The following is a 288,358-nucleotide window of genomic DNA, read 5'->3' as shown; positions in this document are numbered from 1 at the left end:
TGAGTTACACATTTGCCAAGCCCAACAGAAACGACAGGAACAGAAATTTCTATGGTCAATATTTTCTCTGGCACATTCCATTCATGATAACGGCCTTGTTTTGTGCCTTCCTACAAAGTGTCGGAATGGCACGGATTCATTAGTCATTACATTAATATATTTTGAAGGTATTTGTTTTCCAAAGCTTCATATTAGCCAAGAAGGTGGAAGCGGGATAGTTGGATAAAGCAAGATAATACGCATAGGGCGGTTTTTCTGCCTTTACTTAAATATTTCCCGTGGAACTCCTGCTTGTGCCAGAGAAAAAATTGACGATAGAAATTTCTGTTCCTGTCATAAAGGTTGAACTTCAGAGGCTGTAGGCAATAAAATTTAATTGTAAGTTGACTCATTTTAGAAATATATGACACACACACACACACACACACACACACACACTATGTATAATGTTATAAATCAGCTTTGTCATGACCCTGACTAAATGTGTCTCCTCATCACCAAACGAAGACATTTAAATCGCATTTTTATCCACACCAGTGGATTGCTCCACCCGGCCATGTTCGTTCTATGTCACCATGCTGCATTCTTCGTTCTTGTATTCAATAAATATTGAATTTGCATTGCACCTCGTTTTTTTTTTTTGTTTTCGGTTTTTCCTGAAATTTTGCAAGCAAATGCGTAACTTAGTAGTCATTGAAACTTTTGTGTTTATGTATACAATGTCATAAATCAGTAGGGTTGAAGATTGGGCGAGTTGGTATTAAATTATAAAACTGGTAAAGCGCAACATAAAAAGGAAGAAACAAGCTAGCCCAGCCAAATCGTGCTCTTTCATCTGGCCGGCTCGGCCTGTTTCTTCCTTTCTACCTAGCGCTGTGCTAGTTTTAGAAATTCATGATTCAGCATATTTTTTATGCCATAAGTTGGAGGAACAGATCTCATGCAATGGTTTTCATTGCAATGGTTCCCATCTTTGAAATGTTCAGCTTGCTACTCTCTCTTCCAAACACCACAACGAGTCATCGAAGTTTTCCCATACTGTGATTACCTCTGTACAATTTCCTTTACCTAGCAGCTTCATCCCAACTGGTGGACTTATATCCTCTTTACACTACCCTGACTAAATGTGTCTCCTCATCACCAAACGAAGACATTTAAATCGCATTTTTATCCACACATGTGGATTGCTTTACCCGGTCATGTTCGTTCTATGTCACCATGCTGCATTCTTCGTTCTTGTATTCAATAAATATTGAATTTGCATTGCACCTCGTTTTCTTTTTGGTTTCGCTTTTTTATTATTTCATAAATTTGTAATCTTTACTCCCCATTCCTGCAATGGCCGTTCGGAGCTACAGTATGTTGCAATAAATAAAGGAATTAAATTTCAATTTTATGGCTGTACTACCTTGACGCAGCCAATTTAACATTTAGACAACCTTAATCGTACACAAACCAGAAAAAACTATAAACCGAGGCACGTGTGCAAAAGCTAAGTTTACATCACAGCATATTGGCATGTGCGTCAGGCAGCACGAACCTACAGTGATATGCACACCTGTTAACACTAGACCATACAGTGGTGTGCATACCAGACCACTCTAATGTGCATACCAGAACACACCAAGCCAATCTGGTGTGCACAGCAGAACACGCCAAGCCACTTTGGTGTGCACACTAGTATATGCCAAGCCGCTCTGGTGTGCGCACCAGAACACACCAGGCCACTCTGGTATGCATAGCAGGTACCACCAGGCTGGGCTGTAGTTTGGGAAACACCAAAACACACCAAACCGGTGTGGTGTATTTTTGAACTCGGATACTAGCGCTCGAAAAGGCCTTCGACACTGGGCACTTTCCTATGTTTATTCGCGCGAAGTGTGTTTCCATCGCTGTGGTTACCAAATACCAAATACGAAAGGTTCAGTGGCATGCTACCACTGAACCTTTCTTGCGACCTTAGCAAGTGAAGTCGCAGGCTTTCTTAAACATGGCGTTGACGTTCAATATGGCTATCCTCAAGTACTCATTGTGGACTTCGCTCTTCGCTTACACTACTCGCTCGTGCTAGACGCAACAGAAACACGCAACGCACTTAATGAAATATAATTTAGACGCTAGTTGACATGCTGTCGATGTTCATTTCCCCTGCTCACCGGGATAGGAGCTTGGCGCTGTCTTTGCTGACAATATCCGTCTACAGCCTCGCTCAACAACACCGCATAATAAGTCATCACTTTTTTGTCGAATGAAGGATACTGTATTTCCTCTTATATATATGTCCAATTTTAGGTGTGACCTTGCACGCCCGCCTATTCTGTTACCCTGACGGCAACCGTTGTCTTCAGGGAGCCGGCGAATTTTAAGCTTCGCCGTCACCAAGAGCACAGGAAGCTGTCTTTAAAAAGAAGCCACCGGGATTCGAGCCCATGTATTAGCAGCATTCTAAACCTGAGAGCTGGGCATGGTAGCCATTACGGCGCCACCTGCCTCCACCACTTTCGGTATATCTGCCTTACCACTTCTCGTTTTTGTTGCAGACGCAGACAGAACGAACACAGAAATGAAAAAAAGTACAGCTTGCTCGAGCCGATAATTGACACGCGTCCAACTTTGGCCGCCTACTCCCATTGGAACGCATGAGGACCTGCGGCTGCGTGCAGTTCGTCGCCTTCTGTTCATTGTAAATTTTCTTTGAATATTCTCGGTTAAAACTGAAACGCTGGACAAAAGAGAGACCTACCGTTGTATTTTTTTTTATTTCTAGGTTTAAACCAAAAACGCTCATTCCTAACTTGAAAGCAGCAACATCTCCACATCAGCGACTTGAATGCTTATTTACACAAATGGTGATTTTTGTTTTAGAAATGACATAACGATGCAATATTTTGAGGTTATGTCGCTGCCAATAGAGGCCTGCATCGTGTATTGAGGAAAGGGCATCGCACTGCCGATGCGCGCGACTGGTTACTTAATGATGAAAACAGAAAATAAGACTGCGTTTCACTTCTCGCTACTTTTTTTACACAGAACACAAGGCACCCGCCAATATGACACATTTTTTTGGACAACAGTGGCACACAAGAGTGGACTTATGTACTGTTTAAAGGCATATAATCTTATGTTTCCTCGCGAAACCGCAAGCGCAGCGTGCGCAGCGCGTGTACCGCGGCCAAGTACTGCAGGGGCGCTCTTTTTCCTCTAGCAATATGGCCGCCGGCGGCTTCACGGGCTCCCTTAGGCGGCGGCGGCTGGCATAGAGTTTCATACAACAATTACTGTAGGAAACAATGGCGGCTGGGACTGGCACTCCTGAAGGTGACGTGTATAACCTCCTCGCAACGGCAGCATGGTTGCTAATAGATTGTTACCCTGAATATACTTGGCACGAGGCCGAAAACGGCACCCTGTCTTGTAACGCGTTCTTGCGTACGCGTCTGTCTTGAAGCAACGCGCACCGTAACATGCTGCAAAGGTGCTTGCGTTGAGCGTATGTAAGGCGAGAAACGCTGTTATAAACTGTCTGTTCTCTAACTTTTGCAGTATACCCATGTTTATAGCATTGCCGCATGCGCAAGTGACGAGCATGGCAACCATAACAGTAACATAACCATAACCATAACATCACGGTATAGCCGTCATTTGTCGCGACAGCGCATTTGCAACCCACATAGCCTGCTGTTACGAAGGGCCTGCAAAGGTACTGACCTACAAAATTTTCCCAGCCAGCCGCAGTTGCAAGGGTAGCGAGCTTTCCAGAAGCGACCATGGAAGCCTTCCCCACCTGCCGTGGCGACTCATTTTGAGGGGACGACGGTGTGTCGCATCAACACCCCCTCGGCGCCACTATAACTAAACGCGGTCGGCAGACAAAGCACTGTTTGCGGATTCGCCGGGGTCGCCACGGGTTGTTTGAAGCGGTGGCGATCCGGGGAGCTCCTGGTAGATACCTTGCGGTGCCGTCTCACGCACCTTGGAAGTCATGGACAGACGCGGCGGCCATTCTTTACGGAGTCAACACTGGGATGAAGAGTCGCCTGCTCGTATCAAGCACCGGGTCTGCGAGAACCTACTCACCCCGGCGTGGTCAGTGAAACTTGTGTGAAAGTGTGTGGGTAACCCCCCCCCAACACATGCGGGTCGGCTACGATGGCTTTGAACGCTCCGAATTGGTAGCAGGTTGAACGGCCGTTTTTCCCTCACCTAGGGATCTAGGGAGGACAGAGTGTTTATAAGCAGCTTTTGTGCTGCTGCTGAGAGTGCATTCCTCTTTCAGTCATGTGAGACTGATGAACTGTAACGTTCTCATGTAGATACTGTAAATAAACCCATATTCCTCCTTCACGATGAGAAACGGTCCTTCCCTTCAACAACGTCTTCAGTGTGGAAAAGTTGGACGATGGCATGGGCCAGCTACCATCTATTTCATTCCCGTTTCCAACCATTACAACTGGCTGACAGCGGGAGACGGACTTGCGACGTGGTTTTGTGTCTGCGGTGAGTGCTTGGTTCTTGTTTTGACTCTCTAGGCTTCATTTTGTGGTTATTCTGTTTAGAACAGTAGGGAAGCTGGATTGTTGATTGATAGCTAGGTTGTGTTTACCTAGGTAGGTTTAGCGAGCAGGATCAAGGCAGTAAAGCAGCAATCATAAAGTTAAGGACACTGCTGAGAGACGAATTGCTGATTGTTGGTGAGGAACTCGGCCTTGAGGTACGCAAGGAAATGCTAAAATGGGAATTATTGAAGCTGATTTCCGAAAAGGCCAGTAAGGAGGACATAGAAATTGGGCTATAACTTTTACGAAAGGAGAGAAACAGGACAGAGAAGGAGAGAGAAGAACGGGACAGAGAGGAACGCGAGTTGAGAAAAATGCAACTTGAGCTTGAAAGAAAACGTTGGGAGTTGTCTCATTCAAGTGAAGGGGCTCCGGGACGATCAAGTGCGGCAGAATCATGCCGCATGGACAGGCTGTTAAAGCCACATGAGGTCGGGTACGACATAGGCTTGTTCCTCGGAAATATTGAAAAGGCTTCCGAGAAGATGAACTTCGGTCCGAGTTCATGGCTACATCGTTTGCTGTCTAAATTGCCGTGTGAGGCTGCGGAAGTAATCGTCAGACTCAGTGCGCAGGATGCAAATGATTATGCAAATGTTAAGGCTAGTCTTAACGTAGTACCTCTTAACCTTCGGATTAAAGGCTAGTACCGCTTTTCATCCGAAGCTTTTCGGCAGAGGTTTAGAAGCACAGGCAAGAAGGATAGCGAGGGATGTCTGGAGTTTGATACAGCTTAAATGCCAACCTAGTCGAGTGGATGAAAAGCGTGAAGCGTACAAGAGCAGAGGCATGATTATTGACTGCATGTGTCTAGAGCAGTTTTACAGAAGCATCCCACAATCTGTGAAGCTGTGGGTGCAAGACAGAGGAAATGTAACCACTGTGGAAAGGGCAGGCTGAATTAGCCGAAGAGTGTGGTACGCGTAGACAGCTGAGCGCCAAGGACGGATACTTGGGCGGTCGAAATCGACCACGGAAACCATATCCGTTAAAGAAGGGTTTGCAGACTAAACGACCGGAACCTGTCGACGAGGAAGAAAAGCGCTCAGAGAAAGGCGAGGAGAAATCTAAAGGGGAAACCGTACAAAAAGAACAGAAAAGAAAATTCGGATCTTTTAGACCGATCCGCTGCTATAAGTGCCACAAACTGTGACATATCGCTGTAAACTACGGGAAGCCTAGCGTAGTTCTCTCCTACGTGGATGAAAAAGACGAGAATATGGAACTTTTAAGCCCATATCTTCACGACCTACAAGTTAATGGCAAACCATGCCGGGTGCTGCGAGACAGTGCCGCCACGATGGACATTGTCCATCCGTCTTATGTGACGGTAGATGACTTCACTGGAGAAGTAGCGTGGATTAAACAGGTTGTAGAAGAACACAGCGTGTGTCTGCCCGCGGCCACAACCAAAATCAGCGGACCGTTCGGGGAGGCAGTGAGCGAGGTTGCAGTGTCCAAATTTTGTCGCTGCAGCACCGTTACGTTTTCTCAAATCGGTCGGATAAGTTACTGCGTGACAAAGGGCTTAAACTGGGAGAGGACATAGTACAGGCATTGACCGGAGGCCAAGCTCGTAAAATTGCTTCGCTTTTGGCTGAAAATGCACAAGCTGCTCCAGCGGAAGCAGGAAAAAAGACAACTTCAATACCCGAATCCGAGCTAGGTCCGAGGGACAAAAACACAGTTGAGGAAAGACTGCCAGCGGACCAGCTCAACGAGAGCGTATCACTAGGGTGTCAAAGTTCACCCCTGCAGGAAGAGCCCACTGATGCACTCGCAAGCGAGACAGGGTCGTTACCATCACCGACCTCAAAGAACTTTGATCAGCTCTTACGTGTGGACAGAGAGTCACTGGCAGCCGAGCAAAAGAATGATGACAGCTTAGCGAAATTACATAACACAGCTAAAAAAGGCATTGTTAGGCGCAGCGTGACGATACAAGAGAGAGGAGGATTGTTGTATAGGCACTACAGAGACCGAAAGGGTAGGATTCTAGATCAGTTAGTCGTACGTACTATGTACAGGGAGGGCGTTTTGGGTCTCTGTCATGGAAATGTGTAGTCTGGCCACCTAGGAGTAAAATAAATCGAAGGAATCTTTGTTTATGTAATACTATTGGCCTGGCTGTTTCAAAGACGTAAAAACTTTGTAAGATCATGCGACGCCTGCCAAAGCTCGGCTAAACCAGGGGAAACATGGAAAGCTCCACTAAAGGTAGTACCCTTAATAACAGAACCTTACAAACGACTTGTGACAGACATGCTAGGACCTTTACCAAAGACAAAGTCGCGTTACCGGTACTTGTTTACCATGCTGTGTCCGGCTACAAAGTTTCCAGATGCAGTCCCTCTGAAAGAGCGCAGTTCCACCGAAGTAGTAGACGTGCTTTTGGCAGTACTCCCATGAGTTGGGTTTCCAGCCGCAATTTACGCAGATCAAGGGTCAGTATTCACCAGCCCACTGACTTCCACATTCTTACAAAAGTGCCGGGTAATGTTGATACACAGTTCCGTCTGTCACCCTCAGTCGAATAGCGTAGAGTTGATGTGCTTAAGCGAGTTTTGCGGGCGCTCTGTTTTGAGCACAAGGAGGACAGGGAGATATGTCTTCCGGCCATTTTGTTTGTTTTGCGAACGGTTCCTCATGAGGCTGCAGAGTTCTCGCCAGCAGAACTAGTGCATAGGAGGACACTCCGTTCTCCACTGAGAATGTTAAGAGAGATGAGGGAGGAAAAAGGAGAGTCCAACAGTGGCACAACACGGCTAAGTGCAACCCAAGAACTGGTCGAAAACAACACAGGAGTAGCTCTAAAGAAGGCGAAGTTCTATTACGACAAGAATGTGAGGCTTTGTACGGTTAATGCCGGAGAGCAGGTAACGATCCTCAAACTTTTACGGAAGAACAAGCTTTAAGTTAATTGGGATGGGCCCGTTAAAGTGTTGCACAAACTTTTATATACTAACTGTGCTCTGAAAATGCCCGGTCGCAGGAAGGAGGTGAGGATATACCACTGCAATTTCATGAAGCCCTACGTAGAGCGGAGCGGAGTCGTTAAGGTACAGTCAAGGAGCAGTATGACACTAGTACCGGGTTTAATGAGTATAAGGCAACCTCCAACTCTGAAATCAGCCTGGAAGAAGTGGTAAAACATTCAGTAATCTCGCACGCTCTTAGATCCGAGCAGCTAAATGAGCTAAAACGGATGTTAGGAGAATATCTCGACAGATTCAGCAATCAGCCAGGGAGAACCGAACTAATAACGCATGAAATAGAGCTGATATCGACCGAACCCATAAGATCAAAGCCTTACAGCGTGTCTCTACGACAGAGAGGAATTCTGGAGGCAGAGATACAGCGCATGCTAGAGTTGGGAGTTATTGAGCCCGTGGAGAGTGACTACACGTCACCACTAATACTGGTAGAAACCCCTAACAATGATCCTCGTCCGTGTGTTGGCTACAGGAAATTAAATGCTATCACTAGGGAACAGCTGTACCCGATACCCAACATTGAGGAACTAATTGAAAGTGTTCGCGCTGCTCAATACATTTCAGCTATAGATCTCGTGCAGGGATACCGGCAAGTTCCCCTTTCAGAAAGGGCCAGCCGCTACGACGCCTTTATCTCACCTGTAGGCCCTTTTCGCCCTCTCACCCTCAGCTTCGGGCTGAATAATGTGCCGTTTAGCTGCTCTAAGTCAATGCATATTGTCCTAAAAGACTTGCAGGAGTTCGCCTTGCCATATCTTGATGATGTAGCAATTTTTCGGAAAGCTGGGAACTGCACGTATCGCATCTCAAACAGGTGTTCTCACGGTTGAGGGAAGCCGGCTTAACGATGAAAGAGGAAAAGTGTAGATTTGGCTGTTCGCAGGCTACTTATCTGGGCCAAGTTTTCGGCCAGGGCAAGAGACGGCTGGCCGAGCTGAAAATAGCTACGATTGAAGAATTTGCACAGCAGCGAACGAAAAGAGACATTCTTTCATTTTTCGGACTTTAAGGGTACTATCAACGCTACATCCCGAATTACTCGCAAATAGCAAGTCCTTTAACGGACGCCCTCCGAAAGGGAGCACCGAAGAGCGTCCACTGGGATAAGGACAAAGAGAACGCTTTCCAAAATTTGAAAAAGCTATTGGTTTCTCGTCCTGTGCTTCGCGTGTCATACTACGCAAAGGAATGAATAGATCAGTGCGACGCAAGCGATAGAGGTATTTGCGTGGTACTTAGGTCGGCGACGATAATGAAGAACATTCTATCCACCATGCCAGCCGTAAACTAACTGTAAGAGAGGAAGCCTACAGCGCTTAATAGAAGGAATGTGCTTGTTTAGTTTGGGCAGGCCAGAAGTTGTCGTGTCACTTGTACGGAGTGAGGTTCATCTTCGAGACCGCTCACTGTCCTCTGGCGTGGCTCAATCAAATGTCACACAAAAATGGCGTTTCCTTCCATGCAGCCTCACTTTCCAAGAGTGCAACTTCTCCGTTAAATACAACAAGGGAAAGCTGCATAGCAATGCGGATGGTTTGAGCAGGCTAATTTGAATTCTGTGTTTAGGTATCCCGCCTAAATTTTGGTGTTGTTATTGTTGATTTTGTTAAGCCAAGAAGATTCCTTCTCATTTAGTAGGACACCCTCCACTATTGTCCAATTTGTCAGCATGAAATTCCTTCGAAATTGTCGTAGCGAAATGCAGCATTTTTTGTTTCTGCACTTCTGTTCTTTTTTTTAAGCCTAGCGAGTCTCAAGTGTGATCCACGGTACGTCATCTCGGTGGAGAGCATTGTTGTGGGGTCCGTATTGCAGTTGCCTGTCCTTGTTGGATGTTTTGGGGCGGTGTCATCATTTAACAGCTGGTCGCTGCAAGCCAAGGCATCGCCCCTTGCCACCAGCCATTCTCTTCGAGCCCAGCGGTTAGCAGCACTGGCCAGTCGAGATTTTCCGGGCCAAGGAGGATCTGTTACGAACTGCCTGCAAGGCGGCCGACCTACATAATGCTCCCTGCCAGCCGCAGCTGCAAAGGTGGCGAGCTCCCAGAAGCAACCATGGCAGCCTTCCCACCTGCCGCGGCGACTCGTTTTGTAGGGACGACGGAACACTCCCTCTGCGCCGCTATTAGTAAACGCGGTCGGCGGACCAAGTATTGTTCGTGGATTCGCCGTGGCCGCCACGGGTTATTTGAAGCGGTTGAAATCCGGCGAGCTCCTGGAAGATATCTTGCGGTGCCGTCTCACGCAGCTTAGAAGTCATGGACAGACGCGGCGGCCATTGGCAACACTGGGATGAAGAGGCGCCTGCTCGGATCAGGCACCGTGTCTGCGAGAACCCACTCACCTGATGATGGCAATGTGTGGTGTTTTATGGCGCAAGGGCCAGGTTTGACCAAAGAGCGCCATGAAAGGTGGTAATGTTGACGATGCATTGTGGATGACGTGCACAATGAACTCATCATGGTAGATATGATATGGCTGTAAAAGGGCCTAAAAACTTACGCTGTAAGTGGTGTGGAAAATATAGGTGCTAAAATAATGACGGTGACTAGGATGTGATGTGGGCTATGGCAATGGGCTTTCGTTAAAAGATGATCCAATAAAAACATAACACTAACACCAGAGTTTCAAGAGAGCCCTTGAATGCAGGGCTGTTAGTCGTGTGCTTAAAAGTTGCCTGGCCAGATGATTTTCAGGGTGTCCGTTTCGGCTAAAACTCTAAGACTGTTTGCAGATTAAAAAGCGGTTCATCGCTAAGAAAAAATGCAGGGTGAAGGGGTAAATTCTCGCGATATGCAGCAGGGAAATACTTTTTCCTCTCTGTTTCTATTGCAGGGCACTGAATAAGAACATGGGGGACAGTGAGATTATTGCCGCACTTAACACAAGTTGGAGGATCACCCCCAGTCAAGAGATAAGAGTGGGTGCTGTATATGTGGCCTATCCTTAATCGGCAAAGAAGTACTTCCTGGTACCTTGCTATTTTCCCATTTATCCAGTTCCCCAATTTTGGTTTTATTATGTTGAGCTTATTCATTGCTTGTTTATCCCATTCGCCTTGCCAATGATTCCTCAATTTACTGCGTAGAAAAGACTTTAGGTCTGTGGCAGGGATGGGGATATCTGAATCTGCATCGCTAAAAGTTACTGACCCAGCGCTTTTGTCAGCAGCTTCGTTGCCTTTTATACCTTTGTGACCAGGTACCCGGCATATGACAATCACTTGATTGCACATATATAGGGAGCACAACAGCCTGTACAGCTCACTAAAAACTGAGTTTTTATATTTTCTTGTTCTAAGTAGGGCTCTGAATACACTTAATGAATCTGTAAATACAATAGCCCTAGCAAGTATTGTGAGCCTTATGTTTTGAACAGCCGATAGTATAGCATAGACTTCAGCTGTAAATATACTTATGTGTAGATTTAGTGCTCCGGATATTGAACATGAAGGTCCCAGAGCTGCGTAGGAAACTCCTTTATAGCACTTGGAAGCGTCTCTATAATATTCTGTAGAGGAGTATTTCTCCTGAAGTTCACGAAAATGGAATTGTATATGCGCTTCTGGTGCCATCTTACTTATTTCTACGAAAGAGACGTCGCATTCAATGGTCTGCCATTCCCAAGATGGGAGCAGGCGAGTGCGTGCCATTAGGACATTCTCTGCGACTAAGACACCTGTTTCTTCTGCCAGTGTTGTCAAACGAAGGCTCAACGGAGGTCTAATAGTTGGGCGGTTACGAAATAATCTGGCTGTAGAGACTTCATGAATAGATGAGTGACATGGATGCTGCACGTCTGATTTAACCTTGAGAGCATAGGAAAAGGTTAAATATGCCCTTTGGAGATGTAATGACCATTCATTACACTCCACATACCGGCTTTCTACAGGACTTGTCCTAAAAGCGAATGTAGCCAGGCGTATACCCAAGTGGTGAATGGGATCTAGCATCTTTAAAGCACTAGGTGCAGCAGAGCTATATACTATGGCTCCATAGTCGAGGCGGGACCGTATAAGGCTTTTGTAGAGTGTTACGTTTCGCCTACGACGCGCGGTATAGCCGGCGCCGATGCAACGGACGCCGGGGCTGCGTTCAAAGCGGCGGACATTTCGGCCCTTTCAGCGCTGCCGCAACGCCTCATGCCAAGCGCGTCCAGGCATGTTTCAATACCACGTGTCTTCGTGTGTCTGTGTGAGTGTGTGCGCATGTTGGTGCCCACGCTTGTCAAAGCGCGGCAGCCGGGGAGAGGAGCTCCCCAACTGTGAAGCGAGGCGGTCTGACCGGCGCCGGCCCAGCGGATGCGTCACTTCTAGTCTCAGCGTGTCCGTGCACCGCCGTCACGTGCGCCTCATCTCGAGCCGTTCCTTCTTGCCCTCAACTCCGAGAGTATAAAAGCCCCCGGACGCCAAAAGAGAGGCTTCGAATTCTTCCGTCGAGTAACGTGCTCTCCCGTCTCTCCACTTCGGTCGACCTGACCGGCCGCTCTTTTGCGATGCTAGAATAAACAAGTTGTTCTGTTAGCAGTCGACTCATGCTTTGCCAGGACCTTCGGATACTTCCAGCTGTGCCCCAGGCCGCCAGGCCAACGCTACCCTTGGGGCTTGCCACCCATTTGCAACAACTGTTTGCCAGCGGTGAGATCGCGACAACGGAGGCCAGTAGAGAAGATATGCGGTCGACTGTATGCTGAGCAGCACAGCGACCATCCGGGAGCAGTGCAACGAGCCCTGTGTGATGACTGGTTGCCTGCAGCGGAACGACTGCGCTGAATTCTTGGCTGCGAGGTTTGGTGAGTGCGGGACTTTCTTCTTGTGAGTTTTCCCAGGCTTTTGTTAGTGTCAGAAACAGAGCTGGTAATTGTGGTTGTCGCTGCTGCCGGGTTAGTTTGCGGCAAAAGAATAGTAGGCAGTAGAGAAAGCAGCATTCAGAGCAGCCATGGATTGGAAGTCGTTGCGGAAACCGAAATTGCTGGAGCTTGCAAGAGAGTTGGGTCTGGATGTCTCAGACAAACTCAGAAAGCCAGAACTGCTAAGGGCTATTCTTGAGTTAGAAGCTGAGGATGACGAGATGTCGGAATGCCCTGAGACCATTGAGGAGAGGGAGACGGCAAAAAGACAGGAGCGCGAACGTAAAGAGCAAAAAGAGAAAGAAAAATAGGAGCGCGACCGTCAACGCGCTTTGGAAATGAAGCGTCTCGAGGTAGAGATGGAACGCGCTCGTAATGGAAGTCAGGCACACGGTGCAGGAGAACGAGTATCGTTCAAAATGAGTGACCTGATGCGGCCTGGTTAACTTTGAGCTAACGTGCGAGAAGCAGGGGTTCTCTCGGGAACCGTGGCCACAGCGCTTGCTCACTTTGTTACCCGGCGAGAGAGAGAGAGAGAGAAGGAGATTCTTGAGTATGGGAAGGAAAGGTTGGGGTAAAGTGCAGCGCAGTAACTGTCTCTCAGCAGAGGACACCTCAACCGCGCTGCACAGGGGGTAGGGAATGAAAGTAGGGGGAGAGAAGGAGCACCAGAAACAGCAGCACGCCGCGGAAATGTGATGGAGCTAAAGGCGGTCGGCGAGGCCGACAGCCTCGGCGAATGTCAGGAGCGCACGTAGAAGTGTCCTGTGGCGTGAAGGGCAGCCCGAGGGGTGCAGGAGTTCAGTCACGGTGTCGCACGGCAGGCCGTGCCCACGGTAAACACGGGCAAGGGACGCGCGCGCGAGCGAAAAGTTGGGGCACTCACATACCAGGTGCTCGAGTGTCTCGCTCGCGCCGCAGTCGCGGCAAAGGGGAGAGGGGGCTCCACGCAGTCGATGCCGCCGCTCGGCGGGCCACACAGAACCGGTGCGAAGGGCGAGGAGGAAGGCGCGCTCGCGCCTAGTGAATCCGGTCTGCGGGAGACGACGCGGTGGGCGCCCCTGCGCAACTCGGTCGTCGGGATGGCGGAGCGCGAGCTCCCGTCTGAAGTGGAGTCGCGCTGTATCCAGCGAGCTCACCCGGTCTGTCAGCGCGGTCGACGGGTCGTGTGCGCGCCTGGCCAGCTGGTCCGCCGTCTCGTTGCCCGCGACTCCGACGTGCGAGGGGATCCATTGCAGGCGTAGGTTGCATCGCCCCTTCAGTGCGTGCAGACGGACGGCAAGGCGCTGTGCAAGGGGCGGCGCGCGCTCGTCGAGTAGCAGCTGCTGCAGCGCGGACCTCGAGTCGCAGAGAATCGCCGCGCTGGTGATGTGCGGCTACTCCTCGAGGCGGACGACGTAGTCGCTGGCCTGAAGAGAGAGGATGCAGAGGATTTTGACAAAGTGAAATCGAGTCTGCTAAAAAAGTACAGGCTGTCAGCGGAGGCGTTCCGTCGGAAATTCTGGAAAATCAGAAAGGCAGAAGTGAGTCATACACAGAGTTTGCCTACAGGTTTATGCCAAACATGTAGGAGTGGCTCAAAGAAGAGAAAGCGTTTGGTGACCACGATAAAGTTCTGCAGTGTTTCGAGCTGGAAGAGTTACAGTTATAGTCGGTTACCTGAGAACGTGCGGTACTGGGTCTTGGATAGGCCAGACGTTAGTACGGTGGCTAAAGCCGCCGAGCTAGCCGAGGAGTTTGCGACGCGTCGGGCTCGCGTAGCTAAGGACGGTCAAAAGGTTGAATTTGTCTCCAAGTTTGAGAGGCCCATGAGAGGAAGGGGGCACACACGTAGTGCGGATGTGAGTGAAAGCAGTCCGACCGAACGTAAGGAGACGGCGGCAGCCGAAGCCGAACGCAAAAAGCGGTTCGAGACGAGGAAAGCGCGCGTGTGTTATACGTGCCAGAAGCCGGGTCACTTTTCGGCGCAGTGTCCAGAAACAAAAGCAAAAGTCGTGTTTTTGTCATTATGCAGCACTGACGGGAACATGAAGCTTCTTGAGCTTTACATGCGAGACCTCCTCGTGAACGGGAAGGAGTGCCGAGTGCTTCGTGATTCCGCAGCTACAATGGATGTAGTTCACCCCTCTTACGTAGAACCCGATATGTTCACGGGCGAGTGCGCATGGATCAAGCAAGCCGTGGAAGCTCATAGCGTGTGTCTGCCCGTAGCAAAAGTGCTTATTGAAGGACCTTTCGGAGCACTTGAGACGGAGGCCGCCGTGCCATCTATGCTGCCCCCCGCCCCAGTACCCGCACCTATTTTCGAACAGGTCCGATCACCTCCTGCGCGAGAAGGGGCTTTTGTTTGGTGAAGCTAGCGTTCAGGCCTTAACCATATCGAGAGTTCGGGGGCTCGCTGCAAAGGCGGTATTGCGGGGCCGACGTTGTCGAACAATGAGAAAGGATCGGAGGCGCAACAAGCTGATATTCAGAGCACGTGCGAACTGAATATAATTGAGCCTGTAGCGTTGAAGGCACCAGATACTGGAGAGGAAATGCCCGACACGGGAAAGTTAGAAGAGCTATCTGCAGATTTGCTCATCGCGCCTACGTCAGATGGACTTAATAGGTTGCCAAAAGTCAGCCGATCGGCTTTGATAGCCGAGCAAAAAAAGGATGGCAGCCTAGAAAACATGCGCTGCAATGTCAAGGAAGGTATCGCCAAGAAAAATGCTCGTTTTGTGGAAAGGAGTGGGGTCCTGTACCGGAAGTATCTAGACCGCAAAGGAGTGGAGTTCGATCAGCTGATCGTACCTCAGTGCTACCGTCAGGATCTGTTGCGCTTGTCGCCTGGAGGTTCGCGGTCCGGACACCTAGGAGTTAAGAAGACTAAGGACCGTCTCTTGCAAGAGTACTATTGGCCAGGGTGGTTTCGTGACGCAGAACACTTTGTGAGGACATGTGACACCTGTCAGCGGGTGGGCAAACCAGGGTACAAATCGAGGGCGCCGTTGAAATTGGTACCTATCATTAAGGAGCCTTTTAACGGCTCGTTATTGACACAGTGGGACCTCTGCCGGTAACAACCACGGGGTACAGACACATTTTGACTGTGATCTGCCCAGCGACAAAGTTCCCTGAAGCAGTGCCGCTTAAAGAACTGAGCTCAGTTGAGATAGTCAATGCACTACTGTCCATATTTGCGCGAGCTGGTTTTCCTGCGGAAATCCCGTCAGATCAAGGCACAGTGTTTACTAGCGCTTTGACGACAGCCTTTCTCGAAAGGAGCGGAGTAAAGCAGTTACACAGCTCAGTGTACCACCCACAGTCGAATTCCGTTGGGAAGCTCCACTCCGTCATGAAGCGCGTGTTGAGAGCACTGTGGTTTGAACAACAAACTGACTGGGAGCTGTGTCTGCCTGGGGCGATGTTTGCATTAAGAACCGCGCCGCATGCGGCTACGGGGTTTTCGCCAGCTGAGCTGGTGTACGGTCGCTCGCAGCGGTCTCCGCTTCGCATGCTTCGAGACGGATCACTGCCCTCTCCAATGCCTGCAGACCATCTCTTCCACAAATGGCCGCCTCCTGCGCTGGAGCCTCGCTTTGCAACAATATTCCTTTGAGGTGCATTACAAAAAGGGGAGTCTCAACGGTAACGCCGATGGCTTAAGTCGAGGCTAAGCTGAGGCTCAGTTGAGGAATGAGCCTCAAAGTTGTTTGTTACTGATGTTTTCTTCCTGAGGCAGGACTTTTAACATGTTGCTTTTGTTTAGTATTTCAAAGCGATGACGTGCTTTCTAGTACAATTTTCCAATTGGTGGACGCGTTCTGAGTGCTGCTGACTACTGTAAGGAACTAGGCAGTAGTATAAAAGGGGAAAGAGCCTGGCATGGCTTAGTGAGGGTTGTGTCGTGCTTGCTGACTGAGCGGTTGAGTTTCGGCGTACTTCTAACGCTTGCTGGGAACGAGAACAAAAATGGCAACTCTCCCGAAGTCACGTTGCAGTGTCCTGTGTGAACCTGAACGTGAGAATGAGGCGTTCTCTGTGCACTGCGCTCAAGAAACGCCGAGGGACGACCGACTTCGGTTATGAGCATCATCGAGCGACATCGCTCCGGACAGCGGATGCAGTCCCCTGACCATTGCGATCTCCTTCTCCCGGCGGGGCGGTCGGTTACGTTTCGCCTACGACGCTCGGTATAGCCGGCGCGGATGCAACGGACGCCGGGGCTTCATTCAAAGCGGCGGACATTTTGGCCCTTTCAGCGCTGCCGCAACGCCTCCCGCCAAGCGTGTCCAGGCGTGTTTCAAGGCCACGTGTCTTCGTGTGTGTGTGTGAGTGTGTGTGCATGTTGGTGCCCACGCTTGTCAAAGCGCGGCAGCCGGGGAGAGGAGCTCCCCAACTGTGAAGCGAGGAGGTCTGATCGGCGCCGGCCCGGCGGATGCGTCACTTCTAGTCTCAACGTGTCCGTGCACCACCGTCACGTGCGCCTCATCCCGAGCCATTCCTTCTTGCCCTCAACTCCGAGAGTATAAAAGCAGCTGCCCCCGGACGCCAAAAGAGAGGCTTCGAATTCTTCCGTCGAGTAACGTGCTCTCCCGTCTCTCCACTTCGGTCGACCTGACCGGCCGCTCTTTTGCGATGCTAGAATAAACAAGTTGTTCTGTTAGCAGTCGACTCATGCTTTGCCAGGACCTTCGGATGCTTCCAAGTGTGCCCCAGGCCGCGAGGCCAACGCTACCCTTGGGGCTTGCCACCCATTTGCAACAAGAGGCTCAAAAGGCATCTCCTGTCACTTCCCCAAGATGTGCGGGACTAGAGCTTTAGTGAATTCATTGTCTTCAGACATCTCGCTCTCAGATACCTAAGTTGAGAGGCAAATGTTAGTTTCGAGTCTAAAATTGTTTCTAAATATTTATGTTCGTTTCTAACAGATAGCGGCTGTCCATTAGGATGGACAACTGGGTCAGGTAATGTGCCTCTCTTTTTTAGAGAATAGAACGCATGTGCTTTTCTGGGGGTTCAACCCTGAATCCATTCTCGTCAGCCCACTTAGATATTGTGTTTAGGCCAAGCTGTACATGTCGCTCACATATAGAAATATTGCATGGTTGAAATACTATCTGTATGTCATCACATAAAGTGAATAAAACATTGTTCGTGGTATGACGCTATAGAGGGAATTCATTTTTACGATGAATAGCGTGCAGCTCAGCACGCTACCTTTTGGCACGCCTGTTTCCTGCGTAAATTGACGAGACAGCACATGACCAACCCTCACACGGAACGTACGATTAGAGAGGTAGCTTTGGATCAGGTTCAACAGATTGCCTCTGACACCCATACCAGCCAAATCACGAAGAATTCCAAAACGCCAGGCTGTGTCGTATGCCTTTTCCATGTCTAAAAATACCTCTAATAAAAACTGCTTGTGCACGAAGGCATCTCGGATATTCGCCTCCATGCGGATAAGGTGATCTGTCGTACATCTACCCTCCCTAAAACCACACTGCAAGGGGTCTAGTATTGTGTTGCTTTCAAGATAATGAATTGAGCGTCTGTTTACCATTTTCCCAAAGAGTGTGCATAGGCAGCTTGTCAGGGCTATAGGCCTGTAGCTGCTGACCGAAGTTGGATCCTTGCCCTCTTTGAGAATAGGAATTACGACTGCTTGCTTCCAGGCAGATGGAATATAACTGGCGGCTAATATGTAATTAAAAATGATAGTAGGGTTTTGTGCGTTTCGGCGTGTAGGTATTCGATCATATCATAAACTATGTGATCGCCCCCAGGAGCTGATTTATTGCAACAGTTCAGTGCACCCTGAAATTCCAGCATGTTAAATGGCCGGTTGTAAGGTTTATTTTTATTTCCTTTCTGATTCAGAGGCTGCCCTTCCGCTTGTCGCTGATGTCTTAGAAATTTATCTAAGTAATGAGATGAACTCGAGATGCACTGAAAATGTGCTCCGAGCGAATCAGCCTGGTCCTGAATAGTGCCTCCTTGAGTGTTTACCAAAGGTACAGGATGAGTTTCGCGGCCTGTTAGTCTGTTGACCCTATTCCAGGCTTTCCGCTAGTCTGTATATGAATTGATGCTACTAATGCATTTTTGCCAACTTTCCCGTTTGGCCCGGCGGCGTGTTCTTCTACCTAGTGACTTTATTTTCTTGAAATTGATCAGATTCTCGGCAGTTGGAGATTCGTGAAGGTGACTCCACGCCTTATTTTAATTCTTACGAGCTTTTTTGCACTCCGCATTCCACCAGGGAACACGTCGTTTGAAGGGCGATCTATTTGATTGAGGAGACATCAACAATAAATGCTGTCAGATATGCCACGGCGTCATCAATAGAAAGTGCAGAGATGTCTTCCCAAGTCATCCGGGTGAGTTCTTTATAATGCTTCCAGTCGGCTGACTCGGTTTTCCAGTGAGGGACGCATGGAGAGCATTCATCACGTTTTGTTGATTTTATTACAATTGGAAAATGGTCACTGCCATATGGATTTTTAAGCACGTTCCACTCTAGATATGGTACGAGTGTACCAGATGCAATACTTAAATCGATCGATTAAAATGCTTTGTTTGCCACGCTATAGAATGTAGACTCTTTATTATTTAGTAAGCATGCACCTGTAGTTAAGAGGAAGCTTTCTACTAAGCGTCCCCTGGCATCACAACGACAACCTCCCCAAAGAGTATTGTGTGCATTAAAATCTCCGACGACAATATAAGGTTCGGGTAGTTCATTCATAAGGCTTTGGAATTCTGTTTTCAAAAGATGGTAGTTCGGGGCGATGTATAGTGAGGAAATTGTTACAATTTTATCAAACAGTATCGCACGGACTGCAACTGCCTCTAGGTGTGTTTTAAGCGGTAATCGCCGGCAAGCAACACCCTTATCTACAATTCTTGCCACACCGCCAGACGCGGTCTTTTCGGTAAATGGCATACTGTTGGAGAAAGTTCGTGTGTGAAGGATTAAGATTCGTTTCTTGGACACACAGCACCCTTGGATTGTACTTATTTAAGAGTTCCTTGATGTCGTCTAGGTTGTGGAGTAAACCCCTGATGTTCCATTGTATTATCTGCGTATCCATAATGTATGTGTTTTGTGCTGTGTGTCTAAGAAATATAGATTACATAAGCTCACGAGACCTTTTCAGGCCCCTTGATACGAACTCTCTCTTTCTTCCCGGCGCGCTCGAGGGAGCTGCGCCGTTCCTTGGGCGTCTGAGACGCCAGATTTGTGCTTGCATCCATCACCTCGTCTGAGGCGGCGGATACTGCCCGCGGAGCAGGCACTTTCGCGGAAATGGTGGGCCGATCTGCACGAGCAGTGGCCCTGGGTACAACAGGCCCGGAGGTCTGCTGGCCCTCATTTGCGGGCGACGGAACAGCGCTGGTGGCTGTCCCAGTCAGGGGGGCGGATGGCGTGACCGCCGTCACTCTCCGAGTGACTTGGGCGGGCGCCGAGTGATGTGGCGTTGCCCCGCGGTGCGCCACATCGGTGTAAGAAGGACTCTTCTGATTGTTGGAAAAGAAACGCTTGCGTGCCTCTGGGAAAGTCAGATTTAGTTTCACCTTGAGTTCTATTATTTGCTTTTCCTTTTTCCACGAAGGGCAGGATCTCGAGTAAGCAGCGTGCTCTCCTTCACAGTTGGCACAGTGGGCTGATGAACTGCAAACGTCAGAAGAGTGTTCGATGGAGCTACACTTGGCACAAGTCGCACGCCCTCTGCAGGTTTGTGACCCGTGCCCAAAACGCTGACACTTAAAACATCGACGCAGGTTTGGAATGCATGGTCTGACACGTAGCTTGCAGTAACCGGTCTCGATTGATTCAGGAAGAATGCTGGTTCCAAAAGTTATGATAATGTGCCTAGTTGGTATTTCTTTGTCATCTAGTCTTATTTTAATCCTTTGCACCTTGACAACGTTCTGTTCCTGCCATCCTTCTAGTAATTCACTTTCACTAAGTTCGAGAAGGTCATCTTCCGAGATGACTCGGCGCACTGTATTCATCGTCCTGTATGGGCCTACTGAGACGGGAATGTCCCCGAACGCTACAAGTTTCGAGAGTCTGTCGTACTGTGGCTTGTCGCGAACTTCGAGAAGAAGATCACCGCTTCCCATCTTTGTTACTTTATAACCTGGGCCTATTGCTTCTGTCTGGGATTTGGCTACAAGAAAAGGTGATATCATTCGGACTGTCTTAGTTTCGTGTTGGCTGTGAACAACGTGGTATTTCGGGAATGACTGTTTTGGTTGCATAAAAAAGCTGAAAGGTTCATCGGTGCGCCATCTCTTCAGGGAGCGATCAGGCAGTGGGCGAAAAGCGTTTGCCATACAAAGTTTGGAAATTCGGCGGCGATGGTGGCCACCCACCACCGAGCCCAACAAGGGGACGCTACAAGGTCGGGAAAGTACCTGCAGACGCCAGCCATGCATCGCTGCTATAACCTAATATAAAATACCCAAGTTTGGATAATTACACCAGGTTAACCCTTGCCGCCCAGAATACGGAAGGGAGAAGAAGTGATAAGGAGACAGGAAAGAAGAAACAGCGAGAGAGAAAAAAAGATTAAAGAGGGGGACAGGAAAAGGCGACTGCCGATTTCCTGCAGGTGGGTCAGTCTGGAGGTGCCGTCTATGCGAAGCAGAGGCCGAAGAGGTGTATTGCCTCCGCCGGGGGGCCTTAAAGGTCCAAACACCCAGCATCGGCTCAATCCCCAAGATCACCCTTTCCCCAGACACTGCTAAGCCGCGCACGGCTATACGCGGGAGGGGCCAACCCTCGTGTGCTCGGGTACGTGGTGTCGCAACACAGCAAGCGCCTGCTTGCGCAGACGCCCCTGCGGGATGAACCCACTCACCCCGGCGTGGTCAGTGAAACCTGTGCGGAAATGTGTGTACCCCCACAACCGCCCACCCCCCACCTCAAAAGCTACGATGACTTCGAACGCTCCGAATGGGTAGCAGGTTGAACGGCCGTTTTTCCCTCACCTAGCGATCTAGGGAGGACAGAGTGTTTATAAGCAGCTGTTGTGCCGCTGATGAGAGTGCATTCCTCTTTCAGTGATGCTAGACTGATGAACTGTAACGTTCTCATGTAGATACTGTAAATAAACACATATTCTTCGTTCTCGACGAGAAACGGCCCTTCCCTTCAACGACGTCCTCAGCGTGGATAAGCGGGACGACGGCATGGGCCAGCTACCATCTGTTTCATGCCCGACCTCAACCATTACACTGCCACTAAGGAATAAGCTGCGAGGTATGGCCTACGAATAATTGCCAAGCCGTAAGCGTTTTACTAACCGTTTATTACCAAGAACGGCGGGCGCCTATTCAACTGTGAAGGACGCATGCTGGACTGTGACTCCATATAGTCACCAGATCGCAAATCCACACTGGAAATCATTCGGTTTCACCAGCTCTCGCTTATGTTCTCTCGACCCTAAATTGCGGCTTTGCTTGCCACCGGGACTCCAAGGTTTCCTCTTTCTGTCCACCACTGCTTTCTCAATTTGCTGAGATGTGCTTCCACCAATATTTGCCCCTGCTTTTTCTCTATAAATGAAGGAATTCATTCATTCATTCAATCCTGAATTGCTGCAGAAAAAAGCGAGTCTTCATATCCATAACCACCCTGTCTCTCAGCTGGGCCTCCCATTGCAAAACAATCTTGCTGTGTTGCAAATGGCTGGGCGCCGCATACACAATATTTAGGGATGGTCAACAGCGCTGCCTACAATTTTCGCCGAGTGGCGCGACACTATAGAGCAGCTTCTCTGCCACTTCCACACTTGGTACTCGGCTCCGTGAGCTACTATTAGCCGCTGTGACGAAGTATGAAATGAAAGAAACCTAGCTGCGCTGGTCGCGGGCAGCTCTTTTCCGATTCGTGATGCATCAATTTAAAATATACATTTCTTATCTAACCCCAAGTTACAGCGATGTAGGCGAGGTGAGTTACGGTAGCTCGTTGGTATGTTCTAACGACGATCTTGAGGCAGCACTTTCGTCTTATGCCTGTTTGCGAACCGGAATAAAGGGCAGGAGGGTAACATCACTTCCTGAAATTAAACATTCGAAATATTCCTTTTTTCGACGGATGGAGATATGTCAAGGGCCCACGATAGGAACCACCTTCAGGTCGGTATCAGCTTGCAAAAGGGAACTCACATGAAACGTTTTCAAGCGGATAGGCTTTTAATTCTCGAAAGGACAATTTTTATTTATATCTTCTTGAGGTGGGGGGGGGCGAAAGCTGACAAAGAGGCACTTAAATTTCCCTTGTTATTAAGACCTTTAGTAATATATAATTTCTGTCTTTTACAACCTCTTAAATTAAAAACTAAGTTACGAATAAGAAATTGTGTTCAATGTGTCACACCCTAACGAAATTCCGAGTTCATTTCTCAGTATTCGCACAAGGGTTGAAACCTGGGCCAGTTGGTACATACTTGAACGAAAAAACCAGTCAAAAACACAAAGGACAAGAGGAGAGGTTCAGACCACAACGACTGGACTGTCAACTGAGGTTTATTAGAATCGGTGTAGTCCCAGCAAGGCCAGCTGAACGAAAAAACCAGTCAAAAACACAAAGGACAAGAGGAGAGGTTCCCACCACAACGACTGGACTATCAACTGTGGTTGATTAGAATCGGTGTAGTCCCAGCAAGGCCAGCTGGCCTTGCTGGGACTACACCAATTCTAATAAACCTCATTTGATAGTCCAGTCGTTGTGGTGTGAATTTCTCCTTTTGTCCTTTGTGTTTTTGACTGGTTTTTTCGTTCAAAACCTGGCCTTGCTGGGACTACACCGATTCTAATAAACCTCAGTTGATAGTCCAGTCGTTGTGGTGTCAACCTCTCCTCTTGTCCTTTGTGTTTTTGACTGGTTTTTTCGTTCAAAACCTGGCCTTGCTGGGACTACACCGATTCTAATAAACCTCAGTTGATAGTCCAGTCGTTGTGGTGTGAAGCTCCCCTCTTGTCCTTTGTGTTTTTGACTGGTTTTTCGTTCTCAGTATTCACTCAGTAAAAATGGAGCCCGTCTATACTGTCACGTTGTAGTGACGTGAAGAAGGCAGAATCATGAAACTAACTTATAGGTGAGCTTGCATTGGAAAAAATAATACTCAAATCAGAAGGGCTGCCCGCGAACTAGTGCTTCCTCTGAATCTCATCTACGGATCAAGGCATCGGTTCATCAGATAGGAATGCTCGTACATTGCAGCGCAAACTCAGGCGCTCAAATATGATCGAAAATGTACGCCACCATTCGCTTCACGCACGCAATCTGATTAGATAACGCTCCTTCGCTGTTAAATTCGTGACAAAATTATAGATAGTCGAAGTACATGAAGGCGCGTCTTCAGCCAAGCGATAACCTTGGAACAGTGGTTAGACGCTAAAGAAGGCTCAGCCAAAACAGAAAAAAAAGTTATGTGCAGTTGTTTCAAATATTAGCTCAAACTTAGTGCTCGTGGTAAAAGGGCCCCCAGACTGCAAAGCGGCGCCGACACACCAAAAATTCAAGAGCAAAACACTTCCCGATTACTGATATTTATTACACTAGCATTTGGTAGTTCTATGTAGCCCTGTAGACCAGGGGCCACTTCCACCACGGGTACTGTGTCGGAGCTCATATTTCACGGTAATCAAGTAATTAACAGCATTAGTTGTCACAAAACCAGAGTATTTTCTTCTTTAGATCCTAAAATGAGACACTAAATGTCAGCTGAAGTTCGGCGTCTGTCCTGTGTGCATTCTTTACGTGTCCTGTTCTGGAAACGCACATTTAAAAGCAAGTTCCATCTAGACAGTCAAGAGATATGTAGCAATAGCCTCATCTCAGTATTTCAGTACTTCTCGTTCTAACTTACGTATTCATGCTGATTCATAAGTTACAAAGTACTGAAAGCCTATCCAATGCCTTACACCAGGCAGCTTCTTTTGTTCTTGATAATGCCAGGAAACCGAGCCTGATGCCACTAACGCTCAGAAATCTAATCGGGAGCACGCAAATTTTCTGGAACACCTTGTGTGATGTATCGTAGCGCTGACATCCTTCTCGTATATCTAGTGGAATCGGTAGTAAAGGCAGAAGTACACGGGTGGACAGGTGCGTTTAAGCTCACGAACTTGATTTGCGCCAAGATAACATGTCCAGTTCCATACTTGCGTTATAAGAAAACCACTGCTCCATCAATATGCTGACGGTTCTTAACTGCACCAAACAAAGCTATTCAACCAATAGAAATACTGGTGACATCATTGTTTGTACATCAAACTTGTATGCGCCGAACACGATCCGCAACAGATATGTTTGCTGGACGACAATCATGTTGTACTTTCAGACAGTCTTTGCACTTCGGCATTTAACACATTCTTTTCACCTGTTTTCACCCGGGAAGACCATTTTGACGTTCCATACGTACCCGATTTTGACTTCCCATATATGGAACCGATCGAAATAACTGCCGAGGGCATAATACTTCTAATTAAGAACCTAAAATTATCCGCTTCAGCCGGCATTGACAAAATTAACTCTAAAATTCTTAAGAACACTGTTTCCGTTTCTACTAACTTTTCATACTACCTTTTTCAGGAAATATTTAGCGACAGGTCGACTGCCCTCCAATTGGAAAATTGGTAATATAGTGCCTGTGTTGAAAGACGGTGATAAACATATTCCCTAAAGCTATCCTCCAATTTCGTTACCTTGCATCTACTGCATACTTCTTGAACACATAGTCGCTTCTCATGTTTACCGACACTTACAATCTAACAATTTCTTTTTTAACAACAAACACGGATTCAGGAAATGTTTTTTTTTTTGCGAAACCCAGCTACTAGAATTAAGTACAGAACTACATTGCAGCATGAACAGTAACCTACAGACCGAATTTCCCAAAATCCTTTATTCGCGTCGCCCCCCCCCCCCCCATTGCCCTCTGATTTCTAAATTATCCGCCCTTCGATTAGACTCGCTTGCCTTATCTTGGCTCCGTAACTTCCTTTTACTCCACCAGCAGTTTACGGTTATTAACAATTTCCAATCCTCCCTTTCTCATGTAACTTCGGGCGTACCACAGGGGCGCGTCGTCAGCGCCCTATTGTTTTAATCTACATAAACAACTTGCCAGAAAACATTTCTTCCTGCATGCGAATCTTCCCTGACGATTGCGTCATATATCGTCCAATAACCTGTGCCGACGACCACTTAACGCTGCAAAGCTACTTTTAGGCATCAACAACTGGTGTAAAAAATGGCTTATGTCGCTGAATACAGAAAAATGCAAAATAATCTCCTTCACACGCAAGCAAAACATTTGCAACTACTGCTACACCATTAACAATTACCAATTGTCGCAGGCATCATCTTATAAGTACTTGGTATTCATTTCACACCCAACCTCTCCTGGTCTCACCATATTACCACCATATGCGCAAAAGCTTCAAAATCTTTAGGATATTTACGTCAAAATTTTAAATAACTGTCCCACTCACGTTCGTCAACTAGCTTATCAGACCTTCGTTCGCCCACAGCTTGAATTCGCCGCATCTATCTAGTCCCCCTACCCCAATTATTTAATTAACATGCTTGAAGCGGTTCAGAATAGGGCCGCCCGTTTCATTTCACGCAATTATGACAACCATAACGGCATAACGCAAATAAAGCTCAATCTTTCACTTGAACCCCTTAGTGTTCCTCGCGACATTGCCCTTTTATGCCGTTTTCGCAAATACGCATACAGCGATCGACCATTCCCACTTCACCTTGATGCTCCTTCCATTATATCACGTCGGTTGCATAATCACTTAAGTTTCATGTGATTATATTGGTCAACTCACGCCTTCAACTCTTTTGCTCTTCCTCGCGCCATACGTTTGTGGAATTGTCTTGACAACATCGCATCCGAACCAGATCACGATAGTTTCCGTCTACTTCTGCACTCTTCCTTTCGCAATAAAAACTTGCCACTAGTTTTTCCAATTTTGTTTTACTTCCGGTGCCATGTATACCACCCATGTATTTATTTATTTGTTATTGTGACAGCTTTAAGACCAAGGACATCGGTCATTTTTTGTACCACTGCGCCCGTTTTTCTGTTTTTTTTTCAGTATCCTACTTTGTGCCCGACAGCATTTTTATATTGATAACTTTTTTCACTGCGCACGGAATTAGTCCCTCCTTTTTTATCATGCCCTACCATTGTGCGTCGTTGAAACCCTGCCAACTGTTCTTGCTCCTAGAATCCGCATATGTGGCTGTCTATCTTTGGTTGTAGTTTTTCTTTTTTACTGTTGTCATTGTGAGTGGTATATTTTATAGTTCTTGTGTTCAGTTTTTCATATGTACAATGCCAGCCAATACTGTTTTTTCGTGTTATCCTTTTTCCCGCCCAACCTTATATTTGCCGTCATACCACATTATCATCGATTCCTCTCGTTTTCTTTGTGTTAAATTTGCAATGAAGAAAGGAAGAAATGACATCCCTATCATCATCAAGAGCGGAGGGCACGAGATAGGCGCTCGAGCACCACCATCTTGTTCTCGCGACCTGCTGTTCTGAGCTACCGCCTGTTTGTTGGACTTGTCCAATAAACCTCCTTACATTTGGTGGATTGTGCTGGGTACGCACATCGCCGATACCCTGGAACTCCGATACCGTACTTTGCACCTGACCATGCAAGCTGACGCTGCCCAACCGCCGCCATCTCTCCTGGCCGCCGTTTGCCCCGGCCCGGTTCGCCAGCGAGACCCCCCGGTATTTTTGCGTACTGAAGACCAGGACGTCGAGGACTGGCTGTCGGCCTACGAAAAAGTTAGTGGACCCAACAAGTGGGATGACGCTCCTAAACTGAGTACCGCGAACATTTATCTGGCTGGCGTGGCGAAGCTTTGGTATACGAACCACGAATCGGAATTTGAGAACTGGTCCGCTTTCAAAGAGGCAATATCTGCCGTTTTCGGCCACCCTGCCGTGCGGAAGTTACGCGCCGAGCAACGGCTGCGCACACGGGCACAGGAACCAAATGAAACTTTTTACCGCCTATATTGAGGACATAATCGATCTCTGCAGGCGCGCCGATGCTTCCATGAGCGAAAGTGCCAAGATACAGCATATTATGAAGGGTGTCGACGACGATATCTTTCAAATTCTTTTTGCGAAGTCTCCTGGCACAGTGTCTGAAGTGGTAACTCTGTGCCACAGCTATGACGAATTGAGAAGGCAGCGGGCTCTCACCCGACGTTCATCTCACACGTACAGTCAACCACTCGCTGCACTGGACATCGTGCCTGACCAGTCATACCTTCTCGCACAAATGAAAGAACTTGTGCGTGAGGAGGTGGCCCGCCAGTTGTCTCTCCTGCCGTTTGCTCAGCGTCAGAAGCTCCCACAGCAGCAGCAACTGCAGCGACCAATCCCGTTGGCTCCCGTGCTTCGACACGTCATCCAAGAACAGATTTCCGAGGCCATGCCGGTGCCTATTAAGCAGCAACCTGTCGCCGCGCCTCTTAGTTACGCTGACGAAGTAAAACGGCCGCAGCTTCAACAGCCCTCACCGTCCCATGGTGTGTCGTATGCTGCAGCCCCGATTCAGCTGTCCGTGACATGGGCTGCTCCCATCATTGCGAATCCCTGGCGAACGCGCGACAACCAGCTGATCTGTTTTGCATGCGGTGTCCCTGGTCATATCGCCCGATTCTGCCGCCGTCGCGCGCCTGGATACTCAGACGCCCGTTCGCAGAACTTCATGGACCGTCCCCGCTCTCGTTATGAGAGTCCGGGTCCGCAAACAAGCACGTCTTCCCGTGGCTACCCGCAACCCACGTCTCGTCGCTCACCTTCACCCCGTCGCCGATCCTTGTCGCCCATGCGTCGTCGACCAGCCCCTGAAAATGAGGGAAACTAGCCCCCGCAGTTCGTGAGGCAAGAACTGCGCTGTCGAAATGCTCACGTCCTCGAAATTTGCCGTCGAATATTGTCGAAGTTTTTGTAGAAGGCACCCGTGCATATGCTCTTGTCGATACCGGTGCTGCCGTTTCTCTTATAGACGCCACATTTTGCCGCAAGCTTCGGAAGGTGGCCACGCCTCTTGAGATGATGCCATTACGCACAGCGAATGGAGACCCTGTTCGGCCTATAGCTGCCTGCACTGCTCGACTTATTATCTCTAAAGAGCACTACACTGTTGAGTTTATCGTCCTTTTATCCTGCTCGCACGACATCATACTTGGCTGGGACTTTCTATCGCATAATCACGCCGTTATTGATTGTCCCAGATCTGAACTTGAGTTCTTCCCTTTGTGTGACCAGTCCTACAACCCCGTTCACCAAGCCGCACACAAACTATTCGTAACAGAAGACACAGAAATTCCGCCGACAACAGCTGTTTTGCTCCCCGTGTTCTGCAACAGCATATGTGATGAAGCTGCATTCTTTGAACCATCACGCCTCCTTCTAAGTCGGAAGCCACTTCTGCCTTATTCGACCCTCTCTATTTCGAATGGAACAAGCGCTATCTGCCTCATAAATCCTCTTCCGTATCCCATCAAACTGCTTAAAGGTGAATCCCTTGGATGCGTGCAAACCATTGATATCGGCCAAATTTTTTCCGTGCAGCAAGATTCAGCTCGACGCGACCTCGATGTCGTCAGTGCTCTTAATTCTTCTGATGTACCAGCTGCCGACCTATTCGATTCGTCGATCGCAGACGGACTGTCACTATTTGAACGCTCTGATATTCTCCAGCTGCTCTACCAGTTCCGCGACTCTTTCGATGTTGCCCAACGTGCCCTTGGCCGAACTTCTACCATTGTTCACTACATCCACATCGGCTCCAACTCGCCAGTGCGACAACGCCCTTACCGTGTCTCCACCGCGGAACATCAAGTTATTACCGACCAGGTTGAATACATGCTTAAACGCGACGTTATTCGCCCTTCAAAAAGTCCATGGGCATCACCTGCAGTTCTCATTAAAAAAAAGGATGGATCAATTCGCTTCTGCGTGGATTACCGGCGCCTAAACAAGGTCATTCGAAAAGACGTGTACCCGTTACCCAGAATTGACGATGCCCTTGATTGCCTACAAGGTGCCGAGTTTTTTCATCGTTAGATTTGCGTTCCGTGTATTGGCAGGTGCCTTTAGCAGAGGCCGACCGTTCAAAGACAGCCTTCGTCACGCCTGACGGTCTATATGAATTCAATGTCATGCCCTTCGGCCTCTGCAATGCGCCTGCCACCTTCGAGCGCATAATGGACTCGGTTGTGCGGGGTTTGAAGTGGCACATATGTCTCTGCTACCTCGACGACATTGTTGTCGTTGCGCCAGATTTCGCAACCCATCTGGAACGCCTCAACCATGTCCTGACGTGTCTGAAGACCGCTCAGCTGCAACTAAATCTCAAGAAGTGCCGCTTTGCTGCGCGAAAACTTACAATTCTCGGTCACGTCGTGTCAAAGGACGGCGTGCTTCCGGACCCGGCTAAACTACATGCCGTGACCGGCTTCCCCAAACCGACGACTCTAAAGCAGTTACGAAGCTTCATAGGGTTATGCTCCCACTTTCGTCGGTTTGTGCGCAAGTTCGCCTCTATAATTGCGCCTTTGACCCAACTTTTAAGCAGCGCCTCCAATCTTTCGTCATGGTCTTCAGAGTGTGACCAAACCTTCTCCACCCTTCGCCGTCTCCTGACGTCACCCCCTATACTGCACCACTACGATCCTACGGCAGCAACTGAGGTGCACACTGACGCCAGTGGTGTCGACCTCGGTGCTGTTCTCGCACAACGAAAGCCTGGGTTCGCAGAGTATGTCGTCGCATACGCCAGCAGAATGCTCACCAAGGCTGAGTCAAACTATAGCGTCACCGAGAAAGAATGCTTGGCAATAGTCTGGGCGCTTGCCAAGTTCCGCCCTTACTTATATGGCCGGACGTTTGATGTAGTGACGGACCATCATGCATTATGTCGGTTGTCTTCCTTGAAGGATCCGTCAGGTCGCCTTGCCCGCTGGGCTCTTCGACTTCAAGAGTTTGACATCTGCATTATATATCGTTCCGGAAGCAAGCATGCCGATGCTGATGCAATGTCGCGGTCACCACTATCCACCGAAACTGCTTCCATATCCACTATAGACCACCCATTGTCAGCTCTTGACGTCGCCACCGTCTCCTCTGCACAGCGCCACGCTTCGCTTCTTGGCGTTTTATCCGAGGCACCCACCCTTTCGACCACTCGAACACTGCGACGCCAAGCTTCGCACTTCAGCATCCGTGATGGCCTCTTGTACCGGCGCAACTACTCGCCAGATGGTAGGAAGTGGCTCCTAGTTATCCACAGAACGCTGCGCTCTACAATCTGCGCGTCCTTTCACTCCGACCCGCATTGTGCTCACGGCAGTGTCTTCAAGACCTAAGAACGCTTACGCAAAAGGTACGCTTACGACTGCTGGCGCGGAATGTTTCGCTTTGTCCGCAAGTTCATTCGCGGCTGCCACGAGTTTCAGCGACGAAAAAACCACCGCATCCTGCCGTAGCTTCATTACAGCCCCTTCCATGCCCAGACCGCCCATTCGACCGCATTGGAATCGACCTTTATGGACCTTTACCTTTGACCACGGCCATGGTCCATGGACCATGGTCTATCATTGCTGTCGACCACCTTACACCATACGCCGAAACCGCTGCTCTACCCACCGCGACAGCACAGGACGTCGCCTCTTTCCTTCTCAAGCGTTTTGTGCTTCGACACAGTCCTCCTCGCGAACTCCTCAGTGACCGTGGCCGCGTATTTCTCTCTGATGTAATCCACGAACTTCTCCACCAGTGCAACATTGTACATCGGACGTGTAATGCCTACCACCCTCAGACGAACGGTCTCACTGAGCGGTTTAATCGGACACTGGGCGACATGCTTGCTACACATGTTGCATCTGATCAGTCAAACTGAGACCTGGTTGTTCCATTTGCGACATACGCGTACAACACTGCTACGCAATCACAACCGGGTATTTCCCCTTCTTCCTTCTGTACTGTCGCCAGCCGACGCACACTATCGACACGTTGCTGCCATACGCACCAGATGCCTCAGAGTGCACGCCCGTGTCGGAAGCCGCCCGTTACGCTGAAGATTGCCGACAACTAGCCAAGCGCTTTACTACAGCCCACCAACAACGCCAGAAAAACGCCCGCGATGATGACCACTCTCCTGCCGCAACATTCGCTTTTGGAGCACTTGTGTGGCTGCTTGTACCACCCTGAGCCCCTGGCTTGTCGTCCAAACTTCTCCCAAATTATCATGGTCCCTACCGCGTCGTCGAGCGTACTTCGCCCGTAAACTACGTCATTGAACCTCCTACGCTGCAAGGCGACCCTCGTCGACGTGGACGTCATGTTGTTCACGTAGACCGCCTCAAGCCATACTTCGACCCTCTTGTCCCCACCTGTTAGATCGCCAGGATGGCTCCACCTTTATCGACGGGGACAGTTGTAGTGAAGAAAGGAAGAATTGACAACCCGATAATCATCAAGAGTGGAGGGCACGAGATCGGCGCTCGAACACCACCATCTTGTTCTCCCGACCTACTTTTCTGAGCTACCGCCTGTTTGTTGGACTCGTCTAATAAACCTCCTTACAAATTGCAAGTTCGAGCCATATGTTTGTACACTGACAAGTTACTTCGCACTTTTTATTACCCCCTTACTCAATGCCCTATCAAGGGGCCTTTAAGGTATGATCAATAAATAAAAATACTGGTATGGTATGGTAAAACTTTAATGAAGTCCTGCATATCGTGAGTCTTCACGAAGCGGGCCGCCCCCGCGTGGGAACCAGAAGGCCGAGCCTCTCGGCTGCATCGTGGGCCTGCTGGACAGCCCAGAGCTGGTCAGCTAGAAGAGGGTTCTAGAGAAACGCCTCCCATCTGGTCGAGCTGATATCGATGATAGAGCGTGACCGGACACACAGCCAGAGCATGTGGTCTAACGTGGCTATTTCTCCACAATCGTTGCAGGTAGCATTGGTGTAAATATCCGGATAGATTTTATGTAAGAGCGACGGATTGTGATAGGTATTCGTTTGTAGTAGACGGAGCGTTAATGCTTGAGCTCTAGTGAGCCGCGGATGAGGAACAAAGTAGGTTCTGTGGCTGAGATAGTAGTGTTTAGTAATCTCGTTGTAGGTGAAGGGCGTGTCCCTGTTCTCTGGGGAGTCGGCTTCCGATTGGTCGAGGGCAGCCCGGTGGGCAAGTTCACGCGCAGCCCCGTGAGCCGACGCGTTGAGGCTGGGAGGAGCACCCTTTATCTGACCCTGATGTGCGGGAAACCAATAAATGAAGTGGTGCGTGATTGCCTTCCCCCAAGAAGTCTGAGGGCCCGTTTGGAAACGGTGCCTTTTTGAAATGCACAGACTGCAGATCTTGAATCACTATAGATGACATCCCTTCAGCTATCCAGCAGGGCTATTGCAATAGCCGTTCGTTCACCTATTTCAGAGTCCCTCGTCCGAACCGAAGCAGCATTGTTGATTCCTTGCCGACCATCGACAGAGACGATGGTGAACGCCCGAAGTCCCTTACTAGAAGCGGCATCCACAAAGCTGACCTGTCGCTGATCACTGTGTATTTGCCTAAGGAGGTTGGCCGCCCTTGCCCTCCTTCTACCGCGATTATGAACGGGGTGCATGTTCCTGAGTATTGGCGAGACTGTAATGTTCTCAGGAATCGACGGAGGAACGTCAGAAAACTCCTCCGCTACTCTATCGGTGTGATATCCGGGTTACTGCAAGATGGATCTCCCTGCCTTCGTTGTAGGTAGGCGAGTTAGCTGTACGCGCTCCTGGGCATCTGCAATCTCTTCAAGAGTGTTATGAATGCCAAGCTGCATTAAGCGCTCTGTACAAGTGTATACGGGTAACACGAGAACCCGCTCAGTAATCTTCCGAAGCTGTGCATTCAATTTATCCCGCTCTGCCGCTTTCCATCGAAGCACGGCTGCCACGTATGTAAAGTGGCACAGAACGAAGGCATGCATTAGTCGAATGAGGTTATCCTCCTTGAGTTCATGATGCCGATTTGATACGCTCCGAACAAAACAAATAGAACTTTCAGTTTTAGCAATTAGCTTGCGTATAGTCTTGCCATTCGTACCCCCTGACTCAACGATCATGCCCAAGACCTTGATTGAATCGACTCTGGGTATACGGAAACCGTTTCTTGTATATGGGTTAATGTCTCTGTCTTCTAACGATGTCCAGCCCTTGTGCCTTGGACCGCGTTTCTTAGGACTCTACAGCAAGAGTTCCGTCTTCAAGGGGGAGCATCTGAGACCGGTGGGTTTGAGATAGGTTTCGATAGTGTCTATGGCCTCCTGTAAGGCTCATTCAACCTGACCGTCATTGCCTCTTGTGCACCATATAGTTATATCGTCACCATACATAGTGTGTTTGATGCCTTCAATCTCGATAAGCTTTCTGCTTAGGTCGACCATGGATATATTGAATAAACAGGGGCAAATGACTGACCCCTGTGGGGTGACCCTCTCGCCAAGTTCCAGCAGTTGTGATTCGAGATCAGCCACCCCGTGGGTAGCGCTCCTCCGCGAGAGGAACAGATTAACATAGTTGGAAAATCTCTCACCCAAACTGAGCCGAGATATCGAGGCTAGGATATGCGAATGTAGAACGCTGTCGAAGGCCTTCTCAAGATAAAGTCCCAAAATGGCCTGATTGTCGCTAGAGTCGTTGACTATGATTTGATGCATATTCAGTTTCATAGTATCCTGTGTAGATAGGCCTGGTCAGAACCCTATCAGACTATGTGGGTAAGTGTCTTTATTCTTCCGGGACCGGGAGAGTCGATTCAGAACCGCGTGCTCAGCTACCTTACCCACACAGGATGTAAGCGAGATGGGCCTGAAGTTCTCAACGCTAGGTGTTTTGCCAGGTCTAGGGATGAGTAGTGCGACAGCAGTCTTAAGGTAATGGGACGGTTCCATTCCTCCAAATTTCATTAATGTCCTCTGGGAGGTATGCGATTGACTTGTCATCCAGATTTTGCAACGCCTTCTTGGAGATGCCATCCGGCCCTGGTGCGGATCTACCCTTGAGTCCATGTAGAACCCCATACATCTCCTCAAGGTCAAACTCTGCGTCCAGGTAGGAATTGGCCTGGCACTGGTAATCGAGATCTGCAGGATACCGCCCTGAGCCGACTGGGAGATATTTATTAGCAACCGTGCGGATTAATTCGTCCTCAGAGGTCATTCGTGCGGTCTCATATATGGTACTACCAAAGTCATGCCTCTGATTAGACTTAGTATTTGTATCGTTAAGCAGATGCTTAAGGAAGCTACAAGTTTCACCATTGCGCATTTGGCCGTCTATCAAATTGCAAACTTCGTCCCACTGCTGTTTAGAGAGGGTTACACAATGCTCCTCGATGTGTTTGTTAATCTCAGACATCTTTTTGCGTAGCCTACGATTAAGTCGTTGACACTTCCATCTGTTGCAAATGGACTGCTTGGGCTCTAACAGATGCGCTAACCTGCTATCCATTTTCTCAACAGGAAGGTCGATGCAGATGTTAGAGGAAGCTGGGCCTCACAAATATAGTGGTCACTACCAAGGTTCTCATCCGAGTTATTCCATTTGGCCTCAGTCACGTTCTTGACGAAGATGAGATCAGGGGTAGAGTCTCTAAACGTGGATGTCCCGATTCGGGTTGGAAAGTTAGGGTCAGTGATCAGCGTCAGGACCGAATCCATGGCATTCTGCCAGAGATGCTTACCCTTATTGGTGTCATATTTATAACCCCAGACATGAAGCGGGGCATTAGATTCCCCTGCGACAATAAGAAGGCTTGAACCTGCCATGTCTACGGCCTTGCGGAGCAGAGTCTTAAATCTTTCCCTTTTTTCATTGGGACTACTATATATGCGAAGAACATATATGCTGCCTCGGTTGACCCGACCAGGTATGATCTCTACCATAACATACTCAACAATACTACCAGCCAATTTGAGATCAAGTGTCACATGAGTGAATTTCTTACTCACGAGAGTACATACTGGTGACATCATTTTATCCCTTGGAGAGTGGAGATCGGTACCCTCTAGAGGCTGAGTAAGTTGAGAAGTTGCGTCTGTAGTTAACGAAGCTACGTTTCCTAAATTTTCATATATGTTATTAGGTGACTAAAGAAAATGAGTAGTTTGAAACTCGTACTCGAGAATATCATGCCGAGCGAAGAAACTTTGTTCAAACATGCTTCTGTAAGAGCCATGTAAAAGGAAATTTTCTAATAAAACGCTCTTGGAAAGCGTAACTGACACAGAGAAAGAACATCGAAAAGAACAATGCACCAACTGGCCCAACAGCCTACGCTTCTGAACATCTCGAATGCCACAAGAAATGACAGCAATTCCAGATGGGGCATAAAAAAAGGAACGACACAAATACTGCGCTGCCTAACAACTTGAAGCGCATTTCTTTCAGTAATATTGAACCAACTAAGCCATCAGTCAATCCTTGCAAACCTGTAAAGTCAGCCTGACCGCACCTAGCCTTTTATGATGTCTTCCATAGTATGGCCCCGTGAGCATGTTCCTTGTGGCCAGTCCGGTTTCAATTTTTATTCACGCTGTTTTTTCGATGACAAGCAGTTTAAAGTTATAGTGTCAATATAGCCGCGAAGGTGTGCCACCGAAAGCTTGCTTGGTCGCAGAAGCGATGCATGACGATGATGGTGCATATTAGCGCGCCGCCGGAACCAAGACGATGCGCCGCTGATGAAGGAAGGAAGATAACGAAAGTTAAAAGCTTGGTAGCTGCTCACGAAGCTATGCCGATGGTGACGGTGCCATCGTGACGACATCTCTGGCGGTGTTGTTGACGGGTGAGGCGTTTCTGCAGCGAAGCTGCATATCTCTACCGTCCAAGAAAATTTTCGTGTTGATATGGTAAGCAAAAAAACTCACCATATGTGCGCCGATCAAGGACATGGTGCAATGCCGGGTCGAACCGCAGTGGAGGTGAAGTAGGCATAAGCACTCCGCCTGCGTGGGTGGATACCGAAGATAGTGAAATACTGGCCCGACACGCGGCGGAGGTGAAGCAGGCGTTAAGAACTCCCCATACGTGGGTCGATGCCGGTGATATTTCAATGCTAGGCCGACCCGCGGCGGAGGCCAAGCAGGCGTTATCCAATGCCCATACATGGGCTTTTCTTGAAGACTGTGTCATTCCGGGCCGGCCCGCGGTAGAGCTGAAGCAGGCGGTAAGCACTCCAAATACGTGGGCCGATCTCGAAGATAGTGCAATACCAGCCAGACCCGCGGCGGAGGTGAAGCAGACGTTAAGCACTCCCTATACGTGGGCCGATCATGAAGGTTGTGCAATGCCGGGCCGACACGAGGCGGAGGTGTAGCAGGCGTTAAGCACTCCCCATACGTGGGTCGATGACGCTGATAGTGCAATGCGGGGCCGACCGGCGGCGGAGGTGAAGCAGGCGTTAAGCAATGCCCATACGTGGGCTGTTCTTGAAGACTCTGCCATTGCGGGCCGACCCGCGGCGGAGCTGAAGCGGGCGATAAGCACTACCCATATGTGGGCCGATCCCGAAGATAGCGCAATACCGGCCAGACGCGCGGTGCAGGTGAAACAGACGTTAAGCACTCCCTATACGTGGGCCGATCCTGAAGGTTGTGCAATGCCGGGCCACCCCAAGGCGGAGGTGAAGAAGGCGTCAAGCACTCCACATACATGGGCCGATCCTGAAGGTTGTGCAATGGTGGGCCGGACTGCAGCGGAGGTGAAGCAGGCGTTGAGCACTCCCAATCCGTGGGCCAATAGCGTAGATAGTGCAATACCGGCCAGACCCGCGGCGGAGGTGAAGCGTGTGTAAGCACTCCCCATACGTGGGCCGATCCCCAAGATAGAGCAATGCCGGTCCGACCTGCGGTGGAGCGGAAGGAGGCGTTCTGCCCTTCCCATTCGTAGGCCGATCCCTAAGTTAGCACAATACCAGCCCCATCCGCGGCGGAGGTGAAGCAGGCGTCAAGCACTCCCCATACATAGGCTGATCCCGAAGATAGTGCAATGCCGGCCAAACCCGCGGCGGAGGTGCAACAGACGTTAAGCACTCCTTATACGTGGGCCGATCCTGCCGGTTGTACAATGCCAAGCCGACGCGAGGCGGAGGTGAAGCAGGCGTCAAGCACTGCCCATACATGGGCCTATCCTGAAGGTTGTGCAATACCGGGCCGACCCGCGGCGGAGGTGAGGGCGGCGCTAAGTGGTTCCCATACGTGGGCCGACGCTGAAGACAGTGCAATACCAGCCCTACCAGCGGCGGATGTGAAGCAGGCGTTAAGCCTTCCCCATTTGGCGATCCCGAAGATAGTTCCATATGGCCAGACCCGCGGGGGAGGTGAAACCTGCGTAAGCACTTTCCATACGTGGGCCGGTCCCGAAAATAGTCCAATGCCGGTCCAACCTGCGGCGGAGGGAAAGCAGGTGTTCGGCACTTCCCACACGTAGGCCGATCCAGAAGTTAGTACCATACCAGCCCCACCTGTAGGGGAGGTGAAGCAGGCGTTAAGCACTGCCCATACGTGGGCCGTTCTTGAAGGTTGTACAAGGCCGGGCCGACCCGCGGCGGAGCTGAAGCAGGCGTTAAGAACTCCCTATACGTGGACCGATCCTGAAGGTTGTACAAGGCCGGGCCGACTTGCGGCGGAGGTGAGACAGGCGTTAAGCACTTCCCATACGTGAGCCAATACCGAAGATAGTGCAATACCGGCACAACCCGCGGCAAAGATGAAGCAGGCGTTAAGCACTGCCCATACGTGGGGCCATACCGAAAATAGTGCAATAGCCGCTTGACCCGAAGGCACAGGTGAGACAGACGTTAATCACTCCCTATGCGTGCACCGATCCTGAAGGCTGTGCAGTACCGGGCCGACCCGCGGTGGAGGTAAGGCAGGCATGAAGGACTTCCCATGCGTGGGCCAATACCGAAGACAGTGCAATACCGGCACAACCCGCGCCAAATATGAAGCAGGCGGTAAACACTGTCCATACGTGGGCCCATACCCATGACAGCGCATTGTCGGGCCAACCGGCGGCGGTGGTGCAGTTCGGCATCATGGGACTCACATATATAGCTTCGCTGGTCATCCTTCACAGTGTGGAACGGCACTGAGATTTTTTTATGTTCCTTCTATTCGCACTGAGTTCGCGAAAAAGAAGCTCGACCATGGTGTTCAATTTTCCGGGGAGCCGTACACGTCTTACATTGAAGATGTCTCGCTCTGTGCCGGCGTGTAAACTCTGCTATGCCCGAAAGCGACTGCAGCGGAAACATAATCAAGGGAATCAACGCTATTGGTTTCAACGTCCTGACTGCACAGAACCCTACCACCGTGACAGACGTCGTCATCATGTGCTAATGCCTTGAGGAACTATATTCTCTTCGCTTTCACACCGATACATATGGCGGTCGCATTCCTGAGGCTATGGACTTGAGCACTTTGATCCATGCTATCATATGTGAGGAACTCCACGCGCAGTGCTCTTACTGTGTTTCTGGCACCATCACTTCCCCTTCTGTACATTGTGACGCGTTCATTCCCCCTTATCGCCGCATTTCATCTACATGAATTGTGCTCACTACCAGCCTTCTTCATTTCACTGACGGGTGTATTAGGGTTACTGCATCGAACACTACCCCCGATACGCAATTGTTGCCCTGTGGATTTCCAATCACATATGCTGCTGATACTCAACCCATTGTCCTCGATTCTTTCCCTGTGGCCCCTACGGAATCAACTTTGACTCCTCTCAACTCTTCTTGCTTTCTTCTGACAAGTTCCTTCAGACCATACTTTTCACTTGCTCAGACTCGAGATGTACTCAATTTGTATTAAAAACATGGTGACTTGTTCGACGTCCATTCGCCCGTCCTCGGCAGAGCACCTGTCGCCACTCATTACATTCAGAGCTATCACTCACGCATCGTCCACGGACGTCCATGAGAGTGTGTGTTACCGAGCGCAAGATTGTCGAAAACAATCTGTGCGATATGCTTGACCGGAATATAATCCGCCCTTCCTCGAGTCCCTGGTGCTCTCCTCTGGTTCTTCTACAGAAAAATCACGGCTCAGTTCACTTTTGTATCGACTACCATGCGCTCCACAAAAACACACGCAAGACGAAATTGATGACGTGTTGGACTCATTGCAGGGCGCTGCGAACTTTTCGAATCTTGATCTTCAATCTGGCGACTGCCAAATACCAATGCACGAGCCTGACTAGGAGAAAACATCATTTGATACCCTAGACGAGTTCTACGAAATCGACGTGATGCCATTCCGACTCTGCAACGCGCCTGCCACATTCGAGCGCACGATAGACAATCTCTTACGTAGTCTCAAATAGAAGACCTGCCTGTGCTATCTTGACAATATAGTTGTCTATTCTTTAACATTCTCAAAACATCTCGAGAGCCTTGATTAAGTTTTAGCCTGTCATGCCAAAGCTCGACTGCAGGTGACAACAAAAAAATGACACTTCGCGAGGAAGACCATCAAGGCTCTGAGACACTTAGTGAGCAAAGAATTGATTCGACCGGAACCGGAGAAGATTGTCGCAGTCCTCAACTTTTCGAGGCCAAAAGGTCAGAAAGACATGGGCAGTTTTCTCAGCTTCCCCTCCTACTTCCGCCGTTTTATACCCAACTTCGCAACGCTTGCAGCTCCGCTCCGCCAACTTCTTGGAGCTGCCGTACCCTTCGATTGGACAGGGACCTTCGAAGCAGCGTGTCAGGCTCTGAAGCGAGCGCTGACGTCCGCGCCGGTATTGTGCCGACTTGACACGGCTGCACCCACTCTCGTCTACACCGACGCTAGCGGTCAAGGCACAGGCGCTGTTGTATTACAACGTGACCACACCTCTCTCGAGCAAGTCATTGTCTATTCCATTCGTTGCCTGTCCACCAGCAGAGAAAAAATATACTATTGCTGAAAAGGAATGCCTCGCTTTTGTTTGGGCTGTGCAAACATTCCGCCCGTATTTACATGGCCGCCATTTGACGGTCGTTACAGACCACCACGCATTGTGCTGGTTCTCCTCGTTGAAGAACTTATCGGTTCATCTTGGGTGATGGGTGACTAGCTTACAGGAGTACGACTTCGACATTATGTACAGGTCCGCAAAGAAGAACCAAGACGCCGACCCTGTCTCGCGTTGCCCGCTTCTATTCTCGCACCACTCACCCACGCTTCCACAATATAGCCCGTCTCACGAGCCATTTCCATCCCCTTTGCATATAGCAACATTGGACTGGCAAGGCGCTCACTGTCATCACGTCCTTATTGCGCACCAACACGCGGACCCTTACTGTCGGACTATTCTTGACCGCCTCAGCGGTTCCTTTTCGACCCAAAACTCCCGTTTGCGTCGACAACTTGGCCAATTCGAGTTGCACAAGGGTGCCTGATACCGCTACATTTATAACCAAGGTGGTGACAAATGGGTCCCCGCCATTCCCCGTTCTCTGCAAAGCGACGTTCTACAAGTTTTTACGACGATCCAACGGCAGGGTAGCTTGGATATCACAAGACGTACGACCAGATCCGAGGCTCGTTGTCTTCGCCTGGCCTCTCCTCCGCCGTGGCCAAGTATATCGCCTCTTGGGTCAGAATAGACTTGTGCGGGCCTCTTCCCCTGACTGCGAGCGGTAATCGCTGGATCGTGACAGCTGTTGATCATAGCACTCGTTATGCTGAGACAGCTTCTCTACATTCTCGTACAGCTGCTGAAATTGCGGACTTTTTCATGCGAAGCATATTGACACGTGTACTTGTTTGTCTTTATCGGGCGACACGTTTCCCCGCCTAACAAATTTTATCACACAGCGCAGGACGCGCCTGCATGTATCGGAAGTTTCTGGCATGTTATTGATGCCTCCATCCGCTAAGGAAGGTGCCTTCCTTAACCTCGTACAGCGCTGAATTTGGTTTTTTGGATTCTGTCGCATGAGTGCGGTCTTGGGATCGCATGTCAGTGGCTCCACCGCATGGTGCTCACAGCGCACGTTCCTCTAGTTTCAGCTGTCTATAAAGGAGTGAGAGTAGCGCCTTGTCCTGGTCATTTTTCTTGTGTCTGTTGTTTTGCGCTAAACAAAGTATTCATGGATTCGCACCAACTAGCCTGCCAACGTATTGTGCTGAACTATCCCAGCGATTACTCTGGAACATACGACGACTGATGTATAAAAGCCGACGCGCTTGATCCCCTGATCAGATTTTGACGATCGCCGACTGTGTTCGCCGTTGTCGCCGTTCTTTAAGTGTAGCCTGTTTTTGTGGGCGCAGGTTCGCTCAATAAAGTTAGTTTCGTCTTTCACAGTATTGCTACTGTGTTCTTCATACGTCACTTCACGTGACATCTGGTGGAGGTGCTTTTCGTTCATGTAGCGCACGCCCCCGACAAGCCGTTATACAAGCCCGCACCGCAAAGAGAATACCAGCGTAGTCCGGACGATCGAGCAAGCCGCCGTCTACAACAGCTGCCCCCGGAGCACGGACTTTCGCATGAGAAGACCAAGAAGATTGTGGCCAAAGCAACCACAATGGCAGCCCCAGCGTCACCCACCGTATTTCAACAGCCCAGAAAGCCCCCTACCTTCCGTGGAGCTACGTAGGAGGATCCGGAAACCTGGCTCGAATCCTTCGAAAGGATCTCGACCTTCAACAACTGGACCTGTGAGAATAAGCTACGACATGTGTACTTTTTCTTGGAAGATGCCGCGAGGACTTCGTTCGAGAACCGGCAGTCTTCCCTTGCAACATGTGAACTATTCCGCAGTAAATTCCTGAGGACGTTCACGAGCGTCTTTCGTAAAGAAAGAGGCAAAGTTCTGCTGGAAACCCGAGGCCAGGTACCCAATGAGGCCATCACTGCTTCACGGAAGAGATTACCCGTCTTTTCCGGCACGCTAACCCGGAAATGTCCGAAGAGAAAAACGTGCGTTCCTTGATGCAATGCGTAAAGCAAGAACTTTTCGCCCGACTGATCCGAAACCCACCGAAGACCGTAGCCGAATTCTTGTCAGAGGCAACGACGATTGAGAAAAATTTAGAAATGCGCACAAGGCAATATAACCGCCAAGTGCTCACGCCTCACTGCGCCTTCCAAGCACTGGGTTCCGGTGATCTCCAAGAGACCATCAGGGCCATTGTGCGCGAAGAACTTCGCAAGGTCTTGCCTTCGTTGCAGCCTCAAGTGGCCTCCATCACTGACATCGTGAATGATGAGGTTCAGCAATTGCTTGGAGTTCCTGAGGTGCAGCGCTAATTGCCGCAGCCCCAGCCAGAAGCGATGACCTACGCCGCCGTTGCACGCTGTCAAGATCCCCCTCCGCGTCAGGACCCTGTAACGCCGCAGTTCCGTCATCCGCCGCAGCCGCCGCCAGCAAGCCCACCCGTCGCCCAGCGCACCTACGCGAAGAAGATGGATATTTGGCGCGCCCCCGACCACCGCCCGCTTTGCTACACTGCGGCGAAGCCGGCCATGTGTTCCGCCGATGTCCATACCACGACCTGGGATTGCGAGGCTTCGCCGTCAACGCAGCGCGCCCGAGGGAATGTGAACGCCTTCGTGACGTCGCCGACGACCTCGCCGCTACTAAGTGGAGCCCTCGACGACCGTCCCGTTCGCCGTCACCAGGCCACTACCTGTCGCAGCAGCGCCGTCCATCAGCTGGCCCAGGCCGGGCCCGGTCTGTGAGCCTATACCCGGAAAACTAAAAGCAGCAACCGATGGAGCTGCTGTTGCTGTTGCTCGAACTGACGAAGATCATCCGCCACCTACGAAAACTACGAAGAGACTACCTTGATGACATAAGGACACGCAGCCATCCCGACGAAGTCTGTGAGCAAAGAATACGCAGACGATAGACCACCTGATGACGCCACGTACCAGCCACAGGTCAACGCAACGCAACCGTGATCCGACGCCAAAGCCTAACTGTAACGCAAGACAAAGAACCACCGACCTCGACCTGCTTCTCGATGGCCACGCTGCCAAAGCCTTAGTAGACACAGGAGCCGATTACTCCGTCATGAGTGGACCCATGGCCGCCCAGTTGAAGAATGTTAAGACTGCATGGGAAGGCCCTTAGAACGACAGAAAGCTGAGCTAGTTGGTAAGGATTTATTACGCAAAAAAGAGGTGAGGCGTGCCGACAGGACACAAGAATAAAGAAGTGGCCAACACAAACGACGCGGCGTTCTTGTCCACTACTCTACTCTTGTGTCCTGTCTGCACGCCTCACCTGTTTTTTTTTTGCATAATGGGAAGACCTGTCAATTCCGATCGCTGGAGGACACCTCATCACGCCGACTGGAATCTGTACGGCAAGAATTACCATTCACGACCGGACTTACCCTGCCACCTTCGTTATCCTGCAACAGTGTTCACGGGACGTCATTGTCGGCAAGGACTTCCTGAACCAACAGGGCGCAATCATCGACCTGAAGTCGAAGTCAATAACGCTGTCGGAAGATCAAGCGATGCCGCCGGACAGTCCTCGTAGTCACCACGCCTTGAGTCTGCTCGAAGATCAAGTGAGCATCCCGCCTCGCTCGAGCATTGTTATTTCGGTCGGCACCGAAACACACACTGACATAGAAGGCGTCATCGAAGGCGACCAACGTCTACTGCTCGACCGTGAAATTTGCGTCGCAAGAGGGATCGCTCGACTGAGCGGAGGAAACACGAAAGTGTTGCTGACAAACTTAAGCCAGGAGTTCAAGCACATCAACAAGGGCACGACGATCGTATACATCGAAGAAATTCTGGAGACCAGCAAAGTGTCTGTCCTCTCGGATTCTGCCGCACCTACCCGACGACCGTAGTTCCCGAGCCAGATTTCGACATAAATCCAAATGTCCTTGTGATTAAGCTGCAACAGCTCAGAAGTCTGCTTCGACGATACAAAGACTACTTTTCGACGTCATCGAGGATTCGACAAACACCAGTCGCCAAGCATCGCATAATAACCGAGGAGAGTGCTCGACCACTCCGCCAGAGCCCTTACCGAGTTTCGCCGCGAGAACGTGAAGCTATAAGACAACAAGTCGACGAAATGCTGCGCGACGACATCATCCAGCCGTCGAAAAGCCCGTGGGCATCCCCTGTTGCCTTGGTGAAGAAAAAGGACGGAAACTTGCGTTTCTGCGTTGATTATCGTCGACTGAACAAAATCACAAAGAAGGATGTATACCCCCTACCACGGATAGACGACGCATTGTATCGTCTCTGCAACGCTAAATACTTCTCGTCGATGGACCTCAAGTCTGGCTATTGGCAAATAGAAGTCGGTGAAAGAGATCGCGAAAAGACCACCTCCATAACGCCAGACGGCCTCTCTGAGTTCAAGGTTATGCCGTTTTGACTTTGTTCAGCGCCTGCAACGTTCCCACGCGTCATGGACATGGTTTTAGCGGGATTCAAGTGGCAGACCTGTCTTGTTTACTTGGATGACGTCGTTGTCTTCGCCGGAAATTTCGACGATCACCTTAAGCCTGTTTCGCATGATGCGATTTTCATCGCACCGGAAGTGCGATTTCCGTCGTTTGCGATGAAAATCACAGTCGCAGTGCCGACCCGCCAATTTTCGGCTGCGACCAACCGGTTGGTCGCACAGTCGCACCGTCACAACGATAGCTGTGGTTTTCCGTCGAAATTGCGCGGAGAGCTATCGCGGAGCTATATCGCAGGTTTTCTTTTTTTAAATGGCGTTACGCGCAAGAAGTGCAATGCCGGAGGCGTGGATTCCAGAATTCGGTACGTACGGGAAGGGAGAATAAAAAACTCGTCCTGCAGATTCCATTCTCCCGTTTCTATGCTTTTGTTGACACGCTACGCAGCAAATGAAGTGCATTTTCACGTTTGCTTCGTACGTCTTTGCGAGTTGTCAGTACTAGGTGTTCGATCCCCACCAGACGACGAGGTCGTCACAATTTTCTTTCGTTCAGTAGCATGCAAAAATCGTGCTTACGGAGCAGCTTGAATTATTTCAACCTCGGTAAAGGCAAATGACAAGACAGCAAAGTACCCGAAGTTTCAACGTTGTGCTGCACGCGGTACCGTTCAGTTGGATTTTCTTGTCGCTTTTCAAGCGTGAATTTCCCGATGCATCTTGAAAGCTTATTTATTATTAAATTTGTCAGAACAAAAGTGTAGGCTATCGTAATGAATTTGCTACAATAGCATTAAATCCGTGGCTTGAATAAACATTACATGCACGTTAAGTTGCACCTCTTCTCTGGAGAATTTTCTTTTCTTCCACAGCAACCAATAAACATTAGCTATGGTTCACTTTGTATCCTTACTGCATCTGTAATAACACTTGCTTTGAAACGTAATTAACTGTACAGCTAGTGGATTAACTAAAATACTTGCTTGCTTTAGTGGCACCGTGACAACGTACCCTCCTGCACCGTCATGTAAAACTTGTGCGACAATGCGAAAAGCAGGCAAACGGCCTGTCCTCGTGGAGATATAACAGTATAAAACGACACCCTCAAGGAAAGTAAATCAAAACTGTGCAGTGAAGTTAGCCAGTACAAGCAGTTCTTGCTCGTTCACCGCTGATCAAGTGTGCAGAAGCATTTATGTCTCACATGTTTCTAATAAGTTCGTGATCACATATATTAGTACGTAAACCCATGTAACGCTATCTGCTGTGATTACGCTTTATAAGTAATGAAATACCACGCTACTTGCATGAACTTATCACCCGAGGATTTTAGAACAAATTTCTGCATTTCAACTATACACAATATGTGGTTTATTCAATAAAGGACCACAAACTGGGCTTTTTTGCAATGACAAACTTATTCCAAATTTTACTTACATGCAGGCAAGAAAAAAATCTATAGACAAAAATATTGTTCCTCACTTTATTCACCTGCCACTGTGGCTATAGCATTCTCCTGCTAGCACGAGGCGAGAGGTTGGTTTGCCAGCCATGGAAGTCACATTTCGATGGGAGTCCTAGGTAAAAAAAAAGCTCTTACACTTAGATTGAGTTCATCACCTTTTACTGAACACTCAAGCTTCAACATACTATTGCATAGGGGGGCATGCTTATGCAAAATCTAACACCAATAAAAAGCAAAGGGCAGAATTGTAAAACAACCATCTTTCGTGATAATTCGAGTGAGTAAACATTCATTGCATCAATATGTATTGTTCAACAGCACTGCACAAATAAGCATAATCAGGTATAGCAACTACTCTGTCAGGAAGCTGGTTCTAGATATGTATAAATGTCAAGGCATGAATGCTCATACTACGTCACACACATATCACAAAGAAAACCTTTTTCAAGTGTTGTCCCTTCTGGCAGATATGAGTGGGCCATAAGCAGCAGAAACATTATTGGAGGACATTGTGTAATACCGCTCATGAAAGAATGTAGAGAGTGAAGAGGCTTTTAACAGCAGTACTTCATGCTACTCTAATGAGAGGTACGATGAGCAAAAACATTTCTGGTAGAGCACTTAAATAGTAACTTTCTGAAAAACAGAAAACTCCACGTGAGAGTTGGAGGTACATTTGGCCCACCCACACCAACAACACAGGCACACTACAAGAAACACTACAGCCTATGGTCTATTACAGTCTATGGGAAAGATATCTTATACAGAAATCAAGAATGATGCAACAAGCCCTCGGCCAACAGACTTTCTTGGCCAGTCTGGCCTCTCGCTTTCTGATAAGTCGGCTTACATCGACGTCGGAAAGAAGACTAGAATCAAGAACTACTCCATATTGCATATTGTGCTCCCAATAGCTGGAGAAACACACCTGCAAGTCAACATCCCTAAATCGTCAGCTAGTGTAAGACCATGACAGCAGAGCCAGCATGCGGGTGAAAGAATTATGCCGTGCCTGGATGCAAATTCTACACCTGGTGAAAAGAATAATCTAGAAATCATGGGGGCTGGACGAGTGGATACTATGGAAAATCGCAGATGCTGAGCTTGTGTCCAAGGTATGGTACGGTATGAATTACCAACAGCACACAAAAGAGACAACTCATTGAATACTGGCATCAGGTAACAGGTATTTCAAGCTTTACCATGCTTGAAGACCTCTATGAGAAAGAGAAAACGAACAAGCACCTAGACAGAGTAGAGTTGCAGCCTGCAACACAAATTCTTTGCCTCAAGAGCTCAGAACCTGGTCCCAAGATACTGTGCCAGCTAGCATATGAGATACAAGGACGACTACCCCTCCCTTTAGAAACAACGTCGGGACCACCTGAACTTGAAACACAACAGGCCCATAACGTGAAATATGGGGGCAAGCAGTTAGGCCAGGAGACTATATGCAACTGCCAGACAAAGAAAGGAGGTTGCTAATCATGAATATGCAAGCAAACATTAGGCACACATAGTACACTGATGTGGCAATAGCAGTCTAACAGTAGTATGACACTACATAAAACTAAACCCAATATAAGTGAGTACCATTCCAGGTCATCCAACACCTAGAAAAGCTGAACTGAAAGCGATCAAAGCAGCACCCTGCACAACACCCTGCATGGATTCACCAGAAACTGTCTGGGCTTGCACATCACACAATATTGTCAGGAAAACCAGGAGATTGACACGCGACTTGTAAGCACATGGCCAGAAATTAAATTACAGGCTACATAGCCATGCAGATATTCCACGACACAAGCGGGCTTATAAGCCCGACATAATAACTGAAAACTGGATGAGTTTGTGTGTATCCATTATTAACTAAAGTGCAGCAGATAGACAACACACAATAACGAAGCGCTCTGTGTGTTCACTTTGTTCTTTTCCATCGTATTTCTGTTGCCCTATAGGTAATGAATTCATAAGGCTGCACAGGAGAAGAATGATACGTCTGCCCAAGGGCCCGATTTCACAACCAAATCCACGCGTGCACACACACACACACACACACACACACACACACACACACACACACACAAACAAATGTTGCAAGAGCGCATACCATGAACCAGTATCAACAGCATGAGGACTAACTTTCAACTGAGGTTCATTTGTAAAAATGTGGCGAGTTATACAAATTAACAGAAAAAAAGACGATGAGCAAAACGAGAACAAGGTGAAAGCATGAGCCAACGTTTCGACAAGTGGACTTGTCTTCTTCAAGGTCCACTTGTGGAAACGTTGGCTCCTACTTTCACCTTGTTCTCGTGTTGCTCATCGTCTTCAATTTCCATCTTCCGCCTTCCCCCTGCTTTCCCCGCAAAAAGAAAGACATCTTTGAAGAATTGATAAAAATTGGTACTTGATGATGCCAAACATAAATAAAAATGCTACAGGAACAAAATACAGAAAAATTCCAAGTGCGGGAAAAGAATCATTACAATTGCCAATCCTGCATGCCAGCACCTTTCAAGAAACACTGTTACTCCAGTAGACAGACTGACAGCTTGCTTATGCAAGCACATTCTTCCAGTTCCATGCCATTGGAAAAAAATGAGCTTCCTGGAATGTAGCCACATGCACACTTCATGATCACAAAGTTTTTTTTTCCCTGGACTTGTATATCTATATGCATTTTCACCCTTTCCCGCTTTTATGTTTGGTTTCATCAGGCACTAGTCTTTATCAGGTTTTATTGCTGTACTACTTTCTGGTAACCTTTGTAGATCACTGCATTTTCCCAATAAACCTTTTATTTGGAAGTTAGTGTAACCTGTTCTTACTGCTTCCCACTATACATTCTTGCTACATTGGCCAAATAAAAGGTTTCATAAGGCAAATAGAAGCATCACAAGTGCCATTAAAGTGACTTGTTGCAGTAAAAAAAAATAATGAATAGCCTGGCTGCAAATGGTACCAGAGAACACATAGGACAAACAAGAAAACCTAGATGATCTAACAACCAAAAGTTTAATGTACACACCGAGTAAATGCTTGCTGTCAAGCAATAGGCCGAACATACACAAAAAGGAGAAGCGAAAATTCATGTGCGTTTCCTGACAGGAAATGCATCCATTTCTAACGGAGGCCGTGCTGACAAGATTCTCCCAGCATTTTTAGATCTACAGCTTCCAGAATTTCTCTAGGCGGTCGATCTGCACAGAATGCTAGCTTCCTCTACAATGCACGCTCAGATGTGGAGAGCGCATTGTAGAGGAAGAAGCTGGCATTCTGTGGAGATCGGCTGCCAAGAGAAATTATGGAAGCTGTAGATGCAAATACACTGGGACAATCTTGTCAGCACGGCCTCTGTTACACTTTCAGAGATGGACGCGTTTTCTGTTGAGATCTGTATGAACACACATCAGTTTTTACTTCTGCTTTTTGTGTAACTTCCATTTGTTATTTGTCGACCAGCATTTACTCAGCATGTTCAATAAACTTTCACTTGTTGGTACGCCTTGGTCTCTAGCAGAAAGGTGTTCATTCTTTTTACATTGAAGCTGTATATGCCTAGGCAAAACACTCATGGTCCGATCCCAAAACCCTAGTGCAGGGGTATGAGCCATTGTTTAAGGGGGTGTGAGTCATTTCATTCGTCTTGCATGACGGACAGAGAAATTTCTTGTTGGGTAGACATAGAAATGATTATGCATTTCAAGCATACATTTATTTACGTATTATTGCAGGCGAGGGACACAGAGGGGGACGGGGTTAAGACAAGATCATGATGGCAATATTATCTCGCAGCAAAGGTGTGGTTGGCCATTGGCTAGACTGATAGTGACATTGTTTCTCTCTAGCAGCAGAGCACACGTGCAGCAGTCTCTCTCCGACTTCCTGATAGGTTCAAAAATGTGTCCCTGTATTTAATTAAAAGGAATGTGCAGCCCCGATGTGTCACTCGGTAACTACAGTGCAAAACTGAGCCATAACCATTATAATTAACGCATTACAAAACACAAATGCGTAACATAATTCAGAAAGACTTTGATGGACCCGCTGGATTAACACAATGAACCACTCATTGCACTTTCCATGATGGTGATCTTGCAAAGTCCGATGTGTGGCATTCCAAATAAACAATGTGATAAACCCAAACCAAACATGTGCATAACCTCACTAGGAAACACAGACATAACCAATAATATAGACAGACTTGAATAAGTGATTGGAATTAAACACCGGGGCCGCACATTTCAGCTTCGCTGGTTTACCGTCTGTACCAGGTGCATGGGCAGTAATTTTTTGTGTTATTGTTTCTCAAGTATTGCGTAATGTTGTGCCAGTAAAACACGTTGGACTAGTTGGTACAAGTATTGGTACTGCTTTTCTTGCTCGTTTCTTTCTTCATGTTGTGCCCTTCTTCCTTTTGTAACAACTTTTTTATTCCCCCTTGCATAATACTTCAACCTTGCAGCCTGCGAGGTAAATAAATAAGTACATAAGCATGTCATTCATTCATCTGCATACACCTCACACCATTCCTTGCTCAACATACGTCACTGTGTTGATGTCTGGCAGCGTGCATCTACATTAACTGCCGTTTGCGTTTCGGTATGGTTCGTGAACAGTGTAATGCATAAAGATTACATGACATTTTGGTTGTAACCTATGCGGTGCATAAGCAAACCTTGGAAAAGATGACATGTTGGATTGTTGAAAATAAGACAAATTGTATATATCGCAGTTACTTTAACAGCATTTAATTGACCACTTGACAAGAACTTCACATAGATTCCAACACGTACACTGAATCAGCAGTTTTTTTTTTTGCTTATTAATGTAGTCGTGACTGCATGGTCACATTGTAGATTTGAAAACAGAGTTAAATAAATTTGTTTGTGGCAATATAACAATATGTGTAGAGCACTGCGATTGTACACCAGAGCTTGATACAAACATGCACAATATAGGATGCAGACAAATGCTCAGGACAAACTCCAGAATGTTTGCATCCTGATACTTATGAAAGTGAACGGTTTCATTCTATGGCTGTCAATGACAGGGAGAGAAAAACTTGACTGTGTTCGTGGAACAAAAACGCATTGATAAGCTTAGACTTATAGTGATTGCTTAACACTTTCGAAATGAATAATTATAGCTTGCTATCGACATTGAAGCAGCCTTTCCACAGCAAGAAAAGGAATCAGTTTTTCCACCTCTGAACATTGAATTGCAGAAAATGCAAGTGGCATAAAATTCTGCCAATATAATCTGTTTAGGAATACCAAATTGGAATAAAATTTGAGACTTTCATTTGTACTTTGTTTCGCTGTGCAATCTAGTTTGAAATGACTCCCATAAGCACGTCGTAACAATGTTGATCTAATACAGGTTAAATACATGACTAGTTTAAGAAATCTGGATGATTGCTATAAATTACAGTGAAGAAACTATAATATCCAGTAACATTATTATTATAGTAATAATATTTATTCCACAAAACAGGTTGACCGTGAGAGGCGTGCGAGGCTGAGCAGAAAGCTGAAAAATTCTACGGCAAGTGCGCCTGCCGTGGGCCTACGATCCTGCATTATGGATAGCGCGTATTGATATGGTATTCTTGCTAGAAGTTCCGAGTATACTACCCGCGCGAGACACAGGACCACAAAATGGAAGACAAGGGTGTCTTTTAGAATGCTATCTTACAACGTACAGGTTTCTACAAAAGTGACGGTAACTGCTCGAAACATTTGATGCGTCGGCTTTTGCGCCTTTAGAAATATTTAGAGAGGGCTCCCATATATATATATATATATATATATATATTCGCAGCGCAAGCACGGCGATGGACGAAACAGGCTAGCGCTAAGGTTGAATTTCACAAGAGAATTTTCATTCCACGTCGTAATCACACAGATTGTTTGAGGCTTCGTTCAGGGGCAACACGCGGGCGTACGGGTTGGTGCTTCTCGGTGCGTTTAGCGTAAGAATATGGCTAGGAGCAGGCACCACATATGCGCAATCATGGGCAATATACACGCATCATTTCTCCAGAAGCTGATGCCGAGCACGGGTAGCGCGAGGATTTTGTTGGGCTGACATGACTTCGTGGCAGCCGAATTCCGAATGCTGCATATGCGGTGAGGGTAGCTATATGAACTTGTCGATACGTCGTCTTGTAGATTGTTGTAGCGCAGGCAGAACGAAACGTCCATAGAAGGTAGATAAGACAACACACTGCGCTGAACCGTAGAATAAAGAACCGCTGAACCACCTTTGAACAGCTGTTTACGTGCGCGATGTCACCCTGAACTACAGAAACCGCCGTCGCGCACTCCAAGACAGATCTTAACTAACGTTTTTAAATTAGCAAACGTACATATTATTTGCTTCTAAGCAAGAGAAGTCAATAATATTATAGTATAAACGTTTTATTCATTACGATAAAAGAATTCTGCAGCGTGTGCCACGAAACATGGCAGTAAGCAAACCTGGGCGTTGCACCAGTCGCATTGTTGAAATCGCAATCATGTGAAATAAGCCCACTAAAAATCGCATTGCGACGCGTGCGACAGCACCGATTTTCGTCGTTGCAGTCGCACCATGTGCAGCAGCCTTTAGGCGGCTTGCGACAGTACTAGAGGTTTATCAAGTCATCAGGGCTTACTCTGAAGCCAGAAAAGTTCCGCTTTGCTTAAGATGAGATTCTCTTTCTAGGCCTCGTCATCAGCAAATCAGGTGTCCGTCCTGACCCGCAGAAGACAGCTGCCATCGCAAAGTTCCCGCAGCCCATTGACAAGAAGGAAGTGCGTACATTCCTTGGCATGTGTGCCTACTATTGGCGCTTTGTCCAAGACTTTTCACCCATCGCGGAACCGCTAATCCATCTAATCGAATGTGATGTCGAGTTCAAGTGGGAAACGCCGCAGGCCGACGCATTTCAAGAACTCAAACGACGCATGCAGTCGCCGCCGGTACTTGCACACTTCGACGAGGACACTGATACCGAAATCCACACTGACGCCAGTAAATTAGGCCTCGGTGCCGACCTAGTCCACAGGAAAGACGGACTTGAACGGGTGATATCTTATACTAGCCGGTCGCTGTCAAAAGCGGAAGGCAATTACTTTACGACTGAAAAGAATTGAATCGCCATCAGTTAGGCTACAACAAAATTCCGCCCTTACCTATATGGCAGGCCATTCGAAGTGGTCAGCGACCATCACGCGTTGTGTTGGCTAGCTAACTTAAAGGAACCTTCAGGAAGGCTGGCGCGGTGTAGCCTCCGACTGCAAGAATATGACGTCACGGTAATCTACAAGTCCGGACGTTAACACTCTGATGCCGACTGCCTATCACGCGCCCCCATCGATCCCCCGCCGCAAGACGACGTGGACTACGACGCCTTCCTTGGAATAATAAGCGCCGGAAGATTTCACTAAGCAGCAACGAACAGACCCGCAGCTAAAAGGCCTCGTCGAGGATTGGAAGGGAACACCGACGTTGTTTCTAGGGCATTTAAGCGCAGATTGTATTTGTTCACGCTACAAAACCACCTGCTCGGGAAGAAGAACTTCTCACCAGTCCGCGCCAACTACTTTCTTGTTCCGTTATCGCTGCGTCCAGAAGTACTGCACGCCCTACATGACTGTCCAACCGCTGGGCACCTCGGATTCTCCCGAACGCTGTCGAGGATACAGGAAAGGTATTACTGGCCGCATCTGACCGCCGACGTCGCCCGTTACGTCAAACATGCCAAGGCTGTCGGCGACGCAAGGCACCACCGATAAGGCCAGCAGGATTACTACAGCCCTTCGAACCTACTTGCCGACCATTTCAGCAGATCGGGATGGATTTGTGGGGACCGTTTCTGACGTCAACATCCTGAAATAAGTGGATCATCGTGGCGACGAACTCTCTCACCCGCTTCGCTGAAACTAAAGCTCGACCGAAAGGAAGTGCAGCCGAAGTGGCGAAATATTTCGCCGAGAACATCCTGCTGCGACATGGTGCCCCAGAAGTCCTCATCACCGACAGAGGAACAGCCTTTACAGCAGAGCTCACCCCAGCCATTCTGCAATACAGCGAGACAAGCAACAGCAGGACAACTGTATACCACCCGCACACGAATGGTCTCACGGAGCTCCTGAATAAAACCCTCGCCGACATGCGAGCAATGTACGTCGACGTCGAGCACAAGACGTGGGACGTGGTCCTGCCGTACGTTACCTTTGCTTACTACACAACCCAGTTGACACCGTTCAAGCTGGTTTACGGCCGGAACCTGACGACGACGCTCGATGCCATGCTGCCGCACGTCACTAACGAAGATAATCTTGACGTCGCTACCTATCTCCTGCGCGCAGAAGAAGCCCGACAGCTCGCCCGCCTACGGATCAAGAACCAGCAGTGTACCAACAGCCGACACTACAACCTCCGACGATGCTTCGTCGAGTACAAGCCCGCCGACCGAGTTTGGGTTTGGACCCCGATATGCCGACGAAGACTGAAAGGAAACTATGGCGACACTATTTCGGACCCTACAAGGTCATTCGACGCATTGGCGCACTGGACTATGAGGTCGTGCCACACGGCATTTGGCATTCACCGCGGCGCCGCGCACGAACTGAAGTGGTCCACATGGTGCGTCTTCAACCATTTTACGGGTGCTGACGAACTTCCTTACTTTGTTGTTCTCTTTGCTACAGGTGTTTTTCTTTATTACTTTCGTTTGCAGCATCCGGTGGATGCTTTTTAAGAAGGGGGTATTGACACGTGTAGTTTGTCTTTATCGGGCGTCACGTTTCACCGCCTAATAAATGTCATCGCATGGCGCAGGACGCGCCTGCATGTATCGGAAGTTTCTGGAATGTTATCGATGCTTCCATCCGCTGTCTGACCGAACCTTGTGTAATCTGATTGCATGAGAGCGCGACGCGAATAATGTACAACTTTGTGGAAGGCACGCGGGTTGCCGCGATTACTTCGGAACATTCGACGAGTGATGTATAAAAAGCCGACGCGCTTGACCTGCTGATCAGATTTTGATGATCGCCGACTGTGTTCGCCGTTGTCGCCGTTCGTCAAGTGCAGCCTGTTTTTGTGGGCACAGGTTCGCCCAATAAAGTTAGTTTTGTCTTTCACAGTATTGCTACTGCGTTCCATACGTCACTCCACGTGACAATTTTTTTACGCCATGGACCACCACGCATTCTTCTCAGCGACCGCGGCAAGGTGTTCCTCTCTTCCATTCTTGTTGAAGTTCTACGAGCTACCGGCACTGTACATAAAGCAATTTTCAGCTACCATCCACAAAGCAATGGCTTGACCGAGCGTTTCCATCGTACACTCTCCGACATGATCTCAATGTAAACCAGCCTGAACCACACAAACTCGGATGCAATCCTACCATTTTTGACTTCTACCTATAACACTGCCCCTCTACGTTCCACAAGCTTTTCCCCATTCCTTCCTGTCTACGGCCGCTCACAAACTTTCGCCCTTGACGAATCTTTCATTTCGGCTGCTATCTCATCGGCATTGCCTTTTTCAAGCAATTTGTTTCCCGCCTCACCCACTGCCACTACATCGCCCACATTAACACCGACATCTCCCAAGATGCTCGCAAGCAGCGCTACGACTCCACCCGCCACAGTGTGATATTCTACCCTGGCGACGAAGTACTACTTTGGACAGCTGTACGTGTCCCCAGTTTATGTGACAAATTTTAGTAATTTTATTGGACGAACATCGCCTGTTAATACGCACTTACATACAACATACATGAGATATCAGAACGAGCACGTAACCGAAAACAATGGAACTTATATATTTTCAGGAAAATTATTTCAATTCAATCTATTTCAACACCAAAATTTTCATGAAAAAAAGAGCCTTTCTATGGCTTGACAGAGTCTGCTGCCCTTTTTAACAGGGTTAAGTGCTAGATTTTCTGTTCTACTCAACTGAGTTCTATTAAGGTGAGCGACAAACATAATCCACATATATAGAATGAACACAAGTGAAAAATAATGGACATATAGAACATATCAAATGAACGTATGTAATGAAACAATTGAAACAGAAAGAAAAAAAAGAAGGAAGCGAAGGCTAATTACGCATGCACGTTGTACATACATGAAATCAACAAATGTGCAACGCGAGACACGCTGCAATATTTTTTTTCCATTTTCTTCTGCTTGCTGCGGAAAAAAAGGAAATAAAAAAGCACTATAGCGAATGTTTAGACAACGCATATTTTGCTTAGACGAGACGGTAAGCTAAACTGCAGCATTTGGTAGGTGTGATTAGTCCTTGCCCGTGGCATCCCCCAGAGTTTGCAAGTGCGGGTATTAAGCATCATATCTCTACATTTGAATTTCGATATAGTATTTAGCACTTTTTTTACTTTTGTTAATACTTTCCTATACTGGTTAATTAGTGCTTCCTCGTAAATATCAGGCATAGGAAGTATATTCATTCAGTTTTTTTTAAAAAGTGAGTGCGTATGGGTGCCGTGGGAAACATCCAGAATACTACGGACGGGCTTTTGTTGTATCCCATGTAGTGTGGTAATATCATTAAAAGCCGTAGTACCCCAAACAAGATGGGAATAGGTAACTTCACTTAGAAGTAACCACTTGTATAGAAGAAGCTTGATGTTTCCACGGAGATCAGATCTTATATAACCGGCACAATATTCCACTCACACGGGATATTTTAGCAGAGACTAAATTCGCTGGGTATTCCGCGCCAAATGTTGCACAATGCAACCCCAAGAACAACTTGAATAATCGATGTATTGAGTTATGATGTTAAATCTATAGTGACTTTACAATTTTTCGGTCCGAACAGAACAGCTGTCGTTTTTTTTGGCCAGCGAATTTGTTGTTGACCAAGAGGGCAGTTTTATTAGTGCTTGATTTGCAATACCGATTGCCCCAGTGGAACTCGGTGCAGTAACCATAACCCAGTGTACAATCGAGTTCCAAAGTTAAGCAATTGAACGATAGGGATGACTTTTGGTTCTCCAACCACGCCCTGTTGGCGTGTTCCAAGAAAGAAATGGGAACTGAGGTGCAACAGCCCAAAAAAGACGAGGACACAAGGAAACAAATACCACAGACAAGCGCTGTTACTGCCAACTGGAAGTTTATTTGAAATTCACTGCACATTTATACTTTTTTCAGCATAGGCATGCGCACAACAGTCGCAAAACATCTGCAAATCAACAACATTTTAATCTTTCTTCCAAAAATGTGATTTCTTTTCCCGACAAGGCAAGAGAGGGAGTGCTTACACATTAATCTCCTTCCTTTATTATATGAAAGGCCTCTACCATTTCTCTTTCCTTTTTACCCTTTCCTTTCCCTATGAATTTTGTCTTTTCAAATGTGGGGGTGCATTGACACTTATTAGTGTCCAGCTAAATGACTCCCATAGCCATTCTTTAGGTTAGGGCTGTGCTGACGAGCTCTTTCATTGAAGCACTGTCCTATTTGACCTATATAAGATTTTCCACAGCTGAGCGGTATTTGATAGTTGGCGTTGCGCCTGCACTCAGTGAAACAAGTTTTATGATTTGTGGTGCACAGGTGCCTTTCGCGCTTGTTAATGCGATTACATATCGAGGACAACTTACACGGGGCACTGAAAACCAAATTAATATTATATCTATTGGAAACTTTCTTCAGATTGTGTGACAACTTGTGTAGGTATGGCACCTAGTGTGCTTGTCTTTTGTCTTTGTTTTCTTTTTGGGAAGCATCGGAACTTCTTTTGTCTTTCTGCAAAATGGCTTCGCATACAGAAGTGATCACAGAACTGGGAAAGCCTGCGTTCTGTAGTCGCGTTATCTGATTCAAAAAACTTTTGTCGCACTCATGCTCACATGACTTACTAAGTGTTGCCTTAATGCACGTTGTTGCTATGCCTCTCCTAATCAATTTAGAGTGTGCGCTGTCGTAACGCAAGAAGGTTTTCTTAGATCTGGGATGATATCCCCAGCATACGTGCTCGTTTAAAGAAACACAGAGGTTAATATCTAGAAACTGAATACGGTTGTTAATTGGTAATTCATACGTGAACTTAAATCCTCCCGATGAGTTGATAAACAAGTTTAAAATTTCGTCGACCGCGTCATGGAAATGGATACAATTATCTTTCTTCATAACAATTAAGTAGTCGTCAACATATCTAAACACTCGTGTTACAGGCATGTCCACCAACTTAGCAGAAATTACATTGTCAACCGAGGATAAAAATAGATGTCACATAAAATAGGGGCGATAGCTGATCCTATACAGATGCCAGTGCGTTGGATGTAGAATTGGCCATCATAATTAACAGCAGTTGAATGAAGATAAAAGTCTAAAAGCGATAAAAATTTGTCGCTGTTGACACATACAGAATTCTGAAAATTAACTTCTCCGAAATCTTCTATCCTAACGCGCACAGCGCACATCAGACCATCTCGCGGCACAGAATAATATAAGTCCTCTACATCTACTGAAAATGCGGTTAGTGCAGTTCCCTGGTCTCCATTTATGGCCAAGATAACTTCTTCCGAGCTTCTTAAAAGGAAAGGGTCATTTATCTGCAACATCTTGAGATGGCCTTGCAGAGCTTTTCCTACATGACATTGCCATGACGTCTTCTCGGACACAATAACCCTGAAAGGGTATTCAGGCGTGTGTGTCTTGCAAGTGAAGAAATCAAGGAACTCCGTCTCCGCTTTGTTAACAAGCTGACGTAACGAGTCTAGGTGCAAGTCTTTGAGTAGCTTCAGGGCGGCCTTCTTTTGCTTTTTCGGGTCGAAGGGAACAGCTTTGAAATTCTTAATATTAGCTTGCTTGGATTTCTGGTTCATAAGGATTTTTGGCCGAACAGCAAAACCGCCTTCTTTATCTGCCTGTAGTACTTCGAGCTCATCATTCTTTAGCCTCTTTACAATTTTCTCTATGGGAAGCGTACCTGATTTTCCACTCGGTGTTTGTTTTCGGACGCAGTCCACGGCTTCACCGACAACTCGTTCAGGGTCTTGATCCTTAGCCCTGTCACCTATGCTTCTACCCATGGCTAGGAGCTGTGGAGCAGTAAGCTTTGGCTCAAAATTGTATTTCGGGCCTTTTTCCAGGGTCCTCCTAATTAGTCAGGAATTGTAGCCTCCCCAAGCGTGGTGACTACGTTGGCACTGGTGATCCTGGTTCACGGCTTCGGTAAGAAGATCCGGTAAGAAGAGAGCGCTTGTGTGTGGTATTTGTTTCCTTGTGTCCTCGTCTTTTTCGCGATGTTTCACCTCAATTCTAAGTATGAACCAACTAGCCCTCATCAAGATCTTACTAAAGAAATAGGACGTCGCTGCTTGTCTTTGTACATTTAGTTCGTGAAGGAACACGATCTTGAAATGGTTCCCAAGGAGCTCTCTGGGTTTCCTGACGACGTCTTACAGAATCTGGGTGGCTACCTGAGTTGCAGCAGAACTATTGTCTCAGTCGACACCGGAGATATCGTCATCATAGCTGCTGATTTTCTCAAGTTCTTCCTCGTATGCGAGAGGTAGGAGTGCACTTCGGCCGCACTTCTTGTAGCCGGCTAGTAGCTGACTATTCTTCGACGACCTTGGCACTGTCTTCATAGCTTGGGCTTTGTTCACGACATGCGTGAATGTCTAGTACACGTTGTATGTGCACCTCCACGAAATGTCATATTCAACTAACAGGGAAAAACAAAGCTTTTTGCACAGAATTCCGATTGCGAATCTTATGTCTTCCTGAGCTACTGCCTTGTCAATTATGAGGGAACTGCGGAAGCTTTCGACATTGTGTGACCTCTAGTACTATCTTTTTCTTCTTCACAAAATGTTTACAAAGTGACAAGTGTGTGCCAAGCTGCCACAAATCCCAGTTTGGAAAAGAATGTAAGACATATTCAGGGGCCCCATGAAACAGCTACTAAACAATGGTCTCTGCAAAATACAGGTTTCATCGCATAGTTCTGAATGTCAGATTAGACATTTGCAGGAACATACACATGATCACATCGATAATGGCAGGCACCTTCAATGTGTGCAAACTATAACCAAGAAGGTGCGTACGCTCCCAGTCTACTGGATAGCGGCCATCAAATAAGTGCTGAAGCAAAGCAGCAGTTGCATGATGACCATTCGATAGCTATGAGTGATCTCTGGAGTCTCAGAAACGATTAAATTTGCACACACTAGCGATTCCTCGTCCATGTGGAACAAAAGTGCGGAGCGAAGAAAAAAAAAGGAAGGAATTCTTCCTCTCACTCGCTTTTAAGGGATCACAGAAGCAACTAAACCATCAGTCGCACGAATGATAAGAGGTCGTAACTTATAAAGCGGCAGTCCACATCAAGACGTATACATATAGCTGATGAAGGGCGATTTAACTGCTTCATAACTGACAAAAAACATACGGCAAAGCCCATCTCACGGTGACTGTATACGTTAATGGGAGTAGCATTGAAGAATTGTAGCAGCACACTGTCTTGCTGAATTGAGAATATAGTAAAACCGGTAGCGATCTTTCTGATACTTCCGTTGCTTCGGATATATCCGGCACACACTGTCTCCGGTATCGCCCTGATTGGCTATGGCGCTCGCTTTCCAAGGTCATCCATAACCATAACGGCATGACGTCGACTGTACGACGATGCAATCACGGCGATGTGATCAATCCACTCATTCGGTATGACCACAATGGTATGCGATAAAGAGAAAATTCTCAAATTATGTTATGAAGACGAAAGCGTGTTGGCGACAGCATGAGGAATATAGGATCACGACTAGCCTGTGAATACCATGGGGGGACAATGGCGTTATGATGACAACCGAACGATGAAGGCGCACTGACGTCGTAAGCATGACCCAGTTAGCAAGAAGAGGGCAGTATGAATAAGTATGCATGAAGGCAACTACTTGCGGACGACTTGATGACAATGTTATAATCATGTTGCATTAGCGCAAAATAATGACGGCATCAGAGAATGTACTAAGAAAATAAAGTATTCCCATATGGGAGCCCTAGTCGAGGGCCCCACTGGCCTTAGCCGGCCTTCCAACCTGGTAACCAGGAGATTGCAATAAAAACAGATTGAAATAGTTTTACGTTATAGAGCCCCAAGTTGTCTGATTGCTTGGTTTACTAGGTATGTATTCGTGGTTCTGATAGGGTAGTCTTCATTGAATCGCCATCATCCAGTATTTGTCGTCCTACTCTCATCATTTCTTCATTATCGCGGCTTCGTCGTAACATAGTTACCATGCCTTAGTCGTCATAGAGTCGCCAAGAGGCCTTCATGGTCTTTTCATCACCACCATTCCTGCTTCGTCATTTCGCTCTTTCGATGCTATCGTCGCCACGCGATCGTCGTCACGCAGTCATCCTCAAGTTATTGTGGTCATGCCATCGCCAAGGTATCCTTTTACAATCGTCATATTTTCAGAATTGTCATACCGTGCCGGCACTGTCACACAGTCTTCGTCCTTGCATCGACGTCATTGCTTCTTTATCATCCTATCGTAAATATACTGCTAGGGGTTGGCCCTTAGCTGGAGCTTAGGGCCAACCTCAGTTTTTCTATTCACACGCACCTTAAACGCTCAAACACTGATGAAACAACCGACTGACCTATTTGAATGACGCTTGTTGCATTTTAAACAAAAAGTTAAGATCTGTAGAGATTTCATAGGGTATATTTATTTGAGGTCTGCAATATATACCGAAGGTTGCCGAAAATTAGTAAGTGAAAAAAGCATCACATTCACAAAATTCAACTCTTAACAAAATGCATACACCGGAGTTCTATACACGGCATCTGTTAGAGCATCTTAAGCAGACCAATTCTGCGCGTAAATGTTTTCACAAGTTGTGGATGTTTTTTCAGAGTAGTACTTAGGACATAATTTTTTTAGCTGTATTATTAGGTGTGGTTTACAAAATTGGGAGCACTTCTCATTGCTGAGTTACCGAGTATTTACCTTCGTAGTACTGTTCTCATAAAATTTGCAAATAACAATTTTTATACAAATTGACATATAAGCGAAAAGCGGCGGTACCCATCCGACTATGATTGCCGGAGGTAAGGCGTTAGCATTCAATCAATACGGCGACAAAAGGTATTACTGCCGTCATAACGAATTATTTGTTAGGCGTGTACAGCAGCGGGACTTCTCACTCGCGCTTCCCTAAGAACACTCAGCACCATCAGGCGCCGCTGTCGCGATGCCTGCACGTGGCCTCCTAAATCCATGGCGCTCCGGTGTCTGTGACCACAGATAGAAGCGTCATGCGACAGCGGGGCTATAGTGTACAAGACAATTGGCTAGTGAGCTCACTCTCTTAGCGAGGCCGTGCGTTGCTGTGTCGCCGAAAATGGCGACAAATTTTTATTTCCCAGAGGGCCCACCCAGTGGCGCTGCCGTCGTGTTCAATATAGACGAATACCTGACAGTTCGCGGCAAAGTAGAATGAATTTATTTATAAAGGTAAGGGGCAGAAAGATTCACATGTATTGACCGTTGCCCATTACATCGGTAATATAGAGGCTAGCAATGCAGGCAATCAAATTAAAGCTGCAAGCATGGCAGAGAATAACGGCATTTTGGGAGAACTTAAGCAGGGCTTCAGAATAAGTACACGTTCGGATTATAACTTATTTTTTCTTACTCAGTGAATTGAACTATCAAAAGTAGAAAGCAGACCGTTATATGTGGCCTTTTTAGACATTGCAGGAGTCTACGACAACGTACACCGCAACATTTCGTGGGATATTCTGGAAGGGAAAGGTTTAGGTGACGATTGTCTACAGCTTTCGAGAGATATTTACTTAGAAAATTGCGTTTGCGTCGAATCGGAAGGGATGAGGAGCGAGGAGAACGTTCATATCAACAAGAGACTGAGGCAGGGGTGCCCTTTATCCCAACTGCTGTTTATGATGTACATGGTGAGGATGGAGAGGGCGCTAGAAAAAGTAATATCGGCTTTACTCTATCATACAAACAGACGGGTACAGTAGTGGAACAGCAGCTTCCAGGTTTATCTTATGCGGACGAGATTGTGTTGCTAACAAACAAGCAAAGTGATTTGCACTATCTGGCTAATTTATCTATATATCTGGCACTATCTGGCTAATATAATAATATAATAATATCTGTGCACATGAAGGCAACAATTTGGGTTTGAAATTTAGTGTTAGAAAATCAGGTGTTGTGGTATTCAATGAAAACAGTGAACAGACAGTGTCAATACAGAGCCAGGAAATACCTGGGGTAAGAGAATATGAATGCCTTGCTATATGGATAAACGAAGGCAATAGATATATGGAAAGAAAGAAAAAACAATAACAGTGAAGGTGAAGAGAAATGCAGCCATAATGAAGGACAGAGCGCTATGCGGATACAACAGGTACGAGGTGCTCCGGGGCATGTAGAAAGGTGTAATGGTTCTAGGATTTACTTTTGGAAATTCGGCTGGGTTGCTTTAAATCGGGTGTAGAATAACGACTCGATGGGAACCAAACGTCAGTGGGACGCCTCGCATTGGGCGCTCACGGAAAGACTACAAATGAAGCTGTGCAGGATGATATGAGCTGGACTAGCTTTGAAGTGAGGGAAGCTCGAAGTAAAATTGATTATAAGGAATGACTGAGGTATATGAAAAAACATAAATGGGCAGGGAGAGTGTTGATGTATCTGTACAGGAAAAACATTGATTAACACTGGAGGAAAAGAACTAGGTAGCTTACCAACCAGTATGGAGCCTGTAAAGTGGGAAACACAGCAACAAAGAACGTTAAGCGGAAAGTCAGAGAGGCTGAAGTAATCTCATGGGTGGCGGCAGTAGAAGGGAAACCTGCCATGAGTAACTACTTAGGAAGAAAAAACGAAATAAAGAAAAAAACAATTTATGATAACTCAAAGGGAAGCTCATTACTTTACGCAACCAGATCGGGATGCCTTGGAACACGCACCTATAAAGAGAGATATAAGAAAGAAGAAGAAGCATGTGCTTGCTGCAGTAAAGCTAGGGAAACGATGGAGCATGCTTTATTAGAACATGAAGACGTCTGCCCAGCGGTCGATTTAGGCACCACTGGCCTCCTTGAAGCTCTTGTGTTCAGCGAGAGCACTGGAAAAGTAAACATGTCCGCAATATAGATTACTAAGAGGCGAATGGAAGATTGGTGGAAGAAAAGTAGGCAAAGGACAAAAAAAAACGGAGACGTACAAAAGCAAAGTTCGCGATAGGGGATCAGAAAATTTGGTTGTAGGAGTTCATAGGTTTTCTTTTTCTTTTTTTTCGTTTTTACCTAGGAAGGACATTAGGCAGTATAATATCAAGAGCTTGGTGACGCAACCCACCACCCCGTTCCAAAGGGGACGCTCATAACATCTATCCATGTAAGCCCTCCGCTGGCTTTCAAAGCCTTCACGTTTCAGTGTGCAGGCGTTGCCCTCGGTTGTGCGTTGTTTCGGCAGTTCTGAAGTTTTGGTCTCTCCAAATGATGTAGCTTCGTCGCGAGTACTATATCGTGCTCCTTGCAGTTGTATGAAATATCACCAACTTAGTTGAACGACTGCTTTGCGCCCGGATGTCAAACGGGCAACGTATATGTCAAAGGTCCTCCAAAGCCGTCATTGGTGCACTTCGCAGAAAGTGGGAAAGAACCTACACCAAGCGTACAAGCCCCTTAAAAACACAAGCTGCGTTTGTGAGCTGCATTTTGAGCGGCACTACATAATTCGTGACTATGTGCACATCATTGGCGGTGAGAAAGTGCGAATCCCGCGTGGGAAGCCTATGCTAATCAATGACGTGGTTCCAAATATTCTTCTGAATTTGCCAGCGTATCTAAAAGAAAACTGATAAAAGTGAGGCCTCATCCGAAAAGGAAGTCTGAGAGTGGCGCGCCGCCAATGCAGCGCAGAGCGTGCTCCAGTGACAACTCGGCGACGCCCCCGCAGGGGCGTCTGCGTCAGCAGGCGTTTGGTGTGTTGCGACACCACGTACCCGAGCACATGGGGGTTGGACCCTCCCGCGTGTAGCCGTGCGTGGCTTAGCCGTGTCCGGGGAAAAGGGGATCCTGGGGGTTGAGCCAATGCCGGGTGTTTGGACCTTTACGGCCCCTCGGCGGCGGCAACACACCTCTTTGGCCTCTGCTTCACGTAGACGGCACCCCCGGACTGACCCACCCGGGGGAAACCGGTAGTCGCCTTTTCCTGTCTCTCTCTTCTCAAACCTTCGTCTTTATCTCTCACTTTACATCTTTCCTGTCTTCTTCTCTCTTCTATTTACTTCCTTTCTCCTTGGCGGCAAGGGTTAACCCTGTGTGGCTATCCAACCTTGGGTAAACCATATTCGGTTATAGTGACGGCGTACGACTGGCGTCGTGCAGACTTGTATGCAAGCTCTGCCGCGTCCCCTCGTTGGGCTCCATGGTGGGCGGTCGGCGCTGTTGCCCAATGTACACATATTTTCATGGAAACTTCTTTCCCCTCCCTTGTTGATCGCCCTCAGAAACGAGGGCGCACCGAAGATGTCTTCAAGTTTTTTGGACACCAAATCCAGAATTTCCCGCGCTTCCACGTTATCCACTCTGAAAAGCCAAACAAAGCAGTTCGAAAGATTTCCCCATTCCTTGTCTCAAAGTCCTTGACTGATGTTTTTGGTCCAGGTTACAAGGTGTCGAGAATGGGAAGCGGTGACCTCCTCTTGGAGCTCCGCGATCTGAAACAATATGAGAATATACAGAAACTAGTGTCATTTGGGGAGACCCCCATAACAGTAACCTCACACCGTACAATGAACACCACCCGTGGTGTTGTGTCAGGTGATGATTTGATTGACCTGACTGAGGCGGAGCTCCTGGAGGGCTTCAGCGAACAAAATGTGATCAACGTCAGAAGAATTAAGATGAGGCGGGATGGTAAAGAGATCCAGACGAAGCACCTAATAATTACTTTTGGATCAAGTATCTTGCCCGAGTCAATCGAGGCCGGGTACATCAAGCTCCGTGTTAGGCCGTACGTGCCAAACCCACTCCGTTATTTCAAATGCCAGCGCTTCGGTCACAGCTCGCAGAGCTGCCGAGGCCGCCAGACTTGTGCTAAATGTAGTGCCCAAGAACACACCTCTGAAGCTTGTGAGAACGCGTTCCACTGTGTAAACTGTGACAGGGATCACGCCGCGTACTCGCGGTCGTGCCCCTCATGGAAGAAGGAAAAAGAAATAGTAACGATCAAAGTAAAAGAGAATATATCCTTCAAAGAGGCACGCAGGCGGGTAGTGTACCTGCCAAAGAAAAGCTTTGCCGAAGTGGCGCGTCAGGGGGCAGCGTCACAGCGGCCTCCGGTGGCTGTCCGACCCACAGGCAGCGAGTCGGCAGTTACGCCATCTGCCCCCGCGGCGGTTGCAGCTAGCGCTGCTCCGCCTACTCAGCAAACGGGGCCATCGACCCCGAAGGTGGGCGCAGCCGAGGCTGCCCCAACCTCCCCGGCCCTTTCCAGCGCTGGCAACAGCCGGCGCAGCCAAATCCCTCAGGGAGCCCCATCGACCTCCGGGCTGGTGGGCACAGGGGTCTTGCCCTCCAAGGCGGGATCTTCCCTGGTAACTTCTCGCTCGCAAGAGCACGTGTCCGGCGCCTCACTAGAGGCAATGGACACAACACCTATCCTCAAGGCGCACCTAGCGCCGAAGGAGCGTCGACACTCGCTCGAACGCTTCAGAAAGAGCAAAACCCCTGTTACAGGGCCTCGAAAGGGCTCTGTAATCTAAGGCATCTCTTCCGTTTCCGTAAACACAGCCCCTATTGACCTCCAATATGGATACACAGATAATTCAGTGGAACGTCAGAGGTCTCCTTAGAAACCTTGATGATGTTCAAGAATTAATCCACAAACACAATCCCAAAGTGCTGTGTTTACAAGAAACAAACTTAAAACCCAAACACACAAACTTTCTCCGACAGTATATAACATTTCGCAAAGATCGCGATGGTGCTGTCGCATCATCGGGCGGTGTTGCCATTGCTATCCATAAGAGCATTGCATGTCAACTTTTAGAGCTACAAACGCCTCTCGAAGCAGTGGCGGTTCGAGCTGTACTCCTAAACAAACTCATCACCATTAGCTCTCTTTACATACCCCCACATTACAAATTAACGAAGCACGAATTCCAATCCTTTATTGATCAATTGCCAGAACCTTACGTTGTTCTTGGCGATTTCAATGCGCACAGCTCTCTGTGGGGCGACTCTCGTATAGATTCGCGAGGTCGTCTTATTGAACAGTTCCTTTTCTCTTCTGGTGCGTGCCTTCTCAATAAGAAGAAACCCACATATTACTGTCTTGCAAACAATACTTTTTCTTCAATTGATCTGAGCATAGTTTCTCCGTCCATACTGCCTGAACTAGAATGGGAAGTTACCAGCGATCCCTACGGAAGCGACCACTTCCCCGTACTATTAAGAACACTTAAAGAAGACGAATATCCACCACAGGCTCCTAGGTGGAAGACTGAGACAGCAGACTGGGAGAAATTCCAAAACTTAACTAATATATCATGGGATGACATGTCCTCGTTAGGAATTGATGCTGCCGTGGAATATTTTACAGCCTTCATAATAGATGCCGCAACTAAATGTATATCACAAGTAAATGGATTGGCATGCAAACGGCGTGTCCCGTGGTGGAACGACGATTGTAGGATTGCTCGTAGGAAACAGAACAAAGCGTGGGGGATGCTACGCGCCTCCCCCACTGCGGAGAATCTTATCAATTTTAATAAAGTAAAATCCCAAGGCAGGCGAACCCGCCGACAAGCCAGAAGAGAGTGTTGGCAGAAGTTTTTATCTGGTATCAACTCCTATACAGATGAGACCAAAGTCTGGAACAGGGTCAATAGGATAAAAGGGCGACAAACATATTCACTTCCTTTGGTGAACACACAAGGTGAAACACTGAAAGATCAGGCGGACACACTTGGAGAACACTTTGAGAGCGTGTCGAGTTCAAACCACTATTCGCAATCATTTTTCAAATACAAACAAATAGAAGAATGTAAGCCAATAATACAAAAATCCAGACAAAATGAACCCTATAACCGGCCGTTCAGTACTGCAGAGTTGAGAGCTGCTTTGACCACATGCAAAAGCTCTGCACCGGGACCTGATAGAGTCATGTACGAAATGATCAGAAACTTACACACTGACACCAAACTTACACTACTCACGCTCTTCAACGTTATTTGGGCTACGGGATACCTCCCATCCACATGGAAAGAAGCGATTGTGGTCCCTGTTCTTAATCACGGTAAAGACCCTTCCTTGGCGGCAAGCTACCGTCCGATAGCTCTTACAAATTGTCTTTGTAAGCTTTTTGAAAAAATGGTTAACCGCAGACTAGTACATTTCCTTGAACTCAACAATATCCTCGATCCCTTTCAGTGTGGCTTCAGAGAAGGGCGGTCCACAACCGATCACCTTGTGCGCATGAGGGAAACATTCGCGACGCCTTTCTACATAAACAATATTTCCTATCCGTATTCCTCGATATGGAGAAGGCGTACGACACTACGTGGCGCTATGGAATCTTGAGAGACTTGTCGGGAATTGGCATCCGTGGCAATATGCTCGTGCTAATAGAAAGCTATTTGTCCGACCGTACATTCCGCGTGAAAGTCGGCAATGTATTGTCGCGACCTTTTATACAGGAAACTGGTGTACCTCAAGGAGGTGTACTCAGCTGCACTCTCTTCATCGTGAAAATGAACACCCTTCGTGCTTCATTACCGCCAGTCATTTTTTATTCTGTTTACGTAGACGACATACAGATAGGTTTCAAATCCTGCAACCTTACTGTATGTGAGAGGCAAGTTCAACAGGGCTTGAACAAAGTGTCCAAATGGGCAGAAGAAAACGGATTTAAAGTTAACCCCAACAAAAGTTCTTGTGTGCTTTTCACAAGAAAGAGAGGGCTTACTGCAGAACCCAGTATCGTAATGTATGGCCAGCAAATTCCTGTGAACAAAGAACACAAGTTCTTAGGCATCATACTTGATTCGAAATTAACCTTTATTCCATACATAAAGTACCTCAAGGTCAAATGCTTAAAAACAATGAACTTACTTAAAGTGCTATCCCACACAACATGGGGCAGCGACAGGAAATGTTTAATGAACCTTTACAAGAGCCTCATTCGATCACGGTTGGACTATGGTGCCGTGATCTATCATTCTGCAGCCCCGAGCGCGCTAAAGATGCTAGATGCGGTCCACCATCTAGGAATCCGACTGGCCACTGGAGCTTTCAGAACAAGTCCCATCGAAAGTTTATATGCAGAATCAAATGAGTGGTCACTACATCTGCAGAGAACATACATCAGCCAAACATATTTCCTGAAAGTCCACTCTAACCCTCAACATCCATGTTTCAATACCGTTAACGATATGACATATGCTACACTCTTTCATAATCGTCCCTCCTTAAGACAGCCTTTCTCGCTGCGTGTGAGGGAGCTTAGTGATCAAATGCATGTCCCACTCCTCGAGCTCCGCCTAATGCATCCAGCGAAGCTGCTACCTCCTTGGGAGTGGCAGCTCATACAATGCGATATATCTTTTGTGCAAGTGACAAAGCATGCTCCTGAGATAGAAATCCAAATGCATTTCCGGGAACTCCAGGACAAATATTCCTGCACGGAGTTCTACACAGATGCATCGAAGTCACGCGACGGGGTGTCCTATGCAGCCGTCGGTCCATCCTTCTCGGAATCCGACGTACTACATCCGGAAACCAGTATCTTTACGGCTGAGGCCTACGCACTCTTGTCAGTTGTAAAGCATATAAAGAAATCAAACCTCCAGAAATCAATTATATATACGGACTCCCTTAGTGTTGTGAAGGCCTTGATGTCATTCTGTAACCACAAAAATCCGGTAATTAACGAACTCTACTCCGTACTGTGTAAAGCATATATATCCAACCAACATGTGATTGTATGCTGGGTGCCTGGGCATAGGGGCATTGAGGGAAACGTACTAGCGGACCAGATGGCCACATCCATTTCATTGCATGCAGTTAGTCCTACTGCTTCGGTCCCTGTCACAGACCTGGAGCCTTTCTTAAGAAGAAAACTGCGAAACCACTGGCAACGTATGTGGGACGCAGAAGTAAATAATAAACTGCACGTAATAAAGCCACAGTTAGTTTCTTGGCCCTCCGTAACAAAATCACGGCGAACAGATGTCCTATTCTGTCGCCTCAGAATAGGACACACGTTTGGCACGCATAACTTTCTGCTCACTGGAAATGATCCTCCAACCTGTGGTACATGCGGGGAGAGGCTGACCGTCCTCCACGTCCTCCTGGAGTGTCGGGCAGCCGAATCTGAAAGAAGGAAACATTTTTCCCTAGCATACCGGCAGCACATCCCCCTACATCCCGTAATGCTACTCGGCCCAGAACCTTTATTTGACACCAACGCAGTCCTAAGTTTTCTGAAAGATGTTGTCTTGCATGTTTTTAGCCCCACATGTTCGTAGCGGGTCCTCTCTTCAGAGGATGCCGCTGCGATAGCTGTTTAGTATAGCACATGCCTCTAGGCCCTTGTGTTTCAAGGGCTCTGGCGAGGCAGCAGTGCTCCATGTAATTTTACGATCTTATATATTTTATATTTTGCATCATTCTTCTACTATGGATTTTAATCTTCATAGTATCCGTCACAAGTCATCGCCATAATTTTATACCACGTATACTTTACGCACTTTACAGCGACTATTTTAGGCCACTTTACAGCCAAGTCACATCTTCGTCACAGAACTCATCATTCCACCGCGAAGTCACTAACACTGTCTTGGCGCTCTTTGGCCATATCTGGCCCTTGCGCCACTAAACCACACACATTCAACTCGGCGACGCCGTGCACAAGCGCCAAGACTAAGGCGCAGCAAGGCGCTGCAGCCGCAAAGGAAGCAGGCACAGAACCGGCCGCTAATGAAGTTTCGCAGAATGCCCATCGCACAACCAGGAGCCCATGACATATGTTACCTTTTTTGAGGTAACATCGCTGCAATGGACCAGACACAGGTTTCCAGGTCACGACGGCGTTGTGTATATACTGCACGTCCGTGTTGACACAAAGAAACGGAGTGCGCTCAGACATAGTGGTAATGTTCTTTCAGTCACATACTCAGGGCTGCTGCAAAGTGTTTATGAGAGCCATTCTGCTGAAAGAAAGTGTCGTGAAAACAGGTGGAAGCCGGACAAGTATTGGAAACAGTTGATTCTATATGCGTTTGCACAGGAGCAATGCTACGTTAACACTATGAAGAACGTTTTCTTTACGAAGACACTTAAAGCCCACGCCGTGTCTTTTGAGCAAGTGTACTTCAGCGGAAATTGCCGGGGTCAGTCACCGAAGAGGTATTTATAATGTGCGTTTCGACTACTCTGACAGTTTATTTGATTTTGCCAAAATCTATTTCACAACTATGGGTATCTAATTCACTGCACCTTTTTTTTGGCAGATACAGACTGTGTGTCTTGCCGCTATTTGAAACGTGCACTGCCGACCAGACAATACCAAGTAAAGAGAACATACAGAAAGAGCTGCCACTCTCTTGTGCTCAAGCTGGTAGCTCCAACCAAGACGACTTAGAGGCTGTTTGTTCGCCTAGGAGATGCAAAAAAGGAGCTGTCGAAAATGCGAGAAAGTAATGCTGCCACACAACAACAAGCTTTGTAAGCACAGATCATAAAACTCCCACCCAAACAGCAGGAAGCTCTTCGACAGTGTTTTTCGGCTTCACAAATGAAATCCAATGTATTACGGTGCGCTAACATCTGGGTCTTAGACTGCCTAATAATGAAAATGGAAAGGCCTCATCTATATGAGCATCTTCACCGCAATAACGTCCTTTCCCTGCCGTGCAAATGCACCCTGAAGCATTAAGTATCAGCATACCCCACCGTGTTTGGATTCGGCGCAAGAGTGCTAAGGCAACTGAAGGCTGAATCAGTTCAGCTGGATGCTTGGAAGAGACACGGTGGGTTGGTAATTTAGGAGCTTAAGCTGTCGGAGCATGTTTCAGTAAAAAACTCTAGGGTTATTGAGGGCTTTTTGAAGTTAGGTCCATTCACAGAAGCCAAAGACAAAAGTGTACCCTGTCACCATGGAATGGTTATCCTGGTTGTTCTATTTTAAGGAGCCAGGTTATTCGCTATTTCGCCACACATGGAAGCATGAATGGGGACACGCTTGCCGAAGTGGCTATTGAGGCTACCATATTAGCGGAAAAGAGTTCACTCTTCGTGGATTTTATTAGCTGCGACGGCGCGAGCTGGAATGGCCGCATGTGAAAGACTTTCGGAATCCAAGCAACAGCTCACTCTTCATCGGGCAAAATTCAACACCCCAGCGATGCATCACGAAACCTTTTCTTTATACCAGATTTCCCACATCTGACCAAGTGCCAGCGCTACATACTGCTGAAGCTCGGGTTTAATACCCGGGCTGACCATGTAAGTTTGCTGTTCACTGCTATATGAGATATGGTATTCAGGACTTTTTCATGCTTTTACTATGCCTTGACCCGTAACAGCGCACATGATATATGATCTCCTCAAACTTGTATTTATGAGGATATGCAACATGTAAAGAAAGCCAACAAGATTAATGCACTGTGCCCCTTAAAATAAGGCCAGGCCGTTGACACATTGAGCCCAAAGGGTTTGAAAAGATTAGGGTCAGTTATGCCTTCCAACTGCTTGGAACGCGATTTCGAAAGCTTTTTTCCGGGGGAGGGGGGGGGGTAGAAAATGTAGAAAATGTAGAAATGTAGAAAACACGGTAGAAAATGGCATAGTTTCGGTACCTGCACACGTGACTGCGCGACCGTGGGAACAAGCAGACGAAGCGGAAGTGCATCGCTCTTGCTTCGGCGTGAATAAAACAAAAAAAAAACAAGCAGGCGTTTCGTTTGTGTGTTTAATTATTTCTCTAAACTTCAATTCGTCAAAACAAGCAACAGATCGCACAGATAACACATGTTGTCTTGAATAATTATCGAAGGCATGTGTCACCACGAACGACGTCACACTGCGGCCACGGCTACGCAAGCGCAGTGACACGACTACGTCACCGTCCGGCTTGGAGCGCGGCGGCCGCGAACAGAAGGAAAAACGGCGTTCAGTTTCAAATTTCAGATCTTTCCGCGGCGCGTAGGGATGTAATACTTTGCAGACACGGTCGTTATTGCGCAATGTATGCTCTGCGCTTGTCAGCTCCAAATCGCCAGACCTCGTGAGGGGCCCTTTAACAAACGGCTGCACAGACATCTGCGGAAATGCAGATATTGAAAATAACATTGAAAGTATGTTATAATGTCAACAGAATCAGCCTAATTTTACCTTAAAGTATTGTCACAGCGAGCAGTGATGTATATGCGCATGGTCTCTCGCACAGGTGTGACAAGTTATAGCAGGTAATGGGACCTTAGGGTTGCTGCGGGAAAACCAGATAGGTTACGAACTGGGTAGCCTGCTTACTTTACTCCAATTTTGAAGTTACATTACGCCCTGTGAAAACACCGTATTAGTGCGACATAGCCTTTGCTTTGCATCCGCTTTCTTTCTTTTATAAGGTGAGTAGCCAGAGTATGTAATTCGCAACTTTAAGAGAAATGCGACAGTCAAAGATGCATAGGTCGCCATAACATACTGTAATGAGGGTAGGACCAGGCACCAGATCCTATCCAATACAATACACAGAGTGCGCTATTATGATACCCGATTAGCTAATATTGAATTACGCGCTTGTAAATACGCGAACTTGCTGGCAATGCAGAAAACCGCGAGGGCTTTAGTTAAATTCTAATGAGGGCTTTTGCTGCAATGCAAATATTACGAATTTCCACCGATAGTGGGCCCAAGCTGAGCGAAACTGACGGTGCCATGAAGCTGCTACAGAACAATCTGCCGACCACTTTGTTCAGACCACAAGGAGGAGAATGCTTCATATAATAGTGACACGTGGACTTGTTTATCTTTTTCAGGTGAGTGTTTTTCATCGTCTAACAAATGTTATCGCTCAGCGCGGGACGTGCCTGCAGTATCAGAAGTTTCTTGAATGTTATCGATGGTTACATCCGCTGTCTGTTGTCCCTGAAACTTGTGTAATCTTATGGCACGTATGTGCGACACGAATGATGTAGAACTTTTTGGACGAAACGCAGACACCAACGATTTCTCTGGAACGTTCGATGGGTTGTTTATAAAAGCCGACCCGCTTGACCACCTGGTCAAATTTTGGATGATCGCCGATTGTGATCACAGCGTTCGTTGTTCTTTGAGTGCAGCCTGCTTTTGAGGGCACAAGTTCGCCCAATAAAACGCCAGTTTCGTCAACCACACTTTTGCTGCCTTCTTCACTGTCACTACTACGTGACAAATAGTGCTGTCCGCATTCGCCCTATTCACCACTGCATTTTGTTTGAATAGCTTTATTAAAACCAATGTGACAATGGCATCACGCCTGCCTAACATTCTCCCGTTTCACCGCATCACACCAACATACACGTTCAGGTGCCATCCCTGGAGCGAAACCTGCTGCCCCGGAATGACAGGCGAGGAAAAATCCTCCGATATAAGAAGAAGTTGATCATAAACTCGCATTTCACAATATGAGCTTGTTTCTGAAACAGCTACTACCCAGCTTCCGCGCTGCCGAAAGCAACAAACTGCGAGTGCCGTAAGCCAGCGTTTACACTGAAGACGGCGGTGGCGCCACCTGCTTGGTGACACATAAACTGCGACAGCGGATGCAACTCAGTCAGCTCACTTACTCTAGTTCACGTTAAGCGGGCTCCTCTCTGGCACTTATAAATGGATAGATGAATGGATGGCTGGCAGGATGAATATATGCTATGAGCGTCCCCCTTGAAACAGAGTCGTGGCTTGCGCCGCTAAGGTCTTGTTCTAATTTCGTCTAGTGTCTAAGCAATCTTTCTTAAGAAAAAAAAGCACACACACGGACAAATGATTCCCAGCATCCAACTTTTCTAACCACCACGGGGTTAGAAAATCTGAACCTGGCAACGTTTAACGCTAGAACGTTATCTAGTGAGGCGAGTCTAGCAGTGCCATTGGAGGAATTAGAGGGCAGTAAATGGGATATAATAGGGCTCAGTAAAGTTAGGAGGACAAATGAAGCATATACAGTGCTACAAAACGGGTGCGTCCTGTGCTACCGGGGCTTGGCGGAGAGACGAGAACTAGGAGTCGGATTCCTAATTAATAAGGATATTGCTGGTAACATACAGGAATTCAAAAGCATTACCTAGAGGGTGGCAGGTCTTCTTGTGAAACTTAATAACAGGTACAAATTGAAAGTCGTGCAGGTCTACATCTCTACATCCAGTCATGAAGACCAGGATCTTGAAACCTTCTGTGAAGACGTGGAATCGGCGATGGGTAAAGTCAAAACAAAATAACTATACTGATGGGCTATTTCAATGCCAAGGTAGGCAAGAAGCAGACTGGAGACAAGCCAGTGGAGGAATATGGCTTAGGCTCTATAAATAGCAGGGGGGGAGTTTGCAGAACAGAATAACATGCGGATAGTGAATACCTTCTTCCGCAAGCGGGATAGCAGGAAGTGGATGTGGAGGAGCCCGAATGCCGAGACTAGAAATGAAATAGACTTTATACTGACCCTAACCCTGGCATCATACAAGATGTGGACGTGCTCGGCAAGGTGCGCTGCAGTGACCATATTATGGTAAGAACTCGAATTAGCCTTTACCTGAGGAGGGAACTGAAGAAACTGGTACACAATACGCCGAACAATGAGTTAGCGGTAAGAGGGAAAGTAGAGCGATTCCAGATCAACCTACGGAACAGGTATTCGGCTTTAACTCAGGAGGAGGACCGTAGTGTTGAAGCAATGAAGGACAATCTTGTGGGCATCATAAAGGAGTGCGCAGTAGAACTCGGCGGTAACTCCGTTAGACAGGATGCCAGTAAGCTATCGCAGGAGGCGAAAGATCTCATCAAGAAACGCTGATGTATGAAAGCCTCTAACCCTACAGCTAGAATAGAACTGGCCGAAATTTCTAAGTTAATCAACAAGCGCAAGACAGCTCAAATAAGGAAGTATAATATGGATAGAATTGAATATGCTCTCAGCAACGCAGGAAGCCTAAAAGCAGTGAAAAAGAAACTAGAAATTGGCAAGAATCAGACGTATGCGTTAAGAAACAAAAGCCGGCAATATCATTACTAATATAGATGAGATAGTTCAAGTGGCTGAGGAGTTCTATAAAGATTTATACAGTACCAGTGGCACCCACGACGATAATGGAAGAGAGAATAGTCTAGAGGTATTCGAAATCCCACAGGTAACGCCAGAAGTAAAGAAAGCCTTGGGAGCTATGCAAAGGGGGAAGGCAGCTGGAGTAACAGCAGAAGGTAACAGCAGATTTGCTGAAGGATGGAAGGCAGATTGTTCTAGACAAAGTGGCCACGCTGTATACGCAATGCCTCATGACGTCGAGCGTACCGGAATCTTGGAAGAACGCTAACATAATCCTAATCCATAAGAAAGGGGACGCCAAAGACTTGAAAAGTTATAGACCGATCAGCTTACTGTCAGTTGCCTACAAACTATTTACTAAGGTAATCGCAAATAGAATCAGGAACACCTTAGGCTTCTGTCAAGCAAAGGATCAGGCAGGATTCCGTAAGGTCTACTCAACAATAGACCATATTCACACTATCAATCAGGTGATAGAGAAATGTGCGGAATATAACCAACCTTTATATATAGCCTTCATTGATAACGAGAAAGTGTTTGATTCTGTCGAAACCTCAGCAGTCATGGAGGCATTACGGAATCAGGGTGTAGATGAGTCGTATGTAAAAATACTGAAAGATATCTATAGAAGATCCACAGCCACCGTAGGCCTCCATAAAGAAAGCAACAAAATCCCAATAAAGAAAGGCGTCAGGCAGGGAGATACGATATCTCATATGCTAGTCATAGCGTGTTTACAGGAGGTATTCATAGACTTGGATAGGGAAGCATTGGCTATAAGAGTAAATGGAGAATACCTTAGTAAGTTGCGATTCGCTGATGATATTGCCTTGCTTAGTAACTCAGGGGACCAACAGCAATGCATGCTCACTGACCTGGAGAGGAAAAGCAGAAGTGTGGGTCTAAACATTAATCTGCAGAAAAGTAAAGTAATGTTTAACAGTCTCGGAAGAGAACAGCAGCTTAAGATAGGTAGCAAGGAACTGGAAGTGGTAAGGGCCTACATCTACTTAGGACAGGTAGTGACAGCGGATCCGGATCATGAGATGGAAATAATCAGAATAAGAATGGGCTGGGGTGCGTTTGGCAGGCATTCTCAGATCATGAACAGCAGGTTGCCATTTCAAGAGAAAAGTCTATAATAGCTGTGCCTTACCAGTACTCGCGTACGGTGCAGAAACCTGGAGGCTTACGAAAAGGGTTCTACTTAAGTTGAGGAAGGCGCAACGTGGTATACAACGAAGAATGGTGGTTGTAACGTTAAGGTATAAGAAAATGGCAGATTGGGTGAGGGAACAAACGCGAGTTAAAAGACATCTTAGTTGAAATTAAGAAAAAGAAATGAGCATGGGCAGGACATGTAATGAGGGGGGAAGATAACTGATGGTCATTAAGGCTTACGGACTCGATTACAAGGGAAGGGAAGCGTAGCAGGGGGCGGCAGAAAGTTAGGTGGGCGGATGGGATTAAGAAGTTTGCTGCGACGACATGCCCACAATTAGTACATCACCGGGGTTGTTGAAGAAGTATGGGAGAGGCCTTTGCCCTGCAGTTGGCGTAACTAGGCTGATGATGATGATGACGGCGATGATGATGATGATATAGTACTGAAGTCTATCTTTTTGGCCCTACTTTTATAAATAAATTTCCTCTACTTGTTGCCAACTGTCTGGCATTCGCCTATCTTGTAAGCTTTTTTTGAACTGCTTTCAGCAAAATTTTCTTTTCCAGTTTAACGTCGCGACGGACCCTGCCCTTAAATTGGAAATCAGACTTGGCAATGATGCAATACCTGAGAAGACCACAATCCGGGTACTAGGCATGTGGCTACAATCAAATCAACACTGCCAACACGTGCTTAACCTCATCAAGACGGCAACACAACAAGTCTCAAGAATGATAAAGAGGGTAACCACTAAAAGGACGGGGATGAAGGAATCAGACACCTTTCACCTAATCAGAAGTCTGGTGGTTAGCCGCTTTATTTACAGCTTGCCGTATTACGAGCTAACGAAAACAGAGAAGGATGCGATCAATTCGTGCTTACGGAAAGCATACAAGATCGCCCATAAAATTCCGCAATGCGCCTCAACCGAAAAACTCATGTCTCTCGGAATTCATAATACATTCGAAGAACTAGCAGAGGCTCAACTGATAACTCAAAGAAACAGACTTGCACAAACGACCACGGGTAGGAAACTCCTTGGCAGACTCGGGTATCACGAGTTCCTAGAAAAACACAACCAAGCTAAACCCATCCCCACAATAATCAGAAACAGCATCAAAGTGGCGCCAATGCCCAGAAATATGGACCCAACTCTACATGCAGGCAGAAGAGAAGCCAGAGCTGCATACATTGAGAAAACGCACGGCGACAAACCAAACTCCCGCTTCGTGGACGCGGCAAGATACCCAGGCAGGTAGAAAAGAACGAGAGCTGCTGTCACTGCCTATTTGGGCAGAGAAATCATTAGCGCCTCCACTCGCAACACCACTATCGTGGAAGCAGAAGAAATCGCAATAGCCCTTGCTATCAAAGCGATGGAACCAAACCAACAACAAATAACCATCCTATCAGACTCTCGAGCGGCATGCAGAAGCTACCTCAGGGGACGAGTATGCACCGCAGCCTATAGGATTCTACCAGATATAAAACACCGAGCCAGATTTCACCTTATATGTGTACCCAGTCATGAGGGAATCAAGGGAAACGAAGAGGCTGGCAGAGTAGCTCGTGCGCATGCTACACACCCCGGGTGCTCACAGGACGCCTCTGAAGACCTGATCCCGATTGACCAGAACTACTCAGCAATTTTAAACTACAACCGAGGAAATAGAATGAAACTACCACCCCCAGATAAGAAGCTCAGTAAGGAAGAACAAGTTATATGGAGAAAGCTGCAAACGTATTCATATAACAACCTGCACATTCTCCATAAAATTCACCCTGAAAGATATGCGGACACATGCCCATGGTGCGGAGCCACGCCAACGTTAGACCACATCTCATGTGCATGCACGGCATATACACAAAAGAGAAACACGGAAATTACGGATCATACACAATGGGAGGCGGCGCTGTCCAGCTCACAGGAAGAGGTCCAAAGGGCCATCATCCAACAAGCAAGACGGCGTGCGGAAGCTAGTGGGGCCCTTGTCCAGGGGCTCCAACCATTGAGCGTTTTATTCTTCAATAAAGTTGTTCTATCTATCTACTTTTTGGAACAAGTTCATTATTACGCCTAATGGGAACCAAGTATAACCCGTTGCCTGCGCGCATAAGAAATTTTTCCTCACCTTTCTTCCCGGTAAAATTTCTCAGCATCAACTTCTTTTCCATCTCGTTCTCGTTCATTCTCCTTATTTTTTCTCGTTAAGGACCACGCCATTGCGAGGAAACAATTCGGCTGTTATCTTTCAGATGTAATTTAATGCCGCGTCGCCTTCCAGTTGATATCGACCTTCGTATAACATATGTCGTTGTATTGTTAAATACTTCCTGCCTAATAAGTTGATATGGTTCCGAAATATTCTATATGTGACCTTCTTTTTTCACGTGTTTCCAACCAACGTTCATTTTTACTTTTGGTCGAACCAATGTTTGAAGCAGTTTTTTTATCTAGGTAAGTATTTCCAGTTTTCTGTCTACTTCATTCCGGGGCAACTATGTTTTTCTTGCCTGCCTCTGCTCTCATGATGCGCTTTGTCATTCATCGATTGCTTCCCGTATTTCCCCGTTTCACCAGTTTCTCGGTTTCTTTTTTCTTTCCGACAAACGTGGTGCTTCTCTTTCCTCGTTTATCTCGTCATTACACTTAGAAGTTCAGAATATTCTCACTCTTTGCTTAGCCATCTGGCGAGTTCTCTCTCGACTTTTCTGACTATACTTGTCATTTGTTCAGCATCCCAACTTCGGCTGGCCATTCTTCGCTCCTTACTCTCTTTCTGAACTACTTATCCCATTTTCAAAGTGATGCGTTTATGGTCTCTTCATATCCTGCTATAATCTTCCTCATCAATGACCGTTTTTATCAACTTATCTCGAATTCCTTAGGTCATCAAACATTAATCAGTGGTTTATAGGTCCGAGTTCCCGTGTGATCTGTCCATCACAATTAGGCCCTACATTCACAATAACGAGGCTAGGTTACTCACAAAGATCTAGCGTAAACTTCCCATTGTTGTCCGTATAAGCCTATGGATTCTATATGTGAGCATTCATTTCACCTAACCGGATGATTTTGGCAGCGTTCCCGAAACCCTCAATGATCGCACTCAGGCATTCTACTACCTCTTGCTTTTTTTCCTTGCAACTTTTATCCCACCATCAATAGGTTACGCCCTGCCAAGTTGTCTTTTCACTCATTGTGCCCGATAACCAAATATGCTCTTGAAACTTTCATTTTACTCTTTGCCATTTCGCTCGCTGATATAAGAGCCTTCGGACTCCCCCTAGTTTGCCTAACGGCATACGCACCTAATTGCTTTCTGTTTACCTACTCTTCAATCTCTAACTACTTTTCCCGCATTTGTCACAAAACGTGCACTGCTAATTAAGCAATATAGACTAATTGGACTCATATGTACGAATCTTGACGGTTGCCTGTTTCCGAGAGCTAGTGCTGCTCAACGCGACCGGGCCCACAGAGCTTTGCTATCTATCATGCAGAAAACTGATTTGTCCTCCCGTTTATATTAATTTATTTCCGTGTTCCCACTTTCTTTTGTCTGTGTGTTTGTCATTTGTTTATTTCCTATTTTCTTTCATATATCTTTGTTTCCTATCTTCTACTTCTTGCCTCTTTCCCTCTTCGCGAAAAAGTAGGAAGACGTTGTGGCCACATCGTTGCAGTTGTCAGCTTGCTCCCTGCCTGTTTCCTTTGTGTCCTTGTTTGTTTTGATATCTAATAATAATAATAATAATAATAATAATAATGATAATAATAATAATAATAATAATAATAATAATAATAATAATAATAATAATAATAATAATAATAATAATAATAATAATAATAATAATAATAAACAGCCTATTTATGTCCACTGCAGGACGAAGGCCTCTCCCTGCAATCTCCAATTACCCCTGTCCTGCGCCAACCGATTTCAACTAGCACCCGCAAATTTACTAACTTCGTCGCACCACCTCGTTTTCTGCTGTCCTCTACTGCGCTTCCCTTCTCTTGGTACCCATTCTGTCACCCTAATGGTCCAACGGCTAAGTTTGCGCATTGCATGACTGGCCCAGTGCCATTTGATGTCTATAAGAATATCGGCTATACCCGTTTGTCTCTCATATACCGTCATACCGTCACACCGTCATACCGTTTGTCTCTCATATATATATATATATATATATATATATATATATATATATATATATATATATATATATATATATATATATATATGTCTCTATACCTGTTTCTGTCTCTTAAAGTTACGCCTAGCATTCTTCGTTCAATCGCTCTTTGTGCGGCCCCTGTTCTCAAGCACACTTGTCAGTCTCCAAGTCTCTGCCCCATATGTCAGCACCGGTAAAATGCACTGATAATATATTTTCCGTATCTATGATAACGGTAACCTCCCAGCCAGGAGCTCACGATGTCTGCCGTATGCGATCGAACCCATTTTTATTCTGTGAGTTTCATTTTCATGGTTCCCTGTGATTAGTTTACCTAGATAAGCTTACTCCTTCACAGACCCTCGAGGCTGACTTTCGAACTTGAACTCATGTTCTCTTCCCCGGTTATTTATCATTATCTTTGTCTTTTGCATATTAATATTCAGCCCCACTCTTTCAGTCTTCCTGTTAAGGTCCTCAACATTTGTTGTAGCTCGTCCGTAGTGTTGCTGAATAGAACAACGTCATCGGCAAATCGAAGGTTGCGCAGGTATTCGCCATCGATCATTACTCCTAAACCTTCCCAGTTTAATAGCTTGAATACTTCTTCCACGCACACAGTAAATAGCATTGGAGAGATTGTGTCTTCTTGTCTGAACCCTTTCATTATAGTATCTTCCTACTTTTTTTGTGTAGAATTAAGGTGGCTGTACAACCTCTGTAGATATTTCCAATTTATTTACGTAAGCGTTCGGTGCTCCTTGATTACGTAATGCCGCTATGACGGTTGGTTTCTCTACTGAATCAAATGCCTTTTCGTAATCTATGAAAGCTATATAACGAGGCTTATTGCACTCAGCGGATTTCTTTATGAGCTGAATAATGACATGGATGCGATCCATTGTAGAGAATCCTTTCCTGAAGCCCCCCTTGGTTGATTAAAGTTCAGTGTTCCCCTTATCCTAATAGAGAATATTTCGGTAAATGTTTTCTGTTACACTGTGACTAAGCTAACAGTCCTATAATTTTTTAGTTCTTTAACATCTCCCTATTTGTGGATTAGTATAATGTTTGCATTCTTGCAGTTTTCTGGGAACCTTGCAGATGATAGACAAGCATTATGTCTTCACCATTTTGATTAAATTGGCTGTTATTCCATCTTCTCCTGCCAGTCTTCCCGGCTTCATGTCATGCAAGCCTGTCTGTTTACTGTTACTGTTTAATGTTTAATTACTGTTTAATTACTGTTTCCAATGGAGGTACCCTGACTCCTCTGGGTATTGTACAGGTCAGTACAGATTCCGCTGCTTTTATTATACCTTCGAGATTGCTGAAGATATTACCCTGCTTATCTTTCAGTGCATACTTCTTCGTTTGTCCTATGCCAAGTTTCCTTCTGACTGATTTCAGGCTGCGTCCATTTTTGCGGCTTCTTCAGTCTTTTTCACGTTATAATTTCTAATATCATTTATCTTTGCTTGGTTGATCAGTTTTGACAGTTCCGCGAATTCTATCTTATCTCTTGAGTTGGACGCTTTCGTTCTTTGTGATTTCTTTATTAGGTCCTTTGTTACTTGGAAGAGCTTGCCTAATGGTTGCCTTGGTGCCTTGCCTCCCATGTCAATTGCTGCCTGTGAAGCCAGCTTCGTCACAGTTTCATTATTTACCTCTATATCATCATCATCATCTCTCTGTTCTAAGGCTCAATATTTGTTTGCACGTAGCAGCCTAAATTTGTCGGCTTTTACCCTTAGTGCCTCTAAGTTGACCTGTTTTTTCTTGACTAATTTTACTCTTTCTCTGTTCAAATTGAGGTGAATCCTAGGCCTCACTAACCTATGATCACTGCACTTTACCCTACCTATCACTTCTATATTCTGCACTATGCTTGGATCGGCAGAAAGTATGACATCAATTTCATTTCTTGATTCACCATTAGGGCTTTTTCCAGGTCCACTTTCTGTTGCTACATTTCCTGAAAAAGGTGTTCATTATTCTCAGCTTTCTGCGAATTCTACCAGCATCTCTCCTCTAGCAATTCTAGAATCGACGCCATAGTTGCCAATTGCCTGTTCACCCACCTTCTTTTTCCCCACTTTTGCATTATATTCACTCAGTATTACTGTATACCGAGTTTGTACTTTTTATAGCTAATTGAACATCTTCACGAAACTGATCTACTTCCTCATAGTCGTGAATGGATGTTGGAGCGTAGGCTTGTACGACCTTTAAATTATACTTCTTACTGAGTTTGATTACCCCTACTACTACCTTCTCATTAGTGCTGGAGAATTCGTCGACGTTGCCCGCTATGCCTTTATGGATTAGGAATCCTGCCCCGTATTGCTTCTTATCAGGGAGACATCTATGGCAGAAGACAGGGCTGTTATTTAGCAATGCGTAAGCCTCACCAGTTCTTCTAATCTCACTAAGGCTGATAATATCCTAAACAATATCTGATATTTCATCAACGAGTCCTGCTAAGCTAGCCTCGCTGGACAGGGTTCGGTTGTTAAAGGTTGGAAAGGTCAGTTTCCGTTGGCGGCTTGCCCGGACCCTAGTAACTCAAAAGGAAGCTTCTTATTTTTCAAAGCAAAATGAGGATCCCTTACAAGACGCACCTATAAAGCGAGATATAAGAAGGAAGAAGCATATGCTTGCTGCGGTAAAGCTAGGGAAACGATGTAGAATGTTTTATTATAATGTGAGGACATCTTCCCAGCGGTTGATTTAGGTACCATTGACCTTTTTGAAGCCTTTGGGTTGCGCGAGAGCGCGGGAAAAGTAATTATGTCCACAATAGAGATGAGTAAGGGGTGATTGGTGGAAGAAAAAGTAGGGAAACGACAAAAAAAAACAGGAACGGAGGCGGCGAAGCTTTAGCGTACTGCAATTTTTTCGTTCCATTGCTTCTTGCAGGGTCGCTAATTTTTGCTTCAGCTTCTTTGTTAACTTCCAAGTTTCTGACTCATATGTTAGCACCTGTAGAATGCAATGATTTCACACTTTTCAACGAGAGTAATAAGCTCTAATGTCCTAATTGTTTGAAGAGACGTTTGGAAGTAACTTGCGACCATGATATTGTAGTCATCACGCGACGCATGTTGTTATTTGACCCCACACCGGAACTGATGAGGCACAGCCCCAAACAGGGCTGCTTCCTGTCTAGCAGCCTTTGTGAACATTACGACATCCGTTGTCCGCAATAAAATAAGGTACAGTAGCTTCGAAAGATTTGAAATTAAACGCGGCGTCTCCTGGGACCCACCTATTCTGAAAATTGCCGGGACGTTTAGTTAGGATCATGAACGGTCGGGAGGCAGGGAACAAAGTGTGTTTATTATCCGACAAGGGGCTGCATATATAGGGACAGATACAAATATGAGCATGCGCACTTCGTACCGTAAGGGCATGTATTAACAATTACAGTGCGCATACTTACATCTTCCTTCTTTTCGAAGAGAAAACAAAAATGAGAACAAAGAATTTACAAATTCGCATGTCAGGGACCTAATGCTGCGGTCTCTCTGGCAGGGGGTAACGTTGTGGCGGTCTACGCAGACGGTTACTTCTACGAAGGGTGGGTGTCTTCAGGTTGTAGCTCCGCCACCTGGTCAGGCTGGGATACTGACTCTGCAGAAACTGTAGCTTCAGGGTCCGACGTAGGTTGCATTTCATTGGAAGTGAGATGCTCCCTGGTGCGCCGCATCTCTTGTCCGCTGTCTGTAAGTAGGTTGTACGACCGAGGTGTGCCTGCAGGGCCTACAACCACAGCTGGCGACCAGGTTCTGCGTATGGTGTCGTACACTGATACCGGAGACCCACTGCGAAGATGGGGTAGACGCTTGGCCGTCCAGTTGTAGAAGATCCGCTGCTTTTCCCTTATTTCCTGGAGGCGATTGCGAACGGCTTGTGGTGGCACAGTCTGCGGTTCGAGGTGCTGGGGAAGAACCGGCAACTGCGTCCTTGTTTGGCGACCCATCAACCTTTGAACGGGCGACTTCAGTTGCTCCTCCCTTGGCATGTTTCGCCACTCCAGCAAGGCGCTGTAAAATTCCATAGTTGCGAAAGGACACTTCGTTAGCAGTTTTTTCGCCTCCTGCACTGCACGCTCCGCCATGCAATTACCACGAGGGTAGTACGGGCTTGAAGTTACGTGGGAAATTCCGAGCTGCGCAGCAAAAGAACGGAAGCACGCGCTGTTGAAAGGTGGGCCGTTATCACTGCACAGCTTTGCCGGGATTCCACGAGTCGCGAAGACGAGCATGCACGCATTGTTTACCGCTGTCGGTGTTGTATAACGTAGCTTTTGAATCTCGAAAAAGAACGAGTAGAAATCCACGAGGATTAAGTAGGACTGGTCATCGTGGTGGAAAATATCAAGCCCTACTACTTGCCATGGCAGGCCTGGTATCTCGTGGCTCAGCATAGGCAGTCTAGTGTTCCTGCGCTTGCACTTTTCGCACGCTGCGCATGACTTAGCTAGAGCCGAGATGTCCGCGTTCATGCCGGGCCAGAACATTACTTCTCTGGCTCTCATCTTCATTTTATCTTCGCCTCCATGTGCGGTATGTAGCAAACGCAGAATTTCCGGTCACTTCACCGGAGGAATGACTATTTTGTTGCTTCTGAGGAGCAGGCCTTCCTCAACATGCACTTCGTTGCGGTAACACCAGTATGGATGCAGGGCATGCGGCACATGATTCTTCGTTTCCGGCCATTCTGTGCTCGAGTAACGGCGCAGTTAAGCCATACTGGCGTCTTTGTTAGTTCCATGCCGAATGCTCTTGAGCTGCTGGTCTGACACAGGAAGAGAAGAAATAACGCTGACTTGAAATTGTTCTGTCTCGGCGGTTAGTTCCATAGCACTCGGGAAGCGAGAAAGCGCATCAGCTAGAAATATCTCTTTGCCTGGTTTGAACGTGACCTTGATTGGGAATCTTTGCAAAACAAGCCTCGTGCGCTGCAATCGTAGCGGGCATTCACAAAGTGGCTTTTTGAATATAGATTCCAGCGGTCTGATCCGACTCGACGGTAACCTCCGACTGCCCGAAGATATAATCTTGAAATTCTGTGCAACCATGAACAATTGCTAGTGTTTCCTTCTCGATCTGCGCATAGCGCTGCTGTGCTTTCGTTAGCGAACGGGATGAGTAGGCAACTGGCTGCCCATTCTGTAGAAGAACGGCTCCTACGCCATGCTGACTGGCGTCTACTGACAAGGTCAATGGTTTTTCTTGGTTAAAATAGGCAAGGACTGGCGCCTTTGTGAGGGTCGCTCGAAGTTGACGAAAGATGTTTTCTTGCTGGTCTATCCAGACCCACGCGACGTCTTTTTTTAACAACTGGCGAAGCGGCGCTGACAACGTGGATATGTTAGGGACAAACCGAGCCACGTAGTTGATCATGCCGAGGAAAACTGGCAGTTGCTTACGGTTTTGTGGTGGCGGGACTTGCACGATGTCGTCCACTCTGCTCGGGTCCAGGCACAGCCCCTCTGGAGTCAGAATATGGCGCATGTAGCGGACTCTGGGCTGGAGGAAATTGCACTTGTTCTTATTGAGCTTCAGGTTGTGTTGTCTACAGCGGGACAGCAAAGCTACTAAATTTCTGTCGTGTTGCTCTGGTGACTGTCCCCAAACCTATATGTCGTCCATAACGATGTCAACGCCCCTCAAGCCCTCTATTACCTGGTGCATCACCCGCTGAAAAATTTCCGGCGCGGAAGCGATGCCGAACGGCATGCGCAGGAATCTGTATCGCCCGTAGGGAGTGCTCATAGTGCATAAGCGGGAGCTCGGCTCGTCCAACTTGATCTGCCAGAATCCTGACGTTGCATCCAGAGTTGAAAAGAATTTCGCTCCATGCAGCCGCGGTAGGATATCTTCCAACGTCGGCATGTGGTAGTGCTCTCTTAGAAGTGCCTTATTCAAGTCGGATGGGTCCAAGCATACGCGTACTTTTTCTTTCTTTACTACCACGACCATGTGACTAGACCAGGAAGTCGGTTCTGTTACCTTAGCAACGACGCCGTCGCGCTCCATCCGGTCCAGCTCAGCTCGGACGCGCTCCTGAAGGGCGATGGCGATTCGTCGCGCTGGCTTGATGACGCCTCGTGCTTCAGGTTTCAGCTCCATGTGGTAGGCTACGTCTTTGATTTCTCCCAGCCCCTGGAAAACATCTCGAAATCTTTCCACTATTTCGTTAGTTTCCAAGGCATCTATGGTGTTTATGCGGCCAATGAGCCCTAAGCCAGGGGGGGGGACACTCCCCGGTTCCGGTGGCACAGGAAATTGGCGCCATCTCTGTAATGGGCGACGCAAAAATCCGTTTCCCTTGCACGGCCTCGTAGATCGTCGCGCTCACGCGCGGCGATCCAGGTGGCCAAGCCCTTCCCCCCGCTCAACTCCTCTCTCTGCGCCCTCTCTCGTAATACCCTCTCAACTCCCTCTCCTTCGACTGTCTACGCGTCCGCGCCGCCGTGCCATCCCCGCCGGCCCGGCTGCTGCTTAGTCCGCTACGTAACGCTTTATTTTTGTTATCTACTGTCATCGAGATGCGTGCGCTGCTGTGCGTTGACCGACGTGGCTAGTTTCGTCAGTTCTGTCGTGCTCGGTAGCTGTGTGCTTGTGCTCCGCGATGTTTCACCCGTTTCACGACTCGTACCGCTCGTGCATCGTACAGTGGTGCACAAATACCTCAAAAACAAGTCCTGCAAGGTTGTTCCGGGTGCCTAAAGACAACAGGTGAGCGCTCAGACCCAAGGACATCAGAAGGCGCATGTACACGAATACAGCCCTGTCCATTTGTGTACTCCATGAGGCTCCGGACGTCGTTGCGCCTTGATTGTGCTACACTTGCCTCTTCTCAGTAGAGAAAGCTGACAAATAGATGTTCCTCCTCATTGTCACCTGGTCTGTGACTTGTGTTTTTCTGTGCCAAGTCTCATTCTGCAACTTCAGTAACTTGCCCAGCTTTCCATACTGCCCTCAGTGCTTTTTCTGTGTATCACGTTCTACAAACCGGCTAACAGCTGAAAAATTACTGTTAGTGTTTGTGTACTATCTCAGTAACCCCCTATAGGTAAAACCGCGCGAACAACCTTCATGTGTAGGCATGATACGCTTTTTTTCCTCTGGAAAGCATGAGCATTGCAAGTGTCCTACATGCAGATTTTTGCAGTGCGTGTTTATTATACAAGGGAGAGCCCAGTAGGTACGACTTAGTGCCTTAAGTGACGTAATTTTATTGCTAAGCATTGCATTCGGGTAGAAAGAAAAGTCGTGTTGGCCTGTTTTACCTGGTCTTTGATTGAGGAATAAGCCTTTCTGCGAATGTTTTCTATGTGCTGCTGCAAAAGCCGACTATCTTCTGTTCCCTTGCCACCGTTACTCAAGTTGTGGCCAAGTGCAAAATAATGTGATAATGTGTGTTTCAGTTTTTAGTACAATATTATTTTTTTCTGCCATGTTTTTTTCAATTTGTTCAGCAGTAATGAACATCTCAAGCATTTCATATACTTTCGTGCGGATTTATAAGTAAGCGTTCTTTTGGTATGGCTCTCAATCAAACAATGTTAGCATTTTATTCTATCTTTCAGGTATTTTGCGTGTCATTGTTTTTGCCATTACTAGTGAGTTTTCCCTTTTTATAGTTGTCATGACTATGTCATACACGTCGTCCAATTTTGTGCAATATCTTAGTGCACATCAGGAGCTCGTCTACATTTAGGTCTTGAGGACGTTATATAAAAATCTTGTTTTATGTGTGTGTACATGAAATGGCCTTCGCGTTTTCTAGCACTTTCTTTTGTTATTTCACCATCTGTGAACTCTTGTCTTTAGTACTCTTGTATATGTCATGCACCTCTCGCTTTTGCTCATTTTTTGAGCGTGTATCACACCACGTTGTAAGAAAAATCTCTTTTCAGAAACGAAGTCAATAAAGCGAGACTAAACATCTGTTGTGTTGAAAGTGGAATTTTTTTTATGTCCCGGCACATGCTGGTATAATATAAGTATGGGCAAGACTGCGTGCGTGCCAACGCATAGCCCACGGCGCACCACGCGCCAGCTCGCAAGTAATGCCAATGCGCGGCGTAGCGGACGCATTGCTTGCGAGCTGGCGCGTGGCGCGCGGTAACAAGCGCGCTATAAAAAAGAAAAAACGCGCCGCTTACGGGTAAAAACAAAAAAAAAGTGAGCGGCGCGCGCGGCATGGGGGAAAGGGGGAAAGGGAGTGGAGCGGGTCGGCATAATAAAAACAAAAAGGAAAGAAAAACGTTTGGGAGAGGAGGTGCCGCGCGGCTGCTGTTGCTGTTGCCATGACAACGTAAACAATCATGTGCGCCGCCATTTTGCTTAATGCGTCGCCCATTGGTTAGGGCCGTAACTGAAGGGGACCTTGGCGCTAGCGTCGAAAGAGCGTCTGCTCGAAAACGGCCAATGGGATGTATACGGAGTGTCCCCCCCCCTGCCTAAGCGTTCAGCCACCTTGCCACTCAATGTAACAGGAACCGCTTGTTTCACGATGAAGAATAGCGCCGTGGTAGACTGCGTTGTACTGGCGACCTGAAGCTCGATCTTCTTCGTCGCCTTTTCTATGTGCCCGAAAAACGACCGCAGCGTAGAGCAGCAGTCTTGTGCTGGCTTCGTAGTTAAGTTTCCGAGTGTCACTTCGGGCATGACGCAACAGTTGGCTCCGGTATCAATTTTGCAGCGTATGGCGGAACCTGCGATGTCGACAGTCGCTGACCAGCGGTCGTGGCCATCAATTGCATTGACTTCGAGGGTTCGAAGAAAATAGCCCTCGTCCTCTGCCATTTGGACCTGTTTTATTTTACATGCTTGGCCCCTCGGTCTCGCTTCTGGTTGGCGACACGCCCGCGCGAAGTGGTTTCGGCCGCCACACTTGTTACAGCGCTTGCCTTGCGCAGGGCACTTTGCTTTTCCGTGTGTGTAAGAGCAGTTTGAGCAAATTCCGAGGCTTGCTTTTGATTTCACAGCATGTACGGCGGCCTCATCAGTTGCGCTTACTTCTGCCTCCCTGATCTCGTTAAAGTGCTCCTTCGCTTGTTCCCTTGCTCGGCATATTTCCACTGTTTTGGCATACGACGGATTTTCAGACAGAAGTTTCTGCTGCAGGTCCTTGTCTCTAACTCCTAGAATTATTCAACTGCGCAGTAATCTCTCCTCCAGTTCTCCGAATTCACACAAGCGAGCAAGAGTTCGGATCTCGATCAGCCACTCGTTAAAAGATTCGCCCTCACCTTGATCTCGGGAGCCAAAACGAAACTCGTTGAACGTTAAATTCTTCGCTGGTTTGTAGTGGGTTTCGAATTTTTCAGTGAGCTTATCGAGGTCTTGCTTTTCGTCCTCATTTGCGAATTTGAAGGTATAGAACACCCGCCTTGCTTCTTCACCAACTGTCACAAGAAATGTTGCTGCCTGAACTTCTTTAGGCTGCTTCCTTAGTCCGGTCGCCGTAGAAAATAGAGTAAACTTACTTTTCCAGATGATCCAGTTCTGGTCAGCGTCACCCGTACTTTCCAATGGCTTTGGCGGTGGTAGAACCGTCGACGCCATACTTCTTTCTCTGGAGTGTACTAGGGGTGCAGCTGGACGAGGGGGCGGGGAAGAACAGCGGTGAACGCGGCTTGCGAAACGCGTCGCCGCCCCACTTCTGACACCATGTGAACGGTCGGGAGACAGGGAACAAAGTGTGTTTATTATCAGACAAGGGGCTGCATATATAGGGACAGATACAAATATGAGCATTGCGCACTTCGTACCGTAAGGGCATGTGTTAACATGACAGTGCGCATACTTACAAGGATGGGCTCTCCGCAGCAAGCAGCACGTGTTACGACGGGGTAGGTGAGCCTCAGCTAGGTGACTGGCCACTGCCGTCCCATCGTGTTGAGCGATCGGGCAGTGACGAGACGCTCTCCCTATGTGTATAGTTATCCTCCAGCTTCGTTCTTGACGCCTTTTATGCATTCCCCCCCCCCTCCTCCTTGTATCCGTCAACTCCTTCCTAATATTGTTTTTTCGTTAGTCACTACTACACTCTTCAAAATTCACCGGTTTGTTGAACGGCGCTACGGCCGCTAACATTCCCACATTTCTGTTTCTGCATGAACTTCGAGGCCATGCATCTACCCGCCCTCCCACTTGTTGCGGTGGTTTCTTCGCTTCCCTGGCCCAGCACCTCCGTCCTTGACATATTTTTCTGTGCGCAAATCAGCGTTGTGTAGGTCTTTCTTTCTTGTCTTGTCTTAAAGCAATGCCTTCTTTGCTTTTTCCATTGACTTCCCCACTACTGCTGCTGCTGCTGTCTTGCACGCTGCGTCGGAGGTTGTTCAGAGCGTGTATATACATATGTGGCGTCGATCGCCACAATAGGTTCTTGACAGCTGTAATTATCGGTGACCCTCCACAAAAGCACTGCAGAAATTGCAGCGCTTACCTTTCTACTATACCCAAGTCCAGAGGAAAGCTAGATAAAATTGTAGAGAGGAGGCAGATAATGCGTACAACCAACACAGTCGCTAAACAATTGAATAACAGCCTTGCTACTCTTCGCTTGCAGTTCCCTTAAAAGGGGGTGGATAAGGGAAAAGGCGACTTGAGAAGGCAAGGAAACGCTACTACTACAAACACGACAGCAGTTGCGGGGAAACTGGATGAAATTAAGTTCAAGGTGTCGTGACATTGCGCTAGTCGGAAGTTCGCTTCTGTTGCGGTAGTCGGAAGTCCAAATCCCCCGCCCTCTTTTTTCTTTCTTTTTTTTTTGACATTCTCTAGTGCACTATATTTGGAGGCTTGGAGTGACGCCCGACACCAGCTAAAGATGCCGAGAGCGAGTGGGGCTATGCTAATCCAGGTACACCCAAATTAGGAAGGCCCACTAACCTTGAAGAAACACTCCCTCACCGGAACAGGAATTGCCCTCCCTGGTGCAGTATTCGTCCACAACCTCGCTGATGATGTCTACAATTACCCAATTAACCTATGGCCCTGAGTCCACAGCAGCTGCGGAGCACCTAACCAAGACGTTGGTCAGACCTCTAACGCAGCAGAAGGTGCTAATAATAATAATAATAATAATAATAATAATAATAATAATAATAATAATAATAATAATAATAATAATAATAATAATAATGCTCAGTGATCTTTCTTCTTTCTTTTCCTGCTCTTTCTGGTATTGATGGTGATTCTAGTCTGATGTTTCACTAGGGGACGTTCTTCATTAGCACCTACTCTGGCCTTCTAATCGCCCATGCCCCCGCCCTTCCCCCCCCCCAAAAAAAAGAAAGAAGAGAACTGCACGACCTGCAAGTCGCGAGCCCACTTTTCGTTCTTGCTTATTATTTAAGTGCATTCCGTCTCGTTGAAAACGACAACACCTTGTCACTGCACCGTTCACTTCCACAACCTCGAAGCCTTTTTCTCGGCTGACTCTCCATATACCCTCATCAGCGGCCGCAACCGCTCCTTTGTAGGTTAGTGTGACGTTAAAACTCCTCCGGCAGCGTGCACACCAAAATCTGCAGACGCGGGGAGATCTCGCGCAAGTCTACACTCTCCGTCAAATGCTGGGCTACTCCTGCCTTTTTGATGCTTTAGCACGCCATTCAGGCCGCCAGCATTCAGGTTGCGTACCTATGCATTCTCCGCGAACTTTTCCCTAGCTCGCTGCATGACATAGCACAATGTCTACCCTAAAAACGTCCCTACTGCCGCTCCTTTCTTGCATTTCACCCTCTATAGAATCGCCTCTGAGAACCTAGTCGGCTTTGACTAGGTGCTCATCGTAGGTGAACCTCCTTACAGCAGTCGAAAGCGCACGTTTCACGCCTTTTACGCGTAATAAGCATTCCATGTGATTTGTCGGCACTTCTGGTCCTTTGACACCGGGAGACGCCATTATATCGTCATTACCATTTTTATTCAGGATGGCGAACCTGTTAAGCATTCCTTCTGCTGCTGGCAGTCTCTCTTCTACCACTTTCCGCGTATCACGTTCCATATTTAACTCATTTTTGAGCTATAAGACATGTTTCGCAATCTCACATTGAATAGTGAATATTCTCAATTTTCCTTAGTCTAGCATCGACATCACACTGTCTGCCGATCGACTCGATTTCTTTCCATTCAGATCCTTCCCCTCGTCTACCTTAGCGAACTCCGCATACAGCGCATACTTAACCGTTTCTGTTCTTAAAGCGTAAGCGTTTCTATGGTTACCTAACGAGAAAACTACTTCCGTTCCTCATTCGCGTAAGATGATCGATTTAGATAGGGCCCGCAAGCTGCAGAAGACGACAACGATGGCGCAAGCTGAGGCACGTGACCACGTGACGTGTACAATCAGGCACGCACCAGAACTATGGCGCCGCCACGGCTTCGGCTCGGAACCTCATCAGCGCACCTTGCGCCGCCTTCCACAGCAGTTCGTGTCGCCGCAGCGCTGTCGCGTTTGCCGTAATGGCGCCCAGATTCAGTGAATAACGGTAACGCAAAAATGCAGATTATGAGCGTGAATGCAGATTACGTGACAAACAAATGAACGACGCTGCGCAGAGCGGGGAACTACAGCAACGCGCTGCCGAACACAGCGAACAAGAGGAACGACGGCCCGCCGACGCCGCCCGATACCGACGTTCCAGAGAAAACTGCACACGTTTCCTGCGTTTCATGCATCTCCCCTCGCCATTCCACCCCCCGTCCACATCCTCTGCTGGTTCTCTATAACACGAGTGAACATTGCTTTCACTCGCCCCTTTTACGTCGTCTTGTGAAGGTCCCACTTAACACTTCGGTGTTGAAACCGCGCTTCTCCGTTTCATGATTCTTATTATTATTTCGCGGTCGTGCTCGTAATTACATCAAACACGCCAGCGCACGACCACTCAACACCACGTCGTTACTAGGAAATTCGTACGCATCATTCAGGTTAACTGCCTGAAGATATTCTAAGTACAAACCTGTTTGTTTTGGCCACGTGCTGCACTTGGCAATGTTAAAATTGCAGAGGAAGTCCTGATAACACTTTCTGTTGTTCAATGCATGCTACATAATTTTTTTTTCTAGCGTCAAAGAAGCCCGCGAATAAATGCAAAATGTCTCGAGTCACGCGGCAATTTTGCGTGTATTCGCGAGCTGCTTTCGCGCTCGGAAAAACACGTTTATGTAGCACGTATTGAGCAACAGACAGCGGTATCGGGAGTTTTTCATGTTTCTCTACAATTTGCTCATTGATACTTTTCATCTAATTGCAATATCTGAGAATCTGACTACTTAATTAGGACTGAATATCTGATTAAGCAGAATAAAAAAATAATCTTAGTATATCCAAGCGACGGCAAACAACATTATCTTTGTTCTGTCCAGCTACGAGGCATTCGCACATTTTTAATATTTGACTCAAGTTACGTGGGACAACCGATATACAGAGTTTTGAAGACCACCATTTGCAAAATCGGAAAGGTATAGAGGAGCCACGAAAGGTGGTAAAGACGACTGACAGCAAATTTAGGGCGTCCAGTAGAACCATATGTAACGATTGCACCAAACAAGGATAGATAACGAGGGCCGCCGTAGCAGCTTAGTAGCTATGGCGTTGCAGAGCTACGCTCGAGAACGCGGCATGGAATGCTGGGCGCGTTGCCTGCATTTCGATTGGCTCGAAATGCAAGAACCCCCGTGTGCCGCGCATTTCGGGCACGCTGAAGATCCCCGGGTTATTAAACTTGTCCCCCACTAGGGCGTGCGTCATAATAGAGTCGTGGATTTGGCAAGTAATGCCCTGCCATATATATTTGAGTAATTACAAGTTCATATTACAATATATTACAATAAATACCACATAGTAATACAAAGTGGAATGAATGCGCTAACAAAGCTGTCGATAAGGATGTGGCCTGAAGACACAAAAACGACAGTCACCCGATAGTGCTTTTGTACGCGTTGGTCTAATAAGAATGACAGACAAACATAGCCAACTAATTTCCGTCCATTCGGTTGGACAATGTCGCCCTAATATTTGCGGTGGCGCTCACCACGGAAGAGTGAAAAAAGGACAATAGGCCAACAATGTCCTTCTTCCTGCGCTTTCCCCCAACTCGTTTTCTCTTCCGATGTGGGTTGCTTCCGATAACGGTACGACCCGGTTTCGCACTGAGAGAATGAAGTCATGGGTGTCTCTTCGCTTCCCTCTCGCTTTCTTGCTTCCCGCAGGAGATGCTGGACAAGCGCCAACAACAGGAAGAGATAACTAAAAATAAAATCTAGCCGTACAGTGGTGGGATCTTGTCTGCACCGACCCTCGTTTCGAAGCGATCACGACAAACAAACTAAAAGTGCCTCATTGTTTCGAGGCGCCTTAATCGCTCTCTTCAGTCGGCCGGTTCGCGAGGGGAAGGAAGAGACGGGGAGCGATTTTCTTTTGCGTAACGTCAGGATGGCCAGCGGAACAAAGAAGCATAAATGCTGAGGCGTGTAGGGCTCTGCGGGCAGTCGAAGTCAATTAAAGGGAGGGGGTAAGGGTTAGAGGGCACTTCGTGGGCGAGAAGGTGCTCGTCACCCCGCCTGCTTCGCCAATTGTATGCAGCGCTCACCTTGCGTCTGTGTCGACTCTAGAAAAAGGTGACGCTGGATATTTTTATTATATTTATATTTAAAACAATGGTGCTGCAAACCAAACCGCAGTTTTCAGCTTGAATAGAACATAACGAAACACATTTTATTGAAATGGAAAAAGCCATCGGAGATACCAATTGCCCGAATTTTAACTCCGTGCGGCTCCCTTTAGACAGCAGAATGTCGGCTTCCTTTTCTTTTTTTCGCCTGCTCTCGCAGAAGGGGCGCTCAAAATCAGTAGTTGTAGCGCAAGAATTATACGGCACGGTAATGCTGGTACTATATAGCTAACGTTCGATACATTCCATCATTGTCCACCTCTGATGCCTGTAATGTTGAGATACGGGCTCTTAAATGGTTCGAGGTTTCAATTTATTGGTAAAATACTAACTATCCTCCAATACGACGTCAGTCACGTCATGCCGAAAAAAAAAATAATTTGGTTATTATGCAGCCTAACACTGCTTCTGGTTTTTGTTTTTCGCTTGTGTTGGTAGCTGTGTGTATGAAGCAACAAGCAAGAAGCTCCATATTAGTGCGCAATTAACTGGCTCCGTGCACAACAGGGGTCACTACAGATTGCAGGGAGAAGCCTTCGCCCTGCAGTGGACAAAAAAAAAAAGAAATAGGCTGCTGCTGCTGATGATGATGATGATGAACCGACTGCTGCTGAGCAATGGCGTGGCTCAAACTCGAAATGCTGCGGAAGAAAAAGGATGCACGCATAGGCGAAATGGTTCGCCGGTCGGTTGGTTTTGTTTTTCTGATCAGCTGTAGAATTTCCTGTATTTCCTGTATTCATACGTTTTGTTCTTTTGTCTTTCCTGTGGCCATTCGTTGTGCATCCCATTGCTGCAGCCTCTGTGTTGCTATCAGGTGCTAACCAGTGCTGTATAAATAGTGGGGTTGGCTATGATTGTAACGTATGCGTTCATCCGAACGTAGCGATAATCAAATCGTGTAATACACCAGGCCTAATACGCGAGATGTTCCACGTTCTCGGTAGGTATCCATATACATATAAAGCACATGTTGTCCCATCAATGGTACTGATAGCGAGGGCCTCTAAGAAACACTTCCGCGGGAGCGAGACCATTAACACAAACAGAGAAACAAATTTCGTGTAAAGTAGGGTCACCGTGTGTATACCCGTTCCAGTTCATTGCTTCCGGACTGTACTGCACCGAACATTGTGCACGTGCTCTGCCCCCTCCTCTCGTCTTCGACGCGGACGAGATGGGCGAGCAGCAAAGGAGCCGCCGCTCTCCTTGAGGCCGCCCAGTCGGTCTGCGAGAGACAGCGTATCACGACTCCGTTCCGCCCCCGCTAGCCTTCCGCCAGTTGAGGGCTCCCGGCAGCGATAAGATTGCAGACTCGCAAGGCCGGCTCTACGGTTTAGCACATTTCTCTTTTTGCTTCCCACTTGGCAGTGGCCTCACCTGCGGACAGCGACACTCATCCAAACCAAGCACGTGAGTACATTGATTGACAACGCTTTCTTCTTTTATTTCTGAAAAATGGCGCCTAAAGTATGACAGTTTTATGAAGTCTGTTGTGCATTATGCACATTAAGGCACTGCCGCATTTTCGTATGCGTCGTGAAAGTTTGTGTTTCAATATTTCAGCGCGTTCTTTTGTCATTAAGAGCAGGAAAAGATTAAAACTATCCCACGGCTGGATAATAAATATTCCACGCATCACGCAAATATTTTCGTTACAATTCTGTTCCTGATTCTTGTGTTTAATCTCCCCTGTTCTTGAGATTATGTCATAAGAAAAAAGTGTTCATCCCTAGTTTATTTCCTTCCTTAGTATTAGATGATGTTCAGGTTTCAGCCTCATTGTTGGTCCTGCCGAAAACTATAACAATGAAGGGATTATACTTCACTATGAAACAATGACTACCACTTGCGCATCACAGGTGCATAAACGTGTTCATTTTTCGTCTTCGTAAGTAGCGTAGATGCTTCTGCAGGTCTATGATTCCGTCTAAAGTAACTTTTAGCAATGCTTTTTATGGATTCTAAAGTGACTGAATTTGCCACAAGCTTTTGGTAATTCTTTCCTGCTCCTGCTCACCCAAACCGTCTATTTTATTTGTGCACAGAGATGTAATGAAGTTTTTGCACTATACGATTATGACTGTAGCACGAGCGTTATCGAGTTCTCTAAGACAATGAAAGGGGCGGAACGCATGACAACAACCCCCCCCCCCCCATTTCAAGGTACCGAGTAGCAACGAACAATAATTTCAGCCCTCATCTCGCCATTACACACACCTTCGACAGTACAAACTCTGGCACCACACATGTCCTTGTTGTCCAGGCACAGTTTTATCTTAACGACGTATCGACATATGCACAGCGTGATCGTGCCAGAAGACATGTGTTCCTCATTGAACGCACTCAGACTGCCCAGTGAGAAGAAAATGAAGAACTGTGCATCAGCTCAACAGCTTCGGAAGACAACAGGATACATACATGGCTTTGGGAAGCAAGAGTTTTGATGACAAAGAGGTTTCTGGTTGTTTAGTATATTTTCGTTGCAATAACAATTATGTGGAAACTTCGGGAGCATTTTTACCGTCGTCCTCACCGTCGATGTCCAAGTGCGACACATAGCCGCCGGGCGCCATATGGTGTATTCGCAAGCGAAAGCCTGCGAGTGTAAGGCGACGATGGCTGCTCGCTTAAGAGGAAGCTTTAGGTCGGGCCCAGCTCCGACGTGGCCAATTCAAATACATGCAAAACGCAAAAACATTTTTCTGAGATAGACCCTGGACCGATTTCAATGAAATTTGGTGCATTTGTGAGAGAAAGTTAAATTCTAGTGACTGTTGGAAGAGTAATGACAATTTAGGGCTTGAATGTGGTTAAAAAGATTTTCAAATATTCGACGGTTTTAAAAAATATAGAACCACGAAGTTCACAAATTCACAGCTCTGCATGAAAAACATATATCGCGGTTCCGTAAAAGGCATCCATTAGATCGTTCAAAGCGTACAAATTCGATGTGTAATTTTACATCCCACGTGAATTGGTTACGTAGGTTAGAAGAGTTTTCCAAAAGCTGTACTTTCTATTGCTAATATTTTTATATTCATGTGTAACACGTCAATTTTGTGCGCTTTAGATGTACAACTAGATGCAATTCACAGAATTGTGTTATCATTTTTCATTGTTAAGTTATAGAGTTTGAACTTGATACTTTCATTTTTGCTAATCTTTTATAAAAAATTGACAACCTAAATCAAAAATCCAAAGCAAACAGTCACTATACTGTAAGTTTTTCTTTTATATGCAGCAAACCTCGTCAAATTTGGTGCAGTGGTTGCCGAGAAATACGAATTCTCCTCTTACATGTATTTAGTATAGGAGCACCTGAGCTAAAGCTTCCTCTTTAGCGCGCGCAAGGGTGGAAAACGCAGAACGTGCGTGCCGCCTTCCATCGTAAGCGAGGAACCGTGGCTCAGGGAAGGGGCGGGGGGGGGGGCGGAGGGGTAGGTAGGGCGGCGCTCTTCGCGTGACCGCCAGGGTCCTACCTCCAAGGCGATCTACAATAGGGACTGAGTGCGCCGAGAGCTCACAGCTTGGTGTAGCTGAGCAGGGGCGTAGCTGGGAGTCGGGGGGGGGGGCTTATGCGGCATCAGCCCCCCCCCCCCTCCCAAAAAACTTTTTGTGCTGTCATGCACCGCCGACCATAACTACCCCCGGCGCCGGAAATCATTCTGGTTTTTGTCTAGAATGTCTTCTTCACACTCGAAAAGAGATTTTGGCGCGAACATTGCGAACTCCGGCTGGATTTTGTGGCTACGCCCATGAACATGGAGTCATACGATTCAAGGAGCCAACACGAGCACTAAGCTTTAAGGGCGTTTTCATGGTGAGCGGGCTCGTCGCGGCAGCTCGTGGGGGCCGTGGTATCTATGGAGCGCCTGGATTTCTATTCCGAAACTTTATGGGTGTAAAGTTCTTTTCAACATTTGATGCGAATGGTGCATTGACATTTAGAAAGTCGTGCTTTGTAAGTTTGTGGATTTGATGTTGTTATAAAGAATTGACACCAAAGGTGCATTGACTTTTCTAAAGTCGTACAATGGACCAGACAACGAGACAAGCCAAATCAACACAATATTACATAAGCTGACAAATCACGCAGCGAGGTCCGATGTGACTAAGCGTTGTGGTGGTTCATTTGTGGCGTCATGTCATAGAAAACAATATAAACATTTTCTTTCACCTGCGCCAAAGCAGCGATGTCATGACACTAAAGCCAGCAAAGGTAACTACGTTCTTATTTATTTATACTTTGACTTTCATTCTCGAGGACCCATTGAGCTTCTTAAATTTTCTTGTTCTCGATACGCGTGGGCTGCCAGAGGCAGCCAGAGCGCATGCGTCAAGGATTCCGTGTCGCTGAAAATCCGGTGTCAGCATGGGACGTTGTTTCGGCAAAGAGATCTTCGAACGACGCATACCCAGGCCCTCCATGTGGCGCAAGGAATTTACTGAGCTAATTGAATTCCTCAACAATGTGGAAAGTTGGGCGAGTGGGTGAATAAATTGTAGCATTGCCATTTGTTTGGCGTGTTGTTAAATTGAAAGCATATTTAGCGCCGGCAAACAAGGACGGAAGGGAGACGACAACACAATGCGCTAACTTCAACAGCGTGATTTTCAGGAAATACACCTATATAACACATGCACAGTGGCGCCACCTTATCCAAATCTTACCCATCCAAAAAAGTCGTTTCCTTATCTAACAGGTCGATTGAAGGGGCACTAACACACGTGTCTCTATTCCGCCAGATAGCCTGAGCTTCAATGATCTTGCGCACGTCTTTATCTTTGTGCTTCGAAAGAACCCGGCAGGATTCATACACCGGCGCACAGCCGCATTCTTGACAGTGGGTTGACAGATGACCGTATTGCTTATTTTTCACAGTTTGGCAATGTTCCCGTAATCGGTCATTAAGATATCTCCCTGTCTGTCCGATGTATTTTTTCTCACAGGACAGCGGAAGCTCATATACAACAGTCTACGCATCCCACAGGCGCTTTTCGATGATTCGTAGAGCATCCGGCAGCTGGCTTACGGTACGGGTCCGTCAATCGACATATTTTTGCCAGCTTTTCTGGTGCGGAAAAGACCACTTTTGTGTCCACCCAGCTTGCCATTTTCTTAAGTTTATGTGCCGTTCTATGCAGGTAGGGCACTACCGCTACCTTCCTTCTACGTTCCGTCCCTTGATTTCCCGTGTCCTGAATTGTGCTATCTGACCTGCACCTCTTTAGCAGCCCCTCGACGACCGAAACTTGCACTGATTCCGGAAACCCTGCTGCTGATAACCTTCCCGATTGATCCATAAGGCTCGTATAGATCTTCTGGTGGCAAGACTTCTTTAGAGCATTTCCAAAGCATAAGTTGGCAATGCTCCTCTTGACAATCTTCGAGTGGGCTGACCTATACGATAACAGGGGCTTATTAGCTCTAGGTTTATACTCCCAACACGTGTGCCGTTCCATGAACTCGAGCTGAATATCTAGGAAGCGCAGCACGTTATTGGAGGGCTCTTCAACCGTGAGAGTAAGTGGGCTAAGGCCCGCAGAAAATACTTCGTAAAGCTTGCCTACTGTAAAACGTGCGTCTGGTTCAAAAAGAACGAGATAGTCGTCAACGTATCTGACAACTTTAACCACCCTGTGCTCCGACAAGGTACGGGACAGGTTTCTGTTATGGTGAGCTAGAAAAATACCACTTAGTATGGGCGCCAAACATGAACCGATGCAAACGCCTTGCTTTTGAATGAATATGTCGTCATTCCATGCTGAATATGTAGAGTGAAAGTAGCAACTAAGCATATCTAAAAAGCCCTGAACGGACAAACCGGCTGAATTTTGGAACAAAACCACGCCATACTCGTCTATGCACTCTTCCACGCAAGGTATTAGTTTCTTTTGAGGCAAGGAGTAGTACAAGTCCTTTATGTCAAAGGAGCAAACTGATAAGCTTTTGTCAGAATATTCTTTCAGGAAATCTACGATTTCTGCAGAGCTCCTAACTGAAAATGGGTCGTCAATATTAAGAATTCGCAGCTTATCTTGCAAGAAAAGAGCGAACTTTTTCTGCCGTGACCCTGTTTCTGAATCTATTACCCTAAATGGGCAATCGGGTTTGTGCGTCTTCGCACTAAACATAATTTGAAGGCAACCAGATTTGGCGTTGTCAATTTCACGAACCAACTGACTAAGGTCTGCCTTCTTACAAAGACGCTTTGCTTCTAGCTTGATTTTTCTGAGAGATACATTACTACACTGGTCGAACACAGAGGCAATCGCAGAGCAGGCTTTCGTATTAAAAACACACCTCCCTTGAGGACAACAAAGCCACCTTTCTTGTCCACTGGCAAAACACACAGACCGTTCTTCCTCAAAAACGAAGTTGCGCGCTTCACCGGTACGCGTGAGACCATTGGTTTATTGCGCGAAACCACATCGACCCCTTCGGAGATACATCGATTCACTTCACCTTGTGGGGCGCACTTTGAAATCCTTCGCCCAATGCTTAGAAGTTCCGGCGCGCTCAACCTTGGATCTACGGCGAACTTGGGGCCAAGTTCAAGAACACCTTCAACGTAGTCTGGAAGACTAACCTCGCCGAAGGTCCTGACGCCACAAGGCCCGGTAGGTTTCTTCTTAGGGATGCTGTCACGCAGGCCGGGTAAGGTCCTCTGCCACAGGAATTCCGTGCCGCTACTGATGATCTCCAGGAACTCGGTCCACTTCCTGCAGGCACCATGTTGTCTCCCTGGAGCGTCCAGCGTCGCTCTCAGCAAACCTTTCACCACCCTCGCTTGCCTTTACCACTCACTTCTCATTATCTTTAGCACTCTGATGCCATGGCCAACGGAAGGAGCATCATACATTGCTTCACCATCATACATTGATGGTGAAGCAGCGCACTCACAAGGACACGGCGAAGACACACGAGTGTCGTGCAGCGAGTGTCGTGTATTTCCGCGTGCCTTTGCCTTGTCCATATCAGTGCGCTGCTTCACAAACGAGGTATGATTAATTTCCCAAGCTAAAATGTATGTAAAAATCGTAAACTATGACTTACACACAATCTACAGACATGTTAGCTCTCGGATTGTAATTTGACTGTACGAGCAAACGTAATGCCGTTGCACGAAAACTCAAAGAAACCCCTTTTTCAGCATTTCTACAATTCACAGACCAGCCGCAGCATCCGCCATTCTCGCACGCCGGCGCGCGGGTGTCTTGGGGGCCACGGAGTGGCCCGCCCGGTTCCTTGCAATAGCTCCAGCTGGCGCTCGCTTCCGCCGCATCGCGGCCCGCGCAAGAGGCCACGGTTCAAACACAAAGCCTGCCTTCGTTCACAGCAGTCGCGACCAGCGGTTCCCGACAAACATTACGGTTACATGCGCTCCAGTTGCCAGGAAGTGTGAGAAGCTGCCAGGGATCTCTGAATGCTGTCAGGCTCCACTCTTAAAGTCGAAGTCAACCACCGTCGAAATTTTTTCTTGTGTTGCCCAGACCACTGCGCGGTGCACTTCAGTGCGCGTTCGTTTTTCTCTGACCGAGTGGATTTTCGCTTTACATAGTTTTGGACGCTCTCTGGCTAGCAGACAAGAAAAACAAAAAATAATGGCTTGCCGCCATCACTGTGGGGCCTCGATGGATTTCAACCTGTTCGCCTGAGCGCAACCTCTCCGGAAAATCTTGTCTTGCGGGTGTACGATACCGAGCAGTATGCGTATGACTCTCCGTAGACCAAGCGTCTCACTATTTCTTCGATAATCCTTCAGTAGCCACGTTAGGTGCCCAAAGTAGGTATTCGATTGGGGCCACCATGCTTTCCTTTGCGTTTTATTTATTTCAGGGCCCCCGCCCGACACATAAAAGAAGACGTTCTAGCGCAGCAAATTGTCGCATGGTGAAAGTTAGATTTTGTTACTTGTTTTGCTTAAGGTAACGAGCTATGGGACGCTTCAGTTGCCGGATAGTCTAATTATATTATTACGATAGCAATTATATGTACACTCCAGGCGCATTCCTGCCATCGCCATCGCCCTCATGTACCTTATAAAGTCCACGGGCGATAACATCGTGACCGCGAGCTGCATGCTTTATGTGCGAGTGAAAGCGAGAGCAGGGGGGGTGGCCCGGGTGAGCCGACGGTGGTGCTTCAGTCTTGTGTGCGCAAAGGGTATATTCGGGGAGGAAGCGCGCCGCTTTCCGTCGCGCGCAACACATCAGGGGGAGTGGAGAGAGGAGGGCGGGCCTCAAGATTCTGTGGTCTGTGAATCTGTAATTGCGCAACTTGTTTATTTGCCTTGTTTTCCGCGTTACATACTATGACTTTTTCTTAAATACGTCGATTTATTAGAGACTCATGCGTATACTGAAATATATTGTTGCGAGGTTTTGTGTATGCATGCACTGAACTTTGTTTCCAGTGACACTTTTTGCCTTCTATCAAGCTGTATCTCCGCATTTTTATATTCCGTTGTTTCTTAGCATTCCTAATGCACGAGGGCGAGTCAAATTAAAGCAAGCCAACCTACCCCATGCCATAATGGTTCGCTTCGTTATCTGCGAGGCATGTGCGTAGCACACAGGCATCTCTCATTTACATAAGTAACACGCAGGTGTGAGCATAAAGGCTCTTTATAGAATGCTCTAATACAGTGAATTGAACATGGTTGCGTGACATAAATGACACTCCAAAAGTGGAACAGCATGATGCCGTGAAGTTTTTGACAGCTAAAGGTATTTCCTAGAAAAGAAATTAGTCGCCTTATGACTGCCGTCACGTTGAACATTGCATTCCATTGGCCAGTGCGAAGCGTTGGAGCAAACGTTTCAAAGGATGTGAAATTTGCAAAGGCGAGACAAGAGAGGGCCAAAGCCCATCGTGCAATCACCCCTAACAAAATAGCAAAGGTTGGTTAGCTGATGAGACAAGAACGGAGGATAAGCATCGATGAACTTGCAGACCGTGTAAACATCAGTCATGGTTCGGTTCACGCCACAATTCACGAACATCTCGGTCATCGGCTCTTGTGTGAGCAATGAATGCCCAAGATTTTAAACCACCGCCAGAAGACGGAGACGTTCGGCGCTGCCTTGGCTCATCTGATTCGGTATCACTCTGAGGGTGACGACTTCTTGTCTGCAATTCTGATCCGGGTGGAACCATGGCGAAAATACGAGCCTGAAACAGGACGGCAAAGCTTTCCGTGGAAACACTCGAATTCACCACGCCCAAAGTAAGAAAAGGCCGTCATTTCCGCCGGAAAGGTGTTGTTGACTTTCTTTTTCGATCGTCAGGGGCCATTACTGAGAGAATTTGCTAAATCTTGAGAGACTCAATTGTTTTGGATATGATAAAATGCCGGAACGGCTGCCTGTCGCAATAAAGAACAAACGACGTAGAAATTTGACGAATGGGGTCGTCTTGCTCCACGACATTCCCGCCCCCACATAACTGATGTGGCTAACACAAAACTGGCAAAGTTTAAGTGGGATATACTGCAACATCAGCCATACGGCCCAGACCTGTTGCCATGCGACTTCCCCATTTTGGGGCAATTCAAAAAACAGCTCAATGGAACCAGATTCGTGTCGGACGATGACCTGAACAAGTCAGTTATGGACTTTTTGGAGCAGGAACCCAAGAAGTTTTATAAGACGAGACTCACAAGACTCGTTAGTCCGTGCGACAAATGTCTAAATGCTCATGGATAATACCTTTACGTAAAGTGCGCCGTTTGTAATATATGCCAACTTTCTCACTTTCATTTGACTCACCGTCGTTTATATTGCAGAACTCCTGCTCTTTATATGTGCTCTCTGCTGAGACTATTATTTCAGTGCAATTACTCGCAATACACGACTTCAAACAGCTGCTCCTGCGCAATATATGGGAACAAAGGACAGTGTCATTGAGATTTTTCCCTGGAGGTTGCATATCTACAAAAGATGTTAACAAGATTCTTGAATGACAAAGTGTCATTAAAATATTTGTCTTCATTTTGTTCATATTAGGGTCTTTAATTCTTCATATCAGCGGCATGCACTGCTTTGCTGGTTTTGAACTTGTATAGTTCTAAAGTTCCTGTGATATTTTCTTTACTTAATAAACAGACAAAAAACATGGAAGCATTGATATCAAGTATTTTGGGCACAATATTTAGGGCATAAGGGTATATTATTTTTCGAAAACATACATATTTTACTTGTCTTCTCGCAATGCACATGTGAGAGGTTGAAAAACCTATGTATCTGAAGGATGAACTTTATGCAAGGATTACGCAGCGTCACCGCGAAATCGTTCACAAAGTGGTGAATATGATCAAAGGAGAAATTTATATTCTAAACGACCGCGTGTAACTAACTGCTTTACCACGCTCAATCTCCCAACATGCAACTAGAAATCCTCGCAATGTTCTGTAAGTATGACACCCTGCTGCGGTGGCTTACTGACTATGGTATGCGTTCTAGTGCTGAGCCCGAGGTCGCAGGTTAGATTCCCAGCCATGGCGCCCGCTTTTTCCACGCTGCGGATTCGAAGAACGCTACCGTGCCGTTCTTTGGGTGTAACTCCAAGAAGGGGTTTGCTTTAGTGCCTGGGAATTCCTTTGGAAAGCTATTTCTTGTCAACGAATAAACCACTCAGTCTACATTGCATATTTATAACAAACAGTTCATCCCAGCCGTCGGCCGCCCGAATCATAGACGGTAGCCAGCTGGGCGTGTGGTTACATATGTGTTGTTATTACTTAAAGTGCGCACTGAAAGGATCCAAACACAGCGCTCCTGTTTCATCTCTTCTTATTCTGTATTTTGAGTGCGTGCTTTAAAAAAAAGCGAACAGTAGACGGCACAGTTATATCTGACGCAGACGTGAAATATCCCAAACACCTTGAAGTCCATCAGTAGGAGTGCATTTAGGCACAAGAATGAAAAGCTTTATCTCGATCATCGGCCTGCGATAATTTGACATCAAATGTTAGCATCCAGTTTGCACAAGATAAACACTTCTCACAGGTGAGGTTCTAAGATAGAGACCATACGCGTTCCTTCGTGTTCTATCACAGGTACAAGGAATGTGCGCATTCTGCCTCGGTTCTAGCTTCAATGCGTCAAAGGCCGTTGTCGTATGACAAGTGTTTTGGATTCATCTTTTTAGTTCAACTTCATGTGCCTTTCACGACCAAGCCAAACCTACGAATAATGGATTCGGAGCTACGCTCGTACAGTGGCAGTAGCGCGCAAAATAATTCACTTGGAATATGGCTGCTACCTTATATCAGCTCAGGGTTCGTTTGTCTAAGAATGTGATCGTTAAGGATGGGATGGTAATTTATCGGGCCTTCCTTTTAGAAAGACATCGTTTATTTCAGCTATTTTCTCTCACGGCCGAGGTAATACAGAGACGAGTGGATGGTAGCAGTGCATTTTACCATTGTGGTGAGTGAGTGAGTGAGTGAGTGAAACAGCTTTAGTTGGTCCACTATAGACGTAAGGGAACTCCACGTCACCTGGCTAGGCCCACTCGGGGACCATCAAGTGAAACCTGACGGCCCTCTCGCGAGCCCTCTGGACTGCCAGGATTTGAGAGGTCTGATCCTGGGCCCTAATTAGCTTCATCATTTCCTCTTGAGTGAAAGGGGGACCGGCAGAGGCGCAGCCCCACAGGACATGTTCGAAGTCCGCATAATCACCCCACAGAGGGCAGTCCGGGCTTGGGAACCGTTCGGGATACATTGTGTGCAGCGCCGCGGGGCTCGGTTAAGTGCTTGTTTGCAGAAGTCTGAGAGTGACTGCCTGGGCCCTGCACAGCGAGGAGTGCGGCGAAGGTAGGAGTCTTCTTGACAGATAATTATATTTGCAGATTTCGTTGTACGAGCAGAGAGGCTCGAGTCGCCCAGGAGAGGACGCGTTGCCCAGAGCACGGTCTGTCAAACCTCGTGCAGCTGAGTGCGCCTCCTCGTTGGGGTTGATCGAGGCACCCTCAATGGTTCCAAGGTGCGCAGGCAACCACGCCAAAGAGTGATGTTTCATGTCTTTGGCACTTTGGATGATACGTAGGGCCTGGGGAGCCACCATTCCCATCTGAAAGGCCCTGACAGCGGCCTTGAAATCCGAATAAGTCGTGTCATGTACACTGTCCGTCAATGCAAGAGCAATAGCAACCTGCTCTGCAACGCTCGAATTAGAAGTGCGCACGGTAGCGCAGCTAAGGATTTTAGAATCACAGTCGATGACCACTGAGGAGAAGGCCTCTTCTTGAACGTACGAAGCAACGTCTACGAAGCATGTTCGCTCCTTGTTCAAGCGGGCACTGGCGAGCAGAGCTTTACCCCTGGCTCGTCTTCGTCCTTCGTTGTAGGTGGAATGCATATTTCGTGGCATCCGGTGCATGTAAGTCTTGGACCTTACGTCGCTGGGCAGCTTCACAGCGTCGAGGCTGACGACCGTGGGGAGGAGGAGGAGGAGAAACATTTATTAAAAAGAAAGGACAAGCAGGTGTCTTTCTGCTTGTGCGGGAGGCGCCCTTAGTCCAGGGCTCCTGCGGCTCTTGCTGTCTCCCGGGCCCGCCACACCAGTTGCTGCTGGTTAAGAGGGTCCGAACTAGTCAGCACGGCCTCCCACTGCTCGGGTGTGGGGTTGGGTATTTGCGGGGCCGCCTTCACGTTGGGGCACGCCCATGTGGTGTGATATAGGGAGTCGTAATCATTACAAAGGGGACATTTGTATGAATATAGTGTAGGGTGTATTGCGTGTAGTCTGCTTAGATGGGGGTATGTGTTGGTTTGTAGTTGTCGCCATGTTACGGCGTCTTCACGTGAGAGGGTCTTGTGTGGAGGCGGGTATTGCCGTCTGTTCAATCTGTGGTGTTGTAGTATGGCGTTGTATTGTAAAGGTACGGGCTCCATGGAGGCGGCCGTATCCCTCTCTTGTGGCGCCCGGGAGGCATGAGCTCGGGCTACAGCGTGCGCACGCTGATTTCCACGGAGGGACTCGTGTCCTGGAGTCCACACTATTTCAACGTCCGGCAATTGGGAGGCTTGTTTGAGGAGTCGGTGGCGATTGAAGATATTCTGCCTCTCCCGTAGCTACGGCAAGCTGCCAGGGAGTCAGTAATGATTGTGACGTACTGGTTGGTCGGACTAGAGGTGATGGCCAAGGCGATGGCTGTCTCCTCCGCTACGATGGCGCTGGCAGTGCGGACCGTCATCGAGACCACCTCTTGTAGGTTACAGTCGACAACGCTGGCCGTCATGGCTGTCTTTTGGGGGTACTGCGCGGCATCTGTGTATAGTGTGGTGGGGAGACTGCCATATTTTGTCTGTAGAGTTTTTGCGCGAGCTTGGCGACGATCGGCATGAAGTTCCGGGTGCATGCTTCTGGGGATAGGGGCTACCTTGATGTGTTCCCGGAAGTTGGGGGCCAGACGAATTGCTTGTTCGTGGCCTTTGCCGTGTGTGGGGTAGCCTAGGCGCGCTAGGACTGTCCTTCCTGTTGGTGTGAGGGCTAGTCGTTCTCGTTGGCTTGTGAGGTGGGTGACGACCGTGGGGTTACGTCCCAGCTTGCCAAGTATGGCTCGGCCCGCTGGGGTACCGGAGAGTCTGAGAAACTGGGAAAATTCTTGGGCTTCAACGATTTCTTCGAACGTGTTGTGAATTCCCAAATTGAGGAGGTCTTTTGTGTGCGTTCGGATGGGAAGGCCGAGGGAAATCTTTAAGACTCTTCTGATTAGGGCATTGATCTTGTTGCGCTCCGATACGAGCCAGTTGTGCATAGCCCCTGAATAAGCGAGGTGGCATAGCACGAAGGCGTGGATAATCCGGATAAATATTTCACGAAGGCATTTTTGAATTCACTGGAACAGACGACGCAAACGATGCAAGTGGGAAGGTGGATCCAGTAGCCCCCCGCCCCCCTTGGTTGTTGGAACTAAAAAATTCAAGTACAGGCTAGGGCGACGTCAATCTTGAACTGCTGATCGGTTCCGAAAGAAATGTACAGTGAGGGTAACAGAAGAGCGTCACTTAAATTAAGGTTTTGACGATAGATTTTACAAAAAAAGAGAGATGCACGACGTCTTACGACGGGTTGACAGGTTAAGCAAATCAAGATTGTACTTCGTTAAAGTGAGCCATGCTGTGTGGGAGTAGTTGGATAAAATAAAACGTACTGGGCGCTTTCGAATCACTTTTATGGTGAGAATGAAGGCACTGACACGAAGATCCCAGATTAAAGATGCATGTTCAACTTTGGAGCAAACTAATATTTCATCAAGCTAAATATTTAAGTTGGAGGGCGGTACACTAAAATTAAGGGTAATTGGAGATCGCAGGGAAAGGCCTTCGCCCTGCAGAGGACATTTAATAGGATGATGATGATGACACTAAAATTACGCATATATAGCGCCATTCATCTCTGAATGGCGAGCATGTTTTTGAACTTAAACTATTAGTGCAAGAAATATATGGACCTAAATGCGAATGCAATCTTAGCAAGTCACAGGTCGATGCAGAAAAGCGCACCTGTCTGTGAGCCACGTTACACACGCATCTTAATACACAGATGATGCTGCAATCTTGGTCTGCGGGACTCTTCCAAACTAAACATTTCGCAGCGGTCGATCCACGCAGCGGTAGTGAAATGGTAGAGCCTGTATGTCGGTCGAACTGCCCAACTCCCGACACTGAGCATGGTGTCCTGCCCACGACTGCGGTGACCTTTCGCAGCGCTTTTAGCTGCTCACGAGTCGTGTCTCCAGGCAGCAACAGCGCAATGCACCGGCTAAATCGCTAAATCCTTTCTTTGGCCGCGAGTATGCAGCTGTTGGCGTTTCCCACGGCGATACTTGAAGAAAACCTTGTTAACGCGTGCATTTGTAATGAGTTATTAGTACTATGGCGTTGCGCTGGTTTGATCCAGAGTTCATAGTACAGTGTGTCCCAACTAAATTTAGCGAAAGTTTAAAAATATGCCGATGCACTTCTAAGACCACCCGACCTGACTTTTGTATGCAGTAAGTGCCATTGGTTTTTGTATTCTGATTATTTCAACAATTAGTCAAGAATAATTAGCCAACTTCTGAAGCGACGAAGCTAGGAAAGATTTCCAATTAGAAAGTTGTAGAGCGGTTTGCAAAACTTCTGAATAAACCGTTTCTAAATTTCTATCTTTTGAGTGTTAGTTGTTTTTCACTTACTGCAGACGCCCGTGGAATACAAAAAAACAGAAGAACGTGACGTGGCCGCTAGCGCGCCTTGATTGCATTGGTCGCAAACGTTCCGCGTACAAATGAACATAAACATCCAGTAGGGTGTGCTGCCGTTTAAGAGGCGACAGGGCAGCGATGCGGGCATTGGTTGTGCCATTTACGCCAGCAATCGTTATCGCTTGCGCTGCGACAACGGTTGCCCTGTCGCCTTTTAAGCGGCTGCACACCGTTCTGAATTCTATGTTCGTTTGTATGCGGAACGTTCGGGAGCATTGCAATCAGGGCCCAGGTAGCACAAAACAGATATGTAACGTTTTCGTAGCGCTTATCCAAGACGATAAAAACGGGTTAAAGAAGACACGAATGAGAGAACTTCGTTGGGGAAACGTCGTATATGCCTGCTATTTTCCGGCTTAATTACTCTCTTGAGACGATCTAGAACAGGTCTGTAAGATGTATTCGAAAAGCTGGTCTAGAAATAGGATTGTGAAAGACACAAATAATTCCTCTGCAAACACTATGGGTAACCAATTTCTAAACGTTTTCGGGACTTTATCAAAAAACTGGTCTGGAAGTGGTCTTGAAAGCTTTAGGATAATCTGACGCGAATTTTCACTGGTGCCAGGGGCGCGATCGGACATCGTTGTTCAAAACGCGCGTTCAGTTTCGCCTCACGCGACTGGCCTATGTCGCGCCGACGTCGTCAGCGGCACACGTCGGCACTAAAATTCCTGAATAATTCCAAAGTACAGACAGGCTTTGATCCAGCCGACGACACCAGCGATAGGCTGATCGATGACATGTGACCTGGCTCCGCCCCTTTGCCGCCATGAAAGTTCCTGCGTGCCGGGTGAAGTGCGCGCGTTTTGCCTGTTGTGCTATGCACATTGCTGCGATAATTGCGTTCCGGGAGGGCCGAATGGCCTTGCTACTTTGCGGTTGGGTGCCGAAACTGGACGAACGATGGCAAGAAGTTATTTTGCATCCCACGCGGCAACCAGAACCTAACCAGAAGAAAAGTATGCTTGCACAGAATTGGACGGAACGACTTTGAACTGCCGGTAACTGCACGGTTATGCGACGCAAGAAACACAGAACGATATAAATGTGTGATAGGAAGTATACACGTGCATGCGTCGAGCTGTGATAGTATTCAATTCACGCGCATGAATGTTGAGGGCGGAAGTTTGTGAATGTTATTTATTTTAGTTCGTTATGAGCCCGCTGAATAGCTCAGTATGACCTCGGATGCAAAGGACGGAAATGCCTTGTTGCTGTGCGGGTGAGTGCCGAGATCAGACGGAGGACGGCAAGAAGTTATTTTGCATTCCGCGCGGCAAACAAAACCTAACCAGAAGATAAATGTGGTCGCATAGAATCGGACGGAAAGACAGAACCGTCGGTAACTGCACGACTATGCGAGGAAAGTAACGTAGATCGATACGAAGGTGCGAGAGAAAGTGTACACGTGTGCGTGCAGAGCTGCGATAGTATTTCATTCACGCGCATGAATGTTGACGGCCGAAGTTTGTGGAGATTATTGATTTTAGTGCATTGTGAGCCCATTGGCCTAGCAAGTGCAGTATGACCTAGCATTCAAGTAAGTAGTGGGGCAGAAACGCATTAACTCGCTGACAAAGATCCGCATTGCGTTACGTGGGATAAAAAATAAATTTCAGCAGCGAATTCCACTTTCACACTTTCCTGTGTTTGCGCGCGTTGTTAACTGCGCTTTACAATATGTCCAAAAAGTCATTTCCAACTGTGCATATCCTAATTGTTTTTTGTGCATTGCATATGCGAATAAATATATTCCTAAGTGCCTGCATTACTCTGCTTTTAAAAACAAATACTGTATAGTCACTGCTACTGGCCATCAAATAATAAAGTGTAATAGTATATTACAATTTGTCAAAGTACATTACATACAGCTGCGAGCTCGTTCCTTCCAAGTTTCCCTTGCACTCGAAGAAGTTTCAGTAATCGGCGATGACATTTTACTGATGAAAAACACACAACTGCAAATTAGCATAAGAAAAACGCCAGAAGCGATACACGGATCGCCAGCAAAACACAGTGCAGTAATAGCTAGGCCAATCCGCGTGCGTTTCGTATAAGGGCGCCCTAATTCTTACGGGGCTTTAGCGGTGCACGGAGGCGAAAGGCATAAACACAACAATGCGTCTCATGATTCAAGTTTACGTGGCGACGTCGCACGGTTCACGAGAACAGTCAACCGCATTCACACACGCGCACACACTACGCTCGATGTTGGTGTGCCGCGACATTAGATCGCGCTGGCAGCCCGAACACGATCGAGGAGACTCGCTGACATGATCCATACCGCCGCTTTAGAATGTCACGACAGTTGCACTGGCTCGTAGCACTGAACCACAAAACAAAACAGTCGTCGTGTGATCGCTACACGACAAACACACTCAGCGGCAAGAAGACTGTTGGCGCACTCGTTTCCACACACATACAGGATGTTGTTTACTTGCCGTGACGGTCGCACGTTTCAGCGACGTTATGTCGAAGCTTGTCGGTCTAAGCTACTGTCAGCCTCCTTTTTTTACCCGAATTCTTCGTTCAAAGCAACCGCTCTGTGTACGCAGCACACTTACGAGCAAAAGAATTCACAGAGCAAACAGGATTAAGTGCAAGCAATCACCAAGGCTCGCGCGGTGATTGAGCGCAAACTAACGAAAGGTAAATATGCGGCCTCGCGAGGCGATCAAGCACTCATTCCGCTCTCTTGAGCGTTTTTCTTTCAGCGCCCATTTGAAATTAAAGGACTAGATTTAGCAGTTCGGGCCCTTCTTTCGTTTTTCACCACAGACAGGCACCAGTAGCGTTTTATTTCCGCGCGTGTGCAGATATTTTTTCACCTCACGAATGCCGCGGCGCCGCGGTTTAGCTTGGGCGCCGTCTGCTACAGGAACTTCCTAGGTGGCGCGCGCGGCAGCTGTCGCTACCTTGTTATAGAGGGACTTTAGTCGGCACGGCCTAGGCCAATCGCGTGAGGTGAAACTGAACGGGCGTTTCTATCAACGATCTCCAATCGCGCCCCAGATGAGCAGAAGTGTCGGTGTTGACTGTAAGAGCCATGGCGCAGTGCCAAGCATTGTTGCCCACATGGACGGCCTCTACCAAGTCGCATGAAAATGAGCCTGTTTGGAATAATGAATCCTTAATACCGCCTTTAGTAAGCTACGATGCTTACAACCAAGATGGGAAGGATATCCTGCAACGAACAAATGGTCACGTGTTGGCAGGCGGCCAGACCAAGGCCTTCATGTCAAGAGTGCATGAAATGAGAACATTGTGACCAAGCAAAAACACTTTATCAAAATATAACGCTTATGCAAGGTTCGAGCAAAATGTGTGATGAATGCAAATAGAAGTAAAAGTACATCAACAATGACAAAAGTCCAGAAAGGATTCGTAATGAACTCGAAAGTGAACATTCACTAGCACATAAACAAAATTCCTAGTACACATACAAAAATGAACAGAAAAACATGGAGTGTACTAAAGCTAGACATTCTTACACCCTTATGGGTGTTATGAGGGGTGCTTTCTGCATCTACACTCACGTCCACACCCTTTTAGCACCCTTTTCGGTTAAAACACCCTATAACAAGGGTGTATACCTCACATAAGGTGCGACTTTTCTAGAAGAAGGGTGTTAAAACGACGGCTGAATGGTGTTGAACGCATTGATGCATAAATCTAAGTAACGTGTACACGTCCTCGCATTGAGCAATGTGTGTATATATTGCATTTTTAATGCAAAAGCATTTTATGGCCTTTCAGGAAGGAAAGATGGCGTTTTCCGCAACAACAATCCATACGGGACCCTGCTTATGCCAATCTTGTCATTTCCCTTGAAAGCATTCAGAAAGCGTTCAGAACCGAACCGCCCTTTTATTCTCTCAAATTATTCACGTCATTCTAGCGTCACGTCCCTGAAAAGAACGCTAGGTCAACCTGACCATTGGTTACGTCGTAGGTACCTTCGTCTCTGTATTTGTCATAGAATATGGTACTTTAACCCTTCTCTTAAAGAAAATATCTTCACCACACCAAGTTATATCTCGTCTCGCATCGACTATCAACACAAAATAGATGTGCCATTCTTCCTTTTTGCCAAGAACAGCCACTGAATGGAACCGCCCTCCCGCCTCCACAATCTCAATTTGTGACACCACTAATTCAACATCGCTGTTCAAAGTGTCTTACAGTTTGATTTTATATGCTTGCCCTGCACTGGAAATATTGTATACTTTCACCCCTTCTTTCTGTTGTGTCTACTAGGCCTTGAAAGTATGTATAATAAAGCAATAAAATGTGACGTCATCAGCGTCTTGTATGACGTCAGTAGTGATATAGAAGGTAGTAAATAGAACGACGTTAATTATGAGCAATTATGAGTAAATAATGTAAATTAGGGTGGAATAAATTCGGTTAAGGTTCGTACAAACTGTAGCAAGGTGGATTACAGCAGATGAAGGTAGAATTGTGAAGGACACGTGACAGTGTACACGTATCACGGTCACGTTATAATTGCAAGTGTTTATCCATGAAGTCATTAAGTTTTCGCATTCCTAAGTGACTGTCGATGTTTTTCTAGGATTCTGATGTTACTGGCATGACGGCCACTCCAAAATGTATCATCGAGAAAATGTACGCACTTTCACTTATAATTTAATTATCACTATATTTTGTGCTGACAATTATATTATCATGCAATTAAACACTTCTAAGACAAACTGCAGTAGCAGAATGAAAACGCGCGAGCAACTTGCACAATTCTGCATGAATATTTCGGTGCCCTTGAAAGCCCAACAAAAAGTGGCGAAATTAAAGAAGCTGTCTGGATACATTGCTGAACAAACAGGGACGACCACGGCGGCCGCATTTCGATGGGGGCGAAATGCGAAAACACCCGTGTGCTTAGATTTAGGTGCACGGTAAAGAACCCCAGGTGGTCAAAATTTCCGGAGTCCTCCACTACGGCGTGCCTCATAATCAGAAAGTGGTTATGGCACGTAAAACCCCAAATATTACTATTATTATTAAACAGGGACGTGCTGTTAGACGAGCCTCTGCTGTAAAATGGCATCAACGTACATTTTGCTTGGTGAAGCCATAACGAAGACATGTATAGCGGCGAGATCACGCTGGAAGTTCTCAAATCCGAATCTCCACGTACCTTGCCTAAGTTATTCAGAGTTTTACTAAGCTACTTGTCTGCTTTCTAAGGGCATTCTCGGACACAGTTTGTAAGGCTCAGCCTATATATTAGGGGCTGGTGTCGTCAAAGCTCTAATTGCTTATCCGCAGCGTACGCTCTTAGAAACGCATTCTTCAGTCGCCTCATGAATGCTTACGCGTCGCTGTCGCAAGACCAGGATGTGAGGGTCTTTATCGAGCCAGGATATCGCTGTAACTACGCTGTGACCTCGCAAGGTTGCTTCGTTCGGATGCAGTGAATAATCTAATCGCACCAGCAGAAGCGCGCCAATCGTCTCGCTCACGGTCCCGATTTGTGTACTGTACCCTCAGGCATGCAGCACAGACTGCGCCCCCCCCCCCAAAAAAAAAGAAATGCTCGGCACGAAACGTAGTAGCAACTACCCGCCTCACCGCTCTAGTTGGAGACCACAAGGAAGCAGCAGCAAACAGGCGGCCATGCGAGTAAGCAAACCTGTCAGAATAAACGTTCAATTTTCGCGGCAGCTCCCTGCCCAATCAAAAGCGACCGGAAGTGATGGGACGACGCGGTTCCGTCACTTCGGCGCGCGGCAGGACGGGAAGGCGAAAGCTACGCCATTATTGCATTCTCCGGCTACATGAAATGCGTTCGCGTCTCGCGCTGTGCGAAATAATTTTAAACGTGGGATTAGTTTTGTGCGCGCGTAGAAAACCCTTGCTTTGTGAGAGCAGCATTCCGGGCAAGTTGGTAATCCATTGCTTAAATGATATTGCGCGACATAAAAACGACACGGACGTGAAAGAAGAACCATGTTACATGACTTCGCACTTCATTTCCTTGTAAGCGCATGCGCGATCTACGTTGCCTGACGCAGTGGCACAATAAACTTAGTTGAAAGTTTGCTCTTGGTGTGTCGTCTTCTTTCACGTCCGTGTCGTTTTTATGTCGCGCAATATCATTTAAACCGTGCTTTGTGTATTACTCGTGCTCCACTTCAAAGCAAAGCGTTCGTACGCACTGGAAGATGGATCCACGCACGCTGAGATGAGCAGTCGCAACGTGCCCTGTGCCGGCGGTCGGTAGTACTGCCATAATGGAAATTTTCAGGTAAGTGCCCATTTATTTGATATTTCATTGCTGGGTTACGTGTTTTTGTTTGCTCTAGAAGTATCTTACTGTGATCTCGTAGCATAATTTACTAATGTAAGAGCAAGAGCAGCTGCACTCCTAGTAAGGCAAGTTAACTACCTCGATCGCGCCCCGTCTTACATCGGGCGTGGTGTGCCTGCATAGTTACGCTTTGTTTCTCAGCGCTTGAACGTTCATAGATGTTATTCTTTTGTGCGTTCAGCGCGGCTTCTTGTAATGCATGCGGTCGCTCGCACTTAAGTTAAATGTGGTCGACCACTTTTGCGTCGTGTAGAAAAAAGACGACTGACTTTGAAACCTTTCGAAAGAACTGGCGCGGTATTGGTTCTCCCTGATGCGCTCGCGTGCTGCTGTTGCTGCTTGCCGTGTGTGTGTGTGTGTGTGTGTGTGTGGTGCGTACGTGTTTTGTGAGCGCGTTTCTCTGTGTGTGTGTGTGTGTGTGTGGTGCGTACGTGTGTGTGTGTGTGTGTGTGTGTGTGGTGCGTATGTGTGTGTGTGTGTGTGTGTGGTGCGTACGTGTGTGTGTGTGTGTGTGTGTGTGGTGCGTACGTGTGTGTGTGTGTGTGTGTGTGTGTGGTGCGTACGTGTGTGTGTGTGTGTGTGTGTGTGTGTGTGTGTGGTGCGTACGTGTGTGTGTGTGTGTGTGTGTGGTGCGTACGTGTTTTGTGAGCGCGTTTCTCTCTCTCTCTGTGTGTGTGTGTGTGTGTGTGTGTGTGTGTGTGTGTGTGTGGTGCGTACGTGTTTTGTGAGCGCGTTTCTCTGTGTGTGTGTGTGTGTGTGTGGTGCGTACGTGTTTTGTGAGCGCGTTTCTCTGTGTGTGTGTGTGTGTGTGGTGCGTACGTGTTTTGTGAGCGCGTTTCTCTCTGTGTGTGTGTGTGTGTGTGTGTGTGTGTGGTGCGTACATGTTTTGTGAGCGCGTTTCTCTCTCTCTCTGTGTGTGTGTGTGTGTGTGTGTGTGTGTGTGTGTGTGTGTGTGTGTGTGTGTGTGTGTGTGTGTGGTGCGTACGTGTTTTGTGAGCGCGTTTCTCTCTCTGTGTGTGTGTGTGTGTGTATGTGTGTGTATGTGTGTGTGTGGTGCGTACGTGTTTTGTGAGCGCGTTTCTCTCTGTGTGTGTGTGTGTGTGTGTGTGTGGTGCGTACGTGTTTTGTGAGCGCGTTTCTCTGTGTGTGTGTGTGTGTGTGTGTGTGTGTGTGTGTGTGTGGTGCGTACGTGTTTTGTGAGCGCGTTTCTCTCTGTGTGTGTGTGTGTGTGTGGTGCGTACGTGTTTTGTGAGCGCGTTTCTCTCTGTGTGTGTGTGTGTGTGTGTGGTGCGTACGTGTTTTGTGAGCGCGTTTCTCTGTGTGTGTGTGTGTGTGTGTGGTGCGTACGTGTTTTGTGAGCGCGTTTCTCTCTGTGTGAGTGTGTGTGTGTGTGGTGCGTACGTGTTTTGTGAGCGCGTTTCTATGTGTGTGTGTGTGTGTGTGGTGCGTACGTGTTTTGTGAGCGCGTTTCTCTCTGTGTGTGTGTGTGTGTGTGTGGTGCGTACGTGTTTTGTGAGCGCGTTTCTCTCTCTGTGTGTGTGTGTGTGTGTGTGTGTGGTGCGTACGTGTTTTGTGAGCGCGTTTCTCTCTGTGTGTGTGTGTGTGTGTGTGGTGCGTACGTGTTTTGTGAGCGCGTTTCTCTCTCTCTGTGTGTGTGTGTGTGTGTGGTGCGTACGTGTTTTGTGAGCGCGTTTCTCTGTGTGTGTGTGTGTGTGTGTGTGTGTGTGTGTGTGGTGCGTACGTGTTTTGTGAGCGCGTTTCTCTGTGTGTGTGTGTGTGGTGCGTACGTGTTTTGTGAGCGCGTTTCTGTGTGTGTGTGTGTTTGTGTGTGTGTGTGTGTGTGTGTGTGTGTGTGTGTGTGTGTGTGGTGCGTACGTGTTTTGTGAGCGCGTTTCTCTGTGCGTGTGTGTGTGTGTGTGTGTGTGTGTGTGTGTGTGTGTGTGTGTGGTGCGTACGTGTTTTGTGAGCGCGTTTCTCTCTCTCTGTGTGTGTGTGTGTGTGTGTGTGTGTGTGTGTGTGTGTGTGTGTGTGTGTGTGTGTGTGTGTGTGTGTGTGTGTGTGTGTGTGGTGCGTACGTGTTTTGTGAGCGCGTTTCTCTCTCTGTGTGTGTGTGTGTGTGTGTGTGTGGTGCGTACGTGTTTTGTGAGCGCGTTTCTCTCTGTGTGTGTGTGTGTGTGTGTGTGTGTGTGTGTGTGGTGCGTACGTGTTTTGTGAGCGCGTTTCTCTGTGGGTCGCTGTGTGTGCGTGCACGTGTTAGCTTGTCTGCCTGCATCCAGAGCATAAATAAATGATTAAGAAATCTGGTAGTGTGTTTCGCCATTACACTAATTCTGATCTTGAAGACGTGAATTTCCCATTAGCCCACATTTCCGTTGATGCAGACAACCGCTGAAATTGTGAACAGCAGGTTATTCGAGACTTCCTACGTATATAGCAATTGTCTGCAGGAGCTTTAATGAATTTTGATAATTTGAAATGTTGTTGTGCTTTAGAGGCATCATATGCAAGCTTTAGGTCTCTCCGGGTAGTTTGCATGCCCTTCGAGAGCTGTCGCCTATAGCCCTATTGAAATTCGTAACTAGAGTTGGGAGCACTGGGGAAGCTAGAAGGCTTGTCCTGGCTCTCGAGAAAGTGTTTAAGCTGGAAGTGTAGGTTGAGGGGTTTGGGGGTTGGTCACACGAAGGCTTTTTATTCCTTAGCAGTAGGAGTGTCAAAGGATAAAAAATGCAGTGTGTCAAGCGTGGGAAGCTGCTTATGTGGTAGAGGCTTGTGGGTGTGTGTGCGTTGTGTGTGCGTGTGTGTGTGTGCGCGCGCGTGCATGCATGCATGCATGCGTGCGAATTCGCTCCTCACAAGGAAGTGTGTGTGTAAGTGAGCTACTTCTTTGCTGGTGCTATTTGCCAAAAATTCGGAAGAAAACACAATTATCAATATAACTTGAAATAATAAGCTATGCAAAGCATGCTGGCACAGTAGCGACAGCAGCATGCGAGCATACAAACATGCAGCTGTGTGACAATCTTAATGCATTCCTGCAACATCTGGAAGGAAGCTTGCTTTTTTTTTCATTAAGCAGCACAAAGTCCATATTTTTTGCTTTTCTCGTGCAAACCAAAACGAGGCTCATTGCCAGTGATCTTGTCTTTCATTCTAATAGCATTTGTTTATCTTGAACTTAGAGCTTTGTTTCGCGCAGGTCATGCAGATGATAGCAGCAATTTCACAATACCCAGCCTTGGTGCCCTCCATCAAGAGCAAGCCACTTGCGTTCGCCGTCAGGCAGATCGATGGTTGATATCTTCTAGGAAGCAGTTGGGAAGACAACATTGTAAGTAGATATAGGTGTGTAGTTTAATATAGTAAGCCAAGTTATAATTTAAATCTCTGAGGCTCCTTGGCGGCCTAAGCTTGATATCATGTGCAGTTGTGTGTTTTTAGATATTGCCGATTGTAGTGCATACTGCAGGTATGACTGCTGATCCAAAGCATACACTTGCATTTTGTTGATGCCCTTTCATAATGAGGATTTTTTTGTGCAAGAATATTCCCAGACTGGGGGGCATTCCAGCATGATATTCTTTATTGTGCATTCAGTGCTAATTTCGTATGACCTTCCTCCTACCCATGTTTTTGCAGGAAAGGAATATTTCTTTACTCTATGCAATGAGCTTGTTATTTGCTCGTTGCATTACTCTTCTACCTTTAATTTAATCGCGTATAATTATCAAAATCTTAAAATTTGAGCGGTTTTTATTTCAAATACAATATCAAAATGCGTCGGATTGCAATCTAGACCAAGGGATTTGAAGAAATTACAAGAAACTAGCACCTCTCGTGGGTGCTAAAAAACATTTCCGCAGGCATTGCGCCTATTTCTTGTACTGAGCTAGCTGCTCATGAACATTGCATGCATATGTCATTTCACGCAGTTTTGCAGGATATAGCAGGCCTATCAGTCACTAAGCACAACCTTTCCTCATTTGCATCATGAAAATCTGCCTCATGCTTAATTTGGGACAAGTCTTGAAAAATGAATGTTTCATAATTTTGAAACTACACGAAGTATTGGTTGGGGCTTTGCAGTTTTCAGACAACTTGACCATGTTGAACCTAGCCATTACAAGACAAGAAAAAAACATGCACAGGAGGACTCATTAAATCAAATGCAATGCTGTGGTGATTTTCCATGTGGCAAAATTTACATTTAGGTGGGAGAGGGCGGGTAGCCAATTTACAACCATTGCGACTCATGCGGATAGTGGCAACACAGGATGAGAAATGGTTGTGGCTCTGAGGTTCGTTGAATATGTGAACACTTATATACAATCCCTGCCCCCCCCCCAAGTGAGGGGTAACCGTGCAATATATTTTGGGTGGTAAAGATGATTTTTTTAGGAGACAAGAAATTTGAGGCTCTAGTTGAGAGGCTACACAAAGGACCATGTATGTATTTGCAGAATAACATAAACTGCCTAGGAGAGGTATCACAGTTTAGAGCATGAAGTCGAAAGTGGGTGCATGACGAAGGATCATAAGTTTAAATAAACTTACGATCTTTGGGAATACTACTTGTCACCGTATTGCTAAGTTAACTCATTGAAAGAAAGGGGCCTGCTCTAAGGAAAATAGTTAACACATGCTAAATTTTCAAGGAAAGTATGCCGAAATGTCAATTACTAAGTTAGTAAATAAGAAATACACAATAAATTTTAGGATACAGAAAGGGTCTAATAAACTGCATTGGAGAGTTGAAGATTGTTGGGCTGGATGCATGTATTGCAGGGCAAATGAGAATGCCAGTGCGGGTTCCCACATTTTCATTTTGTGTGCACTCTGTAAAACTACTCTTTGTCTCCTAGTGTAATAATGTTGTGTAAAAAGAGCCATTTTTTTGTATTGTGCATGTCAGTCTTAGTGTGCCATATCCCATAAGGTTCTCAGTTGCAGTACTTATAACGTGTAATGCAGAGATGTATTGCAGATTTCATGTCAGTTTTATATTAAGGTCACATATACACTCTTTGACAAATGTCTGTTGTTGAGAGATGTCATCGGTAATCTTTAAATTTCATTCACTCGTACTTTCTATGGTGAAAAGGCTACTGTAAATTTATTTGCTTTTGCTGCTGTATGTGCCTTGTTGTATTCACAGTGACATAGTGGTTTAGTGTTCGCAGTAAATGCAATTCCTAAATTTGGAAAATAGACATTTCTCCTACCTTTCACCTGTCTTGCCCAGTTGCCTGAGCTGTGCATTGTTCCCAGTAATATTAATTAAGTTTGTTACTTTCAGGAGCTTGTTGCCTTATCAAATTTTCCACTGTGTACATGTGTAATTGCACAGACTGAACTCTCATGATTCTCTTATTTTGCTAATGCAGGATGCAAGATTCCAGCAATGCCATGCGCTGCATTTATTGGGCAAGATGCTCCGAGAATGGACTCCCTGCACCTCGTGGTTAACCGTGAACATTTTTTTTCTTTTGGAAAGCTAAACGTCATTTGCTGCATCAATTGCATTCTTGCAGCTCAGATGTGTACTATATTTTTTCTAATTTTGAATCAATTAATATTCACTGTTCAGTATGAAAAATGACGTACAGTCAAGGACAAGGACTGCGAGAGATGGCATACACTGCGCTGACTTCCAACAATATTTTATTGCGTTGCCACATCGTGTGTTTTTACACAAGAGGGGTCATGTACAGAAAATGAAAGGCAGTCACAAGGGGTGTTCTAACAGCAAGTCGTTGTACTAAGGACATGGTCGCTTGAAAAAAAATCACAATTTCTATCTGTGGAGATACAAGACTTCACTAGGGGTCAGCGTGATAGAGGGGGCACTAACGCACACACTACCCAGTTTTCTGGTAAAATCAGCTCCAATAATGTACCAGATGAGCGGTGTCTCGCTAGAACTTGCGTATCTTCAAAGAGGGGCATGCAGCGGCAGTCCCGGCAATGAATGCCCAAGTGACCTTGAACAGTGTTATGGACGTTATAGTGCACTCTTAAACGATCTATAGGCACCTGCCTGTCCGTCCAACGTATTTACTGCCTCAGAACAAGGGAATATGGTAAACCACATTCGTTGCACATATCGCAAAACGTTTTCTGTGCCCGACAGAGCAAGAACTCTGACGCCATTTAGGCGCGTTTACACGCTTACAGAGCTTTGCCAGCTTTTCCGGGGCTGAGAAAAGGACTGGGATTCCTGGAGGTTGCCGAATCTTTTTTAGCCTATCGGAGACATCACGCACATACGGTAGCACTGTGAATATGTGTCTATCAACTGGCTGGTTCCTTGACTGAGTGCGCTCATCACGTTTTGTGCCCTTCAGAAGCTGTTCTGCTGTGGCTGAAAGTAAGGCCAAAGGGTCTTCAACCCTAGAAAGGCAATTTTTCAAAGTATTGTTTCAGTCTGAAAAATGTTGGCCAGTTATGCTTACATTAGCATACAAAATAACAGGTGTCTTGTGCGTTTTCTCTGCATTTTAATTACTTCCCTAATTCACCTTTGCAATATCCTTTTTTTTTCAAGGCATCAAAACTTGAATTTTCGTTCATTGAGCCTTATACTGAAAATGTATTCCTTTATGTGGCCAAAAACACTGCGAGGTCAACTCAGGCTCTTTCAGTGCCGCTATACATAGTTTCTTCTCTAATAACAGATTTGATCAGTAGATATATTTTAGATACATTTGTGAGAAATGTACATGTTCTTGTACTTACCTATGTTTTTGGTGATTGTGCATGTTTATATTTCATGTGATTTATGTATATCTTGTACTCTGTATTGCAGCATGCAATAAATATATTTACATTTTTCTTGAAAATGCAGCATACTCGTACCAGTCTGTGTCATGTTATGTGGATCTGGAAATCGTGATAACCGTTGGTGTTGATATACATGCTCAAAAGTGACATTTGCTAGGTTGTATTTGTGCAGCGAAGACAGGTTTTGCAATATACACCGTGAATTACTAATATGTAATGTGATCCACACATACAGGTGTGTGTGTGTGCCCATCGAAGCTTTAAGGCCAGCTGTTCGACGGTGCGTTTGGTAGCCGAACTTGAACCTTCTGGCACACGCGAGAGTTACGCGTGGATAGCTGTACATAGTAGTAATGGAAGGCGTGTACTGCCGAACCTGCCTTTCATACACACTAGAAATAAAAGGATGTACACTCTTCCTACACCCACATAGATGGGTGTTAATATGGACTTGCACCCCTACACCCTAAATTTATTTTGCTGGACACCCTTCCTCTAGGGTACTATAATTGCACCCCAACTGTAGGGTGTAGACAACAGCACCCTTAGGGTGTTCGTCTGGCGACAAACTGATTTACACCCTTAAGGGTGTTAAAATGTTTAGTGTGTAGTAAAGAGCACTTGCTATTAGATGGACTAGAGTTATCCAGAAGTGCCATCGGAGCGAATGGAAGAAGTAGACTGAAAAATGCAGGAGTTTGAATCGGATGGTAACTGCCTCCAAGCAATGTTACCAATCAGTTAGAAGCTTGAAAGGAGCCCAAAAAGAAATACCACCCCATACCATCATAAAACGATCCTGTGACAGAAATCAAACAATGGGAACAATGCAAAATTGGAAATATTGCATTTAGGATATATCAAAGGTAATGGCGAGAAAAATAACCATACAACAAAAAAGCAATAAAGTGAAATTAGTACAGAATACTTAAACGGAGGATTCAGTGTAACAAGTGAGCCCTACTGTAGTACAGTGAACGATGAGACTTAGTAATGCTGCATCTTGCCACTCCAGAACGTGAGAAATGAATATGCAAGCCTCATATTAGAAACTTACATAAACATGGAAATAAACTGGAATACACTGGAAGCTGCATTTGTGTAACAAAGGAAGCAATGGTCATAATAAATAGTAATTGGTTTATCTAAATAGCCCTGCACGAGAGGCAAATTTGTACCACTTTGGCAAAAACAAAGTTGCAACGAATAATTTGCGAACAAGCAAATACAATAATTAGCACACTGACATGTCGCACTTTGCGCACATCTCCGGTCTCCTAAAGTAAAGAAAAGCACTCTCAATGAGAAAAAGGTTCAACATATGTAGCCCAGAGCGAATTCTTTGCCAGTTCGCCCACACTTTCACATCCAAAAATATTTGCCACAGAATCCAGGCACAGTTCCACTGATGTTTACCCGTTCACGCCCACTTTCACGTCCAAAAATATCTGGCACACAGTCCAGGCAGAGCTTCATCGATGAGCACCTTTAGAGCACACTGCTCAATATTCCGCAGTCCCGCTGGAAATAGAACAGCCGCACATGCTGGTAGTGGTTTCAATGTAGACACACTTGCTGCCTTGGACATGTACGCCCAGATATCTGCACTGGTTCTCCATTTTGTCGAAGTAGACACACTGATGCACTACGATGGTAGTTGAACTTTTTTGAATGCATAAGCATTGGATTCGCCAGAAAGACTTGCCCACATAGCACCGCTGGCACATATATACACTTGCTCTTCACTCAGTAGCATTGAACTGAAAGTGTTCCCTATGTGGGAGCCATGTGTAATACCGGTGCCACACGACCACTCTTCATCGCGATCAAGCCCGATCCGGATCTAAATTATCGATGCAATTGGCTCGCTCGCGCAGCTTGCGAAAGGAGCCAATCACGACCGAGAAATTCGATTTGTAACGGACTGGATTGCGGTCAAAAGGGCTCCGTGTGAAACCGTTATCAAATAATGCACAGTGGTACGCTAGGAAAATGTGCTGCACAAGGACAAAGAACTGTGGCATGCCCTGTTGTGCGAAGCACGCATCATCATCATCAGCCTGGTTACGCCCACTGCAGGGCAAAGGCCTCTCCCATACTTCAACTACCCCGCTCATGTACTAATTGTGACCATGGTGTCCCTGCACACTTCTTAATCTCATCCGCCCACCTAACTTTCTGCTGCCCTCTGCTCTGCCTCATTTGGGAGCTTCCTGCACTGCTACTTCTTGTGGGGCCCAGTGTAACAGCGAAACAGATGACCGAGCCGCATGTGTGTAGCCATCTACGGAGATGTGCATATCTCGCTTAAGCTTACTGAAGACAGACAAAAAGATTTTGCGCCTATCGCTGTACGGTTCTTGTTCAATATTTTGCCAAAAGACGCAATTTTGGAGCATACATTGTTCAATTTAAAACTTGGCGCAGCTTCATATCTGGTAAACAAAGAATAATAAAATGAGACATGAATAGTTGCCTCCGTTATCGTAACGCCAGCTGCCGCCGAGACAGCGCTAGCACAAACTTCTGTCGCCGAGCCGCTGCAGGAAGCAGTCGTTCACGGAGGGTTGCCGCGTGCGCGGAATGAACCAAGATCCGCGACACACGAACGAGCGCTGCGCGAGTAGTCGCGCGCCCCCCTTTTCGAAGGCTTTCGTGGGCTTCTGTCAGGCTGGCAGAAAGCTTTTATGTAGCACGTATTGATCAATAGAAAGCTAGACAGAGTACGTGTCAGCATGATGTGCAATTTATTCATTGACACTTTTGCTTACAATATAATACTTATCGAGTTCGTTACCTAATAAGAACAAATTACGTAATTAGCCAACTACAAAAAACTAAGTGCCGTTCCACTCTGCGAAGAAGGCTAACCAGCGAAGGTCTATGGCGATGGCTATTGTGATAAGTAAATTGACTTATATAATTATTGCTATATTGAGTGAATAAAATCACATACACGCAACTTGGCGGATGTTAGAATATTTTATTTCATCTCATTCATCGCCACAGTCACCACAGCTTTGTGGTCGCTGTGGTACACCGACCACAAGTCTGGAGCGTCGGCAGCAGCGACCATATGTGTGGCGACGGCTGTCGAACACGACTGACGAGGAATCGGGCCGCCAAGCGTTGTGCCCGTCAGTAGCCCGAGTGCACACACTGCCGCCGATGCGCCGCCGCACATTCACGCTGATGTTGATCACTCACGCCGCCGATGGTGGTCAACTGCACGTCGAACTGCACTTGATCACACACGTTGCCGACACACTCCTGCTCGAACCTCACGGTCACGCCGGGAAACGTTCCGATGGATTGTACCCATGTCGACGCCTTGCATTTTCCAACTCACATTCATCGGGGTATGATTACAAGATAATAAACTTATTTTTGAATGTTGCCAGAGCGCTTAAAGCCTGCTTCGTCTCCGCCGGAGGTCGGCCCGATGGTGCACTGTCTTCTATATCGGCCCATGACGATCTGCACGGCTCGATAGACGCACGCAATTTTTTCCACAGCCCAACCATATACAGCTTTGCTGTAAAAGTAGTCTGCGGGGTTCACAGCGACGGCGCATAGGTTTACATTTCTTTCTAGTATGCATGGCACTTGCGTATTTATAAATTCTGGCTCACGTTACATGGGACACATTGTATATACAGTGCTGTTTCTGTTGAGCATGGTTTTAGAGCGCACCTTCTAGGCGCCAGTTCCTGCGTCGAGCGTCGGCGTCCTTCAGTGTAACCGAGCGAACGACCACAACGAAGGATGAAAGAGCGAATGCGGAGTGCAGCGAGAGATGAAAGATGGCGAGAGGGAAGAGAACGCGAGGGGGAAAACAGAGGAGGAAGGTGCAGCGGAAGCATCAGGAGGCTAGGCGAGAGGGTGAGGAGGAACGCGGAGTTCCGCACGAGATGTGGTTCCAGTAGGCCACCAAGCATGCGGCGGGCGCGTTCACCAATACCGCGTATGGAAACAAAGCTCTGGCGTGAGCTTCGGACCCACTGAGCGTGCGCTAGTTTACCTGTGCCGCTGCCGCTAGAAAATGCGCTCCGGGCAAGCCACGCGTTCTCGTATTCATGTTTTCTTTGTGAACAATGAGCGAAGCAATCCTTAGAAATGCTTAAGTCTGCCGCTGCTGCTAAACGAGCTGCCCAAGTTGAGGCTCAGCACCGCCGCCGAGAGCACCTTGCTGTTCGGCATCAAATTATTTGCCACGATATATCGCGAATTCACCACACATAAACAGCTGCGCTCGAAATTCGCATTATGGATTATTGTAATTGTCGGTGAATTTTCAGTAATTCATGCTGAAAATTATGCAGTATATTATGCCGGTTGAAGTATCACGACGGCTAATGGGGAAGAAATGTTATGCCTTTTGAATAAATTAGCAATATTCAAAAGGACGGCAGCTCTTTTAACGCGTTATTTTCACAATGCTTAACTAAAGGAATAACTAGGGCAACTTGCATTTGTTCGGAAAAAACCGCATACAGTCTGCGTCCCTACGTTTGCTGTTCTTAATATTATCACGCAAAAAAGCTTCAGCGCTGCCAGTAGGCGCAGGAAAGAGACACTCCTAGCTAGCATTTCCCTGTATGTTAGGATCATACCCGGAATTACTGGAAAAGCAGGGTGGTCGGATACGTAACTTAATAAAAGAGATGATTAAGGGCGACGGCTGTAGCACCCGAACACCAATGCACTCTTTAAAAGTCGTCGGCTATTTAGCCACAGTATTTGGGGCAGTGGGATGCAGTAGAAAAGTAACAATTTTTTTGTTTAAACCACGTGCGAGTACTGTACACTTTCCTCCGAGAATGGATTCTAGGTAGGATAAGTATGGCTGATATTCATCATCATCATCAACAGCCTGGTTACGTCCACTGCTGGCCAAAGGCCTTTCCCATACTTCTCCAACTACCCCGGTCATGTATTAATTGTGGCCATGTTGTCCCTGCAAACTTCTTAATCTCATCCGCCCAACTAACTTAGCGCCGCCCCCTGCTACGCTTCCCTTCCCTTGGAATCCAGTCCGTAACACTTATTGACCATCGGTTATCTTCCCTTCTCATTACATGCCCTGCCTATGCCAAGTTCTTTTTCTTGATTTCCACTAAGGTGACATTAACACGCGTTTGTTCCCTCACCCAATCTGCTCTTTTCTTATCCCTTAACGTTACACCTATCATTCTTCTTTCCCCAGCTCGTTGCGTCATCCTCAATTTAAATAGATCGCTTTTCGTAAGCCTCCAGGTTTCTGCCCAGTACATGAGTACTTGTAAGACACAGCTGTTATACACTTTTCCCTTGAGGGATAATGGCAAATTTCTGTTAATGATCTGAGAATGCCTGCCAAACCGACCCCAGCCCATTCTTATTCTTCTGATTATTTCAGTCTCATGATCCGGATCCGCGGTAACTACCTGTCCTAAGTAGATGTATTCCCTTACCACTTCCAGTTCCTTGCTACCTATCTTAAGCTGCTGTTCTCTTCCGAGACTGTTAAACATTACTTTACTTTTCTGCAGATTAATGTTTAGACCCACACTTCTGCTTTTCCTCTCCAGGTCAGTGAGCATGCATTGCTGTTGGTCCCCTGAGTTACTAAGCAAGGCAATATCATCAGCGAATCGCAAATTACTAAGGTACTCTCCATTAACTCTTATCCCCAATTCTTTCTAATCCAGGTATCTGAATACCTCCTGTAAACACGCTGTGAATAGCACTGGAGAAATCGTATCTCCCTGCCTGACGCCTGTCTTTTGGGGGATTTTGTTTCTTTCTTCATTGAGGACTACGGTGGCTGTGGAGCCGCTATAGATATCTCTCAGTATATTTACATACGGCTCGTCTACACCCTGATTCCGTAATGTCTCCATGATTGCTGAGGTTTCGACGGAATCAAACGCTTTCTCGTAATCAATGAAAGCTATATATAAGTATTGGTTATATTACGAACATTTCTCTATAACCTGATTGATAGTGTGAATATGGTCTATTGTTGTGTAGCCTTTACGGAATCCAGTCTGGCGCTTTGGTTGGCGGACGTCTAAGGTGTTCCTGATTCTATTTGCAATTACCTTAGTAAATACTTTTTAGGCAACGGACATTAAGCTAATCGGTCTATCATTCTTCAAGTCCTTGGCGTCCCCTTTTTTATGGATTAGGATTATGTTAGCGTTCTTCCAAGATTTCGGTACGCTCAAAGTCATGAGGTATTGCGCATACATGGGTGGCCAGTTTTTCTAACACAATCTGCCCGCCATCCTTCAACAAATCTGCTGTTACCTGTTCCTTCCCAGCTGCCTTCCTCCTTTGCATGGCTGCCTAGGCTTTCTTTACTTCTTCCGGCGTTACTTGTGGGATTTCAAATTCTTCTAGACTTTTCTCTCTTCCATCATCGTCATGGGTGCCACTGGTACTGTACAAATCTCTATAGTACTGCTCAGCCACTTGAACGATCTCATCCATATTAGTAATGGTATTGCCGGCTTTGCCTCCTTACGTATACATCTGATTTTTGCTTATTCCTAGTTCCTTTTTCACTGCTTTTAGGCTTACTGCGTTGCTGAGAGCATATTCAATTCTATCCATATTATACTTCCTTATTTGAGCTGTCTTACGCTTGTTGATTAACTTGGAAAGTTCTGCCAGTTCTATTCTAGCTGTAGGGTTAGAGGCTTTCAAATACTGGCGTTTCTTGATGAGATCTTGCGTCTCCTGTGATAGCTTACTGGTATCCTGTCTAACGGAGTTACCGACTTCTATTGCACGTTCCTTAATGATGCCCATAAGATTGTCGTTGATACCTTCAACACTAAGGTAATCTTCTTGAGTTAAGGCCGAATACCTGTTCTGTAGCTTGATCCGGAGTTGCTCTGTTTTCTCTCTTACCGCTAACTCATTAATCGGCTTCTTATGTGCCAGTTTCTTCCGTTCCCTCCTCAGGTGTAGGCTAATTCGAGTTCTTACCATCCTGTGGTCACTGCAGCGCATCTTGCTGAACACGTCCACATCTTGTATGATGCCAGGGTTAGCGCAGAGTATGAAGTCTATTTCATTGCTAGTCTCGCCGTTCGGGCTACTCCACGCCCACTTCCGGCTATCCCGCTTGCGGAAGAAGGTATTCATTATCCGCATATTATTCTTTCTGCAAACTCTACTAATAACTCTCCCCTGCTATTCCTAGAGCCTCTGCCATATTCTCCCACGGACTTGTCTCCAGCCTGCTTCTTGCCTACCCTGTCATTGAAGTCGCCCATCAGTAAAGTCAATTTGGTTTTGACTTTACCCACCGCCAATTCTACGTCTTCATAGAAGCTTTCGACTTCCTGGTCATCATGACTAGATGTAGGGGCGTAGACCTGTACGACCTTCAATTTGTACATCTTATTAAGTTCCACAAGACCTGCCACCCTCTAGTGAATGCTATAGAATTCCTGTATGTTACCAGCTATATCCTTATTAATCTGGAATCCGACTCCTAGTTCTCGTCTTTCAGCTAAGCCCCGGTAGCACAGGACGTGTCCGTTTTTCATCACTTTATATGCTTCTGTCGTCCTCCTAGCTTCAGTGAGCCCTATTACATCCTATTTACTGCCCTCTAATTCCTCCAATAGCACTGCTAGACTCGCCCCACTAGATAACGTCCTAGCGTTAAACGTTTCCAGGTTCCGATTCCAATGGCGGCCTGTATGGATATGGTAAATATTAACTTTGCATTAAGTTTGGTCCTTTACGACTCAAGTTCTTTAGGAAGTGCCAGAACTATCGTCAAGATATGCGCGTACTCGACGGGCGCTTCCAAGTATTCCTTTCTGTTTTCATAAAGAATGATAAACCTGTTTACATACCCTACTGTGCAGATAGGGTAAAAATAGTCACCCAAGAGCTAACCCAGATCAGACACAATGGGCTGGTAATATCAGCGAATTCCAAACATCGCAACATTAAAATTTCTCTGGTTTTGTTGTTGTCAAAGCACGGCGTTTTGCAGTATGAGTAGCCCTCATCACCTAAACTATGCGCTTTCCCGCCGCAAGTTTGCAACCCTCCCCGCAGGGGCGTCTGCGTCAGCAGGCGTTTGGTGTGTTGCGACACCACGTACCCGAGCACACGAGGGTTGGACCCTCCCGCGTGTAGCCGTGCGTGGCTTAGCCGTGTCTGGGGAAAAGGGGATCCTGGGGGTTGAGCCGAAGGTGGGTGTTTGGACCGTTACGGCCCCCCGGCGGAGGCAACACACCTCTTCGGCCTCGGCTTCACATAGACGGCACCCTCGGACTGACCCACCCGGGGGAAATCGGCAGTCGCCTTTTCCTGTCCTCCTCTCCAATCTTCGTCTTTCTCTCTCGCCTTTTTCATCTTTCCTGTCTTCTCATCACTTCTCCTCACTTCCTAGTTTCCCGGCGGCAAGGGTTAACCTTGTGTAGCTGGCCAGCCTTGGTTATGCTGTATTTGGTTATAGCAGCGATGTACGGCTGGCGTTGGCAGGGTTTCTATAGCAGGAGCTCCTGTGACGTCCCCCTGTTGGGCTCCATGGTGGGTGGTCGGCATCGCGGCCGAAAACCCAACTGTACTTATGGAAAACGCTTTTCCTAAAATGCCTGATCGCCCTCAGAAACGAGGGCGCACCGAAGAGGTCTTTCAATTTTTCGGACGCCAAGTCCACAATTTCCCGCGTTTTCATGTCATCCACGCAGAAAAACCAGCTAAACAAGTTCGAACAATCTCCCCGTTCCTTGTGTCTAAGTCTCTTACCGAAGTTTTTGGCCCAGGATATAAGGTGTCGAGGATGGCTAGCGGTGACCTCCTCTTGGAGCTCCGCGACCTGAAACAATTTGAGAAACTGCCTAAACTAGTATGTTTTGGTGAGACCCAAGTAGTAGTAACCCCGCACCGCACGATGAATACCTCCCGCGGCGTTGTCTCCGACGATGATTTGCTGGAGCTCACTGAGGCTGAACTGTTGGAGGGCTTCAGTGAACACAATGTCATAAATGTCAAAAGAATCAACATGAGGCGAGACGGTAAAGAAATTGCGACCAAACACATAATACTCACCTTCAATTCAAGTGTCCTGCCCGAGTCAATCGAGGCCGGGTACATCAAGCTTCGTGTAAGACCGTACGTGCCAAATCCCTTGAGATGTTTCAAATGCCAGCGTTTCGGCCACAGCTCGCAGAGCTGCCGAGGCCGCCAAACATGTGCGAAATGTAGTGCCCTTGAACACGCCACTGAAGCATGTAATAACTCTCTCCACTGTGTAAACTGTGACGGGGATCACGCCGCGTACTCGCGGTCGTGCCCCTCCTGGAAGAAGGAAAAAGAAATTGTAACTATAAAAGTAAAAGAGAATATGTCGTTCAAAGAGGCACGAAGGCGGGTATCATACCTGCCCAAGAAAACCTTTGCCGATGTGGCGCGTCAGGGGGCAGCGTCACAACGGCCTCCGGCGGCTGTCCGACCCACAAGCAGTGAGTCGGCAGTTACGCCATCTGCCCCCGCGGCGGTTGCAGCTAGCGCTGCTCCGTCAACCGAGGAGAAGGGATCGTCGACCCCGAAGGTGGGCGCAGCCGAGGCTGCCTCAACCTCCCAGGTCCCTTCCAGCGCTGGCAACGGCCGGCGCATCCAAATCCCCCAGGGAGCCCCATCGACCTCCGGGCTGGTGGGCGCAGGGGTCTTGCCCTCCAAGTCGGCACCCTCTCGGGAAACTTCTCGCTCGCAAGAGCACGTGTCCGGCGCCTCACAAGAGGCAATGGACACTACACCTATCCTCAAGGCGCACCAGGCGCCTAAGGAGCGGCGAGGTTCCCTCGAACGCTTCAAAAAGAGCAAAACCCCGGTTACAGGGCCTCGAAAGGGCTCTGTAATCTGAGACATCCCTTCCGTTTCCGTAAACACAGCACCAACTTATTTTAAAATATGGATACACAAATCATTCAATGGAATGTCAGAGGTCTACTTAGGAATCTTGATGATGTTCAAGAACTCATCCGTAAACACAATCCAAAAGTGCTGTGTTTACAGGAAACACACTTGAAATCAAAATACACAAACTTTCTTCGACAGTATGTTACTTTTCGCAAAGATCGCGATGATGCTGTCGCATCGGGCGGTGTTGCAATTATAATTCAAAAAAGCATAGCCTGTCAACGTGTACAGCTACGAACGGCCCTTGAGGCAGTGGCGGTTCGAGTTATTCTGCTAAACAAACTTATCACTATTTGCTCGCTTTATATTCCTCCACATTATAAACTAAGCAAACATGAATTTCAGACCTTTATAGATGAATTGCCAGAACCCTATGTTGTTCTTAGCGACTTCAATGCACATAACTCCCTGTGGGGCGACCCTCGTATAGATTCGCGAGGACGTCTTCTCGAACAGTTCCTTTTTTCTTCGGGTGCGTGTCTGTTGAATAAGAAGCAACACACATATTACTCTCTTGCAAACAGAACCTATTCTTCCATAGATCTTACCGTAGTCTCCCCGTCTGTACTGCCTGAACTTGAATGGGAAGTTACTGACAACCCTTACGGCAGCGACCACTTTCCTATACTGCTAAGATCACCTAAAGACAACGAATATCCACCACACGCTCCTAGGTGGAAGATTGAGACAGCTGATTGGGATAAATTTCGATCTCTTACAAGTATCTCATGGGCTGACCTGTCTTCGTTAGGAATTGATGCTGCAGTCGAGTTCTTTACAGCATTAATAATAGATGTCGCATATAAATGCATATCAGAAGTAAAAGGCTTGGCCTGCAAACGGCGTGTCCCGTGGTGGAACGACGATTGTAGGATCGCTCGTAAAAAACAGAACAGGGCGTGGGGGTTGCTACGCGCTTCTCCCACTGCGGAGAATCTTAGCAACTTTAAAAAAGCAAAATCCGAAGGCAGGCGAACCCGCCGGCAGGCCAGACGAGAAAGTTGGCAGAAGTTTCTATCGAGTATTAACTCGTTCAGAGATGAGGCCAAAGCCTGGAACAGGGTGAATAGGATAAGAGGGCGACAGGCATATGCACTCCCTTTGGTAAACACAGAAGACGATACCCTACAAGCTCAGGCGGACTCACTTGGGGAGCACTTTGAGAACGTGTCAAGTGCCAACCATTACTAGCAATCCTTTATGAAATATAAACAAATAGAAGAATGTAAGCCACTTATGAGAAAATGTCAACAGAATGAACCATACAACTGTCCTTTTAGCATTGCCGAGTTGAGAGCTGCCTTGAGCGCATGCAAGAGCTCTGCTCCGGGATCTGACAGAATCATGTATGAAATGATCAAAAACTTACATAAAGACACCCAAGTTACACTAGTCACAATTTTCAACACCATTTGGGCTGCGGGATACCTCCCGACTGCATGGAAAGAAGCCATTGTGATCCCGGTTTTGAAACAAGGCAAAGATCCTTCCTCAGTGGCTAGTTACCGCCCGATAGCCCTGACAAGTTGCCTTTGTAAGGTATTTGAAAAAATGATCAATCGCCGTCTCGTGCATCTCCTAGAGTCAAGTAAAATGCTTGACCCATTTCAATGTGGTTTTCGGGAAGGGCGATCTACAACTGACCATCTTGTGCGCATCGAAGCGAGCATTCGCGATGCCTTCGTGCACAAGCAATCTTTCTTATCTGTATTTCTGGATATGGAAAAAGCGTACGACACAGCCTGGCGGTACGGAATCCTGCGCGATCTTTCCGCGCTAGGTATCCGCGGCAACATGTTAAATACTATAGAGAGCTACCTAGAGAACCGTACATTTCGAGTGAAAATAGGTCCTGCACTGTCGCGTACATTTATACAGGAAACTGGGGTACCCCAGGGTGGCGTACTCAGCTGCATGCTTTTTGTCGTAAAGATGAACATGCTTCGTGCATCTTTACCACCAGCTATTTTCTATTCCGTCTACGTAGACGATATGCAAATAGGTTTTAAATCCTGCAACCTCACAGTCTGTGAGAGACAGGTACAGCATGGTTTGAACAAGGTGTCACAGTGGGCAGAGAAAAATGGCTTTAAAATCAATCCACACAAGAGTTCTTGTGTTCTGTTTACAAGAAAGAGAGGCCTGGTTCCGGATCCTTGCCTAGAACTGTGTGGACAACAGATACCTGTAAACAAAGAACACAAATTTCTAGGTGTTATACTTGACAATAGACTCACTTTCATCCCACACATTAAACATCTTAAAGAAAAATGTCTGAAAACAATGAACCTAATTAAACTTCTATCGCAGACTACGTGGGGTAGCGACAGGACGTGCTTAATGAATCTCTATAAGAGCCTGATTCGGTCACGACTAGATTATGGTGCCGTGATCTATCATTCTGCCACCCCGAGTGCGCTAAAGATGCTAGATCCGGTCCACCATCTAGGAATCCGCTTAGCCACGGGCGCTTTCAGAACAAGTCCCATTGAAAGTTTATACGTAGAATCAAATGAGTGGTCACTTCATCTGCAGAGAACATACATCAGCCAAACATATTTTCTGAAAGTGCACTCTAATCCCCAACATCCGTGTTTTAATACCGCTAATGATATGACAAATTTTACACTCTTCCGGAATCGTCCCACCGTAAGACAACCTTTCTCGATGCGTGTGAGGGAGCTTAGTGTTGAAATGGATGTCCCAATCCTCAAACATCGCCTAATGCCTCCAGCTAAGCTGCTACCTCCTTGGGAGTGGCAGATGATAGAATGCGATACATCCTTCATGCAAGTTACAAAACACGCTCCAGAGATTGAAATACAAATGCATTTCCGGGAACTCCAATACAAACACTCCTGCACGGAGTTCTACACCGACGCATCAAAGTCACGCGTGGGGGTGTCCTATGCAGCCGTCGGCCCATCCTTCTCGGAATCCGACGCACTGCATCCGGAAACAAGCATCTTTACGGCTGAGGCCTACGCACTGTTGTCGGCTGTAAAGTATATAAAGAAATCAAAACTCGAGAAATCAATTATATATACGGACTCCCTAAGTGTTGTGAAGGCCTTGCTGTCATTCTGTAACCACAAAAATCCGGTAATTAATAAACTTTATTCCGTCCTATGTAAAACGTATATATGTAACCAGCATGTCATCATATGCTGGGTGCCGGGTCATAGGGGCATCGAAGGCAATGTTCTGGCGGACCAGATGGCCGCATCAATTGCATCGTATTCTGTAAATCCTACCGCAGCAGTCGCTGTCACAGATATGAGGCCCTACTTGCGCAGAAAACTGCGAAACTACTGGCAACGCTCGTGGGACATGGAAACAAATAATAAATTGCACATAATAAAGCCACAATTAGGGTTCTGGCCTTCTGCAACAAAATCACGCCGAACAGATGTCCTATTGTGCCGTCTAAGAATAGGACACACATTTGGCACCCACAATTTTTTACTCACTGGAAATGAGCCCCCAACCTGTGGGAGATGCGGGGAGAGGCTGACCGTCCTCCATGTCCTCCTGGAGTGTCGGAAAGCCGAATCTGACAGAAAGAAACATTTTCCGTTAGCATACCGGCAGCACATTCCCCTTCATCCTGTAATGTTACTCGGCCCAGAACCGCTCTTTGACACTAACTCAGTTCTAGACTTCCTGAAAGATGTTGTGTTACATGTAATTAGCCCTATACGTTCATAGCGTCCCCTCTCTCTAGAGGATGCCGCTGTGAAAGCTATTTCGCATAGCACATGCCTCTCGGCCCTTGCGTTTCAAGGGCTCTGGCGAGGCTGTAGTGCTCTTAGACAAATTTTAGCATCTCGCATATTTTATATAATGCAGCATTCTTTTTAATGCATTTCAGTGATCATAGTACATGTCATTAATCATTGCCATAATTTTATTACCTGTAATTTTTATGCAATTTACACTCTTTTAGGCCCCTTTACAGCCAGGTCACATTAAATTCACAGAGCCCATCACACCACGACATATTCATTACCACTAGCATGGCGCTCTTTGGCTATAACTGGCCCTTGCGCCATTAAACCTCAAACATCATCATCATCAAGTTTGCAACCCTGTCTTGTGTAGCCAAGACTCGTCTGCATCATAAATCAGTCGATGTAATATCGTGCTGTCGTACAGCTTTGCTGTGGCCAGAAAAATCTCGTATTTATCGTTCGCAATTGAAATATCAACATTTTCTCTTCCGGAGAGCCAACGAGCAGCAAGGGTGATGCCCCTTTAGTCATTACACACAGACATTAGGCCCGTTAGAAATCACGTGTTCGTCTGCGAACTAAAATACAATGTCATTGCGAGAGTATATTTTGGGGGCTTGGAACCAGGTAAATATACGCGTCTGCTAAACTATTGGAATGCAGAGTAATTGGCGTTTGTATGCGACGAATACCGGTGATCGATTTCAATAGACCTAGTAAAGATAAAGCTAGAAATATCCTATTTAACGGAAAAAGCATGGCGCGTTCATAATTGCGCCCATTAGCGGCTGCTGGTGCGCCCATGAGATGCTTGGTGTCGAAGCGCTACAGAAATTTCGGAGCAGCTTTAAATTCATTTAGAAAACCTACAAGCTATACAGAACAAATACGATCGCATGTATGGTTAAGCTATAAAACTGAGCCTTATGGGTGAGACATTCAAAAGCCCACGAAATTAATAATCCCCAAGGACCTTTTGTACAATATGTTGGGCATTGCATCCAATATTGTTTAAAATCAACTCCTAAGCGATTGCTGAAAATATTCATCATGGATATAAAGTTCAATGCATGTAGAACAATACAGAATTAGTTTACTCATATTCTTGTCATCCGCTTTCGAGAAATTTCAAACCAATCTGATCTAAACTTCTCTATTTTCACAAAAGGCGGAAAGCAACGTTAAAACTGTCATCCTCGAGTTTGCGTGGAACGTATCCAGCTTTTCTGGACACGTACCGGACACGTAGTCGGCTATGGCACGAACGTAGCGCGTTTTCAATGGAATGAGGGTGGTTTTCGCGAATAACAATATCTGCAGGTCGATTATTGAAAAAAGCAGGTGACAAACATTTTCAGGAAGACAATCCACACGAGCCAAATGCAGTGATCAGTATCCGGCAAGCAAGAATTCTGTTTCCGGAGTGGTCAATGATTCAGCAATAGATGCCTATGGAAACGACGAAAATTTGTACTCGATTTTCGAGACGAAAATGTACCTGTGATAAAGCTACGGCGTCTATAGTAAAAGTCGCTGCAGAGTACGCAATCCGAAGACTCAGCTTTTGATTGATACCTATCTCAGCTCTCTACACATGGCGTAACACTGTTCCCAAATGCAATTTTTGACACACAGTGTCACAGTGTGTGTGTGTGTGTCTAACATTGTGTGTTTGTGTGCGAACATGGGTGTATGAGTGCGCGGGTGCATTTTTGGGCGTGTGTGCATGCTGTGGGCCAGTGTAAATGTGAAAGCGGGCGAGGATGTGTCGTATCTCTGTGTGTGTGCGATTGTGTAAGTGTATGCGAACGTGCGTGCGTGCGTGTGTGCGTGCGCACATTTTTGTGCGTGTGTGCATGCGTGGGCGCGTGTAAATGTGAAAGCGGGCGAGCATGTGTCGTACCTCCGTGTGTGTGAGTGTGTGTGTGCGTTTGTGAGAGTGTGCGCGAACGTGCGTGCGTGCGTACATTTTTGTGCGTGTGTGCATGCGTGGGTGCGGGTGAATGTGAATGCGGGCGAGCATGTGTCGTATCTGTGAGTGTCTGCGTTTGCGTGAGTGCGTGCGTGCGTGCGTGCATACATTTTTGTGCGTTTGTGTATGCGTGGGCGCCTGTGCATGTGAATGCGGGGGAGCATGTGTCGTATCTCTCTCTCTCTCTCTCTCTCTCTCTCTGTGTGTGTGTTGGTACGTGTGCGTTTGTGTGTGCGCGTGCGTGCATTTTTGGACGTGTGTGCTTACGTGGGCGCGTGTAACTGTGAATGCGGGCGAGCATGTGTCTTATCTCAGTGTGTGTGCGTTTCTGTGCGTGTGCGTGAACTTGCGTTCGAGCGCGCGTGTGTGAGCGAGCAGGCTAGCGAGCAATTTCCCGCTTACACCTACTCTTACGGATGAATGGGATATAGGGTGTATATAAACTCATATTTAAATCTACGGGAGAAGAACGAATGACATTGCATTTACAGTATTATCTCTTGCTCAAAACCAAATCAATGCAAAAAAAAGGAAACGCAGTTCTCTTGCACTCTGTGAAGAAGTATGACCGGTGAAGGTGTGTATGTGGGACCCTTAATGGCGACCTGCACCTCCACCGTGGGTCGGCTCGGCATTACACTATGTTCGAGATCGGCCCACGTATAGGGAGTGCTTATTATACAAAGAAGGGGTAAAGCGTGCAAACACGGACACAAACTAGGTAGGACACGCACCAATAAGCTATATGTAAAATATGCGCAGCCCCGCAGAGAAAGTTGGAGCAGGTGAAAGGCAAAAATACAACAGATGAAGTTCATCAAGATCCAGTGAAGCATATCAGAAACAACAATTTTAACAACTGTCGTATGGGTGTGATGTATAAACTCAGCTTTAGCTGTGACAATTTCTACGTAGGGCAAACGGGGCAGTTTATCCATCAGAGGCTAATGGAGCATAAAAGTATGTTAACCATTGGATCGCCTTCTAATCTTTCCTTACATTACCACAATTGCCAAGATTGTAGCTGCACGCCTAAGTTAGATGAATGTTCAATAGTGTACAGGCACAGGAATGAAGATACGCGTCTTACAGTAGAGACATGGCATATCAATAACGGTGGAAGTTCGTGCGTGAGTGAGCCTTCGATTACCTTATATATGGAAGAAGTCAAATGCACTCTCACGCAGAACGGCACGTGTACCAGATTGATACGTGGTGCTACCATTACAGAGCATGCGCAGATGAGTTTTGTGTCTTCTTGTTTTCACCTCAGTGCTTCCTCCAGTCGATAGTGGGCTTCGTGTTGTCGACTTCTCTTGCGTCTGTGTCAGCACGCCTTACCCTTTATTTGCATTATGAAAACTTACCAACTAGCTCAGCTTTCTGTAGAGGAGTGCTTAACGCCTGCTTCACCTCCGCCGAGGGTCCGCCCGGTATTGCACTATCTTTGGTATCGCCCCACGTATGGGTAGTTCTTGACGAATCTGTCACCTCCGTCGCTGCTCGGTTTGGGGATAAAAGTGGGGATAAAAGTTCAAACAAACGAGCTACTGTAACTCACTTCGCCTATATCGCTGTCATTTAGGCTTAGATAAAAAATGTATACTTTCAATCGATGCATCACGAATCCAAAAAGAGCTGCCCGCGACCAGCCCAGTTAGGTTCCTTTCACTTGGTACTTCGTCCTAGCGGCTAATAGTAGCTCACGGAGCAGAGTGCCAAGTAAGCAAGTGGCTGAGAAGGCACTTTATATACTGTCTCGACACCCACCGAAACTTGCACGCCACGCTGCTGGCCATTCCTAGAAAATTGTATATGTGACGCCCAGCCATTTAAAACACAGCAACATTGTTTTGCGATTGGAGAGTCCAGGTGAGAGACAGGGTATAGTTATGGAGATGAAGACACGCTATTTTCTGCAGCAACTTCAGAATGAATGAATGAATGCCTTCATTTATTGAGAAAAAGGAGCAGCAAGCATCGCGGGAAGCACGTCTCAGCACGTTGGGAAAGGAGCGGGGGACGAAAAGAGGGAAAGCTGGAGTCCGGGTGGCAGGTGAAGTCGCAGTTTAGGGTTGAGAGAATATATGCGAGAGTTGGTAAAACCGGTTGAATTCCAGTGTAGCGTGATGTGGCGAGTAAATGATTAGGAGTCACCGCTCAGAATCCGTCCTCCACGCTAGTATAAGCACCCGCCATTCTAGGTAATAAGCGTTTAGTGAAAACCAATCTTCGCAATTACTTATTCATCAGCCACATCCCACCACGTATTCCTTAGTGGCAGGGTCTGTGGATATCATGGTCGCGTAATGGTTAGCGTGCCCCGCTCCCAAATGCAGAATGCTGCGAATACATGGGCTCGAATCCCAGTGGTTTGTTTGGGAAGCCAGCTTTCTGGGCTCTCTGAGGAAGATGAAGCTGAGAATGAGGCGGCAACCTGACGACAATGGTCGCCGTCAGCATAAAAGTATAAGTGGCCATGCAAAGTCCCACCTAAAGCCGAAAGTATATTCAGACGAAATACAGTATCCTCCTGTCAAAATAATAAAAGAAAAGCGATGAATAACGAGCGATCTTGCTGAGCGAGGCTGTGAACCGATAACATCCCCAAAAACAGGACCACTTTCCTATTGTGGTGATCAGCGGAAATATACATCGACAGCATGCTAACTAGCGCGTAATTGATACTTCATTAAGGTTGTTGCTTGTTTGTGTTATGTCTACCACGAGCAAGTAGTGTAAGAGATGACAGTGGAGAGAAAGCGATGAGCGAAGTCCGCGATAAGTACTTGGGAATAGCCATGTTGAACGTCCACGCCGTGTTGAAGAAAGCCTGCAACTTCAGTTGCTCAGGTCACCCACAGCGTTGGGCATATTTGGTACCCACGGCGATAGACACAAACTTTGCGGGAAATAACAGAGGAACGCGGCCCAGTGAGTTGGACGGTCTTTTCAAGCTCTGTCATAGTTTAAAAATGAATGTGGCGAACTTTGACGCAAAAATAGTATATGCCAACCTAAATGAATCAGGGTGGTCATACTTGCGCGACACGCCATGGTGGCCTGCCAACGGGACATCATGGAGATCCGGTGATGACAGGTTCCATTGGGTGCTTCAGAATAAAAACGAGCACATCAGAAGCGCCCGAGGGCCATTTCTATGGTACAAGAGCACATCCACCCGCCAAAAAAGTATGTAAACACGAAAATAAGCTTGTCAATCATCATCATCAGCCTGGCTACGCCCACTGCAGGGGAAAGGCCTCTCCCATATCTCTCCAACTACCCGCTCATTTGCTAATTGTCGCCATGTTGTCTATGCAAACTTGTTAATCTCTTCCGCCCACCTAACGTTCTGCCGCCTCCTGCTACGCTTCCCTTCTCTTGGAATCCTGACCGTAACCCTTACTGACCATCGGTTATCTTTCCTCCTCATTACATGACCTGCCCATGCCCAGTTCTTTTTCTTGATTTCTACTAAGATGCAATTACCTCTCCTTTGTTCCCTCACCCAATATGATCTTTTCTTATCCCTTATCATTACACCCATCATTCTTCTTTGAATAGTTGGTTGCGTCGTCCTCACTTTAAGTGGAACCATTTTCGTAAGCCTCCAGGTTTCTGCCCCGTAGGTGAGTACTGGTACGACACAGCTGTTATACACTTTACTTTTGAGGGATAATGGCAACCTACTGTTCATGATCTGAAAATGTTTGCCAAACGCACCCCACCCCATTTTTATTCTTCTGATTATTTCAGTCTCATGATCTGGATCCGCGGTCACTAACTGCCCTAAGTAGATGTATTCCCTTACCACTGCCAGTGCCTCGCTGCCTATTGTAAATTGCTGTTCTCTTCCGAGACTGTTAAGCATTACTTTAGTTTTCTGCAGATAAATTTTTATACCCACCCTTATGATTTGCCTATCTATGTCAGCGAGCGTGCATTGCAATTTTTCCCCTGAGTTACTAAGCAAGGCAATATCATCAGCGAATCGCAAGTTACTAAGGTATTCTCTATTAACGTTTATCGCCAATTCTTCCCAATACAGCTCCCTGAACACCTCCTGTAAACACGCTGTGAATAGCATTGGAGATATCGTTTCTCCCTGGAGATTGCGGTGACGTCATATTCTTCCAGTCTGAGGTTCCACCGCGCCAGGCGTCCTGAAGGGTCCTTTAAGTTAGCTAGCCAACACAACGCGTGATGGTCGCTGACGACTTTGAATGGCCTGCCATATAGATAAGGGCGGAATTTTGCTGTAGCCCAAATGATGGCGAGGCATTCCTTTTCAGCCGTAGAATAATTGCCTTCGGCTTTTGACAGCGACCGGCTAGCATAAGATATCACCCGTTCAAGTCCTTCTTTCCTCTGGACTAGGACGGCACCGAGGCCTAGACTACTGGCGTCAGTGTGGATTTTGGTATCGGCGTCTTCGTCGAAGTGTGCAAGTACCGGCGGTGACTGCATGCGTCGTTTGAGGTCTTGAAATGCATCGGCCTGCGGCGTTTCCCACTTGAACTCGACATCACATTTGCCTAGATGGGTTAGCGGCTCTGCGATGGGTGAGAAGTCTTGGAAAAAGCGCCTATAGTAGGCACACATGCCAAGGAATCTACGCCCTTCCTTCTTGTCGATGAGCTGCAGGAACTTTGCGATGGCAGCTGTCTTCTGCGGGTCAGGGCGGACTCCTTTTTTCCTGATGACGAGGCCTAGAAACAGAATCTCATCTTAAGCAAAGCGGCACTTTTGCGGCTTCAGGGTGAGCCCTGATGACTTGATGCCCTCTAATACAGTCGTAAGCCGCCTAAGGTGATCGTAGAAGTTTCCGACGCAGACAACACCGTCATCCAAGTAAACAAGACGCGTCTGCTTCTTCAATCCTGCTAACACCACGTCCATGACGCGCTGAAACGTTGCAGGCGTCGAGCATAGTCCGAATGACATGACCTTGAACTCGTAGAGGCTGTCTGGCGTGATGAAGGTGGTCTTTTCGCGATCTCTCTCGTCGACTTCTATTTGCCAGTAGCCAGACTTGAGGTCCATCGACGAGAAGTATTTAGCGTTGCAGAGCCGATCCAATGTGTCGTTTATCCGTGGAAGGGGGTATACGTCCTTCTTCGTGATCTTGTTCAGTCGACGATAATCGACGCAGAAACGCAAGTTTATTTATTTATTTATTTATTTATTCGGTATACCTACATCGCCTGTACGGCATTATCGTAGGGGGGTTAAAATACAGGTGGTCACAATGGAAACATATTCAGCAACATCAAAAGAATACATCAGTAAATAGAACATAGTTTAAGCACTGAAATTCGCAAAAGCGGAATAGAAACTAACAAAGTACAAAACAAAGTGAGTGACAAAATAACTAACTAACAAAACAGAAAAAAAAAGTAGCGTATGTGCAGAGATGAATAACAGAACAATCAAAGAATATGACTCTCAATAGCATTTTCAAAACTAGAAGCTGCCATCACTTCATTAGGGAGCTCATTCCAATCGCTAATCGTGTTAGGAAAAAATGAATACTTAAACACATTGGTACGGCACTGATAAGCTCTAATTTTGTTAGCGTGGTCTCTCCTAGATGAAACGTAATGCGGCTCCTTGATGAACAGTGTTTTGTCGATACCAGTTTTACTTTTATATATATTGTAAAGGAATTTCAATCTTAGGATTTTCCTGCGTGAAGAAAGAGTTTTCCAACCCAACCCTTCCCTTATTCTGGATCCTCTGGTAGTAAAATTATAATTTCCTGTTACGAAGCGTGCTGCTTGCTTTTGGACGCGTTCTATTTTTTCTGTGAGGTTTATAGTGTATGGATCCCAGATAACGCATGCATATTCTAGAATAGGCCTGATGTTTGTTAAATACAAGGTTGCCTTCAGTGATGAAGGAGAATGCTTAAAATTTCGTCGGAAAAAGTGAAGAAGACGGTAAGCTTTCGCGCTAATTGAGTTAACATGATTAGTCCAGTCAAGCTTTTCAGAAAACGTAACTCCGAGGTACTGAACATCCTTAGCGGTACTGAGTGCAATATTATTTAGGCAATAGGTCCGTCCTTTTTCTTCGCTAAAAGAACAGGAGACACCCACGGACGTTTTGACGGCTGGATGATATCGTCGCGCAGCATTTCGTCGACTTGTTGTCTTATAGCTTCGCGTTCTCGCGTCGAAACTCGGTAGGGGCTCTGGCGGGGTGGTCGAGCGCACTATTCGGTTATTATGTGATGCTTTGCGACTGGTGTTTGTCGAATCCTCGATGACGTCGAAAAGTAGTCTTTGTATCGTCGAAGCAGACTTCTGAGCTGTTGCAGCTTAATCACAAGTAGATTTCGATTTATGTCGAAATCTGGCTCGGGAACTACGGTTGTCGGGGTAGATGTGGCAGAATCCAAGAGGACAGACACTTTGCTGGTCTCCAGAATTTCCTCGATGTATACGATCGTCGTGCCCTTGTTGATGTGCTTGAACTCCTGGCTTAAGTTTGTCAGCAACACTTTCGTGTTTCCTCCGCGCAGTCGAGCGATCCCTCTTGCGACGCAAATTTCACGGTCGAGCAGTAGACGTTGGTCGCCTTCGATGACGCCTTCTACGTCAGTGGGTGTTTCGGTGCCGACCGAAATAACAATGCTCGAGCGAGGCGGGATGCTCACTTGATCTTCGAGCAGACTCAAGGCGTGGTGACTACGAGGACTGTCCGGCGGCATCGCTTGATCTTCCGACAGCGTCATTGACTTCGACTTCAGGTCGATGATTGCGCCGTGTTGGTTCAGGAAGTCCTTGCCGACAATGACGTCCCGTGAACACTGTTGCAGGATAACGAAGGTGGCAGGGTAAGTCCGGTCGTGAATGGTAATTCTTGCCGTACAGATTCCAGTCGGCGTGATGAGGTGTCCTCCAGCGGTCCAAATTTGAGAGCCTTCCCATGCAGTTTTAACTTTCTTCAACTGAGCGGCGATGTGTCCACTCATGACAGAGTAATCGGCCCCTGTGTCCACTAAGGCGATTACCTCGCGACCGTCGAGAAGCACGTCGACGTCGGTGGTTCTTTGTCTGGCGTTGCAGTTAGGTCTTGGCGTCGGATCACGGCTTCGTCATGTTGAACTGAAGCTGGAACGTCGCGTCGTCAAGTCGTCTTTCGTCGGTTTAGTCTTGGCTTCCTGACTTCGTAGGGGTGGCGGCGTGTCGTTATTATGTCGTCGAGATGGTCTCTTCGGCTTCATCGTCGGCGGCGGAGAATCTTCGTCTGTTCGACCAACAGCAACCGCACCTCCATGGGTTGCTGCTTTTAGTTTTCCGGATAAGGGCTTGGTGACCGGCCCCGGGCTGGGCCAGTTTATGGTCGGCGCGGCGGCGACAGGTAGCGGCCTGGTGATGGTGAACGGGAATGTTGTCGACGGCTCCACTAAGTGGCGGCGAGGTAGTCGGCGATATCGCGAGGTCGTTCGCCAAGCTGTGGTCTCGGCGCGTTAACGGCGAACGCTTGGAGTTCCATCTCCCGCTATGGGCATCGACGGTAGATGTGCCTGGCTTCTCCGCAGTGATAGCAAAGCGGACGGTGGTCGGGGGCGCGCCGAACGTCAGTCTTCCTTGGAATGCTGCGTGGGGTTTCGGGTTGGCTTGCTGGCCGAGGGGGTGGTGGCGGACGACGGAACTGTGTCGTCACTGGGCCCTGCCGTGGGCGCGGAGGGGGGAAATAACGGTGGGCTACAGCAGCGTATGTCATCGCTTGCGGCTGAGGCTGCGGCGATTCAGGGGCTACTCCGAGTTGTTGTTCGAGCTCCTCATGGACGACGTCGGCACTTGAAGCCGCTTGAGGCTGTGAAGTAGGCAAGATATTGCGTAGTTCTTCGCGCACAATGGCCCTGATGGTCTCTTGGAGATCACTGGAGCCCAGTGTTTGGATGGCGCAGTGAGGCGGTTATATTGCCTAGTGCGCATTTCTGAAGATTTCTCATTCGTCGTAGCCTCTGTCAGGAACTCAGCTACGGTCTTCGGTGGATTTCGGATTAGTCCGGCGAAAAGTTCTTGCTTTACGCCTGGCATCAAGAAACGCACTTTTTTCTGTTGGGACATTTCCGGGTCGGCGTGCTGGAAAAGACGGGTCATCTCTTCTGTGAAGGTGGCGATGGTCTCATTGGGTAGTTGGCCTCGGGTTTCCAGCAGAACTTCGGCCCTTTCCTTTCGGACAACGCTCGTGAACGTCCTCAGGAAGTCCTCGCGGCATCTTCCAAGGAGAAGTACACATGTCCTAGCTTATCCTCAGAGGTCCACTTGTTTAAAGTCGAAATCCTTTCGAAGGTTTCGAGCCAGGTTTCTGGATCCTCCGACGTAGCTCCTCGGAAGGTAGGGGACTCTCTGAATTGTTGAAGTACGATGGGTGACACTGGGGCTGCCATTGTGGTTGTCTTGGCCACAAACTTCTTGGTCTTCTCAGATAGAAGTCCGTGCTACGGGGACAGCTGTTGTAGAAGGCGCCTTGCTCGATGATCCGGGACTACGTTGGTGCACTGTTTTGCGGTCGGGGCTTGGATCACGGCTTGTCGTGGGCGTCCGGTACATGGACGAAAAGCACCTCCACCAGATGTCACGTGGTAGTGACGTTAAAGAACACAGCAGCAATACTGTGAAAGACAAAACTAGCATTTATTGGGCGAACCTGTACCCACAAAAACAGGCTACACTTAAAGCACAACGATAGCGGCGGACATAGTCGGCGATCGTCGAAAATCTTATCAGCGGGTCAAGCGCGTCGGCTTTTATACATCGGTCGTCGAATGTTCCAGAGGAATCGCTGGGATTCGCGTGCCTTCCACAAAGTTCTGCATTATTCGTGTCGCGCACACATGCAATCAGATGACACAAGGCTCGGTCAAAGACAGAGGATGGAAGCATCGATAACATTCCACAAACTTCCGATACATGCCGGCGCGTCCTGCGATTTGCAATATCATTTGTTAGGCGGTGAAACGTGTCGCCCGATAATGACAAACAAGTACACGTGTCAATATGAAGCAATGACAATGCTCAACCCTCTCGTTGGTTACAATGGCGTGCAACAACGGCTCAAGGAAACACTACTCGCTGTGTGTTGTGTACAACGCAGACAAAGAGCAGTAGTGCACGCAAGGTAACAATTGCCATCAACTCAATGCTCTCGTATTGCACTATGCGTTGAAGAAATCACACATGCGCAGTAAGCATTACGGCTAATTAACGTCAATCAAAACAAACAAGACAGAAAGCTTCAGTTAGATCGACTCGCAGTCCGTGGGATCCGCATAATTTTTTAGACAATGAATTTATATGCTTATGAATGGTGCTCAATAGTGCAATATTTGCATTCGCAGTGAGAAAATGCGGCTGTCGCACGCACGACAGAATTTATTTAGACGGCTTCCATTCCATAGCCATTATATCATTGCCACTTCCGTGGGATTGTAGTCGTCAAAATGGGATACAAGGGACAGGGAAATCCGGAGGTTGACGAACGGCAAGAAGGCAGAAGCTTGCACAATACCTCAGGCAAATAAAATGACTTTTTGAGCAGCGTGGTCAGGGGGGCATGCTATGGCTTCAGCATTTATTAAACATCCTCCAAGGTATGAACAGAGGCCGACAAAAAGGCAGGCATTTTGGGAAAGGTGAAACCGCTGGAAGTTTATAAATTTGACCTAAAAATAAGAAAGTTTAACGTTGGGAGGGTTGCCAAATTTTGGCACAAATAAAGGGGGTGTTCAAGCACTTCAGCTGAAACGCGATGGTGCGAAATAAGGCGACAATGTCAGCAAAGTGTTGAAGAGATGTCAAGTGCGTAGGTCCTGTGGTTGACGCCAGCGCCCGGCAGCTGTCAGGCGACTGCAAGTATAAGCGAGGTGCCTGGTTGCCATTCGTTACATGCTGATTCGGGTCTGAAATACTGGACGCGGGCTCCATCACATTAAATACACTGCACTCTAGGGTGTCATTCTTCGACGAACGGTACAGATTCTCGCGCAATGAGGATGGGCAATTCGTTTCATGTGCCGACTGTCACCCTGCTTGAACTGCCAACATTCCTTGCCCTCCGTAGTTGCTTAGATATTATTGGGTTCCGCTGCTAATCGCGAGGTCGCGGCATCGAATCTCAGCCACGGCAGCCGTATTTCAATGGATGTGTGAATACGAAAACACCCGTGTACTAAGGTTTAGGCGCACGTTAAAGAACTCCAAGTGGTCCAAATTATTCCCGAATCCCCCACTACAGCGTGCCTCATAATGAGATCGTCGTTTTGGCACCTAAACCCCCTAATTTATTATGTAACACTCTTTAAGAATGCCCTTGCCAGTTGCAACACCCATGAACAGAAGTAAGTGTCAGGAGTTGGGCGCGAGGTGTTTGAGTATGTCAGTAGCCTTTATGGCACTCGACAAATGCTAGTCTACATTGCGGCTATATTATATAGGCGGAACGGCAACATGGTACACAATATGAAAAACAGACCAATCCCACTTATACTACTGCACAATAATTTTAAACTGTGGTCTTCCTTCACACACGTTAATAAATGTGACAGGAAACTACTTTGGGAACTAACTGCAAGTACTGTATATGTCATACCCTAGGGTGTACTTGACCTGCTGGCCACTAAATGTGACGGAATATTGCAAGCAGCTTTTGCCATAGCATGCTAACAGACGACGACACAGAGACAGTTTCCTCAATCCTTGTGTCGTGGCTTTTACGTCTAGGTGCAAAACCAACTTATCCGTGTATATATCTTATTACTTAACCACATTTCGATTTTCAGCTGCTGTGGTAGCCCATGAGTCCGAGTAGCAAAGTCGCTGGGAAAATAATTAGGGGCACCTTAACAAAATTGATAGGTAGACATCAAAAGCCGCCCATGGCGGCGTCTCTCGTAGACACTGTGCGATGTTGGCACGTTAAGAATGTGGGCTGACTGAAGAAAGGCTGCCATGGAGGCTTCTGATGGTTACCCGAGTTTGTTTACCCCGTACCATGAAAAAAAGAAAGGAACTGTATCAAAAGCCCACAATCAATCATCGCTCATCACGACTACATGCTCTTAGGATGATATTGGATTGGATTGGAGCGAACTTGATTTATTCCTGCAGTTGGGCGCTCGCGCTCCCCGACGAGGGCCTACATCATCTACGAAGTCACCATTACTCGGCGCGGATCTCCGCTCGCCGTTGCCGGCTCACTGGGTCCGTGCCTTTCGAGCGACTCGAGGACCTGCTGGACGGGCCAGAGCTGATCGTATCGGTCGTAGCTCTTCGCGGCTGCCTCGAGCCGCGCTGTGAGCGTTCTTGATTTTGCTTCTTCTGAATATTTAACGCAGTCCCACAAAATGATGATAAGGCTCCTGCTTTCACCTTGTTCTCGTTTTGCTCATCGACCTGAATTTATATCTCAAGTCTTCCACCTCGCTTTCTAAGGACGATAAGTCATTTCCAGGTGGCAAGCGGTTACGCTTTATGAAGAAGACTGATAACGCCGGTGGGACAAGGATTGTGGCGAAGTTGAATGCGCAGAGATAGCTCCTAACTATTTTATTTTTGTTTTGTTGACGTGTCACGCGTCACTGCGGGAAGTTTGAAAAGTTCAAGGTCAGTACGCCACGTGGTGGCACTCACGCGAACTAAACCCTTGTGTCCAGAAAAGCTGGATACGATCGAGTATGAAGCAGCTACATGGCAATGTACTTACTTTACTCAGTTTCGTCTTAAAATTTGTGCATAGGCAATGAAACACAGTTTAGCTTATTTATATTATTTATTTTATATTATTTATTTATCTTATTTACTTCTATTTAGACGGAGATCCAGCTTTTCACATCTATTCGTGGTATATAAATTTAAAAAAAATATTTTCACGTTCGTAACATACCAGCGTACAATAAAAACCAGTTTGAAAAGCAAATATGTCCCATAGCTTTATTCGTATCTCAGAAGGATAAGTCCTGGCGGAATGGCATGGTAGTGTAGTCGAAATAAAAATGCCTATATGGGTGCATTTGTTGGGTTTTCCGATTCGATGTTATTTTAAGAAAGTTAGGCGCGGGCAGCAGAATAGACACACATAGCGGCGATACTGTGGTACGTATCTTGTGCACTTGGAAGGTATTTCGGAAGTTAATAATGGATGCTTTATTAAGGGAAATTTGCTTTGCCGCTTCACCCTCCACTTGGTGGGTGCTGGATGCTCTTTTGCCGGTTATATCCGACGTTTTATGTGCAGACGTGATTCCAAAGAGAAAAAGATGACAATCAAGTGCTAGTGCTTGTGCGCAATATTGCCATCCACCCTCCTTCCTCAGATATACATCAACCTGGACAACTTTGTTGTGTGGTGCTGCTGGATATACACCCAAACAGACAATTTTATCACTGCGTATAGTGCCCGAACAGACAACTTCGTCAACGGAGTATTTGCTACTGGGCATGTGCCAGTGTCTATGACAACAATGTGGGCGAATCCTTCAGGTCACTCAGTAAATGCCCAAATGCACAAGCAGAATAAGAGGGTAGAACCGAAATCGGCATTTCAAAACTGAAAAAAAATAATCCCGCAGAACCTCTATAACGATGAATGTCGACAATAGTGTGAATAGCACTGATGCAATTCAGCAGCGCACCATATTGCCAACGCCTAAACGTGAATGCGCCCGTGCTCCTTTCTCGCGCACCTCCTTTCTCCTTCCTATGCATACGCTGCGCCATCTGGACGAGCTACCATAAAACACGCTCGTAGCATGGGTTCAATTCCCTCAAGCATGAGATAATTTTAGCGGACCAGTGTGCTCATTATAAAGTGGTGCGTGGAGACGTTATCCAAGGTAACGTCAAAGAGGTTCGTTGTAAAGCGCTGCACAACTACTTGCACATATCCAGTGATCTAATTAAATATCAAAGGGGTTCATTGAAGAGCAGCACAGATGGAGTGGTACATACACAGTGCTCTAAGTCGGCGTCGAAGAGGTACATTTAAGAGCTCTACGTCGCCACTGCCATATGTGCCGCATCACCAGTGGCCATGTCGGCGTCAACGAGGTCGTCCGTTGAAGAGTGGCACATAGGTACACAGTACACAGGGACACAAGTTGGCCTGGTGGTTGGTTTCGAATTCTGTTTACTCAGCAGTATGATGTTTAGCATTACAAGATGGATTACTCAGTGATCTATGAGGGTGGGAAAAAGGTCAGAGGCTTACATAGATAGGCAGTAAGCACGCGGAAGGTATGTGAAGTAGAATGCGAATCGCATTCAAAGTCGATGACAGAGAAGTCTCCTCGTTCTCCTCCCCTAGTGATATAGCGCAACCCACTCTGGGGGATCATGAATATGGCGGTATGGTATGGTATGAATAACTTCAGTGGGTCCTGAAGGTCAACCCTAGGTTGACGCGGGCCGCTCGCAGGCTGGGACTGTCAGGCCGAGCCCTTCAGCCACATCGCGGGTCTTCTGTACTGCCCGTAATTGGTCAGAGAGTGATTCACTGTCTAGCATTTGCCGCCACCATTCTTGTTCCTTGTTACAGTCTGTGAAGACTGTGAAGGCAGTCGGTAAATTTGGCGGTGAAAAAACTGTTATCAATTTTATTAACTTAAACTGTCTTCTGTTACACATAGGGATGATCAATTATCTAAGTATTCGATAAAGAGAAGTTGGCAACAGAAGGAGCCGAGTATGCAGAAAGAGAAAAAAAAAACGCCAACGCGGGCACTTGAGTGCTGAGCTTCATAAAACTCTAGATGTGAGGATGCTATCGTAAACATCAGCGAAGCTTCGCGTATCAACGATTTAACACAGATGCGTGGGATTCGTCGATTTTTTACATAAGCTTCAACTGTCCATCAGTTGCAAGAGGAAGTACTAGTCTTCTTGCAGCTTAAGAAATAAGATCCCGTCAACTGTATCTACAGCTCTGAGAAATCATCCTAGGACTGAAGCGTCTACTGAACGTGTATGTTCCGGCATCTAGTAATGTAGCAGGCATCTAAAGATGTTGACAGTTCGAAACAGCTAACAAATGTATCTCGTTGATGATGATTATGATGATGATAATGAAGCATCAATGAAGCACAAAACCGCTATGGAGGATAGGCCACAAATGGCGTGGTAATAAGATTGACAAATAAATAGCCAATAAATAAATAATACAACAAAAAGGAAAATAAATGAATAGTCCAAGATGAAAAATAAACTGCTAATAATTGAGATAAAGTAGGATAGTATGATAGCCAGGCTTGCCTAAATAGGAGTAGTAACAAGAACTTATTATTGAAATAAATGAAGTGGAGATATACTTGAACATGATTAAGTTAAATGTTCAACAATAGTATTAGTAATATCTTAACGGAGAATTCGTGTTCTTGCTTTTCGAATTTTCTTAATTGAACGAGAAGTAGATCAATCATGGAAGCTACGAAATATGAATAAGGCAGTCTTTTTGTGCCCATAGCCAATTATAAATGGCTAGGCCAACGTTTGTGTGGGCGTAACCTAATACAGCTGCGCCAAGGGAGAGTATCCCAGTACTTCTTAAAGACAGTGCTAGATTTCGAAGCGAAATTTCTACACATCGATTTAGATGAGTAGAAAACCGCCGACATGATAAGAAGAAAAATCCTCGATGGATTCATGCTCATTGCAAAGGTGGCATAAAGGGGCCACCACAAGACCACATCTGTGCACGTAAAAATTAAGTAGAGCGACAAGTTGGGCTAGTTGGTGGAAGTTCATCTTGTAATGCGATAATGGTTATTGCGCTATAAACACGCGGACAACACAAGTAGAAATGAACAGGACGAACGCAGTGACAACTTAATTTTATTGCGTGAAATACGACACAAACACACAAACACACACACACACACACACACACACACACACATATATATATATATATATATATATATATATATATATATATATATATATATAAACTTGCTTGTGGATTCGCCAGTACGATTCCGGTGCACTGGTGCGCCTGCGCAGCAATTTCCTACTGAAGGAAAATCTGAATAAAAAAGCGCTCCGCATGTCAAACAATTCTCTACGGTGACGCTTCTAAAACACTTGTGATACATCACAAGAGCTGTCTACTCGCGTGATGTTCTGAACAAGAAGATACATTCGTTTACTTACGTGCGAAGGTATATGCGAGAGTACTTCGGGGAGTTGGTGGCACAAACGGCACGAATGTGCCATAGCGTCCGATGTTGACGTGCGATCGCATGTGAAACCTCAACTGTACGAAACTACCACGAATCCAAAAAAACAAAGATTCGAAACCGAAATTTGTGTCATTCTTTATTGCATGAATGAGTACATCGTGGTTTACATAACTCATGCACTTAGCAAGCGATTTCTATAACTTAATAATAACTCATCACATTCATAAAGCCATAAGGTATGCGATTTTAAAAGACAAAGCTTAAGGTGACCTGTACTTGCTTTCAGCTCTTTCAATAGTAACTGCGCTGGCGACATTGACCAGTAGCAACATGGCGGCGCCCTAGAGGTTCCCACTTTTTCGGTCCAGCTTTTCCTCTAGAGTTGGTATACTAACTCTGTGGGCTCCAACACAACTCCGCAGACGGCTTTTGCGGATGGCGCGCGACTTGGCGAACGTTCTGCGCATGCTCCGAAGATAGCAGCCGACGGCGCGCGCGTTGAAGTATAGAGGGGAGGGCATCTCGGCTGGCGCAGCAGAACCGACGTAGCGTGACTGACCGCGAACGACGCTCGCCCGCGCGCCGATAACGTCGGACTATGAACGTGCCTTCAGTAAATACTTTGTTGGCAACGGACATTAAGCTGATCGGTCTATAATTTTTCAAGTCCTTGGCGTCCCCTTTCTTATGGATTAGGATTATGTTAGCGTTCTTCCAAGATTCCGGTACGCAAGAGGTAATGAGGCATTGCGTATACAGGGTGGCCAGTTTTCTAAAACAATCTGCCCACCATCGTTTAACAAATCTGCTGTTACCTGATCCTCCACAGCTGCCTTGCCCATTTGCATAGAACAGAATTAGTGGTATTGAAATGTAAAAGTGGACCCCCGAGATGGCGAAATGGCTTTGGCGTTGCATTGTTAAGCCCGATGGCTCTGGATCGAATCCCGGCCATGGCTGCTACACTTCGATGGGGGCTAAATGAAAAGACCTGCTGTTTCGCGTACATTGTGTGAAGATATTACAGAGCCTTAGATCTTCAAAATATTCCGTAGTCCCCCAGTACGGCATGCCTCATAATCATATTGTGATTTTCGCACGTAATAGCGCAGATTTTAATTTAAAATTAAAGGTAAGGCAAATGAAAGGTTCAGTTTTACTCATGACTTGACGTGACACACGCGTGTAGATATGGTGTGCGAGAACGCAAACAGAGCTCTATGTTGCCTCAGGGGCAGCCTGTGCGGTGCGGACCCTCAAATTAAACGTGTAGCATATAACAACCCTATGAACCATGTTATAGGACACATGAGATAGTTTGGGACCTTCAAACGTTAGCAAATTTCCGTAACCGATTAATGTTCAGCTACGAGCTGCTAGGGTTATCTTAACAAAGATCGCAGCTGTCATTCCACTAATAAATTATGACTGCTCGGAAACCTTTCCGCTTTGAAATCAACGACAATATTTTACTCAGATAAATTCGTGTTGCTCATTATTTTTAATTAAATTAAAATCTATGCGCAGTTCACGGAGCTAAAGTGCGATAGGCGAAAGCCTACCTTTGAATGCTTTTGTCTGAACTGTTCAGCAAACGCACGCAGCCACAGCCACGTGGCTGCAAGGTTTGTCGCCAGCGTGCGCTCACCCCCGCGCTCGTGCCCGCTCGCACAGCGCCTCCTCTCCCGGCTCCCCTTGCCGGTGGTAACCGCTGTCCACCACGGATTGCGCCCGGCCAATCATGAGCCACTCAAGGCTTACGCCTTAATATTACCGGTTGAGAATTCTTCAAGCTTTATCCAAGTGGGCTCTTCAGGCTGCGGCATAGCATGCAAAATGGCTCAAGTTCTTCCTTTATTCAATACCAGTAACAAACACATCATATGTAATTATAGACCGATTTCTTTGACATCTGATTCGTGAAAATGCTAGGACACATCATTTACAAACACATTATGGAATGCCTTGAGTCACATAAATTACTATATCATGTCAAGCATGGCTTCAGACGTGGATTCAGAACATTAACACAGCCAGATGAAATTGCACATGGCATTTGTGTTAACCTCGATGCAGGCAACCAAATTGATGCAATCCTAATTGACTTTTCAAAAGCATTCCATAACGTGATTAATAGAAAATTAACGTATAAACTTGACGTCACCCTCAATAATCTTCGCCTTGTCAGCGGGATTTCTAGTTTTCTTCCTTATCGATGTTAATTTGTGTCCTCTAACCGAGCTAATTCCAGGATAGCATAGGTAGCGTCGGAGGTGCCACAAGGTTCAGTGTTGGGTCTGTTGCTTTTCTTGATCTTTATAAATCATTTGCCTCGTCACATAACCTCAAGTTTACGTTTGTGTGCTGATGACTGGGTATCATATAATAAAATTTCCTGCCTTTCTGACCATTTAGAGCTTCAAAAATCGCTTTCTCATTTTCGCTCCTAGTTCGCTACCTGGAAAATGACAAATACCCTCCGCAAAATCATTGTTATGACTTTCACTAATAACACCATGTCTTCCGTTTTTTTTCTTACAAAATTGATAATTGCCCCATTCAGCCTGTACCAAGGCACACCCTGTATGCCTTGGTTCAAACACATAGATTTCATAACCTCGAAGGCACTGAAAAAATTAGGCTATCTGCGCCGCACATTCACCACGGCCCCAAGGGGTACTAAACTACTGATGTGTAAATCTCTAACCCGACCTTTACTACAATATGCTTCTGCTGTCTGGAATTCGCACAAGCAATGCGACAATAATCATATCGAGGCTATCCTGAAGAAAGCGGTTCGCTTCACATGCCGCAGGTTCGACAGAGAATTCTCACCTTCCGCAGCGCTTCCATCCCTAGGTTTGCCACTAGCCTTCCTCCACGGAATCCTAAAGTTTCTGCATTGCATGATTAACTCCTTTTGCCGGATTTCATCAGATAATTATCTAACTTCCGCTAAACCATCCAGTACTGGAAGGTAGGATCACCTAAACATCGCGCCTTATTTTGCACGTACAGACACTTTTAAATACAGTTTCTTTCCCTGTGTTACTGAATAATGCAGTTATTTACCTGGTAATACTCTTTCTCTGCCTTTAAACTTATTTTTAGCGACCATTGAATAGGTAGGTATTTGCATTGAGTCTGTATTCTTCGTATTGGCTTTGTTATTTGTCACTTCTGCATTTCATACCCACTCCTCCAGTAGTCAAATAGGGCTGCAGTATGTGCAAATAAATAAATAAAATACATGTACATGGTCCTGAATATTTGGCTGCGTGTGTTACAAGAAGGCTTTGCGCTCACCGCTGAATAAAATTAAATTATAGGGTTTTACGTGCCGAAACCATTTTCTAATTATGAGGCACGCCGTAGGGCTGGACTCCGGAAATTTTGACTACCTGGGGTTCTTTAACGGGCTCCTAAATCTAAGTACACAGGTGTTTTCTCAATTCGCCCACATCGAAATGTAGCTGCCGTAGCCCGGATTCGGTCCCGCGACCTCGTGCTCAGCAGCGCAACACCATAGCCACTAAGCAAGCACGGCGGGTACCACTCCACTATTCTTGCTCAAATTTTGCAGAACGGTTGCGTTTTCGCGCCGAATTAGTTTAGTCTAACACTTGGCAGAGTAACTTGCCTGGTTTCAAAGAAAAAAAGGGGAAATTTTCCTGCGTTTTGGGGGATTCCAGCTGCTGCCGGCGACGGCTCAAGCATAAACTTGTGTCGCCACCTGTTCTTATCTACAGAATGTAGCGTTTCAGAGAGGGCAGTCGCCTGTACCAGGAGCGGACAACAATGGCAACCCTCCGTAAAATGCTGCTTTCTGCAGATGACGGCAGGTGGCGACACAATCTGTGCCAGGGCGCAAGTGGAGGAAAACAACTAGGAAGCTTACCAACAAGTATGCGGCCTGTAGGGTTGGCAACACAGCAACAACCAACGTGAAGCGAAAAGTCAGAGGGGCTGAAATAATCTCATGGGTGGCGGCAATGGAAAAGAAACCTGCTCTGCGTAACTACTTAAGAAAAAAAAAAGAAATCAGGAAAGAGAGAATTTATGATAACTCAAAGAGAACCTCACTACTTCCTGAAGCGAGATCGGGATGCCTTAGAAGACGCACCTATAGACCGTTTTTTCGCAGGCGCCGCCATATTGTGAACGCAGTGGCGCCGCCTATGAGCAGCGCCATACTGGCTTGGGTGAAAGCGGTCTTTTGCGTGGCAGGTATACGCTCGGCGGCAGGTTCTGGCGTTTGTTTTCGCGGCCGTGCGGTCTGTTTAGTATGGTCTTCTGCGTGGTAAATGGTTCTGTGAGACGTGCTGAAGTGGTGTAAGGCGTCATGGCCGGAATTTCTGCTGGCGTTGAGGTGGACGGAACACGCAGCGCGGTGCGCGCGCGCATATTCAAGTCTACAATCAGCCTCGGAGATCAATTGTGTATTTCTGAATGTTCCAATCGCTAATGTGACCCTATCGCAGTATTATCCTCTATTTTTGAGCTGCGGTTTAGGAGCCATGAAACATACGCGACGATCGTAACAGCGTGAGCGTGGGTACCGCTCTGCTGCGATAGGAGCTGTGATGTTATACTTTGACAAGCGTTCAAACTGTTCGCTGGAGGCTACATTGCGTGACTACTTGGTTCGATCGTTGCGGTTTCCGCCACTGAATAAAATAGTTTTGGCAAGTGATAGCAGCATACCTTACAGTCTGAATTACGCTTGTCCTAAGCAGTGGTAGGTGCTGGATTACATATATATTTGTTCTATATAGCGCATGGTACAAGCATACCGCAGGCGGTTATATATTTATAAACGTTGTGCGGCGTGACTATGCGAGGCCCTACTGCGGCGTTAGCCTGTTTTCTCTTGCTTTTTCGAGAAAGAGGATGATAACCGAATTTCTTTTTCGGTTGGGTTCGTTCCGTTCTCTACGACGCACTCACAAGTATTACGGAAATTTTGTCCTCAAAAATAGGCATCGCATTCTTTTTATGCGATCCCTCATATATTATTGCTGTATGCAGGCCAAAAAGGCAATGCCGATGCGCACAGCTTACATACGTACCGTGCTGGTTCACCAACCGCAGTGACCGCTGTGTTGAGCAACGCCATCGGCCTCATGCAGGAAGGCTACCGTAGACATATGGTAATTTGAAGCCTACTAGACTTGAAATGTGCGAGAACGATGCCGGTGCATCAGAAATATTTGATTGCGCCTGCGGCTTAGAGGTATCGTGGTTGCCTTAGGTTGGCCGTGCACGAGCATGCGCTCTTATGCTTTATGTTTTACTCCCTACGCCAAGCGATCAGATATTGAGCAGATTTGCCATTTCATGCTGCTAATACAGACACCGGCTTTCTTTGTTGAATTAAAACCTATATAAACAAAATAGTTCACAACACATACACACACCGCGACTGATGATGTGCGTACACCGCGGCTGATAAAACTCGTCACATTTTTGCGCCCCCAAAAGATATTTCCGCCTACTGTAGTTACAGATGCACCGAAAAGCTTCCCTGACGACTTTATATGAATGGACAAGGCGTAAATTTCACAAAGTGCCATCTAAAACACCTCAATATCGTTCCGCAGCACGCGACAGCAATACTTTCAAGGAGCGCCGCGCCGGATCGCCAAGCCAGAGAGGAGGAAAGGCTCTCCGCGCGCCCTATCCTCCTCGCCCGATGAAACGGTCTATATAGCGAGATATAAGAAGGAAGAAGAAGCATGTGCTTGCTGCGGTAAAGCTAAGGAAACAATGGAGCATGTTTCATTAGTATGCGAAGTCGTCTGCCGAGCGGTCGATTTAGGCACCACTGGCTTCCTTGAAGCCCTTGGTTTCAGCGAGAGCAGTGGAAAAGTAATAATGTCCGCAATAGAGATTAGTCAGAGGCGATTGGAGTATTGGTGTAAGAAAAGTAGTGGAACGACAAAAAACGGAGACGTACAAATGTAAAGTTCGCAACAGGGGATCCTAAAATTTGGTTGTGAGGTCATAGTGTTTTTCTTATCTTTTTTTAACCTAAGTAGGACATTAGGCAGTATAACAGCTAGGGCTTGGTGGCGCAACCTGCCACCCCGTTCTAAAAGGGAAGCTGATATCATCCATCCATCCATCCATCCATACATCCAGGGCAGGCTTTTCAGATGCTGTTTTTCCCATAGACGAAAAGTGTTTCTCATTTTTGTCTTAAAAAACAGGCGACTAATCGTGCCAAGTGTTATACTAAACGAATCCACGCCGAAATGCGATTGTTCTGCAAAATTTTAGCAAGACCTGTACTGTGGTGAGCGCAAAAGCTTTTTTTCCTAACACGCGCAGCTAAATATTCAGGACACTGTATATCGCCACGTCACTGTCACCAAATGACACTTTCTATAGTTTCTTCCTAGAGCACTCACAGAATGGTACATGCATCGCAATTATTTGGCTGGATCCTCTTATAATAATAGTTTTCTGAACTAAATGATATAAATGAACTGTTTTATTTAAACAGGTAAGGCACTATTCTTTCACGGGAATCAGGGCTGTCAGGGTCTGTTTCCTGTTGCAATCATTATTGCCCAATATTCTACATGTGAAATGCAATCAGTGCAGGTCTTTATTCATTGTACAGGGCGTACCCAAAATCATTGCCAATTGTTGTAACGTGCATTTTCACTATTTTAACTGCAATGAAGAAATACGCCGTAGAAAAGCGCATAAGTGAAGAACCCTAACTGTATTGCGTGACAAGTGCAGCCTACCTAACCTACCATCCTGAGATATGGGCAGTCTTCGAGCTGGGAATGTCGCTGGAGCCAAGTGCCCGACATAGGGGACAGCTGTATTTTAGTGTCTTATGTGTCTGGTCTGACAAGAGTCAATCTGCTTGTTTATAGTATGTATGTATGTATGTATGTATGTATGTATGTATGTATGTATGTATGTATGTATGTATGTATGTATGTATGTATGTATGTATGTATGTATGTATGTATGTATGTATGTATGACAAGTCAAACCGTCGTCTGTCTGTATGTCTAACAACAGTCAGTCAGTCACTCTGTCCATCTTTGTTATTTGGCATGCGGACATATCCATTTTATTATGCAAAAAGGTGAGGCGTGCAGACAGGACACAAGAGAAGTGGACAACACGAACGCCGTTTCGTGTTGTCCATTTCTCTTCTCTTGTGTCCTGTCTGCACGCCTCACCTTTTGGCATAATGAATCCTTACCCACTAGCTCAGCTTTCTGTCGTTCTATCCATTTTAGTTATTAGGATGTGGTTAAAATATTAATTGACGTTTTTATGGTTCCATAAGCGAAGTGTGCTTTGCGCGGCAGGAATATCGTGTGGCAAGTTGCTGTACTTTCCTTTAACATACATGTCAGACAAGGCTGCTGTAACTTTTCGACCATGGCTAGCTATCTCCGTCAGTATATATAACCTTAAATCAGCATTCTTTCGTTAACTACTTCATTTTATGTCTGTAGTCGAGCTAGTGCGCAACGCCTTGAAATAGAGACATTATCTGTTATTCTTTTATCATATCATACTGCCACATGCATTTGACTGTACCGCTACCTCAATGGCAACGCTTCGACGGCAACTAGAATATTCCCATAGCCCACTGCTCTACTTTGTTATGAACTATCGATGTAACCCGACTACTGCATCTCAATTTCAAGAAATGTCAGGCACAAGCAGGAGCCGTACTGTGTAACTATTCGGTCTCCGAAGAATTCAGTTTGGCGGTCTGCTGACGTAATGAAAACGAGAGGAAGGACAGAGGCCAATTGGCGCTCAGATTTTTTTCTGGATGTTAATGTCACAAATAAAGCCAAAATATAGCAAATTAGGAACGCTTCTTCGTTACAACAATTACTACAAATAATTTGTTGATGCTATTGACGAGGTGTATGTCTTTCATTATGAAGCCTGTGTTTTCCATACTGGCGGTGTGATTTATCGTATCTTGTTTACTTCGCTGAACCCATTTATACCGCTATGTGGTGCATCATGCGTTAACATTTTCTGCAGAAACACCACTCCAGTCGATTAGGTAAGCATACCCCCATTTTAGATGAACCACTCCGAAATTTTAGTTCACCCACCCACAAATTTCAAGTTGGTCAACTCTCATATTTCATTTGACCCACCCGTACTACAAGCTTCCAGATGCCATTTTGCTCTGAACGTCGATGTCGCCCGTGCTCACGGTGTACGCACAGGCTCTTCACACGGCACACGTTGCCTTAGTGAGACAGCGAAGCACCTCACGCCACTTCACTTTGCAGCTGACAAACAAATTCGGTGTGCGCATGATTGGCATGTGCGTCACGTCCACATAATATGTGTGCGCGTCCCGAGCCGATGGTGTCACCCAAGCGGCGACCAATTGCTGCTCGCAAGAAATACGGCTCGTCCCAGAATACGGCTCCAGTTTTCGGATAATTGAAAATGTCAGCGTGCGGTGAGTACAACAACGTGGGCGGTATCAGTGCCTCCGGTCTTTTCTCGGCGGATGCCGGTGGCCCTGCTTTTAAATAAGTGAAACTCGATGTCATTGGTTGCCCACATCATAAAATGGGTACGGGCTTCCTTAGCGTTTCAACAGATGCGCAACAGAGCTTGAGTCAGAACTCGTGCCGAAGTCATTGGGCACGGGGAAAGCTCTAACAAGTATGTTAAGGACACCTCACGACGGCAAATATGGCCGTGACATCTCCAAGACACGAGACACGTCCGAATATTAAAGGGTGATGAGATCCCCCGTTTCTGTCTGTTGATGTGTTGGTTTCAGCTAATTGGTAACACTAATAACAGCGCGAGTAGCAGAGTACCACTACTAAAGCTCGATTTTGACCCTTAAGAGCACGTGAGTTATACATACATACATACATACATACATACATACACATATACATATATATATATATATATATATATATATATATATATATATATATATATATATATATATATATATATATATATATATATATATATATATATAGACAGCCCATGGAGATGGCCCACACAGTGGCGCTGGATCTTTGCCACAGAGGCTGCCAATGCTCTAAGGGAAATCTCGGCTTTAAGAAACCTAAAATATTTACATAGCCTCGTTTTCAATATGCAATTATTCTGCAGGTCATCAATTTTCTACAACCGCTTCAACAATTTAGGAAACACCATAGCTGAAAGTCTTTAACACGACTCGGAGTGTTAGCACTCGCATTCAGGATACGCTCACATGCAAGGCGAATGCTGTTGTGCATTGAATTACTCCATTGAACACGAAAAATTTTAAGACTTTACGAAATCTACCGCTGGAACGTTTTAGCCAACTTCACAGTATCTTAACAGCGGATATCCCTTAAACCATTGAGGTAGCAATTTTATTCATAATTTCTCATCCTTTTTCTGCAGCTCACGGCCTTCCCAAACCCTCACCATGAAGTGCGGCTGCTCGATCGTCGACATGACGCTCTTTTTTTTGCTGGTGGCTGTGCTTTGTGCGGCGCAGCTGTCGCTTGCGCAGCACGGGAGGAAGGTTGGGCGCCTGAGTCGACCGGGAGTGGTGAGTTTCCGAGATAACACGGGCAGTAGTCGCAGCAGTCTCGTTCTTTGGATAAGCCAAACTGATATGTGCAGGTTCTGCACAAAGGACTGGAACAAATGAGATCACCCACTAATTGGCAACAAGGGAGAAATTGTCCTAGTATTCAGGCCGCCATTTCCGTGAGTTTAATGGCGCATGCGGGTCAAACGCAGGCACGGTTAGAGCGTGGGTCCCCAGAGAAGCGTACTACCATTGGCGGAAGAACTGACAAATAGAAGTGAGCGCAAGAAGTAAACAATCAATTGCCTCGGTAGTCGAGCCAAGTAGCCGTTGTTCTTCTCGCTACAGCGTACTACAGTACTTTCGCTGCTGGCACGACCACTGTGCGCACGCATCCACTAGCATTCCTGCTGAGCTTCTGCGTCACTGGTCCGAGCGGAACGGGCAGCAAATGTCGAGCACGCGTTGTCTCATATTTCACTGGGTGCTGAATGTCCCACATTGTCCCCCCTCTGGCATATCTTGCCCATCACCAACGCCTGCAATGGTATCGGCATCGCCCCCCATTACGCAAGCGTTGTGAAACGCCTGGTAGCGGTCTGAGCGATGCTCCTTCCGTCGAACAGTATGGCTGATTGCGTGCTGCGTCGGGCACATATGTTGCAGCCTCGTATAGTTGGCCCATCTTCCCAGCAGTTGAAGTGCAAAACTAGCCATTGGTATTTACACTTATTTTAAGGTTTTATGTTATGTTTTAAATGTCCAAGAGTACGGGAATCATTATGTAAGATGGTGTCTGTCCATGGCACTGACGATGTCGTTTTAACACTAGGGACTTGTAGGACGTTAAATAACTGATAAGAGGAGAATAATTTGACAACTGGGAAAGAGAACGCGTCCTCTTCCGTGCAGCGCCCGAACTGCGAAATCTGGTTGGAAATAAAAATATACCCCCGCTATTCCTATCGGCCATATTGGACCGCTTCTTGGATAACTGAATTGGAGTCAGTCCAGAGATCAAGTCTTCTTTTCCTCTGTTTATGTAAACAATTTGCGTATTACAAAATAAAATATGGGTGTTTGCGACGAAATTAATTTCCGCTAAGTATTGATGATGTTATCTCAAAGAAATTCGCCAAGAAGTTCAGGCTTCATCCTAGAACGGTAACGCAATGACACACGTCCACCATGCAGTCGAGCGATTCTTTAATACATACTGCGTGAGTGGCGAATGGCCATTCGGTCAACGCTTTCTAACCATGCGAAGCGACGACACGTGCAAGAGTAGTCCATGCGCACCAACTTCACTCGAACCCATTTTCGCCGATAAACCGGGCAGCTTGCACCGAGTTAATCATGCCAAGGCCTGGGTCATGCCGGTGTGAAGAGCCTCGCAGGTGAAACTTGCGCTTCCAGTGTACTTGGTGCGCACGCGCTAGTCTTGCTGATCTTGTGACATCGCGCTCTCAGAAGGGCCTGACTGGCTGGCCACTCGACGCTTTCGCGGTACTGCTAAAGAATAGGTCAACTGTACCTGTGCGGCAGAATGAGCTGTCTCAAGCATTTATGCTTGGAAAATGTCTTTCTTGCTCTTGTACAGAATATAATAAAATGATGAATGAGTGTGATTGGTTAAGCTGAGATTGTGGGTGAATGACGGAGCTGTGCAATTGGCCACGCTATGAGGCGTTAACTATTTTTTGTGACGTAGCGCGAAAATGTTCACATTCCGTTGGAGGATCGTTATGTCGTTCAAATTTTTAATTGGGGAATATGTGACGCAATTCTACACGAATAGACACTATAGTTTATGTTGTCTCGCAGGTCTTAAGACGAAAGCCTTAGACGGATCATGGTAAAAAAAATGAAATGTCCGGCGTTATGGGGTCCGGCGTTATGGCACCAAAATTCATAGGGAGTCGAATCCACGACCTTTGGTGGGAGTAAAACCCTAGACCTTGGTGACGGTTGATCTGGCCATACCTCCAAGTTGGATTCTAATTGCCATCGCGAAAGTCGCGAGTCGAACCGATGATTTTTTGTGGGAGTAGAACCCTCCACCTTTGGTGAGAGTGAAACCCACTTGGCGATATGTGATGAGGAGGTGCGATTTAAGCCATTTCAATGGAATGCTTAGAACATCATATTAAAAGGCGCTAGGACTGTCGGTGAGGTCCACATATAGTTTGTTAAAGTTGGGGGTGCATAATACAACAGATAATTAGGGCCCAATTATTAAATATATATGCCAGGTTGACAGGAACGAAAACGAGACGCAAGGTGCTGGAGCACTTGAATGTCAGGTGTCTTTACTATACGGCAACAAGACAGGACATTCCGAAGGAGTGAGAAGCGAGCAACACACGGCCCCTTTCTGAAAACGTACACCCAGAATATCATCAAGCAAGCAGGAGGACAAAAGCCAAGAAGGCGGACCGCATCTCTAATGAATTAGAGGAAGCCTTCAGCGTGGATGCTGCGGGTCTGTCAGGAGGAGTCTCCACATTATCGGTAGAAGATCAAGGGCAGACAGTCAATGGAATTTCTGTTTGGCATGAGGAAATGGCAGAATTAGAAGAAGTGGCGATCACCATGCCAACTTCGCATTCTAATTCCGAATACATCATTACGGACTCGCAAACTGCATATAAATATTACACGCGCGGCTGAGTTGCGTATCGCTAGCGTGCAGAATCTTGAAACAATCTGGGGTCTTCACATCGCGCAAAGAGCTTATTTGTGTGCAGTTCATGAGGGTGTAGAGGGAAATGAGCGTGCACACACTGCAACCCAAGCTTTTCTCCGCCAAGCTCCCTCCTCTTCCCTCCCCAAAGACCCGCACTTCCCATTGCCATTAGTAACTTAGGCAGATGTGTCACAGCATTTGCGCTTATTGCGGCGAAAATACTTGGGCCGGTCAAGACATTAAAGCAGAAGAATGTCATTTACGGAGATAAAAACCATGTGATCAAGCTGCATGCTATGAGCCATAGTCCTTTTCAGACGGATGTAAATTATGCGGGCAGAAAGCAGATTTTTATCGTGTGATAGGGGCTTGTCGGGCCTTAGAGGCTACACGACAGCCAACGTGGGAAGGATGCGAGGCGGTGCTGTCCAGCTCAACCGTCGAGGACCAGCAAGCCCTCGTGGAAAGAACCAGGGCGGCAGCCTCAGCCAATGAAATTCGGAAATAAGAATCCGACCACCCTTCTCTTAACTGCCCTCTTTCCCTTCCAAACAAAACGTTGTAATGATGATGATGATAATCATCATCAAAGTTGCATTCTAACAGCCATCGTGACCGTCGACCGACGAACCCACGACCCCTCATGGGAGTCGAACGCTCGACTTTTGGTGGAAGTCAAACCCACTTCGAGATATGGGCGAACTGGCCCTATCCCCGAGTTGGATTCTAATTGCCATCGTGAACGTCGAGAGTCAGAAGGCGTGACCTTTGGTGAGATTAAAGCCCTCGACATTTGGTGAAAGTAGAACCACTTGGAGATATGGGCGAACTGGCCATATCTCCAAGTTGGATTCTAATTGCCATCGTGAACATCGAAAGTCAGAACGCGTGAACTTTCGTGGGATTCGAGCCCTCGACATTTATTGATAGTAGAACCCACTTGAAGGTAGAGGCGAACCAGCCATATCGCATAGTTGTATTTTAATTGTCATCGCGAACGTCGACAGTCGAACTCACGGCCTTTGGTGGGAGTCGAAACCTGGACCTTTGGTGACAGTAGAAATCACCACCTTTCGTGTTTTCTATTAAATTATGAAAGGAGAGGTTGATTCCTACCTGTGGCGCCGGCTAGTCCTCTGCTCTTACACGACGTTTATAGTCGGAATTTTGCAAACAATCACAAAACAGGACTAATAAACACATGAACTAATATCCACGTACGAAGTCTTAGTACAGAAATATTGCTACGGAACAATATGTGCGATTACGAAAAGGCGAGCAGTGTGAAGATGACGAAGACGATTAGAAGATAGCGCGGGCTGTTGCCTCTTGGCCAAGAGCAGCGTATTGAAAATATACTTGTACATAGCTTTTCGTCTGCGTCTTCCTACGTAACATATCTGGTGGAGGTGGCCGTTCCCTATACCTCGTCACGGAGCTTCGCAGTGGACGGTACGTCGAGCCTTCCTTCATGGCTCCCGGCGACGACAACCCGACTCCGCCGGCTCCGACACCTGCTGCCACTTCGACGACCTACATCACTCTCCCCGCTCCCCGTGATCCTGGCGTATTCTCGGGCAAAGATGGGGAAGACGTCGATGACTGGATCAGCCTGTATGAACACGTCAGCCGCAATAACCGGTGGGATCCTACTATTATGCTCGCCAACGTAGTCTTTTACCTCGGTGGCAAACCTAGAGTTTGGTATCGCACGCACGAAGATGAGCTCACCAGTTGGGATTCACTTAAGACACAGCTTCGAGACTTGTTCGGCAACCCCTACGGTCACCAACTTGGCGCGCAGAAGGCGCTTTCCCGCCGTGTGCAGACAACGTCAACAGAGCCCTATGTCACGTACATTCAGGACGTCTTGGCTCTGAGCCGCAAAGCTGACACCCACATGACTGAGTCAGACAAGGTTGCCCACATCCTCAAAGGCATTGCCGATGACGCCTTCAACTTGCTCGTTTGCAACAACGTAGCGGCGGTGGATGCTGTTAAAAAGAGTGCTGCCGCCTGGAACTCGCTAAAAGCCGACGTATTGACCAGCAGTTTGCCCGTCTGCTCAACACCCCAGCGACATCTTCCTGTGCCGACACTGCTCATCCCAACAACAGTGCCGATGTTACCGGGATCGTCCGGCGTGAGATCGAGGCCGCCTATCCGGCTGCCTTCGACTCCAGTCCCACCAACACATCTGCAGTCACGATCTCACTGATCCAGGCAGTTGTCCGCCAAGAGTTCAGAAACATAGGTCTTCACACCATCTGCTCCGTCCATCGTCCTGATACCCGCCCCGCTTCTCCGATTCCGCCCGGTCCCACATCTTCTTACCCACCACGTTTCCGCAACCCATCTGAATGGCGCACTGCTGAGGACAAGCCCATTTGTTTCCACTGCCATCGAATCGGGCACATGTCTCGGCACTGTCGCAGTCGCTCGAGTTCCCCGACCCGATCTACTTATACCGCCTCTCTCGCCCCCCAGGTGTCCCTTCTCGTCCTTATGCCGCATGCTCCGATAATGCCGCCGCTGATTCTCCTGCACCGAACCGCTCCTATTCTCGTTCGCCTTCGCCCCAACGACGACAATCTCACTCTCCCCATCCCCGTCGCTCCTATTCGCCGACTCCCTTCGGACGCCGCCCCCAGCCGGAAAACTAGACGATGCAGCGCCTCGAGGTGTCGCTGCATTGCTCCCTACGCCGCCAAATCCTCTACTGACGTTGCCCACTCATCTTAACCTTCTTGACGTGCAAGTCGACGTGTTTCTGTGTCTGCACTCATAGACACTCGGGCTCATTTGTCCGTAATGAGCGCTGACTTTCGAAACCGGCTCAAGAAAATTATCACTCCCGCCACGGCGCCTGTTGTCCGTGTCGCCGATGGCGGAACAGCCCCCGTAATTGGTATGTGTACCGCCCGCGTCTCCTTCGCCGATCGCTCAACAATCGTGCTATTCATAGTCATCGCCCACTGTCCCCACGACATCATCCTCGGCTTAGACTTCCTCTCCGCACATTCTGCTCTCATCGATTGTTCCGCCAGTACTCTCCGCCTTGACCTGCCTGTTCTGGATCCTGCTGAACCACACCCCAGTCGCCTCAGTTCCGTCGACTTCGTTAGCTTGCCACCTTCGGCACTGACCTACGTTGACCTAGTGTCATCCCCACCAGTCCCCGACGGTCACTACATCGCGGCTCCTATGCAAGACGTCCTCCTTATACACGGGATCACAGTACCTCATATAGTTTTATCTATTACGGCGAATTGCGTCTGCCTGCCAGTGGTCAACTTTGGCTTGACGACACAATTGCTGCCACGCGGGATGTCTCTGGCCCAGCTTTGCTCATTCGAGGATCACTCAGTAGCACCCATTGCAGTAGACGACACTTCATCCGCTACTACTCTACCATCGCATTCGGCAAATTGTACCATCGCTGACTTACAGAAAATGTTTGTGCCCGACTTGCCGTCCGAGCACGCTCGTGAACTCTACCGCGTTCTGTTTTCCTACCACGATATTTTTGTCTTTAACGATCGTCCTTTGGCCCAAACTACAGCTGTCAAACATCGCATTAACACCGGCGATGCCCCTCTTATTCATCGCCGCCCGTATCGAGTGTCACCAGCTGAGCGTCAAGTTATGCACGCAGAAGTTCGCAAAATGCTTGCCAAGAACATTATTGAACCATCATATAGTCCGTGGGCGTCACCTGTTGTACTGGTCAAAAAGAAGGATGGGTCATGGCGCTTTTGCGTGGACTATCGGCACCTTAACAGTGTTACCAAAAAGGACGTGTATTCTCTACATCGGATTGATGACGCCCTTCACTGCCTCCACGGTGCTTGCTATTTCTCTTCTACTGACCATCGCTCCGGGTACTGGCAGATTGCCGGGGACGATCTCGACCACGAGAAGACTGCTTTTTTAACACCCTGCGGTCTTTATCAATTCAAAGTGATGCCGTTCGGTCTATGTAACGCTCCTGCCACTTTTGAACGCATGATGGACTCCCTTCTTCACGGTTTCAAATGGTCCACGTGCCTGTGCCACTTGAACGACATTATCGTATTCTCCCCAACGTTCGCAACGCACCTCGAGCGCCTCTCAGCAGTCCTGGACGTTTTTCGCCGAGCCGGTCTGCAACTCAACGCATCGAAGTGTCAATTCGGCCGTCGCCAGATCGCCGTCCTTGGACATCTCGTTGACGCGAACGGAGTGCAACCGGACCCAGGCAAGATCCATGCTGTTGCGCACTTCCCTGTTCCGAAGTGCGTCAAGGATGTGCGCAGCTTCATCGGCCTTTGTTCGTACTTCCGCCGTTTCGTGAGCAATTTCGCCGCCATAGCACGACCACTAACCGAGCTTTTGAAGAAAGACGCCCCTTTCCAGTGGGGCGATAACGAGGCCTCTGCATTCTCACATCTAATCGACATTCTCACAGCGCCTCCCGTTCTGGCGCATTTCGATCCTTCTGCGCCTACCGAAGTCCGTACTGATGCCAGCGGTCACGGAATTGGCGCAGTACTGGCACAACGCCAGCGTGGCCACGACCGTGTTATCGCTTACGCCAGCAGGCTCCTCTCACCCGCGGAGCGCAACTATTCCATCCCTGAGCGTGAGTGTCTGGCCCTAGTTCGGGCGGTTGTGAAATTCCGCCCATACTTATACGGCCGACCCTTTTCCGTTGTCACAAACCATCACGCGCTTTGCTGGTTATGCTCACTGAAAGATCCTACAGGAAGACTTGGTGGCTGGGCCTTACGCCTCCAAGAATATTCGTATACTGTCACCTATAAATCTGGCCGACTACACAAGGACGCTGACTGCCTGTCTCACGACCCGGTCGACGAGCCTGACGACGCCGACAGCAGTAGCGCCAACGGCATTTTCTCTGTGTCTTCCTTCGCTAACATCGCCGATGAGCAGTACCGGTACCTATCGCTGCGAGCACTTATCGAGAGTCTGCGCTCTACACCTACCGACGCATCCGTTCGCCGATATGTCCTCCAGGGCGGCATTCTGTATCGAAGGAACTTCCTCCCTGACGGCTCTGATCTTCTTTTTGTCGTGCCAAAACAGCTACGACAGACTGTGCTCTTTGAAATGCGTGACGCACCCACTGCAGGACATCTTGGGGTGACCCGCACGTACGACCGCGTCCGCCGCCGCTTCTATTGGCCTGGTCTCGCCCGCTCCGTTCGACGCTATGTTGCTGCCTGTGATCCCTGCCAGCGTCGGAAAACACCTCAGGTGCTGCCTGTCGGTCATCTCCAGCCGATCACCGTCCCTGTGAAACCGTTCTTTCGTGTTGGATTATACCTTCTTTTCTTCTTTATTAATACTGTTAACCCTCGCTTGAGGGTTGTTACAGGGAGGGAAAAATAGTACAACACAAGCAAATTTGACATTTCATAGTATCAGGTTGGGTGTTCACGATACAAAATATCAATCAAGCATTCAAATTTGTGCACATCCGTCTGAACGACAACAACATCAGGTAAGGCATTCCACATTTCAATTACATCCGGGAAAAAAGAATAACGAAAAACATCAACACGTGTGTTGTAAGGCTTGACGGCTCTGCTGTGGTTTATTTTCTCGCTACGATTTGCAGGGAACTGGACATGTCATCATCATCATCATCATCAGCCTGGTTACGCCCACTGCAGGGCAAAGGCCTCTCCCATACTTCTCCAACAACCCCGGTCATGTACTAATTGTGTCCATGCCGTCCCTGCAAACTTCTTAATCTCATCCGCCCACCTAACTTTCTGCCGCCCCCTGCTACGCTTCCCTTCCCTTGGGATCCAGTCAGTAACCCTTAATGACCATCGGTTATCTTCCCTCCTCATTACATGTCCTGCCCATGCCCATTTCTTTTTCTTGATTTCAACTAAGATGTCATTAACTCGCGCTTGTTCCCTCACCCAATCTGCTCTTGTCTTATCCCTTAACGTTACACCTATCATTCTTCTTTCCATAGCTCGTTATGTCGTCCTCAATTTGAGTAGAACCCTTTTAGTAAGCCTCCAGGTTTCTGCCCCGTAGGTGAGTACTGGTAAGACACAGCTATTATATACTTTTCTCTTGAGGGATAATGGCAACCTGCTGTTCATGATTTGGGAATGCCTGCCAAACGCACCCCAGCCCATTCTTATTCTCCTGATTATTTCCGTCTCATGATCCGGATCCGCCGTCACTACCTGCCCTAAGTAGATGTATTCCCTTACGACTTCCAGTGCCTCGCTGCCTATTGTAAATTGCTGTTCTCTCCCGAGACTGTTAAGCATTACTTTAGTTTTCTGCAGATTAATTTTTAGACCCACTCTTCTGCTTTGCCTCTCCAGGTCAGTGAGCATGCATTGCAATTGGTCCCCTGAGTTACTAAGCAAGGCAATATCATCAGCGAATCGCAAGTTACTAAGGTATTCTCCATTAACTTTTATCCCCAATTCTTCCCAATCCAGGTCTCTGAATACCTCCTGTAAACACGCTGTGAATAGCATTGGAGATATCGTATCTCCCTGCCTGACGCCTTTCTTTATTGGGATTTTGTTGCTTGCTTTATGGAGGACTACGGTGGCTGTGGAGCCGCTATAGATATCTTCCAGTATTTTTACATATGGCTCATCTACACCCTGATTCCGTAATGCCTCCATGACTGCTGAGATTTCGACTGAATCAAACGCTTTCTCGTAATCAATGAAAGCTATATATAAGGGTTGGTTATATTCTGCACATTTCTCTATCACTTGATTGATAGTGTGAATATGGCCTATTGTTGAGTAGCCTTTACGGAATCCTGCCTGGTCCTTTGGTTGACAGAAGTCTAAGGTGTTCCTGATTCTATTTGCAATTACCTTAGTAAATACTTTGTAGGCAACGGACAGTAAGCTGATCGGTCTATAATTTTTCAAGTCTTTGGCGTCCCCTTTCTTATGGATTAGGATTATGTTAGCGTTCTTCCAAGATTCCGGTACGCTCGAGGTCATGAGGCATTGCGTATACAGGGTGGCCAGTTTCTCTAGAACAATCTGTCCACCATCCTTCAACAAATCTGCTGATACCTGATCCTCCCCAGCTGCCTTCCCCCTTTGCATATTTCCTAAGGCTTTCTTTACTTCTTCCGGCGTTACCTTCGGGATTTCGAATTCCTCTAGACTATTTTCTCTTCCATTATCGTCGTGGATGCCACTGGTACTGTATAAATCTCTATAGAACTCCTCAGCCACTTGAACTATCTCATCCATATTAGTAATGATATTGCCAGCTTTGTCTCTTAACGCATACATCTGATTCTTGCCAATTCCTAGTTTCTTCTTCACTGTTTTTAGGCTTCCTCCGTTCCTTAGAGCATGTTCAATTCTATCCATATTATACTTCCTTATGTCAGCTGTCTTACGCTTGTTGATTAACTTCGAAAGTTCTGCAAGTTCTATTCTAGCTGTAGGGTTAGATGCTTTCATACATTGGCGTTTCTTGATCAGATCTTTCGTCTCCTGCGATAGTTTGCTGGTATCCTGCCTAACGGAGTTACCACCGACTTCCATTGCACACTCCTTAATGATGCTCACAAGATTGTCGTTTATTGCTTCAACACTAAGGTCCTCTTCCTGAGTTAAAGCTGAATACCTGTTCTGTAGCTTGATCTGGAATTCCTCTATTTTCCCTCTTACCGCTAACTCATTGATCGGCTTATTATGTACTAGTTTCTTCCGTTCCCTCCTCAGGTCTAGGCTAATTCGAGTTCTTACCATCCTGTGGTCACTGCAGCGCACCTTGCCGAGCACGTCCACATCTTGTATGATGCCAGGGTTAGCGCAGAGTATGAAGTCTATTTCATTTCTAGTCTCGCCGTTCGGGCTCCTCCACGTCCACTTTCGGCTATCCCGCTTGCGGAAGAAGGTATTCATTATCCTCATATTATTCTTTTCCGCAAACTCGACTAATAACTCTCCCCTGCTATTCCTAGTGCCTATGCCATATTCGCCCACTGCCTTGTCTCCAGCCTGCTTCTTGCCTACCTTGGCATTAAAGTCGCCCATTAGTATAGTGTATTTAGTTTTCACTCTGCCCATTGCCGATTCCACGTCTTCATAGAAGCTTTCGACTTCCTGGTCATCATGACTGGATGTAGGGGCGTAGACCTGTACAATCTTCATCTTGTACCTCTTATTAAGTTTCGCAACAAGACCTGCAACCCTCTCGTTAATGCTATAGAATTCCTGTATGTTACCAGCTATATTCTTATTAACCAGGAATCAGACTCCTAGTTCTCTTCTCTCCGCTAAGCCCCGGTAGCACAGGACGTGCCCGCTAGTTAGCACTGTATATGTATATGCACTGGACATGTATTTCCTTTTTTATCTTCAGAACCCTTTGAAGTATCTGAAAAAAAAACTTAAGTCTGGCTTTCTTCTTTCGGGTTTCCAGCAACTCAAGCCCACACGAACAAAGAATTGTTACCGAGTCAGTCCTTCGATACCTTGAAGCAATAAAACGAGCAGCCATTCTCTGAATTCTTTCTAGTTTGTCTATTAAGACTTTTTGGTGGCGGCTCCAGACAACGCAAGCGTATTCTAAAGATGGACGTATGAGAGTTTTATAAGCAATTAATTTAGCATCTTTCGTTCCATGTTCCAGCTTTTTCTTCATTGAATACAGTTTTTGGGAAGCCGTCGAGCACAGGTTATCGATATGTTTACGCCAGTCTAAGTTATGTGAAATTGTGATCCCTAAATACTTGAACGTATCTACATTTGTTAGTTTGTTGCTTGCAATATTACAAAAGAATGGTGCCACACTTTTTTTGTTAGTAACATGTGTAAAAGTCGATTTTTTGTAATTGATTTCCATGTCCCATTTTTCACACCAAAGGTGAAGGGAATGAAGAACCCGGTTAATTCTGATTTGGTCGTCAATGTGTGTTACCGTAGAATAAATTAAACAGTCGTCAGCAAAAAGCTTCCATTTCACAGGGAACTCGACAATCTCTGTAATGTCGTTAATGTAAACCAAGAACAGCAACGGGGCCAAAACAGACCCCTGGGGAACACCAGAAAGCACTTCTAACGCAGGGGACAAGCACTCGTCCACACGCACAACCTGCCTGCGATTGTGTAGGTAGGCTTCAACCCATTTTAGAATAGTGTCATTTATTCCTGCTTTATGCAACTTGAAAAGTAATTTATTGTGCGAAACTTTGTCGAAGGCTTTCGCAAAGTCTACGCAGATGAAGTCCATTTGTTCTTGGGCGTCTATAGCTGAAGTAAAATCATGAAAAGTTTCTACGAGCTGGGTTAGTGTAGAAAGTCCCTTTCGGAAACCATGTTGGTGCTGATAAAAAAAGTCGTTATTTTCAAGAAAAACGAGGATATGCTTACTTATGATGTGCTCTAAGACTTTACAACAGACGCTAGTCAGGGAAACTGGGCGATAGTTATTTATTAGCAATCGGTTACCGCTTTTAAGAACAGGAGTTGTGACTGCGCAACGCCAGTCTTGTGGCAACGAGTGAGTTTGCAATGACTTAACAAAGATATTAAGAAAAATGACACCCACTCCGCGTATCGCTTTAGAAATTGGGTTGGTATTCCATCCGGCCCGCTAGCCTTCTTAGAATCTAAAAGTAGTAGTTGGTTAAACACGCCTGCTTGAGTGACGACAATATTTTCCATCCCTCATGAAAAGGAAGACGGCAGACAAGCGACTGCGCAATCGCTGCTAGGCGCTGAAAAAGCTGATTGGAAGAAATTATTAAAATGACTCGCAATATTTGCTTTTTGCGTTACTATTACATTGTTAACTTGGATCTTGTTCATTTGTTCTTTTTTATCATTCAGATAAAGCCAGCATTTTTGTGGTGATGTTTTCATAAAATTATTTAATGTTTGGTTAAAGAACTGCTCTTTTGATTCCTTCAGAGCCGTTTTCAGTGCCCTTCGCAATTTCGATACCTCGGCGGAGATACCTTGCCTTTTGCGTAAACGCTTTATTTTACGCTTAATATGAATGATATGTCGATTAATCCAAGGGTTCCGTCGTTTTATATTTTTTAGTCGAGTTGGGATGAAACTATCAACGCAATGTCTTATAATTTTCTTGAGGCGCTGCCATAGTTCGTCAACCGATTCACAATCGCAGACAAGTTCAAATTGATTAAATGATAATTCTAAGAAATCGAGAATAGATGTGTCGTCTGCCCGGCTATAGTCCTTAACTTTCACAGGTATTAACGGCTGGGAACGAGTGCTTGCGCTCGACACTATGTGTACAAGAACCATCTTGTGATCTGACAGACCATCATCCACAGACACTGTATAGTCGTCTATTTTATTCGAAAGAAACACCAAGTCCAACAATGACTGAGATTCAGGCGTTACCCTCGTGTTTTCTTTCACGATTTGCTTTAGATTGTGCGAGATCATCATTTGAAGCAGCTTTTCACTACTAGTAATTTCTACGTGCCCAGGTAGTAAACTGTCCCAGTTAATATTAGGTAGATTAAAGTCCCTGGTCATTATTAGTCTGGTGTTACGGTCCAAATGATTGCATAGGAAATCATTCAGCTTATCTAAAAACTCGGGTGCAGTGGCAGGTGGCCTATATATTGCGCCAACAAGATACACAGTTCTCGCGTAAGTTTTTGCACCATACTGTCTCAGGAATGATACATTCAATCATGACAACATCAATGTGCTGTTTAACAATAATCGCAACGCCTCCACCGCGAGTGTCTCTATCCCATCTAAACATTCGGTAGTTGGGTGGCACTATACATTGGCTAGGTACATTGCTGTTCAACCATGTTTCGCTTACTACTAGCACATGAGGGGTCTCTGTGAGCAACACGTATTCTAACTCAGTTACCTTATTAACAATACTGCGTGCATTCAGTGACAGGATTCGGAGCTATGAAAGGGTTGAAGTACATGGGGAACCGCTGGGACTGCCTGAGGGGCCAGAATCCCCATGCGTGTCATCTGTCCTTTGTGTGCGATGCTTATTTTCATTTCGGTGGTTTAGAAGGAAACGTGCGTTGTTTTCTTGGTCCCATGCGTAAAGCTTCTCATTTACCTTGAGCTTGTCGTCAATCAAAAATACCTTCGCGCCCTTCGCCCTTTCGGCAGAAGCGCTCGCCCACAACTTTCGTCGCACGTCTACTGTTTCCTTTGCATAATCATTGCTGATACTAACTGACTTTCCTTTAGGTTTTTTGCAGTTCTTCAATACCTGCTCCTTTTCTCTGGTATCATAAAACTTCATGATAACTGGTCTCGGTCGCTGACTGTTTTTCTTGCCAATGCGATGAATTCTTTCGACAGTTTTAACTTGAACCCCCAGTTTTTCATGAAACAGTTCATCAATGACAGCTGCCCTCAAGTTCGCCTCTGAGTCACCGCTTTCCTCTGAGATTCCAAAAACCAACAAGTTGTTACGCCGGCTGCGGTTTTCATACTCGATCAATTTTTCAGCCTGGTGCTGAACTATAGCCTCAAGATGCCCAATTTTCTTGTTCATTTCCTGTATCATAACAAGAAATTCCGTCAATCGATCTGTTTTTGCGGTTAACTGCACAACGTTCTCGCTTATTGAGGATAGTCGGCGATCAGTCGCCGCCTGATTCTCTATAATTGTTTGCAGCAGTTCAGTCGATTTAGGCCCGGGATTTTCTTCTATGTCTCCTGACACTAATAGCAACATCATGGACGAACAGTCAATAAGACTGCAACAACACCTGCGAGGGCACGGCAGGACAACCAAAAATCTGTTGTCACTTCGGTAGGAACAACCGAGAACCCTGAGGACCAACCTGCACAAACAGCAGAAGCGGGTGAGCCATGCTGTCCGCAGGCCAGGTGCCGTGCCCTCTGATCTGGTCGTAGTCGCGTCGCTCCTATAGTAGATCTGTTGCTGATGACGTCACACCTTGCAGTTCGTATCCCACAAATGAAAACTTCGTTGTCACGTGGTCAAAGTGAGACACCGAAAACGGCATCATTCCAGCACTAGTCGTCGTTATCGTGGCTGGCCTTTCATGCAGGATCCACGGCAGTACCTGCACAAACAGCAGAAGCGGGTGAGCCATGCTGTCCGCAGGCCAGGTGCCGTGCCCTCTGATCTGGTCGTAGTCGCGTCGCTCCTTTAGTAGGTCTGTTGCTGATGACGTCACACCTTGCAGTTCGTATCCCACGAATGAAAAGTTCGTTGTCACGTGGTCAAAGTGAGACACCGAAAACGACATCATTCCAGCACTAGTCGTCGTTATCGTGGCTGGCCTTTCATGCAGGATCCACGGCAGTACCTGCACAAACAGCAGAAGCGGGTGAGCAATGCTGTCCGCAGGCCAGATTCCGTGCCCTCTTGCTTGGTCCCTTTCCCACGTCTTCCTCATGGAACAAATGGGTAGCCGTCGCGACTGATTACGCCACCCGGTACGCTATTACTCGGGCTCTCCCTACCAGTTGCGCCACTGACGTCGCGGATTTTCTCTTGCGTGACATTATCTTGCTTCATGGCGCCCCGCGACAGCTGCTTACTGAGCGTGGTCGAAACTTCCTCTCGAAAGTTATCGCTGACATTGTGCGTTCCTGCTCCATTCAACACAAACTGACTACCTCATACCATCCTCAAACCAATGGCCTGACAGAACGGTTAAATCGTACTCTTACCGATATGCCTTCCAAGTACGTTTCCAAAGACCACTAGGACTGGGACATTGCCCTTCCTTACCTAACATTTGCGTACAATTCTTCCCGGCATGACACCGCCGGATTTTCTCCATTTTATCTCCAGTACGGTCGCGAACCTACCTTGCCCCTAGACACGGCACTTCCTCCTGCTGCGAACTCAACAAGCGAGTATGCGCACGACGCCATCGCCCTCGCCGACCATGCACGCCAGCTTGCCCGTGCTCGACTGACGACCTCACAAACCACTCAGCAGTGTCAGTACAACGCCCGCCATCGTGACGTACAGTTTTTGCCTGGTGCGCTCGTGCTCCTGTGGTCGCCCTCCCGTCACGTCGGACTTTCAGAGAAGCTCATTTCGCGATACACAGGGCCCTACCGCGTGCTGCTCCAAGTCCCGCCTGTGACTTACGAAATTGCTCCTGTGGGTTCAACCTCGTCCTCTCCTCTGGCATCTAGTGATGTCGTGCATGTCAGTAGGCTCAAGGCCTACTACACTGCTTCCGAGTCCGATCTTTAGTCGCTCCGGGACGGCGCTTTTGCAGCCGGGGGTAGTGCTACGGAACAATATGTGCGATCACGAGAAGGCGAGCAGTGTGAAGACGACGACGAGGATGTAAATATTCGTACGTTACAATATAAAAAATATTCGCGCCAACAGAACCAATGACAAAGGATAAATACCCGCGAAACCGAAATGTACTCATATAACGCAGAGTTCACACAGCATGAATGTTCGCAAAACCATGGTGTCCACAAAGAGTTTGTTTGGCACATGAATGCCGCACTTTAAACACAACAAATACAATACTACATGGAGACAAAGACAGGATGAACATGTAAATAAGGGTGCCTGTTAATAATAAAAATGCCAGCAATAACTGTTCTATGACTTAGTATTTTTGGATAGTTTTTATTCCTCCAAAAATTGTACTAAGGCACACACTGCGATGTTTTCAAGTTTTTTTTTTGTTTTTGTTGGCCATGGACCTAAAGTTTTTCATGGGAAGAGTGGCCGTCTATCCAAGCCGTGTAGGTTTATCGAAAGGTTTTTGCGAGGTGCATGCTAATTTTTTAAAGTGTCGATGAAGGTGTTCTATGTGTTCTTCAGCTTTATCACACACAGGATGTTTTTAGCATAGGCAGTGCCTAGCGCCGAAGCTTATGAATTGTTGTTTCAAGAGAGGCCTTGTAACGCAAAACTATTCCAGTATGTTTTTGTTCGAATCTCTAGACGTCAAATTTTCGCGACCGCCGACGCAAGCATCAGAGGGTGAACCTCAGCGTTGCCTGAACAGCCCAATCATATGCTCTCCTATACTAGAGAAGTTAAAAACCATTCCACAGTTAAGCGCAATCGCCGTCCGCTTCTTCATTACTTACGAGAAGGAGACAACGACTGAAGTATTTCCAACGTGGAGCTTGACATCAACCATGCGGACCTCAAGAGTCGTTTGACGTCATCGTTGCGCATTCTTGAGATTCAGCGCTCAGGGAGCTCCCGATGTATCAAATAATATTTGCTTCTGCGACATTACCCAGCGTCTGTAAAAGAGAGCTACGTGATACATCGTGTACGACCATTCGTTATGAGGCCTGTTCAGTGCCGGAAATGTCTAAAGACAGGATACGTGAGCGCTGTTTGTAGAAGCGAAGCCACCTGCTCGCGCTGCGGCGGAGAGCATAATACCACCGACCGTGATGCGTCTTCATTTAAATGTCCCAAGTGTACTGGCTCTCACGAAGTGACTTCGACGGAATGCCCAAAGATAAAACAAGAAGTTTGTATTTGTACATTGTTATTCTCCAGTAGCCAGATCGAAGATCGACACTGAATATGTATTCGGCCTCCTGCAGTGAGCCCGACACGTCATCACTTCGTGGCAGGTGATAAAGGTCTTTGCGTGAGAGACTTGAGTAAGGCGTATTCTTTGTGGTCAAGCATATGGCGCACATTTTTTTGATAACCTTGCGCTCGGTAGCCGACACTTCATAGACATAAGTGAACAATGCAGGAGCCAACGGCCTGAATGCGATGAATGGCGACATGCATTTTAGCGAGGACGGGTGAATGAACGACGAACAAAGCACCTTGTTTTTTCAACAGATCGAGTAGATCTCGAGCCTGAATTAGTGAAAGGTCTTCACTCATGGAACCGGTCAGAAGAGACCAAGAAGAGCCGAGAGGAGGCAAAGTTGACTCCTTCGAAACGATAGTCAAAGGAACGAGGACAGCGGGTTGAGTATCATAAGCGCATCTGATAGTTGATCCACAGGGTAGCAGTTTGGGATCGGGAGCAGCATTTAATGCAGTAACCATTGCACACACATCAGTGAAATGTCATCAAGGAGTGCAGGAGGCTTACGTGAATATCTGGGAAAATATATAGAAAAATTCAGCAGCTACCATCATTTTCCGCAAGAAAAGTTGAAAGGCACCTATAAACTAAGGGGTCAGGCAAGGACACACAACCTCCAGAATGCTATTCCCTATATGCTTAGAAGTATTGAAGCTATTTAACTTGGAAGGCTTAGGTGTGAAGATTAACGGCAAATTTCACAGCAACCTTTGCTTTGCAGCCGATATTGTCCAGTTCAGCAACACTGGGGACGAATTACAACAAATGATTGATGACTTTAACAGAGAAAGTGTAAGAATGGCATTGAAGATTAATATGAAGAAGACAAAGATAATGAGAAATAGCCTGGCAAGGCAACCAGGGTTGAGGATCGCCAGTGAGCCTCTAGAGACTGTGAAGGAGCATGTTTACCTAAGTCACTTACTCAAAGGAGACCCTGGTCCGCAGAGGGAAACGTACAGCAGAATAAAAGTGGGTTGGAGTGCATACAGAAGACATTGCCAGATCATGATTGGAAGTTTACGACTATCATTCGAAGGAAAGGTGCACGATCAATGTGTTTTACCGGTGCTGACATATGGGGCAGAAACTTGGACACTGGCAAAGACGCTTGAGAACAAATTAAGGACCGCGCAAAGAGCGATGGAATGAAGAATGCTAGAGAGGAAGAGAGTGGTTTGGAGTATAGAGTGAACGGGTATAGCCGATATTCTAATTGATATTAAGAGCAAAAAAAATGAAGCTGGGCAAGTCATGTAATGCGCAGGTTAGATAACCGGTGGACGATTAGTGTTACAGAATGGTTGCCAAGAGAAGGCAAGCGAAATCGAGGATGGCCGGAAAACAGGTGGGGTGATGACATGTAGGAAATTCGCAGCCGCAAGTTGGATTCGGTTGGCGCAGGACAGTCATAATTGGTGACCGCAGGAAGAGGCCTTCGTTTTGTAGTGGACACGAAATAGATTGATGGTGATACTGATGACTCGTTGTTTACAATTTCCACATGGCCAGCGCGGGCAAAATATGGCTTTAAATTAAGAATAGCTTTACTGATTGTGCTTCTTGGGGTTGGAATATATTTCTGGGAAGGACGAATGTTTACGACGACAGAAGCAAGGAGACAGGAGCATCAACGTTCATCTTCATGTGTTCTTGTTTTACTGCGTCCAAAAGACTTTCTTCGCTTCGCGCACACACAAATAGCTTATAACAGCGTTTCAGCTGCTCTAGCTACTCGTGTTCCATTACAAGATAGTCCGATTATTACAACCTCAATATGGAGTACAAATCGAAGAGCGTATATTGAAATAAACCGACACTTTAATTAAACCAAAGAAGACGAAATGTCTGATCTCTTCGACGACATCATTTTGGTCGGCATTTTAATAACTGCATTTCTAATAAAAATCAGCTTCCCGACCATACGAGAGGTCGAATTATTGAGCTGAAACATAAGCAGCAACATGTTTCCGAAGAATGCTCCCTTCCAAGCAAATTATCGGCACGTTTGACTGAAGTATGCTAGCAATATATTTAATGCAGTAATTTGTCAAGACTGATTATGTATCCTAATGGGGGAAGATGGAGTACGTGATTTTGTTTTTCATAACAATTTTTGGTTTTCTAAGAATGTGTGTTTTCATCGGAAATTTAGGAAGTTCAATATTTGTTTAGTTGATGTGTCTTTGCGCCTACAGAACAATGCTGAACTTAAACAGTGGCAAAAAAAACAAGAAACTACACAAGAACAGCGATGACTGCCAATATATTTTAGAAGAATATAAAGCACTTCTTTAAGGCTATGCAATGGAAACGGCCAAAAGCAACATATAGTAGCATCCATGTCACCCCAGCACCTGCCATCACGAGTGTCTTTGGGCGAACGTAGAAGTAACAGTGGTTCTATGTGCTGGGAATATGCTCAATGATGATTCTGCAATGGGTATTTCGGTAATTTCATTTGGCAATCACGTATATGGTTTTCATGAAAAAAATTGTTTCGAAGTCGATGCTGCCCCTACAGTTTCTTGTTCCTTGTCTCTGTGTAAGTTTAGTTTCCTGCTCAAAGCATATTTCTCTGAAACATTTAGGAAATCAATAATATGTAGTTAATTCTCTTATCATTTCCTTTCTCCCTCAGCCTAATATTAGCCTGGAAGAAATCAACATATTCATTTTTATATACAGCAAATCAAGGCGCATCAATTAACTGCGTTTTCCATCGTGCTCTTTGGGACAGGTGTTTCCAAGCCGTGGTGAGGCGTGGCCCCAGCCAATGAACCAGACGACGGGCTCCAACGTGATCCTGCTCGATCCAAGCACATTCGCCTTCGTGTTTGTGGGGCCCCCTGGCGGCTGTGACGTGGCCGATAGGGCACTTAAGCGATACCGTGACCAGTTGCTTTTCAATGGCTGTGCGCGATCGGGAGTAGCGGCTGGCAACCTGCGAAGGGCACTTCCACGCCACCGTTTCGGTGGTGTGCCCGTAGCCAGCATCAGCTCGCTGCTTGTCCACCTTCGCGGGCAATGCGAGCACACACCACAGCACGACATGGACGAAGCTTGTGAGTTACACGATCACTATTAAAGAAACAACCGAAGGAGATTGAGAAACCAATGAAAGCTTTCTTTTTTCCTTTTAGTTACACAGTCCCACAATTGAACTATTCTTTATGAAGTAAGTTATTCAGGTATGTCCCAGGGCCACGCACAAGTTATGAAATGCAAGCATTGAAGTTTGTTCTTCTTTCAACTCTAAATTATCATAGTTTAAATAATTTGCCTAATAAAAAGCTTTCCTATAAAATCCTCGAAAACATTTTTGACCTTCTCCTGCAGTACTAAAAAAATGTTGGAGACATTTTTCGTTTCAGATTTCAGTTTGTTATTATTATAGTAGCTGAAAGTGTTGTACGCTGTATACTTGTCAAGTCGAGTATCTAACTGAATGCTGCTGCGCTATGTGCTTTCGGGTGATAGGAGCTGTGTTAAGCCGTGATACAGTGACGTTTACCCCATCTCTTCAGCCATGTCATGTAGCACACCTCTGCAAAAAAATTTAAAATTCGATAACTCAAAACTCACAGAAGGCTTATCGTAATCGCACGCGTATTTTTTTGTTTCGAATTTTCCTTTTTGTCTGTGTCACGTCCCACCACGTGCTGTGTGTATACTGATTGTCATAGCCTTTCGAATTATTTTACTATGTATGAGCGATGTCTATATAGTCGGTAACCGCTGAGCTGCCATGTAATTCGAAGCTGAGCCTTTCTCAAGTCGATCGTGTGGCATTTAATCCTATGGCCTCCTTTCCTGATGAACGAAATATACGAATGCAAGAACTGCGTCGACTCACAGAGATGAAAATTTGCCTTTTACCTTCTATTCATAAGAGTCGTGTAATAACTAATCGCTCCATTCGCGTGGATTAGAAACCAATGTTTTCAATCCATGTGGGACCACTTTTGTTTCGCAGACACTCTGCAGTTTACGGCCCAGTCGCAGCCTTCGCTGTCCGCAAACTCCGTGTGGGGCCTGCTCCGGGGCCTGGAGACGTTCAGCCAGATCGTGTATCCCTACGACGGTACTCAGGTGGGCTGCGTTGGATGCTATTATTTAGCGGCTTGACTCCAAGTGCGAGTATGGGGATGGGACTCCCCAACAGAAATGGAACAAATTGCGGTCTGGATGGAATGAAACTGTGGCTCTGTATTGAAATATTAGCTCGCATTAAGAACATTCGGGGAAGATTAGCCGAAAAACTAGTGGTAAAACTAGCAAACCTGTATACCGGGTCACCAGGCTCTAACTATCTATCAAAAATCAATGCAGGCGAGAAAACGCAATGCGCCGTGGTTGTTTGTTACTCCAAAGTGTTAGCGCTCTTAGTGTTAACATTACATTACACTGTCGCGAACAATCTTTGGAGCTCAGTAAGTTAACTCCCTCCTTTTGTTCTGCCTCGCGGACAATGCCTCTCTAATGCCTAAACCAAACAACAAATGAACTCCAAAAGTGCTGGGGAGCAGCACGTTCTGATAACGTCGCATTCTTCTTTGAAATATATTGTTTTAGTTGTGGATGTACCTATCTACGAAGCACAATTTTTCATGCAGTTGTGTTGTAGCATACCTTGAGTAGCATGCGAGGCAATTAACCATGCTAATAAGTTCGGCATTGTGTTAAAACTTTTACGTGTATCTCTCTTGTAGAGTATGGGCTACTAGTTTCTGCCTTCCCCTTTACTACTACCAACGCATGTTGCCCAAGTATGTGCATGGCAACGAAGACTCCGCCAACAGTACAAATATAGGAAGTACGTGTGCGACTGGCATGAAAATCTTTGCACAAGTCCATATTATTGTATCAAAAGGGAAATCTTGTGACAGGATTTCCTTCGTGCATCCATCTGGCGTTTCGGTTACGCTGCCGTTGAAATGTAAGGCCTTAGCCCCAGTGCCCTTGTCGCGCCGTCTTCAATAGGCCACTTTCTCATACTACAAGCTTCACAGTCACCACGCGACAAAAAACTAGTTTTGCCCTCCACTGCCACTCAACATAGAGAAGAAGTCCATACGTGAATGTGGTGTTAGCTCTGAGATAAAAAGTTACAGTGACGTTTAACCTCGTGAAGGCGGGTTACGGGTAAGCGTATGGGTGCTATAACGCGCACAAAGCTATCGGCCCTCGGTGCGCCTAGACGCCTACACTGTACGCATCACACATCGTATTCAAGACAGTGCTGACGCCGCCACGCCATAACTAGCAGTCGCTGGAGTAGAACTCTCCCCCCCCCCCCCGCCTCCCACGTGGGAAGACGCGCTCTGCCACGCTTTCCGCCCTTGCGCACGCGAAACTGGGACACCATCGTCGGCTCACCGTCGCAGGCTCCCACTGGCACTAGGGATACTAAAAGACTAAATACACTTCGCACTAGTAGCCCTTGAACATATAAAGAATATATGTTATAAAATGGCACTTACAGTAGCATTAAAGACGATGAATCACGCTAGTTAAGACCTGCCGTGGTTGTTCAGTGGCTATGGTGTTGGACTGCTGAGCACGAGGTCGCGGGATTGAATCCCGGCCACGGCGGCCGCATTTCCATGGGGGCGAAATGCGAAAACACCCGTGTGCTTAGATTTAGGTGCACATTAAAGAACGCCGGGTCTTCGAAATTTCCGGAGTCCTCCACTACGGCGTGCCTCATAATCAGAAAGTGGTTTTGGCACGTAAGACCCCATAATTTAATTTTTCACACTACTTAAGCCCTTTACACTACAGTTAGGCAAGAAATATAATGGGAAAAGTAAAAGGGGAGGTCGAGCTAAATTATCCAAGAAATTGGAATATACACAGGGAAAAAGAAAATGTCTGCTGGAGGATTTTCAGTCACGCGCTCTTTTCTACAGCGCTAAGGAATGTGAATTCACTGTGCTGTTTGGGTGAAACCGACACCTTCTCATAGCAGTTACAAAACCGGAATGTGAGAATAGACGCTCGGAAGCTATAGATTTGCTGGAATCAACATGAACTCTATTGCTATGTCTTATACATACTCTAAACCAGCGCAAATGCTTTGCCGCGTCTTTAGGGGACTGGGAGTGCAGCGACGATGAACGACTGGGTTTCTACAGTATGGCTTGGATTGAGAGGGCACATCAAGCTTCCGGGTTCGAGCCTTGTGGTGGCGTGTGCCGCGTGGGTGAAGAAAAGGGAAGCGCTCGGCTGCGCATCACTCGGCGCTGGGGAAAACAGCCCACAGTCGCTCTACCACAGCCGCACAGTCACTCCTCGTACTCCGCCATTCTATGACGATCTCAAAATTCGCGCGCAACTCCTGTCAAGCTCTAGAAAACAATTATTGGAATATGTATACTCGATTAGGTCGATTGAATTAAAGCTGTACATCGATGACGATTAATCGTATTGCGGGATATTATTCGATTATTTGCTTACCAATATTACCAAGCCTGACTCGCAAACGCACTGTACGGTCCGTTGAGATGATGTTATCACGGGAGAAACCTGGTACGTCCATATCGCAAAGAAAACCTGTAGCAAGTGCCAGAGAAGGTTAACCAAGCGCTCCGCGTTTTTTCCTCCTCATTTCTCCTTCGCCCACCCTCTTCGCTCATAGTCATCTAGACTCATCTAGGTGGCGTTGCTTTGTCACACGCTTTGTGCGTTCCTTCGTACTTTCCCCCAGCGCGCGATTTTCTTCGCCTCCAGCGCCTTCCTGACCTTTCTTCGCGGCTTCGAAGATACATTCACCAATTGCACTTGCTGGCCAGTTGCGCTTGTGTGCAAAATACCGCAATTTCGTGACGGGCAATGCAAAAAGTATACATAGACATTATGGAGCAAGGCGCGTTAACCACTGTGCTATAGCTCAGCTTTCGCGATTCGTAATATTTGTGAGGTTTGGCGCACCAAACAAATCATAGAACTGGTGCATTTGGTGCCTTTATTTTAGAGTACACAATAGTGAATTGATCTTTTTTGTAATGTCAACAGTCCTGTGGAAACGCGCGGATACATTTCGGTTTCCTCCATCATTGCGAAGGTTAGCGCGCTAAATATGAGTTGCAACGCGGCATACACTCGTCAATTCTTTCAATAGCAGAAAGGACAATTGAAAATTTTCTTGTAAACTGTAAACCATGTGCTGTCAGTAATCGGAGCGGTGTTCATGAATTCTTTTGCGTAGGCGCTACCATGCTGCCATACGGACTCTGTACGGCAGCCTGGCATCGTCAGCACACACACACACACACACATACACACACACACATACACACACACACACACACACACACACACACACACACACACACACACACACACACACACACACACACACACACACACAAACACACACACACACACACACACACACGCGCGCGCGCACGCACGCACGCACACACGCACGCACGCACGCACGCACGCACACACACATAAAAAGAATCTGACTCGCATGTGGCAGCTCATATTTGGTGGGAGAGTACACATATGCCCCACAGGCATAAAGTGCGTTCCCAGCAGCAGGGTCGGTGGTAGATTCTGGCATTCTTTCTACGCATGCGCCCACAACGTGTCATTTACCAGAACAAAGCGAAAGCAGAAATGGGGAGAAGACTTGGCAGATGCTCCGGTATTTATACTTAGTACGTTGTTCTGCAGTCCATCAGAGTTGATTTTAGTTGATTACAGTATTTTTAGGTAGCTGAGACAGTTTTGGTGTCATCTGATACCTGCTTGATAAGCCAATTAGACAAACTTTGAATGCAGAGCCACATTACTGACCGCATAATGTCTATGTACGCTGTGGATTAACTTTAAGAACTTCATTTTCGAATGGGGGGCATCTTAAAACGAGCCTTATAGAACCATGTGTAGTGTTCCAGTCAAATATGTTGTGACTGTATACTTCAGAAAGTGACATTACCTAACACCTCTTTTTGCTTTATAGGTCCCAGCAAATTTTGTGTATACTTTCATTGGCTGCAGCTTAATATGTCGTAAGCTTCGTGGTTGTCTTTCTTCCGTTAGACCTTAGATGTCTCATTAAGTTCTTCTATCAATATTGATAAAATGTTCCATATATAATTTTGTTTTTGTACTACACGTCACATCACTGTTGCACTGTACCATTCCTATATGTGCTTTCGAAATGCATATTAAGGAAATCACCATTAACGGAAGTTCAGTTCATTGCATACCCTTGTGCTTATGCCTGAAATGTTTATGCCGTTCCCATAGTAAGTGCCTAATTTGACTTGTCATAGGTAAATGTAATTCTCGGTAGTGCGACCAAGAGGATTTGACAAATATAAACAAGAGAAACCGTATATCTAGAGGAGACAAGAAAGGCCATATGGCAACGCTCACCATCGAAATACTTTCATGATGGAATAGCGGGTACATTTGGACGTTGTGAATATATCGCTCTATAGAGTGATGATTACTCGTACAGTATATTCAACAAATTGGGATTTATGTGCCCACTAGATATATCCTTTCAGAGCCGTTCCATGACGCTTTGGCCAGGCACTCTGGTTTTCACTTACAATTCATCATCATCATCATCATCATCATCAGCCTGGTTACGCCCACTGCAGGGCAAAGGCCTCTCCCATACTTCTCCAACAACCCCGGTCATGTACTAATTGTGGCCATGCCGTCCCTGCAAACTTCTTAATCTCATTTCACTTACAATTCAATAGGAATTTATTATATAAACTGCGGTTATTTATTAGGAATTTGGTGTCCGGCGGCGACCACAAGAAATTGCAGACAAAAGCAATGCTTGTTTCCTCATATTTATTTGTATTCACTGTGTTTCGCCATAACTATGGTGGAAATACTGAATGCTCCTACCTTCCGAATTTTTTTCACCATATTGGTACGTGTGTTTGTTTCTATTTTTCCGGTGCCCCCTGTTCAGCGGCCAACAAATACTAAACGTCAGCGCTCAACGCAAGACGCGCTTGCATGATTTAGAACTTGCGCGAGTGCTATCGTTTATTTTGTTTTTTGTGTATGACCCTCGCCGAACCTCGTGTTACGCGATTACAGACGCGACACGAGTTGTGTAGTAGTTTCTGGAAAGCCCACGGGCCCCAGCGAATACACTAGAATGTTTGACGGGTTACCTTTAAACGCAGACGCGCTTTACCCGCTGATCAGGTTTTCGACAACCACCTGCTGTGTTCGCCGCAAACTTTGGCCTTTTCTTGTTTTTGTGGGCACAGGTTCGTCCCATAAAAAGTTAAGTTTTTCGCAGTCTTCCGAGTGTGTTCATCCTCGTCTCTACTTCGGGACATCTGGTGGAGGTGCTAGTGCGTTAATGTACCGAACGCACCTGAACAGCCTCGGTGCAAACATAACACTTGATGAGAGCACCAACTTCGCCAAGGACCAGTGAGCTAGCCGTAGGCTGCAAGGACTGCTACAGGACTACAGGCCCGTTCCTGAGTAGACCCCAGAAATCAAGGCGAAGTCAACAGCATCAATGGCTGGCCCAGCGTCCCTATCCTACTGCAACCAGCTCGGGAGCCACCAACCTTCCATCGATCATCTTGCTGAAGAAACTTCGCTGAAGACTTATGGAAGAATGTTGATTTTCAACAACTGGAACTCTCACAAGCTACGGCATGTATATTTCGCCTTAGAAGATGTTGCCAGGACGTAGTTTGAGAGAAAAGGGACAACCCTGACAGCATGGGACCAGTTCTGCAATGACTTCCTGCAGGCTTTTACGGGCGTCTTGTGCAAGCGAAGGGCCGAAGCTCTGCTAGAAGCGCAAGTAGAACTACTCAGCGAGAATGTCGTGATTTTCATGCAAATGACTTGCCTGTTCAGACACGCCGACCTCGACATGCCAGAACAGAAAAAAGTTTGCTTCTTGAAGAGGGGTGTCGAGCAAGAGCTCTTAGCTATATTGATATGCAACCCGCCCAAATCCGTTGTTGAATTTTTTTTTCGAGGCCACAACCATTAAGAAGACGCTCGCTCTCCGGAAAAGGCAATATACAAACCCAAAACCCTAGTCTATACAATATACAATACACAAGCATATACAATATACAAAAGCCTAGTCAGACCGACAATCGAATATGCTAAAGCAATACGGGATCCTCGCACAGCAACTAACTTACAAGCTTGATAGGATTCAGCGACTAGCTGTAAGGTTTATCTTGAATAAATTCCGCCGAAACCACTCTTCAACAGATCTCTGCCAACAAGCCCAACTACCTATGCTAGAAACCAGAACCAGATATAAAAGACTAAAAACTCTTTACCTGATTATCAATAATGATGTCAAAATAAATAACTCAGATTACTTTGAAATGAACACGAATGAAACAGCAAGGCAATGTCTTAGTAAGTTTATCCGATTGCCGACTATCAAAAATAATTGGTAAAAGTTTAGTTATTTTCCACAAACTTGTAGAGACTGCTGTAGAATTCTGCTGTTTGGTCGACATAATTAGCTGAATTTCTACGCCACTTAGAAAATTTCATCTATGGCACTAGCACAGGGCAATGAGGTCAGATTGCGGCTGCATAACATGGCTGTTCGGATTTCGGAGTGACGCATTTTTGTTTTGTTTGTGTGAGTATTTCACGAAATGATTTTTTTATTGACTAATGTATAATTATGGGTTTCAATTTGTTTTGTACTACTTATTTTGCTGTGGAGTTTCGTTTTGTTTTTTCCCCTCCTGTTGCAGCCCCTGAAAGAGGCTGACAGTATGAATAAATAAAATGAAATGACTGCAAAACGCTGACCACTAACTACATCGACGTTCAAGCACTCGGCAGCGACGACCTGCGAGGAACTGCAGACGCTCTTTCTAAGAGAGTTCCATCAAGTGGCGTCAATCACAGATATCATGAAAGAAGAGGTTAGCGATCACTCGCAGTTCTTGAGGTGCAACCACAATCACGACAGCCCCAGCCAGAAGCGATGACGTACGCCGCCGTCGCACGCCGCCGGGATCCCCCTCCGTGCCCGAACCACGGTCACACAGCGCTGCAAGTCCTTCGTCAGCCACCACCACCAGCATGCCAGACAGTTGTCCATCAAAGCTTCACCAGGAAGAGAGATGTCTGGCGTGCTCCAACCACACCCCGTGCCCATACCACGAAATGGGACAAGGAGGGTTTGCCATGAACGCTTCGCGCCCCCAGCAACGCGAATGCCCTCTTGATGTTGCCGACTCACTCGCCGCCACTGAATGCAGCCCGTTGGCCTTCACCAAGCCACTACCTTTCACCGCAGCGAGGACCATAAACTAGTCTAGCCCAGGGATTTTTTGCAAGGCCGTATCCGGAAAACTAAAAGCAGTAACCGATGGAGGTGTGATTGCTACGTTGAAATGCCCAAGTTCCTCCGCCGTCGACAACACTTCAAAATCTAGCTAGATGATGCTGCAACGACACGCAGCCATCGCGACGAAGACTAAAAGCACAGAATACGCCGGCTAAAGAAAACCTCATGACGCACCACACCAGCCACAGGTCGACGCGACGCATCCGTGATCCGGCGCCAAGACCAATGTGCAGCGCAAAACAAAGAACCCCCGACCTCGACGCTCTCCTCGAGTGTCACGCAACCTCCGCTTTAGTGGGCACAGGAGCCGACTACGCTATCATGAGTGGACCCATTCACGCCCAGTGGAAGAAAGTTAAGACTGCATGGTAAGGCCCTCAAATTCGGACCGCTGCAGGACACCTATTAACGCCGACAAGAATCTGCATGGCAAGAATTACCGTTAATGATCGAACCTTCCCTTTCGCCTTAGTTATCTTCCAACAGTGTCCATGAGACGTCGTTCTCGGCGTGGCCTTTTGAATCAACACGGCACAGTCGTGCACCTGAAGTCTATATCAATAACGCTGCTGAAGATCAACCAATACTGCCGGAGAGCACTCGTAGTCACCATGACTTTCGTGTGCTCGAAGATGAAATGAGGATGTTGCCTCGCTCCAGCATTGTTATTTCCGTCATCGCCGAAACAACCGCAGACGTACAAAGCCTCATCGACGGTGATCACCGTCTACTGCTCGGTCATGAAATTTGCGTCGCAAGAAGAGTCGCTCGACTCCACGGAGGGAAAGCGAAAATGATGCCGACAAACTTCAGCGAGGAGTTCAAGCTCATCAGTGAGGGCACGACGATCGCATACATCGAGGAAATTGCGGATACCTGCAATGCGTTGGTGCTGTCGGACTGTTCCCATCAACCTCGACGACATAGTTTCCGAACAAGTTTTAGACAAAACGTCCAGCCTCCCCATGAGTAAGCAGACACAGCTCATGGGTGTTCTCTGACTATACGAAGACTGTTTTTCGAAGTCATCGAGAATTTCGTTAAGCCCAGTTGCAGAGCATCGCATAATAACAGAAGAATCGTCTCGGCCACCCGGCTGTAGCCCTTCCCGAGTTTCGATGCGACAACATGAAGCTATAAGGCAACAAGTCGACGAAATCCTAAGCGATGACATCGTCCAGCCGTCCAGAAACCCATTGAAATCTTCTGTAGTCTTGGTGACGAAAAAGGAATTAGCCATACGTTTCTGTGTCGACTACTGGAGACTCAAGAAAATCACAAAAGAGGTCGTATACCCCCTCCCACAGATAGACGTCGCATTAGGCCAGCTCTCGAACAATAAGCAGTCGTTGTCCATGGATCTCAATACTGGCGACAAGCAAACAGAAATCGACGAGAGGGATTGCGAGAAGACCGCATTCATCACGCCGGATGGCCTCTATGAGTTCAAGTTCGTGCCATTCGGCTCGGCGCCTCCAGCGCTCCAGCGTGTGATAGACACGGTGTTAGCAGGGTTCAAGTGGGAGGCCTGTCTTGCCTGTGTGGATGACGTCGTTGTCCTCGCCGTGAATTTCGACGATAGCTACGGCGGTTTGAGAGCGTATGGCGACAATCAAGTCATCCGGACTAGCCCTGAAGACGGAAAGTGCCGTTACGCTTACGAACAACTTCTGTTTCTAAGGCACGTCACCAGCAAGTCTTGAATCCTTCTCGACCCAGAGAAGACAGATACCACCGCTACGTTGTCTCGGCCTGTGTTCCTTGGCCTGTGCTCGTATTACAGGCACTTTGTGAGATACTTTTGAAGAATTCCGTCGCCGTTCACCCATCTCAAGAATTCTGGCGTAGACATTAAATGGGACACACGGAAGGAAGACGCATTTCATGAGCTGAAAGGATGGCTGCAGTCATCACCGGTGTTTTAATATGTCGGCGAAGACGCCGAGACGGAAATCCACACCGACGCGAATAGCGCAGGCCTTGCTTCCCTGCTTGTTCAAAGGAACGGTGGAGTTGAAAGCGTAATAGCTTATCCTAACTGGTGACTGTTGATAGCGAAAGCCAATTATTCTACGACGGAGAGAGTACGTCACGTGATCGTTTGGGCTACAGATAAATTTTGGCCTTATATTTATGCCAGGAACTTCAAAGTGTTCACTTATGAGCTTTGGTTTGATGTCCGAGTCGTTTTACTCCGCTCAAGTGACTTATGAAGGCCCGCCGCATGTGCACCATGTTGCCTTGGCTTTTTAAATCAGTTTCCAAGATTTTCGGGAAAGTTTTTCTCGTAAAACACCGGCAGTGGGCGCTGCCAGTGTCACTGCGCAGTTTTCTAAAGTCGTTCCCATGGCGTGGTCCCGCGCGGCTGCATCGCGAGAAAATCGTCGTGCTCGAAACCATGCTGCACCCGCACTTCAATTTCTTAATGAGGACAAGAGTTATGACACCTAAGATGACAGCAAAACATATTCAAGCTTTGACGGCGACAATATTTTGACTCAACATGTGACAACCGCAGCTGTTCACGGGCGAGTTTCCTTTACGGATTTAAGTGGTCTCTTTCAATGTGCGCGCTTATCTGCCTATCTTTTTGCATGTCCTGAGAGCTCTACTGATTATCATTAGGGTGCATACTTCGCTTGGTAAAGATGTGCTGCCATGGGAAGCAAGCAAATTTCCGTTCACGTCAAGAAGGCCACCCGTAGCACATCTCGGCCATGCACTACGGATCATCACGGGACTGTTCTACTTTCTTTCTTTCTTTCTTTATTCTTCTTTCTTTATTTCTTTCTACTCCTCTTCACTACAAAGGGGATAAGGACAATCTGGAAAAATGTAAACAGATATGCTTAGATGCATAATCTTGTAGTTACCCAGCTACGCTGAGAGCGATCGGTCTTAGAAAAAGTGCATGAATACACGAACTGGTGAAGTACGCTCCTAGGATTTCTCATCAGAGCATCATCAGAAGATTCGAAAAAGGTGGAACAGCAAAGTGTGTAACGAGGAAGGCAAAGCCGGACAAAAACCAGACGTTTTTTTGGGAAAAGGGCGGAGTGCACCTATGCTTCACAATATCCATGAATTGCTTCATCGCATCGCATAAGTGATGAACTGGTCCCAATTTCTTTTTCGTATTCGAGGAACAGCGGTGTACTAAGCATTTATTTTTTTTCAGACACTATTTCTGGGTTATTTATCTTTCAAATGTATATTCTTAATTTCTTTTGATATTAATGTTCTTGTGGATATGTTTTTTTGTTGTTATTTTTATCACATGGCAGCAATAATGGCGTTTTCTAGAATTTTTATGTTTTACCTAATAATCTTTTTGCTTGGAAATGTATGTTTTTGGAGAGCGCATATCAATATGCACAATACCCTATGCTGCAATGTGTGCTGGAATATTATTTGCAGTGGTAAATATTATTTTCCCGAGACCCATAAAAACGACCCTTTTCTCGCGGGAACGAGAGTTAAGTCGCCTATTACGATTCGAGTGTCAGATATCATGAATTCGACATCACGATGGTCTAAAAGTTCAGGAGGAAGCATTTTGATGCCGACTGCCTGTCGTGCGCCCTTGAAGACCTGCCACCGAAAGAGTAACTGAAGGACCACGCCATCCTAGGAACAATAAACACCGAAGAATTTTCCGAGCAGCCGCGAGCTGACCCAGAGCTAAGTCCTGCTGAGTACTTGAAAGGCAACACTGACGTGGTCTCGAGGGTGTTTAGGTGGACGGTTGTGCCGGCAGCGTCCGGTCATAAGTCCTGCACGACTTACGTGAGGATTAGGCCGCCGTGCATGCAGGGTTTGCCGTGCACTCGCAAGAATACAAGTGTTATTGGCTGCGCCTGTCCGCCGACGTCGCCCGTTGCTTCAAGATATGGCGTGACCGGCAACGGCGCGAGACACAGCCGAAAAGGCCGGTGGGATTACAGCAGCAGATCGGGATTTATTTGTTGAGAACTTTCCGGCGTTAACATCGGGGAATAAGTGCACCGTCGTGGCGACGGACCACCTTATATTCGTCGCAGCAACGAAAACTCTGCCGAAAGGTGGTGCAACCGAAGCTGCGAAATTCTTCGTCGAGAACAGCCTGCTGGGACGTGGTGCCTCAGAAGTTCTCATTACCGACAGAGGAACGGCTTTACAGCTGAGCTCACCCACGTCATTCAGGAATACCGCCAGATAAGCCAGAGGAGGACAACTGCCCAGCACCAGTAGACGAATGGTCTCACGGAACGGAAGAACAAGACCCTCGCGGACAAGCTAGCAACGTGCGTCGACGGCGAGCACAAGACGTGGGATGCTGTACTGTACTGCTGTACCTTCGCTTATAACATGGCCGTAGATGAAACAACGCTGAGCACGCCAGTCAAGCTGTTTTACCGAAGGAGCCCGACGACGACTCTCGACGCCATGCTGACGCACGTCACTGACGAAGAAAATCTCGACGTTGCCGCCTGTCTCCAGCTCGTCGAAGAAGCCTGACTGCTCGCCAGCCTGCGCTTGAAGAACAACTGGAGGACCGACAGCCGACGCTACAATCTTCGACGTCGCTACGCGGAATACCAAACCGGCGACCGTGTTTGGTTCTGTATTCCTATATGTCGACGAGTACTTGGCGAGAAACTGTTACGACGCTATTTGGGACTCTACACGATCATCCAACATCGTGGCGGACTTGACTATGAGGCCATGCCAGACAACATTGTGCATTCACAGCGACGCTTCGCAGACCTGAAGTCGTCCACCTGGTGCGTCTTAAGGCTTTCTGCGCTCGTTGACGAACTTCTTGCTGATTCTTCTTTATTATTCGCAGTTTGCTTTCCACTTTCATGTTTGTTTGCAGCATTGGGACGATGCTCTTTAAGAAGGGGAAATTCGCGCGTGTGGTTGTTTATCTTTCTTCGGTAACCGCTGTTCACCGGCTAACAAACATTAAACATGAGAGCAAAGACACGCCTGCAAATTTTGCAACTTGCGCGAATGTTACTGTTTATTCTACCTGTTGTGTTTCTCCTCGCCAAAGCTTGTATTATGAGATTGCATGGACGACACGAATTGTGTAGTAGTTTCTGGAACCCACGTGGGCACCATTATTAACACTAAAATCATAGAGAAAAAAATTCAACAAGAGTGAGTGAATGAGTGAGTGAGTGAGTGAGTGAGTGAGTGAGTGAGTGAGTGAGTGAGTGAGTGAGTGAGTGAGTGAGTGAGTGAGTGAGTGAGTGAATGAGTGAGTGAGTGAGTGAGTGAGTGAGTGAGTGAGTGAGTGAGTGAGTGAGTGAGTGAGTGAGTGAGTGAGTGAGTGAAAACTCAGGCAACAGGAAGTGTTTCAGGCTAGTATTAGTGCCGTCCGTTAGCTGCTGCGAGCATCGAATAAGAAGAATATGAAATGCAGTTAACAGACATTGTTTTTACTGCGAAGCTGTCGACAGCTAGGATATGAGAAAAAAAATGTGCCTGAGATGTTGCCAAAAGAAATCATCCAGTGTGCCGTTCCTGGTGGTAGTGCAGAAAGGGTCGAAGCTCCATGGCACATGCCCCTATGGGCTCGGAGACCTGTAACGCGTCATTGAACTACCCCTATCATACGTGGGACCCCAAGAAGTCCCAGGCAAAAAGGTACAAAGAGATGTTCTTGAAAAAACAATTTTTGTACACCTTTTTCAATAACGACTGTTAAAAATTTCTTGGCGCCAATCGCGCAAAGGCGCTAGTACGACTGGTCGCGCGTTCGTCGTTGCCGTCTTCATGCGCAGCTGGCTCCGATGTGCTAAAAACTATCATCACCAGCAATGGCTCGAGCGTCGTCGTCTTTTACAGCTGATTCCGTTGCCGCTCATCATTGCAGCGTACAATTTCTCTTCTGTCGTCGTAAGGGGGAGGAAGCGTTTACGGGGGTATGAGCCACTGCTTAAAGGAACACTAAAGGCAAATACTAAGCCGACGTGGACTATTTAAATACCATTCCAGAAACCTCGCAGCGCTTCTATCATGCCATGAGAAGACTTAGTTTACGAGAAAAGTGTATATGAAGGGTCCGAATACTTTATTCGAAATTCAAATCTTGCGCCACGCAACTGGGGGAGTAGTGACGTTGCATACGCCATCACCGCCTTTTGCGGCCGTCGGTGAGTAATGTAATGTAATGTAATGTAATGTCATGTAATGTCTCAACAGAGACCTTTGAGGAAATGAATAAATAAATACATAAATAAATAAATAAATAAATAAATAAATAAATAAATAAATAAATAAAACGGTGCCTGACAGACGGCGGCACCGAGCCTAGACAGAGCGGCGTATTCCCCGCTGCAGCTGCTTTTTGGTCAAGTGGCGCAGACCATTCGGGTATCTCGCGACATCACATGGAAATTGAATTCTCTGCTATTTACAGTTTGTACGAGTTTCGCAAGCCAGCAAAACCAGCGAAGCACTACGCGATCAGAAAAGTATTTAAACGCGAACGCGTGGGCGGCGCAGAATCGGGAGAAAACAAAACCGCGTCGTTGTCAAGGAAAATTTCAATTAGTTCTTTTTTATAAACATGAAATGGAACTGGACAAGTAGCATTTTATTTCATCTTATAATAAAATATGAGCATGTTTTTTGCAACGTGTAGTTGAGTACTAGTGACAAAATTTAACTCAGGAGGGCTTTCGTCCTCGGGCATGTGCTTGAATGTTCCGAGGGTGTCTCTAGTCATGTACTGCATTTACCTCGACTTCTCGATTATTAAGGCTCTGTTCGCGATAATGCTGACGCTCTACAGATTCCCGAGCACTAATCTATGACTTTAGATTGACAGTGTTTGTCTTTCATCATCATCATCATCATCATCAGCCTGGTTACGCCCACTGCAGGGCAAAGGCCTCTCCCATACTTCTCCAACAACCCCGGTCATGTACTAATTGTGGCCATGCCGTGCCTGCAAACTTCTTAATCTCATCCGCCCACATAACTTTCTGCCGCCCCCTGCTACGCTTCCCTTCCCTTGGGATCCAGTCCGTAACCCTTAATGACCATCGGTTATCTTCCCTCCTCATTACATGTCCTGCCCATGCCCATTTCTTTTTCTTGATTTCAACTAAGATGTCATTAACTCGCGTTTGTTCCCTCACCCAATCTACTCTTTTCTTATCCCTTAACGTTTCACCAATCATTCTTGTTTCCATAGCTCGTTGCGTCGTCCACAATTTGAGTAGAACCCTTTTCGTAAGCCTCCAGGTTTCTGCCCCGTAGGTGAGTGCTGGTAAGACACAGCTATTATATACTTTTCTCTTGAGGGATAATGGCAACCTGCTGTTCATGATCTGAGAATGCCTGCCAAACGCACCCCAGCCCATTCTTATTCTTCTGATTATTTCCGTCTCATGATCCGAATCCGCCGTCACTACCTGCCCTAAGTAGATGTATTCCCTTACGACTTCCAGTGCCTCGCTGGCTATTGTAAATTGCTGATCTCTTCCGTGACTGTTAAGCATTACTTTAGTTTTCTACAGATAAATTTTTAGACCCACTCTAATGCTTTGCCTCTCCAGGTCAGTGAGCATGCATTGCAATTGGTCCCCTGAGTTACTAAGCAAGGCAATATCATCAGCGAATCGCAAGTTACTAAGGTATTCGCCATTAACTTTTATCCCCAATTCTTCCCAATCCAGGTCTATGAATACCTCCTGTAAACACGCTTTGAATAGCATAGGAGATATCCTATCTCCCTGCCTGATGCCTTTCTTTATTGGGATTTTGTTGCTTGCCTTATGGAGGACCACGGTGGCTGTGGAGCCGCTATAGATATCTTTCAGTATTTTTACATACGGCTCGTCTACACCCTGATTCCGTAATGCCTCCATGACTGCTGAGGTTTCGACAGAATCAAACGCTTTCTCGTAATCAATGAAAGCTATATATAAGGGTTGGTTATATTCCGTACATTTCTCTATCACCTGATTGATAGTATGAATATGATCTATTGTTGAATAGCCTTTACGGAATCCTGCCTGGTCCTTTACTTGACAGAAGTCTAAGGTGTTCCTGATTCTACTTGCGATTACCTTAGTAAATAGTTTGTAGGCAACGGACAGTAAGCTGATCGGTCTATAATTTTTCAAGTCTTTGGCGTCCCCTTTCTTATGGATTAGGATTATGTTAGCGTTCTTCCAAGATTCCGGTACGCTCGAGGTCATGAGGCATTGCGTATACAGCGTGGCCAGTTTCTCTAGAACAATCTGCCCACCATCCTTCAAAAAATCTGTTGTTACCTCATCCTCCCCAGCCGCCTTCTCCCTTTGCATATCTCCGAGGGCTTTCTTTACTTCTTCCGGCGTTACCTTCGAGATTTCAAATTCCTCTAGACTATTTTCTCTTACATTATCATCGTGGGTGCCACTGGTACTGTATAAATCTCTATAGAACTCCTCAGCCACTTGAACAATCTCATCCATATTAGTAATGATATTGCCGGCTTTGTCTCTTAACGCATACATCTGATTCTTGCCAATTCCTAGTTTCTTCTTCACTGTTTTTAGGCTTCCTCCGTTCCTAAGAGCATGTTCAATTATATCCATATTATACTTCCTTATGTCAGCTGTCTTACGCTTATTGATTAACTTCGAAAGTTCTGCCAGTTCTGCCAGGGTTAGATGCATTCATACATTGGCGTTTCTTGATCACATCTTTCGTCTCCTGCGATAGTTTGCTGGTATCCTGCCTAACGGAGTTACCACCGACTTCCATTGCACACTCCTTAATGATACCCACAAGACTGCGTTTCATTGCTTCAACACTAAGGTCGTCCGAATACCTGTTCTGTAGCTTGATCTGGAATTCCTCTATTTTCCCTCTTACCGCTAACTCATTAATCGGCTTCTTATGTGCCAGTTTCTTCCGTTCCCTCCTCAAGCCTCGGCTAATTCGAGTTCTTACCATGCTATGGTCACTGCAGCGCATCTTGCCGAGCACGTCCACATCTTGTATGATGCCAGGGATAGCGTAGAGTATGAAGTCTATTTCATTGCTAGTCTCGCCGTTCGGGCTCCTCCACGTCCACTTTCGGCTATCCCGCTTGCGGAAGAAGGTATTCATTATCCTCATATTATTCTGTTCCGCAAATTCTACTAATAACTCTCCCCTGCTATTCCTAGTGCCTATGCCATATTCCCCCACTGCCTTGTATCCAGCCTGCTTCTTGCCTACCTTGGCATTAAAGTCACCCATTAGTATAGTGTATGTAGTTTTCACTCTATCCATCGCCGATTCCACATAGAAGCTTTCGATTTCCTTGTCATCATGACTGGATGTAGGGGCGTAGACCTGTACAATCTTCATTTTGTACCTCTTGTTAAGTTTCACAAGACCTGCCACCCTCTCGTTAATGCTATAGAATTCCTGTATGTTACCAGCTATATTCTTATTAATCAGGAATCCGACTCCTAGTTCTCTTCTCTCCGATAAGCCCCGGTAGCACAGGACGTGCCCACTATTTAGCATTGTATGCGCTTCTTTTGGCCTCCTAACTTCACTGAGCCCTATTATATCCCATTTGCTGTCCTCTAATTCCTCCAATAGCACTGCTAGACTCGCCTCACTGGATAACGTTCTAGCGTTAAACGTTGCCAGGTTCATATTCCAATGGCAGCCTGTCCGGATCCAGGGATTCTTAGCAACCTCTGCTGCGTCGCAGGTCTGACCGCCGCCGTGGTCAGTTGCTTCGCAGCTGCTGGGGACTGGGGGCCGGGGTTTGATTGTTGTGTTCATATAGGAGGTTGTGGCCAAGTACTGCACCAGGGTGGCCAATCCTGCTCTGGTAAGGGAGTGCGTCTCCGGTTCTGGTCACCGGGATCAGGCCACACTCCAGGCCTGTTTGTGCAATTTTATGAACACGCGGACTTTTTTTTTAATCCGGTGGAAAATTGCCGGCACCGGGATTCGAACCACGGACCTCTTGCACGCGAGGCGGGTGTTCTACCTCTACGCCACCGATGCTTTTTTGTCTTTAGTGTTCCTTTAAGGGGGCATGAGCCATTCATTGTCTTACGAGAAGGACAAATTCAATAACAGAGGTGATAAGCCAACGTGTATACGTACCTATATCGCCATGATGACCACATATTAGGACAATAAATTTGTTCCTGCCTTTGTGCAGTATTCTGCGTCCCCTCTTTGTCGGGTGCTAAGCAGCTTCGCTTGCCACCCACCTTCACAGAATGAAACGAGTCACGAAGGAGACGAAGAAGAAGAAACTTTATTAAAAAGAATGGTCCGGAAGTTTCTGTTCTGGTAGCCTCAGGTGGCTGCTAGAAGTCATAGGACTCGCGCGCCATCTTCGGCTTGCCGGACGGACCAGCGCTGGTCTTACAACTCCAAACTTTCGAGGCCCGCCTCCCAGCGGCGGTGAAGACGATGGAGAAGGTCCCCGGCTACCCCCGCAGCTGAGGCGGCGTCAGGAAGATGTGAGCGCGAGGCTTCCTGTACTCTGGCAACGGCCGCGGTTATGAACGGGCCGCGAACGGAGTTGGTTTCAGTACCGTTGTTGCCGGCACATTCCCAGACCATGTGTCGCACCGTTGCCCTCTGTCGGCAAGCTTTACAAGCTTCAATTGGGTGTTAACAAGGGCAGGAGGGATTTAAGACGGCGGGGCTAAGGTAGGTGTTTGTTGGGAGCAAGCGTAAGGTTACCACCTCGTTCCTGTTTAATATATCGTGCAGTGACGGAAATGTGGGTCTTTTGAGTCTGTAGTGTTGGGTGAGGTTTCTCAACGTGGTCAGGGGATCGCCCCACGCCCTTTGTGATTTTTTTGGTGCATTTCTGCCGTAATGTTCAGACCCGGCCGATCCGATGCCACGCTCTCGGGGCAGGAGACGACGGCCACATAATCTACGATGGCTCGGTGTGTGAGACCTCGAGCCGTGGCGTGGACCGCCTCGTTGCCCGGTACGTCGGAGTGTGCTGGGTTCCAGAGGAATAAGACCGTACGATTTTGGGTTTCCAAGGGCAATGTCTAGTCGCCGTCGTCACACATGGCTGATAAATTTTTTTTACTCTAAAACTAAACAGTTTTGCATATTAATGGCTCCCCCACTGCCAAAGAACATGCATCCCACACTACATGAAGGAAGACAAAGCAGAGCCAAGGAGATACAGAAAAGATTTGGAGGAGATAAAGCAGCAGTTTTTGTCGAGGCAGCTAGACTGAAGTGCAGGAAAGGATTCACAGCAGTCGTAGTAGATCGTAAAAAACAATGCGCAACGAGCGTCACAACGGCGACAGCATTGGCTAAAATACAAACTGAACCATACATAATAATCAGTGACTCACAGGCAGCTATTCGCATCTATGCAAATGGCCGAATCTCTGCGAAGGCAATACTCACCATTATTGAAAGGAGCCAAAAAAGAAGCACAAGAACGTTCAATTACTATGGACACCTGCCCATACTCTAACCTCGCCAGGTGACGGCGGAAACAACGAAGCGGAATGCAACGCAGCTCGAGGGCTAACCGACCGATTTGCGACAAACATTGGTGCCGTCAACTCGGGGGCCGCTGTAGAAGGTGAGGATAGAGATTTGGAGTAGGGAGGCAGATTAACCAAATACAATTTTATAACAATATAAAATTCAGAGGTGCAATTATCCGCCCCCGAAAAAAAACTTAATAAATCACAGTCCGCCCAGTGGCGGCAGTTACAGACGAGGACCTAGTGTAATCCAGTAATGTGGAATATAATTTATCCAGATATAGATAAGACAAACGAGTGTAAGTTAAGCGGCTTAAAAGCAACTCTTGAGCGCATGCTCTGGGAATGCAATTGGCTGACGAGTAGCAATTGGGAGACCGCCTCTAGCGAAAGCCTCCGCGCGCTGGTGTGATGTGGGGCTCTGCTCAGCCCCGGAAGATCAGCTGTGGGCAGTCCAGCGTGTCGACGGCGCCGCCAGAGCCCAAGGCCTCGTGGCAGACGCCCACCCTACTAACTTGCCGGACAAAATTAAGTTTCTACCACCACCACCGAAATGAACTTATACTTTGTGAGTTATTCTTCTTGCATTGCGTGGCAACAAGCATAACAGCACGCCAGACGCGCCAGATCATCCGTCATGCGTCAGAGACGGCACAGAAGCGAGCGAGGCCGGATGCAAGTGGGAAGTTCGCCTGTTCGGCGACCCTTCTGTATGTCTTGTTTATTTCTTCTTTGTTATGTAACTTGGTTTGTTGGGCTCCCGGCATATTCTTGTGTTCCTTCTGCGCTTCTAAACTCACCTCTGCACTAGTGGACTACCGTAAGGTGAGGAAGTTTGTTTGACAATCTGCAACTAATTTCAAGCGATTAGGCTTACTGCCCGGAACCGATACTTGTGACCAGTCAGCGAATAACAGCTCGTACCTTCTGGCGCAGGTAACTGGAGTTAAGGGAGATGTTTGTGACGCTTTCTATAGGTAATAACATTATTGTAACTTATTTCGGTAGTTTATGGGCGCGCTCACTGCACCTGACTTTGTGACGCAATTTGCGAAAAGCAGCGCGGCCGTGTGACGCAGTTAGTTTCCCTTGTACTGAATCTTGATAAGACAAGTTCGTGACGCTTTCTCTGACCCCAACATTATTACAGCGAAGCTCTCTATGGCTAGGATCTGGCGAATCGTCTCCACGCGTAGACCAAAAATTTTTCATGCGTGGACCGATCCCGAAGACAGTGCAGGCGCCTGCTTCACCTCGTCCCGCGGAGGAGGTGAAGCAGGCGTCAAGCCAAGCCATATGGGGCCCGATCTCGAAGATAATGCAATGCTTGGCCGAGCCGCGGCGGAGCTGAAGCAGTTATTAGGGGGCCCACATACAAAGCTTCGCTGGTCATCCTTCCTCACAGAGTAGAAGAGCACTGAGTTCTTTAAGATTAATTTCATTACGTTTTCGGACCCTTCTGATGCACACTCGCCACGCCTGGCGTTGTGGCGAAGTTAGCGAAAAGCACCTCGGCCATGGGACGCAGTTATTTTCGCGTGTACTGAATTTTACTGGAACAAGTTCGTGACGCTTCTTGTGGCCCCGCAACAACATATGCCTTATTTCAGTACTCGCGCTTCTGGAAAACGAAACTAGCGATTGGCAGGAGTGATAACGCAAGAGTGTATTGCTTGCGCTGGTAGAACACGCAAAAAATTAACCGGAGGAGCTCAAGAACTAGGTACTTGTAAATCGAAGATTGTCTTCTGAATGACTGAAAACAACCTTTGCACCCACGCATTTGTCTTGAGGGCGAACAGAAGACCTTCGGAAAGCGTCTAGCGCAATATAGCTGAGAGCCTGTGCTGTGGCTGCCTACTGTACTTTGCATACTATCGCGTCAGCTGAGGCCAAGTTGTTTTCAAGACACGTAGTCGCCCGTGTATTCGGGCTCCTAAAGTGCAGGAAATAATGGCCGGGATTGGGCTAGTGCTTGGCAATGAGATGCTTTCTTCATATTTTATGGTACCCTTTGAGATCAATCCGGTTTTTCTACGTCATGTGTTTAAAAGTTAATTTCTCTTGTTTGCTATGCCACCCACTCACAACTTATGCACATTTCTGTAATCCTATATTCCTATATGCCAATAGGGAAGTATTCCTATAAGGTCTAAACACCAATATGCACATGCTTGTAATTTACTTCTTTTTCATGTGTTGTCGTGCGGTCGAGCTTCGCACGGGAACCACTGCTGCTTACCTGGTGCCACAACGTTGAATGAATGCACAAAAACCCGAAACGAGCATATCTATATAGAAAGAGAGAGCAAAATAAACATTTCATAGTTTCAGAAGTTGTTTTGCGTCTACTTTATGAACTTTCACGAGCCACAGATTCGATGGAGACTTGTAAAGATCGTTGGCAATACTTTTCACTATATAATAAAACGATTCCGCACCAAAACCGCGCACTGTTCAGCAGTAGAATGGGAAAAAAAAAACATGCCACGCCGATCAGCGCAGCCGGCCTCACGTTCAAAACGTGGGCGGCCAGAATCAAAACCGGAAGTCTGGTTCAGGTATTGATGCGGGCGGCTTGGTGCGCTACGGTCAATTTGGCCGCCAGGCTCTATGGGAATGCGCGCTCTTGTTGAACGTCTTTCTCTATGTTAGAACCTCCAACGAGTGATGTGTAAAAGCGGACGCGCTTGGGCCGCTGATCAGATCTTCGGCGGTCGCCGACTGTGCTTGACGCTATCGTTGTGCTTTTATTGTAGCTTCCTTTGGTGGGCACAGGTTCGTCTAATGAAAAGTTCAGTTATTAGCAGTTTGTGTTCTTCTCCGTCGCCACTAAATGACAATATGAACTGTATCTTACTGCGCATATTTCCGTTAGACAGTTACCGCTGTTACCAATATTGGCTGCCGCTGATTCCTTCTAACTACTTTAGTTAACATGAAGGCATAATTGTGACGCGACATATGCTCAAGAACGCAACACAATCTTCCTTTATTTCGTTTCGACATGGGGCCCTATAACGTAAAGCTATTCCAATATGTTTTATCCCAATCTCCTGACGTGAAATTTGCGTAACCGCCGACGTAAGGATCGGGCGGTCACACGCAGGATTGTCTGAATAGACCAATCAAACGCTCTCCTCGTTGAAAAACCTTGAAAAACGAATAACATTGCCTACACTGAGCGGCTTGTCTTATCTAATTGGCTGACAAGAGGCGAGGTGCACGCTCAAGTGGAGAGGGACTTGATGGGGCCGGGCCACTGCACTGAATATCGATAACCGGATCAAAAGGGTGGTGCCGGCGTCTGCGGTTGGTCCGCTTTTTCTTACTATCTTGCGGTGGCTCGTCGAAAATTGAGGCGGCACGCAACGGAAGCTTAAGAATGACGCTGAAACGGATCCTCGGCAACGAAGTGTTGGCAGAACGAGGTCGTAAACGTGCCGAAAGTGCTAAAAAACGTTACACGGCCACGCAAAAAGTTTTATTAGACGCACATAAACCCATGCTCTCCGGCAGGGGCGAGTAGCCAGTGCCGGAGCGATGGGTGGCAGCCATCTTTTATTCCCTTCGGAACGGGCAGCCTGCGGCTATTCAGAAGAAAATTCACTTTCGTTCGGCATATTAATGTATCTTTAACGCGTACACGTCACTTCGACGCGGTAAGTTCTTGCGGTTTTGTGACGTCACGTGAGAGGCAGGTGAAGTGGGTGCAGCCCGAAAACTTTGGACCAATAGCCGAGGGCTATGGCGAAAAGGCGTCGAATCAGAAATAAGTATTTTTGTTTTGTTCGGTAAACTTCTACATAATCAGTGTGTACACGTCATATCAGATGGGGAGCTATCACGGTTTTCATGACGTCGCGTGAGAGACAGGTTAAGTGGGGGTGGTCCAAAAAAGTTTTTTACCAATCGTCGAGGGCTGATTGCAGAATTGGAATAGAAAAGGTTGAAATGGTTTTACGTTATAGCGCCCATGTAATTCTATTTAACGCATTAGCAGCGCAACTAACAGCATACGCACTAAATCAACCTCTTTCCTGTAATAACGAATAACTGTTTTCTATTAGCGAATGACTGCTTCATGAACAGAACACCCATTTTGCGTAAGTGCTCCGGGCTGTATGATGTGAAGTGGAGATAACTTCGCTTCAACCATAACTTTCTGCTCGTTTCTCTCTGTTCAGTTCGCTGTCAACGAGACTGTCATCCACGACGCCCCAAGGTTCAAGCACCGTGGCCTCCTCGTCGACACTTCCAGGCACTTCCTCCCACTCAAGTCAATCGTTGAGACATTGGTGAGTCTTGTCGTGGTGAATAATGAAACGTAGGACATCTGAGACGGACCGAGAAATGGCTCTGTACCGTAAATATTGTGAGTGTGTGTTAGAAAAGAGTGCTAAAATGGTATTGGAGCCTAATTGTAAATTGGGAGAGGAAAGATCACGGTTCACATCGAAATGTTCTCTGCGTTTGGTAATGGAGACGCTACAGCTTGTTGTTCCTTTCACCACTTTGCCAAGCATTTTCCCCAGACCCTCGCTTCATATTGCGGGCAGTTAGCCCACCTCTAGTCGCGTTCGAGGAATTCATTTGGTCTCCATGCTTGTGGAGCAGTCTCTGCTGGAATGTTTTTCTATCTTGTGTTTTAATTGTTTCTGCTTTCTCATTATTTTGCACATATTTGTACGTGTGTATATACTTTTTATTTTCTAGCGTAATTTCTTAACACTGAAATTTGAAGTTTTCTTAGTGATTTGGTAACCTAGCTCGATGACGTGTGCGTGACGCAAAAAGTTGACGAATCGTCATCAATGTCTGGGTCTGCATTAGTCACTGATTCACAATTGGCACGAAACTGCGATCTTAAGTAATTACTCCCCCAACTTAGCGGCTGCCTAGTTCGTCTGCCATGCAAGTGACGATTCTGATTTCAGGACGCCATGGCCTACAACAAGATGAATGTCTTGCACTGGCACGTTACAGACGACCAGTCTTTTCCCTTCGTCAGCAGAACGTTCCCTTCCTTGAGTGAAAAGGTAAGGCAGACCCCACCATTGTCTTGTCAGCGCCTTTATTTTTCAGCTCTTGAAGGGAGTTGTAACTGCCGTATCAATTTGTTCACGATCCACCACTCTATCCTTGCTTGGCGAAACAATTGGTGAGCATTATTGCTCTACGTGAAGCATTTTGTGCTTTCTTTGCTAATTATGATGTGCGCGGACGTGGAACCTAATCCAGACGCAATCTCTCCGATGCTATTCACTGCGTGCTTCGCTATTAAACTGGGAAGCATCAACGGTGAATATCTCAGCGACCATCGGTTCGCAGATGACATTGTCATGTTCAGCAACACTGGGGACGAATTACAAAAAAATGACTGAGGACCTTAACAAAGAAAGTGTAAGAGTGGGGTTGAAGATTATCATGCAGAAGACAAAGATATTGATCAAAAGCCTAGCAAGGGAACAAGAGTTGAGGATCGCCAGCGGGCCTCTATAGTTTGTGAAGGAGTATGTTTACCTAGATCAATTACTCTCAGGTGACCCTGATCATGAGAAGGAAATTTACAGAATAATAAAAATGGCTTGGAGCGCATACAGACATTGGAGCAGACGTTGTCAGATCCTGACTAGAAGCTTACCATTACCATTGAAAAGAATGGTGCATAACCAGAGCATTCTACTGGTGCTAACATATGGGGCGGAAACATGGAGCCTCTTGAGCAAATTAAGGTCCGCGCAAACACTAATGGAACCAAGAAAGCAGGGCGTAATGTTAAGACACAGGAAGAGAGCGCTGTGGATCAGAGAGCAAACAGGGATAGCCGATATTATGATTGAGATTAGGAGAAAAAGATGGAGCTGAGCAGGTCATCTAATGCGTAGATTAGATAACCGGTGGGCGTGTCTCATAATCGGTTCGTTATTTTAGCACGTGAAACCCCGTAGTTTAATTTACATGGAACGGGTGATGTTTTAACCGAAGAGTTATTATGGAAATTATGCGGAATTTACTAGAATTTTATATAGATTTCTAATAAATTATATAGAGAACATATGAAATTATTGTAATGCATACAGAACGTTTCAGCAGCATTGGCCAGAATATTTTCTTGTGGATGTCACGTCACCCATGAACGTGTCATTACCGTGGCAAATGAGTTCTGCGGAAGTCCGCAAGGTGGAGCGAGGTTCATGACAGCGAAAATTTTCATGCACCCGAGGGTAGCTGGAATCTACAAAGGAAATCCTTTTGCATAGGTGGGCAGGTTTGTAATGCGTGGGGCACAAAGCGGATGGTCTATGAGACTTATGAGTCTAAGAGCTTCAACACTAGGAAGACGCAGTGGAAGGCGGCAGACGAGTAGGTGCTTCGAGGACATTAGGAAACTCACACTCAGTGAATGGGGTCAATTAGTGCGACACACGGTCAATGAAACATTATATATGGGGAGGAAAAGCTGATGAAAATGATAAATATTGCGATTAAGGTTGCGTCGAATGTAATGTTCAATGCGCGCTGTAAACTAAGCGGTTTTTTTATGAGCCCCAAGTTCGTTTGTTTTGTGTCTCCTGTGGATGCTTTCTAAGAACAGTTCCAAAGTTGAGGCAGAAACAAATGAACAGTAAGGTAAAGTAGATGGCAAATTTAATTTAGCTTTTAGAGTGATAGGACTGTATTTGAAAAGAATGACTTTATAGAGGGCGACTTCGTCAGATGTTTTTTCACTGTCAACTACGTGGAGTTTTCTTAACTTCGCCTATGCCAACTAATCCTGCTTTAACACAATCTTACTCTTGCATAGAGCAGTTTACTAAATATTCACTTTATTTCTTTTCTTTGTAGACTACCCTACTTTCGGCATCTGCCCATAGTTATTGCTGAGTAAATGTACAATTCGGCTTCCAATTTTAAGCTCGCCTAATTTGAACGAGTGTATCCGGGATTTACTCCGCGTTTTTCTTTCTCTTATCACGCAATACTACTGCTTTGTACATAGCTACACGTTAGGTTGATGCTTTCTTTTTTATCCCGAGCGTCATTTCGACACCTGTTGTGTGTTCAGCGTGACATAATGCGTCAAGTTGTCTAATTTATTACGAGACAAAAATAATTCGATACCAAAAAACCACGACTGGTCGCTACAAAGATCTATTCAAGGAACAATTCTCATAAACTAAGTCACGTCGTGTTCCATCATGTAGCGGTCGTCTTGGAGTAATCAAGTAAACGATCACGCCAATTCCATTTTATTAACATTTGGATTTTCCGAATTAGTGCAAATTACAAAGAGATCGTACAAAGAGATCTGTGAAGACTGCTTCAAGGTTAATAATCGCGATTAATCTTTAAAGCATCTCACATTAATTCCTCGAATGTGAGTTACAGTGAACAAGACAAGTCGAGTAATAAGTGTTACAAGTGTTACGTTGAATTGTCGTTGGTTATAGGCTATACGCTCTTGATGGAATAGCGGAAAGCAATGGGAACGACACCAATGCATGTCAGCGTGTGGATGGATGGCGAGCTCTTGTTTTCGCCCTCGTATTAGATGACATGCATGGATCTCATATGTGTGTTGATGCGGTTCTACTTTGTTTAAGCTATCGGGCCTTCTTGCTGAAAGAACGAAACTAAAATACAATCGCTACAAACTTGTAGACTGGCAAAGAAGCTTCAGAACAAAATAAAGAACCCGCAAAGAGCGATGGAACGAAGAATGCGTGGCATAACGTTGACAGACAGAAATATAGCGGTTTGGATCACAGAGAAAACGGATATAGCCGATATTCTAATTGACACGAAGAGAAAAAAAGATGGAGCTGCGCAGGTCATGTAATGTGCGGGTATATAACCGGTGTACCATTGGGGTGACGGAGTAGGTCCCAATAGAAGGGAAGCGCAGTGGAGAATGGCTGATGACTAGCTGGGGCTATGAAATTGGGAAATTCGCGGGTTCTAGTTGGACTCGGCTGGCTCAGGACAGGGGTAACTGGAGATCGCAGCGAGAGGCCTTCGCCCTGCAATGGATATAAAATAGGCTTATTATGATTATGGTGATGATGAAGATGAGGATGATGACAGCTGCAATAACTTATTAACAACCAAATTTCTCTGTCGCACAATGCGTAATAAAGAACAATTTCTGTAAACAAATTAAAAATACAAATGAAGCACCGCTATTGTGGGGCAGAATTGTCGGGAGTTTCAGTAAAACTTCATTTAGGCCTACTTGGTACATAATTCTTAACTTAAACTTACAGCGCAAGCACCTAAGACGGACCACAAAAGGAAGATAGGACACACACTGGTGCTGACTAAAAACTTCTTTATTTCTTTGTCGTCGATGCATACATAAAGCCTAGGCCACACAACCGCGCAGGTCCGGTAGCATAGCTTTGAAAGCTTGCTAGGCGCAGGAAAAGCTAAAGGAACGCCATGCCTGCAAGCTACTTTCTTGAGTTGATGGGTGACCTCATGTATATAAGAGACCACCGCAGACCTTCGCGTTTCACGTTTGACGGCGGGCCTGTTTGGGGTTTTTCTACACTGAATCACAGCTTCAACCACGGCAGTCAAAAGCGACATAGGGAACCCAGCTGCCAGAAGTCGGCTGATCTGATTATCAAAACTTTCTTGCATCTTCTACACACACTAACTCTTAAGAGCCAATTCCATACATGAGGACGCAATGCCTCTTTTCACAATCTTCGAGTGCGCAGACTTAAAGGACAAAAGTTCCTTTTTCGCACGGGGTTGATACTCCGAACACACATGACGTTCACACGTAAGTGAAACATGACATGACGTACGTGAAACGGGAAGGCCTGCAGTGGTCCCTTATCCACATAAGGTCATTCATCAACTCAAGAAAGTTGCTTGCAGGCATGGCGTTCCTTTAGCTTTTTCGGCGGCTAATAAGTTTCAAAGCTACGCTCCCTCACCTGCGGAGAGACCAGAGGAGGATGCCAAATTCGGCATGGTGCCTCATACGTGTCGTGTGCTGTCGGCGTTGTTTATGCCATTCCACTGTCATGTGGTAAGACGTGCGTTCGCCAGACAGGGCATGCGTCAATGAGCGACCCAGGGAACATGCGCAAAATGTAAACAAAAATGTAGATAGAGGAGCTCACCTTTTTACGCATATAAACTCTTGCAGCAATTGTGAGGCGCGACTTGATCGGACGGTGATACTTGGCAAAAGCAAGGACGAGCATGCGCGGCTTGCATTAAAGGCCTACCACATAAAAAGACAAGGCGATAATTGCATCAATGATATATCTTTTTCCCTGCACCAACATGAATTTGAATTCCTACGTTCGCGTTTGTAATAATTTGGCAGATCTCAGTAATGTAACCTGTGCGCCTGCGCGTTTGTGTGGACTAGGGTTTATATATGCACAGACGACGCAGAAATAAATTTATTAGTGAGCGCCAGTGTGCGTCGTATCTCCCTTTTGTGGTCCGTCTTAGGTGTTTGCTCTGTAAGTTTAAGTTCAGAATTGTTGGGAGCTTGGATGAGTGCCTTAATTTGAGCGGATAGAAGCAAGAAATATATTTCGAGCATTTTTTACGTTCGAGATAAATTATTTATTTAATATTTTATTTGAAAAATACTGTCAACCTTATACAGGCCCTTACAGGGAGCGGACGGGCCGGTACACGTAGGAGTACAGTTTATCGACCATACCTCAGTAATCATAACCGATACAACCGCAATCGATACAAAATCCTGTACAACCGATAATAAACAAATCGTAAGCCTCATAAGTAAGCAAAAAACATAAGTAGACATAATATAACCAAGTATAGCATGGTGCATGTTGCATAGTGCGTATTGCATATGGGTTCGATTAGAGAAACAGCAACCTTAATTTGATAGCGCCAATATGCAGCATGCCAGTTAGGGGGAGCAATACAATGTTTAGTGTTCTGTGATGTATTGTTAGGTACGTAAAACACAACGTGACGTACTTCACAGCCGATAAACTACTTAGATGCAAGACCAACAAAATATCGACAACTCGCATACGGAACGATACCTTTTTCTTCGTTCTTTTCTACAGCGTTTGCACTTTGGCGTTTACGTCAGTAGTGCTGTATCAATATTTATATAAAATTAAAATGACGATTTTACGTAAGGCTAAAAAATTCATGAATTATGATGTGTAACAGGCAATGAATTTATCAGACTTCATCAGCTACACCAACATCCACTAATGCGGAATAGGCAGTGGCAGGCATGGCTAGCGGATGAGGGTCGGGAGAGCCAATTGGCCCTTCTGGACCAAGCTGAGCGAGTCGCTCGTGCCAGTGAGGCCCTGTAATAGGGGCCCCAACCATCATGCATTATTTTCGTGATTGTTAATAAAGCCTTTACTCACTCACTCATCAGCTTTTGTCACACTGATGATGTGAACTGCTAAAATGAAGTAGAGTATGCGTCTCAAAGCCTGACCCGATACACTTCGGCTTTGACTGGGGTGGGAAGCTGGAGCTCACGTAAAGGCAAGTGCGTAAACGCGAACCTTTTTCTGCAGGTGGTTCAATGACAATGCAGCTCTAGCTTATTCACAGCGCAATAACAGTGCTTTTAACCGATGTTTCAGGGGGCCTTTGACCCCGAGACTCACGTGTACAAGCCCACTGAAGTGCAGTACGTTATTGACGAAGCCGCTGCCAGAGGCATTCGAGTTATGGCCGAATTCGACACGCCTGGTGAGAGAGGGCTGTCTTGATATTTTCTTTTGATTTAGCTGTGGCTCGTCCCTAAAGATTCAGCGATGCTCAGTCAGAACGGCACATATCTTTCGCGTGGAGTAATCAGACATAGATACTTTAGCTTTAGCCGGTAAGACTTATTTTGTTTTTGTAGTAGTTTATACAGACGAATAACCATGAATAACGCTACGAATTTTCTTTAAATAATTATTTGTCTCTTCTACCAAAAGAACACATTGGAGCGGCGTTAAAATAACTTGTTAAAGTTATATTTCGCTAAACAGCATAAAGAACGGGACAAGTCTGGATTCCTTCATGGTTAAAGCATAGTGAAACCGCGGCTAAGATGAGTACTAGCGACCCCAGACAAGTGGCTCGTCTATTTCCATTGTGGGCGGTAGCTTGTCATCGATCCAACACCATTACATCGTCTATTCCTTTTTTTCATTTCACATACCCACTGCAGTAGTTAAATTGGCACTTGACAATTGGCAATTGGTAATTGAAATGAAAGGTTCAGTGAACGGCCATGATGGAAAAATTCTCGCAGAGTACAAAGAACAACGAAAATACTAATAGCCAACATACTTTGGCATATCTTAAAGATGTCCGGGAGTTCGTATTCAGTGACAAGCAATTAATTTCACACTATGTCACATCTCATGAGCAATATCATGAGAAGCCAACAAACACTGACACCAAGGACAAAATGGGGGAATTACTTGTGCTTGATAAATGAAATAAAGAAACGATAAATTAACGGAAATTAAAGTGGATGAAAAAACAACTTGGATGAAATGCAAGTGGATGAAATGCGAAGGTTGTGGGTTCGGCTCCCACCTGCGGCAAGTTGTTTCTTCATTCAATTTAATTTCCGTTAATTTATCGTTTCTTTATTTCGTTTATTAAGCACAAGTAATTTCCCCTATGTTGTCCTTGGTGTCAGTGTTTGTTGGCTTCTCATGATATGACTAATAAAAATCGGGCCCCTCGGTTAACCCCCTTTCATCTCGTTTATCTCATGAGCGAGTTATAGTTGGGCCGGCTGAAAGGCGACTGCTTGTGAATGAGCTTTGCAGGTGCTGGATTTGTGCATTGTTTGTACTTTTTTTTCCAGTATTTAGCGCAGAAACTTATAAAAACGCGAATCACGGCTTTTTATTCCCAAGAGAACATCAAGCACGTGAATTCTATGAACCAGGGAAGAATAATGTTTCTTTCCACGATAAGGATATCGAAAGAATACTAACACACTCTTTGTCAGATTATCTATTGTTCCGACTCAATTAATAATCTTGTAATTTCGTCCTTCTGCCTGCGCGCTACAACGCATTCATGAAAAAGAAGCAAGCGTGCTGCAGCTGAAGTGCCGCAGTACGCGGCCAACCAGCCGTCGCGTTATTTTTTGACAATAATGTCAGAGTGATCTCGAAGGCTGTTCTTTCCTGACGCGATTTGATAAATGATTTGTTGTGCAGAGGCAGAATGTCGAAATGACGCTAGTGATAATTGGATCGAGAGCAATAGAAAAGTTTGGCGAAGTGTGCGTTAGTGCTCCGCTGATGTGCGAAAAAGGTGGGAACGGCCGTTCGTTATCCGTCTTCCCGTAAGCCGTTGGAGTGTGTATGTGGAATTTTTCCCGTTCTTCAAGTTTCTGCGCTGAAAACTTCAAAGGTTATGCATGCAGACCTGAATTCGTGCCTGACGCTTTTGATAACGTGAAAATCATGCAGTTCATCACTTTTTGGTGCGGTGCGCTAACAAATTGTACAAATTGTAAGAGTGGTTTTGGTATGAAATCAGCATTGTAAATGGGGGGGGGGGGCGGCGGGAGAGAGAGAGGCTTTTACGGTGTTGCGTGATTGTGAGAAAATGGCTTGCCTTTTGCGTCGAGCTGGCATGACACCGAGATTTATTTCAGTAATGTACATCAGTATGAAAGGTGGCACTACTTTCGAAGCTGCGGATGCTCCCATGCTGGGCGTTGTTTATGGATTTGGTACGATAGAAATGAGATAACGTGAAATACCGAATATGCATGCTTTAAAGCGTTCGCCCGAATTTACGTTGCGATCGAGTGGTCAAGCGCGATGGTGACTATAGTGGCTATAGATGCGGACTAAGATTCGCTGAGACTCCTTAGCAGAACATGGAGTAGTGACCATAGAGCGTGCACTGATTGGTTGGAATGGCTTTAGTCAGCACGGACAGCCTATTCCTGTGGAACCATTGGACATTGATTTCTATAGCAGTCGAAGCAGTGGCAAGGATTTGTGCAACAAATCTGGACATGAAATGTGAAGGCATTGTGTCGTCCTAGGCTCGCCTGTCATGCGAGCGCACGCGCCAGCTCTTCAGTAGAGTGTGACACTTATAAGGACCACACGTGGTTATCACGCAGTGTGCTATACATACCCATTCCATGTTGTTCATGACCGTCTTTTCTTGTTGGATTCCACTCGTGGAATCCCTGATACATCCATGTCTCAGGGGTGAACATTTTCTGTATGCAAGACGTTCAGGCACAAAATAGACTACGCTTAAGAATGACTTCATGAATACTTCATTCACTTCAGATGTACTGTCGTGCCGAGTGTTGCGTGGAACATGCGCCTTCATTTCGTACCGCCTACATGGAGTCTTGTACTAACGTATTTTAATAATTTGTTCTCCAGAGAGAGTCATTCACATCCTAATACATAACAGCATATGTACTTTTTTGCTTTGCGCAGCCGTTCTTACTAATGCAGGATGTAAAAGAAGTTTTGTTTTTGAGTATGCTCCTTAAAACGCAATTCAATATTTCTGGTAACGTGAATTAGTGTTTTTTACAGGGAGCTGCTTTTGCAATCGAGCCTTAGTAGCACTGCCAGTTTTTCACTTCTACGCAGCATTTTCTACCAGTAAGCTGTTGCATGAAAGAAAATTTAATTATTTTATCTTGTCACCCTCTATCTTCTATATTGTTTGCATGTTTGTTTTCGTTTGTGATCTTGACATGTGCAAATAAAGTATGCAAAAATTGTAATCATTATAAACCACTGTCTGCCTCGTCTTCCCTGCCGTTCCCTCAGGCCACACGCTTTCCTGGGGCGAGGCATATCCCGAGCTGCTGACCACGTGCTATGATGGCCACGTGCCGAATGGCCGGCTTGGGCCGGTTGACCCGACGCGCAACGAGACATACGCTTTTCTTGGCCATTTCTTCGCCGAGGTTGCGCGCGTGTTTCCGGACCAGTACTTGCACCTAGGAGGGGACGAAGTCAGCTTCCTATGCTGGTAAGTGTTAGTGGTACACGCGGCCGCAGCTCCGCTACTAGCTGTTCATATAACCTAATTTTCCTAAGGGGATCGTAGCCCTGAGTGACGTAATCTACCGTGCCATGGGAATACAATAAGGTCATTACTTTTTAGCTTATATATTTATAGTATAATACAGAGACTTCGAACCGAAGGCCACGGAATATAGGAACGAAGGGTTAAGATAATGAGAAATAGTAGTCGAAAGTAAGCGAAATCGCCGAACTCAAAAAGGAATGACAGACGGTCGATCCAGCAAGGAAAAGAGAGCCGTAGCTTGGCCCGAAAGGCGCAGTATTGATTGCGATAGCAAATTATTCGACACCTTTGTGAAGTAAAGATAGTAGATTTATTGGCCGTATAAATTTGTAAACATTCGCTTAGGGACTAAGTTACCAAGTACGGTGTCGCGCACGCACAGGAGAATATGAACACATCTGACTTGATGACCCTGGACACTCTCTGTCAAAACGTTGGCACGAGGATGCGCGGCGGCAGCAAGTGAGCAGACCTTCGTGCTGTTTCTCCTTTCAGCACAAATTAAGTGGCGAAAACACAGCACACACGAAGCTCTAAGCCATCGGCACACCTACAGTCTAACCCCATCGCAGGTCGCTTTCAAAGTAGGGCCCTCGCGACGGAGCTCAGTCGCGCCATACGCCCCCGCCGCTGGAGCAGAACCCCCCCCCCCCCTCCCGCTCCCACACCAGTGTGTTGCGAACGATGGAAGACGGCGTACTTCATCCCCGCCTCCTCCCCTTGCGCGCGTGAGACGGAGCCAGCGTGCTTGGCTCACCCATCGCACGCTCTCACCCGTGCTACACAGCGTACGGTGAGAGCTCGCGATATTAGAGACTTTTATCGTGTTCGGTATTAGGGCAAGCGCGGGCGGTTTTCCGGTTTAGCGGGGGCGTCAACGTGAGCGGCCAGATTGGTGGCGCCAGCTGGTGGCGCAAAGTTCAACCACACAAACACAGAGCTAGGGCCCTATAACGTAAAACTATTCCAATATATTTCTATTCCAATCTCCTGACGTCAAATTTGCGTAACCACCAACGCAAGCACCGGGCGGTCACCCGCAGGGTTGTCAGACCAGTCAAACGTTCTCTTCGTTCATAGGGCGTCACTTTTGTTTGCTTGAAAAACGAATAACATTGCCTACACTGAGCGGCTTGTCGTATCTAATTGGCTGACAAGAGGCGAGGAGAACGCTCAAGTGGAGAGGAATTCGATGGGGTCAGCCACTGCACTGAAAGTCGATAACCGGATGAAGAGGGTGGTACCGGCGTCTACGATTCGTCGGCTTTCCCTTACTTAGCTTGCGGTGGCTGGTCGAAAATCGCGGCGGCATGCGACGGAAGCTCAAGAATGACGCTAAAACGGACCCTCAGCAAAGAAGAGTTGGTAGAATGAGGGGGCAAATGTGCCGAAAGTGCTTGAAACCGTTACACGGCCACGCAAGAAGCTTTATTATACGCAAATACACCCATGCTCTCCGGCAGGTGCGAGTAGTCAGCGTCTGAGTGATCTGCGGCAGCCATCTTCTATTCCGTTCGGAACGGGGCAGCCTGTGGCTATTCCGAAGAAAATTCAGTTTTGTTCGGCATATTAATGCATCTTTATCGCGTACACGTCACTCTGACGCGGTGAGTTCTTGCGGTTTTGTGACGTCGGGTGAGAGGTAGGTGAAGTGGGCGCAGCCCGAAAACTTTTTACCAATAGCCGAGGGATAATGGCGAAAAGGGGTCGAATCAGAAACAACTGTATTTGTTTTTTCTGTCAAATCATGCATAATCAGTGTGTACACCCCATATCAGATGGGGAGGTATCGCGGTTTTTGTGATGTGGCGTGACAGACAGGTGAAGTGGGGCTGGTCGAAAAAAATTTTTGACCAATCGTGGAGGGTTGATAGCAGAATTGGAATAGAAAAGTTTGGAATAGTTTTACGTTATAGCGCCCCTAATTACTATATTCTGCTTAGCTGCTGGCGTAAATTTTCGACAGTGGCGTAATCGTGTTCACAATTACGGCGCTGCCAAAAATTTGCACGAGTGGCGAAGCAGGATATGGTGAGTTACTGCAGTTTTAGCTATGCGTTTGTCTGGTTGAGCTCTACATCACCAGGCGGCTTCACCGCTCCGGCCACTCACGTTTACGTCCCGACCATCCGGCAATCCGCCCAAACCGCTCCCGTTTACCGGAATAGCGTACAAGCCAAAGGTCTCTATTATCGCACTTGGCCTTATTACGGAACATTGCGGAGATGGCGGAAATGTGCGTAGAGCACTTATATATTTGCTATCGCAATTAAAATAGATTTATTATGAACTCCAGTATTTTGTGCCATTACTGTCCGCGATTACATTTCCTATCCTATAAAACTATCACTACGTTCGCGCCTTGCAGAATCCACTGTTTGGGATGCTAAACAATGATCAAACAATATTTTACAGACTATCCAATGTTGACGAATGCTGCGTGGGCGACTGCACATATTATTCATAAAAGTTGGTGTTCTTTAAAAATTCTCAAGTGCTAACTGGAAATGGTTGGCGCAGGACAGAGGTAATTGGATATCGCAGGTAGAGGCCTTCGTCCTGCAGTGGACATAAAATAGGCTGATGATGGTGATGCTGATCATTGTTGTTGTTTCTGCAGGATGTCTAATCCAAACGTCACTAGCTTCATGCGAAAGATGGGTTTTCCTTGGCGTTTTGACAAGCTGGAGGACTACTACATCCAGAGGTTTGTTATGAATATTCTCAATATCAAGGTGTTGTCTAGGTTCCGTGGCACAAATAAGTGAGCAACCGCAGAGGAATTTGGTTAATATATGAGGTTAATATATAAGTTTACCCCGTGCACATAACTCTGATTTCTAACGTGACAAGGCGTCTCTAAAAGCTAGGCAATAAGGAGCTGCAGTTATGATAAAGTTGTGAGGTGCTTTTACGTTTTACACGTAACACCGAAGGCGCACTAGTTACACAGTTGGATAGCGCATGGTGATAGTGACCGCCACCGAGCTACATTTGCAAATACTGACTCTCGTTCGTTTGCGCCAGGAAATGGTAACTTTTCCAGTTACACTAAACCGACCTGGAACAGTAACCGTGTCGTAAAAACATGTTTCAGAACAGTAAGCTACTGGGCTGGATGGTTTGACATTATGTCTTGGAAAGGAGAGCTGGAGAAGTGTTGCGGAAAAAAGGAGACCAAGACAGTGGGCCCCTTTTTACTGCAACACTTCTGCGCTCCTATCAGCAAAATATAAAAAAGCGGATTAAGGAACTTCGAAGCAGCGGAACAAACAGCAGCCCCACAGTCTGTTGCTTGATAATTTATTTGTTTTATTTTAGCCGAGGGTTTTCGAACAGCAGCATCAATTTTTTATCGCTCACGTAAGAACTTTACCATATAAATACCTTTATTCCGCTAAACGGCAAGCGAAACTCGTTGGTGTTATATTTTACAGTGATAACCGGAAGTATCCACCCTAAATCTCAAGCACTTTCAGCGTGGGCACAGGGCGCAGCTAGTGACATTCCGTTGGACGATTCATATTGCTGCACGACGAGAAGGCGTTCCTCGCCATTGAGGGGCAGTTTGTGGCTGCATAAGATGTTTTCGTGAAGGCAGAAAAAAGTACAGTGAAGGTACGGGTGTGGCAGAGTTAAGACTGTCGATGGTAAAACGTAAAGCCGAGTCGAGGCGTTGTTTGTAACTCATCTTAAGGCAGTTCTAATAGACAAGATGCAGGCGTCGATGTCTCACTGAACGGCATGGGCGGATTCATGAGATGCTGTGACATTCACATGGTATCTTGTTGGAGGTTACCCGATATTAGAACAGCCGAAAGCGAGTATTCTCGAAGACGGGGAGCCCAAAGGCCAAGGCGGCCTGCTAGGTCTTCGGCTGTTAGGCTGACGGGTTAGGCTCACACGCTCGTACATGACGATCCAGTCCCTGGCGTCTGAGCCATCCACGTAATCAAGTTCCCAGGCCCCGAGGGTGCAAAAGAATCACAATAGCTTGTGACTGCTCCGCCGTCGTTATGCAGGCTTGCAGCTGTTGCGCTGGCGCAATCAAGAAGGTGACCGCTTCGAAGCTTGGTTGACGGAATCAGCACGCGGAGCCGGCTTACGCAACACTTCCACAAGAAATAATATTTGCGGTGATGGCGTACCTTTACAACTTACAACTGTACACAAGGTTACAATTGGTAAAACAGCTATGAGCAGCGGCGACGGCTGCAAGGCTCTGGCGCGCTTTTAGCCTCTTCGTCGTACTCGTCGTCATCGTCCGATTGTACTATTCTGTTCGTTGTCTTCTGACAATATTATAGCGATTGTGCCTGTAGATTTGATGCTCTAGTTCTTCCAGTCGTTTTATGGCCAGCCGAGTTCTTTGTCTCAAAAGCTGTTCACGTCAAAACAAATGTTTCATATAAGAATAATTCCAAAATATGGCTTTAAGGTTCCCTTCAAACGAAGCAATGGCACCACGAAAGTCCTTACTTCCTCACAATAGCTGCAGTGCTTTCTAATTTTATCTGTTAAATTTTCTATGAACACACACAAACAGTTGCACAAACCTGCATACGCGTGTGGGTAGGTTAATCATGCGTATTTTTGTGTTTAAGTTTGCGCAAATGAGTAAAAATTTTCGCAAGATAGCAGATTTGCTTCCGCTTAGTCCGCAAACATCAAAAGTGAACGCCAGCTAAACTAGAAATAAAAATGTGGAATTATCCAAGTAACGTACTCTTAATTGAAATATTTAGGTATTATGTGGTCACCTATAGCAATGGCAGCGTTCAAAGAGATAGGTGCAGCAAGAGTGTCCCCGTAAATGCACTGACGTTCGTGTTGAAAGATGTTCATGCCCCACGCGCTTTGTGCAGAAGTTAAATGTCAATACATATCGTTGCACACAACCGCGGCCTTCAAAAACTACGTAGCAGAAGGCTAAAATGAAAAATGTAATATATTTTCCGGTGCCAATAAGGTTAATGAATGCATTCGCGAGGGGGAGGAAACGGTTGACTTTTTATGCGGCAGCATCAAATGGCCTACTGAACGAAGAAGCCGCCGTCTGTAGCAGCGAACCGGCATCTAAATTTCCATTGGCAGCTACGCCACGTCACGTGCACGGCTTGACGGTGTAGAGCGGGCAAAAAGGAACGTCTGCTGGGCGCTGGCGCGCCAGGCATTGCGTGAGGCGATAGCGCATCGCTGAGAAGCCATACCACCCTCCCTCTCTGACGCCTGTGTTATCCGCGTGTTTTTTGTCCGCGAAAGCTCTCGCCTGCGTCCTAACTTCGCTTCGGTAACCCCAAGAAAGAAATTATTTTATCAACATATGGTTGAGCATTCTTTCATAACTACCATTAGAAACCGAAAGTGAAATGTGTCTTCTCAGAAGCTGCTTTATGTTTCCTTCGTGAACTCACAGTCCACTGCGACAAAAGGCGCACGATTTGTGGGTCGGCGACCGTGCTGTAGGTTCGCTTGGCCAGCGGCGTCCTCTTGACAAGCGGCGTCGTGCTGCCGAGTCCCTTCAGTGAAGGTACGAGAAGGCCGCGCTCCAAAGTGCTTCGGCCATCCAGTTGAGTAGCGACGCGCTCAGCTTCGAGAATACGAGTGGCAGAGTTCGCAGCGTGTGCCGCGAACGCGCGAAGGGGTTCTGCTTCACGCTGGCGTGTCTCTCCCCAGACCAAAGCGAGATTCGCCCGTCGACGTCGTTGCTTTTCTTCCATTGGAATCGAACTAGTAGGCGGTGTGTACGCCCTGCTGATGCATGTGCAAGCTGTACTACGTAGGAGACGAGGCGTCACAGGCTAAACGGGCGCGAATGACAGGCCGTGCGCAGAAACTGCGTCGTCACCTGAACAGAAGACCTACCCCACCTAATCCTGTTGCATTCCATTCCGCCTATTCCTACCCCTAATGCATTTGCCCCCAGTGGCTTGCGACAGCGTGTATCCCTGTCTGACACGTTAAATTTTTACCATACGGGTTAGTGTGTTTCTACCAAGTTTTTTATGTATCTATCACACCTTCTCCTGCCGTTGCTGATGCTGCTACTGTTGCTGTTATAGTGCCTACGTTTTCGTAAGCTGTGCATTACTGCCACTCTGTATCTACTTGTAGTGTTGTACTTAATCTTGCTACTTTGAATTTCGCAGTACTTGCATAGCATGACAAAGGAAATGCATAAGTTGTTTGAGGACGAGTGAACAATGATGCAGTAATTTCGTGATTTGCGATAAAGCCTTGAGAGGGATTTAAGGAAGAACATCAGGGAAATAAAGGCTAGCCTGAACAACACAAACGAAGGCTACGAGTCAATGAAGGTGTCCGTAGATTGAGTGGAAACAGAAAATCAAGCTTTAAAAGAAAGTGTTATGGTGTTGGAGGGTAAGAATGATGCCCTGTGTGCGGAGCTGAAGCAACATGAAACTAGACTTATGCACAGTAAACAGCACTCGAGATGCAATAATGTAGAAGTCAAGGGGGTTCCACATGCTTCGAACGAAAACATCAAAGAAATCGCCAAAAAACAAGGACAAGCAGTAGGCATGCCCCTTGAGGACTCTAACATTAAGATCTGCCAACGTGTTAAAGCATCAGGCAATACTAGTGCTCCTATCATTGTAATTCAGTTTGCCCGAAGATCCTCACGAGACTCCTTCCTAGACAGGGCTAGAAAACAAAAGCTATCTTCCGAAGCCTTGGGATTTTCAACAAAGTGCCCGTTTATGTAAACGAGAATTTGTGCCCTGGCATGAAGCGGCTATTCGGTGCCGTGAATGAAAAGAAGAAAGATGTTAAATGGCAGTATGCCTGGACAAGAAACGGCAAGATATTCGTTCGCAAATCGGCTGGGACGCCTGCTGTTCTCATAAATAGCCTGGATTACTTGCCTGGATTAATACATGCCAGGATTAATTACATGCCTGGATTAATAGCCTTACTCCTATTTAAGGAACATTGTGTAGGAAAGCTCAGTCGTTTTTGTGTTTTCCTTTTTTATGTTTTTCTGCTTCAGTTATGGGTTTTTTATTACATGATGTTAACATACTAATGAATGCAAAAAGACCATCACTGTCATTTTTCCACCAAAATGTTCATTCGTTAGTAAATAAAACTGACACAATGGAAATGCTCCTGGAAAGCCTAAATGTGCCGTTCACGGCTATAATGCTTACGGAAATGTGGTACACTAACATGTCAGAAGTGTTTTGTCCCCCCAGTTATCAAAGTTTTTATCGAAATGCGGAGGCGGTGTTTCTATTTCTGTTAAGGAAGGTGTCACATGTGAAATTATGGACAATTTCTGCGCTACCAGTTTTGATATCGAAGTACCTACGCTCCGAAACCGCGACAATATTTTTTGTGTCATGTACCGGCCGCCCTCCGGTGATTTTAATCGCATTTTGAGTTTCACCGGAAAGCTTTTCAGTCATGTTGCGCAGGAAATTTTTCACCTTTTTCTAGGAGGTGACTGTAATGTGGACATGCTTACGCACACGCACTATAAGCAACAATTTGAGGACCAGATAATCGCGAACAGTTCAAGCTATGTAATTTCAGCGCCAACACGCGTTACTCAGGGAACTGCCACACTGTTACACATTTTCCTCGCACACACTTACTTTGATCCCGTAATAGCGGATATTATTTAGAGAGATATCAGCGACCATTGAGGTAGTGCTGTTTTAATTAGCAGTACCTTCCGTTTAGTAAAAAAGAGCACACTAAATTGCGATGCTCAAGACATAACGGCACGTTCTCTGGAAGATTTTCACAGCTCGATCAATTCGTAGCACTGTGACAATATTTTAAATTCAAACAATAGTGAATGTGCATATTCCACTTTTATCATTACATTTAAAAAATATACCATGAACATTTTTGATTAAAAAAGTTAGAAAAAGCTTCGAAAGCTCGTGAACCTTGGGTTACTTATGAATTATTAAACATGATTAAGCATAAGAATGCGCTGTACGACCATTTTGTTTAACATAAACACCAGCTAGTTTGGAAGAATATAGGTTCTACTGAAATAAACTTACAAGTAAACTGAGAACAGCTACAAACTTATATCTACAAAACTTATTTTCAAAACCAGCGCCTACGCGATCCGATGTGACATGGAGAAATTTAAACTTTCTACTAGCCCCTGGTTAACCTCACATTATTCCCCATAACTTTCTACACCAAGGCAAGCAGCTATCTGGCGCAGCACTAGCAGATGCTTTTAACGATTTCTTTATCCAACAAGTTCACCCCTGTAGTGATTTACAGAGTAGTCATTATGATGCCTTGCCCAATAAAAACATGAGTGCGAAATCGTTCTTCATCACTCCTACGAATTGTGCTAAGGTCCTTTCTTTTATAAGCTCTGTTAAAAATAGTAAATCGCAGGACACAGATGGTATTCAAATTGGACCTATAAAGCACGTCCTTGACATCATTCTTCCTGTTCTTACTCCTGTTCACAACTTGATTCTATCGTCTGGCCAATTTCCGAAAGACATGCAAATTTCCCGAGTGCAGCTTGTGTTTAAAAAAGGTAACAAAAATTTGCTAGGCAAATGTCATTCAATTTCGATCCTACGAATGTTTTCGAAAGGTATTGAAAAAATAATTCACGATAAAATAGCATAATATCTTGACATATATAATTTGCTAGGTGATTTACAACATGGATTTAGGAAGCATCGCTCCACCGAAACAGCGCTTTTAATTCATAAAGAATTCATTCTAAAGGCGTTCAACAATAAAATATTACTTATGGAAATATATATAGATTTCTCCAAACCATTCGATCTTGTAAATCATAAAATTTTACATGCTAAGCTGCTAGCTTATGGTATCCGTGGAGGTCACGCCTTGGAGGTCTTTGAATCTTATTTATCGCATCGAGCACAATCTGTAGGGTTGGAAAGGGAAAAGTCCAGTCTTCGGGCTGTAAGAGTTGGAGTGCCGCAGGGAAGCATCCTTGGACCACTCCTGTTCATAATGTTTGTACACGATATGCCACAAAGTTCAAAACGGGCAAAATTTATTTCTTATGCTGATGATACAGCAATGTTTATCACTGCTACGTCAGAAACTGAACTACAGCTTCATGGGAACAGAGTGGTAAGCGAATTTAAAGATTGGACTGATGCAAACTGTTTGCGAATAAATGCCAGCAAGACAAAAGTTGTTTATATGGAAAGAGGGAAAATGTTACGAAGTACGATAAGCATGAAAATAGATACGGATCAATTAGATATTGTTAACACGGCCTCGGTATTAGGCGTAACATTCGCCAAAGGTTTAGGTCGGAATGATCACGTGGAACATGCAAGTAAAAAGTTATCTTCTGTTGTAGCTATAATAGGTCGATTGAAACCCTTTCTTCCTGTTAAAATAGAAATGTTACTTTATAATACTTTAGTATTGTCTATTCTGCAATATTGTAACCTTGTTTAGGGCCCTACTTTGACTTTGACTTTACTGAAATTTAGACAATATACAGTTGTCCGGGTGAAGAGGGCTAAAGGTGACACACGTGGTCACCTGACTAGGCCCTAGACACCCTGAATTCACGCAGGCACAGTTTCGACATGGTAAGTTGCGAAGTACAATTTTTTTTTACGGGGAGATTATAACAATTGACATACAGCAATATACATACACTGTACATTCAAATCAATCTAATTAATTATGTATTATACCTACAAACATGTTCACTTGACCAAGAAAAGAAAAAAACAAAGCAAGGAATCCTAACTGCATCTCCCATGCGACAAAACAAAAATGTTCACATGACAAATATGTTCACTTGACAAAAAAGAACAAAGGAAACAAATTTCTAACTGGTTTATACACGATTTAAGAAAAATCTCTTTGCCTGGCTTCGGAAAGCAGGCAAAGAGGAACAGTTTTCCATAAAGTCTATCAGAGCAGGATAAAGGTTTAACACATTAGGAATTTGCCAATTTAACAGTTGTGTCCCGTAATTCGTCCTGCATTTAAACTTGGTGAAGTTGGTTCTCCTAAACTCGTAGTGGGATTCATGTTTGGTATACCTCAAAGAGAAAAGTTGTGGATCAATTTTGAAATCTGAATATGCAAGCTCTGATAGTCGCAGTTTGTATAGTGATTCAATGTCCAGGATGCGATTCTGCGAAAAATATACAGATTCTGATTCACGTTGTGGTAGATTTTCAATAAAGCGCACACTTTTTTTCTGTAATCGATGGAGGCTTTCCATGTTAGACCTAGTAGTGGTGCCCCAGACAAGCAGGCAGTAATGCAGTCGCGAATGAACGGTATTAAAATACAGTTGACGTCGAATATAACTAGGCGACAATAAGCGAAACTTATTAAGCATACCAATACAGTGTGCAATATTACGCTTAATATAGTGAATATGGCAAGACCAACGAAGGTTTTCATGAAACTGAACACCTAAAAATTTAATTTGTGCTACCTTCTTTAGCGGTCGCGACTCGAATGCCACATCATTATTAATATAAACAGGTATGTTAATAGGGGTAAAAACAATGTACTTAGTTTTGTCAACATTTAATGAGAGTTCATTTGTAACAAGCCAGTCAGATAGATTCTTAAGCCATAAGTTTACACGCGGGATTAAGGAACCTAGATTTTCACCAGAAAAGAATACACTTGTGTCGTCAGCGTAAAAGATAATAGAAGGGGTTTGTGGGATAGATACCATGTCATTGATGTATAAAAGAAACAGAGTAGGTCCTAGGATTGACCTCTGAGGAACCCCAAATTTTATTAACTCAGAATTAGACGCGGGATTATTAATAACAACATACTGGGAACGACCGGAAAGGTAGTTTTGCAATAATTTAAGTGAAGTGCCTCGTATTCCATAATACGGTAGTTTGCTAAGAAGTATATTATGTTTAATAGAATCAAACGCTTTGCTGAAATCTAGAAAAACACCTAATGTGTACAATTGATTTTCTATGTTGTTAATAAGTTTATCCTTAATACTGAGCAATGCAGATTCAGTTGATTTCTTTCTCTGAAATCCGTACTGGCTGGGAGAGATTAACTTGTGTTTGTTAAGATAGGTAGTAATCCGTGTATTAATCACTTTTTCTACTATTTTGGAAAACAACGGCAGAACTGATACAGGTCTACAGTTACCAATTATATTGGCACCACCGCCTTTAAACAAAACAGCAACTCTTGCCATCTTCATTTTTTCGGGAAAAATACCTGTTGTCAAGATTTGATTTGTTATATGACAAAGTAGATTAACTATTAGGTCAGCAATTGCTTCAATTGGTGCTACCTTTATGCCATCAAAACCGCAATAACAGTTATTCTTGAAACCTAATATAATATCATTAATCTCTGCAGGAGTAGCTGGATATAAGAAAAGACTGTGCTGAAGCTTATGTTCTATGTATTTTCCAATATTACTGGGCGTTCCGGCAGGAAAATCTCCAAATGCCAAAGAATGTCTGTTGAACTCGTTGGCAAGATCTTTACCACTCAGAACCGTTCCTCCAATTGTCATTTGTGTAGGTATATTTGTTTCTGATTTCTGTAGAAGATCTTTGACTGTACGCCACGTTTTTTGAGGGTCAAAGGAGATATCTGAAAATTTATGAGCGTAGTATTGAATTCTAGATTTCTTTATATCTGCACCTAATTGATTTCTGACTTTTTTATACTCTTTCAAAACTGTCAAGTCTTTAGATTTTATAAACTTGGAGAAAAGCCTATTTCGTGCCTTGATTCGCCTGAGCAGGTCTCGTGTAATCGAAGGCTTCCTTCCTTTTCTACACTTTGCTATTGTTACAACTGGGAAAGCGCATTCATACAACTCTGTCAGTTTGTGCAAGAATTTGTTGTATAAAATATTAGGATCTTCGTCACGCTGCAATTGGCTCCAGTCAACAGAGTAGACGATTTGACGAAAGTATTCAATTTTGCTTTGGTTTATAACACGGTAACTATTTGGCGGGTAAGTATGTTCGAATGTTTGTTTATTTGACCTTTCCATAAAGCAGAAGGTTGACAGGTGATCACTGATGTCGCTCAGGAGTACTCCTGCCGTGGTACCACCAATATCACTGTTTGTTAGGCATAGATCAATAAGTGTTTCGCTGGAGCTTGTGATACGAGTAGGCGTTGCGATTATATTGGAAAAGCCGTCGGCCAACATCATATCAACAAATTCATTGACGGAATTTGACGTTTCTAGTAGGTTAATATTAAAATCACCCATTATTACCACAGGCCTACTTTGTAAGGGGAGGTCGCCCAATACTATTTCTAAAAAGTTGAAGAACTCTTGAAGAGACGTAGAAGGTGGCCGATAAATTACGCCAAAGATGAATGCATTTGTCTGAATAAAAAGTGATTCGTACGAAGGGCTCAAAACTGTGCACTGTGGCATTATTTCGTAAGAAAAACTGTTTTTACTGTACAAAGCTACACCTCCCACTTTTTTGGCTTTCCTAAACAGCGCTTCACACCTATAACCAGGAAAGCGAACAACATCATTCGATTCAGTATACCAGGTTTCAGTGAAAGCCAGCGCATCAAATTCATGGTTCAATGACGACAAAAAAATATCAATTTCTTCTTCTTTGTTTCTTAAACTGCATGCATTCAGATGATAAAAGGAAAAGCATCCGGATTTTGAAACCTTCATACATTTAAAAGAGTTAACATCGTGATAAGGACTGTTATCCATTTGAACTGTCATTCACACTAGATATACACTATCTAAATAGCACATCATATCATGTTATCAATGTCACTTTCATCGCGGATGCGAATCGCGTTGGCGCCCTCAGTTTTTCGTGCAAATATGTGACCATTCTTTTGCCACACAAACCGATAGTTCTTTTCCCTGCCTTTTCCACTTGCTAGCCAGAGAAGGTGTTTGTTGAAAGGTGTCAGGTTGTCCAAAAATTTCACGTTTGGTGCTTCATTCTCAAGGCGCGAGCGATTGCGCATCCACTCTTCCTTATGTAGGACGGATGAAAACCGAGCAAGAAGGATAAGCTTCTTTCCCTTTCGTGCAGGTAGCCTATGAAGCGCATCAAGGTTACCGTTCTCAAGCAGCGGGAGCTGAAGTTTGCATGCAAGATCATTCATTTTCGTGAGCAGGTCTTCGTGTTCCTCCACTATGAGGCCATGTACTTCCATGTTTTGCCTGCGACTGTACTGTTCCAGCTCATTCAGCTGCAGTTTGACTTCCCTCGTGCTTGCGGACGTTCCCGATTCTACGGCCTTGACCCTTCTTTCCAAGACTGCAATGTCAGAGTTTTGCTTGTCTAATTTCCTTAATATTGTATGATATTTGTCGGAAAGGTGCTGTATCGATGTTTCAATGTCACTGATTTTTTCCAATAGTTGTGTCAAATTGTCAACTTTAGTGACGAGGGGAAGCATGAGGGTTATCTTTTCATCTAGCTCTTTCAATCTCTTCTGAATGTTTGAATCTTCTGTTGGTGTCACGGTATTGCCACATCTTTTCTTTTCCAAGTTCACATGTTGCACAGTTCCAGCTAGATTTTAGTGAGTCACCCTTGGCACGGAAATTGGATGTTTTCACCACAGAGCATTTACCTAGATGGTATGAGTACTTGCAACCAGTGCATGTTATGTACATGCCATCTTCAGGCAACACACTATGACATGTCAAACACTCTTTTTCCTCCATATCCGAGATCACCAAGAATGCTCTAATAAACACCTCAATGTAGCAAGCTAAACCTTACGAAATTGCATTTGCTCCAGAAAAGAGCCGTGCGATATATTGCCAATGTCCCTCGTTTATTTTCTACGGCAAATCTGTTCTCAAGGTTTGAAATCTTGCCTTTATGCTCTTTATACAACTATCGTTTAATTTTAAGCTACTGGTCATACTTGAAGTCTAATAAATATATTGTGTTTTCACTGGCCGATTTAAAAGGTAACCGTAGCACCCGTGATACTAGGCATAAAGAGGAGTGGCACGCACGCACACCTCTGACCAATTACGATAAACAATCATTAACACTTACAGTACCCATTCTGCTTAATCAACTCGCACTGGAAAACTTTGATCATTTATGCAACTCCAATAACCAAATAAGACTATTTTGTAAGTTACGCCAAATAGACTAGAATCTCATAATATTTTGAATGACTTATTACAATCATGAGTGCGTGTTCGCACACCTGTCCATACGTGTAGATAGATATGTGTGCACTGCTTGTGCATGTGGTATGTATCTGCGTGTGTGTATATATGCATAAATGTGAAATTGTATGTGTATATAAGTGTGGATGTATTTTTGTGTACCTTTATAGTAGTTTTTACTTTTGTTGAAAGTGCATTTGTTTCCAGTATTACTTTGCTGCAAGTGTTGCATTTGGCGTGATGTTTCTGCAGTGCTCTGCTGTCAAACGTATAAGGGGGCGGGACCCTCGTCGAGCTGTACCCCAGTTTTTAGTCCTGTCTCCGCTTTTTCAAAGTGAAAAGAAATAAAACACCATTGATTCATTCATATATCAGAATACACCGCGTCGGAGCCTCCGCCGCGCTGGGACTACCGAAGCGCTCACTTTCGCGGCTCGTTAGTTTTATGATGCAGTATGTTGCTTCACCGCACCCAAATGGCAGCGCCATCCCAGCCAAGAGAGAGTGCATTGTACACGTTCGCGCCGACGTCACATCCGTTACAGAAAGTTGATGCTGGACCCCGGCATAAAACACTTTTTTCGTAAAAACATTACATTCGTGAGGAAAAACTTTAGCGGTAAGAAGTGTCGAACCTAGGACCCAGCGTTTAGATGCCGAATGTCTTACCCCCTGGGCTAAACTAGCACCTGGTATATGGCTGACCTGTGCCATCTGCTTTATGACATAATGCTACTGAGACCGAAATTTTCATTGCGAAGCCCATGTTGACGAAAGCAGTGACATCGAAATCACCAAGGCTTACTCGGTAGCGACCCCAACACATTTTGGCGCAGTCGGGCAAACACGACGTCACGGATCAAAGTGCACTTGCCTTGTGCTATCTAGGAGGCGTTGGCCAAGCGTCTAAATGGGCTCGCTTGCTCGAGAGGAGTACGTAACTCGAAGAACCGCTCAGCACGTGCTGGTAGGCGAGTTGGTTATACATGAATACAACGCGAAACCTTGGCATCATCATCATCATCAGCGTGGTCATGCCCACTGCAGGGCAAAGGCCTCTCCCTTACTTCTCCACCAACCCCGGTCATGTACTAACTGTGGCCATGTCGTCCCTGCAAACTTCTTAATCTCATTCGCCCACCTAACTTTCTCCCACCCCCTGCTACGCTTGCCTTCCCTTGGAATCCAGTCCGTAACCCTTAATGACCATCGGTTATCTTCCGTCCTCATTACATGTCTTGCTGGCATTTATTCGCAAACAGTTTGCATCAGTCCAATCTTTAAATTCTCTTAACACTCTGCCCATGCCCATTTCTTTTTCTTGATTTCAACTAAGATGTCATTAACTCGAGTTTGTTCCCTCACCCAATCTGCTCTTTTCTTATCCCTTAACGTTACACCTATCATTCTTCTTTCCATAGCTCGCTGCGTCGTCCACTATTTCAATAGAACCCTTTTCGTAAGCCTCCAGGTTTCTGCCCCGTAGCTGAGTACTCGTAAGACACAGCTATTATACACTTTTCTCTTGAGGGATAATGGCAACCTGCTGTTCATGATCTGTGAATGCCTGCCGAACGCACGCCAGCCCATTCTTATTCTTCTGATTATTTCCGTCTCATGATCCGGATCCGCCGTCACTACCTGCCCTAAGTAGATGTATTCCCTTACCACTTCGAGTGCCTCGCTACCTATTGTAAATTGCTGTTCTCTTCCGAGACTGTTAAACATTACTTTAGTTTTCTGCAGCTTAATTTTTAGACCCACTCTTCTGCTTTGCCTCTCCAGGTCATTAAGCATGCATTGCAATTGGTCCCCTGAGTTACTAAGCAAGGCAATATCATCAGCGAATCGCAAGTTACTAAGGTATTCTCCATTAACTTTTATCCCCAATTCACTGTGGACTACGAATGAATGTGGCATCGTATCGGCGGTTGATTACTCGTTTACAGCAAAGCAGTGTTGAACGTGGTCAATTTCGTGATAGTATGCCACGGCGGTGCCTTTACTCATGTGCTGCCGTTCATAGGTAAAATTTGTCAGTGTACCTCTGTGCGACGACCGATTGAGCAGACGATTCTCCGAGCGATGGCAATACCGAGATGGAACAGAAGTGCAGTTAATTGTTCGGCTACACCGTCCTTGTTAAACTCTTCTCCACAACTGATGGAGACAAGACTGCATAATAATGGTGGTATGCAGACGTCGTCGTCGGCGACACGTAACGATGTACGTTGGTGCTCTCCGTCGTGTCTCGTGTCTGTACTAGTTGACAAGGTTATCTCGTCATCCCGTATGCTAACCACGGCGCGTACTCCCGCAAGAAGTCCATTCAAAGGATGAGTGTTCTGCAGCACTCTTTCAAATCCATAAAAGTGGTGACAAAAGCTGTATTTCCTATCTGGAGTCGTGCAGTACGTTTTTCTGTAGGTGTCGTTATCTGGCCCCCGGCATTTCGAATATAAGGGTCCGTCCATTGCATTTTGACTTACGTAAGCAGGTCTGCCAACTGCTCACTTATTATCGAAAAGTCTGCGCCAGTATCAACTAACGCTGTCCCGTCGTGCCCATCAATCGTTAAGAGTAGGTCGGCACTCAGAAATTCGTCGGCTTTCCGTTTCTCCGGGTTGCCCTGCTCGTTTCTCAGTAATAATGGGGGATTTCTGGCGATTCGGCGACTTGCAACTTTTCCCCCGGGGATCGCTGATTTCAGTTTTCCCGCCTTGGGCTTGGAGAGCGGCCGCTTACCACGTCGGCCAAACTGCGACGGTTCGGCGAAGAATAACCTAACGGAGACGGCCAGCGCGATCGGAGATGAGCTGAGCTTCCTTGTTCCCGAGTGACACTGTCGTCTAAGCGTAGATGTCTCTCTGGAAACTGTGTAGGGGGGGGGGGGGAGCAGGTGACATTTCCGGGATGCCACCCTGGCGATGAGGGCAAAAACGGTAAATGTGCCCTGGTTTGCCACACTGACAACACAATGATCGGCGATCAGCAGTACGCCATACGTAGGTCCTGTGAAGCTGGGGTTGCTTGAAATGCTACTTCTGTATCCAGCAGGCAATAGGTGGCCGCTAGTGGCACTGCTGTACTGGCACGGTAGAAAGCGGGCGACGGACGGGTGCGTGGTTCGAAACGCGGCTCGGGACATGTTTCAGAGAGTGGCTCAGGAAATGCTTGCCGGATTTCTTGGCGGACAACTTCAGCGGCCGAAGCAACAGTAAACACCTTCGGTGTCGCAGTTTGCTTAGTGATCTCCTCGCGCACAATGTATCTTATCAGTTGACGCAGCGGTCTCATCACTGACAGTACTGCGGCTGCTGCAGGCGCATCATTGGTCAGGCGTTCGTATTGCCGGCAACGCTGCTAGGGCGCCCGCTTGATTGCTGTGGCTTCCTTAGCGAATTCTTTCACTGTTACAGGCGGGTTACGCACGAGACCAGCGTAGAGCTGTTCTTTGACGCCGCGCATGAGATGGCTCAGCTTCTTCGAATCAGGCATCTTGGGATGCGCGCGGCGAAACAAACGAAACATGTCCTCGGCAAACATAGAAACACCTTCGTAGCGCTTCTGAATGCGCAACTCGAAAAGGCGCTGTGAATTATCTCGGCGATCGGTGCTTCCGAAAGAATCATGTAGCCGACGGCGAAAATCGTCCCGCGTTCTCAAATTTGCCTCGTGGTTTTGGAACCACGTCCTTGCGCTACCTTCAAGAGCAAAGTACACATTGGAAAGCTTCTTATACGGACGCCATTGATTGACCTTAGCTAGGCGTTCGTACTGGTCCAGCCAGTCTTCGGCGTCTTCATACCTCAAACAGTGGAAGCTTGGGCGAACTACATTGTTCTTAAAAGTCACCTATGTTGGACTTGCAAGCCCCATTTGCTGAGTCGGTGAGGTCGCTGACACAGTTTCTTGCAAGAGAACGAATTCCGGGCACAGACCTTGCAGGCAACGGCCTGCGCGGTGCACACGTGTCGCGACGCGTGGACGATGTCTTGACGGGCTGGATGCAGGGCTACTCACAGGAGTCATCCCTATCATTAGGTTGTGGTGCCACACCTAGCACGTCCACCAGTGCCACGGCTCACTTGATACAAGAGCGGAGAGCGGTATTTAATCGAGACAATTATAACAAGCGCTCAGTTCAGGCTTCTCCTTCGCTAGCACTTCGCTTGCACACTCGAGGTCGTCGTCTTCATCGTGAGCGTGGTAGGGCACATATAGCGTCGCGGCATTTTGACATTGCAAGTGCAGTGCACCCATTCTTAAGCAAATGCGATGTCTTTATATAAAGACAGAAATAATAATGTTGATTTTATGAAGAGCGAATATTTTGTGAGGTAATCTTATGCAATGCTGAATTTTGTTCTTCACAGATTGCTGGAGATCATTCAGACCCTGCGTAAGAGTTACGTGGTATGGCAAGAAGTGTTCGACAATAAAGTGCAGGTGAGCGCAACGCTGCTTGAACCACTTGTACGGCCGAGTTTAACTTCTGCAATGTACCTTTTCTTTCTGAATGCATGAGAGAAACACAAGTGCACGGTGATGTCAAGAATGACACATTATTTTAAGAGCACTGCTCCTAGGCACCTGTTCCGGCGGCGAGCGTCGTTGTGGGCGTCCTACCTTGTGACCGTGCGAACGAGCACCGCGAAAGATGTAAACGAACGCGGACCGCAGCGGGAGATAAAATATAGCGACGAGAGCGAAGAGAGCGCGAGGAGGAAAGAGGAGGCAGAGGGTATGTTAAAAGCGTAAGAAGAAAAGCGTAGTGCCATGCACGATGAGCTTTGCGGCGACGATGCACCGAGATGGGCCCAGAGTAGCGGGCATCGTCTGTATAGGAACAAAACCCTGTATTACCGGAGGTCGTCTGCGGCGGCTGATGTGAATCACACCGACACGTCGCCCACGCGCTTTCTCTCGCGATCTACCGATTAGCGAGGCAGTCTGGCCACAAGTTGCTTTATTTGCAACATGCAGCACGAGACAGAATGTCCGCGGCAGCCAGTATATCGCGAAATGAAAACACGTATACAGGGGCGCTATCACGTAAAACTATTCCAAACTTTTCTATTCTAATTCTGCAATCAGCCATCTGCGATTGGTGAAAAACTTTCGTGGACCCCCCTCTTCGCATGTTTGTCACGTGACGCCGCGAGAAATGCGATAGCTCCCCATCTGATATGACGTCTAAACACTGATTATGCACGATTTTACTGAACAAAATAAAAATAGTTACTTTTGATTGGACACGTTCTCGCCGTTAGCCCTCGACTATAGGTGAAAAGTTTTTTGACTGCACCCACTTCACCTGCCTGTCGCACGTCAAAAAACCGCAAAAACTCGCCGCATCAAGGTGACGTGTACGCGTTCAAGATGCATTAATATGCCGAACAAAACTAATTTTTTCTCAGAATAGCCGCAGGCTGCCCCTTTCCGAAAGGAATAAAAGATGGCTGCCGCCGATCGCTCAGGCACTGGCTACTCGCACCTGCTGGCGAGCATGGGTTTCTTTGCGTGTATTAAAAGTTTTTGCCTGGCCGTGTAACGTTTTAGAGCAGTTTCGGGACATTTACGACCTCGTTCTGCCAACTCTTCTTTGATGAGGATTGGTTTTAGCGTCAATCTTAAGCTTCCGTTGCATGCCGCCGGAATTGTCGACGAGCCACAGTAGGCTAAGTAAGAGAAAGCGGACCAATCACAGACACCGGCACCACCCTCTTCATCTGGTTATCGATTTTTAGTGCAGTGGCTCTGTCACATCGAATCCCTCTCCACTTGATCGCGCTCCTCGCCTCTCTCCTCGTCAGTTAGATAAGAGAAGCCGCTCAGTGTAGGCAAACAAAAGTCACCTTCTATGAACAAGGGGAGCGTTTGATTGGTCTTTTGAGACAACCCTGCAGGTGACCGCCCGATGCTTGCGTCGGTGGTTAAGCACATTTCAAGTCAAAAGATTGTAATCAAAACATAGTGGAACGGTTTTGCGTTATAGCGCCCCAGCTGCGCTCAAATTTTGCATCAAGGAGTATTGATTATTTGTGAAAATTTCGAATTTTATCTTTATTGCAAGTATATCCCGCAGTGCCCAAGGATGTTACAGCAAGGAATAGAAGGCACCTTCACTGTTACAGTGAACTTGCTCTTCATTCTGCCTTTGTTACTTGTTTAATGCTTGGACAAAAAAGGAGTAGCATACACGTTCGTCTTAATTTGGTACTCCAATTTTACAGTCGTGATCATTACGTCTTGATAATATAAATAAAGGGGTTATTATATGTTTGAATACAAATTTGAATGGAATTAAATCCCGATTTGTGAAGTCGCTGACATGATCAATTTAAACAGATGAAACAAACATTGCCTACATTGCTTTATATGTTCATTGCATTTCTTACAAGCTCCGCCTATGTTAATATTGTCACGTAGTAGTGATGGTGAAGAAGGCAGCCAAACTGTGATTAACGAAACTAGCGTTTTATTGAGCGAACTTGTGCCCTCATAAGCAGGCTACACTCAAAGAACAACAATAGCGGCGAACACACTAGGCGATCGTCGAAAATCTGATCAGCGGGTTAAGTGCGTCGGCTGTTACACATCAGCCGTCGAATGTTCCTAAGTTATCGCTTGGACCCGCGTGTCTTCCACAGTTCTACATTATTCGGGTCGCGCATACATGCGATCAGATGGCACAAGGTTTGGTCACAGACAGAGGATGGAACCATGGATAACATTCCAAAGATTTCCGATACATGCAGGTGCATCCTGGGCTGTGTAATAACATTTGTTAAGAGGTGACAAGCGGTCACCCGGAAATGATAAACAAGTACACGTGCCAATATTTATCAGCCATACGCCCAATATAATTTTGTGTCTGTTCATTTAGTGCCACCCTTGTGAAAATTCTAGCAGCTCTTGTTCAGTTCTTTGATACGTGCGCGGGACCTTCCACGGCTGATCGTGCCGTGGAAGGTGCGGAAAAGCGTGCCGATCGCGGTAAGCTTTTATTTCTCTACAGAATGTGTAATAGTACCTTGCGTGCAGTGTGTCAGAGAGCGTTGTCTTCTTTCACTCGTTTCTCATTAGTCATTGCTGTGTGCAGCATTTCGTCGTCTTCTGTGGCAAATCCTCCTCACAAGTCTGAAACATGTTAGGTGGCACAACAACAAAAACCTGCTCCTGAACGCTGGGGACTTGCTTTAGTCAGCATATTGTTGTCGTGAGCATGGGAATGAACTCATCCGGGCTGCTAATAATATGAAGTGTGTACTAGGTTGTTGGTTTTACCCTATTCGTCGACCATGAAGTTTACATTACCCGCACACAGTGAAAAAAAATCAGCAGAAGTCACCTCATGATGACAGTTGAAGTTATAGCCATTAGCATTCAAGCAATGTAGTAATGTACCATATTGTTAAAGACACCTTTATTTACGAATCTGCTTTGATCACGCGGACATTTGCATATCTTTGGGTGTATGCGACATACACTGTTTCCAAGGTAGGCCAACTTTTCGATAACACTCGCCCGACAGGATGAGTCATGGCCACGATGGTATCACGATGACTGTAAGACACCGACAGTGACGATGTCGGAATACCGAAGTAGGAAGGACAACGATAGAACGGCGATGGAAGTATGACCATGAAGGATGACGACAATGAGAAGATGGTTCTGAAATAATTACGGTAGTGTAACGACGGCAGCTTGATGACCAGGCATGAGGTTAATAAGCTGACCAGGAGTGTATGACCACGATGGCATGATGACGACGGCAAGACGAGAATCAGATGATCGCTGTAATTACGACGATGATAACAAATGCATGATGATGACTATACGACGATGACGCAACGAGAGCGATGGCATCGCATGGCGAGATGATCACAATTGAATTACAACAGAAATATGATGATGGAATTACGTCGATGGATTAAAATGTGGTATGACGAGGACGCTTGGCAACGGGTGACGATTCTGAAATGGTGACAATAGTATGACGTTCATGGCATGACGACAAGGTGATGACGACCACTGTGTGACGACGAATACGCGGTAACAACTCTATGACGATGCCGTAAGGGCAAGGGTACGACAGTGAGTGCGTGATAATGGTGACATGACAGCGATTGAATGACGAAAGCACGATTACAACCGAAAGAAAAAGCACAAGTGGCGTTGATGGAAAAATGAAGGCGGCATGACGACTTTCGGATGATTTTTAAATAATGACGGTGTTATGACGATGACAGCCTGTGGACAACAGCATGTACCAATAAATTGATGACGAATGTATGACAGTGGTGGCGTCATCACGCTTATATGACGATGATGCTATGATGATCCCGGCATGATGATGATATTAAGAGGAGAATTGTACCAGGAAGATCGAACAACGAGGATGGAACGCTTACGACGGCATCACGACGATGGTACGACAAGAATGGATCACTACTGCATGATGACGATTCAGTGACGATGATGGCATGACAATGGTGGAATGAACGCAATTCATTGACAATAGCATGATCAGGATAGCGAGACGACAGGAGGCTAGTAAGCACTTTAGGTGATATTTCTACGCATGCACCCACGGTCTCATCTTAGAGCGACGGGCTGCTATGCTGAGGAAACGTTATTGAAACGCAACCATCTGAAATGTTTTTAAAAAGTACGATTAGCATTGTTTGCCTACTTCAGGCGTTTTGAGCCTTTCTGTCTATCGATGCATGTGTTAATACGAATAGCATTTTTGCCCACTTCAGCCTTTGGAGCTTATTTATCTATCTAGCCTCTTACGCAGACCCGGTGGCAAAAGTAGTCTATCTGCTTGGGCCACTACGTATGTGCTCCTGATAGCGATACCGCCGTGATAGCTTTATCTCCGTTATTTTAGAGCGCAGCTCTTTGGCGTCCGTTCCTGGGTTTCGCGTCGTCGTCGGCGTCGTCGTCGGCCTCGTAACCAGCTCCGCCCCCCTTTCATCCCCCCAGCGCTAGCAGCGACCGACTGATACCGCTGGATGCCGCTGACGCCGCTAGAGAGTCAAGATAACGTGACTGCATAGAACACCGTCGCCGCCATGCAGAAAGAGGAGGAAAGGGTCCCCCCCCCCCCCTGTTCTTGTGTGGCGGATAGCTGGGGTTGACTCACTATCGCCGTCAGCGGCATCAGTCAGTCGCTGCTATCTCTTCCCTCCTCCCTTTATCGTGTTGTCCGCTTGCTGCGCGCGCTTCTGCCCCCATCGTTTGCCGCTGGGTGTACACGCCGCCCCCCTCCGCTTCCGCTTACTGCTGGTTGCTCTCGACGGCGGCGATGAGCCTCCGCTTCGGCGGCGGGAACTGCAGGGTCTTCTCGGCGGCGGCGATGAGCTTCTGCTTCAGCCTCGCTTACTGCTGGTTGCTCTCGACGGCGGCGATGAGCCTCCGCTTCGGCGGCGCGAACGGCAGGGTCTTCTCGGCGGCGGCGCTTAGCCTCTGCTTCCCCCACGGCTGTGACAACCTCGCGAGGCACTTGTATAGATCTCGTCTTTGAGAATCAAGCATTGGTGTACCAAGTCGAACATATATCAGTCTATTTGTCCGACCACAAAGCTTCCTTCATGACTGTCAAGAACTGTTAGTGGAGTCTTTGTTAAAGGAATACGTGTGAAAAATAAAAAAAAAATTATGTGATAGCGCATACATGTGTTGCTCGATTTCTTTGCCTCAATCTATCCAAAAGGTGAAACAGCTTATTTGCTGCGCTCAAATTTCGCATTAGGAAGTAACGTAATCGTCGGTAATTTTTAATTTTGGGGATCTTACAATCGCAATGCCGTCTTTATCGCACATTCCATCAAGACCGAATGGGTCAAGTTGTCTAATAGCTTGAGCCACTTGGTCCGGGTTTGTGCTCCTAGTATTATCGTCATTGCAGCTTTGTCATTCACGCTCACCATGGCGTTGTCGCCCAAAATTCGTCGTCATACCATCGTCATCATGTCATCGTCGTCCAACTGGCACTTTGTGGCTGTCAATACTTTCGTAATGTGATACGATTGTCATATTGCCGCCGTCGTTAAATCGTCGTTGTTGTTCCTTCGACTTTATTATTTGTTCATTACATTGTAATTACACTGATTTAATTCTATTTTTAATATGCCACCCGTGTCGTTCTATCATTCAACCTCAGACAGTCGCTATTATGCAACCATTGTGAGGCACTTGCCTTGCATTCGTGGATGTGCCATCGTTGTCACGTCGGATTTACTATTTTGAATTCATCGCGCAATCCTTGTCATAAACGTTTGATGATACAGTAATATTCACGCCATTGACATCAGGTACTTCTCAATACCGCATTGTCCCCATGGCGTTGTCATCCGATCGTCGTAATTGCGTCGTCGTCATACAGTCGTCGTCGTGCACTTGTACCGTCTTCGGGATGCCGTCACTGTTGTTTTATCATTGGGATTGTAACTTCAACATTCGACTGTCGTCATGCCGTAATTGTGAGCCATCGCCTTCCCACTGTGGTCGTCATGCCATTGTCTTAATTCCGCTGACCGGTGATCGTTTTCACACAGTCGGCGTCATGCATTCTTTGCTATAGCGTCGGTTTGATGCAGTTGTGGTCATTCCATCGTCGTTGTTCTAACTTCGGCATCCGGCTCACATCACGCCGTCATTGTGACGCCATCGTTTCCCAGTCATCGTTATGACATTGTCACCATGCCGTCATAGTTGCGCCATCGCCGTCAAACAGCTGTTACCATGCATTCGTTTTCATACCGTCTCTGTAATGCCATCGGGGTCATTCCATCGTCCTGATTCTAACTTAGGCATGTGGGCCTTGTCATGCCGTAGTCGTCAGGTCATCGTCATCACAGTTATCATAATATCATTATCGTCATGCCATCCTCAACACGCAGTTGTTTACCCACTGTCGTAACTTTGATAACGGGATACCGTTGTCGTCATTCCGTCATCCTCATGCCATCTTCTCTGATCCATCGACGTCATTGCTTCTTCATCATTTCAAAGTCTTCATCCTTTATGGTCAATAAATCATGGTTATGCCACCTGTTGTCATTCGATTGTCTGTAAGTCTTCATTCGAACTTTATTTGTTTTTCGTCATACCATCGTCGTCGTCGGCATCGGCATTATCCCACTGTCACCGTGACGTCGTTATACCGCCTTTAGCGTTCCATCCACGTCACTTATTCGGCGTTCTCCAGCCTTGCTCGTGGGCAAGGCTGGAGTGTTGGAAGACAGAAGGCTGAAGACAGTGTTGGCAAGTGAATGCTATGGCGATGTCAGGCGATAGCGGAATATGCCGCATATGACCGAATCAATGGAAGTACGAGAATGACTACTACAGATGCCAATTAAACGTGATTTTAGAAATACAGTATGTTACTACATACATGAAATGCTCATTGTTTTACTATCGACAGCTATCGTGAGATCAGTGCTGGCGCAATTTTTTCTGCCACGGCTTTTCCGCACGTCTCATCCACAGATCGCCCCAGACGCCGTGGTACAGGTGTGGAAGCAGCCGCAAGAGCTCGAATTGGCTTCGGTAACGTCGGCGGGCTACAAAGCACTGCTGTCTGCCTGTTGGTACCTCGACCACATATCGTACGGCAGTGACTGGAAAAAGTACTACGCCTGTGACCCACAGCAGTTCCCTGGTGAGACAACGCTCTGCGGTACATTAGTATGCCCAAAAGAAATAATTTTATTGCGCCACATACTACTGTGTCATTGTTATTTAACTAGCCAAAAAAGTATTTTACACGAAGCATACACAAACACGCAGCACGAAGAGATGATGCACACAGACAAACTCGTGTGTTTATCTTCTTCGTCCTTTGTTATTGGAATACATTTCACCATCATTAACCATATTGTTATTCAGTGATTAGAAGATTTGGGCAAATAATTTCTTTACAGTATATATTATCTACACATTTTCATCCACCTATTTTATGTCCACTACCGGACGAAGGCCTCTCCCTGCCATCTCCAATTACACCTGTCTCGCGCAAAACAATTCCAACTAGCGCCCGCGAATTTCCTAAATTAGCCGCCGTGGTTGCTCAGTGGCTATGGTGTTGGGCTGCGGAGCACGAGGTCGCGGGATTTAATCCCGGCCACGGCGACCGCATTTCGATGGGGGCGAAATGCGAAAACACCCGTGTACTTAGAATTAGGTGCACGTTAAAGATCCCCAGGTGGTCGAAATTTCCGGAGCCTTCCACTACAGCGTGCCTATACTCAGAAAGTGGTTTTGGCACGTTAAACCCCATAATTTGATTTCCTAAATTCATTGCCCCACCTATTCTCCTGCCGCCCTCGACGGCGCAGCCTTCCTCTTGGCACCTATTATGTAACCCTAATCATCCACCAGTTATCTAACCTGCGCATTACATGACCTGCCCAGCTCCATTTCTTTTCTCTCAGTGTCAATTAGAATATCGGCTATACCCGTTCGCTGTCTGATTCAAACCGCTCTCTTTCTGTCTCTTAACCTTATGCCTAGCATTCTCCGTTTCATCGCCCTTTGCGCGGTCCTTAACTTGTACTCAAGCTTCTTTGTCAGTTTCCAAGCTACTGTCCCATATGTCACCACCGGTAAAATCCACTGATTGTACACCTTCCTTTCTAATGATGATGGTAAGTTTCCAGTCAGGAGCTGAGAGTGCCTGCCGTATGCATTCCAACCCATTTTTATCCTTCTGTGACTTTCCTTCTCATGGTCAGGATTTCCTGTGATAAAGTGACCTTGGTAAATTGACGTACGCCTTCACAGACTCTAGAGGCTCACTGGCGATCGGGAACTCTTGTTCCCTTGACCGGCTATTCATGATGATCTTCGCGGTCTGCACTCTCTCTGCTAAGGTCCTCCATCATTTGTTGTAACTCGTATATATATATATATATATATATATATATATATATATATATATATATATATATATATATATATATAATATTTTCAAATACTGTTGGCCGTCTTGGCCGTAACAGGGTGGGTACAGCTGGTGTGCACATGGCGTAAAAAATGTAAACACTTTACAAACGAAAATAGGACATGAAGCAATGAATGTTGGAAATACAATGCGAAACAAATAATGAAATACAAATACAATAGTTTGGCTAAGAAATACATGCTTCTAACATTGTGACAGTGATATTGGAAGCAGCATAAAAGAAAGACTATTGTATGTATTTCTAGAAATGTGCGACAGTGTTTGCATGGCACCACTAAGATTAAATTTCATAAAAGGTTTTTAACGTGTTGCTCGAAGATTTTAATGCTACTCGACTGCGAAACAGACGCCGGCAAACTGTTCCATTCCTTAATCGTTCACAGAAAAAATGAATAAGCGTACATGCCCAGATATGCTTTTGGAATTGAGAACATGCAATGATTGCTTGATCTGACGTTTCTACCCTGCCTGGGAGCAAGATAGGGCGTGGTTTCAATATTGAAGTGGCCTTTTGATAACAAAAAAAAGAAATTTAAGTCGAGCTAACTTCCGCCGTTGAGCCAGTGGAGGCAAATCAAGCAACCGAAGCGTTTCGGAAACAGAGTCAGTACGATAATACCGAGAAAGAATGAATCTTGCAGATTTTATCTGTATCTTCTCAATGCGGTTTATAATTCCGGATTGAAACGGATCCCAAATGACACTGGCATACTCTAACGTTGGTCTAATGTAAGTTAAATATGCAAGTAGTTTGACGGGTGTCGTTGCTAGCTTTAATTTTCGGTGAAGGAACCATAACTTTTTTTCTGCAGCTCCACAAGTTCTGTATATGTGTGATTTCCAACTTAAGTCTTTCGAAATTGTTAAACCTAGGTATTTTACCGTTTCAGCTTTGGTAAGAATTGTTGAGTTCATCTCATAATTACACTCAATAACATGCTGTCTTTTGTTTGCAGCTCTGAGCATGACTGATTTAGATTCGTTAATTTTCATTTTGCTTTTTGGAGCCCACACTTCTACAGCTTTAAGGGCTTGACTAAGTGACGCCTATCGTTTTCGTTATTGATTTCACGATATAATAAACAATCGTCTGCAAATAACTGGATGTTTATTTCGTTACTTATGTAATGAGCAATATTATTTATGCAAACTAGAAAAAGAAGTGGTCCTAAAACGGATCCCTGTGGAACGCCTGAGGTTATTTTTAATTAGTTAGATTTGTTACCATTTATTTCAACATATTGTGTCCGATCTGTAAGATATGAGCGGATCCACATAACAACATCATAATTTATATTCATTTCCATCAGTTTTTTAATTAATGCATTATGTACAACCAGATCGAAAGCCTTCGAGTAATCTAAAAATATAGCGTCGACCTGCTTTCTATTGTTCAAGGAAGCTGAAAAATCGTTGATCGTTTCTATCAACTGTGTGACAGTCGAAAGGTGCTGTCGAAACCCGTGCTTGTTGGGAAAAAAAGCTTTCTTGTCATCAAGGTAGGTGTAGATTGACTTTGAAACTATGTGTTCAAGTAGCTTGCAGCATACACACGTGAGTGAAATTGGCCGATAGTTTCCAATATGTTGCCTTTCACCAGACTTGTGAACCGGAACCACTTTTGCGACCAGCCAGTCATCTGGGACCCGTTTTTGTTTCAGCGAAGAACTAAAAATGATCTCTAGATAGTGCGCTACCCATTCCGCATATCTGCGCAGAAAGGCATTTGGTATCCGGTCTGGACCCACAGATTTCTTATCGTTAATTTTAAGCAAAAGAGCCACAATGCCTTCATGCGAAACCTGAATATTAGGCATTGGTGATGTGTACGGGGATTCTAGAGAGAGGGGAGAAAGACCATCTGCAGAAGGGTCAGTAAAGACAGATTGAAAAAAATCATTAAAACATACTGCGAGTTGTCCGACACAAGTTCGTCATTAGCGACAATGACACTTTGAGCTTCCTTATTATGCGACAAATGGCGCCAAAAACGGTGCGGATCGTGCTTCATAAAATTAGTTAATGTCGCGTCATAGTAATTTGTTTTAGCAGCAGCCATATTTGTGCGCAATATAGAGCTTAGCGCCGAAATTTTATTATGATCTTTGTTTGACTTCTGTCTCTCACGGTTAATTTTCCGTTTTAAATGTATAATTTCGCGGGTTATCCACGGGTTCCGTTTATTTATTTTCTTCTTTCGAGTTGGCACAGATCTGTTTACGCAGTAAAAAACGATATCTTTAAACGCAATCCACATCGCATTGACGTCATCCGTCGAAGTGAATTCATCAAAACACAGCGAAAGATGATCAATAATGCTTGTGTCATCGGCTCTATCGAAGCACAGGACATGCGTAGTACTACCAGCCTTACGGGTATACAGCGGTAGACTTTATCTCCACATGAACTAGCTTATGATCCGAGAGGCCGGTTTCAACCGATACGTCGTAGTCTTCAAATCGCCCGTCTAGTAACACCAAGTCTAATACAGACCTTGATTTCCCAACTGCGCGTGTACACTCATGAACTACCTGTTGTAAATCCTTACTGAAAGCTATTTCTAGAAGTAGTTCACAATGGGCATCTTCGCGAGGCTGAGCGCTCAGCGTGGACCAATCAATCCATGGTAAGTTGAAATCACCAGCGATGATTATGCGACAGCTGCACTTTTTAAGGCTTTCTAAGTAAAGCTGCATATCTTCAAGGTAGGAAATGGGCGATTTAGGCGGTCTATAAACAGTTCCAAGAATTATCCTTGTTTTATCTAGATTAATATAACACCAGATGCTTTCATGTGTTGGAATGCCAGTAATTTGCGCACAGTCCATATCGGCCTTGAATACAATAGCAACTCCGCCCCCACGAGCATCGCGGTCTCTTCGTATGATTTTGTAATTAGGTGGTACGAGCTCTTGGTCTTGCATTTCGGGCCGCAGCCACGTTTCGGTTATTGCAAGCACATGGAGATCGTAATAAGCCAGGATGTATTCTAAGTCTCCAATTTTGTTTACTATGCTTCTAGCGTTCAAATTGAGCAAGCGGAAGGCATTGGAATCACATTTTGCGTTCCGTCAGTCACCCGTACCAGCAGTCTGTCAGGATACGGAACCTTCACACGGCTGCGCCTTGATCGATCCCACGCGTACACGTCGGAGTCCACGTGTCGTAATTCAAGCGCACGCGATGCCCGTCCTCCCTTTCTTGTTTCGCGGAATCCCAGAGCGTTTTACGCTTCACCAGCGTTTCTTTTGAAAAATCCTCAGAAATGGAGACGCTGCCCTTCAGCTTTCTGCATTGTTTGTAAATTTTAGCTTTTCCCTAGAGTCATACAACCTGAGAATTACAGGTCGAGGCCGGGCGCTCTTTTTTCCTATCCGATGTATTCGTTCCACGGTACTCAAGTTGACGCCAAGTTTTTCTTCGAATACACCTTCTAACACTTTCGCTTCAAGGTCAGTTAAGGATTCCTTCTCGCCTTCCGGTATTCCAAATACCACTAAGTTATTCCGCCTACTTCTGTCCTCAAAGCTGTCCATTCTTCCTGCTGCTGCCCAAGTGTACTCTCTTACTGTTTTACTGTTTTAGACAATTGAGCAATTGTACTCGCCTTTTCTTTAAATATTTTAAGGCTGTTTTCAACCACCTTCAGCCGTTTGCTCATGCTCTCTAGATCTGATTGTATTGCCTTTTGGCCATCGCACAATTCCTTCAACATCACCTTCGTTTCTGGCCCAGGGTTGATTTCTACGTCGCCAGACAGCAACAGACATAAATATGCAAAGCCGGAAAAAATCACTTCTGGGCACGGCAGCACAACAGCAAAGCGATTATCATTCTTGCAGCCATAAAAATTGTAATAACTAACCTGTTCAAGCAACAGAAGACGGTTAGACGACATTGCATACGCTGTGCCGCCGTGCCCACTGAAGCCGTAGTTTGACAGTGGCCGATTTATAGTGTCCGACGTGATTCCCGTCTCTTGCCGATGGTCTCCGTGTCCGAGAGTAAAGTTGATAGAACGGTCCAGTTGAATGCCGGTACGGTCCAAAGGTCCGATGGCGCACTGGTTCCACGCATGCAGCTGGTATGATGCGGCGATCAGCATCACCTGTTCAAGCAACAGAAGGCGGTAGATGTTTCAGATGTTTCTGATGAAGGCAAGAATCCGGCCGAAACGTCAATAAAACGCTTCATACGCGCGTATACTTCACTGTGAAAATTTACCCGGACTCAGAACTGCTTCTGTCCTGCTACATATATATATATATATATATATTGTCAAGAGGCGTTATAGTACGATTGCTAAAACGCTCAGATAGCAGAGCACCGCAGTGAGAGGACACAGAGCTTCGGCAACAGAGGCACAAGGCTTCGTATTACTTGTTTTCATCGTCTTTCTCGAAGCAGTGCCTGCTGCTCGTTCTTCTCCAGTACAATTGCCTCCCCGGAGAAGAGGAGCCGTCTCGGCGACCTACGGGCAAGATAGCACAGGTGGGTCAAAGTACGGCTTGAGCCGCTGAACGTGCACTGCACGATTTCGCGCCCTCGGCGGCGCTTATCAGAAGGCGGCTCAAGGGGAGTCTACCAAGTAGTTCACAGCAGACGTTCGACTGACGACACGGTAGGGACCTTGGTACTTGGAAACAAGCTTTGGTGAAAGTCCAGGGCTGGTAGCGGGAACCCAAAGCCAGACTAGTAAGTCAGGGGCATATGGTGCCGCAGAAGAGGGAATATCTCGAAGGTGCTCCTGTTGCTGCTGATCTTCCGAAGTAAATGTGCGGGCGAGCTTTCGGCACTCTTCCGCGTGTGCAGCAGCCTCGGAGAGGGTAGTAGCCTCCGTTCTGTCAGGGCGATACGGAAGGATAGTGTCCATTGTGCAGGAAGGCTCGCGTCCATAAAGAAGAAAGAACGGGAAAAATGCTGTAGTGGTCTGTGTGGCGGTATTATAAGCGTACGCCACGAAGAGTAGAATTCGGTCCCAACTGGTTTGGTCAGATGCGACGTACATGGACATATCGCCAAGATTACGGTTAAGGCGCTCAGTCATGCCATTGGTTTGCGGGTAATATGCAGTAGAGGTACGGTGAATTACGTTGCATTCCTTGAGCAGGGCTTCTATAACATCAGACAGAAAGACGCGGCCTCTGTCGCTCAGCAACTCTCTGGGGGCTCCATGGCGAAGTATGATGTTACGCAGAAGGAACCAGGCAACATCCCGCGCAGATGCGTTGGACAGAGGCGAAGTTTCGGTGTAGCGTGTGAGATGGTCAATCGCCATGATCACTCAGCGGTTGCCATCTGAAGTACACGGAAGGGGCCCATAAAGATCAACTGCGACCCGGTCAAAGGCCCGTCCTGGACAAGGCAATGGTTGCAGTGGAGCAGCTAAAGCATGAAGGGTGTTTTTGCGGCGTTGGCAAGCGAGGCAGGAGCGGACATATTGGCGGACGAATTGGTACATCCCGCGCCGGTATTAACGAATTCGCAGGCGCGCGTAGGTTTTGAGTACTCCTGCATGTGCGCATTGCGGGTCGTCGTGAAACGCTGCACATATATCCGAACGTAGATGCCGAGGAACCACGAGTAACCATTTGCGCCCGTCCGAGAGGTAGTTGCGGCGGTATAGGAGCCCGTCACGAACAGCGAAGTGGTGTGCTTGGCGACGCAATGCACGGCCAGTAGAAGGCCCTGATGGGTCTGACAGAAAAGCCAGCATAGCAACAATCCATGGATCCTTCTGCTGCTCCGAAAGCATATCCGCGGCGGGGAGGGTGGACTCCCATATTTGTACTTTCTGATGATTGGGCTGGCCTGGCACTGGGGAGCGAGACAAGGTATCCGCGTCCGAATGTTTACGGCCGGAGCGGTACAGCACTCGAATATTATACTCTAGGAGGCGAAGCGCCCATCGAGCGAGGCGGCCTGAGGGATCTTTCAAGGACGACAGCCAGCAGAGTGCATGGTGGTCCGTGATGACGTCGAACGGGCGACCGTAGAGGTAAGGAGGAAACTTAGTTATGGTCCAAATGACAGCCAGGCATTCTTTTTCTGTAACGGAATAGTTTTCTTCCGCTTTCGTTTCCGCTTTCGTGAGTGCGCGGCTAGCGAAGGCAACAACGTGTTCATCGAAGCCAGTGTTTCTTTGTGCAAGAACAGCGCCAATGCCGACACCACTTGCATCCGTGTGTATTTCTGTCGGTGCGCTTGGGTCAAAATGTCGGAGTAGGGGGAATGAGGTTAGAAGACGACGCAGCGTCGTGAATGCGGCATCGCAAACTGGCGGCCAGGCCAAGAGGTCGTGGTTACCCGCGAGAAGCTGCGTCAAAGGCGCTATTATGGTGGCGAAGTTGCGGATGAAACGACGAAAATAGGAGCATAATCCGATGAAGCTGCGGAGTTCTTTTGTGGTCTTTGGTCCTGGGAATTCGGCAATGGCTTGGAGGTTGGTTGAATCTGGGAGCACACCATCTTTCGAAACAACGTGGCCAAAGATGACTAGCTGTCTGGCGGCGAAGCAACACTTCTTTAAGTTGAGCCGGAGTACAGCATCGGCAAGGCCAGTGAACACGCGTTTGAGTCGGAACAAGTGAGAAGAAAAATCCGGGGAAAAGATGACAATGTCATTGAAATAACAAAGGCATGTCTGCCATTTGAGGCCCGAGAGGATGTTATCTATCATTCTTTCAAATGTTGCAGGCGCCTTACAGAGGCCAGAGGGCATCACGGTAAATTCATATAAGCCATCAGGCGTAACAAAAGCTGTTTTCGGGCGGTCTGCGTCAGCCACGGGCACCTGCCAATAACCGGATCGTAACTCTAAGGACGAAAAGAATTCAGCGCCTTGGAGGCTGTCCAGTGCGTAGTCGATACGGGGAAGAGGATAGACATCTTTCCGGGTTATCTTATTTAGACGTCGATAGTCCACACAAAAACGAATAGTCCCATCTTTATTTTTGACCAGCAGTACTGGAGAAGTCCAGGGACTGTGTGATGCCTGTATCACGCCCCGTCGAAACATGTCTCCTACGTGCTCATCCGAAACACGGCGCTCCGTCGCGGACACACGGTATGGCCGTTGGCGTAGAGGCGCTTGGCTGCCGATGTCGATGTGATGAACGACTGTGGAGGTACGTCCCAAACATTGTTTTTGGAGGTCGAAAGAAGTTCGAAATTGGTTAAGGAGGTCGACGATCTGCCTGCGCTGAGTCGGAGTGAGGTTAGGATGAGTAAATGGAGCAAACGTTCAGTCACATGCAGGCGCAGAGGCAGGGAGAGCCATGGCGTCAAAGTGAAGAGGAGTCGAGTCATCAGGCACATCGTACGCAGAGCTCGTGTCGAATTCATCAGTAAAACCGATGCACTCGCCACGACGTAAGCTTGATGGACGCGAAAAAGAATTCGAAACGTAAAGTTCGCTGGAGCCCTCGCGAAAGGGAAGGAGGCAAAGGGAAACAAGAAGGGATGACGGCGTGCAGCAAGTTGAGATGGCCTGAAAAGAACTGTGGAATCGCAGAAATCAGCGCAGGAAACGGGTACAAGGGCGGAAGAGAAGGGAGGGATATCAGCGTCGGTGGAGACGAGCACCCGAGCAGAAGGTGGAGGCAAATCTTCAGAAGGACTGCCGCAAAATGGAGTCGCCGCAAGTTCAGCACGGGCACAATCAATAGCAGCGTGATGAGATGAGAGGAAGTCCCATCCTAGAATGATGGCATGAGAGCAGCGGGGAAGAATAACAAACTCAATGTGGTGTAAACTGTCTTGTATGGCGACACGGACGGTACATGTTCCTAAGGGCTCAATTGGCTCAGCGCTTGCTGTACGTAGCGAAATGACAGAAAACGGCGTCGCGACTTTTCGGAGCGTACGGCGAAGCTGGTCGGCAATCACGGATACCCGTGTCGACAAGCGCGTAAACGGCGACACCTTCGGCAAAAACTTCCAATGATGTTCGTAGGGAATAACCGAGGGCTTGGGCAGTTCGAAGAGATCGCAGTTCTTGCCCCCGGAACTGCGCCTTTTAGTTTTCCTCCATAGCTGGAGGGCGGCGGACGATGGGGGAGAGGGAACGTCGACGGGCAGATGGAGACCGACGAGTGCTGAAGCTTCGGGGAACAGGAGATGAAGGAGCGAAGTGCGGAACTGGTGGCGAATAGCGGGACTGGGAGTAAGGAGCATTCCCTTCACATCTCGCAGTATCGGGAGGATACCAACCCCGCCGGCGGCAGAACCGTGCCACGTGGCCAGCAAAGCCATACGCGAAGCAGATCGGCCGGTTGTCTTGGGTACGCCACGGATAATCAACAGGGGGCCTAGGTAGCGGTGCACTGTTTTGAGCTGGGCGTAGGCGCTGCGGAGGCGCGCAGAAGCCGCTTCTGGGCAAGTAGTTCGCAGCTGGAGAAGGCGAGGCGTATAAGCCGCTTGTGGGGGTGTAGTGCGCAACTTCAGGCGGTGGTCTCCGCCTGGCGACGACGGCAGCGTATGTGAGCGGAACCGGCGCTGAAGGTGGCTGATTAGCGAGAGGTAGTGCGTTGCTGACTTGTTCGTGTATGACGCGTCGGAGTTCCGGCCACAAAGAGGATTCAGACGACTGGGTAGCAGGCAGCAGTGAGAGTTGGCCCGCGACTTCTTCGCGAACGAATTGCTTGATTTGGCTGAGGAAGCAATAGTGGGCGGGAGCAGCACAGGAAGCTTCAGTTAAAGCCGAAATCGTGTCGTCGGGCACGGCAGCTCGGCGCGCAGTAAGGCGTTGTTTGCGGAGCTCATGGTAGCTCTGGCACAGTGTAATGACCTCGTCAATCGTTTGAGGATTTTTCGCCAAGAGCATATGGAAGGCGTCATCCTCTATGCCCTTCGTGACATTTTTCACCTTTTCAGAGTCGGGCATGGCGGGATTAATGCGCCGGAAAAGGTCAACTACGTCCTCAATGTAGCTGGTGGAGTTTTCACCCTTTTTCTGAGCGTGACTTCGCAAGCGTTGTTCTGCGCGAAGCTTGTGCACAGCAGGGCGACAGAAGACTTCTTTAAAACAATGGGTAAATGCTGTCCAGGTGGAAAGGTTGGAATCGTGTCATGATTCATGAACCAGAGACTAACGACTCCAGAAAGATAGAAAATGAATTTAGTCAGTTTAGCTTTGTCATCCCATTTGTTATGCGCACTCGCGCGATCGTATGACGAGAGCCAATCCTCCACGTCATGGTCGTCGTTGCCGCGGAAGACCGGAGGATCTCGTTGGCGTAGAGCACCGGAGCAGACGACAGGCGATGCCACGGGAGGATCGGGCTTAGCGGCGTCCTGAGGCATGACAGCAACGGTAACGAGCGTCCGGCTGCGGAGTTCCAGGTTCCAGAACGTCCACCAAATGTCAAGAGGTGTTATAGTTCGATTGCTAAAACGCTCAGATAGCAGAGCACGTAGCGAGAGGACACAGAGCTTCGGCAACACAGACACAAGGCTTCCAACCAAAACGTTGTCGTCGTCTTTCTCGAAGCAGTGCCTGCCGCGCGATATATATATATATATATATATATATATATATATATATATATATATATATATATATATATATATATATATATATATATATATATATATATATTCAAAAAGACTATTAATATATGTTTTATGTTTACAGCACAAGTGCCAATACCATGTGAACGGCGAAGGTCGGGAGGTCGGAGCACTACTGTCTTGCCTGCTCTGTTTGACTACGCCTCCAGCAACAATATATCACATATGAGCGCCATTACAGGGACTTGAATATGTGTAATCTTCCAAAAAGACAACTGCTGAGTTCCATCATCAACGCACAAAATTCGACGTTCTAGTATTTTACAGCAAGCCATAAACAGTGTACCAATTCGAACAAGCAGAACTAAAGGCTTTGGCTTTTTAGTGCATGCAAGCTCCATAAATCCTGTAGTGCTGAGTGTCTCTCAGTTTCGAAAAATGTTTTTTAGTGTCATTTACTCAAAAACAACCAATAAACCCAGTTCGTCTATTGTCGAACATCAATGTAGAAATTTAGCATCTGTCGAACCATGTTTTAGAAATGTTTAAGCGTGCGAATGGGCTCTAAATTACAGAGGTTTGTTGGATTACTTTTAGGAGCAGACTGTCGCGACGTATCATGGATATTGTTCACCGGCTTGCCCACTCCTTAAAATTATATTTAAAACTTAAGTTGGAGCTAGGATAAAGTGGAGCTGTCTGTTCCTGCATGAATACCACGCCAAGTAGTCACCCAGCGTTATACAGTGCTTCTGGTTTCTCGGAACAGGCGCTGAATCGACGCAGCTTCCACATAGAGAAACAGTTTCCACGTACGACGGTTGCGCGTTTCCCTAGGCGCGGAAGGGAAAAGTCGCATAATAAGTAAACGCTTACTTAGTGGTGTGTGCTGTGTTATTTACTTGCTGTTAATAATGCGTTTATGTTTTGTATTCTCTAGTATAAATTAACGCGCATTAGAACGCAGGACTCGTTTCGGAAGTGCTATCACTTGTGTGCGCTTTCCCTCCGTAGCTTTCCCTTCATAGCCTCAGAGAGTTGTCCCCGAGTATACACTCTAACAACAGTTCACACCCTTTGGAGTCCCCCTCTGCCACACAACAATAATCGTCATCTGCCTTGATGCGTTTCCTTTCTTTAACGCCGCGAGCCCGGTACGATCCAGTAACGAACGGCACGCGCGTTATCAACATGATAGCATTGCCGACAGGAAATGCCATCATGCTGACAACGCACACACAAAACACACACACAAACAGACGCACACACACACACGCACACACACGTGTCAGAGTGTGGGGAAGATTATTATGTAGCAGAAAATAAATATGTTGAATAGCCCGTCAAACGAACAACAATTCATGTTCGGCAGCCAGCCTCTAGAGTTTGTGCAGAAATAAGTTTATCTAGGTCAATTACAAACAGGGGCTCATCATCATGAGAAGTAAATCTAGTTAACAATGAAAGCTCATCGGAGCGCATACGGCCGGCACTACAAAATCAGGATCGGGAGCTCACAACTGTCTTTGAAAATAAAAGGGTGCAATCACTGCATTCTACATATTGGACATAAACCTAGAGGCTAGCAAAAAAGCTTGAGACGAAGTTATAGAACGCTCCATTAAGCGGCAGAATGAACAAATTTAAGCCTAAGGTTAGGAGACATGAATAGAGTTGTGCTGATCTGACAGCAAACAGGTGTAGGGGTAGTGGACATTAAGAGGGAAAGCCGACCTGCACCACGTGCTGTAGGTTTGCCCTGCATGGAAACCGACGACACTCCGGCACCTCGCAGCAGCGGGACTTTCGCCGCGTAATCCTAGCCATTACACTGCTTGCACTCAGTAACCACATTATCCATCCTTCCTGGACTTTAGTAGATCCGGAAATTTTTTTTCACTAATTTAACCATCCTCAGTGTTCTCCCGCATCCTGTACCCATGTACGCCCTGATGCATGAAACCTCGCATTTAAAAATAAGGGAAATCGGAGCTTGACAGGCCGCGTAATTCGTAAGTCACATAAACGGTGGTTCATTCGAAATACAGAGTTGGTGCTAGAGGAACGTAAGCACTGTTGAGGACGGCAGAAAATTAGGTGAAGCGGTAGAATAATGAAATTTCCAGGCACAACTTGGAATCAGTAGTGTAGGTAAGCGGTTCTTAGAGATCACCGGGAGAGGTCTTCGACCTGCAGGGAATATAAGTAAACACTTATGACGTTTTACAACCTAAAAAATTTGTCCGGAATTCTAAGAACCTGTTGCTCTTGAGCTGCAGTTCGCTTCGTAATATGAGGCCGCATTCGTATGTGTACAGAATGGCGTCGGGTGCTGCTTTGACACCACCACCTCACCTTGGCTTCGCACTCTATATGCAGTGATTGCTCTGAACAAAGTGCGGATGTGTCGCAAGATTCACTATGTGAACCGACTTTATCCAAAACAAGCTATAATGTCGAAGCGTTATGTGCGTCATGTACGGTGCTGTAAAGTGTTCTGACGTGCACTTGAACACATGTTCTAAGAGACTCGTCATTTATTGAAACATCGGTGATAATAATTGTAGTGAAGTTAACTTCTTAGCCTTGACTTCTACGTGGCATCACTTGTACTATGAGATACAGCATAGTTAGGGGCTCATGGCCCAGACATCAACAATCTACGATTTATTACCGGTCTCCAAAATTGATGTGTACGCACCTTGGTGCATTTCGCCTCTATTGGAATGCGGCCGCCAAAACCGGCGACAACAAACTCTTTACCTGGTTCATGGTATCATCGGGTTTATCAGCTAAGGAAAAGCCAAGAAGGGATGAACGCTAATACGATGTCAAACTGTGATAGCCAGCGAAAGTTGCAAGTGGGGTTATACGTAGTGAAGTTTTCTGTCATGATTTGGGAGTGTCGGTATCCACGGCTTTTCTCTGGGTTTCTTGTTTAGGGCTACTTTAAATGCTCCCCGTGCACTCGACAGTCGTCCTACACGAAGCGAGCACGTGTTCGTCGGTTGGCGGTCAACGAGACCAGCACTTTTCACGGTACCGGCTGCCCTGATAGCTGATGTTGAGCGCGGTAGTAGAACTGCACCTGAAACCGTTACAAGCGCGATTACATACCCTACCGGTGAGTGTAGGGGAGCTGGGCTCATTTTCTTGATACCATACGAACTATTTACTATGGAGCATTCTTGTTCATTTCCGTAGTCAGTGTCGCGATAAATACATTTTGTCGCTTTGTAGTACGGTGGTGGTAGTCATGTATAAAGGCAGTTATCCAGGCAGACTTTGCCAGCCATTGCTCTGACTGAGCATTTCCGTGCGCGCCAATTATGTCACCATGTGTCCATGAGTCTTCTCTCTCGCAGAAATGTGAGAAGAATGCGTAACGCTTTTACTGCAATACTTTTGACGGCCGTGTGGTGACGGGGAAGCGCGGTTACGCTTGTACGCGCTGTAGCAGACGGCCGGATAGGAAGTTGTGGAATAGCGATGTGCAGTCATTCGCCGTAAGAGGATATATCCACAGCTACATACGCTTGATGTGCTTGATGAGTTGCCTAATCCGACTTTTGTTTACCTCCTTGCTGTCAGATGCCAGAAGCTAAATGCGCTGTCACCTCCGTTGAATCCTTATCTGAGCGTAGGAACTTTCTGGCTAAGCAGCTGAGCACGAACAGCTCAGCTTAGTGAATTCCATCCGACGTTCTTGGTCAGCGCATATATCGCTGATCTTTTTCGCCCTCGTTTTACGCGTTGTTGTTACGCCGGAGTGAGGGCTGTTTCGCCTCGTGAAAAATTCTTGGTGATGCCTGCGGCAGTGGCAGTGCGATATTATTGGGTGCCAATTCTTTGCCATTTCACCCGCCGTGGTTGCTCAGTGGCTATGGTGTTAGGCTGCTGAGCACGAGGTCGCGGGATCGAATCCCGGCCACGGCGGCCGCATTTCGATGGGGGCGAAATGCGATAACGCCCGTGTACTTAGATTTAGGTGCACGTTAAAGAACCCCAGGTGGTCTAAATTTCCGGAGTCCTCCACTACGGCGTGCCTCATAATCAGAAAGTGGTTTTGGCACGTAAAACCCCATATATTATTCTTTGCCATTTCACCGTAGTTAATGTCCCATGGTTACGGAAGGGGTATGTAGGCTTAGATATATTAAATATATATTGCCCTATACACGACAGACACCTCCGCGTCAAGCGCGGCCAGTTATACATAGACGTTGCAAATAAGTCGCAGCCAACCTTTTAGAAATATGTGGGGTTTCTAAAGAATTCAAAGTGGTGTGCTGGGCTAACAGCAATATATATTGTGAAGTTATATCATTTTGCATTGTAGTTGGCGGTGAGATTGCTACATGATGTATCTGTTGACGCGCGCCTGCGATAGATCACATGATGATGCGCAGCTGGTCACAAAAGAAAGCTGTCGCTGATATTGACAATCATAGTCGATCCTAGCTTCCACATTTTTTGAAACTTTGTATTGTACTTCTTTAAATATCAACCAAACGTAACGGTACACAAGTTTTTCCAATCTATTTGTAATGTTTGTTCGACAGCAAACAACCTACGTTTCTTGCACCGACTTCTCGCAAGTATCAACAGGCTGCCAAAAATACGTTTGCACATATCGTGAATTTTGTATTTTTGTTTTACATAGCGTGCATAGTAATGAAAAATTAACGAAATGGCTAACATCGGCAAATTTATGATGAAATTTTAGCACCATGCATTGTGCAGTTGACCAATGTTGCGAAAAAAATTTCAATTTTCGCCTAGCCGCAATGGTGTCGACTTTCTAATTGTACATAATTTTCGGAATCATCAAACACTCTTCGTTCTTCCGCATAGAGTGGTGCTTCAAACAGTCGCTGCTGCACATGCCACAAGCTACGTCAAAGCTGCCTATTTTGTCCACAGGCTGTGAAAATAACGTCCTACTGTTCGCTTCTCGCAGGTACCTCAGAGCAAAAATCGTTGGTGCTAGGTGGTGAAGCCTGCGTGTGGGGCGAGTTCGTAGATGGCACTAACCTCATTAGCAGGACATGGTAAGTTTAGCACTCTTATTGATTTATTGTTTATTACTTAGCGCCAATATGGGTCATTGCGCTCCATTTAAAAACTTATCAGAAAAAAATTTTTATAATGCATATTGCCTACGCATGTGTATTGGGTCAGTGGATTCATATTAAGTTGTTATCTTAATAATACACTTGTTACGTATATGAACTTTTCTAAAAGCATAAATAAGGAAGTTCGCCCTAGAATCGCTGAATGAGTTGCGATACCGCCGGTACCAATCCACACAAAGTGCGCTGGAGTCCTGTTCTGTTAAACATGTCACAAAATCTGCGGCTCCATTTGGTCTGAGTCGAACAGTTCTCCAATTCGGGGCTCCTCTTTTACTGCGATACCAGTTCTATGGACACTGCAAGCCTGTTTCCACCGTCGGCGTGGGTTGCGACTTCGCCGTCGCCGTGAGGCTCCGTATAAAGTTCAAGGGCGATAGCACCGTCGCCCCGCTCATTCTGTGCGAGTGAAGGCGTGCGAGGGGAGCCGATGCTTTCGGCTCAGCCTCACCCCCACGAAAGCGGCGAGGCACCCATCGTTGTGAGGCACGGGCAGGGGGGGGGGAGGCAGGGGGCCGGCGTTCTACTTCCCCGGCAGCTGCGCATGTGGCGGCTGCGAGCGGTCGCTGGGCCGTATATTGAGGGCGATCTGCATTAGGCGCAGAGTCTAGGTGCGTAGGCGGCTCGTAGCTTTGTGCCTACTGTGTGTTCTAGGCGCTCACTTTTCGTTTAGGCGATAGACAGTGCGAATGTCACTTCGCTCGCCGCTACTGCCGCGTTTCCTCACGACAGCGTTTTGACAGCGAGTTCCCGCGGTCATTTAGTCAGATGTGATCATGTTTGCTTGTGCGCGCGTGACATCATGCTTGTTAATACAGTTAATGTGTCTATGTTAACCAGTTTACACGGCCAATAAAACTACTGTTCTTACTTGGTATAGCTTTTCACTAATTTGCTATCGCAATCGATGCTTCGCTTCTTGGGCGAAACTGTGAGTTTTTCTGAAAGAGCAGGTTTGAACTTTGGTGGCCCTAATTAATTAATTAAATAATTATTCGTTAATTGAAACACAGGCTGAAAAGTGCGTTTGTAAAATGGATCAGATTGCGCAGTAAAACTGCGGGAATTGTTTCGATAGCAATAACTACCGCACATAAAAGCTGAAAACATATGAAGGAGAGGGGTAGTATATAAACAGCGGGTTTAAAGTGATTATTACGTTCAAATCGTCCCTATGCATTTGTCCAGCTTACTGACCTCCATACAAATCAAACATTGCTGTCGTGCAGGCATGTCCTGGGTTTAACCAATTTTGGTTTCGTACTGCCTAGCTATATCTTTTTTCTAGGCTCCTGTTCAGTGCTACATGTGTGTTTCTAAGCTTTTATGCACATTCTGTGCATATTCGCTAACTGCCGTATTGCTCAAGTTGCCCTAGACTCCACTAAAAGAAGTCGGTGAGGTGGAATAGAGTACAACGCACCATTTTAGTCATTGTAATCTAATGCATAAGCTGAATTTCACAAGCGAAATGAAAAAAAAATGTATCTGAACAGGTAGACGCGGGCAATAACTTACAGTCTGTCATGTGTCTAATGAGCGTTCCTTCATTTCACTTCATTTGATTTCATTTCGTGCTTTGCTGCACAGGCCACGTGCATCGGCGGCCGCTGAGCGGCTGTGGAGTCCCGCCACGTTCAAGAGTGCCAAAGGTGCCGCCCCTAGGCTAGAAGAGCATCGCTGCAGAATGATGAGGTAAAACAGCAGCAACAACAATATTAACGTTAGTTATAATAAATTTAAATATAATTATAATAATATTTTATTTCACAAAGGAATACAGGATACAAGGAACGGGCCTGTCAAAGCCACCAGTGGCTTAAGGGACTTGGCCCGGCAAAATCAGCAAACCAGCGTGCAATATTTACTTTCGCATCTACATATAACAAGATAATGCAGGATCAATAACAGTTAGGAAGCTTAACGTGAACAAGGAGCAAATCATGGAGCTAGAATCAACAATCGGTACCAAGATGCTAAGATGTACATGTTTTAGAAATGCCACCCAGTATATTTTAAATGTTAAACCAACCGTGTTACAGTGAACAAATCACATTTTTCAATGCATTTTTTTATGTTTGGGAAAGTGCCTCATTTGGCCAATCGTTCTGAATTTTCGGCACATGCACACAACGCCTGGCATCACCATATCTCGTTGAGCATTGGAACTACAAGGCGAACACTGCTACGAAGGCTTCGGTTGGCTGTGTATCATACCCTAAGATCAGTGAACCAAAAATGTCATAGCACAGAGTCCGGAAGCATGGAAAGCTAAGTGCTGGGACGATGTTTTCATTTGTGATTGACGAAGTGTTGTAGGCTATGTTTTTTAATATATTTTTTAAGAAATAATCAACCCAGTTTTGCCATCGGGTAGGGCGGAAAGCAAGAACGGTAATCCCATATCAAACAGTGCTGTAGATAAAGGCATGCGCAATGGTTTTTATTTTACAGGAAGCGGAACGATAGTTTTAATGTGAAAGGATAACCACGCAGCGCTCCTAAGCTTATCGCAAATGTGCGATAGTTAACTATGGCATGAAATGATATAGTTAACTGACAAAATGAAATGACAGGAATGACATTTGTGACTGTGCAGGAAAATTGGTGCGTCTATTACTGTTAGTTTTAAAGGGAATCAGAAGCAAACGAGTTAGGTGTTTGAGGCTTTAACCGGTAGACAATTATCAGCGAATCAGTTATTGTCTTGTGTACATTATTCTCAAGGTTCGAGATAGCCATGTTGTGCGAAAAATGTTTTGACAGCAACACAGTGTTGTCAGCGTATTGAAATATCAAACACTTTGAAACAAACCGAGATAAATTATTAATGCATATATTGAAAAGAATGGAACCTTGAGGAACTCCGACCTTCAGTGGAAGCTTACTACTTGCATTTATCGTTTTATGTAAGACAACTGCTCGTGACCGTTCTGCAAGATAGTTTTCGAGGGCATCTTAAGATGTACCCCTAAATCCACTGGAATATAATTTTTGTAATATAATGCCGTGATGGAACTTTATCGAAAGCTTTAGATATGTCCAGAAGTGAAGCAACGCTAAACAGATTTTCATCAAGACCTGAAAACACTTCATCCGAGAACTCCTCCAGAAGGGCTGTCGTGTCACGACCGGTAAAAAAATCAAAATGTCGAGTCGAAAAAATGGAAAGTTTTTCAACAAAAGAAGACATGAACTTTAAAGACATTTCTCATTAACGTGAGAAAGCTGGCGCTTTGTGTATCTTATCAAAGCAACTACCCTATTTCTTGCGGCTTTGTACTTGAGACGCCGGTTTTTATTTTTTGAGGCATGTTTACCCCGTTTCCAGAGCAAATCTCTAAGAAGTGGCACGCATTATGTCCGCGGTCACCCAATTATAATACTTTTGTAATGACGAAGAAGAGCACAAGAACACGGTCAGCCAGATCGTCAGTGCTTGGCACGAGAGTGAGCCGTTCGGGCAACCAGCTGTTCCTGCTCTGCGTCACCTGCCTCCTCGGTTACGGAGAGACGTTACCCTCGGAACTGTTCAGTGCACCCATTACAATTGGTGGAAGGTGCGGGGTACTCAAGAACATCTACACCCTGGAACTCCGGTCTCGGACTCTGCCTCCCGTCATGCCTGACTCTCCCCAGCTGACGTCACCGCCACCCCCCGTTGCCTGCTCTGGCGCTGTCCCGCAACGCCATCCAGCGGTTTTCAGCGGTACGGATGAACAGGACGTCAATGACTGGTTGGCTACGTACGAACGGGTGAGCTTGCACAATAGATTGGATGATACCGCCAAGTTAAAAGCCTTCATAATCTACCTTGCGGGAGTGGCTCACCTGTGGTTTAAAAATCACGAAGCCGACTTTCAGTCCTGGTCCGCGTTGAAGACCAGTTTCGCTGCAGTTTTCGGTCGCCCTGCTGTCCACAATTTGCGCGCCGAGCAGCGGTTACGAGAGCGAGCGCAACAACCCGGTGAAACATTCACCCGTTATGTTGAAGAGGTTCTCGACCTATGCAAACGTGTGGATGCGTCTATTCCCGAAAATGACAAATTGAAGCACATTTTGAAGGGCATCGCCGATGAGATTTTCCAAATGTTGATCGCCAAGCGCCCGCACCCCGTAGCAGAGCTCATAAACTTGTGCCAAAGCTACGACGAGTTGAGGAGGCAGCGCGAGTTGACTAGGCGCCCCTCAGTGGCTGACGAGGCCCTCTCTTCCATGACAGCCTTCTCCGATCGCTCCTCCTTGCTCACACAAATCCAAGCTTTCGTGCGGGAGGAAGTTGCACGTCAGCTTTCTCTGCTACCCTTCGCTGAGCTACAGCAGCCGCTGCCACAACAGCCTCCTACACAGCTCGCTCCTACGTTCCGGCGGGTTATTGAAGACCAAGTTGCTGAGGCTCTACCAATGCAGCATCAGCAGTACCCTGCCGCGGCACCACTTACTTACGCATCCGTCGCCGCGCAGCCCCCTCGTCAACCACTCGTTCCGCTACATCCTCGACCACCACCACCCGTTCATAGTCCCGTTCATCAACCTGCTCCTGCCTTTACTAATCCTTGGCGCACGCAAGACAACAGGCCCATATGTTATGCCTGCGGTATTCGCGGCCATGTTGCACGACTCTGCCGCCGCCGCATGCTGCACTCTGATGAGTTTGTGCAGTCGCCTCCCTACGCCAACGTCCAGCCTTTCCACGACACTTATTTTAGTCGGCAGTCGAACAGGCCACCAGCCGACCTCCCGGTCCTTACACGTCGTTCACCTTCACCGCGTCGCCGTTCGTTATCCCCCATGCGTCGGTGCCCTTCACTAACGCAAGAGGAAAACTAAGCGCCGCAGTTCAGGAGGCAAGAACAGCGTCGCCATCGATCTGTACAAGTCCTCCATTGTCGCCTTCGAACGTTGTCGATCTTACTGTTGACGGCGTCCCTACCGTTGCGCTAATTGATACTAGAGCAGCCGTGTCTGTCCTAAACGAACGCCTCTCTCACGCTTTACGAAAAGTTACGACGCCACTTTCTGGGTTTTCTCTTCGCACAGCAAGCGCCCAGCCAGTTGAGCCTTCAGCAGTATGCACAGCTAGAGTTGTTATTCATGGCGTTCTCTATATTGTGGAGTTTGTGGTTCTGCAGTCCTGTTCTCACGACGTGATACTTGGGTGGGACTTTCTTTCGCGAAATAACGCCGTCATCAATTGTGCACGTGCTGAAGTCGAATTATCGCCTCTGTGTGACGTGCCTCTCGTCGGCGCCACTTCTCTTCCCGCTTAGCTAGTTCTTCGAGAAGACATCGCCATACCGCCGCACTCGTCTGCCGTTGTTCGCGTCTTCTGTGGTGCTGTCTCTGAAGGCGCTGTCCTCTTCACTCCTACAGAACTCTTCATGACCCGCAAAGACGTTCCCCTGCCTTTCGCCGCGCTTGACATTTCAGCCCGCTTCAGAGCCATCGTTTTCTCCAATCCGCTTCCTACAGCCCTGATGGCTCTTCGCGACGAAGCATTTGGCCATGTTCAGCCTCTTGATGACATGTTTATAACCGACGTGCCGGATGCTTCGTACGCAGAGCTCATTGACTTCTGTGCACTTTCCACTTCTGCTCCGCCATCACCTGACTTATTCACACCTTTCATTGCCGATGACCTTACTTCCGAGCAGCGCTCCCAGCTTCTTCACCTGCTTGCCCAGTTCCGCTCTTCTTTTGATGTCGCTCAGCCTGCTCTGGGTCGCTCATCAACCGTCAGCCACCACATCGACACTGGCTCCAACGCGCCATTGCGGCAGCGCCCGTACCGCGTATCTGCCAAGGAGCGTCAGGTGATCAGTGAGCACGTGGACGACATGCTTCAGCGCGGCGTCATTCGACCTTCCAATAGCCCGTGGGCATCACTGGTGGTTCTCGTCACAAAAAAGATGGTTCCATTCGGTTCTGCGTCGATTATCGCCGTCTCAATAAGATAACGCGCAAAGACGTCTACCCTCTACCGCGCATGGACGACGCTCTGGACAGCTTGCAAGGCGCTAAATTCTTCTCTTCGTTGGACTTACGCTCCGGCGACTGGCAGGTCCCGATGTCAGCAGTTGATCGCCCAAAAACTGCATTCATTACGCCAGATGGTTTGTACGAATATAATGTGATGTCCTTTGGCCTATGCAATGCACCTGCTACCTTTGAACGAATGATGGGCAATATCTTGCGCGGCCTAAAATCGAGCACGTGTTTGTGCTATCTCGACGATATCGTTGTGTTCGCCCCTGATTTCAGCACGCATCTTCTTCGCCTTAGGCAAGTGTTGACGTCCTTGACCAACGCAGGCCTGCAACTGAACCTGAAAAAGTGCCAGCTCGCCGCGCGCAAGCTCTTGATTCTAGGTCACGTCGTATCACAAGACGGCATTTGCCCCGACCCATCAAAACTTCGCGCCGTGGCAGAATTTCCGAAACCAAAGACACTCAAAGAACTCCGCGCCTTCATCGACATCTGTTCTTACTTCAAGCGCTTTGTTCGCAATTTTGCCTGGATAATATCACCTCTGACAGAACTCTTAAGTGACGCCAACGACCTATCCTCCTGGTCTCCTGCATGCGACACTGCGTTCGTGACCTTACGCCGTCTCCTGACGTCTCCGCCTATACTGCGACACTTAGACCCCACCGCCCCAACTGAAGTGCATACCGATGCCAGTGGTATTGGCCTTGGCGCTGTCCTTGCGCAGCGCAAGTCTGGCTACTCCGAGGACGTCGTCGCTTACGCCAGTCGTGCGCTGACCAAAGCGGAACGCAATTACAGCGTCACAGAAAAAGAATGCCTGGCCATCGTTTGGGCACTCGGGAAGTTTCGCCCCATTTATACGGCAGGCCTTTCAATGTTGTTACTGACCATCACGCCCTTTGTTGGTTATCCGCTTTAAAAGACCCGTCTGGACGCCTTGCCCGCTGGGCTCTGTGCATATAAGAATACGACATACACGTCATATACCGCTCAGGTCGCAAGCACACTGACGCTGACGCTCTGTCCCGCTCTCTGCTGCCAGCCGACACGGCCTCCCTCGCCACCATTAAGGCGGTATCCTCGGTCGACATCGACACCTTCGCATCAGAACAGCGCAAGGATCCTTGGGTGGCCTCTCTTTGGATCTCCTTTCTGGCTCGCCTGCATCTCCCATCTCCCGCTCCCTGCGTCGCCAGGCTGTCCATTTTGCTGTCCGGGATAACCTCTTGTATCGACGCAACTACCAGCCCGATGGTCGCAAGTGGCTCCTGGTTATCCCTAGGACTTTGCGTTCCGACATGTGCGCGTCTTTCCATACTGACCCACAATGTGCACACGCAGGCGTTTTGAAGACGTATGAGCGCCTGCGGCAACATTACTACTGGCGAGGAATGTTTACTTTTGTCCAAAAGTTTGTCCACTCGTGCCCGCAATGCCAACGCCGCAAATCTCCGCCTCATCCGACCCACGGTTTATTAAAGCCGCTTCCGTGCCCTGCTCGTGCCTTCGACCGTGTGGGAATTGACCTGTACGGGCCGCTACCACTAACACCCGCTGGAAAACGATGGATTATTGTCGCAGTTGATCACCTTACACGCTAGGCCGAAACCGCTGCTCTACCTGCAGCGACCGCCAGTGACGTTGCATCGTTTCTGCTCCATCGTTTCATTCTTCGTCATGGCCTACCTCGGGAGCTGCTGAGTGATAGAGGCCGTGTGTTTCTGTCGCGGGTGGTTGAAGCTCTGCTTGCTCAATGCTGCATAGTTCACCGGAGCACCACGGCGTACCATCCTCAAACTAACGGACTTACAGAGCGTTTCAATCGCACCCTTGGTGATATGCTCGCCATGTACGTTTCATCGCAGCACACAAACTGGGACATAATCCTCCCATTTGTCTCGTAAGCATATAATACGGCTACACAAAGTACCACAGGATTTTCTCCATACTTTCTTCCCTAGGGTCGCGATCCTTCCCATACCATCGATACGGTTTTGCCTTATACATCAGACGCGTCAGAATGTGCTCCCGTTTCAGCCGTCGCCCGATACGCCGAGGAATGCCGTCAATTAGCCCGAAAGTTCACCTCCGCTGACCAACAACGACAAAAAGCCGATCGTGATGGCGAGCCTACGAATCCGAACTTCGCTCCAGGCACCCTTGTCTTGTTGTCCGTGCCTTCTACCACGCCTGGACTTTCGACCAAACTTCTCTCGCAGTATGATGGACCATACCGCATCGTCGAACGCACCTCTCCGGTCAACTATGTCATAGAGCCCCTTACATCGACATCCGACAAGCGCCGCCGTGGTCGGGATGTTGTTCACGTGCGCCGCCTAAAACAATTCTATGAACCGCTCGTCTCGACGTCGTAAGTCGCCAGGATGGCTTCCCTTTTGCACCAGGGGTAATTGTAATGAAGAAGAAGAGCACAAGAACAAGGCCAGCCAGATCGTCTCTTCCATGCCTGCTGTACAGCCAGTGGGCCAGCCGGATCGCCAGTGCTTGGCACGAGTGTGAGCCGTTCGGGCAACCAGCTGTTCCTGTTCTGCGTCAGCTGCCTCCTCGGTTACGGAGAAACGTTACCCTCGGAACAGTTCAGTGCACCCATTACACTTTATACGTTTCTGTATTACGATGCGTTTATAAAGGCTTTAGAACTTCTTTATTTGGTCGAAGAAGATGCTATACCTGTTCCCTGGTTAATTTGAATCACTTATAGCCATTCGATTAAAACTGTTAATGAGGTTCTCTAAGACTCTCTGGTCAGTTATAGTGATGTAGATTAAGTTATTGGATGTGGTGGTTTGACGAGTAATTGGCATTCGAAAGGACGAAGACGAATGAGAAGAGATGGGATAGTGATCTGCAAAACGTTGCAAAATAACACAAGAAGCAAAGGAGTAGTTAGGAGCGCATGAAAAGATATCGTCTAAACATGACATTGTTACTTGGTCACCAACTATTTTTTCCCGGGTGGGAGCGGTTATAGTATTAGCAATACTGTACGAGGACAAGAGGGACAAGTAATCGGATACAGAGCCTACTGTGAAACACAAGGGATTTATATTTATGTACACACTAAGCATAATTCTTCCACTGAAGTCCATGAGATCAACATTTCTTCAAATTCGAGAAGAAAACGGGTAACACTGCTGCAAGGTGGCCGATACAGAGCAAACGACTATAAACACCTAGTACCGAAAGACATCCTCAGTGCTACGCATTCAGCTCGAACAAAGTTCACGTCAGTGGACGGAACGTCAAACGTATAGCTAACAAAGATAGTGATCCCGCCCGCTCGTCGGAGACGCCGAGTCACAAAACGGCATTGATAGAATAGCACTGAAAGCGTATGCATGCAGGTATCTGAAAATTTCATTTTGTCAAGCAGAATACGTCAACAAATCCAATTCCCAATGTGGCAACTTGTTTAAGTTCTTCCTGGTGTTTCAGAAGGCTTCTTATATTGCTGTTTACGACAGTGAATTTATTCTCTAAGCTATGACCAAATGCGTCATTAAAAAACTTAAAATTTGGAACCTGGCTGCAAGCGTTGGCCATAGTAGTTGCATAATTTATTTAAAGTCTGCCGGTGCGGTTATTCAACGAAGGGTCGAGTTTTCGAGCTTTTTCACATAAATCATGCCACGCTTAATCCAAGCAAACTTGTACTCGATCTGCTTGCCCTGGTCCTTGCACGTCAGAATAAATATCTATTCCGTGTTATTAAGTCGTCGATCAAAAATATCGTTTGGCGCGTTCCAGGTTCGCAAAGATGTTGAAGCTACCTGCGGGATTAAAACAACTTTTGTCTGGATGCAATGGAAATGAAGCGCACAACAACCCTAGCAATATCGTCACGTCTGCCCGGTAGCCCATTGATCGTTTCGACTTCCCAGAGAGAAAAATTTTGGACTTCTAGCTTTCCTGCGATTTCACATAAGACTTCCTTGAGTTTTTCGTCTCTTTCTTTTTTGTGACCATGCATTTCCATGTTCATGTTGCAGCTGTACTGTTCACTGTCATTTAAATCGGCTTGTATTCGTTCTAGTTGTTCGGCTTGCGTCTGGACAGCCGCTCTGAAGGCGGATACTTCTGCCTCCCGAGAAGACGCTTGTTCCTTGGCTGCTTTTAGTTCTTCGAGAAAAGAATCCTACTGTCGTGACATATAATTCGCCGAGCTCCCCAATCTTGAACTGTTGTGGTTATTGTGGTCAATTCTGTTCTCAAACGGAGCAGCGAATCATCCTTGGTGTAAAGCTCCGGTAAGCATTATAGACTTTTTTTATACCTTGTAGTTCCGAAAGCAATGCTGATTCCACGCCCGTATTTTCATCGACCTCGGCAGCATCAGACTGTGAGTTGGAACCATCTGTGCATTTTTTTATGCCATTCAGCACGTCTTGCATACCCAGACGTCTCTTTTTGCTGTACCCATTGTGTTTAAACTGTTTGACGAAGTTCCAGAACAGTTTTGTTCCAAAAGATAGGAAAAGTTAACAAATTAGATTATGGGGTTTAACGTGCCAAAACCACTTTTTGATAATGACGCACGCGGTAGTGGAGGACTCCAAAAATTTTGTCACCCTGGGGTTTTTTCACGTGCACCTAAATCTAAGAAGAAGGGTGTTGACGCATTCTGCCCTCATCAGAATGCGGCCGTCATGGCCGGGATTCGATTCCACGACCTCCGTGCTCAGCAGCCGAGCACCATAGTCATTGAGAAACCATGGTCGGTAAGAAACTTTTTTACAACTCGCGCAGGTAGTCAATCTGCCACCATCGGGCAGTGCCTTGTGGCAGGTAATTGTCATGCAGAATTGTCACTGTCATTTTCATGCAGGTAAGGCGTACACAGTGTGCAGTCAGCGGCAAATTGAAAGTCGATAGATATCAACCAAATGACACGATAACTGTTGGAATACAACTTGTTAGCTAGGGAAACGCCCTCGCCGCTGACGGCAAGGGATCCCCGCGGTCCACTGGTTTAAGTAGCTTCCTGGCGAATCCTGGTCTTCAGACATGTTGGCCCCTTGCCGCCAAAGTCAGCAGAATGGTGGGCACTGATGAAGGTGGTAGTAGGTGCTGTGGTATCGCGAGGGCTGCATCAAGGTCACCGCCTGTTGGAATACAACGTGTTAGCATGACCAACGCACTTATTAAATTAAAATAACATTATGGGGTTTTATGTGCCAAAACCACTTTCTGATTATGAGGCACGCCGTAGTGGAGGACTCCGGAAATTTCGACCATCAGGGGTTCATTAACGTGCACCTAAATCTACGTAGACGAGTGTTTTCGCATTTCGCCCCCATCGAAATGCGGCCGCCGTGGCCAGGATTCGATCCCGCGACCTTGTGCTCGGCAGCCTAACACCATAGCCACTGAGCAACCACGGGGGGTGGCCAACGCACTCTCCACTGACTGCTAACCACGTAGCCACGTATAATAATAATAATAATAATAATAATAATAATAATAATAATAATCTTTTATTGCACATAACGTATACAGGGCAATGAAACGGGCCTGTCAAAGCCTCTAGTGGCTTGAGGGACTTGGCCCGGCAAAGTCGGCAGACGGACGTGCAGTAAAACATAAAATATGAATATAATATAAAAACAATATATCAACACAATACTAACATGAAATCAATAGTGACCAAGGTGCAAAAAGTTAGGAAAAGTTACATCAAGAAATGAAAAGAGCAAGGAACAGTATTTTAACAATTCGTGCCTGATCATGAACATTTTTCAGGCATATAGGAACCGTGTTACAATGAGTGAACCATGTTTATTAGCACTTCTTTTGATGTTGCGGAAAACATTTCCTCTCCTAAGTCATTAAAAATTTGGGGAACATAAACACAGCGCCTGGCTTCCCCATGCCTTGTTAAGGAGCGCGGCACCTTAAAACGAATGGAACTACGCAGGCTTCGGGAGGCTGTATGACGTGTTTTGAAATTGCTGTCCCAGAAATGTTGTACCACTCCAGTCTGTAGAAAGAGTGTTCGAAAGCATGGAAGACCAAGGCCTGTAAAAATATTATCAGACACAGAGAAGGGGGCGTTATATGCTATGTTTCTTAGTATGTTTCTTAATAAAGTGTCAACTCTGTTTTGCCATCTGGCTGAGCAAAAAGCAAAAACAGTAATCCCATATCTGAGAATGCTGTACACCAGAGCATGCGCAATGTTTTTTTTATGGGAAAAGGAACAATGGATTTTATATGGAAAAACAACCAGGCCGTGCTCCGAAGCTTACCACAAACATGTGATAGCTGGCTGTGCCAAGACATATCACTGTAGAAGAAGACTCCCAAGTATTTTACCGAATTCACATAGGCGACAGGCATGCACCGACAGGGATAACAGCCGTGAACATGTAGAAAAACGGGCGTCTCTATAGCTGTTAGTTTTAGTGGGGATCTGAAGCAAACGAGTTTCGCTTTAATTGGGTTAACCTCCAAGCTGTTATTAGTGAACCAAGTCATTGTTTTGTGTATATTATTCTGGAGGTTAGTAATGGCCATGTTGTAAGAAAAATGCTTGGAAAGCAAAACAGTGTCGTCAGCTTATTGAAATAATAGACCGTTGGAAATAACGTGAGATAAGTCATTAAAGAACAAATTGAACAAAAGAGGTGATAATATGGAGCCCTGTGGAACCCCGGCCTTCATTGGAAGTTGACTACTTACATTTGTCATCCCGTCTAAAACAACCACTTGTGAACGACCAGAAAGGTAATTCTTGAGCACATCATAAAACGGACTTCTGAAGCCTATGAAGTATAGTTTTTCTAATAAAATACCGTGATGAACTGTTTGAAAAGCTTTAGAAATGTCTAAAAATAAAGCAACACTAAACATATTTTGATCGAAAGCTGAATGAAGTTCATCGGAGAACTCTTCCAGAAGAGCTACAGTACCACGACCAGGAACGAAACCAAACTGGCGGGTTGACAAAATGGAAAATTTTTCAACAAAGGATGACATAGATCTCAAAAGAAATTTCTCGATTATGTGGGAAAGTATAGGCAAGATCGAGATGGGTCGACAGTTCTTCATGTCGTCTTTTTGTCCTCCTTTAAATAGCGGTTTAACTAAAGCAGTTTTAAGGTCATCCTTTAAGTTCATAATCTATAATAATAATAATAATAATAATAATCTTTATTACAAATAACCAAATTGTACATATGATTTTGCTAGGTCTGCCGAAGCCTTCTGTGGGCTTGTATGGCAGAAACCTGGCAGTCAGGGCACTGCATTATGTACCTTATTACAGACAAACTAAATGTCAAATTTAAAAAAAATTAGAAAGAACGTTTCACAGGTTTTTCCAAATAAACATGATCAGTAAACAACACCTAATGTTCAAATGAAAACACGTAGCACTCAATAACCATTACAATTGAGTAAACAAGGCACAATAAGTAAACAAAGTTACAACCTATCTAGAACAAAAAAAGAAAAAAAATGTGAAAAACACCGGAAAAGTCTGACATTCATTTTGGTAAAGATCACACTACAACAAAAGAGACTTTGTACATGTGTGAACTATTCTTTCATTGCCTTGAGGACCTTCTTTAATCCCGACAAAGTTGTCTGATCCAGTACAGCACTGGGAAGGTTATTAAACAGGTGGGGGATGTAGTACCTTCTTTGTCCTTTTCCATAACGAGTTCTTGTCCGAGGAACTACATATCTGGGATGACTACGCAAAGCAACACTGTTATGGACAGGTTCTCGGAAAGCATTGCTCCAGAAATAACGCATCACAATTCTTGAACGAAACAGAGACTCGAAATCGGGCATTTCTAAATCTCGAAATAGGTTATCTGTGGTTTGATTGTACGCAACACTTTTTAGTATGCTTTTTAATAGGTTGTCAATTTTATGTTTCCAAAATCTGCTGCAATTAAAAAAACAGGGAATGCCGTACCTTATATGCGAGTAGCCTAAAGCATGCACTATCACTTTTTTAATCGTGGTAGGTGCATAACTCCTTATACGGTAAAGGACACACGCAACATTACGTAATCGCGCACAAATTCGAGCCATTTGAATATTCCATGATAAGTCAGTCTCAAAGTATACTCCGAGGTACTTGACACTATCCGCATATTGTAATGGGGCACAAACACAGCCTAAGCAGTCGGAACCGTGAAGGAAAACATGTTGATTTGTTACAAGAGGCTTTAACGGATTTCTAAAACATACTAATTGAGTTTTCTTAGCACTGACTTTTATACGGTTTTTTTTTAACCAGTTCGTCACATTTTTTTATGTCGCTTTGAAGTAAAGCGACAGCTGCTTCGTACTGCATGTGTTTCGATACAAGCAACGTATCATCTGCATACTGGAAAATCGTACATGAAGTTGTTACCTGTGCCAAGTCACAAACGTACAAATTAAAAAGAAGCGGAGACAAAACGGAACCCTGTGGAACTCCTGCTTTAAGAAACCGCAAAGAACTCTTTTGGTCGCCAATACATACGATCTGGGATCGATTTAACAGCTAGTTTTGTATAAATGCATGGAAATGCCCCCGAAAACCGTAATTATGTAGTTTAGCACATAGAATGCTGTGGCTTACCGAATCAAAAGCCTTTGATATATCTAAAAAAAGCCCACAGGCTACCTGGTTAAGTTCAAAAGTTTGATATAGAAGATCCGATAGTTCTTCAAAAAGCGCATGCGTGCTTCTACCAGACACGAAGCCATACTGGGAAGGTGATAAGATGGTATGTTTTAAAACGAACCCTTCAATCGCTTCAAGCACGTGTCTTTCCAGCAGTTGCGCTAAGAAAGGAAGAACAGAGATGGGGCGGTAGTTCTCTGGCTTCGAAGCATCTCCGCCTTTAAATATCGGTATCACACGTGCTCTCTTTAGTGCATCTGGTATTATGCAAGTATCAAGGATTCTATTAAAGATAAAAAGAAGCGGATCAGCCAGAACTCTGGCGTTGCGACATATGTCTTCTGCTGTTATGCCATCAAGTCCTACAGCACGGCTTTTTCTAGATCGACGCAACAATCGATACAAATCTTCTTTATTTATTGGTGGAAGAAATGCCGAATCTAGTATTGAACTAAGACCACCATTGAGACCAACAGGATCATTTGGTCCATCATTATAGGCGCAAATCGAAGAAAAGAAATCATTAAAGCTGTCTGCCAGATTTTGATTGATAGATCCACAATTTCTTGTTAACGGGTCCAAATACGAACCTGGATAAGAGCCTCTAAGCTCATTTACTACGGACCACATTTTAGCGGGTTTATGACGCGAGGAAAAAAATTTATTACGATAGTAGTTCCTCTTAGAACAGCGTATCATTGCTGTAACTTTGTTCCGGGCTTCTCGATAGAGACATTTTAGTGTTTCGTCATCAAGGTGCTGTCGACACCGCTTCCACGAGTTTTCCTTTTCTTCAGTAGCTTTTATTATCCGATTGCTCAGCCAGTATAGGTGTGGTCTTCGTTTTCGAACCAAGACTGTTTTTCTACATGCCTTCTTTAAATCGGAAATCACCGCTATGAAATTATTATATACACTGTTCGGACAGCTATTTGTTAGCATTGCGTTCCAGTCATAGTGGGAAACTAGTCGGTCGAAATTAAAGCAATCAAATATTTCAATATATTGGGATTCTTTACTTTGGGATTGCTGGGAACTTGGGAATGAAAGCTGGCATCCTATAAAATAGTGGTCTTCCAGCTTTTTCGTCACTCGGACGGAACTGATGTTTGAAAAATCTATTGAACGGACCATTACGTGGTCAATACAGGAAGTCACCACACGAGACAAAAGAAGCTCCTCTCGTGTAGCCTCGTTAATAGCCGACTCAATGCCATAGTCAGCTAGGATGTTCAAGTAATTGGTAACCATGGCTTTCTCCGAGTTTAAAATGTCTATGTTAATGTCTCCAACGAGACAAACGTTCGAATTAGGAGGTAGACAACCGAGATTTTGCTTTAGTTCATTCAAAAAAGTTTGCACATGTTCGAAGGGGGGACGATAAATCGCAGCTAACAACAAAGCCGCATTAGAATTTTCCAAGCGGAAGGCGAGGCATTCCGCCCCCGTAAAAGTAAACGTCGTAGTTGTAGTTACCCATTTAGATTTGATGAATACTGCTATACCAGCACCTCTCCTGGCCGTTCTCGTAAAAAAGTATTCGTGGTAATTCGGTAGATGAAACTGCGACAACATGTCATCTTGAACATTTATCTCGGAGAGTACAAATGCATCCACTAAGGGCAAGACGTCAGCAACGCCGACAAGAAACTGATCCCAGTATTTTCTTATGCTTCTTATGTTTATGTGAACGACTGAAAAAGAAGGCTTGCCACAATTTTCGAAAATAGATCCCAATGAAGCGAAGTCCGGGAGAGAAGTATAGTTTATCGCCATGAGTTTAAAGCATCTTATCGATGTCTGTGACCGAGGCAATCCTGATGACAGGGCCTCCGTCTTCCTTTCGTGCAAAGATCTTTGCATTCCTTACCCAGACAAACTTATAGCCGTTTTCTTTGCCTTTAGACCGAGTTTTCCAAAAAAGTTCCTTAGTAGCTTGGGTGAGGTTTTCATTGAGGTACATAGCCGCTACCTTTTTTGTGTGTGCCAAGGCACGAAGTTTGCCGCGAGCAGCAAGCCAAGTGTCCCGCAAGAATGGGGACGAGAATCTAATGAGCACGATAGGCGTTTTATCTTTTCTGGCAGGTAAGCGGTGGATCGCAACTATGTCGCGGGGTTCAAAATCTATTATTTCTAGCTTGTGTGCGAGATCCGCGACAGCAGTTCGCAAGTTTTCTCCGGATGAAAACGGAAGACCGTGTAGCTCAAGGTTCGATAGTCTGTTATACTGCTCACAGCCATTAATATCAGCTAGCAACTGAACAATCTCAGTGGATTGGGAATTCACCGTTTCTGTCAGCGACAGAACTTGAGTTTCTAGGCTCTTAAAGGCCGAATCAGACTTTTTTTGTCTGTGTCGCAACAGTGTCATAGGCCGAAGACAGAAACTGTGCAGAATTTTGCAGCTCAACTACAGTCTCTTTCACTGACAGCACTTCATCTATTTTTGGTTTGAGAGCTAGGAGCTCCTCGAGCTTTTCTCGGAGAGGCAAAAGAACAACCATCATGTCCTTAATACCCCTTAGTTCTTCTCTGAAAGCATTTAATTCCTTTGCGAAAGAGCCAGGATCATCAGCCACTGCAGTTACTTGAGGATTAGCGGCTTTCAATAAGCTGTTATCGCTTGCAGGCGTTCTGCATTGCTTACATTTCCAGGCCTCTCTTTTTGCCACGCCCATTGCGGCAAACGTATTTTCAGCCACACCCGAACAGCTTTTGCCAAGGTGATAGCCTAGTTCGCAATCCAAGCATGTTAGGAATCTGCCATCAACTGGCAGCTTCTCCGAGCACGATTGACATTTGGTTCGGTCAGGCATGGTCATATACACGCACAAAAAAAATTGACAAGGCTGAATATACTGTTTGCAAAATACCTATCACATCAGCACAATGTTCAACACAATAAAGCACAACATACTTATAGCATCAGCACAAGGTTCAACATAACTAGACAGCAGTCGGCAGCACTGGCAAACAACTATGCTCTTAAAATTAATGGCCCACCTGCCAAGACAAACGAGGCGATGAGTATTCGGTGACAGCTTCGCCACCGACTGCGGAGCACTGTTGATTCGGGAGCGCCTTTTATGGTCCGATGAGAGATCCAGGCGCCACGGTTCGGTGCGACGTGGAAGCTGGCAGCGGTCACTTTGGACAGCAGCTTAGCGGGCTATCAGAAACGTCGTCCAAACTTTCCAGCTGAATTCTCGGGTCATGCCTGGGACGAAGAATGGCGCAGCCGCAGAAGCTTGTTCCAGGTTAGTTCACAGCGACCAAAGCAGCACCTGCCAAGACAAACGTGGCGATGAGTATTCGGTGACAGCTTCGCCACCGACTGCGGAGCACTGTTGATTCGGGAGCGCCTTTTATGGTCCGATGAGAGATCCAGGCGCCACGGTTCGGTGCGACGTGGAAGCTGGCAGCGGCCACTTTGGACAGCAGCTTAGCGGGCTATCAGAAACGTCGTCCAAACTTTCCAGCTGAATGCTCGGGTCATGCCTGGGACGAAGAATGGCGCAGCCGCAGAAGCTTGTTCAAGGTTAGTTCACAGCGACCAAAGCAGCACCTGCCAAGACAAACGTGGAGATGAGTATTCGGTGACAGCTTCGCCACCGACTAATAATAATAATAATAATAATAATAATATTAACAATAATAATGTTTAATGCCACAAAATATACAAAATAACACAAGCAGGCCGGTCTTCAGTTGGCTTGTAGGACCGTGCCTATGAATGTAATAGACAAAGCAAAAAAATATACATAAATTGATGAGAGATGATTAAAAAAATAAAAAAATGAAAGGAAAAAAAATTGAAAAGAACAAGAGAACATTTGGTTATCTGCATATAACAAAAGTTGAAGAGGTAAATATTGCGATGCAAAAAAAAAAGAAAATGTACAAGAAAGTAATTTTACTGTAGCTGCTTTAAGAAGTGTTTGAGCGTGCTTTTTGATGTCACGTTAAAGATTTCTTCTGGTAATTTGTTAAATATGTCAGGCACATAAGCACAGCGTCTGGCCGCGCCATACCTTGTGGCTGAACACGGAACTACATAACGGACACGTTTTCTAAGCTCCCTTGCGGCGGCACGTTTTTGTTTGAAAGCGGAATTCCAGAAATGTTTAATGACAACTGTTTCTATAAGTAACGAATGGAAGTTTGGTAGCCCAAGTTCACGGAAGATATTTGCATATGTTACTATTGGGGAATTGTAAGCAACATTTTTAAGAATGTTTTTTTGTAATCCGGTCAACCCTGCATCTCCAACGATCTGAACAAAAGCCAAAGACTGTAATGCCATACCTCAACACAGTGTAACGCAGTGCCTGTGCTATAATCTTTTTTACAGACAAGGGTGCAATACTTTTGATATTAAATAACAGCCAGGCTACTGACCTCAGTTTAGAACAAATAAGTGATAAGTGATGTTGCCACGATAAATTACTATCGAAATAAATTCCGAGATAGTTCACACAATCCACGTATGGAACAGGTGCACATTTACAATCAACAGTCTGATTCATGCAAGTAGAGAGGCATGTTAATAACAGTAGTCTTAAGTGGGGAGCGAAAACAAACAAGTTTTGTTTTGGGGGCATTTACAACAATTCCATTATTAGAGAACCAAAGCATTGCCTTGTACACGTCATTTTGCAACATATCAGTGGATGTTTTATAAGAAAGGTGTTTCGCTAATAATACAGTGTCGTCAGCATACTGGAATACTGAACATTTCGAAATTGCCAAAGGGAAGTCGTTAACAAAGATATTAAACAATAATGGCTACAAAATGGACCCCTGAGGAACTTCAGCTTTTACCGACAGCTTAGAACTAAATATGCCCTTATCATGGGTAGACACCACCTGAAATCTGTTGCTCAAGTAATTTTCGAGAACTTTGTAAAAAGGCCCACGAAATCCCCAAAAATGCAGTTTACTTAACCAGATTTGATGATTCAGGGTGTCAAACGCTTTCGCTACATCTAAAAATAGCGCACATGTGAAGAGATTCTGATCAAATGCCGAGAAAAGTTCATCTGAAAATTCCTCAAGCAGTGCCACAGTACCACGCCCTGAAACAAAGCCAAACTGTCAATTGGTCAGGATAGAAAATTTGTTAAAAAAGAAGACATAGTGTGAAATAATAATAATAATAATAATAATAATAATAATAATAATAATAATAATAATAATAATAATTATTATTATTATTATTATTATTATTATTATTATTATTATTATTATTATTATTATTATTATTATTATTATTATTATTATTACAAGTTCAAGGGATACAAGTTCACTTGGGTCAAGGCCGGAAAGATTTTCGCAAAGAAAGATGAATCCTCGACTCTGATTCGAATCAACATGCTAGCAGATGTTGAAAAGATTGTTTAACATAATGGCAAGCACCTGCGAAGAGTTTCCCGATTTTCAGTCTTTCTGTGACAGCTGCAGTCCCAAGTCGAAAGGTGACTTCATAATTATTAATCTTAACATTAGAAGCTTACGGAAATACTGGGACGAATTTAAAATGATTGTCACTTCAACACTTAGTTTTGTGGATTTGTTTGTTATAACAGAAATTAACGTCGCAGATACAGGCCTGGATACGTTTGTTCTAAACGGTTATCAACCGCACTTTGTAACACGATCACATCGGCGAGGAGGAGGGATTGCTATTTTCGTCAAAAACGTATATGACGTGTCACACATCGATGTTTCATTCACTTTTGCGGAATGTATTGCTATCAAAGTGGCTCAGCGGCGGTTCCTGCTTTCTGTATTCGCGTTTTATCGTCCTCCATCAAATAGTGTCAGTCGCTTTTTAATAGAATTGGAAGCCTTCTTACAACGATTCAACCCGGTGGATGAAATATGCCTCGTTGGAGACTTCAACATAAACGCTCTTTGTCACACAAAGGGTGCGGTATCCGACTACTTATCCCTTTTAGCTTCGCACGGCATTGAAAATACGATAAACATTTCAACAAGAGAAGACCTGGTAAATGGGCGTGTAGTCAGTTCATGCATAGATCATATTTTGGTTCGTACTTCAAATTATTCTTTAGATTCATGTGTCATAAAACAGCGTTTGGCAGATCATTATTTTGTGGCTTGCCACTTTGTGTCGTCAACCCCATTAACACATGCTTGCGCTGAGGACTCGCCTAGCAGCGTTCAGATTTCTATAATAGACCAGCGTAAGCTCGATGACCTAATCAGGGCATTTGATTGGTCTGCATTAATGAACAGAAAGGCTGCACATGTCTACGACTGCTTTTGTGAAAAAATACAAACATTTGAAAACTTGGCAAAAAAAACTGTAACAAGGAAACGCCGAAAAAATCATAACTGGATAAATGCTAACGTAATTCATGCTATAGTGGAAAGAGATGTCTTGTGGAAACGTTCGAAACGTTCCCCCGAAAATATAACACTTCGCGCTGAGTACACATCAGCTAGAAACAGGGTAGTTGCCCTCATTAGATCGGCAAAACGGCTGTATTTTTTACATCAATTTAATCTAGTTTTGAAAAACCCAGCAAAGACTTGGTCTTTAATAAATCACCTTCGAGGAAAAGCAGACCCGAGATCTGCCATTCATTCGTTTTCGAACGACTCCGCAACAACGGCTAATCTATTTAACCGTCATTTTGCTCGTTCGTGTGACGGAGCTAGTCAAGGGCATGCTCTGGACTGCACGCTTCAAAAATCTATATCTGCCTCAGCCTTCCTGCCGAAGTTGTCGGAACTTGACTTACATAGGATTATTTTCAGCTTCAGACAGAACAAACCACCCGGTCTTGATGGCCTTTCAGTGCGCATGCTCCAAAGAAACTGTGAAACCCTGTCGGGCATTCTTCTTTTTATGCTTAAAGGGTTTCTGGACGATTCTTCTATCCCTGAAAAACTCAAAACTGCTTTAGTCAAGCCACTTCACAAAGGAGGAAAAAAAGATGTAATTGAAAACTATAGACCCATATCCATTTTGCCTGTACTCTGCCAAGTGTTAGAAAAGTTTCTTTTGGAAATAATGCTTTCCTTCATGAATAAGTTCTCGTTTTTGTCCCCTCATCAGTTTGGTTTTGCGCTGGTAAAGGTACTACCTTACTTTTAGAATCCTTTTCGGATGAAATTGTTTCCGCTTTCGACCAAAATTTGTTTAGCATTGCATTATTCCTAGATATTAGTAAAGCCTTTGAAACAATTAACCACGACATTTTGTTGAACAAATTACATTTATTGTAATTGTTCAACAGGACTATGTTATCTGCCAACTGAAGCTTGTTGAGATATACACCGTTGATCTTTACTCCTAAGCCTTCCCAATTTAATAGCTTGGACACTACTTCCAAGCACGCAGTGAATAGCAGTGGAGATATTCTGTTTCCTTATCGGGCCGCTTCCTTTATACCCATTTTGCTACTTTTATTGCGGAGAACTACCGTAGCTGTTTAACCTACAGATATTTTCCTAGATATTTACGTAAGCATCCTGCACTCCATGATTACGTAATGCCTTTATGACTGCTGGTATCTGTACTGAATTGAATTCATTTTCGTAATCTGTGAAAGCCATATAGAGAGGAGAATTTTACTCTTCGGATTTTTCGATTGCCTGATCGAGGACATGGATGCGATCCATTGTAAGGTATCTCTTCCTAAAGCCTGCCTGTTTCTTTGTTTGACGGAATTACAGTGTTGCCCTCATAATATTGGTAATTGTCTTGGTATGCTATATAGTACTGGGTGTAACCTAATGGGGCTATTATTTTTCAATTGTTTAACCTCTCCTTTTATTGCATTAGTATAATGATGGGATTCTTCCAGTTCTCCAGGACCCTTGAAGTCGATAGACAGTTCGTATAAAGCGCCGCCAGTTTTTCAATCATTATGTTTTCTCTATCTTCGACTAAATCAACTGTTATGACGTCTTCTCCTACCACTTTTCCCTATTTCATGTCTTGCAAGGCCCTTCTAAATACAGTTATAGGAGCAGTCTCTATAACCTGTTCATACTTACTTCGAATGGAGATATCGTGGCTGCACTGCTATACAGGTCAGTATAGAATTATTCCACTGTTATGTAATATATCTTGAAAATTGCTGTTGATATTACCCTCCTTGTCTTTCACTGCATACATCTTGGTTTGTCCTATGCCAGGTTTTCTTCGCACTGATTTCATGCTGTGTTTATTGTTCACTGCTTCCTCAGTTTTCTCACGTAAGAATTTCGAATATGCCTTATTTTCTCCTTGTACTTTTGACAATTCCGCGAATTCTATCTGATCTCTTGAGTTGGGCACTCTCATTCTTTATGGTTTCTTCATTAGGTCCTTTGGTGCTTGGGAGAGCTTGCCTACTGGTTGGCTTGGTGTCTTACCTCCCACTTCAACTGCTGCTTCTGAAGCCAGCCTAGTTACGATTTGATTCATTACCTCTATGGCATCTTTCACCTTTTTGTTCTAAGGCTGCATATTTGTTTGCAAGTACCAGCCTAATTGGTCTGCCTTTATCCTTACGCCGTCTAGGTTAGCCTGTTTCTTCTTGACCAATCTTACTCTTTCTCTCTTCAAATTGAGGTGAATCCTAGACCTCACTAACCTATGATCACCATTTGATGAAAAAGAGAATGATAACGAACAACGAAGAAAATTTCGATAATAGACCTTTCGCCTCCGACTAGGGACCCTTGATTACCTTTTATATTAGAAAGCAACAACGCAATGCTCCTACATTTACGGAAACGATGTAAAACATGAGGCTGCCACGACATGGAGCTGATAAATATAAGCCGACATACCGTGCACTGTCCACGTAATCCCAAGGACTACATGAGCAGACATGCACAGTGTCATCTGCTTTTCGAGAAAACGTGCTATCAATATTCAAGCTGGTATGAGTTTAATGTTTCTTGTACATAATGGGGGAAATTGCCTGATATGATGTACAATGATGATGTCGATGAAAGAAAGAATAGTTTTCAAAATTTTTTTGCTAGAGATCAGCTGCTATGAGCTCATGAATACCAACGATGCGTTTCATGAACGCATCGAACTTGAACTCCATAGTGCGATTCTATGCAAGACTACGGGAACGTTTACTGGCGTGGTCTTTATGGTTGCCGATGGAAATGAGCTCTACTTTTAATTAGCGTTTATCTTAATAGACTTCACGCAAACACACCATTATATGCTGTATGGATACGTGATGGCTACAACCTTTGCATTCACCTAAATTCTTCGTTAAAACTGATTTTTTCATATGAGAGATATAACATTTCGCAATTACTAGCAAAAGATTCCACATCAAGCTTATAGAAAAGAGGCACTGAGATAAATTCGGTCCCTGAAGATAAGCAGCTCGAAAATATAGTATCAATGGTACCTCTAGCAGCCCTGAACATCTGCGACATTTCATATACGTACTTGTTGTGGACATTAGAAAACTGTCCTTGGAAGACCCACGCAATTATTTCGGGTACACAGGGGTGTGTTTATGGTAATGAATTTCTTGCACGTACGGAGCTACATTATATGTAAAAGCGCACATAAGTTGTATTAGAAATTAAAATGAATTCTTCACTAATTTATGATGTTTCAGTGATTAGCGTTTAACTAATTCCAGTTCGGCACATAACGTAATTGAAGAACTGTTGCCAGTGTCTTTGAAACCCATATCAACCTAGAACGAAATCTAAAATGACACCTCTTCATATATGCATTGAAAAGCTTTAGCGAATAAATGCGTTGGTGTTATAGCAATTTCCGAGCTTCTTGTTTAAAAGCACAGGTGGATCAACGGAACATTTTTACCGCATATATGGCACCTCGTATGAGAGAAACTGGTCACAGTTTTAGAAATTGCTTTAATTGCATGGGCCTCGTGAAATCTCCGGTTTCCATTCGTGTATTGCAATATATACACTATGATATTCAGGTAAAAGTGTGAATATGGAAATTTTGTGTAATATTTAATTATACGTTTTGATTTGAAGGATAAGTATTGTCCGCTTTTTTCGAATATTCTAGTTCAATGGGTGAATTTGGACTGCATTCCATAGGCGAATTTTTAAAAGTTTCTCAATGATGAAAAAAGACACTCCGCAATATAGAACTCAAGGTAAAACGTGTGATGCGCCATTGCTACGTGTATAAACAGCGCGCGACTGTGTAGGTTCTCTTGGAATGATGAACACATTCATTCTTCAAGTTTTCAATTATGCGATACTTTATTGGCAGCATGCCTGAATGGTCTTGAGAAAAAAATATTTTGCGAGGACGACACATTGGTGTATCTCACCGCCTCATTTTCAATGCGGAACAGCGTATAAGCCATTATGCACAGCTGGCAATAAACTGAGGCTTTTCGCTAAAGAGTCGTTCTTTTTTTCGTTTTTGTGGATAAAACCTGCTTGCGAAGCACCCTTAGCTACAGCGTTGACACAACAAAACTAATTAGAAAATGTGCGCCTTCCTTGTGTGATGCTGAATGCGATTTATGTTTGCTATGCTTCATCAGGTTAACGCAGCGCTAAATGCTAATAAATGAAACGGTCACAATTCGTCTTGTTATTTCTTTGTGGCTTAAACAGTTGCCTTTTAGAATTCATTTCAAGAGACACGTATGCCAGGCAGAGCTATCGTGCCTTGTTGCGTAGATAATTTACAGGGAAATATATAGCTCGCCGATGAATCGCAATGTCGAGATAAGTCATTGTAATTTAGCAGCTACCTTTCTTCTGTTTCATTTTAGGGCACACATTCCTGTTGCAATATTGCAGCCAAGCACACACGTCAAAATAACATAAATTATAATGCGCACTAATATCGTGATTTTTTAACAGGCAGTGGAGTTCCAAGAGATTCACTGCAGCAACCACTTTTGAATGGCCATAAACCATTTTTGAATGCCAATTCCTAAAATCTACCCTCTAACAGTTCTTCGGATTTCAACTGGACGCATAAAGTATTTTTTCGGCTATGTCGAGAAGGGTGCTATTATTACAAGCACGGCTTCATCCCTAATCCCAGTAATTTCACAAAGAAATTAACAACTGGTCGTATACAAGTGTGGCTTCCTCGCATTTCAACATGAGTTGGGCTCGTATTCACAAAGAGCTTGTGCACTAGAACTGTTCCTAAAAGAAAATTTCAGGCACAGCTATTGCTGCAAATATTGGCAAAGGCGACCAGTTGATGGCAAAGGTCAGTTAGAAAGAAAAGCTTTACAAAATGCGCCCTCTGTACAATAAACACAGCCGTTGTGAAGCGCATATTTTTCATTTTTCATTCACAACAATCAGTTTATTTATTTATTTATTTATTCAAATAACTTGAAGACAATAGGGCGATAGAGAGTGGAGTGGTTACAATGGTAATAAAATTAGCAACGATAACAGGCATGATGTGGCAGTTAGGTAGTTACTGACAAAGCAGGTTCGTAGCAGAATTTCTAAAAGCAATAATGTCTCTAATGGCTACAACATTGCATGGAAAGCGATTCCAACACGAACATATACTGGGATTAAATAAGTCACTGTTTGAAAGTGGAATACCGACTTTACGAAAATGATCAATGCGTGTGGAACTGTAGGATAGTTTCGTTAAAAGCCTATTCTTAAGCAATGAATTGCTAGTGACCGCTGGCGATCACCATCCCTTTAATGCGTCAAAAATGTTTGTCAATGTTCCTTTCCGCAGCAGTGTTTAAACATGAAATCTAATCTGCTCCTGGGATCATAATACTCATTCGTTTTCTTAAACGAGAGCTCCCCTTTCCATTAAATAGATTTATTTCGAAACGCCATACGTTGTACCTTTTTACTTTCTCTGCAGGCGTGGTCTTGCAGTGGAACCTCAGAATGGCCCTGGATTTTGCGAGTGCGACATAGCTGCTTGAGTTGTGCGGCTGCCGCAGCCAAGTCCGTCAGACACGGCGCACTCTCACGTGCCTATACCATCGGACCACAATACAACGCACAAGGTCGTCATTGCTTCAGGGAAAATAAACACATTGTTACAATCGCCAACCGAAAGTAACTTATACTAGAAGAAAATGAAAGTGAGAAAAGATATGCTGTACCTTTAAATAAAATATTTTATTGAATACACCAGCTTTGCACACATCAGTGAAGTCAAGATAAAATATTAACCCTTTAATTCCTCAACACAATTGCACAAAAGAATATTGAGGAATTCTTGACATTTATCTCTGGCCGCAATCTACAATTGCAGAAATATAATGTTGTTTCAGTTATAATCAAATTACCGTACTAATTAATAAGTAATTATTTTGCTATACTTATCCACAACTGAAACTTTACTCAAGCTTATAAAAATGGCCGGCGCTGGGTGCACGCACGTGGCAGCAGACG

General features: G+C 46.2%; 1 protein-coding gene and 1 long non-coding RNA gene across 4 annotated transcripts; both read left to right on the top strand.

The window, feature by feature from the left end:
* Positions 1–97,964: 97,964 nt before the first annotated feature.
* On the top strand, positions 97,965–288,094 carry LOC142590718 (beta-hexosaminidase subunit alpha-like). 3 transcript variants are annotated; one of them, XM_075703144.1, is made up of 15 exons: positions 98,018–98,132; positions 151,852–152,036; positions 165,342–165,492; positions 185,455–185,779; positions 186,691–186,806; positions 209,711–209,821; positions 210,461–210,562; positions 216,137–216,245; positions 219,323–219,527; positions 222,208–222,294; positions 238,104–238,176; positions 245,233–245,404; positions 261,177–261,267; positions 262,939–263,043; positions 287,820–288,094. In XM_075703144.1, exons 3-15 carry the CDS (start codon positions 165,367–165,369, stop codon positions 287,881–287,883), a joined length of 1,686 nt encoding a protein of 561 aa, XP_075559259.1. In that variant the 5' UTR covers positions 98,018–98,132; positions 151,852–152,036; positions 165,342–165,366; the 3' UTR covers positions 287,884–288,094. The 3 variants fall into 3 exon arrangements, with proteins under 3 accessions (XP_075559258.1, XP_075559259.1, XP_075559261.1); XM_075703143.1 differs by lacking the exon at positions 151,852–152,036 and having other exon boundaries at positions 97,965–98,132; XM_075703146.1 differs by lacking the exons at positions 151,852–152,036; positions 165,342–165,492 and having other exon boundaries at positions 98,020–98,132.
* LOC142591666 (uncharacterized) lies at positions 118,015–125,280 on the top strand. The gene is made up of 3 exons (XR_012830485.1): positions 118,015–118,249; positions 121,509–121,640; positions 123,694–125,280. It is a non-coding gene; the product is annotated as an uncharacterized LOC142591666 (long non-coding RNA).
* Positions 288,095–288,358: the final 264 nt, after the last annotated feature.

Source organism: Dermacentor variabilis, chromosome 8, assembly GCF_050947875.1.
Source record: "Dermacentor variabilis isolate Ectoservices chromosome 8, ASM5094787v1, whole genome shotgun sequence".
Classification (NCBI taxonomy): Eukaryota; Metazoa; Arthropoda; class Arachnida; order Ixodida; family Ixodidae; genus Dermacentor; species Dermacentor variabilis.
This window is presented reverse-complemented; position numbering and strand designations above follow the sequence as displayed.

What these genes read in the sequence shown, in the direction of transcription:
- LOC142590718 (XM_075703143.1), top strand. Translation starts at nt 165,367, where the DNA reads ATGAAGTGCGGCTGCTCGATCGTCGACATGACGCTCTTTTTTTTGCTG. An exon ending in TGACCCACAGCAGTTCCCTG is followed by an intron (nt 245,405 to 261,176) that starts GTGAGACAACGC and finishes CGCTTCTCGCAG; the next exon opens with GTACCTCAGAGCAAAAATCG. An exon ending in AACCTCATTAGCAGGACATG is followed by an intron (nt 261,268 to 262,938) that starts GTAAGTTTAGCA and finishes TTTGCTGCACAG; the next exon opens with GCCACGTGCATCGGCGGCCG.